Raw genomic sequence first — 288,358 nt, 5'->3', positions numbered from 1 at the left:
TGAGTGATTGATTGTGCTACAATTTATTACACAGACTTCAAAGGACATGGAGCTCCGAATCACTCCGGAGTGTCTGCGAATCAGCCCCCACGCGGCAAACTCAGCGGCCACTTTTAAACATTGGTTATCGTGTTTTCAGGGATACCGCCGAACGGCCCCCGGCGTACCTACAGAAGACCAGAAAATGCAGGTCCTGCATTCAAGGGTGAGCCCAGAAATCTACACTCTCATAGAGGACGCGGACGATTTCCAGGCGGCGCTCGCCATGCTGATAGGAATCTACGTTCGGCCCGTCAACCAGGTCTACGCACGCCACCAGCTCGCGACGAGACGGCAAATCGCCGGGGAATTGCTGGACGAATTCTACAGTGCGCTGTTAATACTGGGGAGAAACTGCAACTGCCCATCGGTTTCGGCTAACGAACACACGGAGCTACTGGTTCGAGATGCTTTCGTGGCAGGTATGCTTTGGTCCCAAATTCGCCAGCGATTGCTGGAAAGAGACTCACTAGGCCTCAAGGAGGCATGGGCCCTCGTGGCCTCGTTCGATGTGGCATCACAGAACGCCCGTGCCTAGGCCCCCGACCACGCGGCAGCCCCTTGGGCACCGTGGACTCCCGCCACGACCGAACCCCGGCACCTCCTGCTCCCCCGTAGGCCTGTGCTGCCAGAGCGCCAGATCACCCGGGTGGGCCCCGCTGCTACCTTTGTGGGCAAGCGAAACACTCCCGACTGCACTGCCTGTCCCGCTCAGCCCTCTGTAAAGGGTGCGGCAAAAAGGGGCACTTTGTTGCAGTGTGCCAGGCCCGGGGGGTCGCCGCAATCTCCGGGGGAGAACAAGGACCCCAACCTCAACCCACCCAACGATCCATGTGCGGCCATCGGGGGCCGCCATATTGGGTCCCGGACTCCATGCGGGAGGGATGGGTGCCGCCATTTTGTGCTCCTCCGGCCACTTGTGATCAATGGGCGTCGCCATCTTGTCCACCCCCAACCGTGTGCGACCCGTGGACGCCGCCATCTTGGCTGACGGCTAAGGACCCCGGGATGGACGGTCCCACGGGGCCTGAAGAAAACGCCCCGATGCAGCAACTGCGACTGGCTTCGGTGACCCTGGACCAGTCGCGGCCCCGAACGCTCCAAACGGCAACAACGACGGTATTCATAAATGGGTACGAGACGCCCTGCCTGATCGACTCTGGGAGCACGGAGAGTTTTATACATCCAGATACGGTAAGACGCTGTTCCCTTCCGATCCACCCAAGTAATCAAAAAAAAATTCTAGCGGCAGGGTCCCATTCTGTAGAGATCAAAGGGTTCTGCATCGCGAACCTCACGGTGCAGGGGAGTGAGTTCAAGAACTACCGGCTTTACGTCTTCCCCCACCTCTGCTCTGCCACACTCCTGGGGTTGGATTTTCAGTGCAACCTCCAGAGTTTAACGTTTAAATTCGGCGGCCCTATACCCCCACTCACTATCTGCAGCCTCACGACCCTCAAGGTCGATCCTCCTTCCCTGTTTGCGAACCTCACCCCGGATTGCAAACCAGTCGCCACTAGGAGCAGACGGTACAGTACCCAGGACCGAACCTTTATCCGGTCAGAAGTCTAGCGGCTGCTGAGGGAAGGCATAATCCAGGCCAGCAATAGTCCCTGGAGAGCTCAGGTGGTAGTTGTAAAGACCGGGGAGAAGCAGAGGATGGTCATAGACTATAGTCAAACCATCAATAGGTACACGCAGCTGGATGCGTACCCTCTCCCCCGCATATCCGACATGGTCAATCGGATTGCACAGTACAAGGTCTTTTCCACGGTGGACCTTAAGTCCACCTATCACCAGCTCCCCATCCGCCCGAGCGACCACAAATACACTGCTTTTGAAGCAGATGGGCGGCTCTATCACTTTTTAAGGGTTCCATTCAGCGTCACTAACGGGGTCTCGGTCTTCCAACGGGAGATGGACCAAATGGTTGACCGGTACGGTTTGCGGGCCACGTTTCTGTACCTCGATAACGTCACCATCTGCGGCCACGACCAGCAGGGCCACGACGCCAACCTCCGCAAATTCCTCCAGACCGCAAACGCCCTGAATCTCACATACAACAGTGAGAAATGCGTGTTTAGCACCGACTGTCTAGCCATCCTCGGCTACGTAGTGCGAAATGGAGTTATAGGCCCAGACCCTGAGCGCATGCGCCCCCTCATAGAGTTCCCCCTCCCTCACTGCTCCAAGGCCCTGAAACGCTGCCTGGGCTTTTTCTCTTATTACGCCCAGTGGGTCCCCAACTATGCAGACAAGGCCAGTCCGCTAATTCAGTCCACGGTCTTTCCCCTGTCGACAGAGGCCCGCCGGGCCTTCAGCCGCATCAAAGCGGATATCGTAAAGGGCACGATGCACGCGATCGATGAGTCCCTCCCCTTCCAAGTCGAGAGCGACACATCCGACGTAGCTCTGGCGGCCACCCTCAACCAAGCGGGCAGACCGTGGTCTTTTTTTCACGCACCCTCCACGCTTCAGAAATCCGCCACTCCTCAGTGGAAAAGGAGGCCCAGGCAATAGTGGAAGCTGTGCGACATTGGAGGCATTACCTGGCCGGTAGGAGATTCACTCTCCTCACTGAACAACGGTCGGTTGCCTTCATGTTCGATAATGCACAGCGGGGCAAGATCAAGAACGACAAGATCTTGTGGTGGAGGATCGAACTCTCCACCTATAACTATGAGATCTTGTATCGTCCCAGACAGGTGAACGAGCCTTCTGATGCCCTATCCTGCGGCACATGTGCCAACGTACAAATGGACTGTCTCCGTACCCTCCACGAGGACCTCTGCCACACGGGGGTCACTCGGTTCTATCACTTCGTAAAGACCCGCAACCTGCCCTACTCCATCGAGGAGGTCAGGACAGCCACCAGGAACTGCCAAATCTGCGCAGAGTGCAAGCCGCATTTCTAGAGGCCAGATAAAGCGCACCTGATAAAGGCTTCCCGTCCCTTTGAGCGCCTCAGATTTGATTTCAAAGGCCCCTTCCCCTCCACCGACCGCAACACATATGTCCTGAACGTGATTGACGAATACTCCCGGTTCCCTTTCGCCATCCCCTGCCCCGACATGACCGCAGCCACGGTCATTAGAGCCCTCGGCACCATCTTTACACTGTTCGGTTTCCCCGCCTACATACATAGCGACAGGGGGTCCTCCTTCATGAGCGACGAACTGCGCCAATTCCTGCTCAGCAAAGGCACTGCCTCGAGCAGGACAACCAGTTACAACCCCTGGGGGAACGGTCAGGTAGAGAGGGAGAACGGAACGGCCTGGAAGACTGTCCTGCTGGCCCTACGGTCCAGAAGTCTCCCAGTTTCCTGCTGGCAGGAAGTCCTCCCGGTCGCCCTCCACTCCATCCGGTCGCTGCTCTGTACAACAACGAATCAAACACCTCACGAACGCCTCCTTGTCTTCCCTAGGAAGTCCTCCTCCGGAACGTCACTTCCGACCTGGCTGGCAGCCCCGGGACCCATCCTGCTCCGAAAGCATGTGCGGACGCACAAATCGGACCCGTTGGTCAAGCGGGTTCATCTCTTCCACGCGAACCCTCAATACGCCTACATGGTGTAGCCACGTAAAATGGCTGCGTTCCGATTAATCTGGCCAAAACCCAGTTTAAAATGGCTAACCCGAAAGACTGCTGGGAAAAGCAGCTAAGAAGACACAAGCAGGCAGCTGTAGACAGTATTGCATATTCGGCTCTGGGAAGTTAGCCCAGATCGATACTCAGGGCTATCAACAGCCCGTCAACCCAGGTATTCGCAGTTGCATTCAGGACTGTTAGCAGCCCATCTATTCAGACATCCACAGTTAAATCGGATATCCCCGGGAACAATTGCAACATATTAGCAATTGAAAGGTGAACGAACACCCCCCGATCGAGGAATCGCCTCACCATTGGACACATCGACCCCAGAGATTGGGGACAGATCCAATCACTTGGGACTCAGGGTCAAGGGCCGCCCCGGGAAGCGGGAAGCCCCTGGGCCCTATAAAAGTGAGGGTCCAAGTTCAGATCTCTCGCTCTTTCCTCTTCGCCTGCTCGAGACCTTCGCAAGAACAGCAACCGGCAACAGTAAGTTTGAATCCAGCGATCGCTATCCGGTAGAGACACCTAGCCACCGACCTGTAGCAGCCTTTTGAATCACCGCGGGCCAGATCTGATTGGACAAGCCATTCGTTTCCCTGACCTGGTGGGCTCTTCCTAAGTTAAGTATTGGCCAGTGGTGATAGGTTTATTATATAGAAAGTAGTATTAGGGTATTAATATTGCTTGTTGTATATAATAAATGTCCGTTGTTTAATCCTTACTAAGCGGTGTGCTGTATTATTAATCATAACCTGAACTTGAACCACGTGGCGGCATCATAAAGATACCTGGCGACTCGTGAGCAAAGGTGACGTAATCAGAGCAAATAGACAAAGGTTAAAAAGAGCAACAGTGCGTACCCCGACGGCCGACAGGACACGGTCTCCCTGCGGGACCTGGTGCCCGCCGGAGCTCCACCCCCCCCCCAACACCAATCACCCCGTCCCTCCCACCGGTGCACCCCACAGCCGCCCCCTCTGGAGCTCCACACACACCCCCAACACCAATCACCCCCTCCCTCCCACCAGCGCACCCCACAGCCGCCCCCTTCCCGGGTGGATCAGTCCTTCCCCCAGCCCCATCTAGGGGTAGTGGAGCAGGAAGAGGCATCGCTACGCTCCCAGAGACGACGGTGCCCGAACCACCACCTGCATCACCACCGGGGCTGAGACGATCGGCGAGGATGACCAGGGCACCTATTCGACTCATCGAATCCGTATAACAAAGCAAGTAACGCCTCTATAAATAATTCAGTTGCCCAGTAACAGTGGCATTGTAAATAGTACTGGTAGTTGATATTGGAGCATAGCCGCCGTGTTAGCGGCATCCTAAATACCGACTCTGTAAACCCCTACCAACATACGGCCCACTACCCCCGCCGGGTTCTTTTTTAACAAGGGGTGAATGTGGTGGTATGTATTAGGGGTATTACGGTACCCTGTGATGCAAAGAGGCTATTGGTGGATAGACACTGGGTCCCGATTGGATCAGCCGCCTACTGGCTCCACCCAGTAAGGCGGAGTATAAGAGCCCGGGTTCTCCCAGCAGCCGCATTCTGTAACTGTACTGCTGGGGAACAAGTCTGCGTAATAAAGCCATCGTTTGACTCCTTCTCATCTCGTCTCGTGAGTGATTGATTGTGCTGCAGCAGGGGAGGGTCGACCTTCAGGGTCGCGAGGCTACAAACGGTGAGGGGGGGTAGAGGCCCGCTGAACTTTAGGGTCAGGCTCCTGAGGTTGCACTGGAAGTCCAGGCCTGACAGAAGAGGAGCGCAGAGATCGGGGAGTACATATAGTTTAAAGTTTGCGTATTCAATGCCCTGTATCGGGGCAGATTTGGAGAGAACAGCGCCTTACCGTGTCTGGGTGCACGAAGATCTCTGTGCTCCCGGAATCAGGCAGGCAGGGCGTTTCGTGCCCATTGACCCGGAGGGTCATCATGGAGTTCCTGAGGTGCTTTGGGCGTGACTGGTCGAGGGTGACTGCGCCGAGTTGCGGGTAGCCGGCGTGGTCAGGGGTGGTGGGGTGGTCCCACATGTCGGACGGCGTTGAAGATGGTGGCCAAGGTGGAGGCCCCCATCGGTCGCACGTGTCGGGCAGCGATGAAGATGGTGGCCAAGATGGCAGCTCCCATGAGTTGCACATGGCAGGCCGCGTGGGAGATGGCGGCCAAAATTGTGGCCCCCATGAGTCGCACGTGTTGTGTAGAGTCAAAAATGGCTGCCTCCACGGTCTCTTCTAGGTCGAGGGCGCCCTTCTCGAGCAGGCGCTGTCTGACATAGTTGGACCGGACTCCAGCCACGTGGGCGTCCCGGATGGCGAGTTCCATGTATTGCGAGGCCGTGACTACCTTGTAGTTGCAGCTTTGCGCGAGGACTTTCAGGTCGTGTAGGTACTCCTCCAGCGATTCCCCGGGGCGTTGACGGCAAGGGTGAGGAGATGCCGCGCGAACACTTCGTTCACCGGCCTCATGCATTGCCGCTTCAGGATCGCGAGCGCGTCTGTGTATGTGGTCGCTTCCTCGATTTGCACGGAGATTCAATGGCTCACCCAGGCGTGGCGGAGGCTCAGCTTCTGTTCGTCGGTGATGGAGGGCGAGGAGGAGGCGGCGAGGTAGGCCTCGAAACATCGGAGCCAGTGTGAAAAAATCCCTTTGTCTTCCGCGGCCTGTGGGTCGAGTTCCAGTCGGTCAGGTTTGAGGGCTGCTTCCATCGCGATGTTGTAGTTGATTAAATTGATGCAACCATCTATCCACACGAGACAGAGAGTTGAAGTGAACAGTGGCTTTAACCAACTAGAACAGTGCCTGCCTGTGACAGCTCTGCACTGAGAGCCGCCTACAGAGCAGTTGCTCGATATACCTCCCCTCAAGGGGGTAGGGCCAGGGGCGGAGCCCACAAGGGCACCAACATGATACAAGCGGTGTAATACAATACAATGGTCCATAGCTGGAGCCCACAAGGGCAACAACATAGTACAATGTAATACAGTGGTGAATGGTTGCCATAATGCGTTCACCACAGAGCAAAAACGACATCTTCCCGCTGAACCTGTAAGAGGGAGGGGCACAGCTGGTGAGCCTGCCGTTTAAACAAGCCCGACACATATTCCGCTGCCTGGGGATCCAAATCGCTCATGACTGGACGGGATCCACAAGTGGAACCTGACCATTCTGACAGAGGAAGTAAAAAAGGACCTGCAGAGGTGGAACACACTCCCACTCTCCCTGGCGGGGAGAGTGCAGGCGATCAAAATGAACGTACTGCCCAGGTATCTCTTCCTACTTAGATCCATCCCGATCTACATCCCCAAGGCCTTTTTCAACTCACTGGACAAACTAATTATGGCGTGTGTGTGTGTGTGTGTGGGGCGGGGGGGGGGGGGGGGGGGGGGGGGGCGCGGAATGCAAGGATCCCACAGAAAATAAAATCCAGGGGAGACTAGCTCTCCCAAACCTGCAATACTACCACTGGGCAGCGACAGCAGAAAGAATAATGGAATGCATAAAGAAGCAAGAAGCTAAGTGGGTGCTCGCGGAAGAGGATTTCTGCAGGGGGACCTCGCTCCAGGCTCCCGCCACGGCGGCACTCCCATCCCCACCCAAGAAATATTCAAACAGCCCATATGTGATACACTCCAATCCTGGAATCAGCTACGGCAACATTTCGGCCTAACTGAAATGTCCGATAAGGTCCCCTCTGCAACCACCACAGGTTCAGGTCGGCACTCATCGACACCTCTTTTAAAAAGTGGAGACAGAACGGGGGGACATTGACATTTAGAGATCTATACACTGACAGTAGGGTCACAACACTGGACGAATGGATGAAAAGATTTCATCTAGCAGGGGGCAACGAATACCTGCAGCTTAAAAGCTTCCTATGGAAGAAAACAACGACATACCCATGACTGCCACGGCAGTCACTACTAGAGGACCTACTGGGCGCAGACATCTTAGGCAGAGGGAGCTGTTGTGACATATACGGACGACTGATAGAGAGGGCCGATGCCAAACTGAAGGCAACAAGGAAGAAGTGGGAGGAAGACTTAGGACTCGAAATAGGGTGGGGACTCTGGAGCGAAGCATTACACAGGTCAACTCCACCTCCACATGTGCAAGACTCAACCTAGCGCAACTAAAAGTGGTACATAGAGCCCACTTGACCAGAACCCGAATGAGTAGAGGTGGAGAACAGATGTGAACGGTGCCAAGGAGACCCGGCCAACCACATGACATCTCCCCCCAAGATAAAAAAACCCATCAACTTCAAGATGGTTTCATTTTTCATTTTTGCACCATCCACCAAGAAATGTACACAGTAAATATACCTTTTCGGTTTTTTAAAAAAAAACACATGCAAACAGGTATAATAATATAGTCCATTTTTCTTTGTTCTTCTTCCTCCAACCAAAATCCTTCTCGATTGACAGTCTCTTTGAACAATGTCTCTGCACGATCCATCCATTCCTCTACGCCTCGGCATTTCTCTTTAGAATCAGATACTCTAGTTCAATCTGACCACAAAGCCCCTTGCAATTCTCCAATACAGGAACATTGGTGATCACAGCTTTCAAGCAGTCAAATGCTTGTTGAAAGTCTGCTGTCCATTGAAATTTTTTAGGTTTCATTAGCAAGTCCATCAGTGGAGTAATCACTCCACAAAACTTTTGCACAAAGATTCGATCAAATCCACTCACGCTAAGAAATCGCATTATTTCCCTTCGTCTTGAGGGTATCGGAAACTCCACAAGGAAAGTGATTCGGGCTTCTCCAAATTCACTTTTGGCTAGGTTCATCACCAAACCCGCCACCTGAAGTCGATCGAAGAACTCCATACGATGTTTTAAATGTTCTTTCCATGTCTGGAAGTTGAAAATAAAAGCAGATTGTCCCACTTTCTCCATGCAATCCTTCAATGGTGAGATAGGATAAGAGTCCGTTTTTGTAACTGCATTCACCTTTCGATAGTCCACACACAACCATTGGGTACCGTCTGGTTTAGGTACCATCACTATGGGTGAGCTCCATTGGCTGCAACCCACTTCAATTATGCCATTCTTCAGCATACTCTCAATCACTCTGTTAACCTGTGCCAATTTTAAAGGATTAAGTCTATATGGATGTTGTTTGATAAGAACAGCATTTCTCACATCTATATCATGTCTAGCCATTTTAGTACTTCCCAATTTATCTCTACAAACTTTCCCATGTGATATCAATAACTCTTTCAGATGAGTTCGTTTTTCCTCTGGAAGGTAACTTAACAATTCATCCCAATGTTTAAGAACATCCTCATTTTCTAATTTAATTTGAGGTATGTCAAATTCACAGTCATCTGGATTTGGTTCGTCACTTTGAGTTAGAATCATTATAACCTCCTTTTTCTCTCCTTCCCTTTCAAAGTACCTTTTAAGCATATTCACATGACACACTCGGTGAGTCTTCCTTCTATCTGGTGTTTTTACCACATAATTCACCTCACTTAATTTCCTTTCAGTCTGATACGGTCCACAAAACTTAGCTTTTAAAGGCTCCCCTACCACTGGTAACAACACTAAACCTTTATCCCTACTGGCAAAACTAGTGGATTTCTTGTCCGCTACCCGTTTCATCACATTTTGTGCAACTTTCAAATGTTGTCTAGCCAATTCACCTGCTCTATTTAATCATTCCCTAAAATTTGACACGTAATCCAACAATGTAATTTCCAATTTCTCACCCGCCAATTTTTCCTTAATCAATTTAAGTGGTCCTCTTACCTCATGACCAAAAATTAGTTCAAAAGGACTAAATTTGGTAGACTCATTAGGTGCATCCCTAATTGCAAACAATATGAATGGGATTTCTTTATCCCAATCCTCTGGATAATCTCGACAATACGCCTCATTGTCTCAACATTGTCCTTAATGCCTGATGCCACTTTTCTAACGCTCCCTGCGATTCTGGATGGTACGCAGTTGATTTAAATTGTTTTAATCCTAAGCTATCCATAACTTCTTTGAATAACTTTCAAGTAAAATTTGATCCTTGATCCAATTGAATTTCTGTGGGTAGTCCATATCTAGTAAAGAATTTAAGTAACTCCTCCACAATCCTTTTAGCTGTAATATTACGTACTGGAATGGCCTCTGGAAACCTAGTAGACACATTCATTACAGTCGAAAGGTATTGATTCCCACTTATTGTTTTAGGAAGCGGTCCTACACAATCGATTAGGACCCTCGTAAAAGGTTCCTCAAATGCTGGAATGGGTATTAAGGGCACTGGTTTTATCACTGCTTGAGGTTTCCCTATCACTTGACATTTGTGACATGATTGACAAAATGTTACTACATCTCTATGTAGTCCAGGCCAATAAAAATGTTTCAGGATTTTAGCTTGAGTTTTCCTTATTCCCAAATGACCTCCCACTGGTACCTCATGTGCAACTCGCAACACCTCCTTCCTATACCCTACCGGCAATACTACTTGATGAACTTCTGCCCACTTTTCAGCCGCCTGCATATGTAAAGGTCTCCATTTTATCATCAAGACATTACTTTTACGGTAATAACACTCTGGTATACACCCAGATTCCTCTTCCGTGTATGCTTTCTGATACAACCATTTTATTTCTCCATCTTTCTGTTGTAACTCCGCCAATTTTCCTGAACTAAAAATATCTGCCTCATCCTCCACCTGTTCTTGTGCTTTTCAACCATCTGATCAAAAATCGTTTCTGATAATTACACTTCAACTTCATCCTCACTCTTTGATTTCTCCTCTTGTCTTAACCTGTGACTTTGTGACCTTGTTACTACACAATCCGGAAAAATCGCAGGATATTCGTCCTTCAACACTTCAGTTGACTGATTTTCCACTGGCTTATCAACCACAGTAGGCATCACTCCCACCTGCAATTCAGCTATATCGTTACCCAAGATAAACTGTATTCCTGGACAAGATAGTTTATCTATTATTCCTACTATCACTTCACCACTCTTCACTGGACTTTCCAACCTTACCTTATATAATGGAACGCTACTCCTCTCACCCTGAACTCCACATATCACCACCTTTTCTGGCAACATTCGTCCCAAACTACATAATTCCTCATCTCTTACCATTAAAGATTGACTCGCCCCTGTATCTCTTAAAATTGTGACTTCTTTACCTGCTCCTCCTTATACACATGAGTAAACTTTACCCACACAAGTAAATTCTTTAAAGACATCTGGCACCTTCTTAACAATTACTTCTTGAACAGGCTGTACAATCGTTTGCACCTCCTTCGCTTCCCTTGGGCTTTCCTTTACCACTCTAACAAACCCCAATGTCTTATCCTGTTTTACCACATCAGCCTTCCCAGTGCTTTTCTTCAACCACTAACACTGTGACTTTACATGGCCTAGTTTATTACAGTGAAAACATCTGAAACTTTTCATTTCCTTTCTACCCTCCTGGATTTCTTTTTTAACCTGAGGTACACTCTCTTTATTGTCTCCCATCAGATCACCTTTATCTTTACCACTTGAGTATTTCTCATGTCCCCAGTTTCTATCCCTCACTGGCTGAAACTGATGTCGGAAACCAATCTTTGATTTATGAACTAATTCATAATCATCTGCCATTTCTGCTGCTAATCTCGCAGTTTTAACCCTCTGTTCTTCCACATGAGTTCTCACTACATCAGGAATTGAATTTTTAAACTCCTCCAAAAGTATAATTACTCTGAGAGCTTCATACGTTTGGTCTATTTTCAAAGCCCTTATCCACCTATCAAAATTACTCTGTTTGTGCCTTTCAAACTCCATGTATGTTTGACCAAATTCTTTCCTTAAATTTCTAAACCTTTGTCTGTAAGCTTCAGGCACTAGCTCATATGCACTTAAGATGGATTTCTTCACCTCCTCATACGTACCAGATACCTCCTCCGGTAGTGATGCAAACACTTCACTGGCTCTACCTACCACAAGACCATAAGACATAGGATCAGAAGTAAGGCCATTCGGCCCATTGAGTCCACTCCACCATTCAATCATGGCTGATTTCAACTCCATTTACCCGCTCTCTCTCCATAGCCCTTAATTCCTCGAGAAATCAAGAATTTATCAACTTCTGTCTTAAAGACACTCAACGTCCCGGCCTCCACATCCCTCTGTGGCAATGAATTCCACAGACCCACCACTCTCTGGCTGAAAACATTTCTCCTCATCTCTGTTCTGAAGTGACTCCCTTTTATTCTAAGTAATTCTAAGTCTGAATCAGTAACACCCACATGCCCTGTGGGCATTTCATTTGTTTAGCTACCTTCTCAAATGAAATGAAAAAGGCTTCCACTTCCTTCTCGTCAAACCTTGGCAATGCTTGGGCATATTTAAATAGATCCTCACCACGTCTTCGACTATGACGCTCTGTCTCATTAGCCTCATCCATCTCCTCCAACTGTACATGTCCCTTTACGTCTGCCAATTTTAACTGATTGTCATCTTTCATGGCCATTTTCTGAAGTTCAAACTCCCTTTCTTTATCTTTTTCCCTGATCTGTATCTCCCTTTCTTTTTCTTTTTGTTCTGCTAGGGCTATTCTTTCTTTTCTCCTTTCTTCTCTCTCCTTTTCTTTTTCCTCTCTCTCTCTTTCTCTTTCTTTTTCCTCCCTCTCACTCTCGTATGCAAGCCGCTTTAATTCTTTCTCATGTTCCATTTGTTTAATTTGCAACTGAATTTTTGCCATTTCCAATGGGTCAAACACTATCTCAGGCAACTTTAAATGCATAACCACCGCCATAATTACCTCACCTTTTCGCATTTTGTCAGGTAATGTTAACTGCAATGTTCTTGCCAAATCTAATAGTATGCTTTTTGTTTCTGTCCGTAAAGTACTACTTGTGACATTCTCCACCCCCAAAAACTTCTGAGTCTCTGAAAGAGCCATTGTTCACAATACTCTCCCCACTTAAACTAAAATACCACACCGGAAAAGCAACAATCCTTCACTGTCTTTAAGTTCACAAATGCCGATCCAATAAATAGACTTTTATCCTCCTTGAGCCCCCAATTGTTATGGGCGAGGCGTTTTCAGAACCCCAAAATGTATCATGGAGTTCAACCAACCTCTCCCTTTAATGGATTTGTTGCTTTTCCTAGCACACGGCTTTTTCCCAAGATGTGGGATTACAATTATGGACACGTGGGTTTTTAAACACAAACCACTGTTTATTCCATGAACTCAACTTAACATCTTAAATAAACATTGGATCTCTTAACACCCCTTACTTCAAAGATAACTCAGAAAATATTGCACCAGTAAATAATTCCTTAAAATGTTCCTTCAAACTTCCAAGAGACTTAACACTTTTAAACAACATCACATCAGGTTAAAGGTTTTACTATGATGAGTTTAAATCACCCAAATGATCCAGAGACGGTTTTTTATGGCAGACATCACAGCAAATCCAGCTTACTGCAAAACACAGACACTCAAAAGCTCTTTTCAAACTGAAACTAAAAACCTGCAGCTCTCTGGAAACACACAGACACACACCAGCTCTTTTTCAAAAACTGCAAAACTAAACTGCAAAATAGCTGACCTGACCTCAGCCCCACCCACTCTCTGACATCACTGTTTTTTTAAACGTACATTGCTTAAACATCCATGTCTTAAAGGTACCCTCACATGACAGGCCCCCCTTGCAAATGTCCTATCATCTTGTGTGTATTTATACTGTGCAATGTATAACAAAAACCCAATAAAAAACATTCGTACTTAAGCAAGGATCACTCGGCTGTGACAGGAAACAGCGCTTTAGTAGCCGTGAAATGTTTCACCATGAGGCACATGGTCATTAAAAAAACAGCAACACACAACCACGCTGCAAAGCTGTGCGAAGTCTCCAGTCATTTTTAAAAAATATATTTTTATTCTCCTCCTTTTTCATATTTTCTCCCAAATTTACACCTAACAATAAACAATAATCAGTAACGAATGCAAGGTCAATCCCCATATCAATAACACCGATCCCACCAAACCCCCAAACATTAGCCCGCATGTTAACATAAACAAATGACAAAGAGGAATCAGGAATCACCCATAGTCACCATTAACACATACAGTCCCATCCCCCCAACCCTCCCAGTCCACCCGCCATGTTCGATGTAATCCAATTCTCGAAAGTGCACATTGAATAACGCCAATGAATTGTAGAACCCCTCCATCCTTCCCCTCAGTTCAAATTTGACCTTTTCAAGGGTCAAGAATTCCAGCAGGCCCCTCCGCCACGCCAGGGCACAGGGTGGAGAGGTTAATCTCCACCCTAACAGGAGCCGCCTTCGGCGATCAACGAGGCGAAGGCTACAACATCTGCCTCCGCACCCGTTTCCAACCCCGGCTGGTCCGACATCCTGAATGTGGCCTCCTGAGGGCCCAGGTCCAGTTTCACGTGCACCACTTTAGAGATTACCCTAAAATCCTCCAGCCTGTAATCCTCCAGCTTTGGATTGGACCAAAACATATGAACGTGATTTGCGCCCCCCCCCCCCCCACCCCCGCAACGTTCACACACATCTTCTACACCATCAAAGAGCCGGACAACCCTCGCCCTTGTGAGATGTGCTCTATACACCACCTTCAGCTGTGTCAGCCCCAACCTCGCACACGAGGTGGAGGCGTTCAACCTCTAGAGCACCCCACACCAGAACCCCGCCTCCATACTCTTTCCCAAATCTTCCTCCCACTTTGCCTTGATCCCTTCCAGCAGTGCCTTCTCCTCTTCCAAGATAACCCCGTAAACCGCCGATACTACTCCCTTCTCCAGTCCCCCTGTCGTCAGCATCTCCTCCAGCAATGTGGAAACCGGCTCTACTGGGAAGCTCTGTATCTCCTTTTTGGCAAAGTTTTGAACCTGCATGGATCTAAATATTTCCTCCTGCTCCAGCCCATACTTCACTTCCAGCTCCTTCAATCCCGCAAACCGACCCCCAAGAAACAAATCTTGTAGTGTCCTAATTCCTTTCTCCTCCCATCTACGAAAATTTCCATCCCACTTCCAAGGATCAAATCTATGGTTCCCCCGAATCGGCATTTCCCTTGACCCTGCCCCCAACCCGAAGTGCTGCCGAAACTGGCTCCAAATTCTCAATGAAGCTATTACTACCGGATTCCCTGATTATCTCCCCAGGGCTGTCGGGAGAGGCGCTGTTGCTAGCGCCTTCAATTCCGACCCCATACCCAAACTCTCCTCCATTCTGACCCATTGGGAGTCAACCCCTCTGACCCAGCTCCGCACCTTCTCCACATTCGCCGCCCAGTAATAATACATCTGGTTCAGAAGACCCAAACCCCCTGCCTGCCTTCCTCTCTGTAGTAGCACCTTTCTAATTCTGGCCACCTTCCCTCCCCATATGAATGAGGTAACCATCCCTTCAATCTCTCTAAAAAATGCCTTGAAAATGAATGAAAATCGCTTATTGTCACAAGTCGGCTTCAATGAAGTTACTGTGAAAAGCCCCGAGTCGCCACATTCCGGCGCCTGTTCGGGGAGGCTGGTACGGGAATTGAACCGTGCTGCTGGCCTGTCTTGGTCTGCTTTAAAAGCCAGCGATTTAGCCCAGTGTGCTGAACACCAGCCTTTGGCAGGGAAATCATCAGGCATTAGAAAATAAACAGGAATCGTGGCAGCACGGTGGTGCAGTCGTTAGCACAGCTGCCTGGGGACAGCACGGTGGTGCAGTGGTGAGCACAGCTGCCCCACGGCGCCAAGGTCCCAGGTTCGATCCCGTCTCTGGGTCACTGTCCGTGTGGAGTTTACACATTCTACCCATGTTTGCGTGGGTTTCACCCCACAACCAAAAGATGTGCAGGTTGATTGAATTGGCCACGCTAAATTGCCCCTTAATTGGAAAAAAAAATGGGCACTATAAATTTATTTTAAAAAGACTTTATATGTCTGTACCCGACCTGCCAGTGACAGAGGGAGGCCATCCCACCTTGCCAGATCAGTTTTCACGCTCCCCACCAAACTAGAAATGACATACTTACGGAGCCCCCCAAATCCCGAGCAATCCGCACCCCCAGGTATCTGAAGTGAGTCCCTGCCCTACGGAATGGCAGCACCCCCCCCCCCCCCCCCCCCCCCCCCACCCCTGCCCCCACTCCCGGCCAAGACAGCACAAAATATTTGTTCTTGTCTAGATTTAATTTGGACCCCGAGAAAGACCCAGACACCCGAAGCAGCTCCAGTATTCCCCCTATTGACACACATAATAACAAGTCATTGGCATATAAGGACACCCTATGCTCTATCCCCCCCTGCACTAACCCTTTCCATACCCCTGAACTTCTTAACGCGATGGCCAATAGCTCAATCGCGAGTGCAAACAGCAGGGGGGACATAGGACATCCCTGCCTAGTCCCATGGTGAAGAGGAATGTATTTCCGAGCTGATGTTATTTGTGCGGACACTGGCCATTGGCTCTTTATATAGTAACTTTACCCAGTTCACAAATCTGGGTCCAATCCCAAACCGCTCCAGAACTGCCATCAAGTACCCCCATTCTACCCGGTCAAACGCTTTCTCGGCGTCCAATGCCACAACCACCTCTGTTTCCTTCCCCTCCGCCGGTACCATAACCACGTTCAATACCCTCCTAATGTTCGAAAAGAGCTGCTTCCCTCTCACAAACCCCGTCTGATCCTCCCCTATCACCTTCGGGAGGCACTCCTCCAGCCTACCCGCCAGTACCTTCGCCAATATCTTTGCGTCCACGTTTAAAAGTGATGTGGGCCTATACGACCCACCGGGCTGTTTAGCACAGGGCTAAATCGCTGGCTTTGAAAGCAGACCAAGGCAGGCCAGCAGCACGGTTCAATTCCCATACCAGCCTCCCCGAACAGGCGCTGGAATGTGGCGACTAGGGGTTTTTCACAGTAACTTCATTTGAGGCCTACTTGTGACAATAAACGATTTTCATTTCATTTCACTCCGGTGGATCCTTATCTTTCTTAAGTAAGAGGGAAATCGATGCCTGGCCCAAAGTTTGTGGTGACACCCCCTTCCCTATCGCCTCTTCAAACATCCCCACCATCAGGGGTGCCAACCTATCCTTGAATCTTTTATAATATTCCACCGGAAACCCATCCGGCCCTGCCACCTTCCCCGACGGCATCCTCCCAATAGTGGGTGATCCTGCTCCACTATCGCCCCTTCTAATGTAGCCCTGTCCCTCTCCCCTAACTTCAGGTACTCCAGCCCATCTAGAAATTCCTGCATCTCCCGGCCTCCCCCAGGTGGCTCTGACCTGTACAATCTCTCATAGAATTCCTTAAAGACCTCGTTAATCTGATCTGGAGCTACCACCAACTTCTCTGCCCTGTCCCGCACCTGGACAATTTTCCTTGCCGCCGCCTCCCTCTGGAGCTGACCTGCCAACATACTCTCCATGCTCATAAACTGCCGCCCTTTACCGCCTTCCTGGTAGATAGTCAGTCAAAGCTCGCCTCGAGTTCCTTCCTCTTTTCCAACTTCGCTGGGTTCCCATCTTCTGCATATCTCCTGTCTACCTCCAGCATCTCATCTACAACCCTCTGACATTCCAACCTCTCCTCTTTGTCTAGCCTAACCTTAAACGAGATCACCTCACCCCTCACCATCGCCTTTAAAGCGTCCTGGACAACCACCTTCGACACCTCACCCGGACAGTTAAAACCTACATACTCCTCAATTACTTTTTCAATTTTATCACGGAACCCTCGGTCCCCCAAAAGTCCCACATCTAACTTCCACCCTGGTCTCTGCTGCACCCCCTTCTCCTGTACTATATCCACCCAATGAGGAGCATGATCTGACCCTTTAACCCCAGCCAGCAGCGCCTTCCCCATCATGAAAAAGTCGTTCCACGAGTACACCTTATGGTCCACTGAGAAAAATGAGTATTCCCGCTCCCTCGGGCGCAGCAACCTCCAAGGGTCCAACCCTCCCATTTCCACCATTAGCCCAGCCAGCAACCCCCCCCCCCCCCCGATGGGACCAGCGAGCGCGGCCATGACCTGTCCAATCTTGGCTCCTGCACCAAGTTCCAGACCCCCCCCCTATCAGTTTGTGTGTGTCCAAGTCGGGGATGGCCTCACACACCTTCGTGAATCCCACATCGTCCCAATTGAGACCATATACATATACCAGCGCCACCAGCCTCCCCTCCAGCGCCCCTGTCACAATCACATACTTACCTCCCTGATCTGCCACCACATTCTCCATCTGGAAGCGTACCCTTTTGCTGACCATTACCATTACCCCTCGAGCCCTTCCGTCAAATCCAGAGTGAAACATCTGACTAACCCAGCCCATTTTAAGTCTCACTTGGTCCTTCACCCTCAGGTGAGTCTCCTGCAGCATTGCTACATCGGCCTTTCGAATGCGCGCCTGCGCATTACGTTCGTCGACATCGCCGTCCCCTCGTTTGGTACGCACAAGCGCGGGAGTCCGCGAAAAGCACGCAAAATGGCCGCCTCATCCAGGCTGAGGCCCTGGAGGTGTTCAATCACTTGGACCCGTTCCGCCTCGTGGGGCCTTGCCGCGTCATTTCAGCTGCTTGTATATGGGAATACCGACTCGTGGCATTTTCATGTAAGACACAGGTCTCAATGGCGGTCGCTAGGGTGAGTTGCTTTACTTTGAGGAGCTGTCCAGTAGGGGGTCCGACTGAACACCAAAAATGATCTGGTCGCTTATCATGGAGTCGGAGGTGGGCCCGTAGCTGCAAGACTGCGCAAGGATGAGGAGGTGCGTGAGAAAGGATTGGAAAGGTTCATCCTTACCCTGAAAACGCTGCTGGAACACGTAGCACTCAAAACTTTCATTCACCTCTACGCTGCAGTGAGTGTCAAACTTGAGGAGGACCGTCTTGAACTTCGTTTTATCTTCATGATCCGCAAAGGTGAAAGAGTTGAAAATGTGGATGACATGGTCCCCGGCCGTGGAGAGGAGAAGAGCAATCTTCCTGGTATCCGAGGCGCTCTCCCTGTCTGTGGCTTCGAGGAAGAGCTGGAAGCGCTGTTTGAAAATCTTCCAGTTGGCCCCGAGGTTGCCGGCGATGCGGAGTGGCGGCGGCGGGCTGATGTTGTCCATGTCGCAGGATGACGGAATGCTGGTGGAAGGCAGATCACTTGCAGGTAGGTCTAAGAAGTGCTAATATCCCTCAACTCCTGGTACCATGATGTGTTGGGTGTTCTGGATCACATACAGGTCACCAACACTTGAAATAGTGCAACACTATTTTATTGAATCATTAACTGTTTAAACATACTCAGACTGTGGGTTAATACGATACTAACTTCAACTAAAGACCTTTGCCTTGTCCTAACCAGTCGATGCACTCAGCACATAGTGAATGTCTGTGTTACAGGCTGTGAGCTCTGTCCTCCTAGCTAGCTGCAACTCGAATGAGCGGGTGGTCCCACTGTGTGTCCATCAGTGTGTGTCTGCACCATGATATGCTGGTGTATATTATGACATCTCCCACTGCCCAAGGCCCCGAAGAGATGCCTGGGGTTCTTCTCGTACTATGCCCGGTGGGTCCCCAACTATGCGGACAAGGTCCGTCCACTGGTCAAATCCACCGTTTTTCTCCTGACGGCTGAGGCCCGACTGACCTTCAACCGCATCAAGGCAGATATTGCCAAAGCCGCGATGCACGCTGTGGACGAGTCCATCCCATTCCAAGTGGAGAGCGATGCGTCGGACTTTGCTCTGGCCGCTACACTCAACCAGGCGGGCAGGCCCGTGGCTTTCTTGTCCCGTACCCTAGATGCCTCCAAAATTCGACACTTCTCCGTCGAAAAGGAAGCCCAAACCATCGTAGAAGCTGTGAGACATTGGAGGCATTACCTGGCCGGCAGGAGATTCACTCTCCTCACTGACCAACGGTCGGTTGCCTTCATGTTCAATAACACACAGCGGGGCAAGATTAAGAATGACAAGATTCTGAGGTGGAGGATCGAGCTCTCCACCTATAAGTACGAGATCTTGTATCGACCCGGGAAGCTCAATGAGCCCCCAGATGCCCTCTCCCGCGGTACATGTGCCAGCGCACAAGTAGACCGCCTCCGGGCCCTCCGTAATGACCTCTGTTTCTTTCACTTCATCAAGGCCCGCAACCTGCCTTACTCCATCAAGGAGGTCAGGTCCGTGACCAGGGACTGCCAGGTCTGCGCGGAGTGCAAACCGCACTTCTATCGGCCAGACAGAGCACATCTGGTAAAGGCTCCCGCCCCTTTGAGCGCCTCAGAATCGACTTCAAAGTGCCCCTCCCCTCCACTGACCGTAGCGTGTACTTCCTCAACATCGTTGATGAGTACTCCAGATTCCACTTCGCCATCCTCTGCTCTGACATGACCTCTGCTTCCATCATCAAGGCCCTGCACAGTCTTTTCACCCTGTTTGGGTTTCCCGCCTACATCCACAGTGATCGGGGCTCCCTTTATGAGCGACGAGTTCCGTCACTTCCTGCTCAGCAAAGGCATCGCCTCCATCAGGACGACGAGCTATAACCCCCGGGGAAACGGACAGGTGGAGAGGGAGAACGCGACGGTCTGGAAGGCTGTCCTTCTGGCCCTACGGTCTAGAAGTCGCCCAGTCTCACGTTGGCAGGAGGTCCTCTCCTACGCATTCCACTCCATCCAGTTGCTCCTGTGTACAGCCACCAATGAGACGCCTCGTGAACATATGTCTGCTTTCCCCAGGAAATCCACCTCCGGGGTCTCGCTTCCATCCTGGCTGGCAGTCCCAGGGCCCGTCCTTCTCCGGCAGCATGCGAGGAGCCATAAAACCGACCCCCTCGCCGTGAAAGTCCTGCTGCTCCATGCAAACCCACAATATGCCTACGTGACACACCAGGACAGGCGGCAGGACATGGTCTCCCTTCGGGATTAGGCACCTGCAGGTTCCCCGGCGACCATCACCACCACACCCCATCTAACACCATCTTCCCCCGCCCCTGCCCACCTCCCTCACGAACTAACACCCGCAGGCCCACCGGCGACAAGCATCACCCCCTCCGCCCATGCACCCCCCCCCTTTGCCGACTCAACATCTGGGTGAAGAAGAAGAAGACAACACGCTCCCGGACGCGCAGGTCTCAACACCAGCGGCCACACCACAGCCGGGACTGAGGCGATCACGGCGGAAGGTCAAGTCCCCCGACAGACTTGACCTTCAAAACCACTTCACCCCAGCCAGACTTTTTTTTAAAAACAGGGGGTGAATGTGGTAAACCACGCTATTGCATAGTATGGCATTGTATTGCTTGTGCATGCCTGAGCTTGTCCCTGCTGGCTCCGTCTGTGGCCCCTCCCCTCGGGCTTATGTATAAAGGTGGCAAGTCTCCACCTCCGACCCAGTTCGGGTCCAGAGGCAGGAGGCTTGCTGTTTAGTGTATAAAAGCCTCAGTTACGTTCATCACTCGTCGTGTGTTATTGATGGTGTATCACACCCTAAGTAATCTCTACTGTTGTGTTTCAGTATCATTAGATCGAGTTCACTAGGCCTCCCATCCAGCACCTCACCCCCCCACTCGCAGATCTGCAGCACACAGCCAGACCACGAGAGATTCTGGAGGAAGAATTGCCTGTGGCAAGGCCTTTCACAGCCTCGTGTGAGAACTCCCCCATGCATGTGAACCTTTCATCTATTACACTAATCTTACTGGTTCAAGCATTTCCGATGGTTCCTGCTAGGATTGCCTTTCGGTTGTCCAACTGAGTTGACCTGCATCTCCGCCAACCCACTGACTGAACACGCATGCAGTATCCGTGTCCATACAACACGAGGCTCCGCTCAGTTTCGATTTTGAAACCACGGTCGTCGCCAAGCTTTCCATCAGCTCCCATGTCCTTTCCCCCATCCCAGTCACACATGTCCTTTCTCCCATCACCATAGACCCCTCCCCAGCATCACCTTCGACCTCCCCACCGAGACCCTACAGCCCAAATCGTTCTCATTTCAGGACGTCCAGATGCTCATGCACATATTTACCATCCTGGGAATCCCAGCACATCCACATCGAGCTCTCCGACTTTTTCCTTTCCCATCCCTGATGTTTGCCTCCCGATTCCATCAACCACACTCACTGCCCTCCTACTCTACCGATGCACCCTCACCATCCCAACCTACCAGCTCCCTCTGCCCCCTCACTATTCCATCCTTCCATCCCCACCCTATGTTCGCTCTCCAGGTAACAATCATTGACACCACAAATGCCTCCTTTGCACATTTACCTGAACAATCACCACCCCCCCCACCCCCCTCTTTATGGGCAGCACGGTAGCTCAATGGGTAGCACTGTTGCTTCACAGCCCCAGGGTCCCAAATCCGATTCCCGGCTTGGGTCATTGTCTGTGTGGAGTGTGCACATTCTCCCTGTGTCTGCGTGGGTTTACTTTGGGTGCTCCGGTTTCCTCCCACAATTCCTGAAACATGTGCTTGTTAGGTGATTTGGATATCCTGAATTCTCCCTCTGTGTACCTGAACAGGCGCCGGAATGTGTCAACTAGGGGATTTTCACAGTAACTTCATTGCAGTGTTAATGTAAGCCTACTTGTCATAATAACCTTACTCCCTCCTCACCCTGTAGTCTTTCCTTCCCCCCTCGGATATGTTCTCCCCCCCAGCAACAACTTCCTCCTCTCCCCTTATTTCCTCTTCCTGATAGACAGCCTCTCCCTCAAAACTCGTACCCCCCATACTCCGATATCCCCCTGAACACCATGGAACATAGAACATACAGTGCAGAACAAGGCCATTCGGCACATCGAGTCTGCACCGACCCACTTAAGCCCTCACTTCCACCCTATCCCCATAACCCAATAACCCCTCCTTACCTTTTTGGTCACTAAGGGCAATTTAGCATGGCCAACCCACCTAACCTGCATGTCTTTGGACTGTGGGAGGAAACCAGAGCACCAGGAGGAAACCCACGCAGACACGGGGAGAACGTGCAGACTCCGCACAGTGACCCAGCGGGGAATCGAACCTGGGACCCTGGCGCTATCCACTTGTGCTACCGTGCTGCCCATCCACCTTCCAAATTCAGTTCCTTAGGCCGGCATCCCCCTTACACAAACCTCCCCATTTTCAAAATTCACCCTCCTTTCCATTTCTCCTGCCGAAACTTCCTCCACCCCAGTCCCAGCTTCATCGCTCTGACAAATTCATCCCCCTCCCAGCTTCACCCCCGAAACGTCCCACTCTGCCTTCAACACCCCCATCCCTAAGACCTTCCTCTCCCGCTCACACCTAAACGCTCCTCTCCCACTGACACCAAAACCTTCTCCTCAACTCACACCTAACCCTTCCCCTCAACTCACACCTAAACACTCCCCTCAACTCAAACCTAAACCTTCCCTTCAACACACACCTAAATCTTCCCCTCAACACACACCTAAACCTTCCCCTCAACTCGCACCTAAACCTTCCCCTCAACTCACACCTAAGCACTCCCCTCACCTAAACCCTCCCCTCAACTCACACCTAAACCCTCTGCTCAACTTACACCTAAACCCTACCCTCAACTCACACCTAAACCCTACCCTCAACTCACACCTAAACCCTCTGCTCAACTCACACCTAAACCCTCCCCTCAACTCACACCTAAACCCTCCCAACTCACACCTAAAACCTCCCCTCTACTCACACCTAAACCCTCCCCTCAACTCACACCTAAACCCTCCCAACGCACACCTAAAACCTCCCCTCAACTCACACCTAAACCTTCCCCTCAACTCACACCTAAAACCTCCCCTCAATTCACACCTAAACCCTCCCCTCAACTCACACCTAAACCTTCCCCTCAACTCACACCTAAACCTCCCCTCAACTCACACCTAAACCCTCTGCTCAACTCACACCTAAACCCTCTGCTCAACTCACACCTAAACCCTCCCCTCAACTCGCACCTAAACCCTCCCCTCAACTCACACCTAAACCTTCCCCTCAACTCACACCTAAAACCTCCCCTCAACTCGCACCTAAACCCTCCCCTCAACTCACACCTAAACCTTCCCCTCAACTCACACCTAAACCCTCTGCTCAACTCACACCTAAACCCTCCCCTCAACTCACACCTAAACCTTCCCCTCAACTCACACCTAAAACCTCCCTTCAACTCACACCTAAACCTTCCCCTCAACTCACACCTAAACCCTCTGCTCAACTCACACCTAAACCCTCCCCTCAACTCACACCTAAACCTTCCCCTCAACTCACACCTAAAACCTCCCCTCAACTCACACCTAAACCCTCCCTTCAACTCACACCTAAACCCTCTGCTCAACTCACACCTAAACCTTCCCCTCAACTCACACCTAAACCCTCCCTTCAACTCACACCTAAACCCTCCCTTCAACTCACACCTAAACCCTCCCTTCAACTCACACCTAAACCCTCCCCTCAACTCACACCTAAAACCTCCCCTCAACTCGCACCTAAACCCTCTGCTCAACTCACACCTAAAACCTCCCCTCAACTCACACCTAAACCCTCCCCTCAACTCGCACCTAAACCCTCCCCTCAACTCACACCTAAACCCTCCCCTCAACTCGCACCTAAACCCTCCCCTCAACTCACACCTAAACCTTCCCCTCAACTCACACCTAAACCCTCTGCTCAACTCACACCTAAACCCTCCCCTCAACTCACACCTAAACCTTCCCCTCAACTCACACCTAAACCCTCCCTTCAACTCACACCTAAACCCTCCCTTCAACTCACACCTAAAACCTCCCCTCAACTCACACCTAAACCCTCCCTTCAACTCACACCTAAACCCTCTGCTCAACTCACACCTAAACCTTCCCCTCAACTCACACCTAAACCCTCCCCTCAACTCACACCTAAACCCTCCCTTCAACTCACACCTAAACCCTCCCCTCAACTCACACCTAAACCCTCCCCTCAACTCACACCTAAACCCTCCCCTCAACTCACACCTAAACCCTCCCTTCAACTCACACCTAAACCCTCCCTTCAACTCACACCTAAACCCTCCCTTCAACTCACACCTAAACCCTCCCTTCAACTCACACCTAAACCCTCCCCTCAACTCGCACCTAAACCCTCCCCTCAACTCACACCTAAACCTTCCCCTCAACTCACACCTAAACCCTCCCTTCAACTCACACCTAAACCCTCTGCTCAACTCACACCTAAACCCTCCCCTTAACTCACACCTAAACCTTCCCCTCAACTCACACCTAAACCCTCCCTTCAACTCACACCTAAACCCTCCCCTCAACTCACACCTAAACCCTCCCCTCAACTCACACCTAAACCCTCCCCTCAACTCACACCTAAACCCTCCCCTCAACTCACACCTAAACCCTCCCTTCAACTCACACCTAAACCTTCCCCTCAACTCACACCTAAACCCTCCCCTCAACTCACACCTAAACCCTCCCCTCAACTCACACCTAAACCCTCCCTTCAACTCACACCTAAACCTTCCCCTCAACTCACACCTAAACCCTCCCCTCAACTCACACCTAAACACTCCCCTCAACTCACACCTAAACCTTCCCCTCAACTCACACCTAAACCCTCCCCTCAACTCACACCTAAACCCTCCCTTCAACTCACACCTAAACCTTCCCCTCAACTCACACCTAAACCCTCCCCTCAACTCACACCTAAACCCTCCCCTCAACTCACACCTAAACCTTCCCCTCAACTCACACCTAAAACCTCTGCTCAACTCACACCTAAAACCTCCCCTCAACTCACACCTAAACCCTCTGCTCAACTCACACCTAAAACCTCCCCTCAACTCGCACCTAAACCCTCCCCTCAACTCACACCTAAACCTTCCCCTCAACTCACACCTAAACCCTCTGTTCAACTCACACCTAAACCCTCCCCTCAACTCACACCTAAACCTTCCCCTCAACTCACACCTAAACCCTCCCTTCAACTCACACCTAAACCCTCTGCTCAACTCACACCTAAACCCTCCCCTCCCTCTCACACCTAAACACTCCCCTCAACACACACCTAAACCCTCCCCTCAACTCACACCTAAAACCTCCCCTCAACTCACACCTAAACCTTCCCCTCAACTCACACCTAAACCTTCCCCTCAACTCACACCTAAAACCTCCCCTCAACTCACACCTCAACCCTCCCCTCATCTCACACCTAAACCTTCCCCTCATCTCACACCTAAACCCTCCCCTCATCTCACACCTAAACCTTCCCCTCAACTCACACCTAAACCCTCTGCTCAACTCACACCTAAACCTTCCCCTCAACTCACACCTATACCCTCCCTTCAACTCACACCTAAAACCTCCCCTCAACTCACACCTAAACCTTCCCCTCAACTCACACCTAAACCTTCCCCTCAACTCACACCTAAAACCTCCCCTCAACTCACACCTAAACCCTCCCCTCATCTCACACCTAAACCTTCCCCTCAACTCACACCTAAAACCTCCCCTCAACTCACACCTAAACACTCCCCTCAACTCACACCTAAACCCTCCCCTCAACTCACACCTAAACCCTCCCTTCAACTCACACCTAAACCCTCCCCTCAACTCACACCTAAACCCTCCCCTCAACTCACACCTAAACCTTCCCCTCAACTCACACCTAAACCCTCTGCTCAACTCACACCTAAACCTTCCCCTCAACTCACACCTAAACCCTCCCTTCAACTCACACCTAAACCCTCTGCTCTACTCACACCTAAACCCTCCCCTCAACTCACACCTAAACCTTCCCCTCAACTCACACCTAAACCCTCTGCTCAACTCACACCTAAACCTTCCCCTCAACTCACACCTAAACCCTCCCTTCAACTCACACCTAAACCTTCCCCTCAACTCACACCTAAACCCTCCCCTCAACTCACACCTAAACCCTCCCCTCAACTCACACCTAAACCCTCCCCTCAACTCACACCGAAACCCTCCCTTCAACTCACACCTAAACCCTCCCCTCAACTCACACCTAAACCCTCCCTTCAACTCACACCTAAACCCTCTGCTCAACTCACACCTAAACCCTCCCCTCAACTCACACCTAAACCCTCCCCTCAACTCACACCTAAACCCTCCCTTCAACTCACACCTAAACCCTCTGCTCAACTCACACCTAAACCCTCCCCTCAACTCACACCTAAACCCTCCCCTCAACTCACACCTAAACCCTCCCTTCAACTCACACCTAAACCCTCCCCTCAACTCACACCTAAACCCTCTGCTCAACTCACACCTAAACACTCCCCTCAACTCACACCTAAACCCTCCCCTCAACTCACACCTAAACCCTCCCTTCAACTCACACCTAAACCTTCCCCTCAACTCACACCTAAACCCTCCCTTCAACTCACACCTAAACCCTCCCTTCAACTCACACCTAAACCCTCCCCTCAACTCACACCTAAACCCTCCCCTCAACTCACACCTAAACCCTCCCCTCAACTCACACCTAAACCTTCCCCTCAACTCACACCTAAACCTTCCCCTCAACTCACACCTAAACCCTCCCTTCAACTCACACCTAAACCCTCCCCTCAACTCACACCTAAACCCTCTGCTCAACTCACACCTAAAACCTCCCTTCAACTCACACCTAAACCCTCTGCTCAACTCACACCTAAAACCTCCCCTCAACTCACACCTAAAACCTCCCCTCAACTCACACCTAAACCCTCCCTTCAACTCACACCTAAACCCTCCCCTCAACTCACACCTAAAACCTCCCCTCAACTCACACCTAAACCCTCTGCTCAACTCACACGTAAAACCTCCCCTCAACTCACACCTAAAACCTCCCCTCAACTCACACCTAAACCCTCCCTTCAACTCACACCTAAACCCTCCCCTCAACTCACACCTAAACCTTCCCCTCAACTCACACCTAAACCTTCCCCTCAACTCACACCTAAAACCTCCCCTCAACTCACACCTAAACCCTCCCTTCAACTCACACCTAAACCCTCCCCTCAACTCACACCTAAACCTTCCCCTCAACTCACACCTAAACCCTCCCCTCAACTCACACCTAAACCCTCCCCTCAACTCACACCTAAACCCTCCCCTCAACTCACACCTAAACCCTCTGCTCAACTCACACCTAAAACCTCCCCTCAACTCGCACCTAAACCCTCCCTTCAACTCACACCTAAACCCTCCCCTCAACTCACACCTAAACCCTCTGCTCAACTCACACCTAAAACCTCCCCTCAACTCACACCTAAAACCTCCCCTCAACTCACACCTAAACCCTCCCTTCAACTCACACCTAAACCCTCTGCTCAACTCACACCTAAAACCTCCCCTCAACTCGCACCTAAACCCTCCCTTCAACTCACACCTAAACCCTCCCCTCAACTCACACCTAAACCCTCTGCTCAACTCACACCTAAACCCTCCCAACTCACACCTAAAACCTCCCCTCAACTCACACCTAAACCTTCCCCTCAACTCACACCTAAACCCTCCCCTCAACTCACACCTAAACCCTCCCAACTCACACCTAAACCCTGTGCTCAACTCACACCTAAAACCTCCCCTCAACTCACACCTAAACCCTCCCCTCAACTCACACCTAAACCTTCCCCTCAACTCACACCTAAACCTTCCCCTCAACTCACACCTAAACCCTCCCCTCAACTCACACCTAAACCCTCCCCTCAACTCACACCTAAACCTTCCCTTCAACTCACACCTAAACCCTCCCTTCAACTCACACCTAAACCCTCCCTTCAACTCACACCTATACCCTCCCAACTCACACCTAAACCCTCCCTTCAACTCACACCTAAACCCTCCCTTCAACTCACACCTAAACCCTCCCAACTCACACCTAAACCCTCCCTTCAACTCACACCTAAACCCTCCCCTCAACTCACACCTAAACCCTCCCCTCCCTCTCACACCTAAACCTTCCCCTCAACACACACCTAAACCTCCCCTCAACTCACACCTAAACCTTCCCCTCAACTCACACCTAAACCTTCCCCTCAACTCACACCTAAACCCTCCCCTCAGCTCACACCTAAATCTTCCCCTCAACTCACACCTAAACCCTCCCCTCAACTCACACCTAAACCTTCCCCTCAACTCACACCTAAACCTTCCCCTCAACTCACACCTAAACCCTCCCCTCAACTCACACCTAAACCTTCCCCTCAACTCACACCTAAACCCTCCCCTCAACTCACACCTAAATCTTCCCCTCAACTCACACCTAAACCCTCCCCTCAACTCACACCTAAACCCTCCCCTCAACTCACACCTAAACCCTCTGCTCAACTCACACCTAAACCCTCCCCTCAACTCACACTTAAACCCTCCCCTCAACTCACACCTAAACCCTCCCTTCAACTCACACCTAAACCTTCCCCTCAACTCACACCTAAACCCTCCCCTCAACTCACACCTAAAACCTCCCCTCAACTCACACTTAAACCCTCCCCTCAACTCACACCTAAACCCTCCCCTCCCTCTCATACCTAAACCTTCCCCTCAACTCACACCTAAACCCTCCCCTCAACTCACACCTAAACCCTCCCCTCAACACACACCTAAACCTTCCCCTCAACTCACACCTAAAACCTCCCCTCAACTCACACCTAAACCTTCCCCTCAACTCACACCTAAACCCTCCCCTCCCTCTCACACCTAAACCTTCCCCTCAACTCACACCTAAACCTTCCCCTCAACTCACACCTATACATTCTACTCCCATTCACATCTAAACCTTCCTCGCCACAGCATCTCACCCACTTTGCTGCATCCTTACCAGCTCATGGTGATGTCCCTGAAGTTCCCAAATAGGTCCAAAATATCAGCAAAGACCATGGCAGACAGTACAAGCCCATGACGGCTCATTGAACCTCCATGAAGATCTGAAATAAACGTTAAGCCCTCCTACCTTCCAAGAGCTTCTTCTGGAGGAGCCATGTACATGAAGGTCCACTAACCATGCAATGCCTGTGTATCTCCAGGATATGGTCACTGTAAAACCGCCAGCATTTTCTTCTCCTCAGATATCCGTGATCCGAGCAAAACCGTAATCATAAGTCCAAGTCTGGATCGAGACCAACTGAGCACTGCAAATGTTTAGGCTGAAACATTTGCAGCCATCTTCAGCCAGAATTGCCAAGTGGATGGTACATCCTGGCCTCCTTTGGAGGTTCCCAACATAGGAATTAGGAGCAGAAGTAGGCAATTCAGCCCTTCAAGCCTTCTCCGTTATTCAATCATATCATGGCTGATCTCTGCCTGGTCTCAAATCCACCTTCCCACCTGTTGCCCATATCCCTTTAACCTGCCTTTTTTAATCAAAAATGTATCAATCTATTTCTTGAAAACATTTAATGACTCAGATTCCACTGCACTGTGGAACAGCAAGTTGCACAAATTTACCACCCTCTGCGAGAAGTAGGTCCTCCTCATCTCAGTTCTTAATCTACCGCCTCTCAACCTATATCCTCTGTTCTGGATTTCCCCACAAAGAGGAACAGTTGGTCTTTGTTTACTTTATCAATCCCATTTAGTATTTTATACACCTCGATCTGATCCCCTCTCATCCTTCTAAACAAGCATAAGCCCATATTATTTAATCTCTCTTCATACATCAACCATTTCATCTTCGGAATGAATCTGGTGAAGCTCCTCTGAACTTCTTCCAATGCCACCACATCCTTCCTCAAACAAGGAGACCAAAACTGGACACAATACTCCAGATGTGGGGCGGGATTCCGCCGCACCTCCAGGGGCTAGGCTGGCCTCGGAGTGGTTTGCACCGCGCCGGCTGGCGGGGAAAGGGCTTAGCGCCACAGCAACCTCTGCCGGCCGGCGCGAGTTGGCGCTTGCGCAGGAGCACCAGTGTATGTTGGCGTCATCCCAGCGCATGCGCAGAGGGCTTCATCTCCGCACCGGCCATGGCGGACCGCTACAGCCATCGGTGCTGAAGAATAGAGTGCCCCCACGGCACAGGCCCGCCCGCGGATCGGTGGGCCCTGATCATGGGCCTGGCCACCGTGGGGGCATCTCCTGGGGCAATCCTGCAACTACGGTGACACCGCTGACTCCCTCATCAGGGATCAGATTGTGTTTGGCGTCCACTCCAACACCCTGCGGGAACAGCTCCTAAAAATTAAAAATATGACCCTACCAGTGGCAATCGAGATGTGCAAAGTCCACGAACAGGCAAAAAGTCGTTATTCCCACCTGAAGTCGGCAGAGCAGGACCAACTTGCCTCCCACAAGGCTGAGAGTGTACAAGCCATCGCCCGAATGCGGCGCCTGAGCATCGATGAAGGCGGCCATTTCGCGAGCTTTTCTAGGGGTCCCATGCATGCACACCATGGTTGGGAGAACGAAGCGGCCGAAGACTACATTACGCAGGTGCGAGCGGCGGCTCACCGCACTGCGCATGTGCGACGACGCACCGAGTGCCACGACGTCGACGTGATGACATGCCCCAACTGCGGCATCGCCCATTTAAAGCGGCAATGCCCTGCACGAGGCAGGCGATGTCTCAACTGCAAGAAGCTTGGCCATTATGCAGCTTTGTGCAGGTCTGCACCTCCGATAGGGGGCCAGCGATCCCAGTTCCAACGCAGACACGTTTGAAGTGTGCAGCAAGGGCTGCTGGATTTGGAACCTGATCCATTCACAGATCCAGAGGACGACTGCCCAGAGTCCCCATATCGAGTGGGCATCATCACCATGCATGACAAGGTCTCCTCGCATTCAGCAACATACACACCCATCCTCAATGTGGATTATGCGGAAGAGTGGCGTGCCACAGTACAAGTCAACGATTGTAGCATCCGGTTCAAGCTGGACATCGGTGCTTCGGCCAATCTAATATCCCCAAGCAGATCTTGCTCGTATCCAAAGGCAGCCAACAATTCTTCCGCCGGCCTGCCAGTTGCTCGACTACAATGGAAATGCCATCACTGCGTTAGGGTCCTGTCACCTGCATGTATCCAACAAGGTCATCAAGGCCACTTTGAGGTTTGAGATTGTCAAGCCTGGCAAGGCTTCTCTGCTTGGTGCCCATGCATGCAACCTACTCCATCTCGCCCAGCGTGTACATGCCATGTCCTCTGCCAACAGCACTCTTCAGGCCGACATTGAGGAGCTACTATTGCAATATCCGGATGTGTTCAGTGGGACGGGTATGCTGCCCTACCTCTATAAAATTCTGCTCAGGCCTGGTGCCATGCCTGTCAAAGAACAAAGAACAAAGAAATGTACAGCACAGGAACAGGCCCTTCGGCCCTCCAAGCCCGTGCCGACCATGCTGCCCGACTAAACTACAATCTTCTACACTTCCTGGGTCCGTATCCCTCTATTCCCATCCTATTCATGTATTTGTCAAGATGCCCCTTAAATGTCACTGTCGTCCCTGCTTCCACCACCTCCTCCGGTAGCGAGTTCCAGGCACCCACTACCCTCTGCGTAAAACACTTGCCTCGTACATCTACTCTAAACCTTGCCCCTCTCACCTTAAACCTATGCCTCCTAGTAATTGACCCCTCTACCCTGGGGAAAAGCCTCTGACTATCCACTCTGTCTATGCCCCTCATAATTTTGTAGACCTCTATCAGGTCTCCCCTCAACCTCCATTCCAGTGAGAACAAACCGAGTTTATTCAACCGCTCCTCATAGCTAATGCCCTCCATACCAGGCAACATTCTGGTAAATCTCTTCTGCACCCTCTCTAAAGCCTCCACATCCTTCTGGTAGTGTGGCGACCAGAATTGAACACTATACTCCAAGTGTGGCCTAACTAAGATTCTATACAGCTGCAACATGACTTGCCAATTCTTATACTCAATGCCCCGGCCAATGAAGGCAAGCATGCCGTATGCCTTCTTGACTACCTTCTCCACCTCTGTTGCCCCTTTCAATGACCTGTGGACCTGTACTCCTAGATCTCTTTGACTTTCAATACTCTTGAGGGTTCTACCATTCACTGTATGTTCGCTACCTGCATTAGACCTTCCAAAATGCATTACCTCACATTTGTCCGGATTAAACTCCATCTGTCATCCATGCGCCACGCCGGGTGCCGGCGCCCCGAAAAGGCAGTCTAAAGGCGCAGCTGCAGGAGCTCCAAGATCAGGGAATAATATCAAAGGTGACGGAACCAACTGACTGGGTCAGCTCGATGGTCTGTGTCAAGAAGCCCTCTGGAGAACTGCGCATTTGTATTGATCCCAAGGATCTGAACCGCAACATTATGAGGGAACACTACCCGATACCGAAGCGGGAGGAGCTGACAAGTGAGATGGCACATGCCAAATTCTTTACAAAGCTGGAGGCATCGTGTGGCTTCTGGCAGATACAACTGGACGAGTCCAGCAGGAAGCTCTGCACGTTTAATACACCCTTCGGAAGATATTGCTACAATCGCATGCCGTTTGGTATTGTTTCGGCCTCCGAAATCTTTCATTGAATAATGGAGCAAATGCTAGAGGGCATTGATGGTGTACGGGTTTATGTTGACGATGTCATCATATGGTCCACGGCCCCGGAGGGGAGCGAGGTGGGGACAAAGGAGGGGGGTTGAGGAGGGTGCCGGAAATTAAAGGAACAACATATAAATTGTTATGACTTCATCCATTTCTTGTACAGAGTAAAAATGCAAATTTTAATTAAAATACATTTTTTTAATGATTCTTGTTAGTTTACTTTCATGTTCTAATTTCCATTTCTTAATCTTTTCCTGCTCCCCATTTGCAGAATTCTAAAATGCTCCTAATTGTTTTAACTAATTTATATCACCTCTTCCTTTGATCTGATGCAAACCTCGATTTCTTTCGTTAGCCACTTTGCTGGATTTCCGTGCATTAAAGGAACGTACTTTAGTCATAAACTATGGGCTGGATTCTCCACAGCCCCACTCCCAAATCATGGGCGAAATTCTCCGTTATCGGCGCAAAGTCCGCCGATCGGCGCAAATCCGACTTGCGTCACGTCGGTAAAATAGGTTGAAAGTCTCCGGCCCGAAATGGGCTAGCAGCGACGTAACGGGATCCGCGCTTGCGCACGTGGTTGACGCCGTGCAGCGTCATACGTGCCGCATGGCGTGACGGCTCATAAGGCCGCGCTGCTCCCCACCACCCGACCGGAACACCCGACCGGAACACCCGACTGGATGGCTGGCCGCCGCTCAGCCCCGAGGTTCGAGTCACGCGATGTGGAGGCGCTCCTGGACGCGGTGGAGCAGAGGAGGGATGCCCTGTATCCCGGGCACGGCCGCAGAGTTGCCCCACGCCACAGCCGGCGTCTGTGGAGGGAAGTGGCAGAGGCCGTCACCGCTGTGGCCCTGACACCACGGACAGGCACCCAGTGCCACAAGAAGGTGAACAACCTCGTCAGGGCAGGCAGGGTGAGCCTCCCCATATCCCCCCCTCCCCCATATCCCCCCTACCCCATATCCACCCTCCCCCATATCCCCCCTCCCCATATCCCCCCTCCCTCCCATATCCCCCCTCCACCATATCCCCCCCTCCCCCATATCCCCAAGTGAATCCAGCCCTAACCTTAACCTCTGCAATGCACGCGCAACCGATGGCGTGCATTCATATACCTGCCTAACAGTGTTGCCTTTTACCCCTGCCACCACCCCCCCCCACCCCCCCCCCCCACCCCCCCACCCACAGGAGAAGCGCGCACACAACAATAGGGAGCATGTGAGGACTGGAGGAGGCCCCGCTGATGAGAGGCCACTGACCGAACACGAGGAAAGGGCCCTGGAACTGGCTGGCGGACCTGAGGACCGGGAGGTTGCTGATGCAGAGGTCGGGGGCGTACTAGCAAGTGAGCCACCGACAGCCCGTCCCCATATCCCCCCTCCCCCATATCACCTGATCACTGCCTGCGTGTCTAACCATGCATGCTTCATTGTGTATCGCAGGACCAAACGTCCAGGCACCGATCCCCGCAGATGCAGAGCGCCCACAGGATGCCCCTCGGAGGCCACGGGAGACGGAGAGACCCGGACCCTCCAGCATGCGACGCCCGCAGGATGCCCCTCGGAGGCCACGGGAGACAGAGAGACCCGGACCCTCCAGCATGCGACGCCCGCAGGAAGTCCCTCGGAGGCCACGGGAGACAGAGAGACCCGGACCCTCCAGCATGCGAAGCCCGCAGGATGCCCCTCGGAGGCCACGGGAGACAGAGAGACCCGGACCCTCCAGCATGCGACGCCCGCAGGATGCCCCTCGGAGGCCACGGGAGACAGAGAGGCCCGGACTCTCCAACATGCGACGCCCGCAGGATGCCCCTCGGAGGCCACGGGAGACAAAGAGACCCGGACCCTCCAGCATGCGACGCCCGCAGGATGCCCCTCGGAGGCCGCGGGAGACAGAGAGACCCAGACCCTTCAGCATGCGACGCCCGCAGGATGCCCCTCGGAGGCCACGGGAGACAGAGAGACCCGGACCCTCCAGCATGCGACGCCCGCAGGATGCCCCTCAGAGGCCACGGGAGACTGAGAGACCCGGACCCTCCAGCATGCGACGCCCGCAGGATGCCCCTCGCACACCACGGGAGATGGAGAGACCCGCACCCTCCAGCATGCGACGCCCGCAGGATGCCCCTCGGAGGCCACGGGAGACAGAGAGACCCGGACCCTCCAGCATGCGACGCCCGCAGGATGCCCCTCGCACACCACGGGAGACGGAGAGACCTGGAGCAACAGGGGGACGACACCCCCGTCACGTGCGGGAGCGACCACCCAGCGACGAGGGGGGCAGCCACAGGCCCCCGTCACATCCAAGCCAGGACACCACCACCCAGGACACCACTACCCGGGACAGCACTGCCCAGGACACCCCTACCCGGGACACCACTACCCAGGACACCACTACCCAGGACACCACTACCCAGGACACCCCTACCCGGGACAGCACTACCCAGGACACCCCTACCCGGGACAGCACTACCCAGGAAGACAAAATACCGGACAGTGACTCAGAGTGGATGGATGGAGACGAACCCCCACCCCAAAGTGCCATGGACTCAGAGTGGGACGAAGAGCACGACACAACGCCACTGCTGTCACCAACACCCTCCACCATCGCAGAAACACTCACCTCGGTTGGGCACTTTAGTGATGAGGCGTCTGGTACACTCACTGGTGCGCACAACACAGCCGTCCCGGTACAGCAGGTGGAGGTAGGAGCAGCAAAGGGGCCGGGCGGTCGGAGGGCAGCCCAGCCCAAGCGAACATCTGCCACCCAGATGGATCCCGGGTTCCTGGAGTTACCACACCCACACATAGATCCGATGCAACCACCGACCCGGAGACGAGCGAAGAGGGTGACGGGCGGCTTGCGGCGGCTGCAGTCGCAGGTGGAGTCCACCCGCGTCCAGGAGCTGGAAGTGGTGCCGGTCATGCGTGCCACCCAGGCTGACACCGCACGGGTGGCGTCCGCGGTGGAGGCAATGGGTGCGACGGTGTCAGACATGGGGAACGGTTTGCGAGGCCTGGGGCTTTCCGTGCAGGCGGCGTCTGTGGCCCAGGACATGGCTGCCCTCTCACAGGCCATGAGCCAGTGCCAGATGGCAGAGGCGCTCAACACCATAGCCCAGTCTCAGCAGGCCATGGCCCAGTCTCTGCAGGCCATCGCTGAGGGCATCGGTGCCAGTGGCCATGTGCGAGCCGGCGTCGCACTGTCACAGACAGGGTTTTCCAACCCCCTGGGCTCCATGGCTGAAAACCTGCAGACCCCTGTCGATACCAGCACGGGCCTCCAGGATTGGCAGCGCCAGATGTCGGGGGGGCGTCGGATGGCCAGTCCGTTCGCATCCCCCCCCCATGTAGAGGCCTGGGGGCAATCGGGCACCCCGAGGGAGGAGGAGGTGGTGTGGTCCGTCCCGGCTACCCCTGTAGGGGAGGTCCCGGAACACCGCGACACCTCGGACTCCCCCCCTTCCGTCCCAGGTGCATCGGGTGGGCAATGGGCAGGACAGGCTGGCAGCTCGCCATCCCAGTCGCCCGGGCCGCAGCCTGGCCCATCTAGGCCAGGATGCCCCAGGAAACGGCCGCCAAAGGGATCCAGTGTCAGAGGGCAGGAATCACAGGAGTCCACCTCCAGTTCTGCTGTACCGTCTGGGGAACCACGTAGACGTAGTCAAAGGGCCCGTAAGGCCAAACAATTAGACACTGAGTAAGTTGGCACGGGTGCAGGGCACAGATGAGTTTTAGGGGCTAGGGCACGTGCATGAACTCGTTTGGTTATTAAAGTCAATGTTACACCTACAGAAGCTGCCTTTGTGCTCTGTCCAAAGCGTGCGGGGGTGTCATGTACGTTGAGCGCAAGTGTGTGTGTGAGGGGTGGTCTTACCTCAGCCCCAGGTGAGTCTGCCTCCTTCCCCCTGGGCCGCCATCAACATCCCCCGGGCAGAGGACGGGACCGTGCGCTGCAGTGTCACAGCCGCATGCAGGGATGGTCCGGGTGGATGGTGGTACTGTGGCCATGGGTCAGACATAGTCCAACGATGTGGCGCCAGGAGCTCACCGCAGGGCGGGTTGTCATCATCCTCCATGGCCTGCAATAGACACGCGTCCACCCGCAACTGTGTGAGCCCGGCCCGTTGTGCCGCAGGTGGATCGGCAATGGGGGTGGGGTGGGTGGGGTTGGGGAGGGGGGTGAGGGTGCTGGGTGGGTGGATGGGTGGGGGGTGTGGGTGGTCGGCTGTTGCCATGGTGTGCGGTCTGTGGCCATACTACCCGATTCCCACGCCCATCTAGTCAGTGAAGCGGGCGGCTATCAGTCTGTCCCATGCCCGCTGGGCCAGCCGGTAACGGTGGACAGCCACCCGCCTGTGTCTAGCCCGTCTGCCCTAACCATTCCCCCCATCCCCCTCATCTGGGGAGGACTGCGCCTCTTCCTGCTGCTCCTCCACTCCGCCCTCCTCTGCCTGCGGCACATCGCCCCTCTGCTGGGCTACGTTATGCAGGACGCAGCACACCACAATGATGCGGCCGACCCTATCTGACCGATACTGGCGGGCGCGCCCAGAGAGGTCCAGGCACCTGAAACGCATCTTCAGCACGCCAAAGCATCTCTCTATCACGCCCCTTGTCGCTACATGGGCATCATTGTAGCGGTTCTGCGCCTCATTGCGTGGCCTCCGCATAGGCGTCATCAGCCACGATCGCAATGGGTAGCCCCTGTCGCCCAGCAACCAACCCCTCAGCCGGGGATGGCGTCCCTCGTACATGCTGGGGATGGATGACCGCGACAACACATATGAGTCGTGAACACTGCATGGGTAACGGGCGCAGACTTGCAGGATCATCATGCGGTGGTCGCACACCACCTGTACGTTCATCGAATAGGTCCCCTTCCTATTGGTGAACACGGCCCTGTTATCTGCAGGTGGCCGCACGGCGACGTGCATCCCATCAATCGTGCCCTGGACCATGGGGAACCCGGCCACGGCAGAGAAGCCCACGGCCCGGGCATCTTGGCTGGCCCGGTCCACAGGGAAGCGGATGTAGCGGTGCGCCATGGCATAGAGAGCATCTGTCACTGCCCGGATGCACCGATGTCTGCAATATGTCGGACAGGTCCCCACTCGGTGCCTGGAATGATCCCGTTGCATAAAAGGTCAGGGCCACCGTAACCTTGACGGACACGGGGAGAGGGTGTCCCCCGCCAGTGCCACGCGGTGACAGGTGTGCCAGCAGGTGGCAGATGTGTGCCACGGTTTCCCGTCTCATCGGAGTCTCCTCCTGCATTCCCGGTCCGTGAGGTCCTGGTATGACTGCCGGGGCCGGTACACACGGGGCGCCCTCGGGTGCCTCCGTTGCCGTGGGGCCGCGACGTCCTCCTCCCCCTCCTCGTCCTGTCGGTCAGGTGTTCCTCCAGCCTGGGCGGCTGCCACCTGCCCCTCTGCGGCAGCCTGCGCCGACTCTCTGGCACGCTCCTCCTCCTCCTCCTCCTCCTCCTCCAGGGCAACAATGTCATTAGCGGCTATCGCCACGGCGGCCAACAACGCTGGATGACCGGAAAACATGACGGCCTGGTTGGGGGGGGGGGGTACGACATGGCATCATTGCCCATAACCCCTACTTCCCCCCAGCCACGTGGCATGGACCGCATGGGTCCAACTGTTGGAGGCTGGCACCTGGCCAGGTGGACCAACTCACTTGCCCTCGCACCCCCCCTCCCCGGCACGGGCCCCCCCATCCCACTCCCCGGCACGGATCCCCCCATCCCCCTCTCCGGCACGGACCCCAAACTCCTCCCCGGCACGGACCCCCCCCCATCCTCCTCCGCGGCACGGACCCCCCCATCCCCCTCCCCGGCACGGACCCCCCCCATCCCGCTCCCCGGCACGGACCACCCATCCACCTCCCCGGCACGGACCCCAACCTCCTCCCCAGCACGGACACCCCCCCCATACTCCTCCCCGACATGGACCCCCCCCCATCCCCCTCCCCGGCACGGACCCCCCATCCACCTCCCCGGCACGGACCCCCCATCCCCCTCCCTGGCACGCACCCAACCCCCTCCCCGGCACGGACCCCAACCTCCTCCCCAGCACGGGCCCCCCCATCATCCTCCCCGGCACGGACCCCCCCCCCCCCCCATCCTCCTCCCCGGCACGGACCCAGCATCCCCCTCCCCGTCACGGACCCCCCATCCGCTTCCCGGGCACGGACACCCCATCCCCCTCCCCGGCACGGACCCCCCCCCATCCCCCTCCCCGGCACGGACCCCCCATTCACCTCCCCGGCATGGCCCCCCCCCCATCCCCCTCCCCGGCACGGACCCCCCCCATCCCCCTCCCCGGCAGGGACCCCCATTCACCTCCCCGGCATGGACCCCCCCCCCATCCCCCTCCCCGGCACGAACCCCAACCACCTCCCCGGCATGGACCCCCCCCCAACCCATCCCCCTCCCCGGCACGGACACCAACCTCCTCCCCGGCACGGACCCCCCCATCCCCCTCCCCGGCACGGACCCCCCCATCCCTCTCCCCGGCACGGACCCCCCTATCCTCCTCCCCGGCACGGACACCAACCTCCTCCCCTGCACGGACCCCCCCCCCCCATCATCCTCCCCGGCACGGACACCCCCCCATCCCCCTCCCCGGCACGGACACCCCATCCCGCTCCCCGGCACGGAACCCCCATCCCCCTCCCCGGCAGGGACACCCCATCCGCCTCCCGGGCACGGACCCCCCCCATCCCCCTCCCCGGCACGGACCCCCCCTCATCCCCCTCCCCGGCACGGAACCCCCCCATCCCCCTCCCCGGCACAGACCCCCCCATCGCCCTCCCTGGCACAGACCCACCCCCATCCCCCACCCGGCACGGACCCCCATCCCCCACCCAGGCACGGACCCCCCATCCCCCTCCCCGGCACGGACCCCACATCCACCTCCCCGGCACGGACCCCCAATCCCCCTCCCCGGCACGGAACCCCATCCCCCTCCCCGGCACGGACCCCCCATCCCCCTCCCCGGCACGGACCACAACCTCCTCCCCGGCACGGACCCCCCCCATCATCCTCCCCGGCACGGACCCCCCCAACCCCCTCCCCGGCACGGACCCCCCCAACCCCCTCCCCGGCACGGACCCCACCCATCCCCCTCCCCAGCACGGACCCCCATCCCCCTCCCCGGCACGGATCCCCCCCATCCCCCTCCCCGGCACGGACCCACCCCCAGTGCCTCTCCCCGGCACGGACCCCAACCTCTTCCAGGCACGCCCCCCCCCCCACCCCATCCTCCTCCCCGGCACGGACCACTCCATCCCCCTCCCCGGCACGGACGCCCCCATTCCCCTCCCCGGCACGGACCCCCCATCCCCCTCCCCGGCACGGATCCCCCATCCCCCTCTCCGGCACGGACCCCAACCTCCTCCCCGGCACGGGCCCCCCCATCCTCCTCCCCGGCACGGACCCCCATCCCCCTCCCCGGCACGGACACCCCCATCCCCCTCCCCGGCACGGACCCCCCATCCCCCTCCCCGGCACGGACCCCAACCTCCTCCCCGGCACGGGCGCCCCCCCATCCCCCTCCCCGGCACAGACCCCCCCCATCGCCCATCCCCCTCACCGGCACGGACACCCCCATCCCCCTCCCTGGCACGGACCCCCCCATCCCCCTCCCCGGCACGGAACGCCCATCCCCCTCTCCGGCACGGACCCCCCATCCCCCTCCCCAGCACGGACCCCAACCTCCTCCCCAGCACGGACCACCCCCCCATACTCCTCCTCGGCACGGACCCCAACCTCCTCCCCGGCACGGACCCCCCCCCATCTTCCTCCATGGCACGGACCCCCCCATCCCCCTCCCCGGCACGGATCCCCCATCACCCTCCCCGGCATGGACCCCCCATCCGCCTCCTCGGCACGGACCCCCCTTCCCCGGCACGGACCCCCATCCCCGGCACGGACCCCCCCCCCCATCCCCCTCCCCGGCACGGACCCCAACCTCCTCCCCGGCCCGGGCCCCCCCCCATCCTCCTTCCCGGCACGGACCCCCCATCCCCCTCCCCGGCACGGACCCCCCCATTCCCCTCCCCGGCACGGACCCCCCCCATCCCTCTCCCCGGCACAGACCCCCCATCCACCACCCCGTCACAGACCCCCCATCCCCCTCCCCGGCACGGACCCCCCATCCCCCTCCCCGGCACGGACCCCCCATCCCCCTCCCCGGCACGGACCCCCCATCCCCCACCACGGCACGGAACCTCCCATTCCCCTCCCTGGCACGGACCCCCCATCCCCCTCCGCGGCACGGACACCCCATCCCCCTCCCCGGCACGGACTCCAACCTCGTCCCCGGCACGGACCCCCCCCCATCCTCCACCCCGGCACGGACCCCCCAATCCCCCTGCCCGGCACGGACCCCCCCCATCCCGGACCCCATCCCCCTCCCCGGCACGGACTCCAACCTCGTCCCCGGCACGGACCCCCGCCATCCTCCTCCCTGGCACGGACCCCCCAATCCCCCTCCCCGGCACGGACCCCCCCCATCCCCCTCCCTGGCACTGACCCCCCATGCCCCGCCCCGGCACGGACCCGCCCATCACCCTCCCCGGCACGGACCCACCCCCCATGCCCCTCCCCGGTACGGACCCCCCCCATCCCCCTACCCGGCACGGACCCCACTTCCCCCTCCCCGGCACAGACCCACCCCCATCCCCCACCCGGCACGGACCCCCCATCCCGGCACGGACCCCCCAACCCCTCCCCGGCACGGATCCCCCATCCCCCTCCCCGGCACGGACCCCCCATCCGCCTCCCCGGCACAGACCCCCCATCCCCCTCCCACGGCACAGACCCAATCCTCCTCCCCGTCACGGACCCCCCCACCATCATCCTCCCCGGCACGGTCCCCGCCATCCCCCTCCGCGGCACGGACCCCCCACCCCCATCCCACTCCCCGGCACGGACCCCCCATCCCTCTCCCCGGCACGGATCCCACCCATCCCCCTCCCCGGCACGGACCCCCCCATCCCCCTCCCCAGCACGGACCCCCCAACCCTCTCCCCGGCACGGATCCCCCATCCCCCCCATCCCCTTCCCCGGCACGGACCCAGCATCCCCCTCCCCGTCACGGACCCCCCATCCGCTTCCCGGGCACGGACCCCCCATCCCCCTCCCCGGCACGGACCCCCCCCCCATCCCCCTCCCCGGCACGGACCCCCCATTCACCTCCCCGGCATGGCCCCCCCCCATCCCCCTCCCCGGCACGGACCCCCCCTATCCCCCTCCCCGGCAGGGTCCCCCATTCACCTCCCCGGCATGGACCCCCCCCCATCCCCCTCCCCGGCACGAACCCCAACCACCTCCCCGGCACGGACCCCCCATCCACCTCCCCGGCATGGACCCCCCCCCAACCCATCCCCCTCCCCGGCACGGACACCAACCTCCTCCCCGGCACGGACCCCCCCATCCCCCTCCCCGGCACGGACCCCCCATCCCTCTCCCCGGCACGGACCCCCCTATCCTCCTCCCCGGCACGGACACCAACCTCCTCCCCTGCACGGACCCCCCCCCCCCATCATCCTCCCCGGCACGGACACCCCCCCATCCCCCTCCCCGGCACGGACACCCCATCCCGCTCCCCGGCACGGAACCCCCATCCCCCTTCCCGGCAGGGACACCCCATCCGCCTCCCGGGCACGGACCCCCCCATCCCCCTCCCCGGCACGGACCCCCCCTCATCCCCCTCCCCGGCACGGAACCCCCCCATCCCCCTCCCCGGCACAGACCCCCCCATCGCCCTCCCTGGCACAGACCCACCCCCATCCCCCACCCGGCACGGACCCCCATCCCCCACCCAGGCACGGACCCCCCATCCCCCTCCCCGGCACGGACCCCCCATCCACCTCCCCGGCACGGACCCCCAATCCCCCTCCCCGGCACGGAACCCCATCCCCCTCCCCGGCACGGACCCCCCATCCCCCTCCCCGGCACGGACCACAACCTCCTCCCCGGCACGGACCCCCCCCATCATCCTCCCCGGCACGGACCCCCCCAACCCCCTCCCCGGCACGGACCCCACCCATCCCCCTCCCCAGCATGGACCCCCATCCCCCTCCCCGGCACGGATCCCCCCCATCCCCCTCCCCGGCACGGACCCACCCCCAGTGCCCCTCCCCGGCACGGACCCCAACCTCTTCCAGGCACGCCCCCCCCCCACCCCATCCTCCTCCCCGGCACGGACCACTCCATCCCCCTCCCCGGCACGGACGCCCCCATTCCCCTCCCCGGCACGGACCCCCCATCCCCCTCCCCGGCACGGATCCCCCATCCCCCTCTCCGGCACGGACCCCAACCTCCTCCCCGGCACGGGCCCCCCCATCCTCCTCCCCGGCACGGACCCCCCATCCCCCTCCCCGGCACGGACCCCCCCATCCCCCTCTCCGGCACGGAACCCCCATCCCCCTCCCCAGCACGGACCCCAACCTCCTCCCCAGCACGGACCACCCCCCCATACTCCTCCTCGGCACGGACCCCAACCTCCTCCCCGGCACGGACCCCCCCCCATCTTCCTCCATGGCACGGACCCCCCCATCCCCGGCCCCGGCACGGATCCCCCATCACCCTCCCCGGCATGGACCCCCCATCCGCCTCCTCGGCACGGACCCCCCATCCCCGGCACGGACCCCCCCCCCATCCCCCTCCCCGGCACGGACCCCCCCATTCCCCTCCCCGGCACGGACCCCCCCCATCCCTCTCCCCGGCACAGACCCCCCATCCACCACCCCGTCACGGACCCCCCATCCCCCTCCCCGGCACGGACCCCCCATCCCCCTCCCCGGCACGGACCCCCCATCCCCCACCACGGCACGGAACCTCCCATTCCCCTCCCTGGCACGGACCCCCCATCCCCCTCCGCGGCACGGACACCCCATCCCCCTCCCCGGCACGGACTCCAACCTCGTCCCCGGCACGGACCCCCCCCCATCCTCCACCCCGGCACGGACCCCCCAATCCCCCTGCCCGGCACGGACCCCCCCCATCCCGGACCCCATCCCCCTCCCCGGCACGGACTCCAACCTCGTCCCCGGCACGGACCCCCGCCATCCTCCTCCCTGGCACGGACCCCCCCATCCCCCTCCCCGGCACGGACCCCCCCCATCCCCCTCCCTGGCACTGACCCCCCATGCCCCGCCCCGGCACGGACCCGCCCATCACCCTCCCCGGCACGGACCCCAACCTCCTCCCCGGCACGGACCCCCCCATCCCCCTCCCCGTCATGGACCCCCCATCCCCCTCCCCGGCACGGACCCCCCATCCCCCTCCCCGGCACGGACCCCCCATCCCCCTCCCCGGCACGGACCCCCGCCTCCCCCATCCTCCTCCCCGGCACGGACCCCAACCTCCTCCCCGGCACGGGCCCCCCCATCCTCCTCCCCGGCACTGACCCCCCATCCCTCTCCCCGGCACTGACCCCCCATCCGCCTCCCCGGCGCGGACCCCAACCTCATCCCCGGCACGGGCCCCCCATCCCCCTCCCCGGCACGGACACCCCATCCCCCTCCCTGGCACGGACCCCAACGTCCTCCCCGGCACGGACCCCCCCCCCCATACTCCTCCCCGGCACGGACTCCAACCTGCTTCCCTGCATGGACCACCCCCCCCCATCCTCCTCCCCGGCACGGATCCCCCCATCCCCCTCCCCGGCACGCACCCCCCATCCCCCTCCCGGCACGGACTCCAACCTCCTCCCCGGCACGGACCCCCACCCATCCTCCACCCCGGCACGGACCCCCCAATCCCCCTCCCCGGCACGGACCCCCCACCATCCCGGACCCCAACCTCCTCCCCGGCACGGACCCCTCATCCCCCTCCCCAGCATGGACCCCCCATCCCCCTCCCCGGCACGGATCCCAACCTCCTCCCCGGCACGGACCCCCCCATACTCCTCCCCGGCACGGACTCCAACCTGCTCCCCGGCATGGACCACCCCCCCCCATCCTCCTCCCCGGCACGGACCCCAACCTCCTCCCCAGCACGGACCCCCCCCCCCATACTCCTCCCCGACATGGACCCCCCCATCCCCCTCCCCGGCACGGACCCCCAATCCACCTCCCCGGCACGGACCCCCCATCCCCCTCCCTGGCACGGAACCAATCCACCTCCCCGGCACGGACCCCAGCCTCCTCCCCAGCACGGGCCCCCCCATCATCCTCCCCGGCACGGACCCCCCATCCTCCTCCCCGGCACGGACCCACCATCCCCCTCCCCGTCACGGACCCCCCATCCGCCTCCCGGGCACGGACCCCCCATCCCCCTCCCCGGCACGGACCCCCCCATCCCCCTCCCCGGCACGGACCACCCATCCACCTCCCCGGCATGGCCCCCCCCCATCCCCCTCCCCGGCACGGACCCCCCCCATCCCCCTCCCCGGCACGGACCCCCCATCCACCTCCCCGTCATGGACCCCCCCACCATCCCCCTCCCCGGCACGGACCCCAACCACCTCCCCGGCACGGACCCCCCATCCACCTCCCCGGCATGGACCCCCCCCCCCATCCCCCTCCCCGGCACGGACCCCAACCTCCTCCCCGGCACGGAACCCCCCATCCCCCTCCCCGGCACGGACCCCCCATCCCCCTCCCCGGAACGGACCACCCTCTCCTCCTCCCCGGCACGGACACCAACCTCCTCCCCTGCACGGACCCCCCCCCCCATCATCCTCCCCGGCACGGACACCCCCCCATCCCCCTCCCCGGCACGGACACCCCATCCCACTCCCCGGCACGGAACCCCCATCCCCCTCCCCGGCAGGGACACCCCATCTGCCTCCCGGGCAAGGACCCCCCATCCCCCTCCCCGGCACGTACCCCCCCCCATCGCCCTCCCTGGCACGGACCCACCCCCATCCCCCACCCGGCACGGACCCCCCATCCCCCACCCAGGCACGGACCCCCCATCCCCCTCCCCGGCACGGACCCCCCATCCCCCTCCACGGCACGGACCCCCATCCCCCTCCCCGGCACGGACCCCCCATCCCCCTCCCCGGCACGGACCCCCCATCCCCCTCCCAGGCACGGACCCCAAACTCCTCCCCGGCACGGACCCCCCCCCCCCCCATCATCCTCCCCGGCACGGACCCCACCAACCCCCTCCCCGGCACGGACCCCACCCATCCCCCTCCCCAGCACGGACCCCCCATCCCCCTCCCCGGCACGGATCCCCCTCCCCGGCACGGACCCACCTCCAGTGCCCCTCCCCGGCACGGACCCCAACCTCTTCCAGGCACGCCCCCCCCACCCCATCCTCCTCCCCGGCACGGACCACCCCATTCCCCTCCCCGGCACGGACGCCCCCATTCCCCTCCCCGGCACGGAGCCCTCATCCCCCTCCCCGGCACGGATCCCCCATCCCCCTCTCCGGCACGGACCCCAACCTCCTCCCCGGCACGGGCCCCCCCATCCTCCTCCCCGGCACGGACCCCCCATCCCCCTCCCCGGCACGAACACCCCCATCCCCCTCCCCGGCACGGACCCCCCATCCCCCTCCCCGGCACGGACCCCAACCTCCTCCCCAGCACGGGCGCCCCCATCCTCCTCCCCGGCACGTACCCCCCCATCCCCCTCTCCGGCACGGACCCCCCATCCCCCTCCCCGGCACGGACCCCAACCTCCTCCCCAGCACGGACCCCCCCCCCATACTCCTCCTCGGCACGGACCCCAACCTCCTCCCCGGCACGGACCCCCCCCCATCTTCCTCCGCGGCACGGACCCCCCCATCCCCCTCCCCGGCACGGATCCCCCATCCCCCTCCCCGGCATGGACCTCCCATCCGCCTCCTCAGCACGGACCCCCCTTCCCCGGCACGGACCCCCCATCCCCGGCACGGACCCCCCCCCCCATCCCCCTCCCCGGCACGGACCCCAACCTCCTCCCCGGCACGGGGCCCCCCCCATCCTCCTTCCCGGCACGGACCCCCCCATCCCCCTCCCCGGCACGGACCCCCAATCCCCCTCCCCGGCACGGACCCCAACCTCCTCCCCAGCACGGACCCCCCCAACCCTCTCCCCGGCACAGACCCCCCATCCACACCCCGTCACGGACCCCCCATCCCCCTCCCCGGCACGGACCCCCCATCCCCCTCCCCGGCACGTACCCCCCATCCCCCTCCCCGGCACGGACTCCAACCTCGTCCCCGGCACGGACCCCCCCCATCCTCCACCCCGGCACGGACCCCCCCATCCCCCTCCCCGGCACGGACCCCCCCCATCCCGGACCCCATCCCCCTCCCCGGCACGGACTCCAACCTCGTCCCCGGCACGGACCCCCCCCCATCACCCACCCCGGCACGGACCCCCCCCATCCTCCTCCCCGGCACGGACCCCCCCATCCCCCTCCCCGGCACGGACCCCCCCCATCCCCCTCCCCGGCACTGACCCCCCATCCCCCTTCCCGGCACCGACCCCCCCATCCCCCTCACCGGCAGGGACCCACCCCCCATGCCCCCCCCGGCACGGACCCCAACCTCTTCCCGGCCCGGCCCCCCTCATCCTCCTCCCCTGCATGGACCCCCCCATCCCCCTACCCGGCACGGACCCCACTTCCCCCTCCCCGGCACAGACCCACCCCCAACCCCCACCCGGCACGGACCCCCCATCCCCCACCCCGGCACAGACCCCCCATCCCCCTCTCCGGCACACCCCCCCCAACCCCTCCCCGGCACGGATCCCCCATCCCCCTCCCCGGCACGGACCCCCCATCCGCCTCCCCGGTACAGACCCCCCATCCCCCTCCCCGGCACAGACCCCCCATCCACCACCCCGTCACGGACCCCCCATCCCCCTCCCCGGCACGGACCCCCCATCCCCCTCCCCGGCACGGACCCCCCATCCCCCTCCCCGGCACGGACTCCAACCTCGTCCCCGGCACGGACCCCCCCCATCCTCCACCCCGGCACGGACCCCCCCATCCCCCTCCCCGGCACGGACCCCCCCCATCCCGGACCCCATCCCCCTCCCCGGCACGGACTCCAACCTCGTCCCCGGCACGGACCCCCCCCCCATCCTCCACCCCGGCACGGACCCCCCCCATCCTCCTCCCCGGCACGGACCCCCCCATCCCCCTCCCCGGCACGGACCCCCCCCATCCCCCTCCCCGGCACTGACCCCCCATTCCCCCTTCCCGGCACCGACCCCCCCATCCCCCTCACCGGCAGGGACCCACCCCCCATGCCCCCCCCGGCACGGACCCCAACCTCTTCCTGGCCCGGCCCCCCTCATCCTCCTCCCCTGCATGGACCCCCCCATCCCCCTACCCGGCACGGACCCCACTTCCCCCTCCCCGGCACAGACCCACCCCCAACCCCCACCCGGCACGGACCCCCCATCCCCCACCCCGGCACAGACCCCCCATCCCCCTCTCCGGCACACCCCCCCCAACCCCTCCCCGGCACGGATCCCCCATCCCCCTCCCCGGCACGGACCCCCCATCCGCCTCCCCGGCACAGACCCCCCCATCCCCCTCCCCGGCACAGACCCAATCCTCCTCCCCGGCAGGGACCCCCCCCCCATCATCCTCCCCGGCACGGTCCCCGCCATCTCCCTCCCCGGCACGGACCCCCCCCCATCCCCCTCCCCGGCACGGACCCCCCTTCCCTCTCCCCGGCACGGATCCCCCCCATCGCCCTCCCCGGCACGGACCCCCCCATCCCCCTCCCCAGCACGGACCCCCCATCCCCCTCCCCGGCACGGATCCCCCATTCCCCTCTCCGGCACGGACCCCAAACTCCTCCCCGGCACGGCCCCCCCCCCACCCCATCCTCCTCCCCGGCACGGACCCCAACCTCTTCCCGGCACGGGCCCCCCCCATCCTCCTCCCCGGCACTGACCCCCCATCCGCCTCCCCGGCACGGACCCCAACCTCATCCCCGGCACGGGCCCCCCATCCCCCTCCCCGGCACGGACCCGCCATCCCCCTCCCCGGCACGGACCCCAACCTGCTCCCTGGCACGGACTCCCGCCCCCCATACTCCTCCCCGGCACAGACTCCAACCTGCTCCCCTGCATGGACCACCCCCCCCCCCAACCTCCTCCCCGGCACGGATCCCCCCATCCCCCTCCCCGGCACGCACCCCCCATCCCCCTCCCTGGCACGGACCCCCCATCCGCCTCCCCGGCACGGACCCCCCTTCCCCGGCACGGACCCCCCATCCCCGGCACAGACCCCCCCATCCCCCTCCCCGGCGCGGACCCCGTATCCCCCTCCCCGGCACTGACCCCCCCCATCCCTCACCCCGGCACGGACCCCCCATCCTCCTCCCCGGCACGGACCCCCCATCCCCCTCCCCGGCACGGACCCACCATCCCCCTCCCGGGCACGAACCCCCCCGCCCCCTCCCCGGCACGGACCCTCCCATTCACCTCCCCGGCACGGACCCCCCATCCCCCTCCCCGGCACGGACCCTCATCCCCCTCCCCGGCACGGACCCCCCATCCCCCTCCCGGCACGGACTCCAACCTCCTCCCCGGCACGGACCCCCCACCCATCCTCTACCCCGGCACGGACCCCCCAATCCCCCTCCCCGGCACCGACCCCCCCCCATCCCGGACCCCAACCTCCCGCCCGGCACGGACCCCCCCCCATCCTCCTCCCCGGCACGGACCCCCCCGCCCCTCCCCGGCACGGACCCTCCCATTCCTCTCCCCGGCACGGACCCCAACCTCCTCCCCGGCACGGGCCCCCCATCCTCCTCCCCGGCACGGACCCCCCATCCCCGTCCCCAGCACGGACCCCATCCCCCTCCCCGGCACGGACCCCAACCTCCTCCCCGGCACGGACCCCCCCCCATACTCCTCCCCGGCACGGACTCCAACCTGCTCCCCGGCATGGACCACCCCCCCATCCTCCTCCCCGGCACGGATCCCCCCATTCCCCTCCCTGGCACGCACCCCCCAACACGCTCCCTGGCACGGACCCCCCCTCCCCGGCACGGACCCCCCTTCCCCGGCACGGACCCCCCATCCCCGGCACGGACCCCCCTCATTTCCCTCCCCGGCACGGACCCCAACCTCCTCCCCGTCACGGGGCACCCCCCATCCTCCTCCCCTGCACGGACCCCCCCCATCCCCTTCCCCGGCACGGAACCCCCATCCCCCTCCCCGGCACTGACCCCCCTCCATCCCTCTCCCCGGCACGGACCCCCCATCCCCCTCCCCGGCACGGACCCCCCATCCACCTCCCCGGCACGGACCCCCCATCCCCCTCCCCGGCACGGACCTACCATCCCCCTCCCCGGCACGGACCCCAACCTCCTCCCCGGCACGGACCCCCCGCCCCCTCCCCGGCACGGACCCTCCCATTCCCCTCCCCGGCACGGACCCCCCATCCCCCTCCCCGGCACGGACCCCCCACCCATCCTCCACCCCGGCACGGACCCCCCCATCCCCCTCCCCGGCACGGACCCCCCCCCCATCCCGGACCCCAACCTCCTGCCCGGCACGGACCCCCCCCATCCTCCTCCCCGGCACGGACCCCCCCATCCCCCTCCCCGGCACGGACCCCCCCCATCCCCCTCCCCGGCAATGACCCCCCATCCCCCTCCCCGGCACGGACCCCCCCATCCACCTCCCCGGCAAGGACCCACCCCCCATGACCCTCCCCGGCACGGACCCCAACCTCTTCCCACCCCGGCCCCCCCCCATCCTCCTCCCCGGCACGGACGCCCCCATCCCCCGCCCCGGCACGGACCACCCCTTCCCCCTCCCCGGCACAGACCCACCCCCATCCGCCACCCGGCACGGACCCCCCATCCCCCCCCCGGCACGGATCCCCCATCCCCCTCCCCGGCATGGATACCCCCATCCCCCTCCCCGGCACGGACCCCCCAGCCCTTCCCCGGCACGGACCCCCCATCCCCGGCACGGACCCAACCCTCCTCCCCGGCACGGAACCCCCCCCCCCATCATCCTCCCCGGCACGGACCCCCCCATCCCCCTCCCCGGCACGGGCCCCCCCCCATCCCCCTCCCCGGCACGGACCCCCGATCCCCCTCCCCGGCACGGATCCCCCTCCCCGGCACGGACCCCCCCATCCCCCTCCCCAGCACGGACCCCCCATCCCCCTCCCTGGCACGGATCCCCCATCCCCCTCTCCGGCACGGACCCCAACCTCCTCCCCGGCACGGACCCCAACCTCTTCCAGGCACGGCCCCCCCCACCCCATCCTCCTCCCCGACACAGACCCCAACCTCTTCCGGCACGGCCCCCCCCACCCCATCCTCCTCCCCGACACAGACCCCAACCTCTTCCCGGCACGGCCCCCCCCACCCCATCCTCCTCCCCGGCACGGACCCCCCCATCCCCCTCCCCGGCACGGACCCCCCCATCCCCCTCCCCGGCACGGAACACCAATTCCCCTCCCCGGCACGGATCCCGCATCCCCCTCTCCGGCACGGGCCCCAACCTCGTCCCCGGCAGGGACCCCCCCATCCCCCTCCCCGGCACGGATCCCCCATCCCCCTCTCCGGCACGGACCCCAACCTCCTCCCCGGCAGGGACCCCCCCCATCCCCCTCCCCGGCACGGATCCCCCATCCCCCTCTCCGGCACGGACCCCAACCTCCTCCCCGGCACGGGCCCCCCCATCCTCCTCCCCGGCACGGACCCCAACCTCTTCCAGGCACGCCCCCCCCACCCCATCCTCCTCCCCGGCACGGACCACCCCATTCCCCTCCCCGGCACGGACGCCCCCATTCCCCTCCCCGGCACGGAGCCCTCATCCCCCTCCCCGGCACGGATCCCCCATCCCCCTCTCCGGCACGGACCCCAACCTCCTCCCCGGCACGGGCCCCCCCATCCTCCTCCCCGGCACGGACCCCCCATCCCCCTCCCCGGCACGAACACCCCCATCCCCCTCCCCGGCACGGACCCCCCATCCCCCTCCCCGGCACGGACCCCAACCTCCTCCCCAGCACGGGCGCCCCCATCCTCCTCCCCGGCACGTACCCCCCCATCCCCCTCTCCGGCACGGACCCCCCATCCCCCTCCCCGGCACGGACCCCAACCTCCTCCCCAGCACGGACCCCCCCCCCATACTCCTCCTCGGCACGGACCCCAACCTCCTCCCCGGCACGGACCCCCCCCATCTTCCTCCGCGGCACGGACCCCCCCATCCCCCTCCCCGGCACGGATCCCCCATCCCCCTCCCCGGCATGGACCTCCCATCCGCCTCCTCAGCACGGACCCCCCTTCCCCGGCACGGACCCCCCATCCCCGGCACGGACCCCCCCCCCCATCCCCCTCCCCGGCACGGACCCCAACCTCCTCCCCGGCACGGGGCCCCCCCCATCCTCCTTCCCGGCACGGACCCCCCCATCCCCCTCCCCGGCACGGACCCCCAATCCCCCTTCCCGGCACGGACCCCAACCTCCTCCCCAGCACGGACCCCCCCAACCCTCTCCCCGGCACAGACCCCCCATCCACACCCCGTCACGGACCCCCCATCCCCCTCCCCGGCACGGACCCCCCATCCCCCTCCCCGGCACGTACCCCCCATCCCCCTCCCCGGCACGGACTCCAACCTCGTCCCCGGCACGGACCCCCCCCATCCTCCACCCCGGCACGGACCCCCCCATCCCCCTCCCCGGCACGGACCCCCCCCATCCCGGACCCCATCCCCCTCCCCGGCACGGACTCCAACCTCGTCCCCGGCACGGACCCCCCCCCATCACCCACCCCGGCACGGACCCCCCCCATCCTCCTCCCCGGCACGGACCCCCCCATCCCCCTCCCCGGCACGGACCCCCCCCATCCCCCTCCCCGGCACTGACCCCCCATCCCCCTTCCCGGCACCGACCCCCCCATCCCCCTCACCGGCAGGGACCCACCCCCCATGCCCCCCCCGGCACGGACCCCAACCTCTTCCCGGCCCGGCCCCCCTCATCCTCCTCCCCTGCATGGACCCCCCCATCCCCCTACCCGGCACGGACCCCACTTCCCCCTCCCCGGCACAGACCCACCCCCAACCCCCACCCGGCACGGACCCCCCATCCCCCACCCCGGCACAGACCCCCCATCCCCCTCTCCGGCACACCCCCCCCAACCCCTCCCCGGCACGGATCCCCCATCCCCCTCCCCGGCACGGACCCCCCATCCGCCTCCCCGGTACAGACCCCCCATCCCCCTCCCCGGCACAGACCCCCCATCCACCACCCCGTCACGGACCCCCCATCCCCCTCCCCGGCACGGACCCCCCATCCCCCTCCCCGGCACGGACCCCCCATCCCCCTCCCCGGCACGGACTCCAACCTCGTCCCCGGCACGGACCCCCCCCCATCCTCCACCCCGGCACGGACCCCCCCATCCCCCTCCCCGGCACGGACCCCCCCCATCCCGGACCCCATCCCCCTCCCCGGCACGGACTCCAACCTCGTCCCCGGCATGGACCCCCCCCCCATCCTCCACCCCGGCACGGACCCCCCCCATCCTCCTCCCCGGCACGGACCCCCCCATCCCCCTCCCCGGCACGGACCCCCCCCATCCCCCTCCCCGGCACTGACCCCCCATTCCCCCTTCCCGGCACCGACCCCCCCATCCCCCTCACCGGCAGGGACCCACCCCCCATGCCCCCCCCGGCACGGACCCCAACCTCTTCCTGGCCCGGCCCCCCTCATCCTCCTCCCCTGCATGGACCCCCCCATCCCCCTACCCGGCACGGACCCCACTTCCCCCTCCCCGGCACAGACCCACCCCCAACCCCCACCCGGCACGGACCCCCCATCCCCCACCCCGGCACAGACCCCCCATCCCCCTCTCCGGCACACCCCCCCCAACCCCTCCCCGGCACGGATCCCCCATCCCCCTCCCCGGCACGGACCCCCCATCCGCCTCCCCGGCACAGACCCCCCCATCCCCCTCCCCGGCACAGACCCAATCCTCCTCCCCGGCAGGGACCCCCCCCCCATCATCCTCCCCGGCACGGTCCCCGCCATCTCCCTCCCCGGCACGGACCCCCCCCATCCCCCTCCCCGGCACGGACCCCCCTTCCCTCTCCCCGGCACGGATCCCCCCCATCGCCCTCCCCGGCACGGACCCCCCCATCCCCCTCCCCAGCACGGACCCCCCATCCCCCTCCCCGGCACGGATCCCCCATTCCCCTCTCCGGCACGGACCCCAAACTCCTCCCCGGCACGGCCCCCCCCCCACCCCATCCTCCTCCCCGGCACGGACCCCAACCTCTTCCCGGCACGGGCCCCCCCCATCCTCCTCCCCGGCACTGACCCCCCATCCGCCTCCCCGGCACGGACCCCAACCTCATCCCCGGCACGGGCCCCCCATCCTCCTCACCGGCACGGGCCCCCCATCCCCCTCCCCGGCACGGACCCGCCATCCCCCTCCCCGGCACGGACCCCAACCTGCTCCCTGGCACGGACTCCCGCCCCCCATACTCCTCCCCGGCACAGACTCCAACCTGCTCCCCTGCATGGACCACCCCCCCCCCCAACCTCCTCCCCGGCACGGATCCCCCCATCCCCCTCCCCGGCACGCACCCCCCATCCCCCTCCCTGGCACGGACCCCCCATCCGCCTCCCCGGCACGGACCCCCCTTCCCCGGCACGGACCCCCCATCCCCGGCACAGACCCCCCCATCCCCCTCCCCGGCGCGGACCCCGTATCCCCCTCCCCGGCACTGACCCCCCCCATCCCTCACCCCGGCACGGACCCCCCATCCTCCTCCCCGGCACGGACCCCCCATCCCCCTCCCCGGCACGGACCCACCATCCCCCTCCCGGGCACGAACCCCCCCGCCCCCTCCCCGGCACGGACCCTCCCATTCACCTCCCCGGCACGGACCCCCCATCCCCCTCCCCGGCACGGACCCTCATCCCCCTCCCCGGCACGGACCCCCCATCCCCCTCCCGGCACGGACTCCAACCTCCTCCCCGGCACGGACCCCCCACCCATCCTCTACCCCGGCACGGACCCCCCAATCCCCCTCCCCGGCACCGACCCCCCCCCATCCCGGACCCCAACCTCCCGCCCGGCACGGACCCCCCCCCATCCTCCTCCCCGGCACGGACCCCCCCGCCCCTCCCCGGCACGGACCCTCCCATTCCTCTCCCCGGCACGGACCCCAACCTCCTCCCCGGCACGGGCCCCCCATCCTCCTCCCCGGCACGGACCCCCCATCCCCGTCCCCAGCACGGACCCCATCCCCCTCCCCGGCACGGACCCCAACCTCCTCCCCGGCACGGACCCCCCCCCATACTCCTCCCCGGCACGGACTCCAACCTGCTCCCCGGCATGGACCACCCCCCCATCCTCCTCCCCGGCACGGATCCCCCCATTCCCCTCCCTGGCACGCACCCCCCAACACGCTCCCTGGCACGGACCCCCCCTCCCCGGCACGGACCCCCCTTCCCCGGCACGGACCCCCCATCCCCGGCACGGACCCCCCCCATTTCCCTCCCCGGCACGGACCCCAACCTCCTCCCCGTCACGGGGCACCCCCCATCCTCCTCCCCTGCACGGACCCCCCCCATCCCCTTCCCCGGCACGGAACCCCCATCCCCCTCCCCGGCACTGACCCCCCTCCATCCCTCTCCCCGGCACGGACCCCCCATCCCCCTCCCCGGCACGGACCCCCCATCCACCTCCCCGGCACGGACCCCCCATCCCCCTCCCCGGCACGGACCTACCATCCCCCTCCCCGGCACGGACCCCAACCTCCTCCCCGGCACGGACCCCCCGCCCCCTCCCCGGCACGGACCCTCCCATTCCCCTCCCCGGCACGGACCCCCCATCCCCCTCCCCGGCACGGACCCCCCACCCATCCTCCACCCCGGCACGGACCCCCCCATCCCCCTCCCCGGCACGGACCCCCCCCCCATCCCGGACCCCAACCTCCTGCCCGGCACGGACCCCCCCCATCCTCCTCCCCGGCACGGACCCCCCCATCCCCCTCCCCGGCACGGACCCCCCCCATCCCCCTCCCCGGCAATGACCCCCCATCCCCCTCCCCGGCACGGACCCCCCCATCCACCTCCCCGGCAAGGACCCACCCCCCATGACCCTCCCCGGCACGGACCCCAACCTCTTCCCACCCCGGCCCCCCCCCATCCTCCTCCCCGGCACGGACGCCCCCATCCCCCGCCCCGGCACGGACCACCCCTTCCCCCTCCCCGGCACAGACCCACCCCCATCCGCCACCCGGCACGGACCCCCCATCCCCCCCCCGGCACGGATCCCCCATCCCCCTCCCCGGCATGGATACCCCCATCCCCCTCCCCGGCACGGACCCCCCAGCCCTTCCCCGGCACGGACCCCCCATCCCCGGCACGGACCCAACCCTCCTCCCCGGCACGGAACCCCCCCCCCCATCATCCTCCCCGGCACGGACCCCCCCATCCCCCTCCCCGGCACGGGCCCCCCCCCATCCCCCTCCCCGGCACGGACCCCCGATCCCCCTCCCCGGCACGGATCCCCCTCCCCGGCACGGACCCCCCCATCCCCCTCCCCAGCACGGACCCCCCATCCCCCTCCCTGGCACGGATCCCCCATCCCCCTCTCCGGCACGGACCCCAACCTCCTCCCCGGCACGGACCCCAACCTCTTCCAGGCACGGCCCCCCCCACCCCATCCTCCTCCCCGACACAGACCCCAACCTCTTCCGGCACGGCCCCCCCCACCCCATCCTCCTCCCCGACACAGACCCCAACCTCTTCCCGGCACGGCCCCCCCCACCCCATCCTCCTCCCCGGCACGGACCCCCCCATCCCCCTCCCCGGCACGGACCCCCCCATCCCCCTCCCCGGCACGGAACACCAATTCCCCTCCCCGGCACGGATCCCGCATCCCCCTCTCCGGCACGGGCCCCAACCTCGTCCCCGGCAGGGACCCCCCCATCCCCCTCCCCGTCACGGACCCCCCATCCCCCTCCCCGGCACGGTCCACCAATCCCCCTCCCCGGCACGGTCCCCCCAGCCCCCTCCGCGGCACGGACCCCCGCCTCCCCCATCCTCCTCCCCGGCACGGACCCCAACCTCCTCCCCGGCACAGGCCCCCCCATCCTCCTCCCCGGCACGCACCCCCCAACCCCCTCCCCGGCACGGACCCCCCCCATCCCCCTCCCCGGCACAGACCCCCCATCCGCCTCCCCGGCACGGACCCCAACCTCCTCCACGGCACGCACCCCCCCATCCCCTCCCCGGCAAGACCCCCCATCCCCCTCCCCGGCACAGACCCCAACCTCCTCCCCGGCACGGACCCCTCCCCCCCATACTCCTCCCCGGCACGGACCCCAACGTCCTCCCCGGCACGGACCACCCACCCATCCTCCTCCCCGGCACGGACCCCCCCATCCCCCTCCCCGGCACGGACCCCCCATCCCCCTCCCCGGCACGGACCCCCCATCCGCCTCCGGGGCACGGACCCCCCATCCCCGGCACGGACCCCCCATTCCCGGCACGGACCCCCCCCATCCCCCTCCCCGGCATGGACCCCAACCTCCTCCCCGGCACGGGGGCCTCCCCCATCCCCCTCCCCGGCACGGTCCCCCCCAACCCCCTCCCCGGCACGGACCCCCCCATCCCTCTCCCCGGCACGGACCCCCCATCCACCACCCCGGCACGGACCCCCCATCCCCCTCCCTGGCACGGACCCTCCCATCCCCCTCCCCGGCACCGACCCCCCATCCCCCTCCCCGGCACGGACCACCCATCCCCCTCCCAGCATGGACCCCCCATCCCCCTCCCCGGCACGGACCCCAACCTCCTCCACGGCACGGACCCCCCCCCCATCGTCCACCCCGGCACGGACCCCCCATCCCCCTCCCCGGCAGGGACCCCCCCCCCATCCAGGACCCCAACCTCCACACCGGCACGGACGCCCCCCCCCATCCTCCTCCCCGGCACGGACCCCCCCATCTCCCTCCCCGGCACGGACCCCCCCCATCCCCTTCCCCGGCACTGACCCCCCATCCCCTTCCCCGGCACGGACTCACCCGCCCCGGCACAGACCCACCTCCCATGCCCCTCTCCGGCACGGACCCCAACCTCTTCCCGGCCCGCCCCCCGCCCCATCCTCCTCTCCGGCACGGACCCCCCCATCCCCCTCCCCGGCACGGACTCCCCATCCCCCGCCCCGGCATGGATCCCCCATCCCCCTCCCCGGCACGGACCCCAACCTCCTCCCCGGCACGGACCTCCTGTCCCCCTCCCCGGCACGGACCCCCCATCCCCCACCCGGCACGGACCCCCCATCCACCTCCCCGGCACAGACCCCTACCCCCCCCATTCTCCTCCCCGGCACGGACCTCAACCTCCTCCCCGGCACGGGACCCCCCCCCCATCCACCTCCCCGGCACGGACCCCTCATCCCCCTCCCCGGCACGGACCCCCCCCATCCCCCTCCCCGACACGGACCCCCCATCCACCACCCCGGCACGGACCCCCCATCCCCCTCCCCGTCACGGACCCCCCATCCCCCTCCCCGGCACGGACCCCCCATCCCCCTCCCCGGCACGGACCCCCCATCCGCCTCCGGGGCACGGACCCCCCATCCCCGGCACGGACCCCCCATTCCCGGCACGGACCCCCCCCATCCCCCTCCCCGGCATGGACCCCAACCTCCTCCCCGGCACGGGGGCCTCCCCCATCCCCCTCCCCGGCACGGTCCCCCCCAACCCCCTCCCCGGCACGGACCCCCCCATCCCTCTCCCCGGCACGGACCCCCCATCCACCACCCCGGCACGGACCCCCCATCCCCCTCCCTGGCACGGACCCTCCCATCCCCCTCCCCGGCACCGACCCCCCATCCCCCTCCCCGGCACGGACCACCCATCCCCCTCCCAGCATGGACCCCCCATCCCCCTCCCCGGCACGGACCCCAACCTCCTCCACGGCACGGACCCCCCCCCCATCGTCCACCCCGGCACGGACCCCCCATCCCCCTCCCCGGCAGGGACCCCCCCCCCCATCCAGGACCCCAACCTCCACACCGGCACGGACGCCCCCCCCCATCCTCCTCCCCGGCACGGACCCCCCCATCTCCCTCCCCGGCACGGACCCCCCCCATCCCCTTCCCCGGCACTGACCCCCCATCCCCTTCCCCGGCACGGACTCACCCGCCCCGGCACAGACCCACCTCCCATGCCCCTCTCCGGCACGGACCCCAACCTCTTCCCGGCCCGCCCCCCGCCCCATCCTCCTCTCCGGCACGGACCCCCCCATCCCCCTCCCCGGCACGGACTCCCCATCCCCCGCCCCGGCATGGATCCCCCATCCCCCTCCCCGGCACGGACCCCAACCTCCTCCCCGGCACGGACCTCCTGTCCCCCTCCCCGGCACGGACCCCCCATCCCCCACCCGGCACGGACCCCCCATCCACCTCCCCGGCACAGACCCCTACCCCCCCCATTCTCCTCCCCGGCACGGACCTCAACCTCCTCCCCGGCACGGGACCCCCCCCATCCACCTCCCCGGCACGGACCCCTCATCCCCCTCCCCGGCACGGACCCCCCCCATCCCCCTCCCCGACACGGACCCCCCATCCACCACCCCGGCACGGACCCCCCATCCCCCTCCCCGTCACGGACCCCCCATCCCCCTCCCCGGCACGGACCCCCCATCCCCCTCCCCGGCACGGATCACCCATCCCCCTCCCCGGCACGGACCCCAACCTCCTCCCCGGCACGGACCCCAACTCCCCCTACCCGGCACGGACCCCTCATCCCCCTCCCCGGCACGGACCCCCCATCCCCCTCCCCGGCACGGACCCCCCATCCCCCTGCCCGGCACTGACCCCCCCATCCCCTTCCCCGGCACGGACTCACCCGCCCCGTCACGGACCCACCCCCAATGCCCCTCTCCGGCACGGACCCCAACCTCTTCCCGGCCCGCCCCCCGCCCCATCCTCCTCTCCGGCACGGACCCCCCATCCCGCTCCCCGGCACGGACTCCCCATCCCCCGCCCCGGCATGGATCCCCCATCCCCCTCCCCGGCACGGACCCCAACCTCCTCCCCGGCACGGACCTCCTGTCCCCCTCCCCGGCACGGACCCCCCATCCCCCACCCGGCACGGACCCCCCATCCACCTCCCCGGCACAGACCCCTGCCCCCCCCATTCTCCTCCCCGGCACGGACCCCAACCTCCTCCCCGGCAAGGGACCCCCCCCATCCACCTCCCCGGCACGGACCCCTCATCCCCCTCCCCGGCACGGACCCCCCCCATCCCCCTCCCCGACACGGACCCCCCATCCCCCTCCCCGGCTCGGACCCCCCCCCCTATACCTCTCCCCGGCACGGACCACCCCCCCCCCATCCCCCTCCCCGGCACGGACCCCAACCTCCTCCCCGGCACGGCCCTCCCCCCATCCTCCTCAACGGCACGGATCCCTCCATCCCCCTCCCCGGCACGGACCCCCCATCCCCCTCCCCGGCACTGACCCCAACCTCCTCCCCGGCAGGGACCCCCACCATCCTCCTCCCCGGCACGGACCCCCCCATTCCACTCCCCAGCACGGACCCCCCATCCTCGGCACTGACCCCAACCTCCTCCCCGGACGGGACCCCCACCATCCTCCTCCCCGGCACGGACCCCCCCATTCCACTCCCCGGCACGGACCCCCCATTCCCCCTCCCCGGCACGGACCCCCCCATCCCCCTCCCCGGCACGGACCCCCCATCCCCCTCCCCGGCATGGACCCCCCATCCCCCTCCCCGGCACGGACCACCCATCCCCCTCCCCGGCACGGACCACCCATCCCCCTCCCCGGCACAAACCCCCATCCCCGGCACGGTCCCCCCATCCCCGGCACGGACCCCCCCCATCCCCCTCCCGGCACGGACCCCAACCTCCTCCCCGGCACGGACCCCCCCCCCCATCCTTCTCCCCGGCACGGACCCCCCATCCACCACCCCGGCACAGACCCCCCATCCCCCCCCCGTCACGGACCCCCCATCCCCCTCCCCGGCACGGACCCCCCATCCCCCTCCCCGGCACGGACCCCAACCTCCTCCCCGGCACGGACCCCACCTCCCCCTCCCCATCACGGACCCCTCATCCCCCTCCCCGGCACGGATCCCCCATTCCCCTCCCCGGCACGGACCCCCCATCCCCCTCCCCGGCTCGGACACCTGACCCCCCCATTCTCCTCCCCGGCACGGACCCCAACCTCCTCCCCGGCACGGGACCCCCCCCATCCACCTCCCCGGCACGGACCCCCCATCCCCCTCCCCGGCACAGACACCCCCATCCCCCTCCCCGGCACGGACCCCCCATCCCCCTCCCCGGCACGGACCACCCCCATACCCCACCCCGGCACGGACCACCCCCCCCCCATCCCCCTCCCCGGCACGGACCCCAACCTCCTCCCCGGCACGGCCCTCCCCCATCCTCCTCCCCGGCACGGATCCCTCCATCCCCCTCCCCGGCACGGACCCCCCCATCCCCGGCACTGACCCCAACCTCCTCCCCGGCAGGGACCCCCACCATCCTCCTCCCCGGCACGGACCCCCCCATTCCACTCCCCGGCACGGACCCCCCATCCCCCTCCCCGGCACGGACCCCCCCCATCCCCCTCCCCGGCATGGACCCCCCATCCCCCTCCCCTGCACGGACCACCCATCCCCCTCCTCGGCACAAACCCCCATCCCCGGCACGGTCCCCCCATCCCCGGCACGGACCCCCCCCATCCCTCTCCCGGCACGGACCCCAACCTCCTCCCCGGCACGGGCCCCCCCCCCATCCTCATCCCCGGCACGGACCCCCCCAACCCCCTCCCCGGCACAGACCCCCCCCATCCCCCTCCCCGGCACGGACCCCCCCCCCCATCCTTCTCCCCGGCACGGACCCCCCATCCACCACCCCGGCACGGACCCCCCATCCCCCTCCCCATCACGGACCCCCCATCCCCCTCCCCGGCACGGACCCCCCATCCCCCTCCCCGGCACGGATCACCCATCCCCCTCCCCGGCACGGACCCCAACCTCCTCCCCGGCACGGACCCCAACTCCCCCTACCCGGCACGGACCCCTCATCCCCCTCCCCGGCACGGACCCCCCATCCCCCTCCCCGGCACGGACCCCCCATCCCCCTCCCCGGCACTGACCCCCCATCCCCTTCCCCGGCACGGACTCACCCGCCCCGTCACGGACCCACCCCCCATGCCCCTCTCCGGCACGGACCCCAACCTCTTCCCGGCCCGCCCCCCTCCCCATCCTCCTCTCCGGCACGGACCCCCCCATCCCCCTCCCCGGCACGGACTCCCCATCCCCCGCCCCGGCATGGATCCCCCATCCACCACCCCGGCACGGACCCCAACCTCCTCCCCGGCACGGACCTCCTCTCCCCCTCCCCGGCACGGACCCCCCATCCCCCACCCGGCACGGACCCCCCATCCACCTCCCCGGCACAGAACCCTGCCCCCCCCATTCTCCTCCCCGGCACGGACCCCAACCTGCTCCCCGGCACGGGACCTCCCCCATCCACCTCCCCGGCACGGACCCCTCATCCCCCTCCCCGGCACGGACCCCCCCCATCCCCCTCCCCGACACGGACCCCCCATCCCCCTCCCTGGCACGGACCCCCCCCCCCCCCTATACCCCTCCCCGGCACGGACCACCCCCCCCCCCATCCCCCTCCCCGGCACGTACCCCAACCTCCTCCCCGGCACGGCCCTCCCCCCATCCTCCTCTCCGGCACGGATCCCTCCACCCCCCTCCCCGGCACGGACCCCCCATCCCCCTCCCCGGCACTGACCCCAACCTCCTCCCCGGCAGGGACCCCCACCATCCTCCTCCCCGGCACGGACCCCCCCATTCCACTCCCCGGCATGGACCCCCCATCCCCGGCACTGACCCCAACCTCCTCCCCGGCAGGGACCCCCACCATCCTCCTCCCCGGCACGGACCCCCCCATTCCACTCCCCGGCACGGACCCCCCATTCCCCATCCCCGGCACGGACCCCCCCATCCCCCTCCCCGGCACGGACCCCCCATCCCCCTCCCCGGCACGGACCCCCCATCCCCCTCCCTGGCACGGACCACCCATCCCCCTCCCCGGCACGGACCACCCATCCCCCTCCCCGGCACAAACCCCCATCCCCGGCACGGTCCCCCCATCCCCGGCACGGACCCCCCCCATCCCCCTCCCGGCACGGACCCCAACCTCCTCCCCGGCACGGGCCCCCCCCCCATCCTCCTCCCCGGCACGGACCCCCCCCAACCCCCTCCCCAGCACGGACCCCCCCCAACCCCCTCCCGGCACGGACCCCAACCTCCTCCCCGGCACGGACCCCCCCCCCATCCTTCTCCCCGGCACAGACCCCCCATCCACCACCCCGGCACAGACCCCCCATCCCCCTCCCCGTCACGGACCCCCCATCCCCCTCCCCGGCACGGACCCCCCATCCCCCTCCCCGGCACGGATCACCCATCCCCCTCCCCGGCACGGACCCCAACCTCCTCCCCGGCACGGACCCCACCTCCCCCTCCCCGGCACGGACCCCTCATCCCCCTCCCCGGCACGGACCCCCCATTCCCCTCCCCTGCACGGACCACCCATCCCCCTCCCCGGCACGGACCCCTGACCCCCCCATTCTCCTCCCCGGCACGGACCCCAACCTCCTCCCCGGCACGGGACCCCCCCCCATCCACCTCCCCGGCATGGACCCCCCATCCCCCTCCCCGGCACGGACCCCCCCATCGCACTCCCCGGCACGGACCCCCCATCCCCCTCCCCGGCCCGGCCCCCCCCATACCCCTCCCCGGCACGGACCACCCCCCCCCCCATCCCCCTCCCCGGCACGGACCCCAACCTCCTCCCCGGCACGGCCCTCCCCCATCCTCCTCCCCGGCACGGATCTCTCCATCCCCCTCCCCGGCACGGACCTCCCATCCCCGGCACTGACCCCAACCTCCTCCCCGGCAGGGACCCCCACCATCCTCCTCCCCGGCACGGACCCCCCCATTCCACTCCCCGGCACGGACCCCCCATCCCCCTCCCCGGCACGGACCCCCCCCATCCCCCTCCCCGGCACGGACCCCAACCTCCTCCCCGGCACGGCCCTCCCCCATCCTCCTCCCCGGCACGGATCTCTCCATCCCCCTCCCCGGCACGGACCCCCCATCCCCGGCACTGACCCCAACCTCCTCCCCGGCAGGGACCCCCACCATCCTCCTCCCCGGCACGGACCCCCCCATTCCTATCCCCGGCACGGACCCCCCATCCCCCTCCCCGGCACGGACCCCCCCCATCCGCCTCCCCGGCATGGACCCCCCATCCCCCTCCCCGGCACGGACCACCCATCCCCCTCCCCGGCACAAACCCCCATCCCCGGCACGGTCCCCCCATCCCCGGCACGGACCCACCCCATCCCCCTCCCGGCACGGACCCCAACCTCCTCCCCGGCACGGGCCCCCCCCCATCCTCATCCCCGGCACGGACCCCCCCAACCCCCTCCCCGGCACGGAACCCCCCCATCCCCCTCCCCGGCACGGACCCCCGCCATCCTTCTCCCCGGCACGGACCCCCCATCCACCACCCCGGCACGGACCCCCCATCCCCCTCCCCGTCACGGACCCCCCATCCCCCTCCCCGGCACGGACCCCCCATCCCCCTCCCCAGCACGGATCACCCATCCCCCTCCCCGGCACGGACCCCAACCTCCTCCCTGGCACGGACCCCACCTCCCCCGACCCGGCACGGACCCCTCATCCCCCTCCCCGGCACGGACCCCCCATCCCCCTCCCCGGCACGGACCCCCTATCCCCCTCCCCGGCACGGACCCCTGACACCCATGCTCCTCCCCGGCACGGACCCCAACCTCCTCCCCGGCACGGGACACCTCCATCCTCCTCCCCGGCACGGACCCCCCATCCCCCTCCCCGGCACAGACCCCCCCATCCCCCTCCCCGGCACGGACCCCCCCCCCATACCCCTCCCTGGCACGGACCACCCCCCCATCCCCCTCCCCGGCACGGACCCCAACCTCCTCCCCGTCACGGCCCGCCCCCCATCCTCCTCCCGGCACGGACCCCTCCATCCCCCTCCCCGGCACGGACCCCCCATCCCCCTCCCCGGCACTGACCCCAACCTCCTCCCCGGCAGGGACCCCCCCCCCATCCTCCTCCCCGGCACGGACCCACCATTCCCCTCCCCGGCACGGACCCCCCCCCATCCTCCTCCCCGGCACGGACCCCCCCATCTCCCTCCCCGGCACGGACCCCCCCCATCCCCCTCCCCGGCACTGACCCCCCATCCACCTCCCCGGCACGGACCCCCCCATCCGCCTCCCCGGCACGGACCCACCCCCCATGCCCCTCCCCGGCACGGACCCCAACCTCTTCCCGGCCCGGCCCCCGCCCCATCCTCCTCCCCGGCACGGACCCCCCCATTCCCCTTCCCGGCACGGACCCCCCATCCCCCTCCCCGGCACAGACCCCCCATCCCCCTCCCCAGCACGGACCCCCCATCCCCCTCCCCGGCACGGACCCCCATCCCCCTCCCCGGCATGGACCCCCCATCCCCCTCCCCGGCATGGACCCCCCATCCCCCTCCCCGGCACGGACCCCCCATCCCCCTCCCCGGCACGGACCCCCCATCCCCCTCCCCGGCACGGACCCCCCATCCCCCTCCCCGGCACGGACCCCCCATCCCCCTCCCCGGCACGGACCCCCCATCCCCCTCCCCGGCACGGACCCCCCCCCATCCCCCTCCCCGGCACTCCCCCGGAGCCCATCCCACTCTAACCCCCCCCCCCCCCCCCCGCCGCACACACACACACACAACCCGAGACACACCTCTCCCCCACACATTCAGACTGCGGCCACGCCATTGCCTGCCCAGAGCCAACCCCCCAGGCCGTCACTCACCTCCTCGCTGGTCGGCGTGAGCCTGGAGCACAGGGTCACGCCGATGAAAAGGAGGTTTGATGACCGTTCACGTCGACGGGACTTCGGCCCATCCGGAAGGGAGAAAATCGGCAGGCCGAAAATCGGCTGCCTTGCGCAGACCCGTGACATTCACTTTTACGCCCAAATCGGGCCTGGCGCCGGTCCCCGGAGAATCGCTCACGCACGATTTTTGCGGCGCAGCTGGGGGGGGCCTTCTCAGCGATGCTCCAGTCCCGACCGGCCGAATTCCCAACGGCGTGGTTCTAACCACGTCTGGCCGGTCGGGACTCGCGATCAGTGGCTGCGGACTCAGTCCGCGCCGCCCTGGTGGGGGGCGGGGGGATCAAGTACCTGGGGGGAGGGGGGGGGGGCGGCATTATGGGCGGCCGGGCCGGCGATCAGGCAGGTTACATGGGTCAGAGCGGGGCAGGATGGGGCGGGGCAGATCGTTGGGACCTCCTTTGTTGGTCCAGGTCTGCCAGCTGAGTCCGCCATCGCATTCGGCGCAGCCACTGGAGGCCGCCGCCGTGCGCATGCGCGGACTCGCAACCGGACGTGCGGGAGCCCATATCCGCAGCTGAGGCTGTGAGTAGCATCCGGGGCCTTGCCAGCCCCCTGCAGGTAGGAGAATAGCTGTGAAAGATTTTAAGGAAAGTCTGCCGCGGCGTAGGGACATAGCCCCATTTTTGGCGAATCCAGCCCTATGTATTTGTTTTTTACCATCATACTTTTTGAAGTAGTTTCCCAATCCACCCTCGCCAATTTGCCCCTCTTACTGTCATAGTTTATTTTGCTTGGCTATAAAATTCTCGGTTCTGATTGAGCTACCTCACTTACAAAGTTAATATAAAATTCTATCATATTGTGGTTACACTTTCTAAGGGGCTGTTTAGCACAGGGCTAAATCACTAAAGCAGACCAAGGCAGGCCAGCGGCATGGTTCGATTCCCGTAACAGCCTCCCCAAACAGGTGCTGGAATATGGCGACTAGGGGCTTTTCACAGTAACTTCATTTGAAGCCTATTTGTGACAATAAGCGGTTTTCATTTCATTTCATAAATGTTCCTTTACAATGAGTTTATTAATTAGTCCTTTATAAGTTAGATCGAAGATAAGGTTAATGAATGTTGGCTGATACAACAATAACCTACAATTACTAGATTAAAATATTTTACTCACATTGTGTGTGAGCTGTTGATAAACGAACCATGTGATCGCTGTGAGCATGGTAAAATCTCCACTAAAAATGCACTTTTTCTATTCAAAGATATTAATAGTTATTAATTTGATCAACTGTCATAGAATTCACAGTGCAGAAGGAGGCCACTCGGCCCATCGAGTCCGCACCGGCTCCTGGAAAGAGCACCCCACCCAAGGCCAACACCCCCACCCCACCCCCACAACCCAGCAACCCCACCCAACACTAAGGGCAACTTTGGACACTAAGGGCAATTTATCATGGCCAATCCACCTAACCTGCACATCTTTGGACTGTGGGAGGAAACCGGAGCATCCGGAGGAAACCCACGCACACACTGGGAGAACGTGCAGACTCTGCACAGACAGTGACCCGAGGTCGGAATCGAACCTGGGACCCTGGAGCTGCGAAGCAATTGTGCCATCCACAATGCTACCGTGCTGTCCTTGTACACTATTTTCAAAAGAGAGGAAACAGGAAACCATCGGTAGGTTAGCGTGATATTAGGTGTAGGCAAAATGACAGAATATTACAGGATGTGGTTACAAGGCACTTCTACAATTTCAACATAATTAAGCTGAGTCACCACGCATTTATGAATGGGCAATCAACTTGACAAGTCCGTTAAGAAATGTTGCGAGCCATAGAGTCATAGAGGTTTACAGCATAAAAACAGGGGCGGCACGGTAGCACGATGGTTAGCACTGTTGCTTCACAGTGTCAGGGATCCCGGTTCGATCCCCGGCTTGGGTCACTGTCTGTGTAGAGTTTGCACCTTCTCCCTGTGTCTGAGTGGGTTTCCTCCCACCGTCCAAAGACGTGCAGGTTAGGTGGATTGGTCACGCTAAATTGCTAAATTAACGGTGTAGTGTCCAAAAGTTAGGTGGGGTTGCAGGGTTACAGGGATAGGTTGGAGGTCCTCTTTCAAGGGCCGGTGTAGACTCGATGGGCCGAATGGTCTCCGCCTGCACTGTAAATTCTAAGATCCTAAGATTCTAGGGCTCTTCGGCCCAACTTGTCCATGCCGCCCAGTTTTTACCACTAAGCTAGTTCCAATTGCCTGCATTTGGCCCATAATCCCTCTATATCCATCTTTCCCATATAACTGTCTAAATTGTTGTAAAAATAGGGCATAAGGTGGAATCAGTGGATGAATGTAATTTGGATTGTCGAAAGGCATCTGATACACGCAAGAGTTTATTGCAAAAAATTAAGTCAAATGGGATTGGGGAACATGGGTTGAGAACTGGTTCGGGACAGGAAAAAAAAGAATAGGAATTAAAGGAGATATTTTCGGGTGGCATGCGATAACTAGCCGGGTATGTCAATGATCAGTAATTGATTCTCAGTTATTCACAACCCGTATTAATGACTTTGATGAGGAAAGTGAGTGTAATGTATTCAAATTTGCTGATGATGCAAAGTTAGGTGGAAAAGTAAACTGTGTGAGGAAGATGCAAAGGGCATGCAGGAGGGATATAGACAAAGTGACCAGGAACAAGACAGATTACATGCAATTAAAGGAAAATTTCTTTTGAATGGTATGAGACTGAAATGTTTGCATTCTGAGGCACTTGGGCGACCCTATGACCATAGAAAGTTGACATACAAGTTCAGTAAGCAGCTAAGAAGGCGAATGATAGATTACTTTCATTACAAAGAGATAAAACTGAAGTGGCTTACTACAATTATAGAGGGTGGGGGTGAGGCCACAACTGGGGCAGAATTTGAACCAGGTGAAAGGGCCAGCTGGAGAGCCATTGAGAGCCCTGTGTTGCCCTCTTTGGGGAAGGCCCGGATTGGGCAGCTGTGGACCTTCCCGGAGATCAAGGACCCAAAGCTTTGCGTCCCACTCCCCAGTAGCTGCCGGCCAATCAGAGTTCAGCAGCAGTCTCAGGCAGAGCCAGTGGGAAGGGTGGCAGCTGCCAGCAATGGCCAGAGTTCAGTGAGGGACCCAAGGCACAGGCGAGTGAGTGAGTGAGTGAGGGTGTGATTGGAGTCACAGAGAAGAATTAGCAAGAGAGATAAATGAATAGGATCAGCAGCACAGTTAATGCCCACTTAAATTCCTCAATTGGGAGCAGGACAGGAGGGCCATTCATGAGATTTCCTGCCCCGGACTGAATCAGGGCAGAAATGCAAAGATGCTGGGTCCCCCAACTGACAACCTCCCACCGGATCAAATGTCCCCGCACCCACATCCAAACTCTGCCTGGAAACAGGACATTAAATTCCACCCTTGGAGTTTGGACTCTGTGGTAGTATCAGGTATTGCGGTACCTAAGAGGCTGATGACCATTGGTTAAACCCAGGAGTTTACCATTGGCTGTTGATACATAGCTCCGCCCTGACAGGCGGAGTATAAGAAACGGTGCCGTCCCAGCAGCCTTCACATCTGTACCGAAGCTGCTGGGGAACAAGTTCTAGTCGATTAAAGCCTTCAGTTATGAAATCACTTCGTCTTGAGCGTAATTGATCGCGCATCAACTTAATCGATTAGACTTAAGCTGGAAGGATGGATCTCAAACCGGAGTGCCTACAACTCAGCCCCCACGTGGAGAACTCGACTGCAATATTTAAACACTGGCTGGCGTGCTTTAAAGTCTACCTCGAGACGACCGGAGGCATCCCCTCAGAAGGACAGAAAATGCACCTCCTGCACTCAAGGGTCAGCCCTGGGATCTACCCCCTTATCGAGGAGGCAGAGGACTATGATGCCGCGATCGAACTGTTAAAAGGATATTATATCCACCATGTAAATCAGGTCTCCGTACGTCACCTGCTTGCAACTAGACAGCAAAGCCCCGTGGGATCGTTGGAGGATTTCTACCGGGCGCTACTGGTGCTGGGCCGAAACTGTGGCTACCCGCAAGTTTCGGGGAGTGAGCACACGAACCTTTACTCAGGGATGCCTTTGTAGCAGGTATGAGCTCTTCAGCTATCCGCCGACGACTCCTAGAAAAGGACACCCTGGGACTTAGAGAGGCACGGGCCCTGGCAGGGTCCATGGACGTAGCCTACCAAACCGCGCAGTCCTATGCGCCCGACCGCGTGGCGGCCTCCTGGGCTGCGTGACACCCCGCAGCGGCAGCCCCACAGACCTTCCCCATGACCCCGCAGGCCTGCGCTGCCCGGCCCGCACCGCCATCAGCAAAGGGTGTGGCAAGAAGGGCCACTTTGTGGGGGTCTGCCAGGCCCGCGCCATGGTCGCGGTCGCCAGCGACTCAGGACCGCCGCGGCAACCCCCCCTTCAGTCCCCGACCGGCCAACGCTCACCGCCACCCCCCCTATCCTAGGGCCACGTGCGACCCACGGGTGCGGCCATCTTGCCCCCGGACACCACGCTGGACGGGTGGGCGCCGCCATTTTGTCCATCCCCGCCGCCACCTTGTCCATCCCCGGCCACCATGTGCGACCCATGGGTGATGACGCCATCTTGGATGGGGCCCCAGGCCCCCAGCACAGCCGACGACACGCTGCCCGATCAGAACTCGCAACTGCTTCATCTGGCCTCGGTGACACTGGACCAAAATTGACCCCGGACACTCGCAACAGCAACAACGACGGTCTTCATCAACGGCCACGAGACGTCTTGCCTGATTGACTCCAGGAGCACGGAAAGCTTTGTTCACCCCGACACGGTAAGGCGCTGTTTACTTGTTACCCACCCTGTAAACCAAAGGATCTCCCTGGCCTCCGGGCCACACTCGATGGAGATAAAGTGTTTCTGCCTAGCGAACCTCACTGTCCAAGGCAGGAAATTCAACAATTTCCGCCTTTATGTCCTGCTGCACCTCTGCACGGCTACCCTCCTGGGGCTGGACTTCCAATGCAAATTGCAAAGCCTGACCTTTAAATTCGGTGGCCCTATACCCCCCCCTTACTGTCTGCGGCCTCGCGACCCTTAAGGTCGACCTGCCTTCCCTGTTTGCGAACCTCACCCCGGATTGCAAACCCATTGCCACCAGGAGCAGGCGGTACAGTGCCCAGGACCAGACCTTCATCAGGTCAGAGGTCCAAAGGCTGCTGAGGGAAGGGGTCATTGAAGTGAGCAACAGTCCCTGGAGAGCTCAAGTAGTGGTGGTAAAGACCGGGGAGAAAAATAGGATGGTCATTGACTACAGTCAGACCATCAACAGGTTTACGCAGCTGAACGCGTACCCTCTCCCCCGTATAGCCGACCTGGTAAACAGGATCACACAATACAAGGTCTTCTCCACGGTGGATCTCAAGTCCGCCTACCACCAGCTACCCCTCCGTAATAGTGACCGCAAGTACACTGCCTTCGAAGCAGATGGGCGGCTCTATCAATTTTTAAGAGTTCTCTTTGGTGTCACTAATGGGGTCTCGGTCTTCCAGCGAGAGATGGACCGAATGGCTTACGCGCAACGTTCCCGTATCTGGATAACGTCACCATCTGTGGCCATTACCAGCAGGACCATGACACCAACCTCCGCAAATTTCTCCAGACCGCAAAAATCCTTAACTTGACAGACAATAAGGATAAATGCGTATTTAGCGCTGACCGTCTAGCCATTATCGGCTACGTAGTGCGAAATGGAGTTATAGGCCCCGACCCTGAGCGCATGCGCCCCCTTATGGAGTTCCCCCTCCCTCACTGCCCCAAGGCCCTTGAGCGCTGCCTCGGGTTTTTCAGCTATTATGCACAGTGGGTCCCCAACCACGCAAACAAAGCATGACCCCTGATCCAGTCCACAACCTTTCCCCTGTCGACGGTGCCCCGCCAGGCCTTCTGCCGCATCAAAGCAGACATTGCAAAGGCCACGATGCGCGCCATCGACGAGTCCCTCCCCTACCAGGTCGAGAGCGATGAGTCCGACGTAGCTCTGGCGGCCACCCTCAACCAAGCGGGCAGGCCCGTGACCTTCTTCTCACGGACCCTCCATGCTTCCGAAATTCGCCATTCCTCGGTCGAAAAAGAGGCACAGGCCTTAGTAGAGACTGTGAGCCATTGGAGGCATTACCTGGCCGGCAGGAGATTCACTCTCCTCACGGACCAACGGTCGATTGCCTTCATGTTCGATAACGCACAGCGGGGCAAGATTAAAAACGACAAGATCTTGCGGTGGAGGATAGAACTCTCCACCTTCAACTACGAGATCTTGTACCGTCCGGGGAAGCTAATCGAGCCTCCTGATGCCCTGTCCCGCGGCACTTGCGCCACTGCACAAGTGAACCGCCTCCGAGCCCTCCACGAGGACCTCTGCCACCCGGGGGTCACTCGTTTCTTCCACTTCATCAAGACCTGCAACCTGCCCTACTCCATCGAGGAGGTCAGGACAGTCACCAGGGACTGCCAAATCTGCGCGGAGTGCAAACCGCACTTCTACCGGCCAGAGAGGGCGCACCTGATAATGGCTTCCCATCCCTTTGAACACCTCAGCATGGATTTCAAAGGCCCCCTCCCCTCCACCGACCGCAACACGTATTTCCTGAATGTGATTGACCAGTACTCCCGGTTCCCATTCGCCATCCCCTGCCCAGACATGACCGCAACCACCGTCATCAAGGCCCTCCAGGGTATCTTTACACTGTTCGGTTTCCCCGCGTACATACACAGTGATAGGGGGTCCTCCTTTATGAGCGACGAACGGCGTCAAGTCCTGCTCAGCAAGGGCATCGCCTCGAGCAGGACGACCAGTTACAACCCCCGGGGAAACGGACAGGTGGAGAGGGAGAACGGAACGGTCTGGAAGACCGTTCTACTGGTGCTACGGTCCAGGAATCTCCCAGTCTCCCGCTGGCAAGAAGTCCTCCCGGTGGCCCTCCACGCCATCCGGTCGCTGCTCTGTACAACTACCAATCAGACACCTCATGAACGTCTCCTTGTTTTTCCCAGGAAGTCGTCCTCCGGGACCTCGCTCCCAACCTGGCTAGCGACACCCGGACCCATCCTGCTTCGGAAGCACATGCGGGCGCACAAGTCGAACCCGTTGGTCGAGAGGGTCCACCTGCTGCACGTTAACCCCCAGTACACCTACGTGGCGTTCCCTGACGGCCGGCAAGATACAGTCTCCCTCCGGGACCTGGCGCCCGCCGGAACCCCATGCGCACCTGAACCATTACCCCCACCCCCACCCCCCCCACAGCACCTCACTGGAGGGTCAGTACTCCCGCCGCTCCTGCCTAGGCCCGCCCGCCCACCGACGCCCCCTACAGGCACCCCCCCCCCCTTGTCAACCGTTTGCCCCAACAGCACCGTCTAGGGGTGACGAAGCTGCCAGGGAGGCCGAAACCACGCTCCCGGAGCAACCACCTGGACCCCCACCAGAATCACCACCGAAGCCCAGATGATCCAGAAGGACGACCAGGCCACCCGATCGACTGATTGCTTAGCTGTGACTTTAACCGTGAACGAACACTTTGTAAATATTCTCTGCAGCACGGTGCCTCCTTACCTGATTATACCATGTTAAAGGCGACTGTTACCACTGGCCACCACCCCCGCCGGACTCTTTTTTAACAGGGGGTTAATGTGGTAGTATCAGATATTGCGGTACCTAAGCGGCTGATGACCATTGGTTAAACCCAGGAGTTTACCATTGGCTGTTGTTACGTAGCTCCACCCTGACAGGCGGAGTATAAGAAACGGTGCCGTCCCAGCAGCCTTCACTTTCTGTACCGAAGCTGCTGGGGAAAGAGTTCTAGTCGATTAAAGCCTTCAGTTATGGAATCACTTCGTCTTGAGTGTAATTGATCGTGCATCAGACTCATTAAAACTTGCCCTAATAATAATATTATAATAATCTTTATTTGTCGCAAAATACTACAACAAACTTTCACTATGAGGTGGAGATGCCGGCGTTGGACTGGGGTGAGCACAGTAAGAAGTTTACAACACCAGGTTAAAGTCCAACAGGTTTGTTTCGATGTCACTAGCTTTCGAGGCACTGTCCCTTCCTCAGGTGAATGAAGAGATAGGTTCCAGAAACATATAGACAAAATCAAAGATGCAAATCGATACATTGAATGCGAGCATTTGCAGGTAATTAAGTCTTTACAGATCCAGAGAGAGGGGTAACCCCAGCTTAAAGTGGTGTGAATTGTCTCAGGTCAGGACAGTTGGTAGGATTTTGCAAGCCCAGGCCAGATGGTAGGGGGTGAATGTAAAGCGACATGAATCCAAGGTCCCGGTTGAGGCCGTACTTATGTGTGCGGAACTTGGCTGTAAGTTTCTGCTCACTGATTCTGCGTTGTCATGTGTCCTGAAGGCTGCTTTGGAGAATGTTTGAATCATCAACAGCCACAGGAGAGGTGCCTGAAGATTGGAGGGTAGAAAATGTTGTGCCCTTGTTTAAGAAGGGTTTAGGGATAAGCCTGGGAACTACAGACCAGTGAGGCTTACTTCTGTAGTGGGTAAATTGTCAGAAGGTATTCTGTGGGTTAGGATCTACAGGTATTTGACAGGCAAGGGCTAATTAGGGAAAGTCATGTCTCACAAATCTGATTGAGTTTTTTGAAGGGGTAACCAAGAAGGTAGATGAGGGCAGTGCGGTCGACGTTGTCTACATGGACTTTAGCAAGGCCTTTGACAAGGTACCACATAGTAGGTTGCTGCAAAAGGTTAAATCTCAAGGAATCCAGGATGAGGTAGCCAATTGGATACAAAATTGGCTTGGCGACCGAAGCCAAAGAGTGGTTGTGGAGGGTTGTTTTTCAAACTGGAGGCCTGTAACCAGCTGTGTGCCTCAGAGATCGGTGCTGGGCCCACCGTTACTTATGTATATTAATGATTTGGATGAGAATGTAGGAGGCATGGTTAGTAAGTTTGCAGATGACACCAAGATTGGTGGCATAGTGAATAGTGAAGAAGGTTATATAAGATTGCAACAGGATTTTGACCAATTGGGCCAGTGGGCCGATGAATGGCGGATGGAGTTTAATTTGGACAAATGTGAGGTGATGCATTTTGGTAAATCAAATCAGGGTAGGACCTACTCAGTTAATGGTAGGGAATTGGGGAGAGTTACAGAACAATGATATCTAGGGGTACAGGTTCATATTTCCTTGAAGGTAGAGTCGCAGGTGGACAAGGTGGTGAAGAAGGCATTCAACATGCTAGGTTTTATTAGTCAGAATATTGAATACAGTAGTTGGGATGTCTTGTTGAAGTTGTACAAGACATTGGTAAGACCACACATGGAATACTGCTTTCAGTTCTGGTCACCCTATTATAGGAATTATATTGTTAAACTAGAAAGAGTGCAGAAGAGATTTACGAGGATGCTACTGGCACTTGATGGTCTGAGTTACAAGGAGAGGCTGGATAGGCTGGGATTTATTTTCCCTGGAGCATAGATGGCTTCGGGTGATTTTATAGAGGTCTATAAAATAATGAGAGGCATAGATAAGGTAGATAGTCAACATCTTTTCCCAAAGGTAAAGGAGTCTAGAACTAGAGGGCATAGGTTTTAGATGAGAGGGGGGAGACACAAAAGAGATCAGAGGGGAAATCTTTCCACGTGGAGGGTGGTGAGCATTTGGAATGAGCTGCCAGAGGCAGTGGTAGAGGCGAATACATTTTTTCCTTTAAAAAACAGTTAGACAGTTACATGGGCAGGTTGGGTATAGAGGGATGTGGGCCAAATGCGGGCAAGTGGTACTAGCTTTGTGATAGGAACTGGGCGGCATGGACAGGCTGGGCTAAAGGGCCTGTTTCTATGCTGTAAAGTTGATCAAATGGGCTTTTAAATTCCAGCCCTCCCTTGCCTCACATGGTCGACCGCATACTCTGCCCTTCCCTTCTTCAACTTTTCTGTTTCTATCAACCATTATGTACCATGAGCCCACCAACTCCAACAACTATATTGACTATGCTCTTCACATTCTTCTTCCTGTGAGCTCTCTATTGCATTCCCTGAGTTTCACTATTTGGGCAGTACGGTAACACAGTGGTTAGCACTGCTGCCTCACAGCGCCAGGGACCCGGGTTCAGTACCGGCCTTGGGTCACTGTCTGTGTGGAGTTTGTATGTTCTCCCCGTGTCTGCGTGGGTTTCCTCTGGGTGCTCCGGTTTCCTCCCACAGTCCCACAGTTCAAAGATGTACAGGACAGGTGAATTGACCATGCTAATTTGCCCCTTAGTGTCCAGGGATATGAAGGTTAGGTTATAGGGTTGCACGGATAGGGTGGGACATGGATTATGGATTGGTGCAGAATCGTTGGGTCGGATGGCCTCCTTCTGCACTGCAGGGAGGCAAATGGTGGCAAATGGAGTAACAAGTGGAGAAGTTGAGGTTATTCACTTTGATTGTAAGAATAGAAAAGGAGAATAATTTTTTAAAGGTGTGAAACTTGTAAACGTTTATGTTCAGAGGGATTTGGACATGCTCGTACAAGGAACAGGGAAAGTTAGCATGCAGGTACAGCAAGCAATTAGGAATACAAATGGAATGTTGCCCATTCGTCCTAGGGGATTGGAGTACAGGAATAAGGAAGTCTTGTTATAATTGTAATGGGCTTTGTTGAGACCATACTGGGTGCACTGTGCACAGTTTTGGTCTCCACACTGCTTGCATTCAGGATATTACAACGAAGCTTTACGAGATTGCTTACCCAGTGATGAGTGGCTGAGTAAACTGGGCCTAAACATCTGGAGTTTAAAAGAATGATAGGCGATCTCATTGAAATATATACAATTTTGAAGGGGCTTAACAGTGGTGCGATTTAACTCCCGAAAAACAGAATCCCATTTTGGGTGCATGTAGCGGGGTCTTCCTAGGCACCTGCAGCGGGACTCTGTTGTTTGTATTGGCTTCCGCGGGGAACGCCCTGCCAAGGCAGCGCTTACCTCATTTCCTGCACTAATGAACTGAGTTTCTCAGTACAGGAAGAGATTAGAGCACCATTTTTAAATGCCACCCCGCGCTCTCAATCCCCTTCGACATCTCCACTGCGGCTTCTGGACCATCTCTCCACTCTCCAACTTACCTGTTAGGGGGTCTTCGAGCAACCCCTCACCCCACCTCATAAGGGCAGGGCACCCCAGATCCGATCCCTGGCTCTGCCAGCCTGGTACTCAGGCACCTTGGCACTGCCAGCCTGGCACCCTGCCAGTGCCCCTGCTAGCCTGGCAGTGCACTGCCAAGGTGTTAGTCTGGCAGTGCCAAGATGCCCAGGTGGCAGTGCGAATGTCAGGGTACCACCCTGTCCAGAGCCCAACCATCTGGTGTCCTCCGATGGCCTAGGAGACCTCCCCAGGTGCTGTTACATCTGGTCCACATTTGTGTTGACCAGTGCTAAACAGCACCATGATGAGGTCACCAAAATGCGGGCATTCGTTCCCGGGCCTCGGGATAATCAGACGGCAGCATAGTTAATGACTCACTTAAGTATATAAATCTGGATCACGCTCAGCAAGGCAAGATCCAGATCGCGATGTCTTGCGAGATCTCAGTAGTTCTCGCGAGGCATCCCAAGCATGATAAATCTTTAACGACCTTGTCGTGTCACGAGTCGGGCACCGTTCGATCAAGCCACAGGATGTGATTTCCCATGTGTCTTTATCTCTAACTCCAACTGCTAATTGTATTAACCTAACTTGCTTTAATGTTGCAAATCACTCAGGAATAAATCTTTCTTCTCGAGGAAAGTCTTCAGAACTGTAATTACTGTCCTTACGTTCACTCTTGATAATAAAATTCACCATGAACTCCTATTAGCCAAACTTTAGCCAATCTCCCAACACACACATCACAATCAGGGAATTTGCAATCCCATTCGAACCCCCAATTTTTTTATGATTTCAATCATAGAATTCATGTTTATTTCCTTTGAGAATCCAGAAATCCAGCTATTTACTGAGCGAATTAAGCTATTAGGTTCACAATTTATGGGCAGCACGGTAGCACAGTGGTTAGCACTGCTGCTTCACAGCTCCAGGGTCCTAGGTTCGACTCCCTGCTTGGGTCACTGTCTGTGCGGAGTCTGCACGTTCTCAACTTGTCTATGTGGGGTTTTTCCGGGTGCTCCAGTTTCCTCCCACAGTCCCGAAAGACGTGCTTGTTAGGTGAATTGGACATTCTGAATTCTCCCTCTGTGTACCCGAACAGGCGCCGGAATGAGGCGACTAGGGGCTTTTCACAGAAACTTCATTGCAGTGTTAATGTATGCCTACTTGTGACACTAAAGAGTATTATTATTATTTATTTATTCCTTGAGCAGACAACCTGTCTCTTAGGACTGTTATTTCCTTCACACCAAATTTACATTTGGCCTTGGCAAGACACATAACCTTTTTTCTTGACATTCTGCAATACTCTTCTTAGCTTTTCATTGTGTTCCTCTTGTGTTCCTCCAAATGATGATATCATTGACATATGCTTGAACACCCTGAATGCCTTCAACAATGTGTTCCATTGCAGTGTTAATGTAAACTACTTGTGACAATAAAAAATATTATTATTAATTTAAAACTAAAGACGTTTACTACGCTAAAATCAAAGAACGCAAATTTTTTAATTTTTTTTTACAAATTTAGAGTGCTCAATTCATTTTTTTTTTCAATTAAGGGGCAATTTTGTGTGGTCAATCCACCTACCCTGCACATCTTTGGGTTTTGGGTGCGAAACTCACACAATCACGAGGAGAATGTCCAAACTCCATACGGACAGTGCCCCAGAGCCGGGATCGAACCTGGAACATTGGCGGCGTGAGGCAGCAGTGCTAACCACTGTGCCACCGTGCTGACCAAAGAATACAAATTCTGATAACTACACTCTATTTCAAATAGTCACTTAGACTAAAGCAATTAAAATCCAAATAACTCAGTTACTTATAATCTAAACCAAACTCCTTAAATCCACTTTCCTTCTCCGCAGATTGGACTTAATTATACTCCAAAGGTCAAGACAGCTACTTGCTGTTGGAAGTGTGGACTGCAGTTTCTAGAAGCACTCGAGAACAAAGAGGCAAATTCATTTTTATAAAACTGCTACTCTGAGTTAATTGATCCCTGCAGAGCTATAAAAATCAACTATCTGATTCTCCCCTTTGAAACTGCCCCCAACTGTCAATCAAAAGGCTTTCAGCAGGCAATGGAGTGTGAAACTGAATGTAAATAATCCAGTTCAAGGCTTTCAGCCTTCTAGCCATACACACAGACTTCTAACTTTAAAGGGCAATGAAATTGACTGTGTGAAAACTACTTCAAAGATTATCACCACTTTAACGAGATCACTCTTACCTTCACCTCACAAACCTTTAAACTTGGCATACTGACAGACTTTTTAAAGGGTTTAGGGGTACAGATGAGAACACTTTCGCTGATGAGAAAACTTTAATTTTTACATACTGACTGAGCGTTTAATGGTTTTAAAGGCAGCAGGTGGGTGGAGTAGCCAAACGAGCCCCATCCAAGGGAAGATCCCCGATCTGAGTCTCTCTAGCCCAGCTCAAGCACGCTGACCCACACCTCCCATGAAAGTTTTCCTTCTGCACCCTCATAGCAATTGTTGGGAGGGTACTTACCAACTTGTCACCCCTCGTACTGCAGGCCCATCAGGTCCACATTCCTCAATAATTGCAGCAATTTACGCAGAGGGACACAGCTAGGCGGACTGGAGCAGCCTAGCTGCCTTGTGAATCCTGCCCGTCAATGACATGTAAAATAGCTCTAATGAGCTATTTGCATGGTTCTGCCGAACCAGAGTGAGATGCCGTGTTGGGACATCGGGAAACCTACTGTGGATGTCCGGTGGGGCGGGCACAGAGTCTCATTACCTGATTGCCACTGCAAAGGGGCGGGGTCTAAAGGGTAGGATTGAGGGGGGCACTAAAGGGGGGACAACTTTGGGTTGATGGGATACTGAGGGGGAATGGGGGTTGAGAGGGATATTGAGGAAGGGGTTGATTGGGGGAGGGGTGTGTACTGAGGGTTCTGAGAGGGGAAGTGGAGGCTACTGAGGGTGGGGCAGAATGACGGGCCGGCAATTTCCTCCCTAGCCCCCCACAATGTCCTGGGATACATTTCATCAGGTCCTGGGGATTTATCTATCTTGATGCGTTTTAATACCTCCAGCACCTCCTTCGCTGTAATATGTACACTCTTCAAAACATTACTTTTTAATTTCCCCAATTTCCCTAACATGCCTTTCTCAACAGTAAATACTGACGAGAAATATTCATTTAGGACCTCTCCCATCCCTTGTAGATGCACACATAGATAACCTTGTTTATCTTTAAGAGGACCTACCCTCTACCTAGTTACCCTTTTACCCTTTATGTATCTGTAAAATCTCTTTGGATATTCCTTTGCCTTATCTGCCAAGACAATCTCATGCCCTTTTTTGCCCTCCTGATTTCTCTCTTAACTCTACTCTGACAAACCCTATACTCTTCAAGGAATCCACTTGATCCCCGCTGCCTGTGAATGCCATATGTCTCCTTCTTCCGTTTGACCATGGCCTCAATATCCCGAGTCTTCCAGAGTTCCCTCCTTCTACCAGCTTTACCCTTCACTCTAAAAGGAATGTGCCCTAATTAACACCTTTTGAAAGACTCTAACTTCCCAGCTGTCACCTTGCCTATTGACAGGCTCCCCCAATCAACTTTCGAAAGTTCCCGCCTAATACCCTCAAAATTGGCCTTGCCCCAATTTAGAATTTTAACTTTTGGGCCAGAATTATACTTTTGGGCCAGAACATTCATGGCAAAAGCAGGAAATGTCACTGATACAGATATCAATGTAGTGGAAAGAGAGGTGTGGGAGGAGACCAAGTAGGATTGGAACAAAGATGCCTATAGGGATTCATCAAGATTCCTTAGACAGCACCTTCCAAACCCACAATCACTACCATCTAGAAGGCCAGTGCAGCAGATACGTGGGAACATCACTTCCTAGAAGCTCCCTTCCAAGCTACTCACCATCCTGACTTGGAAATATATCGCTGTTCCTTCATTGTCACTGGGTTACAATCCTGGGACTCCCTACCTAACAGCACTGTGGGTGTACCCACACCACATGTACTGCAGCGTTTCAAGAAGGCAGCTCACCAACACATTTTAAGGGCAATTAGGGATGGGCAATGAATGCTGGCCTAGCCAGCGAAGACCACAACCCTTTAATGAATGTTTTAAATTTCCTCATATCCCATGAAAAAGCAGGCAGAGCCAGGACCCACGTATGTTCTCCTAGCAACACCATTTATATGGTGGAAGTGAGTGAAGGAGAAATTGTTCAATGTGACGTTCAGCCAGACAGAGGAGCATAGTGGTGAATGGAGTTTGGTGGAGTTTCCGTTCAAGAAAGAAGCAGAAAGCCTCGGGTTCTTCTGGTGGGTGGAGGCGCAAAGGGGTTTGAAACCAATAGTGAAAAGAAGACAATGAGGGCCAGGATATTGGGAGTTGTTCGAAATGCAGAGGTTGTTTGAAGATTCATGAATGTAGGTGGGAAGTGACTAGACTGGGGGAGAAAAAAAAGTCAAGATAAATTAACTTCATCCCCTAGTACCTGTAACCTTTGCCAGACTTGATAATCATTGACCTGAAAGGTTAACGTGCTTCTTTTTTAATTATTATTCATTCACAGGATGTGGGCGTCGCTGGTCAGGCTAGCATTCATTGCTCATCCCAGTTACCCTTCAGGAGGTGGCGATGCATTGCTTTCCTGAACCGTTGCAGTCTCTGAGCTGTAGGTACACCCAAAGTGCTTTTAGGGTGGAAGTTTCAGGAATTTGACCCAGCGACAGTGAAGGAACGGCGATATATTTCCAAGTCAGGGTGGTGAGTGACTTGGAGGGGAACCTCCATGTGGTGGGGATCCCGGGTACCTGCTGCTCTTGTCTTTTTAGATGGTAGTGGTCGTGTGTTTGGAACGTGCTGCTGAAGGAACCTTGGTGAGTTACTACAGTGCGTCTTGTAGATGGTACACTTGGCTGACACTGTTCGTTGGTGGTGGAGGGATTGAATATTTGTGGAAGAGGTGCCAATCAAGCGGGCTGCTTTGTCCTGGATAGTGTTAAACTTCTTGAGTGTTTTTGGAGCTGCACTCATCCAGGCAAGCGCAGAGCATTCCATTGCATTCCTGGCCTTTGCCTTGTGATGTGTTATATATGTTGGTTTGACACGGACTGCAACTCGATGCAGTATCACTTGAAAACAGACTTCCAACGCTGTAGATGGTTCAACACTGTGTTATTGAACTTGCCGAGTAATGTACACAGTTCGCTGCGGGTCAACACTCTATTAATCTAAGCTTGCTAACCTAGGTCTGACTTGCCCAGACTTGCTCTGTGCCATGTGTAGTAGGTGCTGACTGTACATTGCACCCTGACTGTTGCTACAGCTATCACCAGTACGAATAGGCCAAGCCTTCCTGCCTCGTGTGTTTTAAACTGGTAATGTACCCTGTAGTGTCCTGCCTGGTGATTGGGTGTTCTGTATTCTGTGTGGTGATTGATTCCTGTGTGTGTCCATCACTGCCTGTCTGTATCTCATTATGAACATGAGTGCATATTATGACATCCCCCCTTTTTAAATAAATTTTGGATGCTTGTGACTGTGTGCTTGTATTTACATGTGTGACTATGTGCAAAATGGTGAGTGAGTGAACATATATACATGGGAAGGTGTCTATCGTGCATATACAGAACAAGGTGAACAAAATTTACACAGTTAAAGCCTATAAGTCCAGTCTTTGTGGTGGGCGACGGATTCTTGTCGACCACCTCAGAGGTGGCGGGGGGGGATGCCGGCGTCTCGACAGGCGGGATTGCTGCCAGATTGGCGGGCTCGTGGTTTGAAATGTCCGGAGGAGGCGTCTCGACATGCGGAGGGGTGTGGTCAGATGGTGGTGGGCAGGGAACTTTGCACAGTGCCCTTCTGTTGCGCCTGAGAATGGAGCCATCAGCCATGCGAACAATGAAAGACCTGGGGGCAGCCTGCCGTACAACAACAGCTGGGGCTGACCAACCTCCCTCAGGCAGCTTGATGCGAACAACATCTTCTGGAGCCAGCACAGGCAAATCAGTGGCACGAGCATCATACGTGATCTTCTGCTGGTCCCTGAGTCGCTGCACTTTTCTTAGCACCGTGAGGTGATCAAGGTCTGGAACGTGGATGGCTGGAACAGTTGTCCGCAGGTTGCAATTCATGATTAGTTGAGCTGGAGACAGACCAGTCGACAGAGGGGTTACCCTGTATGCCAACAGTGCAAGGTTAAAATCAGATGCAGAGTCTGCAGCCTTGCAGAGCAGCTGCTTGACAATGTGGACCCCTTTTTCCACCTTCCCGCTTGACTGCGGGTAATGGGGACTGGATGTGACATGTTTGAAGTGATAGGATTGTGCAAAGTTGGACCACTCTTGGCTGTGGAAACATGGACCGTTGTCACTCATCACTGTGAGTGGTATACCGTGCCTGGCAAACATCTCCTTGCAGGCCTTGATGACTGATTTTGATGTGAGGTCCGACAGCTTCACAACTTTTGAGTAGTTTGAAAAGTAATCGATCAGAAGTACATAGTCACGCCCATTTGCGTGAAAGAGGTCTATTCACACCTTGGACCACGGAGAGGTCACGAGCTCATGTTGTTGGAGCGACTCCTTGGGCTGAGATGGTTGGAATCTCTGGCATGTGGTGCAATTGAGGACCATGTTGGAGATGTCCTGTCTGATCCCAGGCCAGTAAACTGCCTGTCGAGCTCTGCATTGGCATTTCTCGACTCCAAGGTGACCCTCATGGATCTGCTTGAGCACCATGGCCTGCATACTGTGGGGGATAACAATTCGATCCAGTTTCAGAACAACCCTTCAACAACCGTCAAATCATCCTTGACATTAAAAAACTGGGGGCATTGCCCCTTGCGCCACCCATTTGCGAGGTGGTGCATTACCCTTTGCAGCAGAGGGTCTTTGGCAGTTTCTGCTCGTATCTGGACGACACGTTCATCAGTGGCCGGGAGGCTGCTGACGCACATCTGCACCTGTGCCTCAATTTGGCGAATGAAGTCTACATGTTCGCAGGGCGTGGTGATGGATCTGGATAGGGCATCCGCGATTATCAGCTCCTTGCCCGGTGTGTAGACGAGGTCGAAATCATATCGGCGGAGTCGCGGAAGAATGCGCTGTAGCCGGGGCGTCTTGTCATTTAAATCCTTCTGGATGATATGGACTAAGGGTCTGTGGTCTGTTTCCACCGTGAACTTTGGCAGACCGAATATGTAATCGTGGAATTTAACGATTCCTGTTAGGATACCCAGGCACTCCTTTTCAATCTGTGCGTACCTTTGCTCGGTCCGAGTCATGGCCCTGGATGCGTATGCCACTGGAGCCCAGGACGAGGAGTCATCTTTCTGGAGGAGCACTGCACCAATGCCGTCCTGGCTTGTGTCTGTGGATATTTTTGTTTCCTTGGTCGGGTCAAAGAACGTCAGGATTGGGGCCGTGGTGAGCTTTGCCTTGAGCTTCATCCACTCCACTTGATGTGTTGGTGTCCACTGGAATACTGTGGTCTTTTTTACTAGATGCTGGAGGGCTGTGGTGTGGGATGCCATGTTAGGAATTAATTTTCCTAGAAAATTCACCATCCCCAGGAAGCGTAGTATCGCCTTTTTGTCCTCTGGCATTGATTGCCGTTACTTTGTCGGAATCAGGGTGCACACCCTGCTGGGATATTTGGTCACCCAGAAATTTGATTGATGACAGACCAAATGAGCATTTGACCCTGTTCAGCTTGAGGCCATTCTCGTGAACTCTTTTAAAGACCTGTTTGAGCCGATCTATGTGCTCCGCGGGGGTTGTGGACCAGATTATCACGTCATCCACATAGACTCGCACACCCTCGATGCCCTGCATCATTTGTTCCATTATGCGGTGAAAGACTTTGGAGGCTGAAATGATACTGAAAGGCATGCGGTTGTAACAGTACCTGCTGAACGTGTTAAACGTGCAGAGCTTCCTGCTGGAGTCGTCCAGTTGTATCTGCCAGAAACCACGTGAGGCGTCCAGCTTGGTAAAGAATTTGGCGTGTGCCATCTCAGAGGTTAATTCTTCCCGCTTCGGGATCGGGTAGTGCTCCCTCATGATGTTGCGATTGAGGTCTTTGGGATCGATACAGATTTGTATTTCACCTGAGGGCTTCTTCAAGCAGACCATGGAGCTGACCCAGTCTGTTGGTTCCGTGACCCTTGAAATTATGCCCTGGCTTTGGAGATCTTGCAGCTGCGCTTTTAAACGATCCTTTAGAGAAGCCGGCACCCGGCATGGTGCATGAATGACTGGGATGGCATCTTGCTTGAGTAGTATTTTGTAGCGATACGGGAGCGTGCCCATCCCATCGAACACATCGGGATATTGCGTGAGGATGTTGTCTATGTCAGCCTGTAGATTCACATGAGATGAGGCAGTCGGAGGTGCAGAGGCCATGGCATGGACTCGCTGTACCAGATTAAGGACTTTACATGCACGGGCACCGAGCAGGGATGCCTTGTCAGGCCTGACAATCTTGAATCTTAACGTCGCCATGATTGCCTTGTGGGATACAACAAGATGACATGATCCACTAGCAGCTATGGCATTGCCATTGTAATCAAGGAGCTGGCAGGCTGGCGGAAGAATTTTGGGTTGGTCTCGGATGCTGTTGAGGTCTTCCCGGGATATGAGGTTTGCAGAAGCACCAGTGTCCAGTTTGAATTGGATCTGCACTGATTCACTTTAACGACAGCGTGCCATTCGTCACCAGAATCCACACTTAGGATTGAGAGGCGCTCTGCATGAGTGGAGGAGACATTCCCACGTGTGGTGATAATGCCCACCTGATATGGAGACTTGAGGCAGTCATCATTTGGGACCGTTGGGCTTTCGGGATCGGAATCCTACATGCCTTGCTGTATGCAGTGGACAGGTCTGTGTTGCAGCTGGGATCGCTGGCTTTTGACCGGTGGAACGGACCTGCATAAGGCCGCATTGTGCCCAGGCTTTCCACACTGTAGACAATCCCTTCCTTTGGCTAGGCATTGCTGCTTTAAATGGGCGGAGCCACAATTTTGGCACGTCATGACGTTCACGTCAGTGCGACTTCGCGCCTGCACAGTGCGGTCGGCCGATGTTCGCACATGCGCAGTAGGGTTTTCGGTCGCATTGTCCTCCCAGTCGCGGTGCGCCTGCACGGGGCCCCGTACAAAGCCCGCAAAACAGCTACTGAAACCAGCGAAACGGCCACTCTCCTCAATGCTCAGGCCCTGCAGCCTAGCGATGGCCTGTACACTTTCTGCCTCGTGGGAGGCTAGTTTTGCCGTTTCTGCCGCCTTGATATGGGAGTAGCGATTTCTGGCATGTTCATGGACAACGCACGTTTCGATGGCGATCGGGAGGGTCATACGTTTGATTTTAAGGAGCTGCTGCCGCAGGGAGTCGGAATGGACCCCGAAAACGATCTGATCCCGGATCATGGAATCAGCAGTCGAGTCATATTTACATGACTGCGTTAAGATGCGGAGATGGGTCAAAAAGGAGTGAAAAGGTCCGTCCTTACCCTGAAGCCTCTGTTGGAAGGTGTACCGTTCAAAGCTCTCATTCACCTCGACTTCACAGTGGCTGTCGAATGTTTGCAGAATGGTCTGGAACTTTGCTTTATCTTCTCCTTGGGCAAACGTGAGCGAGTTAAAGATGTGGATGGCGTGATTCCCCGCCATCGACAGGAGCAGCACGATTTTCCTGGCATCTGATGCTTCCTCAAGGTCGGATGCCGCGAGGTGTAGGAGGAACGTCTGTCTGAAGACCCTCCAGTTGGCGCCGAGGTTGCCGGAGATCCGGAGCTGCAGAGGGGCCTGGATCTTTTCCATACCGCTGGCTGTTTGCTACTTGCTTTCCGGTCGTTTCAGATTTACTCGAGGTAGGTCCGTTAGAGTTAATAGTTTCCTGGTACCATGATGTGTTATATATGTTGGATTAGAAGGGGCTGGTTTAGCACACTGGGCTAAATCGCTGGCTTTTAAAGCAGACCAAGGCAGGCCAGCAGCACGGTTCAATTCCCGTACCAGCCTCCCCGTACCAGCCTCCCCGTACAGGCGCCAGAATGTGGCGACTAGGGGCTTTTCACAGTAACTTCATTGAAGCCTACTCGTGACAATATGCGATTTTCATTTCATTTCATTTAACACGGACTGCAACTCGATGCAGTATCACTTGAAATCAGGTTCCAACGCTGTAGATGGTTCAACACTGCGTTATTGAACTTGCCGAGTAATGTACACAGTTCGCTGTGGGTCGACACTCTATTAATCTAAACTTGCTAACCTAGGTCTGACTTACCCAGACTTGCTCTGTGCCAAGTGGAGTAGGTGCTGACTGTACATTGCACCCTGAGTGTTGCTACAGCTTTCACCAGTACGAAGAGGCCAAGCCTTCCTGCCTCGTGTATTTTATACTGGTAATGTACCCTGTAGTGTCCTGCCTGGTGATTGGTTGTTCTGTATTCTGTGTGGTGATTGGTTCCTGTGTGTGTCCATCACTGCCTGTCTGTATCTCATTATGAACATGAGTGCATATTATGACACCTTGTAGATGTCGCAGTAAGAATCTTACAACACCAGGCTAAAGTCCAACAGGTTTGTTTGGAGTCACTAGCTTTCAGAGCACAGCTCCTTCCTCAGGTGTGGACTCGCACTTAGGTGTCTGTCGGCCCAGATCCAGCCATCTGATTAATACCAGTATCCGTGCTCCCGGTCTTCCGGTTTGGGGGAAACTGTCCGATGGGCATCCGGACCCTTTCGACGGCAGTCCGGTTCACTGTGGTAGCATTTGGTTCTGGGCTCGTCTGTCTTTGGATAGCCATGTGGAACCGAAAACAATGGACTATTATGGACAGCTTAGGGTTGGAATTTTTACCTACTAAAGCCGCTAGAGCGGTGAAAGACCGTGTATGCAGTGCACCGGGGTAAGTGAGGCTTTCGATAATACTATACATGCTGCCTCCACAAGGCTTGAGCAGGATTACGTCTCCAATTATGGCATTTGTCCGAAAAAAATATTGCATCCGCTCTACGTATTGCCCCCAGTCATCGTACCTGTGTCGAATGGTTCCAGTTGCCCGATGTGTGGTATGTCTGCCAGCTGGAAAGTGGCCTCCTGAGGTCTTTGAAAAGTGGTCCGAGTTCACAGCAATTTGCGGCACCAGCAGATCACTGGATCCAAGTTGTAAATCCTCACAGTGTGACCACAAGGAAATGGTAGTAGGGCACAAAACTGGGTTTAATGACATTCGCATCTTCTCTACTCCACTCCCCGAAAGGTCCTCCCACCCCACCCTTCATTTAGGCCAAGGTTGTTAAGAGGAAGCTCCGCCTTATTATCAGGGCAGTTTGTACTCAGCTGAGGTCACGGGACCTGTTGGTCCATACCTTGTGACCACTGTGAGGGCTGTAACCGACTCCAAACCTCATTAGCCAAACTTCCTGTTGGCAGACATGAGGGGCAGAATTCTCCGACCCCCTGCCGGGTCGGAGAATCGGCATGGCGCGAATTGCGCCACGCCGCCCCGATGCCGGGACGCAATTCTCCGCAGTGCAGAGAATTGGCACCATCGGCGCCGGCGTGGTCAGCGCGGCGCTGGTCGGGGTACGCACCGACTCTCCAACCCGGGCCGGCGCGCCGATTCTCCGGCCCGAATAGGCCGAGCGGCCGTCAACAAAAAGCCGAGTCCTGCCGCGCCGTTCTAACTTGCTCTGAGCCGGCAGGACGTCGGCGTTGAAGGGTCCGGGGATGGCATGTGGGGGGAGGGGGGGTTCAACCCCGGGGGGGGCCTCCGTAGTGGCCTGGCCCTCGATCGGGGCCCACTGATCGGCAGGCCTGCCTCTCTGGCCCCCGGCCTCCTTTCCTCCGCGCCGGCTCCTGCAGCCCTGCGCCATTTGCCGTTGGGGCCGCCGCGGGGAAGAAGGCCACTGCGCATGCGCTAGTTGGCGCCATCCCAACTGCGCATGCATGGACCCCGCAGCGCTGAGTTCAGGCCAGGATCGGCAGCTGGAGCAGCGTAGGCCGCTCCAGCGCCGTCCTAGCCCCCTATGAGTCGCATAATGAGGCCCCGGAATGGGCGCAGGCGCCGGAGTAAAACACTCCCGTTTTTACTCCGGCATCGGCACTTAGCCGCCCGTTGGGAGAACCCCGCCCCAGTTGTCTGTGCATGTCCTGTTTTCCACAGCATTGTGTGTTTTTTGATATGGCTGTACCTTTACTCATTGTCTGCCCCAGACAATCAGTCTGAATGCAAGCCATTGTCCGCTGCGGTTGCTTCTTAATCATTTGCAAATAGAAGGATTTTGCATTTGGGATTGGCACTATTTAATCTGTAACTGCATCAGTTTTTTCAATGGTGTCCACAAGGTTTATCTTTTCAAATCTTACACACTGGTCATACTGGTAATCCTGGACATCTCCTTCAGCAGACATGAGAATAGAGAAAGAACCAGAGACGGCGAGAGAATGTTTTTTTTAAATAACGCAGCCAGTTGCTGTGATCTGGAATTAACTGCCTGGAAGGAGGTGAAATAAATTATCAAAAGGAAATTGGATCTAAACTTGAAAAGGCAGCATAGCAGAATGATATGAGAAAGGAGCACAGGAATGGGATTAATTGACTTTCAAAGAGCTATCACAGGATTGATGGGCTCATCGGACTTTTTGTACTAATATGCTACATGACATGTGGTATATGTCAATGAAAACCTAGTGCATTAATGCTTCCCGTCTCTCTGGATAGATACAAGATTATTATACTAACTACGTAATAATACAATGGGTGTACCTGCACCTCAAGTGCTGCAGCGGTTCAAGAAGGCAGCTCACCACCACCTTCTGAAGGGCAACGAGGGATGGGCAATAAAATGCTGGCCGAGCCAACTGATGCCCATATCTCGTAAATGCATTTTTAAAAAATATTCAGACTCGGAGATGTAGAAACATAATTACATTAAGCTGTAGCAAGAAGGAAACAAGGTCAGCACTGTGTTACCAATGAAATGAAATCCAGCTGTAGCCAGCTTTTACTTCACAAAGAACTTTATTTGAAATCTCTGATACAAGGGCACCATTCTTTTGAAGCAAATGTCTGAGGTTGACGCACAATATCGTAATCTCAGCAAAGGAAAAAAGGCAAATTTAATTTCCTTCAGACTTAGCACAGCCCTGACACAAACCAAAATGTAATTAGCTCAGTGTTTTGAATCGGTTTTAATGCAGACATTTCTGGATTACACCAGATCTATCTCCCTTTTTTGTGCCAATTCTGATGGGCACCCCTCATACCACCCCCCCCCCTCCCCCACCCCCACCACTCCACCCCGCTGCATCACATCCCCCACCCCAAGATCGGCAGGAGAGGTCAGGGTTGAAATTGCAATGATGTGAAGCCTAACTGTATCTGGGTGGATGCTGGGATGACGCGGGTACATAAGAGGTCACGGGACAGTAGCGTGGGAGTTCTCCTCGGAGCGCAGGCAGACACACAGCATATAAGAGCTGCTTAGAGTACACAATAAACTGTTCTCGTTCTAAGTCCTTGATTGCCAGTCATTGGAACCCAGCACTTCTACACGGTATCAGGAGTTGGCAGAATAGCACAGGGGCCTCGCTGCATCGACCCACTCATGTTCGACGAAAACAGTGCGAACAACTGGGCAAAGTTTGAAAAGGAATGGCGCATCTACTGCAGTGATGGTGTATCAGACAACTCCAAGAAGTTTCAGGCATACACTTTATTAAACTTTGTGGACACGGAGGACATTGAGAAATTTGAATCTTTTGCTTTCCAAATGGAGGAGGAGAAAGAGGACCCCGAGATATTGTTAGAAATGTTTGAGAACATTTGCTTGCCAGTAAAGAACATCATACTCGATAGAACCTGTTTAATACTACCAACCAAAAATTTGATGAATCGATTCAATCCTACACCGCGACGTTAAAAATTCTGGCAAAAAAGATGTGTATTTGGGACCCTTACTGACAAGCCCATCAGGAATTGCATTGTGCATGGGATCCATGGTGATCTTGTCCGCAAGCAGCTTCTTTTCGACAGAGACCTAACATTACAATCAGCCATCAGCGTCTATGTGCTGAATGAGCAGTCAGATAAAAGCGGTAAGGCGGGAAACAAGTTTTTGCGCTGCAGGGCACATCCTGCTCCAACTGTGATGACCATTATTCACAGATGAGCGCACGGTGGCACAATGGTCACCACCCTGGGTCACAGTGCCAGGGACCCAGGTTCAATTCCGAACTTGGATGACTGCCTGTGTGGAGTTTACATATTCTTCCTGTGTCTGCGTGCGTTTCGTCCGGGTGCTCTGATTTCCTCCTACAGTCCAAAGATGTGCAGGTTAGGGGGGTTGGCTCTGCTAAATTGCCCCTAGGTGGGATTACAAAGAACAAAGAACAAAGAAATGTACAGCACAGGAACAGGCCCTTCGGCCCTCCAAGCCCGTGCCGACCATGCTGCCCGACTAAACTACAATCTTCTACACTTCCTGGGTCCGTATCCCTCTATTCCCATCCTATTCATGTATTTGTCAAGATGCCCCATAAATGTCACTATCGTCCCTGCTTCCACCACCTCCTCCGGTAGTGAGTTCCAGGCACCCACTACCCTCTGTGTAAAAAACTTGCCTCGTACATCTACTCTAAACCTTGCCCCTCTCACCTTAAACCTATGCCCCCTAGTAATTGACCCCTCTACCCCGGGGAAAAGCCTCAGACTATCCACTCTGTCTATGCCCCTCATAATTTTGTAGACCTCTATCAGGTCGCCCCTCAACCTCCTTCGTTCCAGTGAGAACAAACCGAGTTTATTCAACCGCTCCTCATAGCTAATGCCCTCCATACCATGCAACATTCTGGTAAATCTCTTCTGCACCTTCTCTAAAGCCTCCACATCCTTCTGGTAGTGTGGCGACCAGAATTGAACACTATACTCCAAGTGTGGCCTAACTAAGGTTCTATACAGCTGCAACATGACTTGCCAATTCTTATACTCAATGCCCCGGCCAATGAAGGCAAGCATGCCGTATGCCTTCTTGACTACCTTCTCCACCTGTGTTGCCCCTTTCAGTGACCTGTGGACCTGTACTCCTAGATCTCTTTGACTTTCAATACTCTTGAGGGTTCTACCATTCACTGTATATTCCCTACCTGCATTAGACCTTCCAAAATGCATTACCTCACATTTGTCCGGATTAAACTCCATCTGCCATCTCTCCGCCCAAGTCTCCAAACAATCTAAATCCTGCTGTATCCTCTGACAGTTCTCATCGCTATCCGCAATTCCACCAACCTTTGTGTCGTCTGCAAACTTACTAATCAGACCAGTTACATTTTCCTCAAAATCATTTCTATATACTACGAACAGCAAAGGTCCCAGCACTGATCCCTGTGGAACACCACTGGTCACAGCCCTCCAATTAGAAAAGCATCCTTCCATTGCTACTCTCTTTGTGAGGCTAGGGCGGGAGCTTGGGCCCTTGTAGGATGCTCTTTCAGAGAGTCAGTACAGACCCGATGGGCCGAATGTCCTCCTTCTGCAGAGTAGGGATTCTATGAGAACGGAGCTGTATGTTGACATTTGGTAAATGCTGCAACAATGTGGCAAATGGAACCATTGTGTAAAATGCTGCAGATTGAAACCACAGCAGCCTTCTTATGCTACCAGCCACGTTGCAGCTGGTCACTCCTCCAGGGTTTTGAGCACGAACAATGTAAACAAATTGGAACTCAATCAGAGCAACCAAGGCACTGAGCCTCCAACAACACACTACTGCCAGACTATCGACACTATCATGTAGAGAGTGAGATTTTCATCACCTTAAACATTGCCTGCAGCAATGCAAAGCTAAAAGTAAAGACTGACACTGGAGCAAAGTGCAATGTACTGCCCAGGCTAATGTTGTGGGACATGGACCCGTATGCAGCACCAGATTCTAACACCCAGGTGCACCTCATGGCGCATGGCAGACAAACCATCCACATGGATGGTGTAGCCACTCTCCATTGCACACACGGCAGTTTCAAGATTCATATTGTCAACCAAAACGTAAGGAGCTGAAGGGTCAATAAAGGCCCCCTATGCCAATAAAAATGGAAGATGTTCCAGAGGCCACCAGACAACCTCTAGCCACAGGAATGCCTGATGCCATTCACACTGAGGACGCCATCCCAAGAGCATCTTCAACACTACCAGCTGGTACAATCACATGCTCAGGGTATATGAGTGTTGTAACCTGCCTGCTTACCATTGGCTGGGGACTAATGACAATCCCACAATCCTGTGGGAGTATGAGCTTCCCCAATGAGGGGGGCGGAGAAACCATTAGTAAACTCCAAGTATAAATAAAGCTGGCCAGTTTGGAACCAGCAGGAAGGAGTGTGCAGCAAGGGAAGTTGCTGCCGCTGTTAGATATATATATGTTATTGTAAATAAATGTTATTACTTTGTACCCTTAAAACTCTTCGTGGCCCTCACAAAAATGAGTAAATCAGATACAAGGTTCAAGGACTATGTCATGGAGTACTCTACACCTGGCCTTTGCTTTTGAAAAGGGGAAGGGCAGTAACGGAGATATGATGAGCTATGCATCAGCAGCATGTGCCCAATCCTTGTTTCACACAATGTAAATAGTTATGTGTCATTAGCCTGTTCAATTTATAGTTATAAATATCCTGTATTCAGTGACTGTTCTTGCACACTGTTACACCTCGGTGCTCCCAGTTGTCCCAACTTGCACAGTAGCACAGCGGTTAGCACTGTTGCTTCATTACGACAGGGTCCTAGGTTCATTTCCTGGTTTGAGTCACTGCCTGTGTGGAGTCTGCACGTTCTCCCCGTGTCTGCATGGGTTTCCTGTGGGTGCTCTCATTTCCTCCTATAAGTCCTGAACGACATGCTGTCAGGTAATTTGGACATTCTGAATTCTCCCTCAGTATACCTGAACAGGCGCTGGAGTGTGGCGACTAGGGGATTTTCACAGTAACTTAATTGCAGTGTTAATTTAAACCTATTTGTGACAATAATAAAGATTATTGTTATTATTATAAATGGGAAAGATGTTGACTGGGTGGTCACATAGATTTGATTTGATTTCTTATTGTCCTATGTATTAGTGTACAGTGAAAATATTGTTTCTTGCATGCTACACAGACAACGCATACCATACATAGGGAAGGAAGGCGAGACTGCAGAATGAAATGCTACAGTCAAAGCTAAGGTGTAGCGAAAAGGTCAACTTAATACGAAGTAGGTCCATTCAAAAGTCTGATGGCAGCAGGGAAGAAGCTGTTCTTCAGTCGGTCACTGATCATTGGAACCCAGCACTTCTACACGGACTGTAATTTCTGGTTTGTTAAGGGGCGGGGTGCGCAGGGCATGGGGTGCGGGGTGCCCGACTAACAAGCTCTCAAGAGGCTGAGTGTTTATGTCCATATGTGCTAATCAGGCTACATGCATCAAATTTTAACAGCTGTGCGGGCTGTGTTTCCCAGCGCTCTGGGTCCCTGACCCCTGAAGGGATGCCAGAAGAGCTGAAATTAGCAAGTTAGTCCCTCCAGAAAGCCGTCTTCCCAGCCCATGATCAAATCCCTCCCCAACCCACAAACACTTCACCCATTCCGCACATCACCCCCCCGCCCGCCCCCCCCCCCCCCCCCCCCCCCCCCCACCCCCACCAAAATCCGGACACAAGCAAGAACACCAAATTTCAAATGGTCAAAACAATATATACTGTAGGAGAAAAGCGTGCCGTTTGGTTAGCAGGTTGACTCTGATTGGCTGAGACATTGCCGCGGAGAAAACAAGGCAGAAACATAGGTTCCTCAACCTCCCAGGTTATTCAAAGGAAAAGGCATAAGGCTTGAAATATTCATTTTGTTTTCAGGGAACCGGTTAATCAGGCTACATGCATCAAATGTTAACTTCTGCAGGCTGCTAGCAAGTGGAGGTGAGCCATGAAAAATGACAAAAATAATTCCAACTTGGTCCCGCACATACATAGAACATAGAACATACAGTGCAGAAGAAGGCCATTTGGCCCATCGAGTCTGCACCGACCCACTTAAGCCCTCAAAACGTTCAGCTGTGTTGTTGCGTGGGATTCTCTGGCCTCCCAGCTGCGTGTTTCCCGGCTATTGGAGGTGAGAGGCGGCATGCCATTCACTGGTGGCGGGATTCCCTGCTCCCACCCCTGTCAATGGCAACTCCCTGCCAGGGATGCAATGCCATCCACTTGAATGCATAACCATGCCATTAGCAGGCTTCCTCGTTGTATCGTGCCCCCTGCATGTGGATTTCCTCTCCTCACTGACATGACATAATGTCGGCAAAGTGTACAACAGGTGTGGTGTAACATGAACCAGGCAAAGAGACCACACTCTGGGTGCACAGGTAAGTACACTCCCAGGAGGGAGAGAGACACAGGGCATTGCCCTGGCACTGCTGCCTGTCAAAGTGCCAGGGCAGTGCCGGGGACCCGTGCCAGGGTACTGCCGGGCGGAGGGGGGAAGGTCCTTTCTTCTGAAGAGGCCCATGGGAGGAGGCTTCCCCATATGCCTGCAGGATTCTTGTTTTTATTTTTAGTGCTGGAGATAGGGCCGTCTTTTATCTCTGGAAGGTCATGTTGCCAGCAGGTGATGGCATAGGGCACTTATCAAAGTGCTGGAAAATATGGTGAGAAAAGTCAGCTGTGCAACACATGAATCCTTTGCTGGTCCTTGATTCTACCCTTACCATTCCTCATGCCTTTTTCACATTCTGATGTTCTCACTTTCCACTCCTGTGATTTTGCCTTTTATCAATATTGTGACTCCACATCCTTTCCTCTTTTTCCTGTGTGGTGTTGGGTGCTCTGGTGCACAGATGAGCCAACACAGTTGTATGTGGTACAACTCTATTTTATTATAACTCTTATAATACAGTTCGTTCTGGATACTCTGCACGTGCTGTCTCCCTGAGTGTGTTTTGCAATAGATGTGTCCTGGTTCTCCTCTGCAGCTAATACTGACCACCAGGGGTCGTGTCTGTGCTTTTATATCTTTCTGTCATTGGTTGTGGTGTTGTGTGTTCTGATTTGTCTGTTGGTGTGTCTATCATGATGTGTGTGTTTGAATATCATGACATCCCCCCTTTTTACAAAGACAAGTGCCTACGTGGTTATAAATATAATTGTGTCGTGAGTGCATCTAAGAGTGTGCGTTTGTGTTGTGTACAGCGTGTGTTTGTGACGTAACTATTTACATGGGGCGATGTCGGGTGCGTCACACTAACAAGGTTGTACCATAACAAAACTTGGATGCGAGAGAAAAAAAAAAAACTTGAACATTGGTCCGGTCAGACGATATCTGGAACAATAAACAACAACAGGTTATAATACAGAAGTGTTTGACTTTTTGAACGTATTAACAGCGTTATAAGTCCAGTCTAATGGGTGACCGCCTCAAGAATGGGCTGGTCCTCAAGCCGGTTCAGCTGTGGAGATTTGGGGTCACACTGGTTCACCTTGGACTGTTGGAGGTGATGCTGTTGCCGAAGTCTCTACTTTACCATTTGTTGTACTTCGTGCAGTGCTTGGTTTTTTCATTCGTGCAAATATAACATTCAACATCTTTGTTAGTGGTGCCCTGGCTGTGGTTTGGTTCTGGTGGCGATGGAAGGGGCATGATCCGTGGCATCTCCACGAAGTCATCCTTGGGAACCAGTGGAGGATCCGGCGTGTGCGTACGGTGCAGTTGCGAGCGTGGAAGGCGGCACAAAGCCCGCTGATTTCGCCTACGCACCAATCCATCCGCCCTGCATGCCAGGCACAAGGTGGAGTCTGTTTTCTTTTTATGTTTGTGGTGGACGGCATCTTGTAGCCGATGGGTCGTTGCCATCGAAGTAGCACCATCACTAATATCATGCAAGGCGATGACTGTGCCAGATGTGGAAGTTGGCCAAGACCGTGTACGCTGGTTCCGGCCACCTGCTGTGCCGGAAGGGCGACTCCGCAGAGAAACGTCGAAGCATGTCGCCTTGGAGAGAGAATTGTTGCTCGCATCAACGTCTGGCGATGGCGCGAGTTGGTGTGTCCATCTTGGACCGCCGGTGCTGGTTGCCACTGCCGACCCAGTGGGACTGCCACGCGATCCATTCCCTGTCGCCGTGGCATCTGCCGTCACCCTGAGCGTGCCAGCACCGAGGCAGCGACACCGCCCGTCCGGAGCAAGGTCTGGCGTGCGCAAATCAGAGTCGGCGCTTGGCTGCTCCCCATCTGGAGTCCGGTCTGCCTTCCGTCGATGCCCCCCGTCCGGAGTCCCAACAGGTTCACTGGAGGCAGCCGAGATTCCCTGAAGCTGCACTTCTGGAGTCGGAACATGCAGGAATGCACCAACCAGTGGAGAGGCTCGAGCCATCGAGGGTGGAAGCGGTGCGCCGCCACCGCAGTCGTCAGTGGTCCCACCGTGATCGTTGAGTGCCTCGGTACGCACTAGGCGAGGTCTGTCACCTTGCACCTTTTGCATGGGAAGTGGGATGCTGTCGTCACTCGTCTCACATCCCGTGGATAGATCGTCATTAGCAGCTTGCTGTTCACTAGGGTTGGGTAAATTGTCAGAGTTTTCATCTGGTGGTGCACACCATGTCGGTGGACTGTCATTGTCTTGCCATTGTCCTTCATTTGGGCTTTTCTTCTTTGGAACTTTAAATCTTCCCCCAGACATTGCAGAACCTTGTTTATTACCCCCAAATTCTCCCATATGTATGGTCTCGAATATAGGATCCACTGTTTCTATCGACATTGTACCATTTTCCAAAGAACATTCCGTTTCACTTTTCTTCTCAGGTACCTCATATGTAACTTTGTTTAATGTACATGCCTTCATGGTCTCTGGGTCTGATTTTGCTGGGACTGGCATGGTCACAGTCTCTCTTTTACTGTTCTCAATTGCCCACATTATACTCCCCATACATAACTGCTTAATCACTGGGGTTAGTGTGGTACAATGGATAATCGGGTCGACCTTATCTGCATCTTCACCATTAGTGGAAAGCACACTTGGTTCACTTGAAACTGCTGTGGGTTTTAAATTCGTTATCTGGCTACTCGATGTCGGTGTCCTCAGGATTCTTGCTCCAATGTTCTGCTCAATAATCAGTGGAGTGTGTATAGGTTCAATGCAATTAATGTTCCCCTCCAGGTTTGAAGAGTCATTACTGACTAACTGCTGGTCTCCGAAGTTGGGATTTTGCGGCATTGTGTTGAAGGGAGACATTTGTCCCTGCTGTAGATATGATTCAGGTTGTGTTATTTCCATTACCTGAGGATCAATGTCTTGTCCATTTTTTCGATCCGTACTAAAACACTGGCAATTCTCAGTCTGCTCCTTGCAAGTTAAACAGTCAATTAATTTCGTTAGCAAATCCTCAGCATCCTTCTGTGGCCGTGCAGCATTATTAATCTCTGTTCGGCTACAATGATCCTGAAGGTCAGCGCATAAACCTTTTTTCTTCGGGCTTGGACGAGGCGATTCCTTTGGCTTGTCTTCAGTTGGGCTTGAACAGTCTTCAGCGCTGTGCCCTTTATTGTAGCATGAGAGACCGTCATGGTCATGCTGCTGTGTAGTGGAGCATGGTAGGCTGTTATAGCCTTCTTGCTGTTCACGGGAGCATGGCAGACTTGCATCATCTGCCGCTGGTTGGTCAGGAGAGGTTGCTAGACCCTCATGGTCTTGTTCCTGCAAGGACTGCGCTCTGGAGTCTTGCGTTCCTTCCATCGTGGAGTCCGTCCACGAGCTCTCTGTGGAGGCTTGTGACACTGGAGTCACTTCTTGTTCGTGCAAGGACTGCGCTCTGGAGTCTTGCGGTGCTTCTATCGTGGAGGCTGTCCACGAGCTCTCTGTGGAGGCTTGTGACACTGGAGTCACTTCTTGTTCATGCAAGGACTGTGCTCTGGAGTCTTGCGTTGCTTCTATCGTGGAGGCTGTCCACGAGCTCTCTGTGGAGGCTTGTGACACTGGAGTCACTTCTTGTCCGTGCAAGGACTGCGCTCTGGAGTCTTGCATTTCTGCAATTGTGGAGTCTGTCCACGAGCTTGCTGTGGAAGCTTGTGACACTGGAGTCACTTCTGGTTCATGCGAGGACTGCACTCTGGAGTCTTGCATGTCTTCTTTCATAGAGTCGGGAACGTTGAGCGGGACGTGGACCACGCTCTGTGTGGCAGCAGGGCACTCTCCGTGTGCTTGCACCGCTCCCTGTCTGTTAATGTCAGGCTGCAGCATCATCCGGTACTGATAAGTTGGAACGTCATATCTGCTGGATTGAAGATCCTCAAATCCGAAAAATGAATCCGCATCTGCGTCGGATTCAATGTGGGGGCCGCCAATGTGCAACACGAAAGGTTCGTCCGAGTCATAGTCATATAGGACCACGGAGCGATCATTGGGCTCGCGAGGTCCGGAAACACTGTAAAAATCGTCATCGAAGTATTCAAGGTCGGAATCATCGGCTTGTGCGTAGGTAACTGCTTGTCGGAGGGTTCTTCGGAGGTTAAATTCATCTCCTGGGTCAATTTGCGGCACTGTGCTGTCATTCCAGGTGAAGGAAGGTTGTTTTACAGCTTTAACAGATTTTTGTTTTTTTGATTTGGGACGTTTCCCTTTTAAATTGGATTTGGGACATTTCCCTTTTAAATTGGTGCAGTCTGGGGCCTCTGACATCCTGACGCTCGGTATGTAGCACGTAGGAAGCGACTGCGCATGCTCAGATCGCTGTTCCTTTACCGATGGCCGTTTTCTTGACTGCGCATGCGCAGCATCTCGCGCATGCGCAAACGAAACTTCCGGTTCTGCGCACTTCTCGCGCAACTGTGCTAGCGTTATACCTTTAGCAAGATGGCCGCCGACCTCGACCCAGCCTTTTCTCAGGCCCGGGATTTCGGGCTCCGGGATCCCAGCCACGAGGTGAGTACTGCAGCTTTTCTTACCTTTAAGTCCCCATTGGATTGCGTATTCTTCACAGTACTTGGAGAATTTGCCCAGGACTGCCTGGTAATCGTGCCTTTGCTGCCTCCTGAAGAACCTGAACCTTCTGAACATTGCTCTTGCCCTTGCACCGGCGATGGTGAGGAGAAATTCAATTTTTTCCTTATCATCCAGGTCCTTGAGTTCAGCTGCCGCCAGGAACAACTCGAACATTTGCCGGAATCGCCGCCAGTTTTCGTGGAGGTCGCCGTCGCACTGGAGCGCCTGCGGAACCGGGAGCTCGTACAGCATGCCTGGGCACTGCTGGTTGTCTCTGTACACTGAGGTATGCCGGCAGGTATCGATCCACTCCTGTACCATGTGGTGTTGGGTGCTCTGGTGCACAGATGAGCCAACACAGTTGTATGTGGTACAACTCTATTTTATTATAACTCTTATAATACAGTTCGTTCTGGATACTCTGCACGTGCTGTCTCCCTGAGTGTGTTTTGCAATAGATGTGTCCTGGTTCTCCTCTGCAGCTAATACTGACCACCAGGGGTCGTGTCTGTGCTTTTATATCTTTCTGTCATTGGTTGTGGTGTTGTGTGTTCTGATTTGTCTGTTGGTGTGTCTATCATGATGTGTGTGTTTGAATATCATGACAGTGCCAGGGCAGTGCCGGGGACCCGTGCCAGGGTACTGCCGGGCGGAGGGGGGAAGGTCCTTTCTTCTGAAGAGGCCCATGGGAGGAGGCTTCCCCATATGCCTGCAGGATTCTTGTTTTTATTTTTAGTGCTGGAGATAGGGCCGTCTTTTATCTCTGGAAGGTCATGTTGCCAGCAGGTGATGGCATAGGGCACTTATCAAAGTGCTGGAAAATATGGTGAGAAAAGTCAGCTGTGCAACACATGAATCCTTTGCTGGTCCTTGATTCTACCCTTACCATTCCTCATGCCTTTTTCACATTCTGATGTTCTCACTTTCCACTCCTGTGATTTTGCCTTTTATCAATATTGTGACTCCACATCCTTTCCTCTTTTTCCTGAAGCTCTTAAAGCTTAGCATATTTAGTTTTAATCATTGCCAGCTTTGTAATCAGATCCCTTTCATGACTACCACAGCATACCCTTTTAAGGGAATTAGCTCTCCCAGTTCATTCATTTTAATTCTCCTGTTATTTGCAGCATGTCATGATATCCACATTAGATATCATGGTGCAATCACACACACACTGAAGGACAGGTAGTTGGACCAACCAACACACATGCAACATCGCAGCCAATCACCAGTGAGAGCACTATAAAACAGGGAACACCACAGTTCCAACTCATTCTACCAGGAGATAGCTCAGAGCACAGAGCTCACAGCGTGCCACTCAGACATAGACAATGTGCTGAGTGCCTCACTAAGATAGTGAAAGGGCCGGGTCCACAGGTTAGTTGGTGAAGCACGAATCTCAGCCAGCAGTTATTAGTTATAATTGTACAAGACAATAAAACAGAGTTGTACCATCTACAACCGTGTTGGTTCATTTGTGTATTGGAACACCCAAAACGACACAGCAGTTTATACGGCCTGCCATAACTCAGAGAATGAGCTGTGATAAGACATTTCAGGACATCTTGTGACACAATGTGTCGTGCCCCTGCCTCTCAACCAGAATTTCCAGGTTGCAGTTCCACTCCAGGACTTGATGGCCAAGAAAGTGTATTCATACCACAGACAAACAGGTTGAGTATCAATCTGCAAATCCTTCCATCATACAGTAATGACAAGTGTTAAGACTGGGAGAGATTCCTAGACAGCCATTTTTTTAAAAATTGGAGCCACTAGCATCACTATTTTATAGCTCCGGACTCCAACGTATATGTAAAAGTGTGTGAAAGAGCGGCAGGGTGGCACAGTGGTTAGCACTGCTGCCTCACTGCGCCGAGGACCCAGGTTCGATCCCGGCCCCGGGTGACTCTCTATATGGAGTTTGCACATTCTCCCGTGACTGCATGGGTCTCACCCCCACAACCCAAAGATGTGCAGGGTAGGTCATGCTAAATTGCCCCTTAATTGGAAACAAAATGCTTTGAATATCACACATTGAGGACAATGATGTGACAAAGCCAATAATTTATTTTCAATAATTTTGGAGGGAATTCAACCTGCATGCATGGTTCATGGTCCAAATAGTAAACAAGTATTCTCTGGTGTGCTGAGTTGACCTCTGCGTCAAACAAATGTGACTTCAAATACTACCCCAGAGACTTGAGCAATGATCTCTGGACTCAAACTCCTGTGCTATGCTGAGGGAATGCTGCATTGTTGGAGGTGCTGCTTTTCAGATTGTTCTCCAAGATGGATGTAGAAGATTTCATGCACTATTCTGAGGGGGAATTATTCTGGATGAATCATGGAATCCCTACAGTGCAGAAGCATTCTGCCCATCGAGTCTGCACTGAGCGTCCGAAAGAGCACCCTGCTCAGATCCACTCCCCTGCCCTATCCTCATGACCTTGTAACCTAACCTGCACATCGCTGGATACTAAGGGACAAGTTAGCATGGCCAATCCACCTAACCTGCACATCTTTGGATTGTGGGAGGAAACCGGAGTGTCCGCAGGAAACCCACACAGATGCGGGGAGAACGTGCATAATTCCACATAGACAGCCACCCAAGGGCGGAACCTGGCTCCCAGGCGCTGTGAGGCAGCAGTGCTAACCACTGTGCCACCGTGCTGCCCTTATCAAGGAAAGGAGCATAAGATTTAAATAGAGAGAAATTGTAGAATTCTGAGGTGCAGAGGAATCTGGGTATTCTGGAATATGAATCACAAGAACATTTGTATGCAGGTGCAGCAAATGATTAGGAAGGCGAAAGCATAAAACCCCACAAATATCCATTACCAGAATCCGGTCATTAACACATTGTTGTTTGTGGGATCTTTCTGTGTGAAAATTGGCTGCCACATTTCCAGCAATACAACTGTGATTGCATTCAAAAGAATTTCATTGGTGTAAAGCACATGATGTAATGAAAGGCACTATAAACGAGAACTGTTCTAATAAAAGGTCACCTGACCTGAACATTAACCTGCTTCTCTCCACAGATTCTGCCTGAACCACTGAGCTTTCTGTTTTTATTTCAGATTTTCAGCATTTGTTTCAGTTTCACAGGTGGGCGTGCCTGCAATTTTGCGCAGGCCTTTGGCATGTCACTGATTTTCCTGGAAGCGGCATACCGGTAAGAACAACTAACCCCAGGGAAGCAGCAGGCAGCCATTAGGCAGCTGGTTGAGGAGAATTATGCCGCATATGTGCAATTTTGTCAATGGCAGACAGGCCCCATACTATGTCAGAACCTCATAGTAGCTCCTTTGACAGCATCTTCCAAACCCGAGAGCCATACTACCTTGAAGGACAAGGGCAGCAGATGCATGAGAACACAAGTTCCCCTCCAAGTCACTTGCCATCCTGACATGGAAATATCTCACCGTTCTTTCACCGTCGCTAGGTCAAAATCCTGGCACTCCCTCCCGAAGAGCACCATGGGTGTTCCTACACCACAGCACTGCAGTGGTTCAAGCAGGCATCTCACCACCACCTTCTCAAGGGCAATTAGGGACGGGCAATAAAAAACATTGGCCTAGCCAGTGACGCCCATGTCCTGCGAAAGAATTTTAAAAAAAGATGAGGTGGCTGGGAGGCCATTGAGTTAAATGGCAGCTATTCTATAGTTTGCTTGTTTCAAGGGCTGAATTGACCCCATGGATTGCTGCAGATGTTCCACTGAAGCAATGAAATCTCCAATTGCTGAGAGGGAGGGCAGCCATTAGAGTTGTGATTAATCTTGGGCACAATAAAAGTTCCAGGTAATTTCTGTACCTGAGGTGTTTTTCATTGTAGAGATGTGGAGGCCTCCTATACCGAGAGGTGGGCTGGAGCAGTGGCAGGAACAACGTCCTCAGCAGCGCAGGCAAAGCCCTGGCGCAAAGGACGCTAATGTGCAGGATGGGCGAGAAGGGGATATCCACAGCTTAGCGTGTATCACCAATGGCTCAGCTCCATGAACATGGCCCAGCAGCAGTGTTGCTGAAGGCTGCGCCTATCATGGCAGCTGCTGGATGATCCTTGCATCCTCTTGCAAGCAGACATCAGGCCTCAAGGCAAGAAGGCCCGTCCTCTGTCAGCAGCCGGCATGGTAGTAGTCGCTTAAACCTTCTAGCATCTGGCGACTTTCAGGGGTTGGCAGGGGATCTCTGTGGGACTGTGGGGTTTGCCTTTGTGGCAATATTTCGATCTTTGTAAACTGTGGTGATGATCTCTTCTCATTTTGCCTCTTAAGTTGACCAAGTCGTTAAGCCGTAACTCGCATGGATCCATCTCAAAGAACATCCCCTCATCTGCCAATTTATCTCACCTTTGTTTAGCGGTTGGTGGATAACTCACATCAATCATTTGTTTCGCTACTTTGTCCTTTATCCAGCCACGGCTCAGTTTACAACACTCTCATCTGTTGAGTCACAAAGCTCCGGTTCAACTCCCACTCCAGGAACTAAGTACAAAAATCATGGCTGACATTCCAATGCAGTGCTGAGTGAGTCCTGCACTGTCAGAGGTGCTGTCTTTTGAATTAAACTTTAAAACAAGGCCATTTCTGCCTGGTAATGTGGATGGAAAAGATCCCTGCCACTATTTCAAAAAACTCAGGAGTTATCCCCACTGTTCTGACCAATATTTTCCCCTCAAGTAACATCACAGAAAAATGCCGAATAACTGACCATTATTATAGCACTGTTTGTGGGAGCTTGCTTGTCGGCTGTGTTTCCGATAGTGCAACAGTGACAACTTCAAAAGTGTTTCATTGGCTGGAAAGCACTTTGAGAATTCTGGTGGCTATGAAAAGTAATTTATAAATGCATGTCTTTCTATTTTTTACTCATTCAGTTGTCCAACAACCAAGGACAAAATGCACTTATCTCTGGTCAGGCATCCTGTCACCTTGTACAGACAGCTTGTTTAGATTTGTGGCATGCAACCTCAGCCTCTTATCAGAATTACTCAAATGTCAGTTTCTATGTCATTTCCTTGACCAACTGTAATACCTCTTATTGCAAAAAAAATTATTTATCCTGGCTAACATTGTTGTGTGACAGCTGAAGTAGATTGATGGCGGACTTTTAACTGGCAATAGAGATCTGCACGGCGGGATTCTCCGTTCCTGAGACTAAGTGTTGACGCCAGCACAGGATACGTGGGGCTGGATTCGCCGCCAGCAGGATGCTCCGTTTTCCAAGATTTCCCGACGCCGTGGGACTGCCCCACGCTGGGAAATCCCATTGACCAGCCGGCGTAACAGAGCATCCCGCCGGCGGGGTGAAACAGAAATGTGGCGCGGCGGGGCGGACAATCCAGCCCGTGGTGCTCCACGACAGCAAAACTGGCGCTGCACCTGGACCCATTCTGCTACTGTTAAGGGGCTAGCACCGGCGCCATGTGGAACACAATCAATTCCAATGAGAAACAGTGCCGGATATGCCGGATTCGTGATTGACACTCAGGAGGCTGACAAGCTGCAGCTTCATGTACACACTTCACTCCCCACACACACCATCCCAGCTAACAAGATGGCAGTGAGGAGAGGCCTGGAGGCCGAGCCAGAGACCCTCTTGGACGCTGGAGAAAAGGCGGTTGACCCTGTACCCCAGCCCAGGGAGTAAGGTGCCAGCCGCCTGGGCACAGGCAGTCAGCGGCATGAGCAACACCGTCTGGACCGGCCAGCAGTGTCGGGAGAAACTGCACGAGATGAATCTGCACAACCTCCTCAGGGCAGCCAGGGGCAGAGGCAGCACCATGCCCCTGGCACTAACCCACATCCCACACACCCATAACCCAACCCCTCTCCTCCTCCTGGAGGGTGGCCAAAACTCTACCCTACACCACATGCCGGCACCCATACTGGCCACCATGGCCAGATACCCTGGCCACTGAGGCCACCAGCTACCCACCCCCTAGGCTGCATGCGTCGGACTGTTTAACACTGTGCATTTTCTGTTCTCCCCACCCCTCCCCCCCCCCCCCCCCCCAACCTCCCAGGAGAAGGCCGCTCGTAACCGCTGGGAACAGGAGAAAACTGGAGGGGGGGCCAACGTACTTGCGACTCCCACATCGGCTGAGCAGGGGGCACTGGACGTGGTCGGCGGCCCAAAGGAAAGGGAGGTCGCCGGGTGGAGGTCAGCCTCGGGCAAGGAATTGAGATCCTGCTGAATTTGGGTACCCCATGCCACGTGTGTCAACCCTCCCCCCCAATACCACCCCAACACCACCCTCACCCCCATGCCATCCTCATCATCACCCCCACACCACCCTCATCCTCAGCATCACCCTCACCCCCACACCACCCTCAACCCCATCCTCACCCGCACACCACCCTCAGCATCACACTCACCCTCACCACCATCCTCACCTCACCTTTCCCACTCCCCCACTGGCCTGCGGTCTAATCATGCATCTTGCCTTCCAAAACGCCTTTGACAAGGAGACTGTTAAATAAGTTAAGAGCCCATGGTGTTAACGGTATGATCCTGGCATGGATAGAGGATTGGCTCACTGGCAGAAGGCAGAGAGTGGGGATAAAGGGGCCTTTTTCAGGATGGCAGCCGGTGACTAGTGTTGTGCCTCAGGGGTCAGTGCTGGGACCACAACTTTTCACAATATACATTAACGATCTGGAAGAAGGAACTGAAGGGACTGTTGCTAAGTTTGCAGATGATGCAAAGATCTGTAGAGGGACAGGTAGTATTGAGGAAGCAGGCTGGCTGCAGAAGGATTTGGACAAGCGAGGAGAGTGGGCAGAGAAGTGGCAGATGGAATACAATGTGGAAAAGTGTGAGATTATGCACTTTGGAAGGAGGAATGGAGGCATATTTTCTAAATGCTTAGGAAATCAGAAGCACAAGAGTCCTTGTTCACGATTCTCTTAAGGTTAACGTGTAGGTTCAGTTGGCAGTTAGGAAGGCAAATGCAATGTTAGCATTCATGTTGAGAGGGCTAGAATACAAGACCAGAGATGTACTTCTGAAGCTGTACAAGGCTCTGGTCAGACCCGATTGGAGTATTGTGAGCAGTTTTGGGCCCAGTATCTAAGGAAGGATGGGCCGGCCTTGGAAAGGGGCCAAAGGAGGTTCATAAGAATGATCCCTGGAATGAACAGCTTGTCGTATGAGGAACGCTTGAAGACTCTGGGTCTGTACTTGTTGGAGTTTAGAATGGTGAGGGGGGATCTTATTGAAACTTACAGGATACTGTGTGGCCTGGATAGAATGGACATGGAGAGGAAAACTTATAGGAAAAACTAGAACCAGAGGACACAATCTCAGACTAAAGGGACGATCCTTTAAAACAGAGATGAGGGGGAATTTCTTCAGCCTGAGGGTGGTGAATCTGTGGAACTCTTTGCCGCAGAAGGCCGTGGAGGCCAAATCACTGAGTGTGTTTAAGACAGAGATAGCTAGGTTCTTGATTAATAAGGGGATCAGGGGTTATGGGGAGAAGGCAGGAGAATGGGGATGAGAAAAATATCAGCCATGATTGAATGGCAGGACAGATTCGATGGGCTGGGTGGCCCAATTCTGTTCCTATGTCTTATGGTCTTATGGTCTTGTGTCTTGCAGGACCTGCTGGTGATGGAACGCGTCCATCAGATGTCCCTTGCCCCCAGCCAGTGCCACAGCTGGATCCCCCCCCCCACCCCCCACCCCGTGATCCGAGCAGTGACAAGGAGAGAAGCCCAGGTGGCAACCCTCTACTGAAGACTCAGGACACCCTTGAGTCCGATAATGTCACCGATTTCCCATCACGGCTGTCTCTAACACCCTCCACCATACCAAGAACAATTGGGCACTTTAGTGAAGAGGCTCCTGGGGCACTATCTGGGGCGCACCCCACAACTGATCATGTACATGTGGAGGTAGGAACTCCCTGGGGGGTGGATGGTCGGAGGGCGGGCTGACCCCAGGGACTAGCTGCCGTCCAGACGGGTTTCGGGCCTCTGGAACGGGCAGTCCCATCGATTGTGGAGATCCAGTTGCAGAGCCAGGGACTACATGAGGGTTTGCCGGCAAGCATCCAGCACCTGCAGGCGCAGGTGGACGAGTCCAACCGCGTGCAGGAGCAGGATGTGGTGCCGATCATGCGTGCCAATACCGCACGGGTGGTGTCCGCGATGGAGGCAGTGGGGGCGAGGGTTGCAGCTTTAGATCAGCATATCGAAGGCTTGGATCATTCTGTGCAGTCGCAGACCGAGGCCCAGAACAGGGTTGCCGTCTCATAGGCAGCCCTGTGCCAGACCACCTGGAAATTGCAGCGGCGCTTCTGAGGGTGGCCCAGTCGCAGCAGGCCATGGCTGACAACATCGGCGGCATTGCCCAGGTGCTGGCTGACGTGGCGCAGACATAGAGGGAGGTGGCCCAGTCCCAGACGGAGATGGTGCAGTCACTGGCCGATGTGGAACAGACCCAGAAGGTGGTGGCACAGTCACAGCATATTGTGGCACAGTCCCAGACGGAGATGATCCACTCCCTGTGCTCCATGGCCGTGAGCATGTAGACCCTGGTCGAGGCCAGAGCGTGCCTCCAGGAATGGCAGTGGAAAATGGTGGGAGAGCCTCAGGAGATGGCTCCGGTTGCGCCCCCACCCCATGGGGTAGCCAAGGGACCATTGAGCACTCCGAGGAAGGAAGAGGTGATGGGGCCCATGCCGGTGACTTCCGCAAGGGTGGTGCCGGAACACCACAGCACCTCGGACTTCCCCTCCCCCCCCTCTTGTCCCTGGCACATCTGATGGGCAGCAGGCAGACAGGGCGGCACCACACAACCTGGAACACCCGAACAGCAGCCAGGCCCATCCAGGCCAGGTCGCCCCAGAAGACGGCCGCTAACAGAGACTCAGGTCGCAGGGTTGGAGTCACGGCAGGCCGCCTCCACTCCTGCTATATCATCTGCGGATCCACCAAGATGTAATGTTAGGACCCGTGAGGCCAAAAAAGATAGGCACCAGTTAAATTAGCACAGGTGCAAGGCACAGTTTAGTGATGGGGGCTAGGGCATGTATATATGTTGTCACATTAAACACCTGTCCAGACGATTACCACCTGCCTCGGTGCTTTGTCCAATGGGTGTGATGGATGGGCTGGTCTGAGCTGGCCAGAGAGGGAGGGGTGGATGGGAATTGGTGGACGTTGTGGGTGACCTACCCTCCCCCCCACTCCCCCTCTCCCCTGACAGTCCCCACCACAGTCACCCCAGGGATTTGATGGGACCGTGTGATGGAATGGCCAGCTCGCATGCAGGCATCACCCAAGTGGATGGTGGCAAATGCTACCGTGGGCAGGAATCAGACGTTGTCTTCGATGCGGAGAACCAGAGCTCATTGCAAAGTGGGTTGTCATCATCCTCCATCCCATGGACCAGCCTCAGTGTTACTGCCAACCCAGGGCCCGCACCCTGTAATGCAGCAGGTATATATCACGGAGGGGGTTGCAGGCAGGGGTGGCCGGGAGGGGAGAAGGGAAGCTGGAGGCGATCAGAGCGTCCTGTGCGCATTAGCCCTGGCACACATGTCGTGCGGCCTCCCAAGCCTGCCTGGGCCTCAAGTTGCCTACTCTCCTCCTCCTCTGCATCCTCCTCATCGGACGAGGCCTGGTGCTCATCCTCCTCCTCCAGCAAATCGCCCCCTCTGCTCCGCCACGATGTCGGCAACCCTCTCAGCATCATACTGGAGGGCACCTCCAGAGCGGTCCAGGCATCTGAACCACATCTTTAAGAGGCCTAAACACCGCTCGATCAAGCTCCTGTTTCTGCATGGGCATCATTGTAGCGGGTCTTGGCACCAGTCTGTGGCCTCCGTATAGGTGTCATCAGCTATGACTGCAGCGGATAAACTTTGTCGCTGTCATGGGAGTGTCTCTTTAAGAAATGTTTTTGTCTTATCACATGGCTTCAATGATGTTATTGTGTGGGTGAAGCTGGGCTGAGGCTCTGTGAGTTTTACTTTTGCTTTGAGTTTGAACTGCACAGGTTGAAAGAAGTGTTTTTCTCTTTCTTCATTATAAAAGCTGTTTGCAGAGAACTTGATAACTTAAAAGAGATAATTGCTTTCCGGAAGGAATTCAAACCTGCTGTTTGAAAAGGGGAACAAGAGTATCAATAACAAGTCTTATACCAGTGAGAATGCCGTGTGCTGGACCACACCTTTTTAAAGGGGTTTCTGGTTTTACTTCGATTTTGTTATTGAATTGGAACAGTTAAGGGGCAATTCATTAAAGGTTATACATAGATTACTGTAGCTGTGTGGGGTCTTTACGTTTGTATTTGATAAAAATTCTTACTGTGTGTTTATACAAATGTTAACTAAATTCGTAGAATAAAGCCTGTTTTTTGATTAAAAGCACCTAAGAACTCTGTTGAATAATACCTGAAAGGCAGACTCTTGTGCTCATCCTAGTCAAAATCAATAAACAGTTATAGGTCAGGTGAACTTGATAATATACTTTGGTGTTTTCAAAACCCCGGCCCATAGCAGTCACCCAGGAGCCAACCCCCCAGCTGGGGGTGCGTCTCGAACATGACGGGAATCGCGAGTGCGCCAGGATGAAGGCGTTGTGCACACTGCCCGGGTATCAGGTGTAGACGTGCATGATGCACAGCTGATGGTCACATATCAGCTGCATGCCCATCGAGTAGAATTCCTTTTGGTTTATGTAGAGAAGCCTGTCATCAGCAGGTGCCCATAGGGTGACATTCATCCCGTCGATCCTGGACCTGGACCCCTGGATCCTGGATCTGGACCCCTGGACCCGGGCATGTCGGCGATGGTGGTGAACCTCACTGCCTGGGCATCCTGGTGGGCTTGGTCCGCATTAAAATGGATATATTGAACCGACTGGGCATATACGGCCTCCATGACGGTGTGGATGCACCTGTGTACCGAGGCCTGTGAGATCCCGGACAGGCAAATTACGGCAAACTTCAGGAACTTTGGATAATGAGAGATATTGTCGGCCTTGTCAAAAAGAAAAAGAAGGCATTTGTCAGGGCTAGAAGGCTGGGAACAGACGAAGCCTGTGTGGAATATAAGGAAAGTAGGAAGGAACTTAAGCAAGGAGTCAGGAGGGCTAGAAGGGGTCACGAAAAGTCATTGGCAAATAGGGTTTAGGAAAATCCCAAGGCTTTTTACATGTACATAAAAAGCAAGAGGGTAGCCAGGGAAAGGGTTGGTCCACTGAAGGATAGGCAAGGGAATCTATGTGTGGAGCCAGAGGAGGTAACAATGTTGGGGCTGTACTACAGACCTCCCAACAGCGAGCGTGAGATAGAGGTACAAATATGTAAATAGATTATGGAAAGATGTAGGAGCAACAGGGTGGTGGTGATAGGAGACTTCAACTTCCCCAATATTGACTGGGACTCACTTAGTGCCAGGGGCTTAGACGGGGCAGAGTTTGTAAGGAGCATCCAGGAGGGCTTCTTAAAACAATATGTAGACAGTCCAACTAGGGAAAGGGGCGGTACTGGACCTGGTATTGGGAATGAGCCCGGCCAGGTGGTAGAAGTTTCAGTAGGGGAGTATTTCGGGAACAGTGACCACACTTCAGTAAGTTTTAAAGTGCTGGTGGACAAGGATAAGAGTGGTCCTAGGATGAATGTGCTAAATTGGGGGAAGGCTAATTATAACAATATTAGGCGGGAACTGAAGAACCTAGATTGGGGGCGGATGTTTGAGGGCAAATCAACATCTGACATGTGGGAGGCTTTCAAGTGTCAGTTGAAAGGAATTCAGGACCGGCATGTTCCTGTGAGGAAGAAGGATAAATATGGCAATTTTCGGGAACCTTGGATAACGAGAGATATTGTAGGCCTCGTCAAAAAGAAAAAGGAGGCTTTTGTCAGGGCTAAAAGGCTGGGAACAGACGAAGCCTGTGTGGAATATAAGGAAAGTAGGAAGGAGTCAGGAGGGCTAGAAGCGGTCACAAAACGTCATTGGCAAATAGGGTTAAGGAAAATCCCAAGGCTTTTTACATGTTCATAAAAAGCAAGAGGGTAGCCAGGGAAAGGGTTGGCCCACTGAAGGATAGGCAAGGGAATCTATGTGTGGAGCCAGAGGAAATGGGCGAGGTACTAAATGAATACTTTGCATCAGTATTCACCAAAGAGAAGAAATTGGTAGATGTTGAGTCTGGAGAAGGGTGTGTAGATAGCCTGGGTCACATTGAGATCCAAAAAGACGAGGTGCTGGGTGTCTTAAAAAATATTAAGGTAGATAAGTCCCCAGGGCCTGATGGGATCTACCCCAGAATACTGAAGGAGGCTGGAGAGGAAATTGCTGAGGCCTTGACAGAAATCTTTGGATCTTCACTGTCTTCAGGGGATGTCCCGGAGGACTGGAGAATAGCCAATGTTGTTCCTCTGTTTAAGAAGGGTAGCAAGGATAATCCAGGGAACTACAGACCGGTGAGCCTTACTTCAGTGGTAGGGAAATTACTGGAGAGAATTCTTCGAGACAGGATCTATTCCCATTTGGAAGCAAATGGACGTATTAGTGAGAAGCAGCATGGTTTTATGAAGGGGAGGTCGTGTCTCACTAACTTGATAGAGTTTTTCGAGGAGGTCACTAAGATGATTGATGCAGGTAGGGCAGTGGATATTGTCTATATGGACTTCAGTAAGGCCTTCGACAAGGTCCTTCATGGTAGACTAGTGCAAAAGATGAAGTCACACGGGATCAGGGGTGAGCTGGCAAGGTGGATACAGAACTGGCTAGGTCATAGAAGGCAGAGAGTAGCAATGGAAGGATGCTTTTCTAATTGGAGGGCTGTGACCAGTGGTGTTCCGCAGGGATCAGTGCTGGGACCTTTGCTGTTTGTAGTATGTATAAATGATTTGGAGGAAAATGTAACTGGTCTGATTAGTAAGTTTGCAGACGACACGAAGGTTAGTGGAATTGCAGATAGCGATGAGGACGGTCAGAGGATACAGCAGGATTTAGATTATTTGGAGACTTGGGCGGAGAGATGGCAGATGGAGTTTAATCCGGACAAATGTGAGGTAATGCATTTTGGAAGGTCTAATGCAGGTAGGGAATATACAGTGAATGGTAGAACCCTCAAGAGTATTGAAAGTCAGAGAGATCTCGGAGTACAGGTCCACAGGTCACTGAAAGGGGCAACACAGGTGGAGAAGGTAGTCAAGAAGGAATACGGCATGCGTGCCTTCATTGGCCGGGGCAATGAGTATAAGAATTGGCAAGTCATGTTGCAGCTGTATAGAACCTTAGTTAGGCCACACTTGGAGTATAGTGTTCAATTCTGGTCGCCACACTACCAGAAGGATGTGGAGGCTTTAGAGAGGGTGCAGAAGAGATTAACCAGAATGTTGCCTGGTATGGAGGGCATTAGCTATGAGGAGCGGTTGAATAAACTAGGTTTGTTCTCACTGGAACGACGGAGGTTTAGGGGCGACCTGATAGAGGTCTACAAAATTATGAGGGGCATAGACAGAGTGGATAGTCAGAGGCTTTTCCCCAGGGTAGAGGGGTCAATTACTAGGGGGCATAGGTTTAAGGTGAGAGGGGCAAGATTTAGAGTAGATGTACGAGGCAAGTTTTTTACACAGAGGGTAGTGGGTGCCTGGAACTCGCTACCGGAGGAGGTGGTGGAAGCAGGGACGATAGTGACATTTAAAGGGCATCTTAACAAATCCATGAATAGGTTGGGAATAGAGGGCCACGGACCTAGGAAGTGTAGAAGATTGTAGTTTAGTCGGGCAGCATGGTCGGCACGGGCTTGGAGGGCCGAAGGGCCTGTTCCTGTGCTGTACATTTCTTTGTTCTTTGTTCTTTGTTCAACTCGGGAAGGGGCCATACTGGACCTGGTGTTGGGGAATGAGCCCGGCCAGGTGGTTGAAGTTTCAGTCTGGGATTACTTTGGGAATAGTGATCACCATTCCGTAAGCTTTAGAATACTCATGGACAAAGGCGAGTGGTCCTAAAGGAAGAGTGCTAAATTGGGGGAGGGCCAACTATACCAAAATTCGGCAGGAGCTGGGGAATGTGGATTGGGAGCAGCTGTTTGAAGGTAAATCCACATTTGATATGTGGGAGGCTTTTAAAGAGAGGGTGATTAGAGTGCAGGACAGACATGTCCCTGTGAAAATGAGGAATAGAAATGGCAAGATTAGGGAACCATGGATGACAGGTGAAATTGTCCAATTTCACCAGAGGTGAAATTGAGACTAGCTAAGAGGAAAAAGGAAGCATACATAAAGTCTAGGCGACTGAAGACAGACAAAGCTTTGGAAGAATATCGGGAATGTAGGACCAATCTGAAACGAGGAATCAAGAGGGCTAAAAGGGGTCATGAAATATTTTTAGCAAACAGGGTTAAGGAAAATCCCAAAGCCTTTTATTCATATATAAGGAGCAAGAGGGTAACTAGAGAAAGGGTTGGCTCACTCAAGGACAAAGGAGGAAAGTTATGCGTGGAGTCAGAGAAAATGGGTGAGATTCTTAATGAGTACTTTGCATCGGTATTCACCGAGGAGAGGGACATGACGGATGTTGAGGTTAGGGATAGATGTTTGATTATTCTAGGTCAAGTCGGCATAAGGAGGGAGGATGTGTTGGGTATTCTAAAAGGCATTAAGGTGGACAAGTCCCCAGGTCCGGATGGGATCTATCCCAGGTTACTGAGGAAAGTGAGAGAGGAAATAGCTGGGGCCTTAACAGATATCTTTGCAGCACCCTTGAACACGGATGAGGTACCGGAGGACTGGAGAATTGCTAATGGTGTCCCCTTGTTTAAGAAGGGTAGCAGGGATAATCCAGAGTATTACAGACCGGTGAGCCTGACGTCAGTGGTAGGGAAGCTGCTGGAGAAGTTACTGAGGGATAGGATCTATTTCCATTTGGTGGAAAATGGGCTTATCAGTGATATGCAGCATGGTTTTGTGCAGGGAAGGTCATGTCTTAACAACTTAATATAATTCTTTGAGAAAGTGACAAAGTTGATTGATGAGGGAAGGGCTGTAGATGCCATATACATGGACTTCAGTAAGGCATTTGATAAGGTTCCCCATGGTAGGCTGGTGGAGAAAGCGAAGTCTCATGGGGTCTAGGGTGTACTAGCTAGATGGATAAAGAACTGGCTGGGCAACAGGAGACAGAGAGTAGTAGTGGAAGGGAGTTTCTCAAAATGGAGAACTGTGACCAGTGGTGTTTCACAGGGATCCGTGCTGGGACCACTGTTGTTTGTGATATACATAAATGATCTGGAGGAAGATATAGGTGGTCTGATTAGCAAGTTTGCAGATGACACGAAGATTGGTGGAGTAGCAGATAGTGAAGGGGACTGTCAGAGAATACAGCAGAATATAGATAGATTGGAGAGTTGGGCGGAGAAATGGCAGATGGAGTTCAATCCGGGCAAATGCGAGGTGATGCATTTTGGAAGATCCAATTCAAGAGCGAACTATACAGTAAATGAAAAAGCCCTGGGGAAAATTGATGTACAGAGAGATCTGGGTGTTCAGGTCATTGTACCTTGAAGGTGGCTGCGCAGGTTGATAGAGTGGTCAAGGAGGCATATGGCATGCTTTCCTTCATCAGAGGGGTATGGAGTACAAGAGTTGGCAGGTCATGTTACAGTTGTATAAGACTTTGGTTCGGCCACATTTGGAATACTGCGTACAGTTCTGGTCGCCACATTACCAAAAGGATGTGGATGCTTTGGAGAAGGTGCAGAGGAGGTTCACCAGGATGTTGCCTGGTATGGAGGGTGCTAGCTGTGAAGAGAGGTTGAGTAGATTAAGATTATTTTCATTAGAAAGACGGAGGTTGAGGGGGGACCTCATTGAGGTATACAAAATCATGAGAGATATAGACAGGGTGGATAGCAAGAAGATTTTCCCAGAGTGGGGGACTCAATTACTAGGGGCCACAGAGTTCAAGGTGAGAGGGGAAGAATTTAAGGGAGATATGCGTGGAAAGTTCTTTACGCAGAGGGTGGTGGGTGCCTGGAACGCATTGCCGGCGGAGGTGGTGGAGGCAGGCACGATAGAGTCACTTAAGATGTATCTTGACAGATACATGAATGTGCAGGGAGCAGAGGGATACAGATCCTTCGAAAATAGGCGACAGTTTTAGATAGAGAATCTGGATCAGCACAGGCTTGGAGGGGCGAAGAGCCTGTTCCTGTGCTGTAATTTTTCTTTGTTCTTTGTTCTTTGTCCCCACTCGGAAGGATCCCGTCTCGTGGAGCAGGTGCCCTCCCCCATATCCCCGCAGTGCCATGTGTGCCATGATCTGACAGATATGCCGCACTCTCCCTTCTCAGCTGTAGTATTTCATGACATGACCGGTCCGGCAGGTCCTCGAATGACAGGCACTGCCGGTACATGTGAGGCCTCATGTGGCATCCACTTTGCACCTCCTCCACCTCCTCAGCTTGTTGTGCGGCCAGCTCATCGTCCTGGGCAGCTGCCGCCTGTTCTTCTGGGGCACGCTTCACTGCTTCATGCTCCACTGCTGCCCACTGCACTGCTGCAGCCTCCTTCTCCTCAAGCAGCTCCAGCTAGTACAGCCACAGGGCATCCCCCAGGACTGCAGTGACTAGCAGGAAAACCACCATTACTGGTTGAATTCCAATATCTATTATCTGCAGGGGATGAAATACCGACATGTTAGCATGGTACGTACCCCATGCCCAACTAGGTCCACTGGGTTACATGGTGACTCCGGTTGGCATTGCAGGCTCTGCCCCCGCATGAGCCCCCCCCCCCCCATCTCCGCACCCCTGGCCCCATCATTGACCGGCACCATGGGAACTTCTGATCCTGGCGCCCATCCCTGTTGCCAGGGATACCGTCGGCTGGTGCTGCCCATGCTAGCGGTATGCTCCGCGGCCCTCGCCCGGCCCCCGTAGGGCCTACAGTGCCCGTTGCCCTTGGGTGGGCTTCCTGATGACTGCTATTGATTATGCCAGGTTGCGGGGGGGGGGGGGTATGGCGGAAGTAGAGGGTGGGGTCACCCATACGTTCGGTGTCACTCTGCAAAACCAGGGGCAAAGGTAGGTGGTCAGTAGGGTGTGCAGCAAGGTGGCTGCCTTGCAGGCTGCGATAATGGCGGTCCATGCCTGGTCACTGCCCCAGTCCCGTGGGGGGGTTATCCTGGCCACTCGGCCCATTCCCCTGTCACTGCCCCCCCTTCCGGTGACGGGGACGTGCTGAGCGACACACGAAAGGTGGCTCTCCGCCTGGAAACAGGAAATTCGGCACCTTTTGTGCAAAAATAGACCACAACGAACGAGGCACGCCAGGTAACAGTCTGAGGAGCTGAAAAGATGGCAGAATCAGTAAGAGTCTGGAGAAGAAGGTTGAGGATGGCAAACATGTGGGGTGACGAAGATCCAGCCACACCCGAACGGGATGGGCCGCCAGACCATGTGCCAGGCTACCCCCGCTAAATGAATGGAAGGACGTCCTAACACGTGCTCAAAGATGCCATCATGCTTGAAATGATGGCGATGGTGAAAATGGCGGTAGGAGGCACTGGTCCCACTTCAAGCAGCGCTGGAGACACAGGAGACAACAGTCAGAGAGCTGGAGAAGGCCACGACCGACCAGAGCGACTAAATCACCTCATTGGGGACAGAGATGGCAAGGTCGGTGCCAAAATCTCCGTAATATGTGCCAACCGGAGGGTCCTGAGGGCAGGAATCTTGCGGAGTATGTGGCACAGGTGCTGGGCAAACTTGTTGGGGGGGGGGAAAGCTTTGCCAAGCCCCCAGAAGTGGACACAGCACAGGTCACTTCTGCCAAAGCCCAATGTTGGGGAGCATCCGCGAGCCATCATCGCGAGCTGCACCAGTATCAAGGCCTGGAAAAGATGCTGAACTGGGCAAAGCACACAAGGTGCTCTAAATGGGAGGGCCACTCGATCCATGTGTACCAGGACATTGGGGCAGGCCTGGTCAAGCGGCGAGCGGAATTTAACACAGCCAAGGCGGCCCGATACAAAAACAATGCGTGGTCCGGGGTGAAAATGAAAATCGCTTATTGTCACAAGTAGGCTTCAATGAAGTTACTGTGAAAAGCCCCTAGTCGCCACATTCCGGCGCCTGTTCGGGGAGGCTGGTACGGGAGTACCCCACCAAACTCTAGGTGACTTTCCAGGGTGCCTACTTTACCGCACCGTCAGAAGCAGACAAATTTGTGCACAAGCATGGGCTGGGAAGGCAACAACACCAGCAGTGAATCAGATCTCTAATCTCATCGGGCAATAAAAAGGAGGGACTGTTTGTGTGGGACTTATTTGTCTCGTCGTCGATCTGATGAATCTCAGAAAGGGGGGGCTGAGAGCAGTGGGATGCAGAAAGGGGTAAGAAGGGAGAAAGGGGGAAGGGCTTAAGAGAAATGGAAAGATAGGGGGAAGGAAGTGAGCAATTCCCAGGGGGTGGGGGGGGGGGGGGTGGTGGTAGGGGTCACCACACTAGTGCGTGAGCCAGCACATTGAAGAGCCGGGAGAGGGGCTCAGCACCTGCAGGTCCTACAGTCATCTCCCAGATTGTGTGTACCCTTAACAGGCACAACTACAGCTGCTCCCATGTCCTATCGGACACCCCCAAGGCAGAGTCCTGTCCGTGGTAATTTAATGCAGTTCACTTTAACTCCCTCTGACTCTGAGCAGCCTCTGGCTGGCCCGCTAAAGGCTAATAGGGAATTGGCAAAGTTAGTTATGTGAGCACTTCACAGCTCTCAAGTGCATTCCCGTGGTTCCACATGCCATGTCTCAGATGAGTGGTATTGCCCAGCATTCCAATCAAACTGAGGCCTGGAGAGTCTGAATTGTGCAGGCATCAGCACCACAAAGGCAACAGCCAACAACCAAATGCTCTAGTGCTGGGCATCAGCACTGGGGATATTCCACAACCAGAGTTTGTAGATTAGGGGAGGGTACGTCAACTCGGCCCCTTAATGTTCCCGGCAGCGGTCAGGGACCGCTGCATTGGACACGGGGTACATGTGCAGGGCGGGATCCCCCAGCACAACCGGCTTGTTGGATGGCACTAAGAGAGAAGGCGGGACATGAAAGTGTGGGGGCGGCCTGGGGGCTTTGAGGGTCCTGGGGTGGAAGCCTTAACTGATTGCTGGTCTCTCACCTTCTCCAATTCCATACAGATATAATATGGATGATATTGTCAACTCAACAGAGGCTTCCTTCAGGGGCTGCTGGCAACCCAGGTGGCCAGATGCCAGAGAAGGCGGCAGCAGCATTGACGCAGGCTCGATGCGGCACCCCATGCGAAGGGGGCCACTGCACAACCTGCAGACCTGACCATGCATCAGGCCGAGAGGGGGAGGCCAGCGATGGCCCATGGTGTACAGGCGTCTTTTCAGGAGATGTCAGATAGAGTGTGCTGCAAGAGACTCCGCCTCGACAAGGAGATGGTGTGGCACCTGTGCCATGTCCTTGTGGAATTGTCACTCTGTGAAGGAGGAGGATTCCCGCTCCTGGTGGCTGTGAAGCCCTGAACTTCCATGCCATCGGTTCATTACAGGGCTCGGGCGGGAATTGTGTGGCATATCACAACTTACAGCCCACAAGTGCATCTGTGAAGTAACGGATGCCCTGTATGCCCGAGCAGCTGACTGTATAAACTTTGAGCTGGGCCAAACCCATCAAGATGCCCAGGCAGCAGGATTCTCCGTCGTCGCCGGGATGCCACAGTCCCGGGGGTAATTGATTGCACGCATGTTACCTTGCGCTCACCGGGGGATCAGGGGGCGCCCTTCATTAACAGGGAGGGGTTCCACTCCCTGAATGTTAAACTTGTGTGTGACCACCACCTTCAGATCAAGATGCCCAGGTAGCAGGATTCTCCGCCATCTCCGGGATGCCCCAGCCAGGGGGTAATTCATTGCACGCATCAGGGAGTGCCCTAAATTAACAGGGAGCAGTTCCAGTCCATGAATGTTCAACTCGTGTGTGACCACCGCTTCAGATCATGCATGGACACAAGAGCCTCCGCATCCGTACATAATGAAGAGACCTAACTGAATGCCAGCCCTTACTTCGGTAGAGATTAATCTTCGTACGCACCAGAGAATCCTTACGTTCCTCAGGGCATTGGAAATCCATTTTGCGTGTAATAGTCAAGAACCAAAGGTACGCCTCCTTGTGGTCCATAAAACTATAACATATAGGAACAGAATTAGGTCATTCGGCCCATCGAATTTTCTCCGCCATTCAATCATGGCTGAAATGTTCCTTATCCCTATTCTACTGCCTTCTCCCCATAACCCCTGATCCCATCAGAAATCCCCTTATTAATCAAGAAGACCAAATTTATGCTTGAGGTGCTGTTTCCTACAGGGCTATAGACCAAGATGGAATTAGGCATAACAATTCTTTCTTAAAACATAAGAACTAGGAGCGGGAGTAGGCAATTTAGCCTCTCGAGCCTGCTCCACCGTTCAATATGATCATGGCTAACCTCATCAAGCTCTCAACTCCACCGTCCTGCCCGTTCTCCGTAAGCCTTCAACCCATTACTAATTAAAAATCTGTCTAACTCCTCCTTAAATTTACTCATTCTCCCAGCATCCACCGCACTCTGGGGCAGTGAATTCTACAGATCCACGACCCTTTGGGAGAAATAGTTATTCCTCATCTCTGTTTTAAATTTGCTACTCCTTATCCTGAGCCTATGACCTCCCATTCTAGAATGCCCCACAAGAGGAAGCATCTGCTCCATGTCTACTTTATCCACACCTTTTATCATCTTATATACCTCAATTTGATCTCCTCTAATTCTTCTAAACTCTTTAGAGAGTATAGGCCTAAACTGCTCAACCTCTCTTCATAAGACAAATGGTCAAAGGAAAGGGGTCAAGTTTGCTGGGGCGGGTATGGCTCAGCAAAATTCCATTAAAGTGGGATGAGGTCAACTACACGAGGGTGACGAGGGTGTTGTCAAGAAGCATCTTGGACGTGTTCAAGGATGAACTGGGTACATTACTGTGATGTTGTCCGTGGATCCTCAGGTTACTCCTCACTTTGTCAAGGCCAAGACAGTGCCCTATGCCATGAGATGGAAATTGGAGGAGGAATTGAAACGACTGCAAAGGCTTGGAATCATTGAGCCTCTTCAGTTTCCTTGTTGGGCATTTCCAATTGTTCATGGTACAGTGCACATATGGGGTGACTACAAGCTCACCATTAACCAGGTTTCCAAGTTAGATGATTATCCATTACCTCGGGTGGAAGATTTGTTTGCAACTCTTGAGGGAGGCAAGACATTTTCAAAACTGGACATGAGCCAGTCGTATTAATAACTCCTGTGACAGGAAGATTCGAAGCAGTACGTGACCATCAGCACACAGTCAAGATGGTTGGAAGCACATATCGTGAGTAATATTACAGTTTCTGTGACAATTGAGAAACCATGGCAAATTTTTGCAACTCATGGTCGACCAGATTTGCGTATTTTGGATAACAGCACTACGTTTACAAGTGATTTGTTTTAAGAATTCACACATAAGAATGTGTATATGCCATGTGCGTACTGTGCTATTTCATCCAGCTTCGAATGGTTTGGCAGGGCGAGCAGTTCAAACTCTGAAGGAGGGATTGAAGAGAATGGGAGGTGATACTTTCAGTCCAAAACTCTCAAGATTTCTCTTCCAGTATAACACCACAATCCACAATCGGCTCTCTTCAGCAGAATTGTTGTTAGGTATCAGGCCACAATCTCATCTGGATCTGATTCGTTCAGATCTCAGAGCTAAAGTGAGCAGGAGATAAGGGAAGCAGAAGGAGAGGCAAGAATACCACGCCAAAGAGAGACATTTCAAACCGGATGAACAGGTTTGCATTAGATGTGGTTACCGGGAATAATTTTAAACAAAAGCCTGTCCAGTATCTTGGGTCGTAAGAGTGCAACACAGAAGAGCTGTTTGCAAAGACCAAGAACATATTTGTTTATATGTTTGTTTATGTTATGATTCAGAGTCAGGAAAAGTTCTATGGTCAAAAACAGTTACAGATAATATGGCAAAAGGTAAATGCTGCTGTGGAAGTGGTTTCTGTGTTTCCAGGTCTGCCCGTTAACTCTGCTGAGGGAGTGAAGAAGAACATTCATGTTCAGATTTTAAATCTACCTCTTCACCTGCGATTCCACGTCGACCGTTACAAGATTCACCAATGGCTTTGTGTTTGTCACAACATTATCACAATATGCCCTCTATGGATCTGAGAGACTTTTTATAGTTAACACATTCATAGAATCACTACAGTGCAGAAGGAGGCCATTTGGCCGATCGAGTCTGCACCAACCCTCTCAAAGAACACCCTACCTCGGGCCACAACCCACCCTATACCCCGTAACCCAATAAAGTCACCTAACCTTTTGAACACTAAGGGGTAATTTATCATGGCCAATCCACCTATCTTGCACATCTTTGGACTATGGGAGGAAACCGGAGCACCTGGAGGAAACCCACGCAGACATGGGGAGAATGTACAAACTCCACACAGACAGTGACCCAAGGTGGGAATTGGACCCGGGTCCCCGGCACTGTGAGGCAGCAGTACCACATGCCGTTGTATTTCTTCCTGATGGGGGATTGAAATTTAAGGGGGGAGAAGTATAACAGAGTGTAATTTTGAGTACAGTGTTTTTATAAGCCTTTCTCTCCTATGCAATTGTTTTACAGGTGTCTGTTGAGGGTTCTGAACATGTGGTGGGCTTTGTTTGGGCTTTTCAGTCTGCAAAAGGGTGGCCTGTAAGCAAGACCTGTTTTAATAGACCTCCTGTTTTCGTAGTTATTGCTGCGTTACAGTTATTGCGAAAGTTTGTTACTTATTTATATAAATAGGTCCTTCTTTTAAACAATGCCTTTGGCTACCTACTTTGTGATCTCAAGTCACCACAACTGGTTTGGCCTCAACTGGAATATTGCATCCATTGTTGGGGCACCACGCTCTGGGAGGGATGTGGACGTATTGGAGAGGGTGAGGGAAAGATTTACAGGAATGGGATGAGGGAATTCAGTTGCAGATTAGAGAAGAGATTAGAGAAACTGGGACCGTTTTCCGCAGAGAAGAGGAAGCTGAGAGTAGATTTAACAGAGTTGTTTAAATCGTGAGAGGTCTGGCCAGAGTAGATATGGAGAAACTGTTCCTGTTGGTGCATAGTTGGAGAACTAGCAGACACCCATTTAAGACAAATGTCAAAAGAACCAAAGGTGACATGGATTAGTTGAGGTGCTCTTGCAGAGAGCCAACATAAACATGGTGTGCTGAGTTGCCTCTTTCTGTGCTACAATTGTTCTACGATTCTAAATATGAATCATATATAGCCCTGCAGAACCCCACTGGAAACAGCCTTCCTATTACAAAACACCAACTGGACTGTTACCCTTTGCTTCTGGCCACTGAACCAATTTAGGATCCAACTTACAACTTCTTCTTGGATCCGGTGAGATCTTCTGGCCAGTCAGCCATGTGAAACTTTGTCAAAAGCCTTGGTGGGTGGCATGGTGATATAGTGGTTAGTGCTGTTGCCTCCCAGCACCAGGTACCCGGGTTCGATTCAACGGGCCGAATGGCCTCCTTGCGCATGGCTGGGATTCTATCGCAGAGTACGTCAAATGCACTAGCCCCATCAATCCTCCTTATTACATCTGATAAAAATGTAATCCAGTTCATTCGACATGCCATTCCTTTATTAAACCACTGTTGTCCTTGGTTGACCCATGCCTTTTCACGTGATGATTTATGCTGCCGCTCAGACATTTTTCCAATAATGTTTCCTCCACTGAGGTCAGGCTGACTGGCTTGCAATTACTTGGGTTATCACTTCCTCCCTTCTTAAATGACAGTACAATGTTAACAGTCTTTCTGTCTTCTGGCACCATGCCTGGAGCCAGAGAAGATTGGAAAATGGCAGTCAGAGCCTTTTCCAATGCTTCTCTTAGCAACCTGGGATACATTTCCTCTGGGTCTAGTGATTTATCCACTTTCAAGGGTATCGGCCACCTTAATGTTTCTTCCTTGTTATGTTTATCCCACCGATGTTCTGACTCCTCCTTCTTGACTACAATGGCTGCTTCGTGATTTTCTTTTATGAAAACAGAGGTGCTGAATTCATTAATAACCATGCTCACGTCTCCCACCTACACAAACAAGTTATCCGTTTGGTTTCTGATAAAAATACCTTTCAGTTTGTCAACATTTTTTCATGCCCCCTCTTTGCTTTCCAAATTTCCTGTTTACTTTCACCCCTGCACTTTCTTTATTTTTCTGACTTTCTGCAGTGTTGAGCACTTAGCATCTGACACAAACTTTCTTTTTTGCCTTTTCCTACTATGTATTCATAGGAGGTCTTGTGCAGTGGAAGTGCCCCACCTCTAAGCCAAAAGCTCTGGATTGAAGTCCCATTTCAGGACGTGATAGCGATGTAAGGTGTATTCATAAGGTGGCCTTGCAGGCTGATTATCAGGCTGAAGGTCCTTTCAATATGTTATAAGGCTGGTTCAGCTCAATGGGCTAGACAGCTGGTTTGTGATGCAGAACAAGGACAGCAGCGCGGGTTCAATTCCTGTACCAGCTTACCCAAACAGGTGCCGGAATATGGCAACTAGGGTCTTTTCACAGTAACTTCATACTTGCGACAATAAAAGGTTATTACTATGATTGCAGACAGTAAGAATGGGGGGGGGGGGGGGGGTGCAGTTTCTTGGTCAGCCATACTGTAACTTTGCCAGGCATGATCATGGACCAATCCAATTGGAAGTCCATGGTCATGAATGCCATATTCGGGGAATGGTACCTGACAGACAGCTCTTTGCCATTTAGCAGGGGTCCACATTAGGAGGTCCTGTGCGTTTTCTTTCTGGAAATGTGGGCTTGGCCATTTGGGTACTCTTTGGTAAAAATCGCCTGCGGGCGCTTCTGTTATTTATCTCCTGCAAACACGGAGAATATTCCTGCCAGATCAGGAAAAAAAACATACTGGGAGATTTAATAGACGTGTTCAAATGTGAGGGGGTTGCGAGGCAGCTGGTAGGAACTTTTTTCCACTGAGGGGAGTGGAGGTCAACTGATTTAAGATAACGAGGATATAACCCAGGGGAGAAATGAAGAGTTTATTTTTTTTACACAAGAGCATTGTTGTGACCTGGGATAAAACGGGTGATGGAAGCAGATTTACCAGCAACTGTCAAGATGGAATTGGGTAAATAATTGAAGTGGGGGGCGGGAGCCAGCCTAGTTGGATTTGATTGTTCTGTGACAACACTGGCAAACTAAATGGGCCAGAATGCTTTCCATGTGTGCTGCATCACTGGTTGATTCTTCACTCCCTTGTTGCTTTGTTACTTTCTAACTTTGCCAACTCGCGAGTGGGGGGGGGGGGGGGAGGACAGGTACGGGTCTGGTGTAGGGGTGGGTGGAAGTCGACTGAATGATTCATTTCAGTTCTTACTGGCTGTGCTGCATGGTATACAGCCATAGGTGGAGCTTGCATCTGGGGGCCACTCAAAAGCCCATTCTCTATCTGCACACAGTAACAAGAGGAGTGCCGGCCGCGGAACCTTTGTGCTCCTTGTTTTTTTAAATGAAGCCCGCCCGCCTTTCGCTGCCAAATCCCCCTTTGCTTTTACTGACGGCCCCTTTCCCCTCCGAAAAAAAAGACAAGAGGGTCTTGACAAGACTCGGAACGCGCATCTTCTCGGTGAGGGGTAAGTACATTGCTTCTTCAAAAAAAATGAATAAAAAACTGTTCTTTCGGAAAAGGTCCGCCCTTTTTTTTTAAACCTAATAATCCGTATGTCCAGAATGGTTTTAATTGTTAGTACATTTCCATGCGAATTGTGGTCAACTTTCTTTGCGAGTTGATGGGTGAATGTAAGGTCGCTTGCCTTTATCCGTTTTATTTTGTTAACTCGACAATTAAAAATATACTAAAACAGCAACAAACTTCTCAAGTGTTTCCCGTCTCTTTAATCCCGAAAAGTGGGGAAGAGTGAGGAGAAGGGGAGAGAGAGTGAGTGAGTGAAGACGGGTTTTAATTTTTAAAAATAAAGGAGCCGGTTTTCAACAGCCCGGGATGAATCAATAAAAAGGATTGGGTTGCGGTCCTTCACCTCGAGGAATTTGCTTCATTAACCCGTTAATTTCTTCTGGATTTGAACATGCGAATCGGGAGCCGTGCGGGGGATGTCTGGAACTTGTGCTCGAGTTTATTACTCATCCCAACTCGGAGGCACAAGGCAGAGAGCAAAGACCTTTTCCGCTCCCAGGCTTCCCACCAGGGACAGGGCACACCCTGGCATCCCCACAGCACGTCCGATCATAAATACTTCAGGACAAACTTGCATTTATATAGTGTCTTTCTCACCCTCAGGACGTCCGTTTGCAGCCAATTAAATAAATATCTTTCCAGTGATGGTCACTGTCTGTAGTGTAGGAAACATGGTAACGAATCTGTGCGCCATGCTCTCTCAACTAACAATGATCAGACACACCATCAGTATCCATGTCAGTTGAAGGATTAATATTGGAAACTGAGTTTCTAATAAAGATTCTGTCGTGTTGGGTGTTCTGATGCACAAATTATCCAACATGGCTGTAGATGGTACAACTCTGTTTTATTGTCTAACCAACAGTAACAACTAACTACTGGCTTGGATACGTGCTTCACCAGCTAATCTGTGGACCCAGCCCTATCACTATTTTAGTGAGACACTCAGCACATGGTCTATGTCTGAGTGGCACGCTGTGAGCTCTGGGCTCTGAGCTATCTCCTGGTAGAATCAGTGGCACTGGTGATTGGCTGTGATGTTATATATGTGCTGGTTGGTCCAACTGCCTGTCCATCAGTGTGTGTGTGATTGCACCATGATATGCTGATGTGGATATCATGACATTCCCCCTTTCACAAGGATATGTGCCTACATGATAATAAATAGAAATGTGTACTGAGTGCATCTGAGTACGTGTGTGCAATATTTACAACATGTACATGAGGCTAAAGTATATACAGAGGAAGGTGTCAGGTGCAACAGAACAACGACGTTGTACCAATAACAGAACAAATGCAATCAACAAACGACGAGAGAGAACATCTGGAACAATGAACGGCAAGAAAAAAAGAAGCTTGTTAACAGTACTGTAAAACAATTCAGTGAGTCCAATGTGCTAACAGGCTCATAAGTCAAGTCTCTCAGGTGGGCGACGAATTCAGGTTGACCGCCTCAAAGGTGGGTCAGGATCCACCGGCTGACGAATGGGCCTGGCCACGGGCGAGAGAGGAAGAGGCAGAGTGGCAGGAAGCTCAACAAAGTCGACATCAGGGACAACAGGACGGCGTGGCACCGGTGCATGATCTCGTAGCGAGCGCGGAACCAGACGAAGGGCCCGCCGATTACGGTGGCAAATGGAGCCATCAGGCATACGAACCAGGAATGAGCGGGGAGCCATGTGGCGGAGAGCCTCGGCGGTTGCCGACCAGCCACCCTCCGGTAGGTGTATGCGGACGTTGTCTCCAGGCGCCAGGGCAGGAAGATCAGTCGCCCGAGCGTCATGTGTCACCTTCTGCTGAGCATGCTGTTGTTGCATCCTTCGCAATAGTAGAGCATGGTCGAGGTCAGGAACATGAATGGATGGCACAGTGGTCTTGAGGGTGCGACCCTTCAACAACTGGGCTGGCGAGAGGCCCGTTGACAGTGGGGCCGAGCGATAGGCCAGCAGGGCTAAACAGAAGTCAGATCCGGCATCAGCAGCCTTGCAGAGGAGCCGCTTCACAATGTGGACACCCTTTTCCGCCTTGCCATTTGACTGAGGATGCAAGGGACTGGACGTCACGTGTGTGAAGTTGCATGAAGTGGCAAAGGAAGACCATTCTTGACTCGCAAAGCAAGGCCCGTTGTCAGACATGACGGTGAGCGGAATTCCATCACGAGCAAAGGTTTCTTTGCATGCCCCGATGACAGCTGATGATGTGTCGTGCAGGCGTATGACCTCCGGATAACTTGAGAAGTAATCAATAAGAATAATGTAGTCCCTGCCGAACGCATGAAAGAGGTCCACACCCACCTTCGACCAGGGGGACGTGACCAACTCATGGGGCTGAAGGGTCTCAGGGGGTTGCGCCGGCTGAAACCTCTGGCAGGTGGGGCAGTTGAGCACCATGTTGGCGATGTTGTCGCTGATGCCCGGCCAGTACACAGCCTCTCGGGCCCTCTGCCTGCACTTTTCAACTCCGAGATGGCCTTCGTGCAGTTGTTGGAGGACAAGCCGGTGCATGCTGTGTGGGATCACGATCCAGTCCAACTTCAAAAGGACACCATCAATGACGGCCAAGTCATCCCGGACGTTATAAAATTGTGGGCACTGCCCCTTGAGCCACCCTTCCGTCATGTGGTGCATCACACGTTGTAGAAGGGGGTCAGCCACAGTCTCACGGCGAACGTGGGCCAGACGTGCATCAGTGGCCGGCAGATTGGCCGATGTGAAGGCAACCTGTGCGTCGACCTGACAAACGAACCCCTCCGAGTCGGGCGGTGTGTACGTGCTGGTTGATCCAACTGCCTGTCCATCAGTGTGCGTGTGATTGCACCATGATATGCTGATGTGGATATCATGACAGATTCCTTATCGCCCTAAGATCTTTGCCGGCAGAAAGCTCTATGCTCATTTCTTCTTTATAGACTCATAGAGTTTACAGTGCAGAAGGAAGCCATTTGGCCCATCGAGTCTGCACCAGTCCTTGGAAAGAGCACCCTACTTAGGCCCATGCCTCCACCCTATCCTAACCCAGTAACCCCACCTAACCTTTTGGACACTGAGGGGCAATTTAGCGTGGCCAATCCACCTAACCTGCACATCGTTGGATTGTGGGAGGAAACTGAAGCACCCGGAGGAAACCCACGCAGACACAGGGAGATAGTGCAAACTCCACGCAGACAGTCACCTGAGGAAAGGTGAACCTGGGTCCCTGGAGCTGTGAGGCAGCAGTGCTAACCACTGTGCCACCATGCCGCCCCATTCTTTTCTCTAAGAACTCTATACACTATTATTTCCGCCCTGATCACCGCCTTCAGTGTCTCCCAGAATGTGGAGGGTGAGACCTCCTCTTTTTGGTTTCAGGATACTTCGATGGCTTGTGGCACCCTTTCGCAAAATGCCCTTTCAGTGAGAAGGGCTGTGTCCAGCCTCTTTGGGGTTGTTTTTTCTTATCAACTGCTTTACGATAATTAATAGACACTTGGATGCGTCTTTCAATATAGTTCTTTCTGGTAGCAATTATCAGATACATTGTAGCGTGATAAGAAATCCTTATTGGGAACAAACTAGCCGCAAAAGTACGGAACGATCTAAGCGATTTTGTGAAGATTAAAAGAGGGGTAAGACTAGAGCAAAAGGCTTCCATCAATGAAAACATTTCTCATTAGATCCTCTTATAATATATTTAATCTTCACCAAATAAAGAAAAGACATTAAGTCTTCCAACCAAGGTGAAACAGTGGGTGGTTTGGGGGACTTGCAATTTAATAGAATCTACCTGCGGGCTACTAACGAAGTGAATGGAATGACTTCTGCCTTAATCATAGTGAGACTGGCCAGATCAGGTGGGACTCCAAATGTGGCTATCAAAGGACAAGGCTTCAAATTAATATCTAAAACTTTGGAAAGAGTGCCAAAGAAGTGTGATAAAAAAACAGCCAGCTTCAAGCATGACCAGAACATGTGGGTATGGTTCGCAGGGGCAAGTGGACACTTGTCACATTTGTTGTTTGTATTGGAAAAAAAACGTGTTAATTCTGGTCTTGGTGAAATTAATTCTTTGCAAAACTTTAAATTGAATTAAGCTTAACTGAGCACAAGAGGATGTGGAGTTGACCCAAAGAAGGGTCTCCTCCCACCAGTTGTCTGCAAGGGTAAACCCAAGATCCACTTCCCAGTTATTTCTTATCTTGCGACGAGGAGAGAGACCAGAGGAGAGCATGACATCATGAAATCTTTAATTAAAACCTCTGTATGTTTGAGACAAAGACAGACTCGCTTCCAATAATGTGTTTGGAGGTAGTTGAGGAAAGGATGGGCAATGAAAGCAAATAAAACTATGGGCCTGAAATAGCGTTAAAATCGAGATTGAGGCAGATTAAATTTGGCCGCAAGTTTGTTAAAGCTGGCAAAGAACCATCTACTAATGTATCAATAAAATGCTCAAGTTCCCTCTCCCGGCACAAGGCAAAGGGAGAGTCAAGCTTGGAAGGCAAGAATTAGTGATTGTTACAAATAGGTTCTACCAGCGAAGGAGCAGTGAGTTTAAAAGGTCGACTACATTGTTTCCATATTTTTTGAGTGGAAATCACAATGGGACTCGATGTGTAGTTAGAAGGAGTTAGGGACAGCGGGAACAGAGGATGAATAGCAGAAATAAGACACCAGTTTTCACCGAGGTCGAGACACCATCATTTGAATATTGTCGGTATAGAGGTTGGGTAATGCAAGCTCACCATCCTGTTGCCCTCTCTGAAGTATCGCTCTCCGGGCTCTAGGAGTCCTGCCTGCCCAGATAAATGTGATGTGGAGATGCCGGCGTTGGACTGGGGTGGCCATAGTGTCATGTGAGTGTCCCTTTAAGAAAGGTTTGGTCTTACCGCATGACTTGTAGCACGGCTTCAGTGATGTTATTTGTGGGTGGAGCTGGTCTCTGGCTGTCAGGTGAGAGAGGGTTTCGTGCTTAGGTTTCAGTTTCATTTTTTCCCTTTGGACTGCAGAAGAAAAAAACAGTGTTTCCCTGTTTTTATTTTAAAAGCTGTTCTAGTGAACTGAAAGCACACTGGGTGTGGCAAACTGCCGTGGTAACTTCAAAGATAGAGTTGCTTCCCGGAAGGAGTTTTGAATCTGCTGGTTGGAGGCTGGATCTCAGGGAAAGGACCAGTCCCATTCAAGTGAGATTACAGTGTGCTGGGCCACCCCCTTGAAAGGGGTTTTGGTTTATTGGATATTGTATTGAATTGGAACAGCTACTAAGGGGGATTCATTAAGAGTTATATACATAGATTACTGCAGCGATTGTTTGTTTTTCAGGTTTGTAATTAACAACAAATTCTTGTTTCATATATGTTAACTACATTGTTACAATAAACTTTGTTTTGATAAAAGCGCCTCGAAAGCCTGATGAATCACACCTGAAGTGAAGGTTCTTGTGCTCATCCTAGCCAAATTCAACATAAAAGTTAGAGGTCAGGTGAACTTCATAATACACTTTTGTCATTGTCACCTTTTAAGAAATGGGTGTTTATAAATGGGTGTGTATATAAATATCTGTAGTGAGAGTACCTTTAAGAAATGGGTGATTATTACTGCAGTGATGTCAGAGAGAGGGTGGAGCTGGGTTGTCTGTCAGCTTTTTACTTTCGTTTTAGGCTGTTTGCTGCAGGGTGTGTTTTGGTTTCGTTTTCAGAGCTGGATAGCTGCAGTCACAGCCAGAAGGTGTATTAGAGTCTCTCTCTGTAATCTAAAGATTGTAAATCGATTCTGGTGATTTAAAACTAATAACAGTAGTGACTTTAACCTGATGTGCTTCTGGTAAAAGGTGTTTTAAGTATTATGGATGTTAAAAGGAAAGCTTAAAGGATTACTTAGTGTTGTATTCTTTGGGGGTTGTATTTGAATTAATGGTTGCTGAGATGTTCACTATGTTTTAAAAAGGTTAACTTGAGTTCATAGAATAAACATTGTTTTGCTTTAAAAAATACTTTTCCATTTCTGCTGCACCACACCTGTAGAGTGGGCCGTGTGCTCCCCATACCACAATCTATTAAAAGTTGTGGGTCAGGTGAACTCCATGATACACTTTGGGGTTCTCTAAACCCTGGCCCATAACACTTTGGAGTTTCTAAGCCCTGGCCCATAATAAATTGGGGGCTCGTCGGATAAAAGTCTATATTTTGTGATTGGGTTGGCTTGGTGAACTCATAGACAGTGAGGGGGAAGCATATTTGTGTTTGCATTTCAGGTGTTGTATTCAAGTTTAAATAGGGAGTGTGTTGTGGACAATAATCAGCCATTATTTAAAATGGCTGCGTTTTAAATAAAGGGGTGCATTCCCAACATATGAACCATGTTGAGTAATACGCCATTGAACAGTTGCTTATTAAACAGCCGCTTAATAAAACCTCAAATGCATTCCGACATTCAAATGAGTCCTTAGTTTTTAGTATATTAAGTGACCAAAACAGGTGTTCAAGAAAGCCCAAAACAATAAAGCAAAATCCTATCGACCTCTTGGTTAGTTCAGTAATTAAACTCAGTGATATATAACATTTTGACTTAACTTGGGGTAGCCAAATATCTTGACCATAACTGAAAGAACCAGCCAAGGTATCCTCACAGGGACAGGGATATGCGGCAATAAATTGCCATGAAAATAAAGACCCAAAGAGTCCAATGTTGTCTTCCCCTGTAGTTGGAGAATGATTCAAGGTAAGAGACTAGATTTGAACAAATCTACGTTCAACAAGCCCATCTTTATTGACCCTAAGTGTAGATAACAAAAACCAGGTACTGAAAGTGTATAATTACCATCCATTACCTCCATAAATCTACTGAGGTTCACAAGAACGATCCCTGGAATGAAGAGCTTGTCGTATGAGGAACGGTTGAGGACTCTGGGTCTGTACTGGTTGGTGTTTAGAAGGATGGGGAGGATCTTATTGAAACTTTCAGGATACTGCAAGGCCTGGTTAGAGTGGCGGTGGAGAGGATATTTCCATTTGTAAGAAAAATTAGAACCAGAGGACACAATCTCAGACGAAAGGGATGATCCTTTAAAACAGAGATGAGGAGGAATTTCTTCAGCAAGAGGGTGGTGAATCTGTGGAACTCTTTGCCGCAGAAGGCTGTGGAGTTCAAAGATAGGTCTTTAAGATAGAGATAGATAAGTTCTTTATTAATAAGGGGATCAGGGGTTATGAGGAAAATGGAGATGAGAAACATATCAGATATGATTGAATGACGGACAGACTCGATGGGCCGAATGGCCTAATTCTGCTCCTGTGTCTTATGGGCTTAAATAGTTACCCAGTCTCGTATAAAATATATGCCACTGAAAGAAAGAATCTGCCTCGTCTGGCATGTTGAAGAAATTATATTCACCGTTAATTCTATGGCGTACCGCAGGGATCAGTTCTGGGTCCTCTGCTGTTTGTGATTTTCATTAGGGACTTGGATGAGGGAGTTGAAGGGTGGGTCAGTAAATTTGCAGACGATACAAAGATTGGTGGAGTTGTGGATAGTGAGGAGGGTTGTTGTCGGCTGCAAAGAGACATAGATAGGTTGCAGAGCTGGGCTGAGAAGTGGCAGATGGAGTTTAACCCTGAAAAGTGTGAGGTTGTCCATTTTGGAAGGACAAATATGAATGCGGAATACAGGGTTAACGGTAGAGTTCTTGGCAATGTGGAGGAGCAGAGAGATCTTGGGGTCCATGTTCATACATCTTTGAAAGTTGCCACTCAAGTGGATAGAGCCGTGAAGAAAGCCTTTGGTGTGCTAGCGTTCATTAACAGAGGGATTGAATTTAAGAGCCGTGAGGTGATGATGCAGCTGTACAAAACTTTGGTACGGCCACATTTGGAGTACTGTGTACAGTTCTGGTCGCCTCATTTTAGGAAGGATGTGGAAGTTTTGGAAAAGGTGCAAAGGAGATTTGCCAGGATGTTGCATGGAATGGAGAGTAGGTCTTACGAGGAAAGGTTGAGGGTGCTAGGCCTTTTCTCATTAGAATGGAGAAGGATGAGGGGCGACTTGATAGAGGTTTATAAGATGATCAGGGGAGTAGATAGAGTAGACAGTCAGAGACTTTTTCCCCGGGTGGAACAAACCATTACAAGGGGACATAAATTTAAGGTGAATGTTGGGGGATGTCAGAGGTAGGTTCTTTACCCAGAGAGTAGTGGGGGCATGGAATGCACTGCCCGTGGAAGTAGTTGAGTCGGAAACATTAGGGACCTTCAAGCAGCTATTGGATAGGTACATGGATTACGGTAGAATGATATAGTGTAGATTAATTTGTTCTTAAGGGCAGCATGGTAGCATTGTGGATAGCACAATTGCTTCACAGCTCCAGGGTCCCAGGTTCGATTCCGGCTTGGGTCACTGTCTGTGCGGAGTCTGCACATCCTCCCCGTGTGTGCTCCAGGTGCTCCGGTTTCCTCCCACAGTCCAAAGATGTGCAGGTTAGGCGGATTGGCCATGATAAATTGCCCTTAGTGTCCAAAATTGCCCTTAGTGTTGGGTGGAGGTGTTGACCTTGGGTAGGGTGCTCTTTCCAAGAGCCGGTGCAGACTCAATGGGCCGAATGGCCTCCTTCTGCACTGTAGATTCTATGATAATCTATGATTAATCTAGAACAAAGGTTCGGCACAACATCGTGAGCCGAAGGGCCTGTTCTGAGCTGTATTTTTCTATGTTCGATGTTAAGTGTGATGTGGATACGGCAGGATGAATCAATCTGAAGCTGACTCCTTTCTTGTACAGCGTGGATTTGATGTTGTTAAATGCTGCTCGCTTCCTTGCCAGATCTGTACTCATGTCTCCGGTAAATCCTATTTCGGTGGCCTTGATAAGTGAGATAAGCGACAATGCGATGTTTCCTTGCCCACCGAAGAACAAGCTCCTTTTCCTTGTAGCGATGGAACTGTAGCACAGTGACTCACAGTTAAGGAAGAACTGGGTGGGACAGACATACCAACCATTTTATCAGTTGAGGGGGAGGGTTGGCCATACTACTGAACAAAAGGACAGCATTCACGGCGACAAAGACTGTTATGGACCCCCGGGGGAGAGAGGGGGGGGGGGGGGGGGGCTGCGGTATGTCATGGTTAGAGGTATTCTGGATGGAGAACCAATGGTCCTCGTGAATGTATTTACTCCCGACTGGGACGATGCGGAATTCATTAAGAAAACCATGGTAGAAATCCCCAACATAGATACACACCGACCCTTCTTGGGAGGGGGGGGGGGTGCTTCACCCATGTAAAGGACCCACAGATGGGCATTTCTAGTCTCAAGTTGGGGAAACTAACGAATATGCCAAATGAGCTGAATACCTTCAAGGAACAGATGGGCAGTGGACCCTTGATGCACCCAAGGGAGAGGAATTTGTCTCTTCTCCCATGCCCACAGGGTCTACTCGAGGATCGACTTCTTTGTGGTGAAGAAATCGGTGCTTCCATGGTTAGTGGGAGCGGAATTCTCCGCGATTGTAATGTCGGACTACGCTCCATGCTATGTGGATGTGAGGTTGGAGACGGGCCAGGCTCAATGTCCCCATGGAGGCTGGACACAGCCCTTCTTGCCGACGAGGCTTTTCGCGATCAGGTATCACAGGCCATAGACGGTTATGTAACCAACAACCAGAATGGGGAGGTCTCACCCACCACATTCTGGGAGGCACTAGAGACAGTGATAAGGGGGGTATCTATCACATTCAAGGCGTGCAAAGACAGACAACAGCTGGTCGACTCCATACTGGAGGTGGACCGCGGTACTCCACAGCCCCAACCGTGGAACTGCTGACAGAGAGGGAAAAGTTGCAAATGAACTTCGACCTGCTATTCATTGGGAAAGCAGTCAACCAGCTCCGCCAGATACCAGGGACCTTTTATGAGCAAGGAGACAAAGCCAGACGCCTGCAGGCTCATCAGCTGAGAAAGCAGGCAGTCACAAGGGAAATAGCTCTATTTATGACAGAAGAGGCAATCTGGTCGCTGCACCAGAAAAGGTCAACAAAGCCTTTGCAACCTTCTACTAAGGGCTGTACACCTCTGAACCCCAGGAGGGGGACTTGGATATGAAGTAGGTCCTCAGATGGACTGGATATGCCGGTCATGGGGGAAGATAGGAGACAGGGCCTGGAAGCACCACTGGAAGTGGGGGAAGTCATGGAGACTATCAACTCCATGCAGGCGGGGAAGGCGCCAGGGCCAGATGGATTCCCAGCGGACTTCTACAAAAAGATTGTGTCAGCACCGGCCCTGCACCTGCGGGAGATGTTCGCAGACTTGCTAGTAAGGGGCGCGCTGCCATCAACAGTAGCCCGAGCCTCAATATCGTATATACCCAAAACGGACAAAAACCTGATGGAGTGGGGGTACTACAGGCCCATCTTAGTCCTTAATGCTGATGCAAAGATGCTGGCGAAGGCCCTGGGAAGGAGACTGGAGAACTGCACTCCAGAGGCAATCGGCAGTCGCGGAGAACCAGACCGGCTTTGTCAACGGCAGGCAGCTAACATCAAACATAAGGCACCTGCTGAACGTGATAATGACCCCATCCGGGCAGAGAACACCAAAAGTGAGCATCTCCCTGGACACAGGGGCAAATGGAGATACCTCTCAGAGATACTGGAATGGTTTGAGTTTGGGACAGGATTCACTTCGGTGAAACTGCTGTAGAGCACTCCCATGGCGAGCATACGGACAAACACCACCAGCTCTAGATACTTCCGGCTGCACAGTGGCACGAGGCAGGGATGCCACTGTCTCCGCTATTGTTTACTCTGGCAATTGAGCCACTGGTGATCGCCCTCAGAGTGGTGAAGGGGTGGAGAGGTATCCAAAGGGGCGACAGAGAGCATAGAGTCTCCTCTACATCTCGAACCCCTGGACCAGAATGGAAGGGATAATTGAATTCCTAGAGGAGTTTGGAGCCTTCTCCGGCTACAAGCTTAACCTGAGTCAGAGCAAGATCTTTTCTGTGAACCCACAGGGGTGTGGGGCAGAGCTGGAGGGACTGCCGTTTAAACTGGCCCAGTCCAAATTCCGCTACCTGGGTTCCAAACAGCCACTTCTGGGCACGGATCCATAAATGAAACCTGGCAAGTCTGGTCGAGGAAGTTAAAAAGGATCTGCAGAGGTGGGGCCCACTCATACTGTCCCTCTCAGGGAGGCTACAGATGGTCAAAATGAACACGCTGCCCAGGTTCCTCTTCCTGTTCAGATCCCTCCCAATCTACATCCCCAAGGCCTTTTTCAACACAGTCGACAAGCTAATCTTGCCGTTTGTTGGGGGGTGGGGACTGAAGTTACATTTCTACCACTGGGCAGCCATTGCAGAAAGAGTATGGGAATGAGTCAAGGAACCAGGAGAGGAGTGGGTGAGGATGGAGGAGAGAGCTCCTGCACGGAGACATCCCTCTGAGCTATCGTCACAACCACACTCCCATCCCTCCCTTGGCCAAACACTCGAGGAGTCTAGTGGTAATAGCCACGCGATAATGGACGCCACCTTCAAAAGGAGGCGACAGGACGAGGGGACTCTGACGGTTAAGGATTTGTACAAGGATGATAGAGTAGCGATCCTGGGGGAACTCACGGAAAGGTTCCAGCTACCAAAAGGAAACAACCTGAGGTACATTCAAATCAAAAATTCCCTCTGCAAAGAAACAACGACGTATCCCCAGATACCAGGACACTCACTAGTAGATAGACTGCTGAACATGGATGACCTAGGAGGGAACTGTGGGGACATGAATGGGCGATCGCTGGAGGAGGCAATCTCTCCTCTGGGCAGGACGAGGAAAAAATTGCAGGGGGAACTAGGCATAGAAATATGGGGAGGTCTCTGGATCAAAGCACTGAACAGCACGAACTTCACCTCCGCATGTGCAGGGCTGAGCCTAACACAGCTAAAGATGGTGCACAGAGCGCACCTAACCAGAACTCGAATCAACAGGTTCTACCCGGAGGTGGAGGACAAATGTGAACGGTGCCAGAGAGGCTCGGACAACCAAGCCCACATGTTCCGGGCTTGCCCCAGGCTTGTCAGGTACTGGACGATCTTCTTTGATGCCATATCTTGGATTGTGGGAGTGAGCGTGGAGCCATGAAGCAGGCTGCCTCAAGAGAGACAGCACAAGTAAGGGACGGGAGTGGTAAAATAGTCGTGGCCCCAGACGAGATCAATGGGGCCTTCACAAACATTTACTGGGGACTGTACATCTCCAAGCCCCCGGAGGGGGACTCTTAAGTTGAAACAAAAGATTAAACAATTCCTCGAGGGGGTGGACAGTTGTGGGGGAGAAAAGGAGGCAGGGACTGGAAGCACCGGCAGAACTAGAAGAGATCATGGAATGCATTAATTCCATGCAGCCAGGAAAGGCACTGGGACCGGACAGGTTCCCGTTGGACTTCTATTCGCAGCAGCCCTGACCCCGCACCTGCGGGCGATGTTCAATAATTCGCTGTCGAGGGGGGTTCTGCTGCCCACGCTGGCACAAGCCTCGATCTCATTGATCCCCAAAAAAGATAACGACCCGACGGAGTGTGGGCCATACAGACCCATGTCACTCCTGAACACTAAAGCCAAAGTCCTGGCGAAAGCTGTGGCGACGCGACTGGAGAACCACTTGCCAGAAGCAATCGTGGAAGATCAGGCCGAGTGTGTCTGCTGACGGCGAATATTGGGCGCCTGCTGAACGTGATTATAGTCCCAACTGTGGAGGGGACACTGATAGAGATCGTCTCCATCGGCGCTGAGAAAGCCTTTGATCGAGTAGAATGGAGGTACCTCATGGAGATGCTTGAACGGTTTGGGTGTGAGCCACCTCTAAGGTGAAACCTCTGTCAGCGCTCACATGGCGAGGGTATAGACAAACACCACCAGCTCTAATTATTTCTTGCTGCGAAGAGGCACGATGCAGGGGTGCCCGTTGCCCCCGCTGCTGTTCGCTCTGGCAATTGAGCCACTGGCCATCGCTCTCAGATCAGCGAAGGGGTGGACAGGCATTCAGAGAGGAGACATGGAGCACAGAGTTTCACTCTATGTGGATGACCTGCTGCTCGACCTGCTCGACGTGTTGAACCCGCCAGCCAGCAAGGACACAATAATGGAAATCCTCAGGGAGTCTTCTCAGGATACAAATTGAACCTGAGCAAGAGTGAAATCCTCCAGGTGAACCCCTGAGAGGGAGGAGCAAAGCTGGGGACACTACTGTTTAAACTGGCTCAAACAAAGTTCATGTACCTGGGGATCAAGATGACCCATGACTGGACATGGCCCCATGCATGGAACCTGTCCAGCCTGGTGGATAAGGTGAAGAGGAAGAGGAACCTACAAAGATTGGACTCTCTCCCACTCTCCCTGCGAGAAGAGTGCAGGTGATAAAAATGAAGGTGCTGCCAAGGTTTATTTTCCTATTCAGATCACTGCCGATCTTCATCCCTAAATCCTTCTTCACCACCGTTGACATACTGACCATGACCCTCTTCTGGGCAGTAAAAGGTCCTAGGTTAGGAAAACGTGTTTGACAAACAGGGCGGCAGGTGGGAGGCTTGGCACTGCCGAAACTGCTATTCTACCACTGGGCAGTGAACACAGAGAGGGTGCGGGGGTGGTTGGGAGAGCCGGACTGAAATGGGTGCAGGTGGACGAGGCCTCCTGTGCGGGGATGTCCCTCTGGGTGCTGGCCAAACAAATACTCAAGGAGCCCAGTGGTAGTAGCACATTAAGCACCTGGAACCAACTCAGACACCATTTCTCAGTGTCATGTCTGCAGCAATCATAAATTTATTCCGGTAAAACTAGACGACACCTTCGAAACATGGAGAGAGGGTGGAGGGGTACTGATGGTGAGGGACATGTGTATGGACGGTAGAGTAGCGACCCTGGGGGAGTTAACAGAGAGGATCCAACTCCCGAAAGGGAATGAGCTTCGGTACTTGCAGTTACGAGGCTTCCTCCGCTAGGAGACCACGATGTTCCTCCAGATACCTAGACACGCCCTACTGGACAGACTAGCACCAGACTTGCTCGAGGAGGTAAATGTAGTGACATATACGGGCGACTGTTAGAAGAGATAAGTCCCCCACTGGACGGGATGTGAGGAAAATGGGGAGCACTCTGGATCGAGGCTCCGCACATGTTTAACTCCAGCACCTCATGTGCATAACGCAGCTAAAGGTGGTGCACACCTAACCAGGACACGCATGAACGGGTTCTTCTCGGAGGTGGAGGAGAGCTGCGAGCGGCGTCGGGGGGGGGGGGGGGGGGGGGGGGGGGGGGTCCGGCCAACCACACCCACATGTTCTGGTCCTGCCCCAAACTCAGTGGGTTCTGCACCACCTTCTTTGAGGCCATGTCCAGAGTGGTGGGGTTAAAGATGGAGCCACCCCCTTACAGTGGCGATCTTTGGGGCATCGGATTATCCAGATTCTTTATGGGGAGAGGGGACGATTGCCTCCCTGATTGCCCGACAGAAAGTTCTGCTTGGATGGAGTTCGGCAGCACTACCCAGAGCCTCAGACTGGCTCTCCGACCTAGCAGAGTTCCTAAAGCTAGAAAAAATAAAATTTGAAATTAGGGGATCAGATGAAGGATTGCACCATACGTGGAAACAATTCACCAGCCTCTTCGAAGACCTGTTCCTGACCAGCAACTATGGGGGAGGGGGGGAAGCAAGGGAGGGGGGAGGTGTGAGCAGGGGCGTGGGAAGGAAGGAACAACCAGGGAAGTGGAGGGAGCACCCACGCCACAGCGAGGAAAAGGGAAAATCTGCCTGACGCACCGAGGGATGCAGGTGCCGCACACCAATTGCCAAATAAACTGTAAACTGGATGTAGTCTCAAGAAATGGATAAGAAGTAAATGGGGCTGAGAAAATGAAGCCATCCGTCTATATTTATACAAACGCCAGTTAATGCAATGTAAATTGATCACTTGTGTTTGCTGCAGTGTTTTTGTTTAATCTCATTAGTTTATTCCATGTGTATTTTTTTCTCTTTTGTTTTTCTATTGTTCTCCATACATAGAACATAGAACATAGAACAATACAGCGCATGCTTGATAACATTGATGCAAATTTTTGCCACTTGTTATAACCTTGGTTAGGAGGGGATCAATTGTAAAATGGAATGATATGAAGCAAGGATTAGGATTACATTCATTGGAGCTCAGAAGAGGCGACCTCATAGAAACTTATAAAATTCTAACAGGATTAGACAAAGTAGATTCAGAAAGAATGTTCTCGATGGTGGGGGAGTCCAGAACTCGGGGTCACAGTTTGAGGATAAGGGATAAACCTTTTAGGACTGAGGTGAGGAGAAATTTCTTCCCCCAGAGAGTGGTGAATCTGTGGAATTCACTACCACAGATAGTAGTTGAGGTCAAAACGTTGTGTAATTTCAAGAAGGAACTAGATATAGCTCTTGGGGTGAAAGGGGTCAAGTGGTATGGGGGGGGACGGGGGGGGGGGGGGGGGGGCGGCGATGAGATCAGGGTATTGAACTTGATAATCAGCCATGTAAAGGGCCAAATAGCCTCCTCTTGCTTCTATTTTCTATGTATTTATCAATGTAACTTGGTTGACCAAAATCAGGAAGAGACAGTTGGAATTTCTTGGGCACTTAATATACCATCTTCAGCTGCTTCATCATTGACCTTTCTTGCATCATAAGATCAGGGGCGTCATTCTCCGACCCCCCAGAGGGTCGGAGAATGGCCGTTGGCCGCCGTGAATCCCGCCCCCGCCGGTTGCCGAAGTCTCCGAAGGGAGAAAAGTCGGCGGGGCGTTAATGGTGCTGCTGCCGTCGGAGAATGTCACGGGTCTGCGCAAGGCAGCCGATTTTCGGCCTGCCGATATTCTCCCAGATGGGCCGAAGTCCCGTCGACGTGATGACCGTTCACGTCAACGTAAATTAAACCTCCTTTTCATCGGCGTGACCCTGTGCTCCAGGTTCACGCCGACCAGCGTGGAGGTGAGTGACGGCCTGGGGGGTTGGCCGCTGGGCAGGCGATGGCGGGCCGCAGTCTGAATGTGTGGGGAGAGGTGTGTCTCGGGTTGTGTGTGTGTGTGTGCGGCGGGGGGGGGGTGGTTAGAGTATGCTGGGCTCCGGGGGAGTGCCGGGAGGGGGGTCCGTGCCGGGGAGGGGGATGGGGGGTCCGTGCCGGGGAGGAGGTTGGGGGGGTCCGTGCCGGGGAGGAGGTTGGGGGGGTCCATGCCGGGGAGGGGAATGGGGAGTCCGTGCCGGGGAGGGGAATGGGGGGGGGTCCGTGCCGGGGAGGAGGTTGGGGGGGTCCGTGCCGGGGAGGGGGATGGGGGATGGGGGGTCCGTGCCGGGGAGGATGTTGGGGGGGTCCGTGCCGGGGAGGAGGTTGGGGTCCGTGCCGGGGTGAAGGTGGGGGGGGGTGGTCCGTGCCGGGGAGGGGGAAGGGGGGTCCGTGCCGGGGAGGAGGTTGGGGGGGGCGTCCGTGCTGGGGAGGGGGAAGGGGGGTCCGTGCCGGGGAGGAGGTTGGGGGGGTCCGTGCCGGGGATGGGGGATGGGGGGTCCGTGCCGGGGAGGATGTTGGGGGGGTCCGTGCCGGGGAGGAGGTTGGGGTCCGTGCCGGGGAGGAGGTTGGGGGGGGGGTCCGTGCCGGGGAGGGGAATGGGGGGTCCGTGCCAGGGAGGAGGTTGGGGTCCGTGCCGGGGAGGATGTTGGGGGGGTCCGTGCCGGGGAGGAGGTTGGGGTCCGTGCCGGGGAGGAAGTTGGGTGGGGGGTCCGTGCCGGGGAGGGGAATGGGGGGTCCGTGCCAGGGAGGAGGTTGGGGTCCGTGCCGGGGAGGAGCTTGGGGGGGGGGTCCGTGCCGGGGAGGGGAATGGGGGGTCCGTGCCGGGGAGGAGGTTGGGGTCCGTGCCGGGGAGGAGGTTGGGGGGGTCCGTGCCGTGGGGGGGAATGGGTGGTCCGTGCTGGGGAGGAGGTTGGGGTCCGTGCCGGGGAGGAGGTTGAGGGGGTCCATGCCGGGGAGGAGGTTGGGGTCCGTGCCGGGGAGGAGGTTGGGGGGGTCCGTGCCGGGGAGGAGGTTGGGGGGGTCCGTGCCGGGGAGGAGGATGGGGGGTCCGGGCCGGGGAGGGGGATGGGGGGTCCGTGCCGGGGAGGAGGTTGGGGGGGTCCGTGCCAGGGAGGGGGATGGGGGTCCGGACCGGGGAGGGGGATGGGGGGTCCGTGCCGGGGAGGGGGATGGGGGGTCCGTGCCGGGGAGGAGGTTGGGGGGGTCACTGCCGGGGAGGAGGTTGGGGGGGTCCGTGCTGGGGAGGGGGATGGGGGGGTCCGGGCCGGGGAGGGTAATGGGGGGGTCCGTGCCGGGGAGGAGGTTGGGGGGGTCCGTGCCGGGGAGGAGGTTGGGGTCCGTGCCGGGGGGGTCCGTGCCGGGGAGAGGGATGGATGGGGGGGGGGGGGTGTCCGTGCCGGGGTGGGGAATGGGGGTCCGTGCCGGGGAGGGGGATGGGGGGGGGTCCGTGCCAGGGAGAGGGGGTGCGAGGGCAAGTGAGTTGGTCCACCTGGCCAGGTGCCAGCCTCCAACAGTTGGACCCATGCGGTCCATGCCACCTGGCTGGGGGTAAGGAGGGGATATGGGCAATGATGACATGTCGGCGTACTCTCTTCCCCCCTCCCCCCCCCCACAAACCAGGCCATCATGTTTTCCAATCATCCAGCGATGTTGGCCGCCGTGGCGGCAGCAGCTAATGTCCATGTTGCCCTGGATGAGGAGGAGCGTGCCAGAGAGGCAGCGCAGGCTGCCGCAGAGGGGCAGGCGGCAGCCGCCCAGGCTGGAGGGACACCTGACCGACAGGACGAGGAGGGGGAGGAGGACGTCGCGGCCCCACGGCAACGGAGCAGCAGGAAGAGGCGCAGTCCTCCCCAGATGAGGGGGATGGGGGTAATGGTCAGGGCAGACGGGGTAGACACAGGCGGGTGGCTGTCCACCGTTACCGGCTGGCCCAGCGGGCATGGGACAGACTGATAGCCGCCCGCTTCACTGACTAGATGGGCGTGGGAATCGGGTAGTATGGCCACAGACCGCACACCATGGCAACAGCCGACCACCCACACCCCACACCCATCCACCCACCCAGCACCCTCACCCCCCTCCCCAACCCCACCCACCCCACCCGCATGCACACCACCCCCCCCCATTTCCGATCCACCTGCGGCACAACGGCCGGGCTCACACAGTTGCGGGTGGACGCGTGTCTATTGCAGGCCATGGAGGATGATGACAACCCGCCCTGCGGTGAGCTTCTGGCTCCACATCGTTGGACTATGTCTGACCCGTGGCCACAGTACCACCATCCACCCGGACCATCCCTGCATGCGGCTGTGACAATGCAGCGCACGGTCCCGTCCTCTGCCCGGGGGGATGTTGATGGCGGCCCAGGGGGAACGGGGCAGACTCACCTGGGGCTGAGGTAAGACCACCCCTCACACACACACTTGCGCTCAACGTACATGACACCCCCGCACGCTTTGGACAGAGCACAAAGGCAGCTTCTGTAGGTGTAACATTGACTTTAATAACCAAAGGAGTTCATGCACGTGCCCTAGTCCCTAAAACTCATCTGTGCCCTGCACCCGTGCCAGCTTACTCAGTGTCTAATTGTTTGGCCTTACGGGCCCTTTGACTACGTCTAATTGGTTCCCCAGACGGTACAGCAGAACTGGAGGTGGACTCCTGTGATTCCTGCCCTCTGACACTGGATCCCTTTGGCGGCCGTTTCCTGGGGCGTCCTGGCCTCGATGGGCCAGGCTGCGGCCCGGGCGACTGGGATGGCGAGCTGCCAGCCTGTCCTGCCCGTTGCCCACCCGATGCACCTGGGACGGAAGGGGGGGGGAGTCCGAGGTGTCGCGGTGTTCCCGGACCTCTCCTACAGGGGGAGCCGGGACGGACCACACCACCTCCTCCTCCCTCGGGGTGCCCGATGGCCCCCAGGCCTCTACATGGGTGGGGGATGCGAACTGACTGGCCATCCGACGCCCCCCCGACATCTGGCGCTGCCAGTCCTGGAGGCCCGTGCTGGTATCGACAGGGGTTTGCAGCCATGGAGCCCAGGGGGTTGGCAAACCCTGTCTGTGACTGTGCGACTTGCACATGGCCGCTGGCGCCGATGCCCTCAGCGATGGCCTGCAGAGACTGGGCTATGGTGTTGAACGCCTCTGCCATCTGGTGCTGGCAATGGCTCATGGCCTCCTGTGAGAGGGCAGCCATGTCCTGGGCCACAGACGCCGCCTGCACGGAAAGCCCCAGGCCTCGCAAACCGTTCCCCATGTCTGACACCGTCGCACCCATTGCCTCCACCGCGGACGCCACCCGTGCGGTGTCGCCTGGGTGGCACGTATGACCGGCACCACTTCCAGCTCCTGGACGCGGGTGGACTCCACCTGCGACTGCAGCCGCCGCAAGCCGGCCGTCACCCTCACCGCTCGTCTCCGGGTCGGTGGTTGCATCGGATCTATGTGTGGGTGTGGAAACTCCAGGAACCCGGGATCCATCTGGGCGGCAGATGTTCGCTTGGGCTGGGCTGCCCTCCGACCGCCCAGCCCCTCTGTTGCTCCTACCTCCACCTGCTGTACCGGGACGGCTGTGTTGTGCGCACCAGTGAGTATACCAGACGCCTCATCACTAAAGTGCCCAACCGAGGTGAGTGTTTCCGCGATGGTGGAGGGTGTTGGTGACAGCAGTGGCGTTGTGTCGTGCTCTTCGTCCCACTCTGAGCCCATGGCACTTTGGGGTGGGGGTTCGTCTCCACCCATCCACTCTGAGTCACTGTCCGGTATTTCGTCTTCCTGGGTAGTGCTGTCCCGGGTAGGGGTGTCCTGGGTAGTGGTGTCCTGGGTAGTGGTGACCTGGGTAGTGGTGTCCTGGGTAGTGGTGTCCTGGGTAGTGGTGTCCTGGGTAGTGGTGTCCTAGCTCGGATGTGACGGGGGCCTGTGGCTGCCCCCTTCGTCGCTGGGTGGTCGCTCCCGCACGTGACGGGGGTGTCGTCTCCCTGTTGCTTCAGGTCTCTCCGTCTCCCGTGGTGTGCGAGGGGCATCCTGCGGGCGTCGCATGCTAGAGGGTCCGTTTCTCTCTGCCTCCCGTGGCCTCCGAGGGGCATCCTGCGGGCGTCGCATGCTAGAGGGTCCGGGTCTCTCTGTCTCCCGTGGCCTCCGAGGGGCATCCTGCGGGCGTCGCATGCTAGAGGGTCCGGATCTCTCTGTCTCCCGTGGCCTCCGAGGGGCATCCTGCGGGCGTCGCATGCTAGAGAGTCCGGGTCTCTCTGTCTCCCGTGGCCTCCGAGGGGCATCCTGCGGGCGGTCTGCATCTGCGGGGATGGGTGCCTGGACGTTTGGTCCTGCGATACACAATGAAGCATGCATGGTTAGACATCAGGCAGTGATCAGGTGATATGGGGGAGGGGGATATAGGGGAGGGGGGATATGGGGACGGGCTGTCGGTGGCTCACTTGCTAGTACGCCCCCGACCTCTGCGTCAGCAACCTCCCGGTCGTCAGGTCCGCCAGCCAGTTCCAGGGCCCTTTCCTCGTGTTCGGTCAGTGGCCTCTCATCAGCGGGCCCTCCTCCAGTCCTCACATGCTCCCTATTGTTGTGTGCGCGCTTCTGCTGTGGGGGGGGGGGGGGGGGGTGGTGGCATGGGTAAAAGGCAACAGTGTTAGGCAGGTGTATGAATGCACGCCATCGGTTGCGCGTGCATTGCAGAGGTTAAGGTTAGGGCTGGATTCACTTGGGGATATGGGAGAGGGGGGGATATGGGGGAGGGGGGATATGGGGGAGGGGGGATATGGGGGAGGGGGGATATGGGGGAGGGGATATGAGGGAGGGGGGATATGAGGGAGGGGGGATATGAGGGAGGGGGGGATATGAGGGAGGGGGGATATGGGGGAGGGGGGAATGTGGGGGAGGGGGGAATATGGGGGAGGGGGGAATATGGGGGAGGGGGGATATGGGGGAGGGGGGATATGGGGGAGGGGGGACATGGGGGAGGCTCACCCTGCCTGCTCTGACGAGGTCGTTCACCTTCTTGTGGCACTGGGTGCCTGTCCGTGGTGTCAGGGCCGCAGCGGTGACGGCCTCTGCCACTTCCCTCCACAGACGCCGGCTGTGGCGTGGGGCAACTCTGCGGCCGTGCCCGGGATACAGGGCGTCCCTCCTCTGCTCCACTGCGTCCAGGAGCGCCTCCACATCGCGTGACTCGAACCTCGGGGCTGAGCGGCGGCCAGCCATCAAGTCGGGTGTTGCGGTCGGGTGTTCCGGTCGGGTGGTGGGGAGCAGCGCGGCCTTATGAGCCGTCACGCCATGCAGCGCGTATGACGCTGCACGGCGTCAACCACTGCGCAAGCGCGGATCCCGTTACGTCGCTGCTAGCCCATTTCGGGCCGGAGACTTTCGACCAATTTTTCCGACGTGACGCAAGTCGGATTTGCGCCGTTTTTTGCGCCGATAACGGAGAATTTCGCCCCAGAAGTGGGGATGTTCGCTGATGAGTGCACATTGTTGAGCACCATTTGTGATTCCTCAGATAGTGAAGCAATCCATGTTCCTATACAGCAAGACCTGGACAACATTCCGGTATGGGCTGATTAGGTGGCAAGTTACATTTGCACCACACAAGTGCCAGGCAATGACCATCTCTCACAAGATAGAAACTGACCATCTCCCCTGGACATTCAGTAGCATTGTCACCACCGCATCCCCCATTATCAACATCCTGGGGGTTACCATTGACCAGAAACTGAACTGGACCAGACATATAAACACTGTGGCTATATTATAGGTCAGAGGATAGGAATTCTGCAGAGAATAACTAACCTCCTCACTCCCCAAAGCCTGTTCATCACCTACAAGGCACATATACTCACCTGTTGTTTGGATGGGTGCTGACAAAACTGAAGATGCTCAACACCATCCAGCTCACCAAGACCCTATTGAATCCAAATCTGTAAACTCCACCACCATGAAGGACATGGAAACATCACCACCTGCAAGTTCCCCTCCAAGCCACACACCATACTGACTATGTTCTTCACTGTTGCTGGGATAAAATTATTTCCGAACAGCACTCTGGGTGTACCTACACGTGGACTGCAGTGGTTCAAGAAGGCAGCTCACCACCACCTTCTGAAGGGCCAATTAGGGAGAGGCAATAAATACTGGCGAAGCCAGCAACGCTCACATCATGGTGAGCTACTGCAATGTATCTTGTAGATTATACACACTACAGCCACTGTGCATGGGAGGAAGTGAATGTGAATACGGTGTCAATCAAGTGGGCTGCTTTGTGCTGGATGGCGTTGAGCTTCTTCACTCTTAATACAGGGTCAGAAGGAGCACTCCTGCTGCTTCCAACTCCATGTGCAACTACATTTGGTGCACATTCAGTGTGCAGTGTGCAGTACTTGGGCTGCAGTTCGAAAATCAAGAACAGGCCTTACAAAGTGTGTAAAGCCCTCAATCACATAAATTATTTACAACTCCCAATAAAAGGTGTACACCAGCTTGCCCACCTGCTTCCTCTTACAATGGGAGATTAAGGAGGTCACTTAATGTCCAAAAAATGGCCATTCTGTGGCTGCATTCCCCGGCTGCTAGGGAGACCGTAAACAAAACGCATTAGTTTGTAATGTAGCTGATCATAAGCACTGCTCCTGCCCTTTATGCAATGTAAGCAGTTAAGCTTCGAGAACTTTGCATCTTGTGAGGTGTGCCGCATTTAATGCCCATTTAATGCCCATTAATTGCATTTCTCGTAAATGATGTAAACAAAACTCAGATAGTGTGATAAACCCTGGAACTTTCCAAATAGTTTCAGTATTAATGCATTGCTTTTTCAAATGTGGCCGCTGTTTTTGCATCAGGATACACAGCAGTCAATTTGCACACAGCAAAGGCCAATAAATAGAAAATAAATGCATGACTAGATAGTCCGTTACTGGTGGTGTCAGTTAAGGAAGGAATGTTGGCCAGAACACCCAAGAAAATGCCTTGCTCGTTTTTTGAGTACTGATTTTTTTTTTGCAACCAACTGAGTAGATGGCTCAGTTTAATGTCTCATCTGAATACAAAATCTGTCAATGCAGCGCATTCCATGAAAATCGATGGTGTGACAAACAGCTGGACGATCTGACCATGAGAGATATTCCACTTGAGAGTCGGTTAACATGATTCTGCTCTGTGTTCCACATAAGCCTGAAGCTTGAACCGATAATCTTCTGATCCAGAAAAAGAGCACTCTGAGCCAAGCAGACATGTTAGTTTGGGTTGGTGCCACTGATGACCAACACTGCCATTCTGATAGTTGACGGCTGTGCATCCAATTAGTGCTTTCCTGAAGAAAATGTCCTTGCTGGATTGCATTGTCGCAGATTACGGGTTCTAAAAATTGAAACTACCATTATGCGCAAAAATAAACCTGCCACATTTTTTTAGAAAAACTTTTCTAACTGGTGATCTTAGACGCCACGGCCCATCCTATAAATCATGGATATCCCATCATTTAAATTATTGCCCAGTTGCCTTGTTTACATAGCAATCTGACATAAAATGGTAACCAGCCTCATTTAATTGGCCCAAAATTTTCCTTGGAGTTGAACTTGCACTCCTAGTGAAGCCATCCTGCTGGAGAGGGAGCAACTACAGAGGAATTTACAGTTGTTTATTTTTGAATCCTTTCCTTTTTATTTATTCCTTGTCTTCCTTCCCAATGTTGGTATATGGGCCTTTGGTACGTCAGTCGTGCCTTTATGCATCGTATGCATGTTAAGTCCAGACAATGAGTGCTGATGATTTAGTGACTAAGACAGGGCATCACAATTGGGCCATGCACTACATCTATGTCCACATCAGCACATTTTACAGTGAGGCTCAATAGGTGATGTTCACAAATGGCAACCCCTGTCTGATGGTTAATCCCTAAAATCTCAAGGATATGTAGGACAACGCTAACGTTCTCAAGTTCTCCTGATCAAATTCTGCTTACTCAACTGGGATCAACACTGGGACTCTTGTGGCTTTTATAGATCATTGAGGTGCCCGTGCAGGTTTTTGAGGCCTACCTAGTTTGGTACAAAAGCATAAGGAATAGGTCCAGGAGTCGGCTGTATGCCCTTTTGAGTCTGCCCCGCTACTTAATAAGATCATGCCTGAATCTCAAGCTCAACTTCATTTTCCCGACGCATTCTCACATTTTTTGATTCCTTTAGAATCCAACCAAATGGATCTAAACCTTGAAGAAACTTAGTGACTGAACTTCCACAGGATTCGAGGATCCTCAAACAAACCCAGTTCACAATGGAGTTCCAAATGGGAACCATTCATTTAAATGAAAACAGTCGAGGTCCCAGCACAAGCCCTGCGGAATTCCATTCATTCTTGCTGTCCCAGATTCCACACTCCTGACAGCAATCTCAAATGAGCGCCCATCTACTCTCTTTCAGTCAGCCAGTTTCTTGTCTACTGTACTGTTACGCATTGGGTTGAGGAGATATGAAGTACATCGGGAAGGAGGTATGGAAAGACCATGGCACAGAAGTAGAATGTTGAGTCCCTTAAACATGCCCCCTCCCCCACTTGTTGGATCATGGCTGATCTGCATCTTAACTCCATCTACCTTCCTTGGTTCTGTACCCCTGCAAAAAGCGATCAATCTCAGTTTTGAAATTTTCAATTCAACTAGCCTCAGTGGAGAGTAGAGTTCCAAATTTCCGTGAATTTAAGTGTGATGAAGTGCTTCTTGTTATCACCACTTAATGGCCCAGCTCTCATTTTAACCAGGAGCCAATCACTGACAGCCATGAGCTCAGATGGCTGACTGTTTGGAGGGTATTGGAGGACATGAGTAGAAACAAAAAGCTCAGCTCACCCAAAGGAGGTCCCATGGAAAACAAAGGCTAACAAATCGCCCAATGTTTTCCTCTGAAGCAAATGCAGCAGAGACTGCTAAGCTGGGCAGTCAGCATAGTTGACCACCATGGCACAAACCATTCATTGTCCTACAAGATGCAAGGCAGAAGATGTTTAGGTTGTTTCGAACGAGGAAATGGTATCGTCCTAACCACCCTATCAATTTTTTTTAATTATCTTTAGCGCCACAGTTAGACACCCCTTAATCTTCTATATCCAAAAGAAGCCAAGTCTAGTCTTTCCTTTAATGTTGTTTTATTTCACAGAATTGAAACACTGTACTCTAAATGAGAGTCCAACCAAAGTTTTGTATAATTTTAGATGTTCTTTATAAGATGGTGTAGGGCCTTCTTCTTGAACTGTTGCGATCTTTGAGTTGAAGACATTCCCTTGTGGGGCACGGCTGTCGGGACCTGGGGGAGTAACAGGGAGTGACCTGGTGATAGCGCCGTGATTCGCGGTGTCCCCCTTGGGACCGGGATGGCTGGGTATGGACCGCCATTGCTGTGGTATGTGGTTTAAAAGCAGCCATTGTGTACAGCTTATAGTCCATGGCTGCGCATTCTGCTGACTGCTCACTGTGTCTTGTAAATGTTTAGAGAGCATCTGGTCATATGGAAGCCCACCCAAGACACCACTCTGGACATCCTGAGACCCCAGCTGACCCACAAATGGGATGGGCGTCAATTTGTGGCACACCAAGTGCTGCCACTCCTCTGTGCACTCATCAAAGCGCAGGGAAAGAGCAGAGCTCACCCCAAACAAAGGACACATGTATCAGAGGCCTCACCAGTGTCACTATCAGCTAGCCCACCCCTCAGGACCACCAGCTGTCTCCAAGCCCTGCCTGCTTACTGTGCCCCTGCTCCCGTCCATCCTACCCCGGACAGGTTGTCATACCCAGGACCCACATCACACTGCAGCTATGTTCCCTGCTGGTGCCAAGCCCCTAGCACAGCCCCATCCATATTCCTTACCCGCACACAAGCAGCGAAGCGTGGAGGTGGTTGGTGGCACACAATGACCCCCCCCCACCCCACCCCCTCCACCCCACAACTCGCTGCCACCCTGCTGGCGGGATAACACACTATCCACCCAATGAGGACGCCTACAGTAGATGCCACTGGAAGGAGCAGGACACAGGCTGTGACAGCCACTGATACCCCCGTCGATAGGGATTGTTGCTGGCGTTAGAGGTCCCCGATGAAAGACACTGATTGAGGTCAGGGTTACAGTGGGGAAAGCAAAATGTTGGGGGCACCGGTCGAGGGGTGGTGGGATTGGAGGGGAACATGCGGAGGGTGCAGCTGAAGTGCAGCCCAGGGGCACCCTGTAGCTTGTTCAATTTGGATGGCCACAGGTGTATTCATCATGTTAACGTGGCCTCGCTCTTCTCCCTGCAGAAAATGAATCAGAGTACAGCCCATGAATGGTTGCATTCTACCTGGCTGCTGCTGCCCTTGCAGACACACTGAGGCTGCAGGCAGGGGTGCTGCTAGAAGAGGATCCTACCCCAAAGGGCAGGGGCCAGCCAGTGAGGTTGAAGAGCTGGCCGTCCAACCGGCCGGGGAAGAGGTGGGAAGGAAGCGCCGCTTCAGGCCACGCATATACCGCCGGTGTCTGTCCTTCGAGGACTTGCCGGACCAATCGTGCCGCTGAAGACTTCGACTGAATATAGGAACATAGGAATTAGGAGCAGAAATAGGCAATTCAGCCCCTCGAGCCTGCTCCATCATTCAATCAGATCATGGCTGATCTCTTCCTGGTCTCAAATTCACTTCCCCACCTGTTACCCATATCCCTTCAACCCATTTTCTAAATCCAAAATATATCAATCTCTTTCTTGAAACCATTTAATGACTCAGATTCCACTGCACTGTGGGACAGCAGGTTCCACAGATTCACCGCCCTCTGCAAGAAGTAGTTCCTCCTCATCTCAGTTCTTAATCTACCGCCTCTCAACCTATATCCGTGACCTCGCATTCTAGATTTCCCCACAAGGGGGAACATTTGTAGCGCAGTGGTTATCACTGTTTCTTCACAGCGCCAGGGTCCCGCGTTCAATTTCCGGCTTGGGTCACTGTCTGTGTGGAGTCTGTACGTTCTCTCCGTGTCTGCTTGGGTTTCCTCCGGGTGCTCCGATTTCCTCCCACAAGTCCCGAAGGACGTGCTTGTTAGGTGATTTGGACATTCTGAATTCTCCCTCTGTGTAACAGGTGCCGGAGTGTGGCAACTAGGGGCTTTTCATGGTAACTTCATTGCAGTGTTAATGTAAGCCTACTTGTGACAATAAAGATTATTATTATTATTATCAAACCCTTTCAGTATTTTATATACTTCGATCAGATCCCCTCTCATCCTTCTCAACTCCAGTCTGTATAAGCCCAAACTGTTTAGTCTCTCCTCATATGTCAATCCTTTCACCCCAGAATCATCTGGTGTACTTTCTCTGAAATGCCTTCAATGCCACCACATTCTTCCTCAAATAAGGAGACCAAAACTGGACACAATACTCCAGATGTGGTCTCACCAACACCCTATACAATTGCAAAAACACTGCTCTACTTTTATACTCCAGTCCTTTTGCAATAGACACTAACATTCCATCTGTCTTTTTAATTACAAGCTGTACATGCATACCGACATTCTGGGATTCATGAACAAAGACACCCAGATCCCTCTGCCCAGACGCATCTAGAATCTGTTTTCCATTTTGATAATTTGCCTTTCTATTTTTTGGGCCAAAATGGATAACCTCACACTTATCTACATTAAACTTCATATGCCAAATTTTGGCCCAATCTCCTAGCCTATCTATATCCGTCTGTGAAATCTTTATCGCCTTTTCACTGCCTGCTTTCCCATCTATTTTAGTATCATCTGGAAATCTTGCTATATTACACTCTGTCCCTGCTTGCAGATCATTTAAATAAATTGTAAACAGTTGAGGTCTGAGGACTGACCCCTGCAAGACCCCACTGGTTATAGTTCGCCAGCCATGGAAGGACCCATTAACCCCGACCCTTTGGTTTCTGGCAGTCAGTCAAACCTCAATCCAATCTAGTACTCTGCCCCCAATCACTTGTGATCTCACTTTCTGGATCAATCTTTTATGCGGCACCTTATCAGATGCCTTCTGGAAGTCTAGATATACCACATCCACAGGTTCCCCATTATCCACCTTGCTGGTTACATCCTCAAAGATCTTAAGCAAGTTTGTCAAGCATGACTTATCCTTCATTAAACCATGCTGAGGTGGTGGATTGAGCTTTGCCTTTCCAAATATTCAGTCATCTTCTCCTTAATGATTGATTCCAGCAACTTCCCCACCTTAGGAGGTCAAGCTAACCGGTCTATTGTTTCCTATTTTTTGTCTCTCTCCCTTTTTGAATCGGGGCGTCACATTAGCATGTTTCCAATCCCCCGGGACCCTTCCAGAATCCAGGGAATTCTGAAGTATCATTACCAATGCATCCACTATCTCCGCTGCCACCTCCCGATCAGGTCCGGAGACTTATCTCCCCTTAATCCCATCAGTTTATTCGATACTATCTCCCTAGTGATGGTTATTGCGCCAAGTTCCTCTGCATTAACTGTAGTTTTGGGAAAATCTTTTATTAACTTCCTACTGTGAAGACAGAGGCAGAACATTGGTTCAGTGCCTCCGCCATCTCTGTGCTCCCCATTATTACCTCACCAGTATCATTCTCTAAAGGGCAATATTTACTTTAGCTATTCTCTTCTATATATACTTCTTGAAGCTTTTGGTATCAATGTTTATGTTTTCTGCTGGTTTCCTTGCATAGTTCATCTTAGCTCTTTTAATTTTATTTTTTGTAGCCTTTTGCTGAACCTTAAAGTTCTCCCAATCCTCCAGCTTAACACTAGCTTTTGTAGTATGGTGTGCCCTAGTTTTTGCCTTTATGTCTTCCTTGACTTCCTTGTTTAGCCATGAGATGTCTTTCTCCCTTTCGCAATTCCGCTTCCTCTCGGGAATGTACTTTAATTGAATGGTATTTAATATCTCCCTGAATATCCGCCATTGTTCCTCAACTGTCCTACCCTCAATAACCTGTCCCCAGTCTACTTTGGCAGCTCTTTCCTCAGGCATGTATAATTATCTCTGTCCAACATTAAAACTCTAGTATGGCACTCGGTCTTCTCTCGCTCAATCTGAATTTGAAATTCTAACATGCTGTGATCACTCCCTCCAAGAGGATTCTTAACAACAAGACTATTAATCACATGTTCTTCATTACATAATACTAAATCTAAAATAGCCTGCTTCCTGGTTGGCTCCATAACATATTGCTCTGAGAAATAATCCCTAATACACTCTCTGAAATTTCCCTCGCGGCTACTCTTGCCAATTTGATTAATCCAGTCAATATGCATATTAAAATTACCCATGATTACCGTTGTGCTCTTCCCACAAGCCCTCATTATTTTTTGGTTTATACTATGTCCTGCTTTGGAAGTATTGGTCGGGGGCCTGTAAATTACTCCTCAAAAAAGGAGTTTTTTCCCTTGTTTTTTATTTCCACCCAGATCCATTCAACATGTTATCCCTTAGTGCCAATATAATTTCTTAATACGCCTTGATGCCATCTTTAACCAATAAAACAACTCTTCCGCCTGTTCCATTCTGTCTATCCTTTTGGAATACTGAACAGGGAGACCGTGCACCACCTGTGCCAGATGATAGCGCACCTGGAACTATGGGGGTATGGAGAAGGATACCCGCTTCCGGTGGTCGTCAAGGTGATGGACACCCTGAATCTCTTTGCCTCGGAGTCGTTCCAGGTGCCAAGTGGGGACCTGTCTGGTGTCTGGCAGACATCCGCACACAGGTGCATCCACACTGTTACATATGCCCTATATGCTAAGGCAGCGAACTTCATAACCTTCAATGTGGACCGGGTCCACCAGGATGCCCGGTAGCGTATTTCCTGGCATTCTCCAGGTCCAGGGGGTGATAGATGGGGCACATGTCTCCCATACAGGGACTGGCACATGAACAGGTGCCCTTCATCGATAGGAAGGTCTTCCACTCTCTGAATGTGCAGTTGATGTGTGTCCATCGTGCGCATCTGTGCCCGATATCCAGGCAGAGTGCGTGAAGCATATGTCTGGTCCCACTCGTCAGTTCCCGGCATCTTCAAGGTGCTCCCTCGGGTGAGGGTTTGGCTCCTGGGTGGCAAGGGTTATCCGCTGTGGTTGTGGCTAATGACTCCTGTCTGGAGACCCCGAACCGACGCAGAGAACCTATAAAACAACGGCCATGCAGCAACCAGGAGCATCATTGAGTGATGCATCGGTGTCCTCAACATGCAGTTCAGGTGCCTGGATCGCTCTGGTGGGGCACTGCAATACAGCCCTGGGACGGTCTCCCACATTGGGCTGACTGGCTGTGTCCGGCATAACAACGTGCTGGAGGTGGAGGGATGACAGGCCTCATCTGACAAGGGGGATGGCCAGGATGGTCAGGGCATGGGGCAGACCTAGGAGAAATTATATTGGCACTAAAGGATAAAATGTTGCATCAGGCTCGTCGCTTATGGGACAACCTCATTACCTCCAAGTTCACCGACAAAGAGGCCTGCCCACCAACAGGTCAGCCCCCCTGTCCCACCTCCCCATTCCCCTGCAAAATGAAGCATTCCTCCCCTGTCACCCCTCCTTTCACTCCATCCCCCCTTCACTCCCTCCGAGCTTCCAACCATAAAGATCTGTAGAGGGACAGGTAGTATTGAGGAAGCAGGTGGGGCTGCAGAAGGATTTGGACAGGTTAGGAGAGTGGGCAAAAAAGTGGCAGGTGGAATTCAATGTGGAAAAGTGTGAGGTTATGCACTTTGCAAGGAGGATTGGAGGCATAGACTATTTTCTAAATAGGGAGGTGCTTAGTAAATCAGAAGCACAAAGGATCTTGGGAGTCCTTGTTCACGATTCCCTTAAGGTTAACGTAGAGGTTCAGTTGGCAGTTAGGAAGGCAAATGCAATGTTAGCATTCATGGCTAGAATACAAGAGCAGGGATGTACTTCTAAGGCTGTACAAGGCTCTGGTCAGACCCCATTTGGAGTATTGTGAGCAGTTTTGGGCCCCGTATCTAAGAAAGGATGTGCTGGCCTTGGAAGGGGTCCAAAGGAGGTTCATAAGAATGATCCCTGGAATGAAGAGCTTGTCATATGAGGAACGGTTGAGGACTCTGGGTCTGTACTCGTTGGAGTTTAGAAGGATGAGGAGCGATCTTATTGAAACTTACAGGATACTGCGAGGCCTGGATAGAGTGGGCGTGGAGAGGATATTTCCACTTGTAGGAAAAACTAGAACCAGAGGACACAATCTCAGACTAAAGGGACGATCCTTTAAAACAGAGATGAGGAGGAATTTCTTCAGCCAGAGGGTTGTGAATCTGTGGAACTCTTTGCCGCAGAAGGCTGTTGAGGCCAAATCACTGAGTGTCTTTAAGACAGAGATAGATAGGCTCTTGATTAATAAGGGGATCCGTAATAAGGAAATCCTTAAATTTACTCAATGTCCTGGCATCCACCATCATACTGGGTAGTGAGTTCCACAAACTCAGAACCCTGTGAGAGAAATAATTTCTCTTCATCTGTTTTAAATCTGCTACCTTTTTCCTAAAACCATGGCCTCTCATTCTAGATTGCCCAACAAGAGGAAACATCTGTGCGAGATCTAATTTGTCAATTACTTTTATCATCTGATGTACCACAATTAGATCTCTCACCTTTCTAAACCCTAGAGGCTTAAACTGCTCAATCTATCTTCATTTTTAAAAATAAATTTAGACTACCCAATTCTTTTTTTTTGCAATTAAGGGGCAATTTAGCGTGGCCAATGTGGTGTTGGGTGCTCTGGTGCACAGATGAGCCAACACAGTTGTATGTGGTACAACTCTATTTTATTTTAACTCTTATAATACAGTTCGTTCTGGATACTCTGCACGTGCTGTCTCCCTGAGTGTGTCGTGTAGTAGATCTGTCCTGGTCCTCCTCTGCAGCTAATACTGACCACCGGGGGTCGTGTCTGTGCTTTTATATCTTTCTGTCATTGGTTGTGGTGTTGTGTGTTCTGATTTGTCTGTTGGTGTGTCTATCATGATGTGTGTGTTTGAATATCATGACATCCCCCCTTTTTACAAAGATATGTGCCTACGTGGTTATAAATATAATTGTGTCGTGAGTGCATCTAAGAGTGTGTGTGTGTGTTGTGTACAGCGTGTGTATATGACGTAACTATTTACATGGGGCGATGTCGGGTGCGTCACACTAACAAGGTTGTACCATAACAAAACATGGATGCGAGAGAAAAAAAAATCTTGAACATTGGTCCGGTCAGACGATATCTGGAACAATAAACAACAACAGGTTATAATACAGAAGTGTTTGACTTTTTGAACGTATGAACAGCGTTATAAGTCCAGTCTAATGGGTGACCGCCTCAAGAATGGGCTGGTCCTCAAGCCGGTTCAGCTGTGGAGATTTGGGGTCACACTGGTTCACCTTGGACTGTTGGAGATGATGCTGTTGCCGAAGTCTCTACTTTACCATTTGTTGTACTTCGTGCAGTGCTTGGTTTTTTCATTCGTGCAAATATAACATTCAACATCTTTGTTAGTGGTGCCTTGGCTGTGGTTTGGTTCTGGTGGCGATGGAAGGGGCATGATCCGTGGCATCTCCATGAAGTCATCCTTGGGAACCAGTGGAGGATCCGGCGTGTGTGTACGGTTCAGTTGCGAGCGTGGAAGGCGGCGCAAAGCTCGCTGATTGCGCCTACGCACCAATCCATCCGCCCTGCATGCCAGGAACAAGGTGGAGTCTTTTTTCTTTTTATGTTTGTGGTGGACGGCATCTTGTAGCCGATGGGTCGTTGCCATCGAAGTAGCACCATCACTAATATCATGCAAGGCGATGACTGTGCCAGATGTGGAAGTTGGCCGAGACCATGCACGCTGGTTCCGGCCACCTGCTGTGCCGGAAGGGCGACTCCGCAGAGAAACGTCGAAGCATGTCGCCTTGGAGAGAGAATTGTTGCTTGCATCAACGTCTGGCGATGGCGCGAATTGGTGTGTCCATCTTGGACCGCCGGTGCTGGTTGCCACTGCCGACCCAGTGGGACTGCCACGCGATCCATTCCCTGTCGCCGTGTCATCCGCCGTCACCCTGAGCGTGCCATCACCGAGGCCGCGACACCGCCCGTCCGGAGCAAGGTCTGGCGTGCGCAAATCAGAGTTGGCGCTTGGCTGCTCCCCATCTGGAGTCCGGTCTGCCTTCCGTCGATGCCCCCCATCCGGAGTCCCAACAGGTTCACTGGAGGCAGCCGAGATTCCCTGAAGCTGCACTTCTGGAGTCGGAACATGCAGGAATGCACCAACCAGTGGAGAGGCTCGAGCCATCGAGGGTGGAAGCGGTGCGCCGCCACCGCAGTCGTCAGTGGTCCCACCGTGATCGTCGAGTGCCTCGGTACGCACTAGGCGAGGTCTGTCACCTTGCACCTTTTGCATGGGAAGTGGGATGCTGTCGTCACTCGTCTCACATCCCGTGGATAGATCCTCATTAGCAGCTTGCTGTTCACTAGGGTTGGGTAAATTGTCAGAGTTTTCATCTGGTGGTGCACACCATGTCGGTGGACTGTCATTGTCTTGCCGTTGTCCTTCATTTGGGCTTTTCTTCTTTGGAATTTTAAATCTTCCCCCAGACATTGCAGAACCTTGTTTATTACCCCCAAATTCTCCCATATGTATGGTCTCGAATATAGGATCCAATGTTTCTATCGACATTGTACTATTTTCCAAAGAACATTCCGTTTCACTTTTCTTCTCAGGTACCTCATATGTATCTTTGTCTAATGTACATGCCTTCATGGTCTCTGGGTCTGATTTTGCTGGGACTGGCATGGTCACAGTCTCTCTTTTACTGTTCTCAATTGCCCACATTATACTCCCCATACATAACTGCTTAATCACTGGGGTTAGTGTGGTACAATGGATAATCGGGTCGACCTTATCTGCATCTTCACCATTAGTGGAAAGCACACTTGGTTCACTTGAAACTGCTGTGGGTTTTAAATTCGTTATCTGGCTACTCGATGTCGGTGTCCTCAGGATTCTTGCTCCAATGTTCTGCTCATTTATCAGTGGAGTGTGTATAGGTTCAATGCAATTAATGTTCCCCTCAAGGTTTGAAGAGTCATTACTGACTAACTGCTGGTCTCCGAAGTTGGGACTTTGCGGCGTTGTGTTGAAGGGAGACATTTGTCCCTGCTGTAGATATGATTCAGGTTGTGTTATTTCCATTACCTGAGGATCAATGTCTTGTCCATTTTTTCGATCCGTACTAAAACACTGGCAATTCTCAGTCTGCTCCTTGCAAGTTAAACATTCAATAAATTTCTTTAGCAAATCCTCAGCATCCTTCTGTGGCCGTGCAGCATTGTTAATCTCTGTTCGGCTATAATGATCCTGAAGGTCAGCGCATAAACCTTTTTTCTTCGGGCTTGGACGAGGCGATTCCTTTGGCTTGTCTTCAGTTGGGCTTGAACAGTCTTCAGCGCTGTGCCCTTCATTGTAGCATGAGAGACCGTCATGGTCATGCTGCTGTGTAGTGGAGCATGGTAGGCTGTTATAGCCTTCTTGCTGTTCACGTGAGCATGGCAGACTTGCATCGTCTGCCACTGGTTGGTCAGGAGAGGTTGCTAGACCCTCATGGTCTTGTTCCTGCAAGGACTGCACATTGGAGTCTTGCGTTGCTTCTATCGTGGAGGCTGTCCACGAGCTCTCTGTGGAGGCTTGTGACACTGGAGTCACTTCTTGTTCGTGCAAGGACTGCGCTCTGGAGTCTTGCGTTGCTTCTATCGTGGAGACTGTCCACGAGCTCTCTGTGGAGGCTTGTGACACTGGAGTCACTTCTTGTCCATGCAAGGACTGCGCTCTGGAGTCTTGCATTTCTGCAATTGTGGAGTCTGTCCACGAGCTTGCTGTGGAGGCTTGTGACACTGGAGTCACTTCTGGTCCATGCGAGGACTGCGCTCTGGAGTCTTGCATGTCTTCTTTCATAGAGTCGGGAACGTTGAGCGGGACGTGGACCACGCTCTTGTGTGGCAGCAGGGCGCTCTCCGTGTGCTTGCACCGCTCCCTGTCTGTTAATGTCAGGCTGCAGCATCATCCGGTACTGATGAGTTGGGACGTCATATCTGCTGGATTGAAGATCCTCAAATCCGAAAAATGAATCCGCATCTGCGTCGGATTCAATGTGGGGGCCGCCAATGTGCAACACAAAAGGTTCGTCCGAGTCATAGTCGTATAGGACCACGGAGCTATCATTGGGCTCGCGAGGTCCGGAAACACTGTAAAGATCGTCATCGAAGTATTCGAGGTCGGAATCATCGGCTTGTGCGTAGGTAACTGCTTGTCGGAGGGTTCTTCGGAGGTCAAATTCATCTCCTGGGTCAATTTGCGGCAATGTGCTGTCATTCCAGGTGAGGGAAGGTTGTTTTACAGCTTTAACAGATTTTTGTTTTTTTGATTTGGGACGTTTCCCTTTTAAATTGGTGCAGTCTGGGGCCTCTGACATCCTGACGCTCGGTATGCAGCACGTAGGAAGCGACTGCGCATGCTCAGATCGCTGTTCCTTTACCGATGGCCGTTTTCTTGACTGCGCATGCGCAGCATCTCGCGCATGCGCAAACGAAACTTCCGGTTCTGCGCACTGCTCGCGCAACTGTGCTAGCGTGATACCTTTAGCAAGATGGCCGCCGACCTCGACCCATCCCTCTCTCAGGCCCGGGATTTCGGCCTCTGGGAATTCGGGCTCCGGGATCCCGGCCACGAGGTGAGTACTGCAGCTTTTCTTACCTTTACTTGCCGATTGGATTGCGTTTTCTTCACAGTACTTGGAGAATTTGTCCAGGACTGCCTGGTAATCGTACCTTTGCTGCCTCCTGAAGAACCTGAACCTTGTGAATATTTCTCTTGCCCTTGCACCGGCGATGGTGAGGAGAAATTCAATTTTTTCGCTATCATCCAGGTCTTGGAGTTCAGCTGCCACCAGGAACAATTCGAACACTTGCCGGAATCGCCGCCAGTTTTCGCGGAGATCGCCGTAGCACTGGAGCGGCTGCGGAACCGGGAGCTCTATCATTTTGCCTGGGCACTGCTGGTTGTCTGTGTACACTGAGGTATGCCGGCAGGTATCGATCCACTCCTGTACCATGTGGTGTTGGGTTCTCTGGTGCACAGATGAGCCAACACAGTTGTATGTGGTACAACTCTATTTTATTTTAACTCTTATAATACAGTTCGTTCTGGATACTCTGCACGTGCTGTCTCCCTGAGTGTGTCGTGTGGTAGGTCTGTCCTGGTCCTCCTCTGCAGCTAATACTGACCACCGGGGGTCGTGTCTGTGCTTTTATATCTTTCTGTGATTGGTTGTGGTGTTGTGTGTTCTGATTTGTCTGTTGGTGTGTCTATCATGATGTGTGTGTTTGAATATCATGACAGCCAATCCACCTACCCAGAACATCTTTTTGGTTTGTGGGGGTGAGACCCACGCAGACACAGGGAGAATGTGCAAACTCCACATGGACAGTGACCCAGGGCTGGGATTGAACCCGGGTCCTTGGCACTGTGTGGCAGCAGTGCTAACCACTCCCTCACTGTGCCGCCCTCAATCTATCTTCATAAGCCAAACCCCTCATCTCTGAAATAAATCTAGTGAACCTCCTCTCAACTGCCTTTAATGCAACTGCATCCTTCCTCAAGTGAGAGGATCAAAACTATACATACAACTCCAGGTTGCGATCTCACCAACGCCTTGTACAGTTGCAGCAACACTTCCTTATCTTTATACTCTGTTCCATTTGCCTTCCTTATTACCTGCTGATTCAGCATGCTAGTTTTCCGCGATTCCTGCGCAAGGACATTCATATCCCTCTACACCGAAACATTCTGAAGTTGAGATAATAAGTTGCTTTTCCATTTTTCCGACCAAAATGGAGAACCACACACACATCCACATTAAACTCCATCTGTCAAATTTTGGCCCACTCACCTTGGGGCCCTATAGATTACTCCGACGACGGACTTCTTTCCTTTGCTGTTTCTTATTTCTACCCAGACTGATTCCTCGTCCTGATCGCCAGTGCCGATGTAATTTCTCACGTCAGCACCCTGCCTTCCTTTACGAGCAAAATACACCACCTCCTCTTTCTGTCTATCCTTCCGACTGAGTACCTTGGATATTCAGCTGCCAGACCTGGCCTCCAGGTAACCATATCTCAATAATCATCACCAAATCATACCATTTGGCTCTATTTGCACTTGAGTGTAATGGATCCCAGGATGGACTCTCTGAGCCATTGTACAGGGTGAATTTGGCACTGATCAGTTGAAACATCACTTGCCACTTCTGTGGGTAGATACTTTTCAATGTGCGAGGTGGAAGGATGTTTGCACCTGCACAGGTATTGAGTTTTACATATATGGGAATATTATCTGAATGGTGGCAAATTAATGTGTTGGTGCCAATGTGCGAATTATTGCAAAGCCATGCTTTGTATCAAAAATTACTTAATTTACTGGTCTGAAACCATTGGCTGAGTTTTAAAAGACTAAATAGCAGCATTTCTGTGACCTTAACCAGCAGTTCCTAAATGGCTGAACATTAAGCTAGCTGCACGCTGCAAATTAAAATTCCATTAAAATGGAGTCAGGCTGTCTGGACTAACCCATCAAAGACAATTAACGTAGCAGAATGTGAGTGACCACTCACCAAACAACCAGACAGCACCTGTGTATTCAATGGCAAATAAGCCATTAAACACCATCACTTTGGACAGTGGATCCTGGCGAAGAAAAGAACCTGTCTAGCCAAAATCTAATCATTTATAAGCCATGGACCTGGAATCAACTAGCTATGACCATGTTTGAATAATGCATGAGTTGGTGAGAGGGGTCATATGATGAGCCAACTCTCTGTGTTTTAAGAGACAGTTTTTCACCAGGCCAGAGAACAGAAGATATGAACAGGGCCCTGAGTGCTCTCAGTATGCCCCTGTCTCTGTTTCCTGCTGGTCAGTTTGATCCCTACCTGTTGTTTGACCATCCATATGCCACAGGCATTGCTTGAAGAATCAATGCAGGAAATAATGTCCAGAAGAAAATCGGCATGTGTGTGTGTGACTGTTCTCTTTTAGTCACAGCACTTAAAATGGTTGAGCATTCACAGAATTGGCAAGCAGAAAATCTCTTATGGAGAGTGGGAAAAGAAGGGAGCCATTCCATCCCACCTTGAGTGACCATAACACAGTGTATTTTTGATATTTACCATAATGAATGTCTTCACTTGGTGTATCAGTGCTCTGGTCATCCTCATCATCTGACTGTATAGTTGGACTGGTCATTCCATGGGCCTTGTTTTGATGGTGCTTGATATAATAATCTTTATTAGCGTCACAAGTAGGCTTACATTAACACTACAATGAAGTTACTGTCAAAATCCCCTAGATGCCACACTCTGGTGCCTGTTTAGGTACACTGAGAGAGAATTCAGAATGTCCAATTCACCTGACAAACACATCTTTTGGGACTTGTGGGAAGAAACTGGAGCAACCGCTGTTGGTTTATTTACCCTTCACGCCGTAGACCTCTCTAAACACAATAGAATCACAGTTGAAATTGAACCCAACCCCCACACATACAAGTGCCTTTGTCCAGCATGAATCTAACTAGATTTTTACCCTTCCAGGCACAGAAATATTAAATTAAACCCACTTAAACTATACCTTATTTCTAATGTTAACCAATACAAATATACATTTCTTAAAACTACCTTTGTTTTCCTAACAGAGGGGAGTTTGGAAACCCTTGTGTGACAATCATCTGGGGAGGGTGGGGGGGGCGACTTTGAGGAGACCTCCACCGAAGATCAATTGACTGGCGTCTGCTACTTGGTTTCAAAATGGGGTGTGTCTGACCACAGTTAGCTTGTTGGATTACGGGGACTGTGTCTTTACTGAAAACCTTTTTAGCATAAAATATATTTTGCAACATGTGTTATCTTTAAGATCTATGTACATTTGTGAAGATAAGTAAGTGGGAGTGAATAAGTATTGTGTTGTCAAATTTTTCATGTTTGATAAATGGGTTTTTTTGTTGTTGAAAGCTAATTGGTTCCCTGTGACGGTGCTCATCCACGCATTCTTAAAAAAAGTAAAAGTTATTTTGAGCCAGGGTTCCATTGTGGGATCTTCCTGTCCAATTATAACATCAACTGGGGGGGCGGAATGTGGCGCAGTGGATAGCACTGGGACTGCGGCGCTGAGGACCCGGGTTCGAATCCCGGCCCTGAGTCACTGTCCGTGTTGTGTTTGCACATTCCCCCCATGCCTGCGTGGGTTTCACCCCCACAACCCAAAGATGTGCAGATTAGGTGGATTGGCAACACTAAATTGCTCCTGAATTGGAAAAAAAATAATAATTGGGTAGTCTAAATTTATTTTTAAAAATAACATCAACTGGGATCGTAACAATGGCATGTTATACATTTCGTAAATATCAAGGTCCAGAAAACAGAGCTGTACACATTTTCTGAACAAAGTGAACTCCGAGCTGAGATTTGCTGCCTTTCAGTTGGAGGTTGGAAATGTTGTGGCCATCCTTTGGCCTTTTTTGCAGGATTGTTAGGAACAAATGTTCAAGGTTCTTACTGTCGTTCAGGACTTTCTTTCTGTGGCTTCTTAATGTACCTCATCTGTCCACAACTTGTTGCTTGACTGCAATGATATCACTGCTAGGCTGTTGCTGCCTTCCCTAGCTCAGAAGCTCGATCCACAAAGCAGTGAATTTAGCACGATTAAGTGAACATCTTCTACATGTCAGAAAACCTTCCGACCTCAACTGGTTGAAATCCAAGAAGGAAATGACACTGACACTGACACTGAAACTTCAGTATACGGATGACATCACCATCTCCACTCTCCCAGAAGAGTCTTTCCGAGCCATGCTTGACACCTTCGCGGTAGCATACCAAAGAATCAGTGTCACCCTCAACCTCGGGAAGACTCAAGTCCTTTATCAACAGACTAGGCACAGACGTCACCGCAAGGCCCTCGCGGTAGTACAGTGGTTAGCACTGCTGCTTCACAGCACCAGGGTCCCCGGTTCAATTCCTGGCTTGGTCACTGTCTGTGCGAAGTCTACACATTCTCCGCGTGGGTTTCCTCCGGGTGCTCCGGTTTCCTCCCACAAATTCCGAAAGACGTGCTGTTAGGAAATTTGGACATTCTGAATTCTCCGTCAGTGTACCTGAACAGGCGGCGGAGTGTGGCAACTAGGGGATTTTCATAGTAACTTCATTGCGGTGTTAATGTAAGCTTACTTGTGACAATAATAAAGATTATTATTATGAGAGAGGTACCATCAATGCTGTTCTGAAATGGATTCTCCACATCAGTTGGGAGGCAGTGAAAAAATGATTTTTATAGCCTTTTTTGAGTTGTTATGAGCTATTGGGTGCTGTCACTGAATGGACTTTTCTTTCTTGGGCTCAGTCTCTTGTGTTTGCCCGGATGATGATATAGTCTATTAGGTGTCAGTGCTTGCAGCGGGAGTGTATCCATCAGGTCTTCTGCTTGTCCATTTGGCGGAACAAGATGTTTGTGATAGCGAGATCATGTTCTAAACATTCTGTCAGGATAACTATCAGTTATCTAATGGCTCTGGCTATACGCCACTGAGACATTGGGTAGCATCATGTTGTTCTGACTGTTTAACAGGACATTTATACATGAATTTATGCATGCAGGTTCATTTGAGACACGTGGCACATTTATTTATTTTAGCATAAATGCAGAATTCAAAAATGAAAAGGTGCTGCAGTTGTCAGCTCAGGAGCTTGCCAAGAACACAAGCCTATCACATGTCAGGCAAAAGAAGCAAATTGTGCATTTACTAACCTGCAATTAAACTGGTTCGATGCTGCTTGCTGTAATTTTTGTGAATCCGAGTTTCTATGAACTAGAGGGTGTAGCACCGTTCTATGGTGTAGTGGATAATGTTCCTGCTCCCGAGCTGGAAGCTCAAGTCCCACATCAAGTCTTGATGTCCATGGGAGGTGAGTTCATGAAATGGCCAAACAAGTTATTTTATCAACCTGTAAATTCTTCTAATATGACCATAGTGAGCAGAGAGAGTCACTTGATCAGCCAGTGCAGTGCAGTGAGATATTCCAACAAACGCTAGCTGTGGAAACAGACATAAGCATGTGTTTTGCTTGCTCATATATCATGAGACATGGGAAGGTTCAAAGTCTTGGCATCCTCAAATGCATTGATGCCAGTTTTTCTGAACTTCTATAGCAACTAGGTTGGTGAATACCAATTAGGAAATATTCTGAGCTATACCGTTTTTGATCCCTGCTCTTTAGTAAATTTGTTAATTCAACTTAGTGGTACGACACTCTGGGCTAGTCCACGGTCAGTAGCAGCCCCATGTGCCCCAGAGTCACACCACAAGTGAATTATCCAATAATTCTTATAAAAATGCTCAAAGTCTTTGGCCCTTGGCTGCCCAATAATTAGTCACCAGGTTGTACGTTTAAGCACGATTGCTGTTTGTTTATAATCTGGACTATCATGAAATATGCAGTAAATACAACTGGTTAATGCCAAGCTAATACCTACTACTCACTTTAACTGTCCCATCCAGATACATAAGACAGACAAACAGAGAGGAGGGGGGAAGGGGTGAAAAATAATACGGATGCAAGTAAAAAAGACAAGAGTCTTTGCTTCAGATGGTTGGTTTATTTTTAACACTTTCTTCACAGCAACCTTGCAGACTAGGAGCCTTTGGTTTTCAGCCGGTAATGGTCTTCTTTGTCGAGTCATTCATTCAGGGTCCCTGTAGTTTAGAAAATGCAGTACTCACAGGCAGGAGGCCTTTTCATTTTCATTTTCATTTTCTTCTGATAAGACACCTTATGGCTGTTCAATGTTTTCAGTTCAAGGTTCGCATTCAGGCTGCTATCTTTCTGTAGAGCGATTTGGTGAGTTCTGCTTTCACCTTTTTGGAGAGTTGGTCGGGTCTGAACATTTCCTGTACAAAGATATACCCAAGCTCCCTGCCAGTTGAGAAACACAGCCATTTTGGAGAAAAATGGAGGGGGAAGGATAACAGGACTGAAACCAAATTCAACCCCCGGAGATCTGAAAAACATTCCAGTGTGATCAGATCCAATCACCACCCATAACCAGGCAAAGTACAGCTATTCAGGCCAACTCATTGGCCACCAGACAAATCAGTCAAACCATGTCCCACCTTATTTCCCCTTTCTTTATTTTGCCATTTCACTTTTGATCCATGGATGATTAATGGACATGGGTCTTTAAGGCAAATGGCGTTGCCTTTCATAGAATCATAGAATTTACAGTGAAGAAGGAGGCCACTTGGCCCATCGAGTCTGCACCGGCTCTTGGAAAGAGCACCCTACCCAAGCCCATACCCCCACCCTATCCCCATAACCCAGTAACCCCACCCAACACTAAGGGCCATGCAGAGTTATTTTTCACCCCTTCCCCCCTCCTCTCTGTTTGTCTGTCTTATGTATCTGGATGGGACAGTTAAAGTGAGTAGTAGGTATTAGCTTGGCATTAACCAGTTGTATTTACTGCATATTTCATGATAGTCCAGATTATAAACAAACAGCAATCGTGCTTAAACTTACAACCTGGTGACTAATTATTGGGCAGCCAAGGGCCAAAGACTTTGAGCATTTTTATAAGAATTATTGGATAATTCACTTGTGGTGTGACTTTGGGGCACATGGGGCTGCTACTGACCATGGACTAGCCCAGAGTGTCGTACCACTAAGTTGAATTAACAAATTTACTAAAGAGCAGGGATCAAAAACGGTATAGCTCAGAATATTTCCAAACCATGCAGCACGGTAGCATAGTGGATAGCACAATTGCTTCACAGCTCCAGGGTCCCAGGTTCGATTCCAGCTTGGGTCACTGTCTGTGCGGAGTCTGCACATCCTCCCCGTGTGTGCGTGGGTTTCCTCCGGGTGCTCCGGTTTCCTCCCACAGTCCAAAGATGTGCGGGTTAGGTGGATTGGCCATGATAAATTGCCCTTAGTAACCACAATTGCCCTTAATGTTGGGTGGGGTCACTGGGTTATGGGGATAGGGTGGAGGTGTTGACCTTGGGTAGGGTGCTCTTTCCAAGAGCCGGTGCAGACTCGATGGGCCGAATAGCCTCCTTCAGCACTGTAAATTCTATGAACCTATCTATATAATCTCTCTTACTGATGGTGGTCAACCTGCAGCTCCAGTTTGAACCAGCGCAGACTAGCACAGTGATCTCTTCTGCTGATGAAATCCTCTGCTTGAATTAAAGGCAGCACGGTAGCATAGTGGTTAGCACAATTGCTTCACAGCTCCAGGGTCCCAGGTTCGATTCCCGGCTTGGGTCGCTGTCTGTGCGGAGTCTGCACGTTCTCCCCGTGTGTGCGTGGGTTTCCTCCGGGTGCTCCGATTTCCTCCCACAGTCCAAAGATGTGCAGGTTAGGTGGATTGGCCATGCTAAATTGCCCTTAGTGTCCAAAATTGCCCTTAGTGTTGGGTGGGGTTACTGGGTTATGGGGATAGGGTGGGGGTATGGGCTTGGGTAGGGTGTTCTTTCCAAGAGCCGGTGCAGACTCGATGGGCCAAGTGGCCTCCTTCTTCACTGTAAATTCTATGATTCTATGAAAGGCAACGCCATTTGCCTTAAAGACCCATGTCCATTAATCATCCATGGATCAAAAGTGAAATGGCAAAATAAAGAAAGGGGAAATAAGGGAATAAATAGGGAATAAATATGAAGGATCCTTACAATCGTCCAATATCGGCATAAAGTAATAACAATCTTTATTGTCACAAGTAGGCTTACATTAACACTGCAATGAAGTTACTGTGGAAAGCCCCTAGTCACCACATTCCAGCTCCTGCTCGGGTACACCGAGGGAGGATTATCTAATAGCACGTCTTTCGGGACTTGTGGGAGGAAACTGGAGCACCCGGAGGAAACCCACGCAGACACAGGGAGAATGTGCAGACTCCGCACAGACTGTGACCCAAGCGGGAATGGAACCTGGGACCCTGGCGCTGTGAAGCCATAGTGCTAACCATTATGCGACCATGAGTTTATGCTGTAACAATGGCTTCAGATGTAACAGATGTAATCGACACCTTTTATCTAATATTATACTCCTGCATTGCCAAGTATGGTCCACGGACAAGGTGAATGAGTTAAAGATGGACCCAATTCTATGCTCTCAATTCCCTAAGAGTACAATTCCTGTGCATCCTATAGTCCTCACCATAATGAGTCCTTAATGCTTTACTAATTGCACATTAGCATCTACAGGTGAAAATTCCTAATGTGCTTTCACACAATGAATATCCACTTACGGGCAGCATGGTGGCACAGTATTTAGCATTGCTGCCTCACAGCGCCGAGGTCCCAGGTTCAATCCCGGCTCTGGGTCACTGTCCGTGTGGAGTTTGCACATTCTCCCTGTGTTTGCGTGGGTTTCGCCCCCACAACCCAAAGGTGTGCAGGCTAGATAGATTGGCCATGCTAAATTGCCCCTTAATTGGAAAAATGAATTGGGTACTCTAAATTTATTTAAAAAACGAATATCCACTTACCATGAGCACATGCTGAAAAGTCTTACCACACATTCCCCAAAATTATGCATCCATGGTTTACCCTGCGGGGTTATAACATCTATCTAACTGCAATTAGGTTGATGGGCAACCTGTCCATAGCAACAGAAGTAGGCCATTCAGCCTCTCGAGCCTGTCCCACCTTTCAATGAGATCTACTGTTCTGTGAACTAACTCCTATACCTGCCTTTGACCCATATCCCTTAATATTTTTGCTGAACAGAAATCTATCTATCTCAGATATAAAATTAACAATCTAGCTTAGTTGTTGGAGAGAGTTCAAAACCTCCATCGCCCTTTGAGTGAGGAAACGCTTCCTAACATCTCTCCTGAACAGTCTAGCCCTAATTTTTAGACTATGCCCCCTAGTATTAGAATTTCCAACCAGTGGAAATAGTTAATCTTTATCTATCCTGTCTTTCACTGTTATTATCTTGAATACTTTGATCAGATCACTCCTTAACATTCAAAATTCTATCAAAAACAGGTCCAATTTGAGTAATTTCTTGTAACTCAACCCCTGTCATCCAGGTATCATTTTGTAAACCAACATTGCACTCTTTCCAAGGCCAAAATATCCTTCCTAAGGTGTGGTGCTCAGAACTGCTCAGAGTACTCCTAGTGGTGTCTAATCAGGGTTTTGTACAGCTGCAGCATAACCCCTGTGTCTTTACATTGCAGGCGTTAGATATAAGGGCTAGCATTCCATTCACCATTTTGATTATTTTCTGCACTTGTTCCTGGCATTTTAAGGATCCATGCACCTGAACCCCCAAGTCACCTAACCTCTTTCCATTTAGAAATTACTCTGCTCTATCTGTTTTTGGACCAAAATGGATCTCCTCATACTTGCTTACATTAAATTCCATCTACACAATTTTGCCCATTCAGTTAATCTGTCAATATCTCCTTGCAATTTTATGCTGTCATCTCGGCTGTCTACAATGCCACCTAATCTGTATCATCCACAAATTTGGATATATGACTTTCTATGCCATCATCCATCCAAGTCATTAATAAGTAGTGTGAATAATTGAGGCCCCAACACAGATCCCTGTGGTACACCACCAGTCACCTGCCAATTTGAGTAATTACCCATTATCCCCACTCTCTGTCACCTGCCACTCAACCAGTTCCCTAACCTTGTCAATAATTTGCTCTCAACTCCATTTGCTTCCCCTTTAGTTAACAGTCTCTTGTGTGGGCCTTTTTCAAACACCTTTACGAAGTCGATATAATTTGTTTTTTAAATTTAGCGTACCCAATTCATTTTTTTCAATTAAGGGGCAATTTAGTGTGACCAATCCGCCTGCCCTTCACATCTTTGGGTTGTGGGGATGAAATCTACGCAAACACAGGGAGAATGTGCAAACTTCACACGGACAGTGACCCAGAGCCGGGATCAAACCTGGGACCTCAGTACCGTGAGGCAAAAGTGCTAACCACTGCACCGCCATGCTGCCCCGGAAGTCTATATAAATGACACTCATAGACATTCCCCTGTCCACTATCTTAGTCACCTCCTCAAAAAATGTAATAAGATTAGTCAGGCATGACCTTCCCTTCACAAATCCATGCTAGCTCTCCCTGATCGACCAATGTTTTAAAAGTGTTCAGTTATCCCATCCCTGATTATAAACTCCAGCAATTTTCCCACCACAGATACTAGGCGAACAGGTCTGTATTTCCCATGTCTCCCCCTTTCACCCTTCTTAAAAAGTGGAGTGACATGTGCAATCTTCCAATGCAGAGGGACTACACCTGAATCTAAGGAACTCTGGAAGATTATAGTTATGGACCTACAATGTGTTCCCCTACTTCCTTTAACACAATCAGATAGAAACTGTCACATCCTGGGGTTTTGTCACTCTTTAGTTCCATTAATGTCCTAATTAGTGATGCTGTACTTACGTTAGTTGTATTAGGTGCCTGTCCTCTATCGTCTAATACTTTTTCCAGGACTTCTGGAAAGTTATCCTCCTTTTCTACTGTAAACACTGAGGTAAAGTCATTGTTCAACATGTCTGCCATTAACAATATCCCCATTTTCAGCTTTTAGTGGGCCTGCATTGCTCTTCACTTCCCGCTTTCCTTTTTTTTAATACATTTAGAGTACCCAATTATTTATTTTCCAATTAAGGGGGAATTTAGCGTGGCCAATCCACCTAACCTGCGTATCTTTACGGTTGTGGGGGTGAGACCCATGCAGACATGGGGAGAATGTGCAAATTCCACACGGACAGTGACCTGGGGCCGGGATTAAATCCGGGTCCTCGGCGCCTTGAGGCAGCAGTGCTAACCACTGCATCACTGTGCCGCCCTATGCTTTCCTTTTGCTGCTGTGTGACCCTTTGCTGGTCCTTGTTTCTATCCCATTCGTCCGGATCTATGCTATGTCTTGCATTTTTATAAGCCCTTTTAGTTCTATGCTGTCCCTAACCTCTCTAATTGTCCATGGCTCTTTTCTTTGTTGAACAGAGCCTTTTCCTCTCAAGAGTATATACTTGCTTTATATCTCGTTAATGTTTCTTTAAATATTCTCCACTGATCTTTTGACTCATTAACAGGTCTTTCCAGACAGTGGACAGTGTCTGCCTCATCCTGTTAAGTTCAGCCTTACCCAAGTCTAAAATTCTAGTATCTGAAACATGCTTTTCACTTTCAAATGTTACACTAAATTCAATCAAGTTGTGATCACTATTTGATATGTGTTCTTGCTAGGCTACTCATTAAATTGGGCTCATTACTCATAACTAAATCTAATACTGCCTCCAGATCATATTGCTGCAGGAAACTATCCCAGACACATTCCAGAAATTCTCTACCTTTCTGACTGGTGTTTGTTTGCACATTCTCCCCGTGTCTGCATGGATCTCACTCCCACATCCCAAAAAGATGTTCAGGGTAGGTGAATTGGCCATGCTGAATTGCCCCTTAATTGGAAAAAAAGAACTGGGCAAAAAACAAATCTTCACTGCTACCAACGTTATTCAATTCAAAACATGTCAATCGGGCTTATATTCTCTGGAGTTTAGACAAATGAGAGGCGTTCTCATTGAAACTTTTTAAAAAACATAAAGGGGCTTGACAGGGTAGACACTAAAACGTTGTTTCCCTTACTTGGATAGTTTTGAACTAGGGAGCATTGTCTGAGGATAAGGGGCATATCATTTAGAACTGAGAAGAGAAGATATTTCTTTGTTAAGGTGGTTATGAACCTTAGGAATTCTTAGGAATAACAGAGGGTTGTGGATGCTGTATCATTGAGTATATTTATAGGCCTTTGGACTGTGGTGAAATAAGGATGTGGTGTTGTAGGGGGTAAGGGGAATTGAATGCAAAGATTAGACACAATCTTATTGAATGTTGGTACAAACTCAAGGGCCATCTGGCCTACTCCCTCTCCTATTTCTTACTTTCTTAAAGGGGGAGGCGAGTTAGTGAATCTCCACTTGTTTGTTCCTCTCTTAAGCAACAGAAAATTGCTACTGATAAGTAACTGAAACTATAAATATTTACAAGTACAGAAGAGGGGGATGAATTCCAGACGTGTGATGTTATTCCGTCAGTGTCGTCTATATCCGTGATGTTGAATTGTAAGGCTTCAGATGCAAAGAATTGCCTCTACTTCCTCCCATCTCAGAAACACTAACACTTCCAGAACAAGCCCAGCAGAGATGGGTCATTCTGTCCCAAAATTCACCTTCACTTCTTTCAGTAGCACCCTGAATCTTAGACATCTGCATGAGGTTATTGATGTGTTAAGTAAGTTGGTTCAACGTTGACTGCAACTGGATGCAGTGAAACTAGAAACAGGCTTCTGACACAGGAGATGGTCCAACACTGTTTTATTGAACTTGCTGATTGCTGTACATAATCTGCTGTGAGTTGACACTCTATCAATCTAACTGATAACCTCCTACTGGCTTGACCAGACTAGCTCTCTGTGGTGAATGTATAATTACTGATAATTCACCAGTGCACTGTGTTATGTTATTAACCCTGTGGGCTCTACCTATGGGCCATTGTGTGGCTTCACCCACAGGGGATATGTTTGGGCAAGTACGGGCTCCGCCCATAGCTCCACCCCCTTTACAGGAAGTATAAGAGCTGTTGACCTGCGGGGCCGCCTTCAGCGTTGTACCGGTCAAAGGCAGGCTCAGTTCTAAGCTGATTAAAACCACGGTTTACTTCTCCACGTGTCTTCGAGTGAATTGATGGTCGCATCAATTTAATCAGCTTAAAATACTACTGTGGAATCACCCCTCAAACCTGACAGACTGGAACTCGATCCACAGGCCGCGGAGGCAAAATAATTGTTTTCACATTGGCTTTGATGCTTCAAGGCCTATCTCGCCGCATCATCTACGCCATCCGTCACTGACGAACAGAAGCTGAGCCTCCTCCACGCACGGGTGAGCCATCGCATTTCTGTCCAGCTCGACGAAGCCGCTTCCTATACAGAGGCCCTCACACTACTCGAACGCCTCTATGTGCAGCCTGTGAACGAGGTATGCGCGCGACACATCATCAACAATCGCCGCCAGCGCCACGGGGAGTCGCTAGATGATTACCTAAGCGACCTCAAAGCCCTCGCGCGCAACTGTAACTACCAGGCCGTTACGGCCACTCAGCACATGGAGCTCGCCGTCCGAGACGTTTAGGTGGCGGGGGTCCGATCGAACTATGTGAGACAGCGCCTGCTCGAAAAAGGGGCCCAGGAACTGGACGACACGATAAAACTGGCTACCTCTCTGGAGGCCGCTTTTCAGAGCCTTACTGCGTTCCCGGCCGATCACGCGACCCCCTCATGGGGGGCTACCCTGCTACTTTTGCGGCCAGTCCCAACACCCCCGACTGCACTGCCCGGCCCGCAACGCGAACTGCAGCAGCTGCAGGCGAAAAGGACACTTCGCCAAGGTCTGCCTGGCCAGGTCTAAGAACTCAAACTCACAGACCCGATCCACAGACTCACAGGCCCGCAGACCCCGCAAGGTGGCAGCGTGTCTGCAGACTCTGCCTCCGCATAACATGTGCGACTCATGGGGGCCGCCATCTTGGCCATCCTCCCCCACGCGGCCGGCCATGTGCGCTCCATGGGGGCCGCCATCTTGGATGCCATCTTCCTCACCGCCCGCCACGCTCGACCAACGGGGGCCGCCATCTTGGCCGCCATCTGCTACGCCGCTCGACACGTACGACCTACACAGACAGTCATCGCAGGGCCGCACCAGCACCTCCGATCATGCCGCCAGCTACCCACACCTCAGCGCGGTCACCCTGGACCAGTCGCGACCTAAGCACCTCCGGAGCTCCATGATGGCCGTCCGGGTTAACGGGTACGAGTCACCTTGCCTTTTCGACTCCGGGAGCACAGAGAGCTTCATTCACCCGGACATGGTAAGACGCTGCTCGCTCCCAATATTCCCGACGCAACAAACCGTATCCCTTGCCTCTGGGTTGCACTCGGTGCAAATCCAAGGGTGCACGACTGCAACCCGAGTGATACAGGGCGCTGAGTACGCTAATTTTAAACTGTATGTGCTCCCAGACCTCTGCGCTCCTCTCCTTTTGGGACTCGACTCCCAGTGCAACCTCAGGAGCCTAACTCTGAAGTTCGGGGTGCCCCTAACCCCGCTCACCATATCCAGCCTCGCAACCCTAAAAATCGACCCCCTCCCCCTCTTCGTAAACCTCACCGCTGATTGCAAGCCAGTAGCCACCAGAAGCAGGCGGTATAGCATGCAGGACAGGACGTTCATTCGGTCCGAGGCCCAACGTCTCTTGCGGGAGGGGGTCACAGAGGCCAGCAATAGCCCCTGGAGGCTCAGGTGGTGGTCGTCAAGACCGCGGAAAAGTTCCGGATGGTGGTTGATTACAGCCAGACCATTAACCGGTTTACGCAGCTCGATGCGTACCCACTTCCCCGGATTGCAGACGTGGTAAATCAGATCGCGCACTACCACGTGTTCTCCACGGTGGATCTGAAGTCTGCATACAACCAGCTCCCAATCCGCCTGGAGGACCGCCACTACACGGCGTTTGAGGCAGACGGCCGCCTTTTCCATTTCCTCCGGGTCCCCTTTGGCGGCACGAACGGGGTTTTGGTGTTCCAACGAGCTATGGACCGAATTGTGGACCAGTACGGGCTGCGGGCCATGTTTCCGTACTTGGACAATGTCACCATCTGCGGCCATGATCAGCAGGACCACAATGCCAACCTCCACCGATTTCTCCAAACCGCCCAAAAATTCAACCTCACCTACAACAAGGAGAAATGCGTTTTACGCACAACCAGCCTAGCCATCTTCATCTACGTCGTGGAAAACGGGGTCCTAGGGCCTGACCCTGACCGTATGCGCCCCCTCCTACAACTCGCTCTCCCTCACTGACCCAAGGCCCTGAAGAGGTGCCTTGGATTTTTCTCCTATTACGCCCAGTATGCGGACAAAGCCCGCCCACTATTTAAGGCCACCCTCTTTCCACTGGCAGCCGAGGCCCGCCAGGCCTTCAATTGCATCAAGGCGGACATCGCCAAAGCTACGATGCGCGCGGTGGACGAGTCCGTCCCCTTCCAGGTGGAGAGCGACGCCTCAGAGGTCGCTCTCGCCGCCACCCTCAACCAAGCAGGCAGACCGGTAGCATTTTTTCACACACCCTCACCAGCTCCGAAATTCGACACTCCTCAGACGAAAAACAAGCCCAAGCCATCGTGGAAGCCGTGCGGCACTAGTGGCACTACCTCGCTGGTAGGGGGTTTACCCTCGTCACCGACCAACGACCGGTTGCCTTCATGTTTGACAATACGCAGCGGGGCAAGATCAAGAATGATAAGATCTTGAGGTGGAGAATCGAACTCTCCACCTATAACTACGATATAGTATATCGTCCTGGGAAGCTCAACGAGCCCCCAGATGCCCTGTCCCGCGGCACATGCACCAGCGCGCAAGATGATCGACTACGGGCTATCCGTGATGACCTCTGCCACCCGGGGGTCACCCGCCTCGCCCATTACATCAAGGCCCGCAACCTCCACCGAGGAGGTCAAAGCTATAACCAGAGACTGCCAAATCTGAGTGTAAACCGCACTTCTATCGACCGGATAAGGCCCACCTGGTAAATGCATCCCGGCCCTTTGAACGCCTCAGTATCGATTTCAAAGCGCCCCTCCCCTCCAATAACCGCAACACGTACTTCCTTAACATCATAGATGAGTTCTCTCGCTTCCCGTTTGCCATCCCCTGCCCTGATATGACCACTCCCACTGTCATTAAAGCCCTGCATAGTGTCTTCACCCTGTTTGGTTTCCCCAGTTATGTCCACAGCGACAGGGGCTCGTCGTTCATGAGCGTCGAACTGCGTCAGTACCTGCTCAGTAAGGGCATCGCCTTGAGCAGGACGACCAGTTATAACCCCAGGGGAAACAGGCTGGTGGAGAGGGAGAATGCGATGGTCTGGAAAACCGTCTTACTGACCCTGCAGTCCAGGAATCTCCCAGTTTCTCACTGGCAGGAGGTCCTCCCCGATGTGCTCCACTCTATCAGGTCCCTCCTTTGCACGGCCACAAACCAGACTCCTCATGACCGTTTGTTTGTTTTCCCTTGGGGAGCTACCTCAGGGGCCTCGCTTCCGCCCTGGCTGATGACACCGGGTCCAGTCCTCCTCCGAAAACATGTTCGGAGCCATAAGACCAACCCCCTGGTAGAGAGGGTCCAGCTCCTGCACTCCAACCCACACTATGCGTATGTCGAACACCCCGATGGCCGGCAAGATACCGTCTCCCTCCGTGACCTGGCGCCCGCAGCTCCAACACCACTCCCACTGCTGCATCCCCCACACTATGTACCGTCCAACCTCCCATGTTCACACCTATATGGTTCCCGCGCTCCCTCCCACCCGTCGCACCGGTCCACAGGAATAAAGCTCCGGAAGAGCCGCTTCCAGAGCCCACGCCTGTGCCCGCTCCGGACCCACTTCCACAGCCACCCGAAGCGGCTGTAACACCAGTGCTTCGGCAGTCGCAACGTACGATGCGGACACCGGACCGACTAAATCTATGAGCCCGTCACCCCTGCCGGACTTCATTTTTTAATCAGGGGGTGAATGTGGTGAATGTATAGTTACTGATAATTCACCAGTGCACTGTGTTATGTTATTAACCCTGTGGGCTCTACCTATGGGCCATTGTGTGGCTTCACCCACAGGGGATATGTTGGGGCATGTACGGGCTCCGCCCATGGCTCCACCCCCTTTACAGGAAGTATAAGAGCTGCTGACCTGCGGGGCCGCCTTCAGTGTTGTATACCGGTCACAGGCAGGCTCAGTTCTAAGCTGATTAAAACCACAGTTTACTTCTCCACGTGTCTTCGAGTGAATTGATGGTCGCATCACTCTGTACCACATGGAGATGGTGCTCACTGGCTTGTGCACTCTAACTATCTCAGTAGCTGTGTCCTGTGAGAGAGAGAGAGAGAGTCTTAATGCCCTGTGGGCTTAATGGTGGTGGTGTCCTGTCTGGTGATTGGTTGTTCTGTGTCGTGTGTGTTCATTGGTTATCCTGTGTGTCAATCACTGCCTGTCTGCATCTCATTCTATACATGAGTGGATATTATGACATCTCCCCTTTTTAAAATAAATTTTGGAACGTGGCGGTATATACATAGAACATAGATAGAACAATACAGCGCAGTACAGGCCCTTCGGCCCACGATGTTGCACCGAAACAAAAGCCATCTAACCTACACTATGCCATTATCATCCATATGTTTATCCAATAAACTTTTAAATGCCCTCAATGTTGGCGAGTTCACTACTGTAGCAGGTAGGGCATTCCATGGCCTCACTACTCTTTGCGTAAAGAACCTACCTCTGACCTCTGTCCTATATCTATTACCCTTCAGTTTAAAGTTATGTCCCCTCGTGCCAGCCATATCCATCCGCGGGCGAAGGCTCTCACTGTCCACCCTATCCAACCCCCTGATCATTTTGTATGCCTCTATTAAGTCTCCTCTTAACCTTCTTCTCTCCAATGAAAACAACCTCAAGTCCATCAGCCTTTCCTCATAAGATTTTCCCTCCATACCAGGCAACATCCTGGTAAATCTCCTCTGCACCCGCTCCAAAGCCTCCACGTCCTTCCTATAATGCGGTGACCAGAACTGTACGCAATACTCCAAATGCGGCCGTACCAGAGTTCTGTACAGCTGCAACATGACCTCCCGACTCCGGAACTCAATCCCTCTACCAATAAAGGCCAACACTCCATAGGACTTCTTCACAACCCTATCAACCTGGGTGGCAACTTTCAGGGATCTATGTACATGGACACCTAGATCCCTCTGCTCATCCACACTTTCAAGAACTTTACCATTAGCCAAATATTCCGCATTCCTGTTATTCCTTCCAGAGTGAATCACCTCACACTTCTCTACATTAAACTCCATTTGCCACCTCTCAGCCCAGCTCTGCAGCTTATCTATATCCCTCTGTAACCTGCTACATCCTTCCACACTATCGACAACACCACCGACTTTAGTATCGTCTGCACATTTACTCACCCACCCTTCTGCGCCTTCCTCTAGGTCATTGATAAAAATGACAAACAGCAACGGCCCCAGAACAGATCCTTGTGGTACTCCACTTGTGACTGTACTCCATTCTGAACATTTCCCATCAACCACCACCCTCTGTCTTCTTTCAGCTAGCCAATTTCTGATCCACATCTCTAAATCACCCTCAATCCCCAGCCTCCGTATTTTTTGCAATAGCCTACCGTGGGGAACCTTATCAAACGCTTTGCTGAAATCCATATACACCACATCAACTGCTCTACCCTCGTCTACCTGTTCAGTCACCTTCTCAAAGAACTCAATAAGGTTTGTGAGGCATGACCTACCCTTCACAAAGCCATGCTGACTATCCCTGATCATATTATTCCTATCTAGATGATTATAAATCTTGTCTCTTATAATCCCCTCCAAGACTTTACCCACTACAGACGTGAGGCTCACCGGTCTATAGTTGCCGGGGTTGTCTCTGCTCCCCTTTTTGAACAAAGGGACCACATTTGCTGTCCTCCAGTCCTCTGGCACTATTCCTGTAGCCAATGATGACATAAAAATCAAAGCCAAAGGTCCAGCAATCTCTTCCCTGGCCTCCCAGAGAATCCTAGGATAAATCCCATCAGGTCCCGGGGACTTATCTATTTTCAGCCTGTCCAGAATTGCCAACACCTCTTCCCTACGTACCTCAATGCCATCTATTCTATTAGCCTGGGGCTCAGCATTCTCCTCCACAACATTATCTTTTTCCTGAGTGAAGACTGACGAAAAATATTCATTTAGTATCTCGCCTATCTCTTCAGACTCCACACACAATTTCCCATCCCTGTCCTTGACTGGTCCTACTCTTTCCCTAGTCATTCGCTTATTCCTGACATACCTATAGAAAGCTTTTGGGTTTTCCTTGATCCTTCCTGCCAAATACTTCTCATGTCCCCTCCTTGCTCGTCTTAGCTCTCTCTTTAGATCCTTCCTCGCTACCTTGTAACTATCCATCGCCCCAACCGAAACTTCACACTTCATCTTCACATAGGCCTCCTTCTTCCTCTTAACAAGAGATTCCACTTCCTTGGTAAACCACGGTTCCCTCGCTCGACGCCTTCCTCCCTGTCTGACCGGTACATACTTATCAAGAACACGCAGTAGCTGATCCTTGAACAAGCCCCACTTATCCAGTGTGCCCAACACTTGCAGCCTACTTCTCCACCTTACCCCCCCCAAGTCACGTCTAATGGCATCATAATTGCCCTTCCCCCAGCTATAACTCTTGCCCTGCGGTGTATACTTATCCCTTTCCATCATTAACGTAAACGTCACCGAATTGTGGTCACTGTCCCCAAAGTGCTCTCCTACCTCCAAATCCAACACCTGGCCTGGTTCATTACCCAAAACCAAATCCAACGTGGCCTCGCCTCTTGTTGGCCTGTCAACATATTGTTTCAGGAAACCCTCCTGCACACACTGTACAAAAAACGACCCATCTATTGTACTCGAACTATATCTTTTCCAGTCAATATTTGGAAAGTTAAAGTCTCCCATAATAACTACCCTGCTACTTTCGCTCATATCCAGAATCATCTTCGCCATCCTTTCCTCTACATCCCTAGAACTATTAGGAGGCCTATAAAAAACTCCCAACAGGGTGACCTCTCCTTTCCTGTTTCTAACTTCAGCCCATACTACCTCGGAAGAAGAGTCCCCATCTAACATCCTCTCCGCCACCGTAATACTGCTCTTGACTAGCAGCGCCACACCTCCCCCTCTTTTGCCTCCTTCTCTGAGCTTACTAAAACACCTAAACCCCGGAACCTGCAACATCCATTCCTGTCCCTGCTCTATCCATGTCTCCGAAATGGCCACAACATCGAAGTCCCAGGTACCAACCCATGCTGCCAGTTCCCCTACCTTGTTTCGTATACTCCTGGCATTGAAGTAGACACACTTCAAACCACCTACCTGAACACTGGCCCCCTCCTGCGACGTCAAATCTGTGCTCCTGACCTCTATACTCTCATTCTCCCTTACCCTAAAACTACAATCCAGGTTCCCATGCCCCTGCTGCATTAGTTTAAACCCCCCCAAAGAGCACTAACAAATCTCCCCCCCAGGATATTTGTGCCCCTCAGGTTCAGATGTAGACCATCCTGGTCTGTAGAGGTCCCACCTTCCCCAGAAAGAGCCCCAGTTATCCAGAAATCTGAATCCCTCCCGCCTGCACCATCCCTGTAGCCACGTGTTTAAATGCTCTCTCTCCCTATTCCTCATCTCACTATCACGTGGCACGGGCAACAACCCAGAGATAACAACTCTGTTTGTTCTAGTTCTGAGCTTCCATCCTAGCTCCCTGAAAGCCTGCCTGACATCCTTGTCCCCTTTCCTACCTATGTCGTTAGTGCCAATGTGGACCACGACTTGGGGCTGCTCCCCCTCCCCCCTAAGGACCCGGAAAACACGATCCGAGACATCACGTACCCTTGCACCTGGGAGGCAACATACCAAACGTGAGTCTCTCACGCTCCCACAAAATCTCCTATCTGTGCCCCTGACTATAGAGTCCCCAATTACTAATGCTCTGCTCCTCTCCCCCCTTCCCTTCTGAGCAACAGGGACAGACTCCGTGCCAGAGGCCCGTACCCCATGGCTTACCCCTGGTAAGTCGTCCCCCCCCACAAGTATCTAAAGCGGTATACTTGTTTCTCAGGGGAACGACCGCAGGGGATCCCTGCACTGACTGCTTTTTCCCAGTCCCTCTTACAGTTACCCACCTATCTCCAATCTTTGGTGTAACTAATTCCCTGAAGCTGCTATCTATGACCCCTTCTGCCTCCCGAATGATCCGAAGTTCTTCCAACTCCAGCTCCAGTTCCCTAACTCGGTCTTGGAGGAGCTGGAGATGGCAGCACTTCCTGCAGGTAAAATCAGCAGGGACACTAACTGCATCCCTCACCTCAAACATCCTGCAGGAGGAACACTGCACTCCCTTCCGTGCCATTCCTCTAACTTTCTACCAAGATCTGGCTAACAACTAAATTAAATTTTTATAAAAAATAATAATAATATAATAAAATATGGTACTTACCTCAGACCAATGGGTTTTATTATTAGGTTAGAGGAGGAGGGCGGGTGGGAGACACTACACGTGTAGTGTCTCGGGTTTCCTCTCCACCAGAATTTATTGGTGAGGGTCTTCCCAGACGTCCGCGGGTCGACTTCCTGTTCCCGCCTAAAAAAACTAATTTAAAAAAAAAGAAAAATTCTCAGCTCCTGCTGAAATTGACTAACCAGCCAGCTCCACTCCCGCCGAAATCGACTGGCCTGCCCCTGCAAAGACAAGTGCTTTTAAAGGTTGACTTACCTCCCAGCAACCTCCTTCCGCAATGCTCCCGCTGAAACTGACTCACCACTCACCAGCTGTTCTCACGCTGCTGAAATCGACTGGCCTGCCCCTGCAAAGACAAGTGCTTTTAAAGGTTGACTTACCTCCCAGCAGCCCCTTCCGCAATGCTCCCGCTGAAACTGACTCACCAGCTGATTCTCCCGCCGAAATCGACATGCATGACTATGTACAAGTGGTGAATGAATGAACATATGTACATGGGAAGGTGTCTATCGTGCAGATCCAGAGCAAACGGAACAAAATTTACAAGATTTAAGTCTATCGATTCAGTCTTTGTGGCGGCGATGGATTCTTGTCGATCGCCTCAGAGGTGGAGGGGGGGACGCCGGCACCTGGACCGTCAGGATTGCTGCCATTTCGGTGGCCTCGTGGACAGGCGGGATCGCTGCCAGATCGGTGGCCACATGGTGCAAGATGTCCTGAGGCGGCATGATGACATGCGGAGACGTGCGGTCAGGTGGTGGGCAGGGAACTTTGCGCAGCGCCCTCCTGTTGCAGAATGGAGCCATCAGCCATTTGAACAATGAAAGACCTGGGGGCAGCCTGTCTGACGACAACAGCTGGGGCTGACCAGCCTCCCTCAGGCAACTGGACACAAACAACATCTTCTGGAGCCAGCGCAGGCAGATCCGCAGCATGAGCATCATACGTGATCTTCTGCTGGTCCCTGGATCGCTGCACTTTCTGCAGCACCGTGAGGTGGTCAAGGTCTGGAACATGGATGGCTGGAACAGTCGTCCTCAGGTTGCAGTTCATGAGCAGCTGCGCCGGAGACAAACCAGTCGACAGAGGGGTTGCCCTGTATGCCAACAGCGCCAGGTTGAAATCCGAGGCTGAGTCTGCAGCCTTGCACAGCAACCGCTTGACAACATGGACCCTTTTTTCGGCCTTCCCGTTTGCAGGTAATGGGGACTGCATGTGATATGCCTGAAGTGGTAGGATCGTGCAAAGTCGGACCACTCTTGGCTGTAGAAACATGGACCACGGTAGCATTGTGGATCCCACAATTGCTTCACAGCTCCAGGGTCCCAGGTTCGATTCCGGCTTGGGTCACTGTCTGTGCGGAGTCTGCACATCCTTCCCGTGTGTGCGTGGGTTTCCTCCGGGTGCTCCGGTCTCCTCCCACAGTCCAAAGATGTGCAGGTTAGGTGGATTGGCCATGATAAATTGCCCTTAGTGTCCAAAATTGCCCTTAGTGCTGGGTGGGGTTACTGGGTTATAGGGATAGGGTTGAGGTGTTGGCCTTGGGTAGGGTGCTCTTTCCAAGAGCCGGTGCAGACTCGATGGACCGAATGGCCTCCTCCTGCACTGTAAATTCTATAATAATTACTGTGAGTGGTATCCCGTGCCAGGCAAATGTTTCTTTGCAGGCTTTGATGGCTGACTTGGACGTGAGGTCCGACAGTTTCACCACTTCCGGGTAGCTGGAGAAGTAGTCGACCAAGAGCACATAATCACGCCCATTTGCGTGAAAGAGGTCAATCCCCACCTTGGGACCACGGAGAAGTCACGATCTCGTGCTGTTGCAGTGTTTCCTTGAGCTGAGCTGGTTGAAATTTCTGGCATGTTGTGCAGTTGAGGACCATGTTGGCAATGTCCTGGCTGATGCCAGGCCAGTAAACTGCCTGCCGAGCTCTGCGTCGACATTTCCCGACCCCAAGGTGACCATCATGGATCTGTCTAAGCACCATGGTTTGCATGCTTTGGGGAATGACGATTCTATCTAGTTTAAGAAGGATCCCCTCAACAACCGTTAACTCGTCCTTAATGTTGAAGAACTGGTGGCACTGCCCCTTTTGCCAGCCATGGGCGAGGTGTTGCATCACGCGCTGCAGTAGATTATCTTTGGCAGTTTCTTCGCATATTTGGACAACTCGTTCATCAGTGGCTGGGAGGTTGCTGGCACACAACTGCACCTGTACCTCAATGTGGCAAATAAAGTAGCCCTGTTAACACGGCGTGGTGATGGATCGGGATAGGGCATCTGCGATGATCAGCTCCTTACCCGGTGTGTAGACGAGTTCGAAGTCATATCGGCGGATATCATATCGAAGAAGAATTAGCTGCAGCCGAGGTGTCATGTCATTTAAATCCTTCTGGATTATGTGGACTAAAGGCCTGTGGTCTGTTTCCACCGTGAACTTTGGCAGACCATATACGTAGTCATGAAACTTGACTATTCCTGTCAGGAGATCCAAGCACTCCTTTTCGAACTGGGCATACCGTTGTTCGGTCGGAGTCATGGCCCTCGATGCATATGCCACTGGAGCCCAGGATGAGGAGTTGTCTCGCTGGAGGAACACCGCCCCAATGCCGTCCTGGCTTGCGTCTGTGGATATCTTGGTATCCTTGGTTGGGTCAACGAACGCCAGTACTGGGGTTGTGGTGAGCTTCGCCTTCAGCTCAAGCCACTCCGCTTGATGTGCGGGAAGCCACTGGAACACTGTCGACTTTTTAACGAGATGCCGGAGGGTCGTGGTGTGGGATGCCATGTTGGGAATGAATTTTCCGATTAAATTTACCATCCCGAGGAAATGGAGGACCGCCTTTTTGTCCTCTGGGGTCTTCATGGCATTGATTGCCAGCACCTTGTCAGCGTCAGGTTGCACACCCTGCTGTGAAATGTGGTCACCCAGAAACTTGATAGCGGACCAACCAAATGAGCATTTGGCCCTGTTGAGCTGGAGGCCATTTTCATGAATCCTCTGGAAAACCTGTTTGAGGCGAGCGATGTGATCCTCTGGCATCGTGGACCAGATGATCACGTCGTCCACATAGACGCGCACCCCCTCGATGCCCTCCATCATTTGCTCCATCATGCGGTGAAATACTTTGGAAGCTGAGATGATACCAAAAGGCATGCGGTTGTAGCAATACCTGCCGAACGGAATGTTAAACCTGCACAGCTTCTGACTGGACTCGTCCAGCTGTATCTGCCAGAAACCGCGTGAGATGTCCAGCTTGGTAAAGAATTTGGCATGAGACATCTCACAGGTTAATTCTTCACGCTTCGGGATCGGGTAGTGCTCTCGCATTACGTTGCGATTCAGGTCTTTGGGATCAATGCAAATGCAGAGTTCACCAGAGGGTTCCTTGACGCAGACCATGGAACTGACCCAGTCTGTTGGTTCCGTGACCTTTGAGATGATGCCCTGGTCTTGGAGCTCTCATAGCTGCGTTTTCAGACGATCCTTGAGGGGAGCTGGCACCCGGCGTGGTGCATGGATGACTGGGGTGGCATTCGGCTTGAGCAATATCTTGTAGCGATATGGGAGCGTGCCCATCCCATCAAACACATTGTGGTATTACGTGAGAATGTCGTCTATCTCAGCCTGGAGATTCGCATTGGGCGAGGCAGTAGCCGGTGTCGAGGACGTGGCATGGACTCGCTGGACCAGATTTAGGAGTTTGAATGCGCGAGCACCGAGCAGGGATGACTTGTCAGGCCGGACGATCTCGAATTGCGGAGGAGGCTGTATCTGTTCCATGCCGCTGGATGGCTGCTTGCTGGTCGTTGCAGATTCACTCGAGGTAGGTTCGTTAGAATTAATAGCTCCCTGGTACCATGATGTGTTCAGTGAGTTGGTTCAAAGTTGACTGCAACTGGATGCAGTGAAACTAGAAACAGGCTTCCGACACAGGAGATGGTCCAACACTGTTTTATTGAACTTGCTGATTGCTGTACATAATCTGCTGTGGGTTGGACTCTATTCATCTAACTGATAACCTCCTACTGGCTTGACCAGACTAGCTCTCTACCACATGGAGATGGTGCTCACTGGCTTGTGCACTCTAACTATCTCAGTAGCTGTGTCCTGTGAGAGAGAGAGTCTTAATGTCCTGCGGGCTTTATAGTGGTGGTGTCCTGTCTGGTGATTGATTGTTCTGTGTCGTGAGTGTTCATTGGTTATCCTGTGTGTCAATCACTGCCTGTCTGCATCTCATTATATACATGAGTGGATATTATGACAGTTATTTTCTCAGAAAGTGCCCCCTTTTCCTTTCCAGTGAATTAATTAAGTGTGCTCTTTGACCTTTTTCTTTTGTTTTCTTGATTTAGGGGGAAGTTTTATTCAGCCATTTTGAATTCAACATGTGGACAAGAGATTGCCAAATCAAAATGGCATGGAGGTCAATTCTAAAAGTGAAACCAACCGCATCATTGGAGTCCAAGCCATCAACATGAGGCACACCTGCTGGTTTGAAGCCACCTTCCAAGTGCGTCCTTCTTACCCTTAAGATTCTAAAAATTGGCTCAACTCCACATTAAACTGGACTGATGTTCAGGAAAACTTGGTGTAATTTGCTTTTTCTCTGAACACTTTGGATCCCTTTTGTGGAACTCTGCTTAAAACTGTTGCTGTTCTTGTTCAACAACCAGTCACCTGAGAAGATTGGAGGCATAAACAAGGACCTCTTTGAAGAGTGCACATACAGGACTGATCCACATGGTTCAATGACAAGATCTTTTCCCCCTCCGCCTGTATTTTTATTGCCTAAGTGGGAGGAGTATTATCACCAAGAAGGTTTCGCAATGTTTGTTTACAAGCCACAGAAGCTTCACTGGTTTTTGTATTTGCTGTTTTTTGCCTTGGTGCTGCTGTCTGCCTTTTTCACTTACACCAGCAAGTTTAACTTAACTCTGCACAAACTCTTCACTGTGAGAAATTGCAAATGCAGCCACTGCACATCTGAACTGGGTGAATCGGAGTGGTTTGACAAACGATACGTTCCCACTATGTCTCCCATCCTGACCAAGAGTAACTACACCATTCCTGAAAAGTCCTACAAGTGGTGGCTGGTAAGTGCCCTTTGCAAAAGGTGTCGTCACTCAACTGATATGAAGGAAAAGCCTCTTTGTAACAATAAAAAGACCAATATAGATTCACTGGGATTCACTTAGAGAAACTTAAGAAGTCAGAAGTATTTGGAAAATTGGACTGCTAAGTGCAAGCATCACACATTTCCTGAGAATGTTAACAGAATCACAGAAAATACAGTGCAGAAGAGCCCCAGCGAGTCTGTACCGACACATAACCCACTTACCTAATCCATTTACCAGCACATTGCCCATAGCCTTGAATGTTATGAAGTGCTCATCCAGGTACTTTTTAAAGCCACCTCTCCCACCCTTCCAGGTAGTGCATTCCAGATTGTCACCACCCTTTGGGTAAAAAGGTTTTGCCACACATCGACCGTGAACCTCCTGCCCCTCACCTTGAACTTGTGTTCCCTCATGACTTACCCTTCAACTAAGGAGAACAGCTGCTCACTATCCACCTTGTCCGTGCCCTTGTACACCTGGATCTGTTCGCTCCTCAGTCTCCTCTGCTTCAACAAAAACAACCCAAGCCGATGCAACCTCTCTTCATAACGTAAATGTTCCATCCCAGACAACATCCTGGTGATTCTCCTCTGCGCCCCCTCCAATGCAATCGCATCCTTCCCATAATGTGCTGACCAATGGCCATGTAACCATTGTCGATTGTCATTAATGTCCTTTAGGGAAGGAAATCTGCCAATCTTACCTGGTCTGGCCTACATGTGACTCCAGACCCACAGCAATGTGGTTGACTCTTAATGCCCCCTCAAGGGTGTTATGTTCAATGCAGAGACAATGACTGAGTTGGCATACCAAAGGACATCTTGTTCTAGACTAGTCCAATTTATTATTGTACAACAAACTGTGGGTTGGAAACTAATACTAATACACTGGAACAAACACAACTAACCACAATGACTTCCCCTACAGACTCTGCCTGGGTAGCAGTGTCACATGGTATTACTTGCCTGCCGCCTAGTGGCCGGAGGTCAAACATATTTACATGTACAATTGCTTATGCATATCATTACATTTCCTTTCCTTGAGCTTTTGAATAAAACATATTATACATCATTTCAATAAATATCATATGATATGCATAACACAGTCATTTATATCATGTACAGTTATATTGTCCATTCACAGATTCAATCTATCAGGTTTCTTCCTATGCCTTGCTGATCTTCTTGACTTCATAGAATCATAGAATTTACAGTTCAGAAGGAGGCCATTCAGCCCATCGAGTCTGCACCGGCCCTTGGAAAGAGCACCCCACTTAAGCACAAATCCTCCAACCTATCCCCGTAACCATCTGATGAATCTGCTTGACAGTCTTGCATTTCTGTAGGCACAACTGGTATGACCACATCACTGTCCAGAACGTCAGTCTGTACAGTGATATTTGATTCATCCTCTGGTTGTGTTGGTTTTGAAGAGGATAAGTTTTCATAGACATCGTCTGCTTGCAGTTAAGCAACAGGTTGTTTAACTTTTAGGAGTGCTCGCCTATTTTTCCGTAGAACCCGTCCTTGTTCCGTGATTACAGTGTAAGATCTCGGACCTATTTTCTGTAATACTGTTGCACATTTTGACCAGCCATCAGGATCCTTCACCCTCACTACATCGTTTGGATTTAACGGTTTCAGAGCCCTGGTTGACTTGTCATAGGAACTCTTCTGCTTCTTCTTTTGAGATTACAGCTGATTCCTTACCTTGTCATTTACTTGCCGTTTGCTATGGCATGGCAGAGTTGTTCGTAGCTCTCAACTCATCAACAGTTCTGACGGCGACAAACCACAACTTAAAGGAGATGCTCGGTAGCTGAGCAATGCTAGACGTGGATCATCCTGACTGTCCATAGCCTTTCTCAGTAATTGTTCGGCCACCTGCACACCTTTTTCTGCTTTGCCATTTGACTGACGGTGCAATAGACTTGATGTTACATGTCTGAAGTCATAATGCTGTGCAAAGTCCCCGTGTCTGTGTGGGTTTCGCCCCCACGACCCAAAGATGTGCAGGGTAGGTGGATTGGCCATGCTAAATTGCCCCTTAATTGGAAAAAATTAATTGGGTACTCTAAATTTACAAAAAAAATAATAATAATGCTGTGCAAATGCCTTCCATTCTTTACAATTAAAACATTGTCCATTGTCACTCATAACTACCCGAGGTATGCCATCACGTGCAAACATTGCTTTTGTATGCATAATAGTACAATTTGCTGTCTCGATAATGAATGTAGGTAGGCCATATACCATATACGTAACTGTGGAATTTCTCTAATCCATTCACTCGCCCTAGACATTCTTTTTAATTTGAGCATAGTGACATTCAGATTCCATCATCAATTGGAAGCATATGCTACTGGTTTCCAATCACTACCATTTTCCTGTTGCAGCAAAACTGCACCTAGACAATCCTTCGATGCATCTGTTGAAATCTTGGTATTTTTTGTTGGATCGAAAAGGTTAGAACTGGAGTTGTCGTTAGAGCTATTTTTAATGTGATCCACTCTTGTTCATGTTTGTATGTCCAAGTGAAGCTATTCACTCTCTTCGGGACTTCTCTAACACATGCTGTCTTCACTGAGAGGCTTAGAACATAGAACATTACAGCGCAGTACAGGCCCTTCGGCCCTCGATGTTGTGCCGACCTGTGAAACCACTCTAAAGCCCATCTACACTATTCCCTTATTGTCCTTATGTCTATCCAATGACCATTTGAATGTCCTTAGTGTTGGCGAGTCCACTACTGTTACAGGCAGGGCATTCCACGCCCTTACTACTCTCTGAGTAAAGAACCTGCCTCTGACATCTGTCTTATATCTATCTCCCCTCAATTTAAAGGTATGTCCCCTCGTGCTAGACATCACCATCCGAGGAAAAAGGCTCTCACTGTCCACCCTATCCAATCCTCTGCTCATCTTGTATGCCTCAATTAAGTCACCTCTTAACTTTCTTCTCTCTAACGAAAACAGCCTCAAGTCCCTCAGCCTTTCCTCATAAGATCTTCCCTCCATACCAGGCAACATTCTGGTAAATCTCCTCTGCACCCTTTCCAATGCTTCCACATCCTTCCTATAATGCGGCGACCAGAATTGCACTCAATACTCCAACTGCGGCCGCACCAGAGTGTTGTATTGCTGCAACATGACCTCCTGGCTCCTAAACTCAATCCCTCTACCAATAAAAGCTAACACACCGTACGCCTTCTTAACAACCCTCTCAACCTGGGTGGCAACTTTCAGGGATCTATGTACATGGACACCGAGATCTCTGCTCATCCACACTGCCAAGAATCTTACCATTAGCCCAGTACTCAGTCTTCCTGTTAGTCCTTCCAAAATGAATCACCTCACACTTTTCTGCATTAAACTCCATTTGCCACCTCTCAGCCCAGCGCTGCAGCTTATCTATGTCCCTCTGTAACTTGTAACATCCTTCAGCACTGTCCACAACTCCACCGACTTTAGTGTCATCTGCAAATTTACTCACCCATCCTTCTACGCCCTCCTCCAGGTCATTTATAAAAATGACAAACAGCAGTGGCCCCAAAACAGATCCTTGTGGTACACCACTAGTAACTGGACTCCAGTCTGAACATTTCCCATCAACCACCCCCCTTTGTCTTCTTCCAGCTAGCCAATTTCTGATCCAAACTGCTAAATCACCCTGAATCCCATGCCTCCGTATTTTCTGCAGTAGCCTATCATGGGGAACCTTATCAAACGCTTTACTGAAATCCATATACAGCATATCAACTGGTTTACCCTCATCCACCTGTTTGGTCACCTTCTCAAAGAACTCTATAAGGTTTGTGAGGCACGACCTACCCTTCACAAAACCGTGTTGACTATCTCTAATCAAATTATTCCTTTCCAGATGATTATACATCCTATCTCTTATAAACCTTTCCAAGATTTTGCCCACAACAGAAGTAAGGCTCACTGGTCTATAGATACCGGGGTTGTCTCTACTCCCCTTCTTGAACAAGGGGACAACATTTGCTATCCTCCAGTCTTCTGGCACTATTCCTGTTGACAAAGATGACTTAAAGATCAAGGCCAAAGGCTCAGCAATCTCCTCCCTAGCTTCCCAGAGAATTCTAGGATAAATCCCATCCGGCCCAGGTGACTTATCTATTTTCACACTTTCCAGAATTGCTAACACCTACTCCTTGTGAACCTCAAGCCCTTCTAGCCTAGTAGCCTGAATCTCAGTATTCTCCTCGACAACATTGTCTTTTTCCTGTGTGAATACTGACGAAAAATGGTATAAATTGGTATAAATTTACCAGTGAAATGGATCATGCCCAGTACTCTAAATATTCTCTTTTTGTTTGTTGGTCGAGGCATATTTGCATGTACAATTGCTTATGCATATCGCTACAAAGGGCAATTAGGGATTGGTAAGAAATGCTGGCACACCCTGCGATGTCCACGCCCCATGAACGAATAAACAAAAGGAAAAAAACATGCCAAAATCCCTTTGTTTCCCTGAACTTCCCAGTGTCATGCAAGTGCATTGAATACTTCCTTGTCAAATTTATCCTTCCAAAGTGGATCACCTCACACTTTTCAGGGTTAAATTCCATCTGCCAGTTTTCTGTCCATTTGACCATCCCACTTATACCTTCCTGTATCCCGAGACACTCAACCTCACTGTTAACCACCCAGCCAATCTTTGTGTCATCCACGAACCTACTGATACTACAACCCACATCGTCATCTATGTCATTTATATAAATGCTGAATAATAGGGGACCCAACACAGATCCCTGCAGTACACCACTGGACACTGGCTTCCCGTCACTAAAGCTTCCCGTGTGTCATCACCTTCTGACTCCTACAACTAAGACAGTTTTGAATCCACCTTATCAAATGACCCTGTATCCTGTGTGCATTTGCCTTCTTTATAAGTCTCCCATGTGGGACCTTCGCAAAGGCTTTGCTGAAATCCATATGACTACATCACCTGTAATACCCTCATCTACACACCTGGTCACCTCCTCATAAAATACAATCAAATTTGTTAATCTAGGGAGGAAGCAAAAACAGAATGCAATGAAATGGCTACAAAAATATTTAGGCTAGATTTGTAATGAAAGGACCCCTTGCCCCCCAACACACACACACCCAGGGATGACAGTTGGATGGATGGATTGGTTTATTGTCACATGTTCCGAGGTACAGTGAAAAGTATTTTTCTGCGAGCAGCTCAACAGATCATTAAGTACATGAAAATAAAAGAAAATAAAAATAAAATCATAATAGGGAAACACAAGGTACACAATGTAACTACGTAACAGCGGCATCGGGTGTAGTGTTAATCAGGTCAGTCCATAAGAGGGTTGTTTAGGAGTCTGGTAACAGCGGGGAAGAAGCTGTTTTTGAGTCTGTTCGTGCGTGTTCTCAGACTTTTGTATCTTCTGCCCGTTGGAAGAAGTTGGAAGAGTGAGTAAGCCGGGTGGGAGGGGTCTTTGATTATGCTGCCCACTTTGCGCTGGCAGCGGGAGATGTAGATAGAGCCCATGGATGGGAGGCAGGTTTGTGTGATGGACTGGGCTGTGTTCACGAATCTCTGAAGTTTCTTGCGGTCCTGGGCCGAGCAGTTGCCATACCAGGCTGTGATGCAGCCCGATAGGATGCTTTCCATGGTGCATCTGTAAAAGTTGGTAAGAGTTAATGTGGACATGCCCTACATTTTAACATCCTCTAGACAAAATATCAAATCAATTAAAAAACAAATAGAATCTGGGAAATGTAGCAAGACAATGGTGCAGTAAACTTCTCCTGCCCTGATTTTAACTCTGCAAACTCAACAAGTATAGAGCACTTGGGAAGGAGAGAACTAAAATTGCAGCAATGTCTTTTGGTACCATCCTAGTTGATGTTAGAACTGGTTGGGAAGAACCCAGAATGGAACCCTGGCTCAAAAGACCGTAACTTTTTCTTTTCTTTTTTGGGGGCGGTAGGTTGGCGCAATGGGCAGCACTGCTGCCTCACGCCGCTGAGGACCCGGGTTCGATCCCGGCCCCGGGTCACTGTCCGTGTGGAGTTTGCGCATTCTCCCCGTGTTTGCGTGGGTCTCACCCCCACAACCCAAAAGTGTGCAGGCTAGGCGGATTGGCCACGCTAAATTGCCCCTTAATTGGGAAAAAAAAGAATTGGGTTCTCTTGAATTTGTTTTAAAAATCTTTTACTTTTCTTTTATAAAACGTGAAGGAAAATTGTGAAGATTCACAGGACAGGTATTCAGAAAATAATATTTATTAAACATGAAATGTTGGATTGTAATATAATATCCCTTTACTCCACTTTTAGCTGAACAAATATACACACATTTTAGGATTAACACGGATGACAAAGTGCTTCCTATACAATGGTCTCAGTAACGCACAAAGTCCCTTTTAAGCACACAAGATGACTGAGTCTTACCGAGAGAGTTAATTCATGCTTTAGATATTCTTTCACAGTTCATGAAACATTACAGTTTATGGGAATAGAGTATTTTATAAACTAACAGATTTGATGGGTGAGTGTAGGTGAATGGCTCCAAGTGCCAAAGACAAAAAAACGTGGTGTTAAAAACTGAATTCTGAACACTGACCAGAGGATGGATACTAATGGCAGCGTTCAAAAAAAAAATGCACTCTTCTGCCACAGATATTAAAATTAAAAGATGGACTTTCTTAATTAAGCCAGATCAGAGATAAAAAAATTGTCCTCTTTACACAATCTGCAAATGTCTATGCATTGATGCACCATCTAGCCATTAAATAGTCTTCTGCTGTAATTAATCTGACCGTATCAACGAGGGAATTAATCCAGGAAAGACAACTTCTATTGCAGGTACATCAGGGGAATTACACTTGACTGGTCTTGATACAATCATTTACAAAATATATAACACAACATATTCCAAAATTAACTCAGAAGCTAGGTTTATGCCACCGTTGCTATGAGGGGGAATGAGAAAATGAAATGAAGGGAATTAATGAATGAGGGCTTAAGAAGGACATGGGGAGTCCACACTGATTAAGAATAACAAGCTTTGCTTTATTACTAAGTTATATACAACTCCTGGTAGATCCCGACTGGGTCTCTTTTCGGTTGGTGCTTTACTGGCCGACCTTTTTTTCCAATTAAGGGGCAATTTAGCATGTTCAATCGAACTACCTTGCACATCTTTGGGTTGTGGGGGCGAAACCCACGCAAACACGGGGAGAATGTGCAAACTCCACACGGACAGTGACAGAGCCAGGATCGAACCTGGGACCTTGGCGCCGTGAGACTGCAGTGCTACCACTGCGCCACCGTGCTGCCCCTTTTATACATAGTTGAATGGAGTTCGCTCACCCCCCCCGCAGCGGGGGAGCTCGTACTCCGCGAGAGCCAAAGGGAAGATAATCATTCCCACCCCATTAGTTCTTTGCGAGATATTACAGAGGGAAAAGTTGATGGAGCTTTGAAGGGGTGGACAATGATGGATGTGATGGGGGCAAAGATAAGACATTGACCAGGAGAACAATGGGATCTTGAATCAGGCAGAAAGGCGTGAACCTTTGATCTGTTGAGCAGGTGGCTGTGGGTGTGGGAGGTGAAGCCATTTCAGACATTCTGACTTCTCAGGATGGATAAGAATAGAACCAGGAGAGGTCAGAGGAGTGACCAGCCACAATAACGAGCACTAAGATAGATATTAAATCCTTGAAGTCAAAAATGTTTCACAATTAAATAAAATAATTTATTTTGGCTGTACTTGCTTTCATGCCTTTCGAACAGAGAGCAGCGATATTGCAGATGTTGTTTAAGCTGCTCAGCAGTGATCCATTTGAAGTGCAATACAGAGGAACTCTGTATGGCAGTATTTATATAGTACAGACAAGAAATCTTTTTAATCTAACTATTAACCCATATCCTGAAAAATGGCACTCAAATTGAAACCTAACTAATTTGCTAAGCATGTCAGTGTGAGCAGCTCACGAGATGGTGATCTGTTCCTTTTTAATGATTTCGACGCCGAGGACAATTCTGGTGTTCATAAAATTAGCATTTAACCTCATGTATAGACTGCAAACCTAATTTCACATTCTCCAGTCTGACCAGCTGAGAAGCAAACTCTACCGATGATCATTTATAAAAATACATTGACAGGATGTGGGTATTGCTGACTGAGCCACCATTTCATAGAATTTTCATAGAATTTACAGTGCAGAAGGAGGCTATTCGGCCCATCGAGTCTGCACCGGCTCTTGGAAAGAGCATCCTACCCAAGGTCAACACCTCCACCCTATCCCCATAACCCAGTAACCCCACCCAACACTAAGGGTAATTTTGGACACTAAGGGCAATTTATCATGGTCAATCCACCTAACCTGCACATCTTTGGACTGTGGGAGGAAACCGGAGCACCCGGAGGAAACCCACGCACACACGGGGAGGATGTGCAGACTCCGCACAGGCAGTAAGCCAAGCCGGAATCGAACCTGGGACCCTGGAGCTGTGAAGCAATTGTGCTATCCACAATGCTACCGTGCTGCCCATTTATTGGCCATCCCTAATTGATCATCTTGTACTGCAGTGCAGACATGAAACATTCAGATTGCAGGGTCCCAGGTATGATGGTCTTGTCTGCTGAGTTCAGGGCACTTGGATTAGGGAGGGTAGAAATCCGCTGTTGTCCCTCCTTTCAATCACTACCCATTAACACCATTCAAGAATATGTGAAAACGTGTGTTAAAAGGATGAGGGTTGTGGTTTCTTCCGCTCCACAGTCAGATAGGCTTACTGTCTGATGCACGATCAATTGCACAAAGACTTGAGTTGGATACAACTGAGGCTTTATTGCTCTTAGATGTGTGGCCTCCCACAGCAGCTGGCGAAATGGCTGCAGCATGGAGGACACACACATTTATACTCCGCCTACTGGGCAGAGCCAGTAGGCAGGGACTACCAACATACCTGTAGTACAGGTCCTACCATTACATCACCTAATAGAGGTGCAACAATGGTTTAGCACATTCACCTCCTGTTAAAATTGAGTCCGGCGGGGGTTGTGGAGAACTATATACAACAAATGGGTTTTACATTTACAATATTTGAAAGAAAACAAAATGTCTTTTGAAGTCCAGTGGACCAGTTAGAGGTTTAACCGGTCCGGGGCCTTGATGTGGCGCTGGGAGCGACGTAGTGGTGGCGGCGATGCCGATGCTGGCCCGATGTTCGGTGACTCCGGGAGCGTGCCGAAATCCTCTTCATCCTCGGGCGTGGGCAGGGGAAGGACGGATGGTCCCGGGGGAGGGGGTAGATTGGCGCCGGGACGGGGGTGTGTGTTTGTGTGGAACCTGCTGGTGCCAGATCTCTGAGGGAGACAGTATTCTGGCGGCCGTCGGGGTATGCCATGTAGGCATACTGGGGGTTTGCATGGAGCAATTGCACCCTTTCCACCAACGGGTCCCCCTTGTGGGGTCGGACATGCCTATGGAGCAGGACGGGTTCTGGAGCTGCGAGCCAAGTCGGGAGCGACACCACGGATGTGGACTTCCTGGGGAAGGCAAAAAGACGTTCCCCCGGGGGTTATGGCTTGTCGTCCTGCTGGAGGTGAAAACCCTGCTGAGCAGGAACTGACGTAGCTCATCACTCATGAATTAAGATCCCCTGTCACTGTGGATGTAGGCGGGGAAGCCGAACAGAGCGGAGATAGTGTTTAGGGCTTTGATGACGGTGGCAGACGTCATGTCGGGAAATGGGATGGCGAAGGGGAATCTGGAGTACTCATCAACCACACTGAGAAAATACGTGTTACGGTCGGTGGAGGGGAGGGGCCCTTTGAAATCCACACTGAGGCGCTCAAAGGGGCGGGAGGCCGTCACCAGGCGCGCACAGTCCGGCCGGTAGAAGTGCGGCTTGCATTCCGCGCAGACCTGGCAGTCCCTGGTGATTGTACTTCCTCGACAGAGTAGGGCAGATTGCAGGCCTTTATAAAATGGGACAACCGTGTGACTCCCAGGTGACAAAGACTGTCGTGCAGGTTCCGGAGTCGGTCTACTTTTGCGCTGGCACATGTACCTTGGATTAGGGCATCTGGGGGCTCGTTGAGCTTGCCGGTGCGATACAAAATCTCGTAATTGTAGGTGGAGAGCTCGATCCTCCACCTCAAGATCTTATCATTCTTGATCTTGCCCCGCTGCGTGTTATTGAACATGAAGGCTACCGACCGTTGGTCAGTGAGGAGAGTGAATCTCCTGCCGGCCAGGTAATGCCTCCAATGCCGCACAGCTTCAGCATTTTCTATGTTCATGATAGCTTGGGCCTCTTTTTCGATGGATGAATGCCGAATTTCTGAGGCATGAAGCGTGCGGGAAAAGAATGCCTCGGGTCTGCCTGCCTGATTGAGGGTGGCGGCTAGGGCGACGTCTGATGCGTCGCTCTCTACTTCAAACGGCAGTGTCTCGTCTACTGCGTGCATCCCGGCCTTGGCGATATCGGCTCTAATACGGGCGAAAGCCTGTTGTGCCTCGGCCGTCGGGGGAAAATGGGTGGACTGTATGAGTGGGCGGGCCTTGATTCCGCATAGTTTGGGACCCACTGGGCATAGTGTGAAAAGAACCCCAGACAGTGTTTGTGGGCCTTGGCAGTGGGGAAGGAGGAGCTCCATGAGAGGGCGCATGCGGTCGGGATCGGGCCCCAGTACTCTGTTCGAGACCACATAGCCGAGAATGGCTAAGCGGGTCGTGCTGAACACGCACTTTTTGTTGTAGGTGAGGTTTACGAGAGTGGCGGTGTAAAGAAATTTGGCAAGGTTGGCATTGTGGTCCTGCTGATCATGGCCGCAGATGGTGATGTTGTCTAGGTACGGAAAGGTGGCCCGCAAACCGTACCGGTCGACCAATCGGTCCATCTCCCTTTGGAAGACCGAGACCCCGTTGGTGACGCCGAAAGGAACCCTGAGGAAATGATAGAGGCAACCGTCTGCCTCGAAGGCAGTGTATGGACGGTCCGATTTACGAATGGGGAGCTGGTGGTAGGCGGATTTGAGGTGTACCATTGAGAAGACCCGGTACTGTGCAATCTGATTGACCATATCAGATATGCGTGGGAGGGGATACGCGTCGAACTGCGTGTACCGATTAATGGTCTGGCTGTAGTCCACGACCATTCTGTGTTTTTCTCCAATTTTAACTACTACCACTTGGGCTCTCCACGGGCTGTTGCTGGCCTCGATGATGCCTTCCCGAAGCAGCCGCTGGACCTCGGACCTGATGAAGGTCCTGTCCTGGGTGCTGTACCGTCTGCTCCTGGTGGCGACGGGTTTGCAATCCGAGGTTAGATTTGCGAAGAGGGAAGGCAGATTGACCTTTAGGGTCGCGAGGCCGCACACAGTGAGTGGTGGTAGGGGCCCGCCGAATTTGAGGGTTAGGCTCTGTAGGTCACACTGGAAGTCCAGGCCGAGTAGCAAGGCAGCGCAGAGGTTAGGGAGGACGTAGAGGCGGAAGCCGCTGAATTCTACGCCCTGGAGCGTGAGTGTGACCATACAGGACCCCCGGATCGCCACGGAATGGGATCCAGAGGCCAGAGAGATTCTTAGGTTGGTGGGGTGTACCGCAAGGGAGCAGCGCCTTACCATATCCGGGTGGATGACGCTTTCGGTGCTCCCGGAGTCTAGCAGGCAAGAGGTCACGTGTCCGTTGATTTTGATGCTGGTCGATGCGGACTGTGCGGACGAGACTGGTCGATGGTCACTGAGGCGAGTCGTGGTCGGTCGTCACTGGTGTCGGATGATGGGGAGCCCAGGGGACACAGGTCCTGGAACGCTGGTGGTGCCCATGTGCCGTGGGGGTGACAAGATGGCGGCGCCTGAAGATCTTGAGGGGGACAAAATGGCGGCGCCCATGGGCCGCATGTGGCGGGGGTTGAACAAGATGGCGGCGCCCATGGGCCGCACGTGTTGCGCGGAGGGGAAGATGGCGGCGCCCACTGGCCGCGCTTGGTCTGAGGGGGCGAAGATGGCGGCGCCCACTGGCCGCGCGTGTTCTGAGGGGGAGAAGATGGCAGCGCCCACTGGCCGCGCATGGTCCGGGGAGGTGAAGATGACGGCGCCCATTGTCCGTAAACGAGGGGGGTGGGGGCAATAGTGGCGACTGCACGGGCCTGGCACTCCGCGGCGAAGTGCCCCTTACAGCAAGCCTTACAAAGGGCAGCGCGGGCCAGGCAACGTTGGCGGGGGGAGTTTCTGCTGGCCGCAAAAGTTACATCGGGGACCCCGGGGGTTTGCTGGCTGGGTAAGGCCCCCGCTGGGGTGGCCGTCTGTGGGCTCCACGATGCGTAGGAGGGGTGGGCCGCACGGCTGGGGGTGTAGGCCTGAATGTTGCGCGAGGCGACCGTCATAGAGAGCGCTAGCTTCTTTGTCTCTGCTAGGTCAAGCGTGGCTCGTTCTAACAGTCGCTGGTGTATGAGGTCCGGCCCAATCCCCGTAACAAACGTGTCCCACATGAGGAGGTTTGAATGTTCGGTGGCCATAACGGCCTGACAGCCACAGTCCCGGACGAGTGGGATTAGGGCCCACCAGAAGTCTTCTATGAACTCACCAGGGAGTTGAGAGCGAGTGGCGAGTACGTGCCTGGCGAAGAGCGTGTTCATCTTCTGAGCATAATTTTCTTTGAGAAGCATCATGACTTCAGCGTAGTTTGGTGCGTCCTGGATCAGCAGAAAGACGTTGGAGTTCAACCTTGAGTACAGGATCTGTATTATCTGAGCCTCCGAGACAGGGCTGGGCGCCGAGTTGATGTACGCCTCGAAACAAGCTGGCCAGTGCTGAAAGTCCTTTTTGGCGTTGCTTGAATGCGGATCCAGCTGCAGGCGATCCGGCTTGGTATGGAGATCCATCTTTTGAGAATCTTAGAGCAATAAATTGATGCACGATCAATTGCACAGAGACTTGAGTTGGATACAACTGAGGCTTTATTGCTCTAAGATGTGTGGCATCCCACAGCAGCTGGCGAAATGGCTGCAGCATGGAGGACGCACACATTTATACTCTGCCGACTGGGCGGAGCCAGCAAGCAGGGACTACCAACGTACCTGTAGTACAGGTCCTACCATACATCGCCTAATAGAGGTGCAACAGTGGTTTACCACACTGTCTGGACACTTACATTAGGTATAGTTATTTGGATGTGTTTGGTGGCGAAGAGGAAGCCCATGATTCATGTGTTAGTCATACTTTAATAACGGAAAGACTAATTCTGAAAAGCTAAATGTCTTTTTCTCATTGAAAGTTACTTCAATGCCTCTTGATATCACTGAAGGCATTTAAAAATTGTGCTGTAAGCCTTTAAATGTGTGCTAGGCTCGTTGAATTCTCAAAAGCAATTGGTTTGAGTTCACTAAATCTTGATACAACAAAACAACAGCAGCTCTATAAACCTGGTCACAAAGGTCAGCTGATGTCATGAACATAGAACATAGAACATAGAACAATACAGCGCAGTACAGGCCCTTCGGCCCACGATGTTGCACCGAAACAAAAGCCATCTAACCTACACTATGCCATTATCATCCATATGCTTATCCAATAAACTTTTAAATGCCCTCAATGTTGGCGAGTTCACTACTGTTGCCGGTAGGGCATTCCACGGCCTCACCACTCTTTGCGTAAAGAACCTACCTCTGACCTCTGTCCTATATCTATTACCCCTCAGTTTAAAGCTATGTCCCCCTCGTGCCAGCCATTTCCATCCGCGGGAGAAGGCTCTCACTGTCCATCCTATCTAACCCCCTGATCATTTTGTATGCCTCTATTAAATCTCCTCTTAACCTCTTCTCTCCAACGAAAACAACCTCAAGTCCATCAGCCTTTCCTCATAAGATTTTCCCTCCATACCAGGCAACATCCTGGTAAATCTCCTCTGCACCCGCTCCAAAGCCTCCACGTCCTTCCTATAATGCGGTGACCAGAACTGTACACAATACTCCAAATGCGGCCGTACCAGAGTTTTGTACAGCTGCAACATGACCTCCTGACTCCGGAACTCAATCCCTCTACCAATAAAGACCAACACTCCATAGGCCTTCTTCACAACAAACACAACCACATGTATTATTATTTGGCTTAACATACTTGTTGGCCACAATTAAAGCTACACTGCATCAATATCTGTGCCTGTTAACGTATAAAACAAGGGCACCACTTTGAAAGGAGCAGTAGGCATGCCTCCGGGCTTACTTCTCTATTTGCAAGTTGCGCACTATAAGGAGAGGGCCACAAACAGTGTGAAACCCCATGTCAAATAAAAATTGCATGCAGAGCCTGGATGTTCACTGAATCGGGTTCACTTGGAGCCCTTAGAAAATGGTGGGCAGGTGCCAATAATGGGATTCCCATAACCATTCCTGGGCTTTCTAATTTTTGGGAGTGCTTTTAGGAACGGGCAGCTTCCTGTCAGAAGCCCACATCTGGCACTCCGAACCTAGCCAACTCTATTTCGAGATAGGTATCACCTACTCATCCGTAATTTACATGGAGTCAGGCCAGATATTTAAAGGGTCGCGAACCTCTGGTATGCCTGAGAGGACCTTTTGAACGGGAAGTTTAAAATGTCATTCTCATTCCCTCAATGCCAACTCATAACCTATCACCCACCTCTGCAGGCCCTCATGCCCCCTATACCAGGCCCTGCCGTTTCACCCACTCCCAATGCCAGGCTCTGCCCTTCCACTCTCATCCTCGTGTCCCCTATGCCAGGCTCTGGCACTTCAGTATCCATCGACCAGTGCTGTCGAGAACCAATGAATATCATAGTTATAATGATACCATTAAAAAAACTTTGAAAAACTCTAAACTCACATCCTCGTGCCCTCTATGCCAGGCTCTGGCACTTCAGTGTCCATCGACCAATGCTGTCAAGAACAAATAAATACCATAGTGTATAATGATACCATTAAAAAAACTTTGAAAAACTCTAATCTATTATAAAATTTTGCCCTTGAAAAAAGAAGTCTGGACAGAAAAGTAATAAATCTATCAATTGTTCAGGCTCCATGAAGTTTCACAAACTACAAACATGTGAAACCACTTGACTTATGTCAACAAACATTGTGAAATTGATCACTCAGAGCCTTAGCAGCCAACCAAACCATGTCTTCTCGAGGGAGGAGATGTCATACAACACAGAAACAGGCCCTTTGGCCCACCATGTCTATGCCGACCATCAAATACCAATCTATTTTAATCCCATTTACCAGAGCTTGGTTCATAGCCTACTGATTTAATCACTTGATGATTTAAGTACTCATCCAGATGCTTCTTATGTGTTGCAAGAGTACCTGCCTCCAACACCTTCTCAGGCAGTGTGTTCCATATTTCCATCACCTTCTTGGTCAAAACATTTTTCCTCAGGTCTCCTCTAAACCACTTACTCCTCACTTAACCCTATGCCCTCTGGTTTTAAACAGCTCTGTCATAGGGAAAAGATTCTTACAATCTATCCTATGCCTCTCATAATTTTGTATACCTCTATTTGAAGCCCCCTCACCTATTCCAAGGAAAACCACCCCAGCCCATCCAGTCTCTCCTCATAGATGAAACTTTCTATCATACCCTCGTGAATCTCTCTTCATCTCCTCCATTACAATCACATCCTTCTGATGGTGTGGAAACCAGAACTGCACACAATATTCCATCTGTGGCCGAACCAACATTTTATAAAGTTGTACTAAGACCTCTCTGCTCCTATGGTCTGTGCCCTGGCTAATGAAGGTAAGCATTCCACAAGCCTTGTTCACCACCCTATCTACCTGTGTTGACACCTTCAGAGATCCATGGACTTGTACACCATGGTCCTTTTGTTCCTCAATACTCCCGACAAACCTACCATTCATTGTGTACATCCTACCCTTATTCGACCCCCCAAAATCCGTCAAGTTACACGTATCTGGATTAAATTCCATCTGCCATTGCTCTGCACAACTTACCAGCTGATCAATATCAGTTTGCAGCCTAAGACTATCCTCCTCATTATCAATGGCACTAACAATTTTTGTGTCATCAACAGTGCTATCCTCATTAATATATTTAGTTAATTTTTCAATAAACTCAAATTAGTTAGACAGGATCTCCCACCAAAGAATCTGTGCTGACTATCTCGAATCAATCCCTGCCTTTCCAGGTGTTGCTTAATCTTGTCTCTCAGGATTTTTTCCAATAATTTCTCTACTGCTGATAATAAACTAACTGACCTGTAATTAGTAGGCTTACGTATCCCTGCTGCCCTTCTTGAATAAAGTTCCACATTAGCTATCCTCCAGTCATCTGCAACTTCACCTGTGGCCAGCAAAGAATTTAATATCTCCATCAGGGCCCCAGCAACCTCCTCCCTTGCCTCCCACAGCAGCCTGGGATATATCTCATCAGATTAACCTTAATGTGCTCTAGAACTTCATCATCCCAACTGAAATCTCCAGCTATCACGTCTTTCTCCTCGGTGAACACAGATGAAAATGATTTATTTAAAACCTCACCCACATCCTCTGGCTCCACGTATAGATTTCCCCTTTGGTCCCTCATGGGCCCACTCTATTCCTGGTCACCTTGTTGCTCTTAATAGACTTATAAAATGCCATGAAGTTGTCCTTAATCCTATCTGCCAATGATATTTCATGGCCCCTTCGTAATTTATTTTTTAATCACCCTGCTACACACGCTATACTCCTGAAGGGACTCCCCTGTTTTTAGTGCTCTATACTTACCACATGCTTCCTCTGAGATATCGCTGACCCTGGCGCCAGGGAGGCAACATACCATTCAAGAGTCTTGCTCGCCGTTACAGAAACGCCTGTCAGCTCCTCTTACAATTGAGTCCCCATCATTACAGCTCTCCCAGTCTTTTTCCTTCCTTGCTGTGCAACAGAGCCAACCATGGTGCCACAAACATGGCTGTTGCTGCATTATCTGATACGCCATGCCCCCCCACCCCCTGCAAAAAACAATATTCAACACGGTATACCTGTTTGAGAGGGGATTGACTACAGGGGCTCCTGCAATACCTGCCTATGCCTATTACTATTCCTGGTGGTCATCCAACGCTTTCCATCTGTGCAACCATTGCTTACAGTGTTACCAGCTCACTAAATGTGCTATCCATGATGTCCTGAACACTCGTTCGAACTGTGCCATTAAGTCCATATTCCTGTCCCCATTCTTTCTGCCAAAGTACATCATCTGACACTCCTCTATTAAATTTCACCTGTCGCTTGTGTGACAATTTTAGCAACACATTTATATCCTGTTACAGTCAGTTGGTGTCATCCTCACTGTTTGCCACAATCCAAAGTTTTGTACCATTGGCAATCTTTGAAATTTTACCCTGCATTCCGATATTCAAGTCTTTTGAGGAAATGTCTGCTTCTGCAGTACTGGATGTTGCACAAGTAGTCTGACAATTTAGCAGCAGCGGAAAGGTTGAGGGAGGAGGTGATGAGATAAAGCTGGATGTCCTCAGAGTATTTGCAAATCTGGGGTGTTTACAGATGATGCTACCGAGACGTACAAACTGATATAAAATGGGAGAAGGACAAGGATAAATCCTTTGCAGACACGAGAGTTAACTTCAGGAATGGGATGAGATGGCACCAATGGAAATTCTATGGTTATGATTGGGTAGGTAAGATTCGAGCTTGGTAAATGTAGCCCCATCCAGAGTTGGAGGAGGATTGTGTAATCAGCTGTGTCAAAAGCTGCAGACAGCTGCGGCGTGAGGACCCGGGATCAAATCCCGGCCCTGGGTCACTGTCTATGTGGAGTTTCCACATTTACCCCATGTCTGCGTGGGTTTCAGCCCCGCAACCCAAAGATGTGCAGGTTAGGTGGATTGGCCACGCTAAATTAGCCCTGAATTGGAAAAAAAAAAATTGGGTACTCTAAATTTATTTAAAAAAAGCTTCAGACAGGTTGAGAAGAATGAGATGGGAAAGTTTATCTTAATCACAGTCACATTGGATGTCCTCTGTGACTTTGATAAGAGCCATTGTGGTACTGTGGTAGGGGCGTAAGCCTGATTGGAGGGATTCAACATGGGTATTTCAGGAAAGATGAGCGCTAATTTCGGAGGCAGCAAGACTTTTGAGGGCTTTGGAGAGGAACGGAATGTTGGGCATGGGGCTGTAGTTTGCAAAGATGCTGTAGTCAAGGGTTGGTCTTTTTTTTTAAACTGTTTTTCATTGGATTTTTCGCACATTGTGGGCGAGATTCTCCAATAATGGGGCACTGTTCCCACCCCCATGTAAAAACGAGCGCAAATCACTCTGGACTTACCTGGACTAAGTCCAGGGTGATTCTGCGATTTGCAGGGGACTAGCAGGGCCCCGGAGAGCTCCTCGCAGCTCTGGCTGCCGTTACGGGCCACTGCTCTTCCGGCCGGGATTCTGCGCATGTGCATGGGGGCGGCCTGTGTCAGCCGCCCCGCGTGACATGGCCGACCCACACCAGGGACCGGCACCAAGAAAATAGGGCCCCCCCCCAAGATCGCGCGCGCCCGCGGATCAGTGGCTCCCGATCGGTAGTCTGGCCGTCCTGCAGGCCCACCCCCGTGAATGATTCCCCGGGGGACTGATTCCGCAGCCGCCGAGCTGAGTGCCCGCCGTGTGAAACCATGAGAGAACCATGTCAGCGGGAACTCGGCCAGCTGCACTTGGAGGATCGCCCTGGGGGCCTCTTTCAATGGCCCCGACCGGCGTCACATCGACCGCGCGAGACCCGCAGAATTGCGCGAGCGGCATCGGACCCGATCTCGGGTCTGAAGCCCATTCTCTGCCCACGCCGAGCGCGATTCCAGCATGGAGGCTCGGAGAATCCCGCCCACTATATTTGCAGGTGTACACAATGAGAGAAAAAAAGAAAAAAGAGAAGATAATATAAACTTAGAAAAATCACGTAAATAAAAAACTAAGCTGTGGGAAAGTAAAAACTGGGGAATTGTATATACATCGAGGTACTAGAGAGACAATTGCAGTATACATGTGTCTTCCCCCCCCCTTTTCTTCTGTTTTTTTGTAACAAAGAGAGTACATGAGTAAAACAAAATAGATCGGGGGAGGCGGGGGGGGGGGGGGGGGGGGGGAGCGGGGCGCTGGGTGCCGCCCCTGATGTTGCTTGCTTCTCCCGGTCGGTTTTCGCTGTTGTTGTGCGTTTGCCTCCGCTTCCGCCTTCCGTCGTTTCTTCCTCCTGTGCTTTCTTACTCTCTGTTGCTGTGTTTGTCATGGTCGTTGTCATTTCCTGTGCTCTCCTTCCAGTTCGCGTTCCCTTGTCTTCCCCCCTCCCCCCCACCCCGGCTCCCCTCTATTGTTCTTTGCCCCCTGTCCTTCCTTCTTCCCTCTTTCCCCGCTTCCCCCCCTTTCCCCTCCCTCTCCCTCTCCCTCCCTGCAGCTCTCCTTTCTTTTCTATTGTGCTTAGCTACCCCCTCTTGCGCATTCCTTCTCTTTTCTCATGTTTTGGCTACTTTCCCCTGGCTCTTGGCTACTTGATTATTTATCTACCTGTTCATTGGCCACAAACAGGTCCCGGAACAGTTGGGTGAATGGCTCCCATGTTCTGAAGAAGCCATCTTCCGACCCCTGGATGGGGAATTTAATTATCTCCATTTTGAGAAATTCCGATAGGTCGGACAGCCAGTCTGCAGCTTTGGGCGGTGCTGCTGACCGCCAGCCGAGCAGGATTCTACAGCGGGCGATCAGGGAGGCAAAGGCAAGGGCGTCCGCCCTCCTCCCCATGATTAGATCTGGTTGGTCTGATACCCTGAAGGCCACCACTTTCAGGCACCGCTCCACCCTCACCCCCACCACTTTGGACATTGCCTCGAAGAAGGCTGTCCAGTACCCAGCAAGTCTGGGGCAAGACCAGAACATGTGGGCGTGGTTGGCCAGGCCTCCTTGGCACCATTCAAATCTGTCCTCCACCTCCGGGAAGAACCTACTTATTCGCGTTCTTGTGAAGTGGGCTCGATGTACCACTTTTAGTTGTGTTAGGTTGAGTCTTGCGCGTGTGGAGGTGGAGTTGATCCTATGCAGTGCTTCACTCCAGAGTCCCCACCCTATTTCAAGCGAGGGTTGGTCTTTTGAGGAGAAGGGTGACAATGGCACAATGGTTGGAGTTATACCTGGCACAAAGGAAGATAGTTGTGGTGGTTGGGTCAATCATTGCAGGTCTAGGACATCACTGCGGGAGTTCCAGGGTGGCATGGTGGCACAGCGGTTAGCACGGAGGACCCGGGTTCGATCCCGGCACCGGTCACTGTCCATGTGGAGTTTGCACATTCTCCCAGTGTCAGCGTGGGTTTCACCCCCAGAACCCAAAGATATGCAGGTTAGATGTATTGGCCACACTAAATTGTCCCTTAATTGGAAAAAAAAAATAATTGGGTACTGTTGAAAAAAAAAATTTATATCACTGCAGGAGTTCCTCAGGGTAGTGTCTGAGGCTCAACCATCTTCAGCTGCTTCATCAATTAACACCCCTCCATCATAAGATCAGAAGTCATCAATACTGTGGCTACCAGGGCAGGTCAAAGACTAGGAATCCTATGGCCTGTCCACAATCTACAAGGCACAAGTCAGGAGTGTGATGGAGTACTCTCCACTTGCCTGGATGAATGCAGATCCAACAATACTCATAACACCGTCCAAGAAAAAGCAGCCCAATTGCTCCCACTTCCACAAAAATTCGAACCCTCCATCACCGACGAACAATGGCAGCCGTGTGTACCATCTACAAGATGCACTGTAGTAACTCGTCAAGGTTCCTTAGACAGAACCTTCCAAACCCAAGACCATTTACCATCCAGAAGGACAAAAGCAGCAAATGCCTGGGAACACCTAGGAGGGTTCCTCGCCAAGTCACTCACCACCCTGATTGGAAATTTATCGCCATTCCTTCACTGTTGCTGCGGCAAATTCTTGGAACTTCCTCCTAACAGCACTGTGGGTGTACCTACACCTCGGGGACTGCAGCGTTTCAAGGAAGCCACCACCTTCTGAATGGCAACTAGGGATGGGAAATAAATACTGGCCTAACAGGCAGCGCCCACATCCTGTAAATGATTTTTTTTTTTAATTGGAAAAATAAAGGTCAGAACTTGAGGGAAGAGAACCGTTTACTATGTTAGCTAGTGGGGACTTCCAGTGGCGGCCATGGAGGAGTAGGTCGCACATTTGATAGCTCCCGCCTGTGACGGACTTTTGGACCTTTTTCCCCCGTTTTTTTCCAGAATTTATTGGATAAATTAGTGAACAGTGAGACAGGGAGGAGAAATCCCCCTCCAGTGTATGGAGAATTGGACCAGACATGTCGTGTGAGAAGACAAAATTCTACAAGGAAGACGCGAGCAGAGCTGGCAACGCGGGAAAGCATGGCAGAGCAGCAGGGCCGCGGGGAGACGGCACAGTGGTCGACAGAGCAGCTGCCGAAGTTTTTTGAAGATTGCTTCGCCAAGCCTAAGAAGGATACGCTGGACCCGATCAAGGCTTCGATTGATCAGGTGGTGGAGAATTAAGAAACCCACGGACGTGCGATCCAGGAGGTGGAGAAAAAAGTGTCCGAGCACGAGGAATGCCTAACTGTGCTGGAGACCAAGGTGGAGATGATGAATGACCGCCAGAAAAGAATGGAAGACCTGGAGAACAGGTCGAGGAGGCAGAATCTGAGAATCGTCGGCCTCCCTGAAGGCAGTGAGGGATCGGATGCGAGGGCCTATGTGACGAACATGCTGGACAAGTTGATGGGGGCTGAGGCGTTCCCTCGGCCCCTGGATGTGGATAGAGCGTACAGAGCCCTCGAGAAGAAGACCCGAGCGAACGAGCCGCCAAGGGCGATGGTGGTACGTTTGCACCGATTCTTGGACAAGGAACACGTTCTGCGGTGGGCCAAGAAAGAACGGAGCAGCAAGTGGGAGAATTGTGAGCTGCGCATCTACCAAGACCTGGGCGCGGATTTGGCCAAGAGGCGAGCTGTGTTTAATAGGGCAAAAACGGCCCTCTTTAAGAAGGGGGTGAAGTTCGGGATGTTGTACCCAGCCCGTCTGTGGGTCACATATGAGGAACAGGATTTTTACTACGAAACACCAGACGATGTATAGACTTTCATCAAGGAAAAAAGACTGGAGGTGAACTAAAGACACTGAATCCTTGGAGAGTATTGTATTGGCGATTTGTTGAAAAAAACTTTTGTGCTGGTTTGAATAAGTAGTGTTATGTGCAATAAGGGGCTGTTTTGATGGCTAAAGTTAACTTTGTCTTATTGGGAGCTGGTTGGAGGGGGGATGGTTTCTGCGTTTTTTTTTCTGTATCTGTTTTTCCACTGTTTTTTATGATGTTTGTTTACTGGGAAATGCGATGCTTTGAATATGTTTGTCCAGGTGGGGGGAGGGAGGAGAGAACGGGGAGACAGACTGTTTGGTGCCATGGGTGGGAGCTATCAAGTCAGCTTTGGTCAACTGAGCTGGAGCTCGAGGAGTCCGGCTACGCGAGCTGGAGGCTGGCCTAAAAAGGGTGATGGCTGGTCGGTGGGGGGGGGGGGGGGGGGGGGGGGGGGGGGGGGGCGGAAAGGCCCCCAATCAGGCTGATTACATGGAACATTAGAGGGGTGAATGGGCCGGTCAAGAGGGCTCGCGTGTTTGCGCATTTGATGGGCTGAAGTCGGATGTGGCAATGCTACAAGAGACACACCTAAAGGTTATAGACCAGACTAGATTGAGAAAGGGGTGTGTTGGCCAAGTATTCCACTCAGGGCTGGACTCAAAGACCAGGGGAGGTAGCCATCTTGATCAATAAACGAGTGGCATTCGAGGCAGGGAGAATCGTGTCAGGCATGGGGGGTAGGTACATAATGGTGAGTGGGAAGCTGGAGGGGGTGCAGGTGGTACTCGTGAAAGTATTTGCTCCAAATTGGGATGATGTGGAATTTATGAGGCAGGTGTTAGAATATAAGAACATAAGAACTAGGAGCAGGAGTAGGCCATCTGGCCCCTCGGGCCTGCTCCACCATTCAATGAGATCATGGCTGATCTTTTGTGGACTCAGCTCCACTTTCCGGCCCGAACACCATAACCCTTAATCCCTTTATTCTTCAAAAAACTATCTATCTTTATCTTAAAAACATTTAATGAAGGAGCCTCTACTGCTTCACTGGGCAAGGAATTCCATAGATTCACAACCCTTTGGGTGAAGAAGTTCCTCCTAAACTCAGTCCTAAATCTACTTCCCCTTATTTTGAGGCTATGCCCCCTAGTTCTGCTTTCACCCGCCAGTGGAAACAACCTGCCCGCATCTATCCTGTCTATTCCCTTCATAATCTTATATGTTTCTATAAGATCCCCCCTCATCCTTTTAAAGTCCAACGAGTACAGTCCCAGTCTACTCAACCTCTCCCCGTAATCCAACCCCTTCAGCTCTGGGATTAACCTAGTGAATCTCCTCTGCACACCCTCCAGTGCTAGTACGTCCTTTCTCAAGTAAGGAGACCAAAACTGAACACAATACTCCAGGTGTGGCCTCACTGACACCTTATACAATTGCAGCAGAACCACCCTAGTCTTAAACTTCATCCCTCTAGCAATGAAGGACAAAATTCCATTTGCCTTCTTAATCACCTGTTGCACCTGTAAACCAACTTTTTGCGACTCATGCACTAGCACACCCAGGTCTCTCTGCACAGCAGCATGTTTTAATATTTTATAATTTAAATAATAATCCCTTTTGCTGTTATTCCTACCAAAATGGATAACCTCACATTTGTCAACATTGTATTCCATCTGCCAGACCCTAGCCCATTCACTTAGCCTATCCAAATTGCTCTGCAGACTTCCAGTATCCTCTGCACTTTTTGCTTTACCACTTATCTTAGTGTCGTCTGCAAACTTGGACACATTGCCCTTGGTCCCGAACTCCAAATCATCTATGTAAATTGTGAACAGTTGTGGGCCCAACACTGATCCCTGAGGGACACCACTAGCTACTGATTGCCAACCAGAGAAACACCCATTAATCCCCACTCTTTGCTTTCTATTAATTAACCAATCCTCTATCCATGCTACTACTTTCCCCTTAATGCCATGCATCTTTATCTTATGCAGCAACCTTTTGTGTCCTTGTCAAAGGCTTTCTGGAAATCCAGATATACCACATCCATTGGCTCCCCGTTATCTACCGCACTGTTAATGTCCTCAAAAATTCCACTAAATTAGTTAGGCACGACCTGCCCTTTATGAACCCATGCTGCGTCTGCCCAGTGGGACAATTTCCATCCAGATGCCTCGCTATTTCTTCCTTGATGATAGATTCCAGCATCTTCCCTACTACCGAAGCTAAGCTCACTGGCCTATAATTACCCGCTTTCTGCCTACCTCCTTTTTTAAACAGTGGTGTCACGTTTGCTAATTTCCAATCTGCCGGGACCACCCCAGAGTCTAGTGAATTTTGGTAAATTATCACTAGTGCATTTGCAATTTCCCTAGCCATCTCTTTTAGCACTCTGGGATGCATTCCATCAGGTCCAGGAGACTTGTCTACCTTTAGCCCCATTAGCTTGCCCATCACTACCTCCTTGGTGATAACAATCCTCTCAAGGTCCTCACCTGTCATAGCCTCATTTCCATCAGTCACTGGCATGTTATTTGTGTCTTCCACTGTGAAGACCGACCCAAAAAACCTGTTCAGTTCCTCAGCCATTTCCTCATCTCCCATTATTAAATCTCCCCTCACATCCTCTAAAGGACCAATATTTACCTTCGCCACTCTTTTTTGTTTTATGTATTTGTAGAAACTTTTACTATCTGTTTTTATATTCTGAGCACGTTTACTCTCAGAATCTATCTTACTCTTCTTTATAGCTTTTTTAGTAGCTTTCTGTTGCCCTCTAAAGATTTCCCAGTCCTCTAGTCTCCCACTGATCTTTGCTACTTTGTATGTTTTTTACTTCAATTTGATACTCTCCCTTATTTCCTTAGATATCCACGGTCAATTTTCCCTCTTTTTACCATCCTTCCTTTTTGTTGGTATAAACCTTTGCTGAGCACTGTGAAAAATCACTTGGAAGGTTCTCCACTGTTCCTCAACTGTTTCACTATAAAGTCTTTGCTCCCAGTCTACCTTAGCTAGTCCTTCTCTCATCCCATTGTAATCTCCTTTGTTTAAGCACAAAACACTAGTGCTTGATTTTACCTTCTCACCCTCCATCTGTATTTTAAATTCCATCATATTGTGATCGCTCCTTCCGAGAGGATCCCTAACTATGAGATCCTGAATCAATCCTGTCTCGTTACACAGGACCAGATCTAGGACCGCTTGTTCCCTTGTAGGTTCCATTACATACTGTTCTAGGAAACTATCGCGGATACATTCTATAAACTGCTCCTCAAGGCTGCCTTGACCGATCTGGTTAAACCAATCGACATGTAGATTAAAATCCCCCATGATAACTGCTGTACCATTTCTACCTGCATCAGTTATTTCTTTGTTTATTGCCTGCCCCACCATAATGTTACTATTTGGTGGCATATAGATTACTCCTATCAGTGACTTTTTCGCCTTACTATTCCTGATTTCCACCCAAATGGATTCAACCTTATCCTCCATAGCATCGATGTCATCCCTTACTGTTGCTCGGATGTCATCCTTAAATAACAGAGCTACACCACCTCCCTTACCATCCACTCTGTCCTTCCGAAAAGTTTGATACCCTCGGATATTTAACTCCCAGTCGTGACCATCCTTTAACCATGTTTCAGTAATGGCCACTAAATCATAGTCATTCACGATGATTTGCGCCATCAACTCATTTACCTTATTCCGAATACTACGAGCATTCAGGTAAAGTACACTTCTGTTGGCTTTTTTACCTCTGTCTGAATCTTGACACCTCGATCAGTAACGTCTCCTAAGTTATATTTCCTCTTCACCTTTCTCCTAATTTTCCTTGTCGTTGAACCCATATCTTCATGTAACAACCTGCCGCGTCGCTTACCATTAATGTTTTCACTTCCCGTTTTATTTCTTTTAGTATTCCTGGTCCTATTCACTGAGCTCCCCTCAGTCACTGTACCTTGTACTGTTGCCCTTTTTGATTTTTGACTATGGCTTCTCTGCCTTACACTTTCCCCCTTACTGCCTTTTATTTCTGTCCCTGTTTTACTACCTTCCAACTTCCTGCATCGGTTCCCATCCCCCTGCCACATTAGTTTAAACTCTCCCCAACAACTCTAGCAAACACCCCCCCTAGGACATCGGTTCCAGTCCTGCCCAGGTGCAGAACGTCCGGTTTGTACTGGTCCCACCTCCCCCAGAACCGGTTCCAATGTCCCAGGAATTTGAATCCCTCCCTCTTGCACCATCTCTCGAGCCACGCATTCATCCTCTCTATCCTGACATTCCTACTCTGACTAGCTCGTGGCACTGGTAGCAATCCTGAGATTACTACCTTTGAGGTCCTACTTTTTAGTTTAACTCCTAGCTCCCTAAATTCAGCTTGTAGGATCTCATCCCGTTTTTTACCTATATCGTTGGTGCCTATGTGCACCACGACAGCTGGCTGTTCACCCTCCCCCCCCCCCCCCCCCCCCCCAGCAGCCGCTCCGAGACATCCTTGACCCTTGCACCAGAGAGGCAACATACCATCCTGGAGTCTCGATTGCATCTGCAGAACCGCCTGTCTATCCCCCTTACAATTGAGTCTCCTATCACTATAGCCCTGCCATTCTTCTCCCTGCCCAGCTGCGCAGCAGAGCCAGCCACGGTGCCATCAACCTGGCTGCTGCTGCCTTCCCCTGGTGAGCCATCTCCCTCAACAGTATCCAAAGCGGTATATCTGTTTTGCAGGGAGATGACCGCCGAGGACACCTGCACTGCCTTCCTACTCTTGCTCTGTCTTTTGGTCACCCATTTTCTATCTCCCTCAGTACCTTTCACCTGCGGTGTGACCAACTCGCTAAACGTGCTATCCACGACGTCCTCAGCATCGCGGATGCTCCAAAGTGAGTCCATCCGCAGCTCCAGAGCCGTCAAGGGGTCTAACAGGAGCTGCAACTGGACACACTTCTTGCACGTGAAGGAGCCAGGGACAGTGGACGTGTCCCTGAGCTCCCACATCGCACACGAGGAGCATGACACAGGTCTGCGATCTCCTGCCATGTCTTAAACTTTCGGTTAACTTCAACAACTACAATTTCAAAAAAAAAAACAACAAAGAAAAAATAAATAAATATATCAATGAAAAGAAACAGAAAAACAGAAACACTACTTACCAGTCACGTACCAGGGATAAAAAGCACCTCCTCCCAACCCAGCTTTGAATTCCCACCTAGATTCAAATTCCCAAACTCACTCTTAGCTGTGTCTCACTCCTGGCTCTGTCTTCTCTGGCTCACTGGGAGAACTCACTGGGAGTGAGTTTACAAGTTGCTCTTTTTAAACTGTCCTGAATTAACTCCCCTCCTCCACCTGCTTTTATTTCAAGGTAGATTTAAGTGACTGACACTTAACTGCCAACCAGTTATGTGAGTGGGTGGGGCAGCCCTTGTTAACCTACACTGCACAATACTAGCTTAATTTAAATTAATTTAAACTCCTGAAATTTAAAAGGAGCTGCCTTACTGATTTAATTAAATTCCCACCTGGATTCAACTTCGCAAACTCACTCTTAGCTGTGTCTCACTCCTGGCTCTGTCTTCTCTGGCTCACTGGGAATAGGTGAGATCCCAGACTTAGAGTCACATAACTTGATCATGGGGGGAGATTTTAATACAGTCATTGATCCGGAATTGGACCGGTCAAAATCCAGGACAGGGAGGGTGCCAGCCGTGGCAAAGGAATTCAAGGGGATTATGGAACAGATGGGAGTAGACCCATGGAGGTTTACACGGCCAAGGGCAAAGGGGTTCTCCTTTTTCTCCCATGTCCACAAGGTATATTCTCGTATCGACTTTTTTGTTCTGAGCAGGGCTCTAATACCGGGGATGGTGGATACGGAGTACTCGTCAATCGCAGTGTCGGATCATGCCCCACATTGGGTGGTTCTACGGGTTAGTGTGGAGAGAGGGCAACTCCCGCTATGGAGGCTGGAAGTGGGGTTGTTAGCGGACGAAGCGATCTGTGGGCGGGTGAACAAGTCCATCCAATGGGGGAGCATTGTGGTTCGCACAATTGCTTCACAGCTCCAGGGTTCCAGGTTCGATTCCGGCTTGGGTCACTGTCTGTGCGGAGTCTGCACATCCTCCCCGTGTGTGCGTGGGTTTTCTCCGGGTGCTCCGGTTTCCTCCCACAGTCTAAAGATGTGCAGGTTAGGTGGATTGGCCGTGATAAATTGCCCTTAGAGTCCAAAATTGCCCTTAGGGTTGGGTGGGATTACTGGGTTATGGGGATAGGGTGGAGGTGTGGGCTTGGGTAGGGTGTTCTTTCCAAGAGCCAGTGCAGACTCGATGGGCCGAATGGCCTCCTTCTGCACTGTAAATTCTATGATCTATGATCTATGACACGGGGAAGGTCTCTGCAGCAACAGTTTGGGAAGCAGTGGTCAGAAGGGAAGTAATCTTGATACGAGCCCACAGAGAAAAGGCAGAATGGGCTGAGAGGGATAGGTTAGTTGAGGAGATACTCCAGGTGGACAGGAGATACTCGGAGGCCCCGGACGCGGAGCTACTGAGGGAGCGGCGGAGGTTACAGGCGGGATTTGGGCTGTTGACTACAGGGAAAACGATGGAACAGCTGAGGAAGGCAAGGGGGGCGATTTATGAGTATGGGGAAAAGGCTAGCAGAATGTTAGCGCACCAGCTCAGAAAAAGGGAGGCGGCCAGGGAGATAGGGAGAGTAAAGAGTAAAGGTGGGAATACGGTCCTGCACCCAGTGAGGAGGAATGAGATGTTTCAGGACTTTTTTGCAAATTATATGCGTCGGAATCCCCGACTGGGGTGGAGGGGATGAGGCAGTTTTTGGGTCAGTTGAGGTTCCCGAGGGTGGATGAGGATCTGGTGGAAGGGCTGGGAGCCCCAATTGAAATTGAGGAAATAGTTGAGGGGCTGGAGGGCATGCAGTCGGGCAAGGCCGCGGGCCCGAATGGCTACCCGCTGGAATTCTACAAGAAGTTTTCAGAGATATTGAGCCCACAGCTGGTGAGGACATTTACTGAAGCAAGAGAGAAGGGAGTCCTCCCCCCAACAATGTCGCAGGCCTCGATTTCATTGATCCTGAAACGGGAGAAGGATCTGGAGCAATGCGGGTCATACAGGCCAATTTTGCTACTGAATGTGGACACCAAACTGCTGGCTAAGATACTGGCCAAAAGGATAGAGGATTGTGTCCCGGGGGTGATAGCGGAAGGCCAGACGGGATTTGTAAAGGGCAGGCAACTCAAGGCCAATGCTCGAAGGCTTTTGAATGTTATTTTGATGCCCTCAGAAGGAGGGGAGATGGAGGTGGTGATCGTGATGGATGCAGAGAAGGCATCTGATTGGGTGGAGTGGGATTACCTGTGGGAGGCGTTGGGAAGGTTTGGGTTTGGTGAGGGCTTCATTGACTGGGTGCAGTTGCTCGATCAGGCACCAGTAGCGAGTGTATGAACTGGCTGAGGTCGGAGTATTTTAATCTACACCAAGGGATGAGGCACGGGTGCCCCCTCTCCCCGCTACTGTTTGCTTTGGCCATAGAGCCATTAGCCATGGTGCTAAGAGCCTCTAGGAACTGGAAAGGGCTGTTTGGGGGGCTGGGAGTGGTGGAGCACCAGGTCTCGCTTTACGCAGATGACCTGCTCTTGTATATTTCAGACCCGTTGGAGGGGATTGGGGAAGTTATGCGGATCCTCGGGGAATTTGATAATTTTCCGGGGTATAAATTGAACATGGAGAAAAGCGAGATGTTCGCGTTCCAGGCAAGAGGGCAGGAGAAGAGACTGGGAGAGCTGCCATTTAGAATGGTAGGAAGGAGCTATCGATATCTGGGAATCCAGGTGGCCCAGGAATGGGAGGCACAGCACAAGTTAAACCTATCCCGGCTCGTAGAACAAACAAAAGAGGACTTTAAGAGATGGGACATGCTCCCGCTATCACTGGCGGGGAGGGTACAGACTGTGAAAATGACGGTCCACCCCAGGGGCGGGATTCTCCGCAATCGGTGCGATGTCCGCCGACCGGCGCCAAAATCGGCGCGAATCAGTCCGGCATCGCGCCGCCCCAAAGGTGCGGAATTCTCCGCATCTTGAGGGGCCGAGCCCTCACCTTGAGGGGCTAGGCCCGCGCCGGACTGATTTCCGCCCCGCCAGCTGGCGGGAAAGGCCTTTGGTGCCCCACCAGCTGGCGCGGAAATGACTTTGCTGTGCGGCGCATGCACAGGAGCGTCAGCGGCCGCTTACGGCATCCCCGCGCATGCGCAGTGGAGGGGGTCTCTTCCGCCTTCGCCATAGTGGAGACCATGGTGAAGGTGGAAGGAAAAGAGTGCCCACGGCACAGGCCGGCCTGCGGATCGGTGGGCCCCGATCGCGGGCCAGGCCACCGTGGGGGCACCCCCCGGGGACAGATCGCCCCGCGCCCCCCCCCCAGGACCCCGGAGCCCTCCCGCGCCGCCTTGTCCCGCCGGTAAGAGAGGTGGTTTGATTCTCGCCGGTGGGACAGGCATTCCAGCAGCAGGACTTCGGCCCATCGCGGGCCGGAGAATCGCCGGGGGGGGCCCGCCAACCGGCGTGGCGCGATTCCCACCCCCGCCAAATATCCGGTGCCGGAGAATTCGGCAACCGGCGGGGGCGGGATTCACGCCAGCCCCTGGCGATTCTCCGACCCGGCGGGGGGTTGGAGAATCCCACCCCAGATTTCTGTTTGTCTTTCAGTACCTCCCTATCTTCATCCCAAGGGCCTTTTCCAAGCGGGTGAATAAGGTTATTGCAGGCTTTGTGTGGGCGGGTAAAATCCCGCGAATGAAGAAAGTGTTGCTGGAGCGCAGTCGGAGGAGGGAGGATGGGTTGGCGCTGCCAAACCTTTGCAATTACTACTGGGTGGCTAATATAGCCATGATTAGAAAGTGGGTCGTGGGGGAGGGGTCGGTGTGGGAGCGGATGGAGGCGGCGTCATGTAAAGACACAAGTTTGGGAGCACTGATAACAGCACCTCTTCCATTCTCGCCGGCCAAAGGGCCTCCGCCTTCTTCCCTTAGCCTCTGCACAGAGTGACTTCTCTTTCTCGGTGATGTTACTCCCCATCTCAATTCAACGTCTTCTTGCTCCTCAGTGTTTACTGTCCTCCTATCCTCCCTTAAAGTACATGTAAACTCCCCAACCCATTTTCCCAGCCGCCTACTTGACCTTGCCATCTCACTTGGCGTTGCTCCTCATAAATTGCAGGCAAGGCCACCTCGGATGACACCTATCACATCCCTCTTCCCTCTCCAAATACTTTTTCCTTCTTACTTCGGAAGTGACATTTAACTCAAAACATTTGGTGGATCGGCTGTGCTAAATTGTCCCATAGTTTCCAAAGATGTGTAGGTTAGGCGGGGTAATGGGGCTAAGGGGAAAGGGCGAGGGGAATAGGCAGGGTGCTCTTTCAAAGGGTCGGTGCAAATTTGATGAGCCAAATGGCCTCCATCTGCACAGTAGGAATTCTATGGATTAGCTCTGTTTCTCTCTCCCTAGATGCTGCCAGAGCTGCTTTCTGTTTTTTTTTCCAGATCTCCAGTAACTGCGGAATTTTTCTTTTATTTCTTCCTTCTATATTTGTCAATGGATAAAATCTCAATATCTTATTAGGGCAGCACGGTAGCACAAGTGGATAGCACTGTGGCTTCACAGCGCCAGGGTCCCAGGTTCGATTCCCTGCTGGGTCACTGTCTGTGTGGAGTCTGCACGTTCTCCCTGTGTCTGCGTGGGTTTCCTCCGGGTGCTCCGGATTCCTCCCACAGTCCAAATACGTGCAGGTTAGGTGGATTCGCCATGACAAATTGCCCTTAGTGTCCAAAAAAGTTAGGAGGGGTTATTGGGTTACGGGGATAGGGGGGAAGTGAGGGCTTAAGTGGGTCGGTGCAGACTAGATGGGTTGAATGGCCTCCTTCTGCACTGTATGTTCTGTTTTATATTCTAACTGTCTAACCTTTGCACCTTCATTGGCCACAACATTTCTGCAACACTAACCTGCGGAACCCTACCCTCACCTCCAGGCTGAGCCTGGCACATGATGAGGATGTATTAACCCTGCTTAGGGCATCTGTCCACAGACCCGTCTCTATCTCCCCTCCTAGCTCATCTTCCCACTTGCCCTTCAGCTCCTCCACCGAAGTTTCCTCCACATCCAAAAGTTCCTGGTAAATATCTGATACCTTCCCCTCTCCCACCCAGGTACTGGTGACTACTCTGTCCTGTTTCCCCTGTGGTGGCAGCAGCGGGTAGACCGGAACCTGCCTTCTCAAGAAGTCTTGCACCTGCAAATACCTAAACCCATTCCCTGCTGGCAATTCAAATTTATCCTCCAAGGCTTTCAAGCTGGGGACGCTCCCATCTATGAATAGATCCCCCATCCTCCTAATTCCTGCCGTTTGCCATCTCCGGAACCCACCAACCAGCCTACCCGGTACAAACCGATGATTATTATAAATCGGGGCCCAAACCGATGCTCCGTTCACTCTCTTATATCTCCTCCACTGCCCCCAGATTCTCAGAGCCACCACCACCACCGGACTTGTGGGGCGGGATTCTCCAACCCCCGCCGGGTGGGCGAATCGCCGGGGGTCGGTGTGAATCCCGCCCCTGCTATCCTCCCAATTCTCCCGCCCCCCAAAAACGGGCCCGGTGTGAGTCACGCCACCCGCCTCGCGGGGTCTGGTGCGACTCAATGGACGCTGGGGCCACCCGAATTCTCCGGCACGCGATGGCCGAAGTCCCGCCTGCCTGTAGCCGGTCCCGTCGGCGTAAATCAGAGTAGGTCCCTTACCGGCGGGACCTGGCGGCACGGGCGGGCTCTGGGGTTCGTTTATATCATAGAATTTACAGTGCAGAAGGAGGCCATTCGGCCCATCGAGTCTGCACCGGCTCTTGGAAAGAGCACCCTACCCAAGGTCAACACCTCCACCCTATTCCCATAACCCAGTAACCCCACCCAACACTAAGGGCAATTTTGGACACTAAGGGCAATTTATCATGGCCAATCCACCTAACCTGCACATCTTTGGACTGTGGGAGGAAACCGGAGCACCCGGAGGAAACCCACGCACACACGGGGAGGATGTGCAGACTCCGCACAGACAGTGACCCAAGCTGGAATCGAACCTGGGACCCTGGAGCTGTGAAGCAATTGTGCTATCCACAATGCTACCGTGCTGCCCAGGGTTCCTGGAGATCGCGGGGGGGGATCTTGCCCCGGGAGGTGCCCCCACGGTGGCCTGGCCCACGGTCGGGGCCGACCGATCCGCGGGCTGGCCTGTGCCGTGGGGCACTCTATTCCTTCCGCATTGGCTGTTGTGGTCCTCCGTGATAGCCGATGCGGAAGTGAATCCCTGTGCGCATGCACGGGGACGACGCCAGCACGCGCTGGCGCTCCCGCGCATGCGCCGGCCTGCGGAGGCCCTTTGGCCGGCGAGAACGGAAGAGGTGCCGTTATCAGTGCTCTCAGACTTGTGTCTTCACATGACGCCGCCTCCATCCCCCCCCCCCCCCCCGCCATACACCTGTCCCACTGTCAATGTACATCAGACTGCATTATCCCAAGGTGTTGTCACCCTCATTTGCACTCAGCACTGAATCTAGTTTGGATTTACTGGAACCTCTGGATAATTCCTGCAGCCCTGACAGATCATAGAATCATAGAAGTTTACAGCATGGAAACAGGCCCTTCGGCCCAACCAGTCCATGCCGCCCAGTTTTTACCATTAAGCTAGTCCCAGTTGCCCGCACTTGGCCCATAACCCTCTATACCCATCTTACCCATGTAACTATCTAAATGTTTTTTAAAAGATGACCAGCAGCTTACTATTCTTCTGAATTCTCTGTGGCTGTAGGGTAACCAGCACATTCTAGAAAATTCCTAATCTCCCACATGTCCCGCAGTGATTTCAGTAACTCCCCAACTGAGACACCCTGAACCTGAGCAACCGCAGGGACTTCCTTCACAAGAATTTCAGGCAATTGGTCTGAATTGTCCTATCATTTTGCTTAAAAGTCTTATCTACTTACCACATGTTAGCTCAGTATTCCCTTACACCTAACAATGATTTCATTATCAGTACCAGGTTTTCATTTAGTTCAATTTGTCTGTCTTTAATATTTGTATTCTCTATGCAGTTAAATTTAATTTTCTCTTTAGATCTGATTAATTTCTCTGACTATTTATATGTTTACTGTTCGCCCTTGGATTACAACATTTAGCACTTCCTCCATCTTTTACACTGGATTCCCAATCACCCCAAATCCCAATGCAATTATATAAAACAAACCAATCTGTTTAGCAGATGTTCCCAGCACTGTGAGCACACAGTTCTTTTTTTTAAAATAAATTTAGAGTACCCAATTCATTTTTTCCAATTAAGGGGCAATTTAGCGTGGCCAATCCACCTACCCTGCACATCTTTGGGTTGTGGGGGCGAAACCCACGCAAACACGGGGAGAATGTGCAAACTCCACACGGACAGTGACCCAGAGCCGGGATCAAACCTGGGACCTCGGCGCCGTGAGGCAGCAGGGCTAACCCACTGCGCCACTGTGCTGCCTGTGCACACAGTTGTGATATTTCATCTTGTATCTGCGAGCATTCATTTTTGGCTCTTCAAGAAGTGGAAACCATTTGCTTCTATCTACCCAATGCCAACCTTTCAAACACTTTATCATAACACCCCATTATCTGTTGTGTTCTGATGAAATAAGACAATTTTTCTAATCCTACTTATTTGTCTTCTCAATACCACTTAGCATTCCAGTGAATCTGCAGGGTATCCCTCTAAAGCCTTAATTTCTTCACTGTAGTGAGAGGCCAATTGCTGTGCATAGTACTCCCAAGGAGGTCATATAAAAGTTTTATGTCGGCTTATCGTTATGAAGGGAGATGAAAATAAACAATCCAGACATCTAGAAGTCTGGAAGCTGTCAATTACAGCCTACTAAAAGCTATTTCTCTTTCAAGTGAATAGAAGCCTTGCAGATCAACTGATCTGCAGGTGTTTAAAGCCTTGTGATGTGGTTTAGGCTTTCTATTAAGTTATAGCTGCTGCTTTCAACACTTGCATGCATTCTGTGGTTGGGGGGTGACCCAGCAATTCCTGTGGTGGGAGATGGTAGTGTGAATGCATCAACTTGCATGGCTGGGGAGTGTGGATCATTTCTGGGCACCAAATGGCCTCCTTGAGTTCTGTACAATCTCATAATTTGATGTAATATTGTTGGATATAAACTAAGGAATGACTTTTTTTCAAATATTATCTTCCAATAGAGTCTTCAACATGAACAAAACCCATCTAATATGACCAAACTAATGGAAGAATTATTTAATCTGTTTCCGGGGGACAACATGCTAATGGACCAGGGACCAAACAGATGTAGAACATGTGCTGTCGTTGGAAATTCTGGCAATTTAAAAGGATCCAAATCTGGACCATCGATTGACGCCAGTAATTTAGTCATGAGGTAAGTTGCTTGATGCTATTAGTTTGTTGCCCACTCTTTGAGATGTAAAATACAAGTTCTGAATTCAAATAGAATATTGCTCATAGTGCCATGCCTGCGATTAGAATATCTGAAATTGTTCTGCAATGCTTTTTATTTCTTTAAGCAGCTAAAGGAAAGGAGGAAAGAAATTTGAAGGACAAAAGAAAAGAAAGTACACAACTCCTTTGTAAATTAAACACATAACTCAACTTATACGTGAAAAGAACATTCTTAACACAATGTTTCTCTTGTGTTTGTTCACTTACCCTAGATTGGGCTTGTCAACTACTAGTGATTGGAATCTGAGACAAACTTGATTCAGTTGACACTCTTGCCTCTGGATCAGAATATTATTGGGTTGAACCACATTCCAAGACATCAAGTTAAACATTGTTAGAAAGGGGCAGCACGGTGGCTCGGTGGTTAGCACTGGGACTGCAGTGCTGAGCATCCGAGTTCAAATCCCGGCTCTGGGTCACTGTCTGTGTGGAGTTTGATCATTCTCCTTGTGTCTGCGTGAGTTTCACCCCCACAACCCAAAGATGTGCAGGGTAGGTGGATTGGACACGCTAAATTGCCCCTTAATTGGAAAAAGAATAATTGGGTATTCTAAATTTTATTATGGGCCATGGTTTAGAGAACACCAAAGTATATCATGGAGTTCACCTGACTCACAACTTTGAATAGAGTTTGGTTCTGGGGAGCACAAGGGTCCACTTTACAGGTGTGATGCAATAGAGATCTAAAGTATTTTTAAACAAAAACAATGTTTATTCTATGAATCCAGTTAACATTTTATAAACACATAGTAAACACCTTATCAACTACCAACACTGATTAACCCCCCCCCCCCAAAAGATAGAGTACTCTGTACGTAACCCTTAGTAACTTTCCTAACAACATCCATAAGTCAAAGACCCTTTTTAACAAAGACAGTAGGTTTGCATTCCTTACAGAAACAGGTATTACTTTGAAATCATCAAGTGATCTGGAGACATTCTTTAGCATACAGAGAGAGAGGCCAAAATACACCTCCTTGGTGTGAATGCAGCCCTCCAACTGAAAAGGAAACTAAAACTCAGAGTCAAAAACAGCTTCCAGCTCAAAACGAAAGTATAAAACAGAGCCAGAGCCCAGCTCCACCCACACACTGACAGCACTGCAGCCACTAGAGAAGACAAACATTTCTTAAAGTGACATTCCCATGACAATTTATATTTAAAAAAAACACATTGTTGATAATATTCCAGTGCACCACTGAGACTGTTACATTAGCAGAGAACCTGTCCCTCTGATGAGACTAAATAGGCATTTTGGATACTTTAATGACTGAGGAAGACAGCGGTAGGAAACAAGTATTTATTTTAAACTATGTACAATAATCTGCCCACAGCAGTAACTCTCCACAATCACAGTCCCCGTTGGGACAGCCAACAATTCTGGGCCCTGCTCGGGCCAGCTTTTATATTCCGTTCTAGTGAGCCCCAGCTGGGTGGCCTCTGTCCCCTACCTGTGAAGCTCGTACTCCACGAGCCCCATGCGGAGATCGATAATAGTGGCCTCTAGGGGTTATGACAAGTACCCACCTGAAACAAGCACCTGGTTCAGGTGAGCATTAAAGATCCCAGTGTACTGTTTGTTGACAAGCAGGGTGTTTCCTGTGTCCTTGCCAACTATCTTCTTTTCTCCAGCAAATGAGGAGAAATTTCTTCAGCCAGAGAATGGTGGGTCTGTGGAATTCATTGCCACAGAGGGCGGTGGAGGCCGGGACGTTGAGTGTCTTTAAGACAGAAGTTGATAAATTCTTGATTTCTCGAGGAATTAAGGGCTATGGAGAGAGAGCGGGTAAATGGAGTTGAAATCAGCCATGATTGAATGGTGGAGTGGCCTAGATGGGCCGAATGGCCTTACTTCCGCTCCTATGTCTTATGGTCTTATGGTCTTAAATGGAAGCAAGCTAGTTAACTGTTTAGTCATCCCATTATTGCTCGTGGGATCTTGCTTTGTGCAAAATGGCTCCTGAACTGACACTACAATTCAAAGTACTTCCTTTTCATCCAAAGCACTTTGAGATATCCCAGCTATTGCCCCAGCTAAGGTTAAGTAAAACAGCAGATTGTGATAGTGCTTTACTGGATAATGTGTTGTGCAGTGAGGCTGTACAGTCAAAATTTCCAGAGTTCGTTTGTGTTCTCTGCAATATGCATTGATTTGTAAATATGTATCATACTTGCCTGGGGACCCTTCCATTTTTAGCATGAATCAAGAATTAAACCTGGAGCCGTCCTAAACTGCATGGTTTAGCACTCGAGGCGCGTTTATTACTCAATGCGGCATTGTCGGAGCATGGCATTTTGGTTACTCCAATTTCCCGCTCCCTCTCACTAAAACATTGATGCTCGCTGAGTTACAGTTTCACCAATGCCAGTTATGCTCGAGTACATCAGCTAAGTGGCCATTTTTCATGTATGAACCTCAGTAGATTATTTCATTGCTAGACAAATAAAACAATAACGACAACTACTTATATTTAGTGCCTTTAATGTAATAATATGCTCCAGGGCACTTCACAGGAGCATTTTTTTGAAAACATCCTTAGTGGTAGGCAGCAGTGGGTGAAAGCTGTGAAACACCTTGTACTGGTCATTCACTGCAGTTGACAAGTTACTCAGAGGTTTTGGACCTTCCTTGATTCTGGGGTCTTGTGAAAGCAGCTGAGAGAGTACAAGCAGCAGTATGAACCCCTCTTACACTCTAATTTAAATTCCTTGGGTTTAGCTATAAAAACTGTGACCTTTGAAGTCACTTACAGCTTGGACATACTATAATGAAGTATGGATTTACATTATGAATGAAGAGGGGTTTACATTACTACTACTATCACAAACAAAGTACTGAGCCACACAGAGGCCTATTGTAAAAGGCCTTTACGGGATTGCAATATGATATCATTAGAAGAATCTGTGTCATGCAATCCAATTTAGTTGCGCTTTTGCTTTAGCAGAGCACATATGCAGCTGTGAGTCTTCCTGCTTTCTATCCATGTAGATATGTTCTCATGTGATCCATAGAATCCCTGCAGTGCACAAGGAGGCCATTTGGCCCATCCAGTCTGCACCGACCTTCTGAAAGAGCACCCTATTTCAGCCCAATCCCCCCGTCCTTTCCCCGTTACCCTGTCTAACATGCACATTTTTGGATTGTGGGAGGAAACTGGAGGAAACCCACACAGACACGGGGAGAAAGTGCAAACTCCACACAGACAGTCACCCGAGTCTGGAATTGAACCCGGGTCCCTGGCGTTGTGAGGCAGCAGTGCTAACTACTGTGCCGCCAATGTGTCTACCATAAATAAATGAACCCACAACATGTTTACACAATCCCTTATGAGTGCTCAATGTCTTTTATATGGTAATGCAATTAAAACTTTGCACTTTAATTTTTTGAAATATATATCTATAATCCTGGCTGATTTATAACATTTTAAAAACTGGGCAAAGACTTTAAAAATGACTGAAACCCTGGTTGGCTATGAATTTCAAACAAAAGGAACTTTCTGGCAGCCGGAGAACCTGACATCTTGTTATCTCTGAAGAGATGCTAACTAACCTATGAGCTGCAGAAACCAACTTCAAATGGATTTATACAAAGGCCATCTACATTTCCTAAACCATGCCCGGCCAATGAAGCTGACTAGTCTGCTGGGACAAGATTTTCTCATCCCCATTCTCCTGCCTTCTCCCCATAACCCCTGATCCCCTTATTAATTAAGAACCTATCTATCTCTGAATTAAAGACACTCAGTGATTTGGCCTCCACAGCCTTCTGCGGCAAAGAGTTCCACAGATTCACCACCATCTGGCTGAAGAAATTCCTCCTCATCTCTGGCCAGTAGATATATTGCCTATTTGTGGCTCTGGCTGTCTCTTCCTTGTAACAAAATTATCCATCCTCACAGTCCTCTTGCCTTGCCTTGCTAGCAGCTGGAAAATGGAAAAAGCTCTCCTGTATGATTTGACGCCCAAAGCACCTACATACCGGCGTTTGTCATCAGTGTATGTGCAGAGCACGTGACCTGCTCACTGCTGACACCTATGGTCAGAAGGCTGCATGCAGCCTCATTTTGTTACTGTTTAAGAGCCGGTAGCGACCACTATTCTCAATTTAAATGCTGGTTGCGGCCATTGGTCACTTCTCCCGCAATCGGGACTGCCGCGACTGATCTCTCTGGCAGCCTCCCGACACCCACCCACGAGTCACGACCCACGCTTTGAAAAATCCTGATTTAGACAATGAAACTTGTTCTCTAGTTACCTTCAATGAGCATTTCATCGTCGGTATAAAACATTCTCCCAGCCCTTTTGTGGTTGTGTGATAAGGAGAGGATCAGATTGTTGAATGCCATTCTCCTTCAAGTAGTGCACAAACTCTTGCAAAATGAACTGCGAATTGTTCAGGGCAACCAGATTTACTGACGAGTTTGTCCAATCTCTTAATTGTTTTCTTCGCTGATGTTGTCTTCATGATGGCAACTTCTGGCTATTTTGAGTGAACATTGACTAGAATGAGAAGCATATACCCTAAAAACAGTCCGGCATAATCAACATGTAGTCATTGCCAGGCCTCTTCTGGCCATTCCCACAGGTGTAATGGTGCAACTTACGCACTTTTGCTCAAGATGAATACATTCTCTATTTCGACATCTAGCACCAGCCACCAAAAATAGCTCCTGGTTATCAATGTCATCCTTAAAATACCACAGTGGCGTTTGTGTCATTGATTTAATGCAAGTTTTCTTTTTTTAAATATTATAAATTTAGAGCACCCAATTATTTTTTTTCCAATTAAAGGGCAATTTAGCGTGGCCAAACCACCTAACCTGCACATTTTTGGACTGTGGGGGTGAAACCCACACAGACATGAGGAGAATGTGTAAACTCTATACGGATAGTGACCCAGGGCCAGGATTTGAACCTGGATCCTCAGCGCCGCTGTCCCAGTGCTATCCACTGCGCCACATGCCACCCATACAAGTTTTCTTAATAATCATGTAATGATGACTCTCATTCTTCGGGTGGAATATGACTTTAACTTGGGGTTGCTCCTGAAGTCTTTCCTTGAAGCACCATGCCCATGACCTCTGACAGCACTTGGATCATTTCTGGTATGCATCTTCACCTGTCCTGTGATTACAGGAGTGTTATCTACTTGCTCGATGTAGAAAATGTTTCCACACAAACTGCTTATCGACAGACTATTTGATAAGGGTAGTCGGGAGAGTCCATCGGTGTTCCGTTGACTGATGATACTTGATCATATATGTGTGTGCTGACAGAGCAATGCCCACCTCTGTATCCTGCTCATTGCCAGTGATGGAATCCTGTTATTGAGATCCAAGAATCATTGTTAGTGGACGATAGTCCATCAATAAAGTGAATTTCTTCCCATACATGAATTGGTAGAACTGTTTTATGCCAAACATTATCCCTAGGGTTTCGCGATCTGCGCATAATTGTTTTTGGCTTTATTCAAAGTTCTTGACGTGAAGGATATTGGCTTTTCTGCAGCCATGGGCATGATGTGGGAAACCACCGCCCCAGCCCCATAAGGTGATGTGTCACATGCCAGGTGCAGGGGTAAATTTTTTTAAAATAAATTTAGAGTACCCAATTATTTTTTTCCAATTAAGGGGCAATTTAGGGTGGCCAATCCACCTAACCAGCTCATCTTTGGGTTGTGTGGGTGAAACCCACGCAGACACGGGGGGAATGTGTAAACTCCACACGGACAGTGACCCAGGGCCAGGATTCGAACCCAGGTCCTCAGTGCCGTAGTCCCAGTGCTAACCACTGCATCACCGTGCTGCCCCATGCAAGGGTAAATTTGAATCAAAATGTGTCAGGACTTCTGACTTGGTAGCGCCTTTTGGACTTGCACGAATGCTCTCTCACATTGATCCCAACGTCTATTTTTTATTTTGATTTAGTAGATTGTGCACGGTTTTAGAATAGTCACCAGATCGGGGCAGCACGGTGGCGCAGTGGTAGCACTGCAGTCTCACAGTGCTGAGGTACCAGGTTCGATCTTGGCTCTGGGTTACTGTCTGTGTGGTTTGCACATTCTCCCTGTGTTTGCGTGGGTTTCGCCCCCACAACCCAAAGATGTGCAAGGTTGGTAAATTGAGCACGCTAAATTGACTCTTAATTGGAAAAAATGAATTGGGCACTCTAAATTTTTTTTTTAAAGAATAGTCACCAGATTAGGGATACAGGGACCAGGGTTTGATTCCCAGCTTGGGTCACTGTCTGTGCGGAGTCTGCACATTCTCCCAGTGCCTGCGTGGGTTTCCCCCGGGTGCTCCGGTTTCCTTGCGATGTTAAGATAAGCCTACTTGTGACACTAATAAAGATTATTATTAGTAATTTAAAAAACCTATGGTAGATCATTGAACATAGAACATACATACATACATACAGATATAGAACATCAAAGTCGGCTCAGTCTGAGGTGCTGGTGTAATGGCTTTGAATTTCGAAGGCAACCTATGCAGTCCCTTGGCACGTCCCAGATATTCAATTGGAAATTGGAAAAATTCACATTTATCTTTTCAGACTCTTAATCCATTACCTTCTAATCTCTTGCAGTGTGTCATCTAGGTTGCAAAGATGTTCTTCCTAATTCTTTCCAGTAACCAAGATGGTACAACACTGGACTCCATCTAATCAGCTAAAAATGTGGTCCATAGCTCATTGGAACAACCGTACCAAATGGTCGTCTTTCATATTGAATTAACCCTTTGTGTGTCACAATCGTCAAGAGCTGTTGTGAATCTGGATCCACATTTACATTGCAGATGTAGTGACTGAGATCAATTTGACTGAAGTGTTGGCCTCCAGCCAAGCAAGTGAATAAGTCATCAATCAGGAGTGGAGGGTCCTGATCTTCCGGTTGCGGCTATGCGGAGCTAAGTTGCACATTCGGCAGCTCCCTCAAAAAAATGACTTTTGGGCTCTTTTCAGGGCTCCCAACGGAATCTTTTCGACGTTTCCCGCTGTGGGAAGGAGAGTACAATAGTTCCCCGACAATATATGGCTTTTACCAGGAGCGGGGCGACTAAAAACGTGGTGGTGGACCCGAAGAAGGTGCGAGGGAGGAAGAACAAAATGGCGGCGGGTAGGGACCAGGCAGTGTGGATGCAGTGGGCGCAGGAGCAACAGGAGGTTATCTAGCGCTGCTTCAGGGAGATTAAAGCGGAACTGCTGGAGCCGATGAAGGCTTCTATCGATAAGCTGCTGGAGACACAGACGGCCCAGGGGGTGACGATCCGCGAGGCCCGACAAAAGACCTCCAACAACGAGGATGAGATCTTAGGCCTGGCGGTAAAGGTGGAGGTGCATGAGGCGCTCCACAAGAAATGGCAGGAGCGGTTCGGGGAGATGGAGAATCGGTCGAGGCGGAAGAACTTGCGATTTTGGGCCTCCCGGAGGGGCTGGAGGGGCCAGACGTGGAGGCCTATGTGGTCACCATGTTGAACTCGCTGATGGGACCGGGGTCCTTCCAGGGGCCCCTGGAGCTGGAAGGGTCCCATAGAGTGCTGGCGAGGAGGCCCAAGGCTAACGAGCCTCCGCGGGCGGTGCTGGTGCGGTTTCATCGGTTCGCTGATCGGGAGTGTGTGCTCAGGTGGGCCAAGAAGGAGAGGAGCAGCAGGTGGGAGAACGCGGAGGTTCGAATATACCAGGACTGGAGTGCGGAGGTGGCGAAGAGGAGGGCCGGGTACAATCGAGCGAAGGCGGTGCTGCACAAGAAGGGGGTGAAGTTTGGCATGTTGCAGCCGGCGCGACTGTGGGCTACCTACAAGGACCGGCACCATTATTTTGAGTCTCCGTAGGAGGCGTGGGCCTTTGTTCAGGACGAGAAGCTGGACACAGATTGAGGGTCGGGATGGGCGTTTGGGGATTGCGGTTGATATGTTACTTTTTGAGGGGGGGTCCTTTGCTCTTGTTTTTTTTTTATTTCTGGTTTGGTGAGGGTGGTTAGGGCGGGTTGGGCACTGTTTTGGTTGGGTTGATCGGGGGGGCTCTTGGAGGGGGGTAAGCAAACAGAACAGGGGTGGATGGTCGGCAGTGAGATGAGGCCCCGCGGGGGAGGGGGAGGCCCGAGTCGGGGGTGAGGGGACTGGGCCTGTAAAAGGAGCTGCGTCAGAGGTGGCGGGGCCGAGTAGGTGGAAAGCGCGGGCTTTTTCCCGCACTGAAGACTGGAGGGGGCGGGGAAGCGAGGGTTGTTTCCCGTGCGTGGGATGGAAGGGGGAGGTGGAGAGCTGGAAGAGGAGGGTGTGGCACACAATGGGAGGAGTTGAAGGAGAGGCGGGAGTGGCCGGGGTCAGCAGGAGTCAGCTGACTTGCGGAAGTGCAGTGGGGGGAGTAAAGCAGCTAGGATGGGTCCTAGCCGGGGGGGGGGGGGATTGAGTTGCTGCTGCTATGGTCAAGGGGGAGCTGGAGTGAGTGGGGAGGGTCGAGACGGGGTCTGCCGCCGTGGGGAACGGACCAGGCGTAGGGTGCAGGCGTGTGGCTGGCCGAGGAGGGATTATGGCTAGTCGCCAGGGGAGGAGGGCGGGTAGCCCCCTGATCCGGCTGATAACCTGGAATGTAAGGGGACTGAACGGGCCGGTCAAGCGGGCCCGCGTGTTCGCGCACCTGAAGGGGCTGAAGGCGGATGTGGTCATGCTCCAGGAGACACACCTGAAGGTGGCAGACCAGGTAAGATTGAGGAAAGGGTGGGTAGGTCAGGTGTTTCATTCGGGGCCGGATGCCAAAAATCGGGGGGGTGGCGATCTTGGTGGGAAAGAAGGTGTCGTTCGAGGCGGCGAGCATTGTGGCAGACAATGGCAGTAGGTACATAATGGTAAGTGGTAAGCTGCAGGGAGAGAGAGTGGTACTGGTCAATGTGTATGCGCCGAACTGGGACGATGCGGGTTTTATGTGGCGCATGTTGGGTCGGATCCCAGACTTGGAAGTGGGGGACCTGATAATGGGGGGAGACTTTAACACGGTGTTGGATCCTGCACTGGATCACTCCAGGTCTAGGACGGGTAGGAAGCCTGCGGCGGCTAGAGTGCTGAGGGGGTTTATGGACCAGATGGGAGGGGTGGACCCTTGGAGATTTGCAAGGCCGGGGGCTAGGGAATTTTCATTCTTCTCACATGTCCATAAGGCTTATTCCCGGATCGACTTTTTTATTTTGAGCAGGGCGCTGATAGCGAGAGTAGAGGATACCAAGTACTTGGCGATAGCAATTTCGGGTCACGCCCCGCATTGGGTGGACTTAGAGCTGGGGGAGGAGAGGGACCAGCGCCCATTGTGGCGCTTGGAGGTGGGGCTGTTGGCGGACGAGGAGGTGAGTGAGCAGGTCCGAGGAAGCATAGAGAGAAACCTGGAGGCCAACGATAACGTGGAGGTCAGAGTGGGGATGGTCTGGGAGGCGCTGAAGGCAGTGGTTAGGGGAGAGCTGATCTCCATTAGGGCCTACAAGGAAAGGAGGGAGCAGAGGGAGAGGGAGAGGCTGGTGGGGGAGATGGTGAGGGTAGACAGGAGGTATGCGGAGGTGCCTGAGGAAGGACTGTTGAGGAAGAGGCGTTGAATTCGACCTGGTGACCACCAGGAAGGCGGAGGTGCAGTGGAGGAAGGCCCAGGGGGCGGTCTACGAGTATGGGGAAAAGGCAAGCCGGATGCTGGCGCATCAGCTTCGGAAGCGGGACGCAGCTAGGGAGATCGGGGGAGTTAAGGACAGGGGAGGGAGTGTGGTGCGGAGTGGGGTTGGCATCAATGGGGTCTTCAGGGACTTTTATGAGGAATTGTATCGGTCCAAGCCCCCATTGGAGGAGGGAGGCATGGGCCGCTTTCTAGCCCAATTGAGGTTTCCGAAGGTGGAGGAGGGACTGGTGGTGGGATTGGGTGCCCTGATTGGGCTGGAGGAGCTGACCAAAGGGATAGGGAGCATGCAGGTGGGGAAGGCATCGGGGCCGGACGGTTTCCCGGTCGAGTTCTACAAAAAATATATGGACCTGTTGGGCCCGCTGTTAGTTAGGACCTTTAATGAGGCAAGGGAGGGGGGGAGGGCTTTACCCCCGACGATGTCCCGGGCACTGATCTCCTTGATTCTGAAGCGGGACAAGGATCCCCTGCAGTGTGGGTCTTACAGGCCGATTTTGTTGCTAAACGTAGATGCCAAGGTGCTGGTGAAGGTCTTATCCTTGAGGATTGTGTGCCGCAGGTATTCCACGAAGAACAGACGGGGTTCGTGAAGGGGAGGCAGTTGAACGCGAATGTGCGGAGGCTTCTGAACGTTATCATGATGCCGGCGAGGGAGGGGGAGGCGGAAATAGTGGTGGCGATGGACGCTGAGAAAGCCTTCGATAGGGTAGAGTGGGGGTACCTGTGCGAGGTGCTGAAGAGGTTTGGGTTTGGGGAGGGGTTTGTCAGGTGGTTTAGGTTGTTGTATGAGGTCCCGATGGCGAGTGTGGCCATGGGGGGAATGCCGGAGGTAATGAGGATCCTCAGGGAATTCAGGGATTTCTCGGGGTACAAGCTCAACATGGGGAAGAGCGAGCTGTTTGTGGTTCACCCAGGGGACCAGGAGAGGGGGTTTGGCAAGCTCCCACTAAAAAGGGTGGAGAGGAGCTTCAGGTATTTGGGGGTCCAGGTGGCCAGGAGCTGGGGGGCCCTGCATAGGCTTAATTTCACAAGGCTGGTGGAGCAAATGGAGGAGGAGTTCAAGAGGTGGGACGCGTTGCCGCTGTCCTTGGCGGGTAGGGTGCAGTCAATCAAAATGACGGTGCTCCCAAGGCTTTGGTTCCTGTTCCAGTGCCTCCCCGGATTTATCCCGAAGGCCTTTTTTAGGCAGGTCAACAGGAGCATAATGGGGTTTGTGTGGGCGCGAGGGACTCCGAGGGTGAGAAGGGTGTTCCTGGAGCGGAGTAGAGATAGGGGAGGACTGGCGCTGCCCAACCTCTGTGGGTACTACTGGGCCGCCAATGCGACGATGGTGCGCAAGTGGATGGTGGAGGGGGAGGGGGCTGCATGGAAGAGGCTGGAGACGGCGTCTTGTGTGGGTACGAGTCTGGGGGCGATGGCAACGGCACCGCTGCCGCTCCCTCCAAGGAAGTGTACCACGAGCCCGGTAGTGGCGGCTGTCCTCAAAATCTGGGGGCAGTGGAGGCGGCACAGGGTGGAAGTTGGGGCCTCGGTGTGGACCCCAATAAGGGGGAACCACCGGTTCGCCCCAGGAAGAACAGGTGGAGGGTTTTCGGGGTGGCACAGGGCAGGGATATGAAGATTGGGAGACCTGTTTGTGGACGGGAAGTTCGCGAGCCTGGGTGAGCTGGAGGAGAAGTATGGGCTCCCCCCAGGAAACACCTTCAGGTACTTACAGGTAAGGGCGTTTGCCAGGCGGCAGGTGGTGGAATTCCCAAGGCTGCTGCCACACACAGTACAGGACAGGGTGCTCTCGGGGGGGGGTGGGTGGGAGTGGGGAAGATCTCGGAAACTTACCAGGTGAGGCAGGAGGAGGAGGAGGCCTCAGTGGTGGAGGTGAAAGGTTAGTGGGAGGAGGAGTTGGAAGAGGAGATCGAGGAAGGGACGTGGGCAGATGCCCTAGGGAGGGTGAACTCTTCCTCTTCGTGTGCGAGGCTCAGCCTCATACAGTTTAAGGTGCTGCACATGGCACACATGACCGGGACAAGGATGAGCCGGTTTTTTGGGGGTGAGGACAGGTGTGTTAGGTGCTTGGGGAGCCCAGCGAATCACACCCGTATGTTCTGGGTATGCCCAGCACTGGAGGAATTTTGGAGGGGTGTAACGAGGATGGTGTCGAGGGTGGTAGGATCCAGGGTCAAACCGGGCTGGGGGCTCGCAATATTTGGGGTGGCAGAGGAGCCGGGAGTACAGGAGGCGAAAGAGGCCGGTATTCTGGCCTTTGCGTCCTAGATAGCCCGGCAGAGGATTCTTCTTCAGTGGAAGGATGCGAGGCCCCCAAGCGTGGAATCTTGGATCAACGATATGGCGGAGTTCATGAAATTGGAGAGGGTGAAATACGCCTTGAGAGGGTCGGTACAAGGGTTCTTTAGGCGGTGTCAACCGTTCTTAGACTTCCTGGCAGAACGGTAGACATTGGTCAATGGCAGCAGCAACTCAGGGGGAGGGGGGGTGGCGGGGAGGGGGGGGGATTTATTTTATTTTTGTTTTTGTTTATTTACACTGGGGGGTCTGAGGGGTGTATATATTTGCTCTGTTTGCTTTGTGTTAAGTCAGGGTGTTAATTTATTATTTATGTACAGGGGGGAGGTGGGTATGGAGGGTTGCGTTTTTGGACTGTGTTTTGTACATAACCCTTTTTCATTTTGTTACTGATATTCTGTGAAAACCTTCATTAAAATTATTTTTTTAGAAAGGAGTGGAGGGTCCTGCTTTGCACACAGTGGAGGATTAATAGTGACATTAAAATTACGACAATTGCATACAGATCTGTCTTTTTTCATCACAGGTACGGTCAACATGACCCATTCACTCATGGGCTCAAGGATTCCTCCATTCTGACCAGCTATTCTAATTCTGCCTCTACCTTTAGCTTTTAAGCATTTCACCCGAGTTTCTTCCCTGACCTTTGGGTTAACTGAGATATCCTTTACGCTTCGCAGCTCACCGTTGAAGACAACGGCATGATTCTTCAAAACTTTGGTAGATCTGATTCAATGCCTGACACGAGATGTACCTCGGCCCAACTTAATCTGATCTTTTTTGTCCAAGTTCTTCCCATTAGTGCTGGACCATTTCCTTTGACTATACACAAGGACAAATCTGCCGTTTGTCCATCTAATTGCACTGTTGCATCAATATGGCCCCTCAATGGAACCACTTCTCCGGTATAACTTTTAACACTATCTTCAAGGGTTTCAGAGATTATGTCTGATCTTTTCTTGCTTAACAGTTTCTGGTACCAATGAGATGGCTGCCCTGGTGTTCACCTCCACCTTCACCAACTGACCGTCCCGTAATGGAGTGATCCAGTAATAGTTTATTGCACCAGCAATAATGACAATTCATCAACAGACTGTGAATTGAGTTTCTTCTCACATTCCTTTTGTACCATGTGGACGCTTTTTCTTCATTCAGGTTCCCATTTGATTGATTTGGTTCTTGACTTTTGCAACTTTTGCCTGAAGCTTGTTTCCTTTTCCAACAAGCCCATTCAATGCGGCCCTTTCTGCCACAATTCCTGCACACTATGTCTTTGCACCAACAATCTTCTGCAGAGAACCGGGTTTTTGAACGCCAATGACAAGTACGAATCTGATTCTATTTGAGTTTCGGCCGACACCCTGTGAATTCTTGTCCACAAACCCAACTGTTGAGTTTCTTTGGCTGCTAATTCCACAGATGCAGCAACTGCCAAAGCTTTATTTAAGGTCAGGTTATTTTCAGTTAACAACTGGTTTTGAATAGCTTCGCTCGTCAAACCACAGACTAACCTATCTCTGATGGTATCGTTCAACACATACCCAAATTCATAGTGTTCAGCCAGTCTTTCCATGATAGTTACAAACTGCAATCGATCCACCTTCTTCTTGGTTGTGCTTATGAAACCTAAGCCGTTCAGTGATGACTAATGGTTTTGGTGTATAGTGGCCCTGTAATAGTTCCACTATTTCTTCGTTGGTTTTCGTGCCTAGCATTTCTGGCTGTATCAGATTCCTCAGGAGGTTAAATGTTTCTCCCCGCCCCAAACCGGCATGATGCTCAGGAAAGTTGGGACTTTTTCAATAATAATAATCGTTATTGTCACAAGTAGGCTTACATTAACACTGCAATGAAGCTACTGTGAAAAGCCCTTAGTCGCCACATTCCGGCGCCTGTTCGGGTACACAGAGGGAGAATTCAGAATGTCTAAATTACCTAACAGCACGTGTTTTGTGACTTGTGGGAGGAAACCGGAGCACCCGGAAGAAACCCACGCAGACACGGGGAGAACGTGCAAATTCCACACAGACAGTGACCCAAGCCGGGAATCGAATGTGGGACCCTGCCACTGCGAAGCAACAGTGTTAACCACTGTGCTACCATGCCGCCCAAATATCTAACAAAATAGTTGAATCTCTCTGTATATGAGCTCCATCACTCCAAATTCCCATCAAACAATCCCACTCCTGCCATTTTTCACTATGAGAGGATCTACCGGGGCAGCACGGTGGCGTAGTGGGTTAGCCCTGTTGCCTCACGGCGCCAAGGTCCCAGGTTCGATCCCGGCTCTGGGTCACTGTCCGTGTGGAGTTTGCACATTCTCCCCGTGTTTGCGTGGGTTTCGCCCCCACAACCCAAAGATGTACAGGGTAGGTGGATTGGCCATGCTAAATTGCCCCTTAATTGGAAAAAAATGAATTGGGTACTCTAAATTTTTTTTTTTAAAACAACAAAAAAAAGGTTTTAATAAAATATCCAAAGGCACTTACACTGAACCACATAAGAAGATGTTAGATCAGGTAGCCAAAAGAGTGGTCAAGGAGTGTCTTAAAGGAGGAAAGAGAGGTTTTTAAAATTTGTTCAAGGGGTGGCTTCGCTGGCTGGGCTGGCAATTATTGCCCATCCCTGAGGACAATTAAGAATCAACCACATTGGGCTGGCATGGCGGTGCAGTGGTTAGCACTGCAGCCTCACAGCGCTGAGGAACCAGGTTCGATCCTGGCCCTGGGTTACTACCTGTGGAGTTTGCACATTCTCCCCCCTGTGATGTGCAGGGTCGGTGAATTGGCCACGCTAAATTGTCCCTTAATTGGAAAAAAAAGAATTGGGTACTCTAAATTGATTTTTAAAAAAGAATCAACCACATTGCTGTGGATCTGGAGTCACATGTAGGCCAGACCAGGTAAGGGTGGCAGATTTCCTTCCCTGGTGGGATTCAAACCCTGGTCGCCAGAGCATTACCCTAGTCTCTGAATCACTACTACCTCACTCAGTAAAGCGACAGAACGGGCGGGAAGTCCAGAGCCTAAGCCTATAGGCAGAAGAAGGCAGGGGCACTAATCGTAGAGCGATTTTAACATCCGGATATTAATGAATTAGACAAGAGCCTGGGTTGTGGGGCTGGAGGAGAAGCAAGGCCAAGGAGGTATTTGAGAACTTACGCACTGCTTGTCCAGGAGTCAGTGCAGGAAGCAAGCGCCGGGGTGATGAGTGAACAGGTCATGGAAGTAGTAAGGACATATGGAACAGAGTTTTGGATGTCATCAAGTTTTGGAGGGTACAATGTGGGAGACGAGAAGCGGTGGCATTGGCATAATCATGTCTCGATAAAACAATGGCATGGATGAGGGTTTCAAGCAAAGAGGTGCTGAATTCAGAGATAGCCAGATAATGTTCTGGAGCTGGAAATGGTCAATCTTAGCAACAGTGCAGAAATGTGTGTGGAAGCTCATCTCAGGGTTAAATATGACACCAAGGTTTCATCTAGTCTCCCTTAGTCTCAGACAGACAGGGAAAGAGATAAATTTGATAGCTAGGGAAATTAATAACTTCAGTCATCCTAATATTTAACGGGAGGAAATTTCTGCTCAGCCAATATTGTAAGTCAGAGAAGCAGTCTAATAATTTGATGCGACCATCAATTCACTCAAGGACTCGTGTCAGAGTAAAACAGTGGTTTTAATTAACTATCAACTTTGCCTGTCTGCGACTGGTGCATACTGGACAGTCCCACAGGCCAGCTACTCTTATACTCCTTCAGAAATTAGTGGACTCAGCGCCCTGTACCGCTAAGGTTACCGTAGTGCACCCTCGGATTTGTACCGAGTGCGACCCGGAGGCGAGGGAAATTGTTTGTTGCGCCGGGAATATCGGGAGCGAGCAGCGGCTTACCAGATCTGGGTGGATGAAACTCTCGGTGCTCCCGGAGTCAAACAGGCAAGGTGTCTCGTACACGTTAACCCGGACGGCCATCATTGAGCTCTTGAGGTGCTTGGGTCGTGACTGGTCCAAGGTGACTGCGCTGAGTTGAGGGTAACCGGCGGCGTGGTCGGCCGTGCTGGGGCGGCCCCCCGGTGACTGTCCTAGCAGGTCGTACGCGTCGAGCGGCGTAGCAGATGGTGTCCAAGATGGCGGCCCCTGTTGATCAAGCATGGCGGGCGTCGAGGAAGATGGCGGCCCCCATGGATCGCACGTGGCCGGCCGCGTGGGGGAGGATGGCCAAAATGGCGGCCCCCGTGAGTCGCACGTGCTGTGCGGAGTCGGAGTCGGCAGGCACGCTGCCACATTGCGAGGTCTGCGGGCCTGAGAGTCGGTAGTCCGGGTCTGAGAGTTTGCGTGCTTAGGCTTGGCGAGGCAGACCTTGGCGAAGTGCCCTTTTCGGCCGCAACTGTTGCAGTGCACGTTGCGGGCCGGGCAGTGCTGTCGAGGGTGTTGAGGCTGGTCGCAAAAATAACAAGGCAACCCCCCATGATGAGCGGGTGGGTGCGCAGCACAGGCCTGGGGTAGTCTCTGGTCGGGAGCCCACGAGGGGGTCGAGTGTTCGGCCGGAAATGCAGTGAGGCTCTGGAAAGCGACCTCCAGTGAAGTCGCCAGTTTCACCGTCTCGTCCAGGTCCTGGGCCCCTTTCTCGAGCAGTTGCTGCCGCGCGTAATTTGATCTGTTCCCCGCAATGTAGGCGTCTCGGACGGCGAGCTCCATGTGCTGAGTGGCCGTAACGGCCTGATAGTTGCAGTTGCTTTGAGGTCGCGCAGATAGTCATCGAGTGACTCCCCGGGGCATTGGCGTCGAGTAGTGACAATATGTCGCACAAAGACCTCGTTCACAGGCCACACGTAGATGCGCTCGAGGATTGCGAGAGCGGCGGTATATGAAATGGCCTCTTCGAGTTGCACAGAAATGCGGTGACTCACCCGTGCGTGGAGGAGACTCAATTTTTGTTCGTCGGTGACGGATGACGTCGACGACGCGGCAAGGTAGGCCTTGAAACACCGCAGCCAGTGTGAAAAAATTTCCTTCGCCTCCGCGGCCTGTGGATCGAGCTCCAGTCTGTCAGGTTTGAGGGCTGACTCCATAATCGTTTTTTGTTCCGATAGTTAATTAAATTGATGCGACCATCAATTCACTCAAGGACTCGTGTCGGAGTAAAACAGTGGTTTTAATTAACTATCAACTTTGCCTGCCCGCGACTGGTACATACTGAGGACAGTCCCACAGGCCAGCTACTCTTATACTTCTTCAAAGGGGCGGAGCCATGGGCGGAGCCCGTACATGCTCCAACATCTCCCCCTGTGGGTAAAACCATACAATGGCCCACAGATAAAACCCACAGGGTTAATAACATAGAACATAACTGGTGAATTAACTGTATTTACATTCACCACATAATTCAGAAACAGCTGAGGAGGTGGGTGATAGTTGAGAGCTAGAGCTGGGTGTTGCCCGTGTATGATGAAAGCTTAATGCTGTGCTTTCAGATGATGTCACCAAGGAGCAATGTGTAGATGAAAAGTAGGAAGGAGCCAAGGACAGATCCTTGGGGGACACCAGAGGTATTCATAGATCATAGAATTTATCATAGAATTTACAGTGCAGAAGGAGGCCATTCGGCCCATCGAGTCTGCACCGGCTCTTGGAAAGAGCACCCTACCCAAGGTCAACACCTCCATTCTGTCCCCATAACCCAGTAACCCCACCCAACACTAAGGGCAATTTTGGACACTAAGGGCAATATATCATGGCCAATCCACCTAACCTGCACATCTTTGGACTGTGGGAGGAAACCGGAGCACCCGGAGGAAACCCACGCACACACGGGGAGGATGTGCAGACTCCGCACAGACAGTGACCCAAGCCGAAATCGAACCTGGGACCCTGGAGCTGTGAAGCAATTGTGCTATCCACAATGCCACCGGGATGCCCTTGATGCAGAAGCAGGGAGAGAATCCATTGAAGTCATACGCTAGCTACAATGAGTTATGAATGGAACTCAGCCAGCTGCTCAAGAATGGAGAGACATTGGAGGAGAATCATATGGTCAACCACATAAAAGTCTGTAGATAGTTGACAAGTATGAGGAAGGATTGGGTATGATTGTCACAGTCACGTAAAATATATTTGGTGACTTTTATAAACCTCAGTTGGATACTGTGGCAGGGTTAGAGACCTGATTGGGGTGGTTCAAGCAGATGAAAAGATAGGCGTGGGTTAAGGCTAAAACGGTTGTTGACCATATCCTTTCAAGTCTGCGTCCCTTGGTCTTAAGAGAGTGGAGATGAGGGCCATACCGGAGGAAATGGCCAGCCTAAATAAAATAATGGTTTTATATGGAACTAGGGCATCAAGAGGGACACGAGGATATAGTTGTGTAAATCAGTAGTAGCAGAAATGCTGCAGTGATCTAAGGGTCAAATGCAAGAAAGCTGGGACTTTGAATGTGCTGTTGTAAGTGTGTTTTATCTGGGGCATAGATTTTTTTCTCATGGTCAGTGCAGAAAGAGGCAGGTTTTGTTATGTGGAAGGCGTTGTTGGTAATGCGATACAAGAAGTGCTCAAAGATTGCCATACCTGTGATTGATGTGTTAGCACCAGTGAGACCACGTTAGATTGTAAGGTCAAGTGGGTGGATGTGAATGTGTATTGGGCAGTTTATATTGAATGAGAGAGGATAAGAAGATGGTGTTCTCTGAGGAGATGGAACGTGATGTGTTGAATTTCTTGAAGAAGTGACTAAAATTGTGGTTTGGAAGCGTGTTCATGGTCATTATTTAGATTTCCAGAAGGATTCAATAAAATTTCAAATAAAAGCAAAATTTGACACTCGTAGAACTGAAGACAAATTAGTGACCTGGTGAGGAAATTTGCTGAATGGCAGGAGACAGAAATTAGAGATATTGAGCAGATACTCTCTAATCGCCAGGATATGACTAGTCTGTATTAGAGCCCCAACAATCTCTTGAAGATTGGATAGAAAGCTACTGGTAGGATCTTTTGGCCATTTACACTGGTGAGGGGTGCATTCTTTTCTTAAAATCTAGAGAACCCACTTCTCTTTTTCTGATTAAGGGGTAATTTAGCATGTCCAATCCACCTACCCTGTACATCTTTAAGTTGTGGGAGTGAGATTCCAAACATACATGGGGAGAATGTGCAAACTCCACACAGAAAGTAATCCAGGACCGGGATTGATCCCGGATCCTCAGCCAGTGTGCCACCGTGCCGCCGGTGAGGAATGCATTCAACAGGAAGCCCCATTCACAACAGCGGGATCAGAAGATCCCCCATGAGCCATCTGCGTAATACCCTCTGCCACTGCAGAACACGCGGTGGAGGGGGAGAAAAGAGGGCGGCACAATAGCACAGTGGTTAGCACTGTTGCTTCACAGCTCCAGGATCTCAGGTTCGATTCCCGGCTTGGGTCACTGTCTGTGCTTAGTCTGCACATTCTCCCCGTGTCTGCGTGGGTTTCCTCCCACAAGTCCAGAAAAACGTGCTGTTAGGTGAATTGGACATTCTGAAATCTCCCTCTGTGTACGCAAACAGGCGTCAGAGTGTGGCGACTAGGGGCTTTTCACAGTAACTTCATTGCAGTGTTAATGTAAGCCTACTTGTGACAATAAAGATTATTATTATAATTAAATCCCGTCCTACAGATCCAAATGAAACAATAGGGTTGTAAGCAGTGTAGATGGAGCACACAGTTGGAAAAGGATATTGATAATTAAGTAAATGGACAAAACTATGGCAACTATGTAGGCAAGTGTGAGGTCACCCACTTTGGACCTGAAAAGTATAAAAATAAATCATTTCTAAATGGTGAAAAGCTGAAAAATGTGGAGGTCCAAGGAAACTTGGTAGTCAAATTAGATGTCATTTCAATACCATGAATGGGTGCAGAAAATAATTAAATGCCGTTTGTGTCTATAAGACTATGGGCGGGATTCCCCATTGCCCGACGACGATATCGTAAACAGCAATCAGACAGAGAATCCCTTCCACGCCCAAATCGGGGCGATGCCGGTTTGGGGCTAGTTTTTAAGTCTCTGCCCCCTCTGAAATGGCATCATCGCGTCTCGCGCCACATACCGTTGAAACGGCGTTTACACATCATCGGGTGCTCCCTCGATGCTCCGCCCTAATGGGCCGAGTTCCTGACTATGCGGTTGACGTGTGTTCTGAGCAGTCAGGAAACCGGCGTGACGGATGTGGACTGTGTCCAGCGCCGCCACATTCACCCGGTATCCGTGCCGTTGGCCGGGGGCACTTCCGCGAGGGCTGGGGGGGACTGGTGGGGGGTGGCTGTGGGGCCGTATTTGGTGGGTCGGGTCCCCGCACAGCTGGAGCCATGTTGTATGGCGCGACACTCCAGGTCATCGCCGTGCAGATGTGTGGCCACAGACCTGGCCGTTTTTGCCGCGGGAGCCGGGGGTTTTACTTGGCGCCGCTGCTAGCCTTTCACCGGACCCGGAATCAGTGACGGTTCGGCGCCGATTTTTGCATCGTAAAACGCCTGGGAATTCTCTGTTTCAGCTGGTACTTAGATATGCTTCAGCTGTACAAAACCCTGGATAAACCCAAAGTACTATGAGCAAATCACATTTTAGGAAGGATATGTTGGCCTTGGACTCCTCACAGCAAATAATTTGTGCACAGCATGTTCTCACCAAGAGCATTATGAGAATAAATGTTTTAGTGATGATGTTTGAGAGATAAATATTGACCAGGACACCAAGGATAACTCCCATTCTATTCTCTGGAGTTGTAGTTTCCCAACTATTAACCACTATCAATTATCACAACATAGAGCTGGAATCATTTTAGCACTTGCTTAATGTCCTGTCATCTTCCGACATCATAATTTTTCCTTTCCTTGCCTCCTGTTTACATAGGATGAATCGGGCACAAACCACTGGCTACGAAGCAGATGTGGGCACCAAAACCACACATCACTTCATGTATCCTGAAAGTGCCAAGAACCTCGCAAGCAACGTGTCCTTGGTTCTGATCCCATTTAAAGTACTGGATATAAAGTGGCTAATCAGTGCTTTTACAACGGGCCAAATCACTCGGTGAGTCAATAGCTAAATCTTGTCAAAGGTGCAAATGTAAATAGACTTGTGACACCATGATGGTCAACTTCCCTCCATGTTACATTTTTTTTTCGTTTTCCAGCTCGATTGAATGGAAGGCAGTGACACATTCAAATGGGCCTGTGATCCTTCCACACGCACTCAATTAGCCATTCTCCATGTATAAACCTAAACAAGGCATCTCTGCACTTTTTTCTACAGGGCCTGTGAGGAGATGTAGAATATCGGTTAATGAAAATCCTAATGTAGAACATACTCAATGGAGTAGAATAAAATTGAATAATTCATTGACTCTCCTATCAACATCTTGGGGGTTACCATTGACCACAAACTGAACTGGACTAGCCAAATAAATACAGTGGCCACATGAGCAGGTCAGAGGCTCGGAATCCTGCTGCAAGAACTCACTTCCTGACTCCCCAAAACCTGTTCACCATCTACAAGGCACAAGCCAGGAGTGTGATGGAATTGTTGCTTCACAGCACCTGGGTCCCAGGTTCGATTCCCGCTTGGGTCACTGTAGGGAGTCTGCACGTTCTCGTGTCTGCGTGGGTTTCCTCCAGGTGCTCCGCTTTCCTCCCACAAGTCCTGAAAGACGTGCTGTTAGGTAATTTAGACATTCTGAATTCTCCCTCTGTGTATCCGAACAGGCGGCGGAATGTGGCGAAGAGGGGCTTTTCACAGTAACTTCATTGCAGTGTTAATGTAAGCCCACTTGTGACAATAAAGATGATGATGATGATTATTGTTATTGACTGGATACGTGTAACTCCAGAGCCTGTTGGAGAATTGTGTGGTCCTGGCCTGGAATGCACAAACCTGGCAATTTGCACTGGTCTTCCATAGTCTCAGAGATGACTGGTCTACAGAAGGCAGTGGATTTGTCCTGTGCCCTGCACTTAGTTATGCTTGGGTGACACTGTTGTATTTTTTTTTTAAGGGACGTCTGACCACAGGGAGACTGGGATGACCACCCTTCGCCAAAGGCCAGGTGGTCATCCATGACTGGAAAGTAGTTTTGCTACTTGAACATTTTTGCAGCACCTCCGTTGGGGTCTCTGACGAGGGCAATCCTTGTTGGCAGTATCTGTGAATGTTGCCCCATAGGGAGCCCCTCATGTCCACACGGTTCCCTGGCAGGCCTTGGGAGGGGCTGTTTGTTGATCTGTTTGTCTGCAGCAGCTGATCATTCCTGGTGGTGGTGGATTGCCTCTCCAGATGGAGGTGGAGCAGCTTTGTACAGCTGCCACGGAGATGGTCATGAATGCACGGAGAGAGATGTTTGCGAGCCATGGCGTCCCTGATGGGATTGTGTCCGGTGGTGGCCTGTGATTCTCTGGCCAATGCTTTGCACACTTGGTATCCGGGGCCGGCTTCTTCCACTGTCTCAGCTCCCCGGGATATCCGCAGACAGGCGAACAGGTGGAAGGAGGGGTTGGCAAGGTGAAACGTATAAATTTCTAACAGGGTTGGATAGACTAGATGAAGGATATTTTTCCTGGTTGGGGAATCTAGAACCAGGGGTCGCAGTCCCAAGATACAGGGTAGACCATTTAGGACTGAGATAAGGAAACATTTCTTCACTCAAAGGTTGGGAAACCTGTGGAATTCTCTACCACGCAAGGCTGTGGAGGCCAAGTCAGTGAATACATTCAATAAAGAGATAGATAAAGTTTTAGATTTTAATCGCATCAAAGGGCATGGGGATAAAGTGGGAATCTGGCATTGAGATCGAGGATCAGCCATGATCATATTGAATGGCACAGCAGGCTCGAAGAGCCGAACTGCCTCCTCATTTCTATGTTTCCAACAACACTCAAGAAGCTCAACACCAGGGCGACACAGTGGCCCAATGGGTAGCATTGCTGCCTACAGTGCTGAGGACCCGGGTTCAATCCCGGCCCCGGATCACTGTCCGTGAAGAGTTTGCACATTCTCCCCGTGTCTACGTGGGCCTCACTCCCACAACCCAAAGATGTGCAGGGTAGGTGGATTAGCCATGCTAAATTGCCCCTTAATTGGGAAAAAATAATTTTATTAAAAAAACATTCAACAGCATCCAGGAAAAAGCAGTCCGCTTGATTGGCACCCCTTCCACAAACATTCAAAGAACAAAGAACAAAGAAATGTACAGCACAGGAACAGGCCCTTCGGCCCTCCAAGCCCGTGCCGACCATACTGCCCGACTAAACTACAATCTTCTACACTTCCTGGGTCCGTATCCTTCTATTCCCATCCTATTCATATATTTGTCAAGATGCCCCTTAAATGTCCCTATCGTCCCTGCTTCCACTACCTCCTCCGGTAGCGAGTTCCAGGTACCCACTACCCTCTGCGTAAAAAACTTGCCTCGTACATCTACTCTAAACCTTGCCCCTCTCACCTTAAACCTATGCCCCCTAGTAATTGACCCCTCTACCCTGGGGAAAAGCCTCTGACTATCCACTCTGTCTATGCCCCTCATAATTTTGTATACCTCTATCAGGTCGCCCCTCAACCTCCTTCGTTCCAGTGAAAACAAACCGAGTTTATTCAATCGCTCCTCATAGCTTATGCCCTCCATACCAGGCAACATTCTGGTAAATCTCTTCTGCACCCTCTCTAAAGCCTCCACATCCTTCTGGTAGTGTGGCGACCAGAATTGAACACTATACTCCAAGTGTGGCCTAACTAAGGTTCTGTACAGCTGCAACATGACTTGCCAATTCTTATACTCAATGCCCCGGCCAATGAAGGCAAGCATGCCGTCTGCCTTCTTGACTACCTTCTCCACCTGTGTTGCCCCTTTCAATGACCTGTGGACCTGTACTCCTAGATCTCTTTGACTTTCAATACTCTTGAGGGTTCTACCATTCACTGTATATTCCCTACCTGCATTAGACCTTCCAAAATGCATTACCTCACATTTGTCCGGATTAAACTCCATCTGCCATCTCTCCGCCCAAGTCTCCAGACAATCTAAATCCTGCTGTATCCTCAGACAGTCCTCATCGCTATCCGCAATTCACTCCCTCCATCACCAGCGTGCTCTAGCTGTTGTGTGTACCATCTACAAGATGCACTGCAGTAACTCACCAAGGCTCTTTAGTCAGCACCTTCAAAGCTCATGACCACTATCGCTGACAAGGCCAAGAGCAGCAGATACATGGGAACACCACTACCTGAAAGTTCTCCTCCAAGTCACTCACCATTCCAACTTGGAAATATATTGCCATTCCTTCACTATTGCTGGATCAAAATCCTGGAACACCTTCCCTAAAAGCACTGTGGGTGTACCAGGTACACCTCATGGACTGCAGCATTTCAAGAAGCAGCTCACCACCACCTTCTCAAGAGCAATTAGGGTGGACAATAAATGCTGGCCTAGCCAGAGATGTCCACATCCTGTAAATTAATGTATTAAATAAGTGTCCATTGGACATACATTCAATGAAAATGAAGGATAAATTGAGTTGTTGATCGGTGATTCTAGATGGATTATAGGTCCGCAATTAACAATTGCATAGCCCGGTTCCAGGTTCGATCCCGGCTCTGGGTCACTGTCCGTGTGGAGTTTGCACATTCTCCCCGTGTTTGCGTGAGTTTCGCCCAGCAACCCAAAGATGTGCAGGGCAGGTGGATTGGCCACGTTAATTGGCCTCTTAATTGGAAAAAATGAATTGGGTACTCTAAATTTTTTTTAAAAACAATTGCGTAGCCTAGTTGGTCAATAAGACACAATTAGATCCCAGATTGTTCAGATAAAATGATTATATTTCTCCTTAATTGTGTGCTCAGAATAAGTTGAGTTAATGGCGTTTTCTATATTCTTTTACGAACAGCACATACGTACCAGTGTTGCGTAAGATCAATGCAACTAAAGACAAGGTGAGTTGAAATTTTGTTTACTGTGTTTAGTTGGGAAGGTACAGGTAGAAGATCTTTGGTGACTGGTTTAGGCTACGTTTACATTATCGTTGTAACATTTCTACCAGCACCGGAGTTCTCGTGCCTAATTCCAGAGCAAATCTAAGTGAAACATCGTCATATGTCCTATCTGGGCATCACGGTAGCATTGTGGTTAGCACAATTGCTTCACAGCTCCAGGGTCCCAGGTTCGATTCCAGCTTGGGTCGCTGTCTGCGCGGAGTCTGCACGTTCTCCCCGTGTCTGCGTGGGTTTCCTCCGGGTGCTCCGGTTTCTTCCTGCAGTCCAAACATGTGCAGGTTAGGTGGATTGGCCATGATAAATTGCCCTTAGTGTCCAAAATTGCCCTTAGTGTTGGGTGGGGTTACTGGGTTATGGGGATGGGGTGGAGGTGTTAACCTTGGGTAGTGTGCTCTTTCCAAGTGCCGGTGCAGACTCGATGGGCCGAATGGCCTCCTTCTGCACTGTAAATTCTATGATAATCTATGATAATCTAACACTGACATTGAATGTATTTCTTGTGCAGAGAACCATATGCATTTTACAGATCATACAGTAAAATAGTGATGATGGGCTGGATTTTCATCCTAGAGATGGTGTCCCTCGCCCCTGGACGAAATTGCCTGCAAAGGCCATTTTCATTCCAGGATGGGGGAGAAGGTACCGTGCTGGAGCTGGACCTGTGCACCATGAGGTAGTGCGGACGAAGCCGCAATGGCTTCTGGGTGCCGAGCTGCGCTGTTTAAACTGCGCGACTCAGTGCTCTGAGACTTCATCCCGATTACAATAAAATCAATAAAATAAAAAGCAGCACTCCACCCACTCACACCTCCCACACACTCCCCATACTCCCTCCATGCCAGCTCATGCCACCTTATGCCCCTACACCCACCCCTCATAGCATCCATGCCCAGCCTCTGCCCTCCATGCCAACCTACGCCCCTTCCATGTCCATTCATCCAGTATGTAATCTGTACAGGACCAATGTATACCAGAGTAACAAATAGCATTTGTGAAATAGATTTTAAAACAGTCATTCATTCATAACTTCCTAATTTCTTTAAAAGTAGCTTTTACTAGCACTATAAAAGTTTCAATCATCCAGATCCTTTAACATACCAATGGAAGAAACTGCAAACACTTGACACCTCTTTATCGTGTGTAAATACCCATTCTACAATAGACAAAATGGATCACAAAGAAAAGCTGTCAACAAAACAACGTTTTCCCCGGAGAGCAGCTGTTTCAACAGACTTTTTGGCTATGATAGAGATTTTCCGATTTTCCCCGCCCCTCACTGGCGTCATCACAAGGTTCATCAAACGGCAGGGAAGTAATTTAAATGTATTTTCATATTAATTACCGGTCTCCCCGCCACATGATCCCCCCCTCCTCAGGAAATATTCGTACCTCACCAAAGCATTCACAACAGGTTTGGCAAGATGAAAAACAGTTGAGGCAATCCTTCTGGAGGTTCAAAGGAGGGAGGGGGACCTGCCCCAGGCACAGATTGATAGTGCCAGGGTCAGGCCCTCATGAGAGCCCCATGGGGTTGGTCTATTAATGTGTGGTGGTGGGGAGAAAGTGGATTTTGAGGAGGGAACTTGCAGGCATTTGAGGGTGGGGGGAGGGGATGGAATGCCGCCGATTCTTCTGTGGTGGTGGGGGGAAGGGGGGGGGGGGTCCACAATATCTCTGTGATGGGGGCTGGGACCATTCATTATCAGTTCTGATTGGGGCACCCTTTAAAGATGATGGCACAATCTTTGTGGAACCAAGTGGTGGCACAGTGGATAGCACTGCTGCCTCACAGCGGCAGGGACCCGGGTTCAATTCTGGCCTTGGGTGATTGTCTATGTGTGGAGTTTTCACATTGTCCCTGTATCTGCGTGAGTTTCCTCCGGGTGCTCTGGTTTCCTCCCACCGTCCAAAGATGTGCAGGTTAGGTGGAGTTGCAGGGATAGGGCGGGGGAGTGTGCCTGAGTAGGTGCTCTTTCAGAGGGTCGGTGCAGACTCATTGGGCCGAATGGCCTCCTTCTGCATTGTAGGGATTCTATGTATGCTACCTCTATCAGGCGCCACCTCACCAGTGTGACAGCGTAAATCACGCCCACTCTTTTTTCAACAAGGCTCAAGATCTGGAGAGGAAACTGAACTGTGCAGCTGGAGAGTTACTCGTCAGTCTTCAGGGTGAGCCTGACACTTTGGCAAACTCGCGGGTGTTTCTACCCTTAGTGAGTGAGCAAGAACATGTCAGAAATATAATTTGGAAGATTGGGAAGTGGTGATGTCCAAACAGACCTGGGTGTTCTTGTTCATAAGTCTCTGCAAACTAATATGCAGGTGCAACAATCAGTTGAGAAGACAAATGGTGTATTAGCCTTTATTGCAAAGGGATTTGAGTACAAGAGTAAGGAATCTTCCTGCAAATATTTGTTTTTCTTTTTTTGTTTCTAAGTTTAGCGTACCCAATTATTGTTTTCCAATTAAGGGGCAATTTGGCGTGGCCAATCCACCTAACCTGCACATCTTTGGGCTGTGGGGGTGAAACCCACGTAGGCGCGGGGAGAATGTAGGCACGGTAGCACAGTGGTTAGCATTGTTGCTTCACAGCGTCAGGGTCCCAGGTTCGATTCCCGCTTGGGCAATGTCTGTGCAGAGTCTGCACGTTCTCCCTGTGTCTGCGTGGGTTTCCGCCGGGTTATTCGGTTTCCTCCCACATGTCCTGAAAGACGGGATTGTTAGGTGAATTGGACATTTTGAATTCTCCCTCAGTGTACCCGAACAGGAGCCGGAGTGTGGTGACTAAGGGATTTTCACAGTAACTCCATTGCAGTGTTAATGTAAGCCTACTTGTGACAATAATAAAGATTATTATTGTTATTAATGTGCAAACTCCACATGATAGTGACCCACGGCCAGGATCAAACCCAGGTCCTCAGTGCCATAGGCAGCAGTGCTAACCATTGCGTCACCATGCCGCCCATCTTCCTGCAAACATATAGATCCTTGGAAAAGATAGAAAATGTGCTGGCAACTTGCTGATACTCATTTTATACTACACCATCCAATAAAGACCTGCTTTAAGTGTTTGTACACTCTCCATTTCATCATCTCTCCCCATTCATTTTTTAAGTCTATTTTGTCAAAAAAAGGGCTCTCTTCATTTACCATCATTCTCATTAAATTACTGATACTATCAGTGGCGTTTGATCCCGATATTTCTATTGAGAAAACTGAGGCAAGGACCAATTAGGAGCCACAGGCCTGGATTTTACTGCCCCTCCCAGCTGTTGGGATATTACAGTCGCAACAAAGGAAACGTTAATTTAATTAGCCGACCGCATCCATGGGGGAGGGGGGAAAAATGCCATAGTACGGCCATATAATCCTGGTCATAGTGTATTGAGCGCACCACCAAAACTGGCAAGAGTAGCAGAGAGATGAACAAAATCAAGTAGTAGCTAGAAAATACATAAGTTCTGTTGCAAATTTGTTTAAAAACTGATTCTTTCCAGAAGTAGATTGCTAGGATTGTGCATACAAGACTCCCAACAATTTGCAATTTTTAAGACTATGAGGGAAGACTACTAAACCATAGGAGTGATAACACTGACCAGTAGGTATCTTCTATGTTAAAACAAACTTTAATCAAACATACAATCAATCACATTAGCAACACAGTAATAATTTTCAAATTAACAGTTAAAACAGTTCTTGAATAAAAGGAAAAATAATGTTTAACTCCCTAACTCTCTATCTGCACCTGCCGCTATATATTCCCATTAAGCAATCCAATGCAGTTCAAATGCCACTTAGAAATAAAGTTTTTTTTTTTTTTTAAATAATATTTTATTGAAAATTTTTGGTCAACCAATACAGTACATTGTGCATCCTTTACACAACATTATAACAATACAGATAATAATGACCTTTTTTATTTAAACAAGATCAAAAGAAAACAACAACAAATAAATAAATATTAAATAACAAAAATAAAAACTAGCCCTAATTGGCAACTGCCTTGTCTCAGGCCACACCCCACCCCCCCACCCCCCCACCCCCCCAAGTCCTGGGCTGCTGCTGCTGCCTTCTTTTTTCCCCCATCTATCTTTCCGCAAGATATTCGACGAACGGTTGCCACCGCCTGGTAAACCCTTGAGCCGACCCCCTTAGGACAAACTTAATCCGCTCTAACTTTATGAACCCCACCATATCATTTATCCAGGTCTCCACCCCCGGGGGCTTGGCTTCTTTCCACATTAGCAATATCCTGCGCCGGGCTACTAGGGACGCAAAGGCCAAAACATCGGCCTCTCTCGCCTCCTGCACTCCCGGCTCTTGTGCAACCCCAAATATAGCCAACCCCCAGCTTGGTTCGACCCGGACTCCTACTACTTTCGAAAGCACCTTTGTCACCCCCATCCAAAACCCCTGTAGTGCCGGGCATGACCAAAACATATGGGTATGATTCGCTGGGCTTCTCGAGCACCTCGCACACCTATCCTCCACCCCAAAAAATTTACTGAGCCGTGTTCCAGTCATATGTGCCCTGTGTAATACCTTAAACTGAATCAGGCTTAGCCTGGCGCACGAGGACGACGAGTTTACCCTGTTTAGGACATCTGCCCACAGCCCCTCCTCGATCTCCTCCCCTAGCTCTTCTTCCCATTTCCCTTTTAGTTCGTCCACCATAGTCTCCCCTTCATCCCTCATTTCCCTATATATATCCGACACCTTACCGTCCCCCACCCATTTCTTCGAGATGACTCTGTCCTGCACCTCTTGTGTCGGGAGCTGCGGGAATTCCCTCACCTGTTGCCTCGCAAAAGCCCTCAATTGCATGTACCTGAATGCATTCCCTTGGGGCAACCCATATTTCTCAGTCAGCGCTCCCAGACTCGCGAACTTCCCATCCACAAATAGATCTTTCAATTGCGTTATACCTTCTCTTTGCCACATTCCATATCCCCCATCCATTCCCCCCGGGGCAAACCTATGGTTGTTTCTTATCGGGGACCCCCCCAATGCTCCGGTCTTTCCCCTATGTCGTCTCCACTGTCCCCAAATCTTCAGTGTAGCTACCACCACTGGACTCGTGGTATAGTTCCTTGGTGAGAACGGCAATGGGGCTGCCACCATAGCCTGCAGGCTGGTCCCCCTACAGGACGCCCTCTCTAATCTCTTCCACGCCGCTCCTTCCTCCTCTCCCATCCACTTACTCACCATTGAAATATTAGCGGCCCAATAATACTCACTTAGGCTCGGTAGTGCCAGCCCCCCCCTATCCCTACTACGCTGTAAGAATCCCTTCCTCACTCTCGGAGTCTTCCCGGCCCAAACAAAACCCATGATACTCTTTTCTATCCTTTTGAAAAAAGCCTTCGTGATCACCACCGGGAGGCACTGAAACACAAAGAGGAATCTCGGGAGGACCACCATCTTAACCGCCTGCACCCTCCCTGCCATTGACAATGCTACCATATCCCATCTCTTGAAATCTTCCTCCATCTGTTCCACCAACCGCGTCAAATTTAGCCTGTGCAATGTGCCCCAATTCTTAGCTATCTGGATCCCCAGGTAACGAAAGTCTCTTGTTACCTTCCTCAACGGTAGGTCTTCTATTTCTCTACTCTGCTCCCCTGGATGCACCACAAACAGCTCACTCTTCCCCATGTTCAATTTATACCCTGAAAAATCCCCAAACTCCCCAAGTATCCGCATTATTTCTGGCATCCCCTCCGCTGGATCCGCCACATATAGTAGCAGATCATCCGCATATAAAGATACCCGGTGTTCTTCTCCTCCCCTAAGTATTCCCCTCCATCTCTTGGAACCTCTCAGTGCTATAGCCAGGGGCTCAATCGCCAGTGCAAACAGTAATGGGGACAGAGGACATCCCTGCCTTGTCCCTCTATGGTGCCGAAAATATGCCGATCCCCGTCCATTCGTGACCACACTCGCCACTGGGGCCCTATACAACAGCTGCACCCATCTAACATACCCCTCTCCAAACCCAAATCTCCTCAACACCTCCCACAGATAATCCCATTCCACTCTATCAAATGCTTTCTCAGCATCCATCGCCACTACTATCTCCGTTTCACCCTCTGGTGGGGCCATCATCATTACCCCTAACAGCCTCCGTATATTCGTGTTCAGCTGTCTCCCCTTCACAAACCCAGTTTGGTCCTCATGAACCACCCCCGGGACACATTCCTCTATTCTCATTGCCATTACCTTGGCCAGGACCTTGGCATCCACATTGAGGAGGGAAATTGGTCTGTAGGACCCGCATTGTAGCGGATCCTTTTCCTTCTTTAAGAGAAGCGATATCGTTGCTTCTGACATAGTCGGGGGCAGTTGTCCCCTTTCCTTTGCCTCGTTAAAGGTCCTCGTCAGTAGCGGGGCGAGCAAGTCCAAATATTTTCTGTAAAATTCAACTGGGAATCCGTCCGGTCCCGGGGCCTTTCCCGTCTGCATGTTCCTAATTCCTTTCACCACTTCTTCTACCGTGATCTGTTCTCCCAGTCCCACCCTTTCCTGCTCTTCCACCTTGGGAATTTCCAGCCGATCCAAAAACTCCATCATTCTCTCCCTCCCATCCGGGGGTTGAGCTTCATACAATTTTTTATAAAATGTCTTGAACACTTCGTTCACTCTCTCCGCTCCCCGCTCCGTCTCTCCTTCCTCGTCCCTCACCCCCCCTATTTCCCTCGCTGCTCCCCTTTTCCTCAATTGGTGTGCCAGCAATCTGCTCGCCTTCTCTCCATATTCATACTGTACACCCTGCGCCTTCCTCCATTGTGCCTCTGCAGTGACTGTAGTCAGCAAGTCAAATTCCACATGCAGCCTTTGCCTTTCCCTGTACAGTCCCTCCTCCAGTGCTTCCGCATATTGTCTATCCACCCTCAAAAGTTCTTGCAGCAACCGCTCCCGTTCCTTACTCTCCTGCTTCCCTTTATGTGTCCTTATTGATATCAGCTCCCCCCTAACCACCGCCTTCAACGCCTCCCAGACCACTCCCACCTGAACCTCCCCATTGTCATTGAGTTCCAAGTACTTTTCAATGCATCCCCTCACCCTTAGGCACACCCCCTCATCCGCCATTAGTCCCATGTCCATTCTCCAGGGTGGGCGCCCTCTTGTTTCCTCCCCTATCTCCAAGTCTACCCAGTGTGGGGCATGATCCGAAATGGCTATAGCCGTATATTCCGTTCCCCTCACCCTCGGGATCAATGCCCTACCCAACACAAAAAAGTCTATGCGTGAATAGACTTTATGGACATAGGAGAAAAACGAGAACTCCTTACTCCTAGGTCTACTGAATCTCCACGGGTCCACCCCTCCCATCTGCTCCATAAAATCCTTAAGCACCTTGGCTGCTGCCGGCCTCCTACCAGTCCTGGACTTCGACCTATCCAGCCTTGGTTCCAACACCGTGTTAAAGTCTCCCCCCATTATCAGCTTTCCGGTCTCTAGGTCTGGGATGCGTCCTAGCATTCGCCTCATAAAGTTGGCATCGTCCCAGTTCGGGGCATACACGTTTACCAAAACCACCATCTCTCCCTGTAATTTGCCACTCACCATCACGTATCTGCCCCCGTTATCCGCCACTATAGTCTTCGCCTCGAACATTACCCGCTTCCCCACTAATATAGCCACCCCCCTGTTTTTCGCATCCAGCCCCGAATGGAACACCTGCCCCACCCATCCTTTGCGCAACCTAACCTGGTCTATCAGTTTCAGGTGCGTTTCCTGTAGCATAACCACATCTGCTTTAAGTTTCTTAAGGTGTGCGAGTACTCGTGCCCTCTTTATCGGCCCGTTAAGCCCCCTCACGTTCCACGTGATCAGCCGAGTTGGGGGGCTTCCCACCCCCCCCCCCTTGCCGGTTAGCCATCATCTTTTTCCAGCTTCTCACCCAGTTCCCACGCAGCTTTATCTCTCCCAGACAGTGCCCCCCCGCCCATCCTTTCCCGTACCCACTCCCCCCTTTCCCCAGCAGCAGCAACCCAGTAATTCCCCCCTCCCCCCCCCCCCCCTGCTAGACCCCCCGCTAGCGTAATTACTCCCCCCATGTTGCTCCCAGAAGTCAGCAAACTCTGGCTGACCTCGGCTTCCCCCCGTGATCACGGCTCGCACCGTGCGACGCCCCCTCCTTCCTGCTTCTCTATTCCCGCCATAATTATCATAGCGCGGGAACCAAGCCCGCGCCTCTCCCTCGGCCCCGCCTCCCATGGCCAACGCCCCATCTCCTCTCCCTCCCCACCTCCCCCCATCACCACCTGTGGGAGAAAGAAAAGTTACCATACCGCATATGGTAAAACATAAAACCCCTCTTCGCCCCCCCCCATTCGCCCCACCACTTTGTCCAAACGTTCATTTTCATAATCCAATCATTCCAATTTTTCTTCTACAATAAAAGTCCACGCTTCATCCGCCGTTTCAAAGTAGTGGTGCCTCCCTTGATATGTGACCCACAGTCTTGCCGGTTGCAGCATTCCAAATTTTATCTTCTTTTTGTGAAGTACCGCTTTGGCCCGATTAAAGCTCGCCCTCCTTCTCGCCACCTCCGCACTCCAATCTTGATAAACGCGGATCACCGCGTTCTCCCATTTACTACACCGAGTTTTCTTCGCCCATCTAAGGACCATTTCTCTATCCTTAAAACGGAGGAATCTCACCACTATGGCTCTGGGAGTTTCTCCTGCTCTCGATCCTCGCACCATAACTCGGTATGCTCCCTCCACCTCCAACGGACCCGTCGGGGCCTCCGCTCCCATTAACGAGTGCAGCATCGTGCTCACATATGCCCCGACGTCCGCCCCCTCCACACCTTCAGGAAGGCCAAGAATCCTCAAGTTGTTCCTCCTTGCGTTGTTTTCCAGTGCCTCCAACCTCTCCACAGATCGTTTCTGGTGTGCCTCCTGTATCTCCGACTTCACCACCAGGCCCTGTATATCGTTCTCATTCTCTGCTGCTTTCGCCTTCACGACCCGAAGCTCCTGCTCCTGGGTCTTTTGTTCCTCTTTCAGCCCTTCAATCGCCTGTAATATCGGGGCCAACAACTCTTTCTTCATTTCCTTTTTTATCTCCTCCACGCAGCGTTTCAAGAACTCTTGTTGTTCAGGGCCCCATATGAAACTGCCACCTTCCGACGCCATCTTGGTTTCTGCTTGCCTTCCTTGCCGTTGTTCCAAAGGATCCGCTGCAATCCGGCCACTTTCCTCTCCTTTTTCCATCCGTGTCCAGGGGGAACACCCTTCTGGTTTACCGCACGGTGTTTTTAGCCGTTAAAATTGCCGTTGGGGCTCCTATCAAGAGCCCAAAAGTCCGTTCCACCGGGAGCTGCCGAAACGTGTGACTCAGCTGGTCATCGCCGCACCCGGAAGTTCACTTAGAAATAAAGTTAACAGTCAGAGTTACTTTCTTCCCTGTGCAGATATTTGGAAAAAGATCCTTTCAGGAATGGCCTGAAAATCCTTCTTGTCAGACTAAAATCCTCTGGCAAACTGCTGTTCAACTTAAACTCTTATAGCAATCAGCTACAGACAGGCTCCTATCATTAATTACATCATCTGTATCCCACACATAAGGCATTCTCCAATCTCCTGCCACTAAAATGTCCCATGACCTGCTTAGCTAGGACTGAACATAATCTCTCATAAACTATCTGCACCCCAGGGAACCTCATGGACATAAACAATATCCCATTAGCCATCTCTGTAAACAAGTAAATGGTTAAAATTAATGATGACCTCATTTTACCACACCTTAATCACAGCTTTAGCAGACATACTGCCTCAATGTATTTGAACCCAGGGTTTTTAATAAATTACTACAACAAAATATATATAACAATTAATCATAAGGTCAAGAAACTATATTGCAGTTCTGAAAATACGTACCTGATGGTAGACTTGTGGCTTATCTTACAATTTACCTTTGTTCTAAATCCAATTTCCCCTTCTTGAGATTTTCAGGTATTGGTCTATAACCCACATTTTTTAAAGTATGTTCATGAAAACTGGAATGAGCGTCACGGAAGATACTGCTCAACTGGAATGCTGGTCGTAGCTTTTGCACTTCATGTCTGCGATGAGGTAAATGTGATTTCCAATGCATCTTAATTATTAAAAAGAGAAATATAGATATGTGCAGATAAACCACCAAATGTTAGACAGCCACATAGATTTGTAATAGAAGAAGGATGAGTGATTGAACCGAAGTGTATAAAATGTTGACGGTAATCGGCTGGGTAGAATCAGAGAAGCTATTTTCTTCGATGGGAGAATGAAGAACAAAGGGGCACAATCTTAAAATTAGTGTCACCCATTATGAATGAAATTAGCAAACATTTAATTCACACAGCACATTCTGGAAATCTGGAATGCGGCCCCAACATGTTGTGGTTCCTGTGGCAAATAGGGCTACCAAGACTGATATTTTTAGGCAAAGGTATCAAGGGAGATGGAGGAAAGCTGGGTAAATGGAATTTAGGTACAGATCAGTCATGATGTAACTGAATGAAATTAAATGAAAATTGCTTATTGTCACAAGTAGGCTTCAAATTAAGTTACTGTGAAAAGCCCCTAGTCGCCACATTCCGGCACCTGTTCGGGGAGGTCGGTACGGGAATTAAACCATGCTGCTGGCCTGCCTTGGTCTGCTTTCAAAGCCAGCGATTTAGCCCTGTGCTAAACAGCCCCCGCTGAATGACAGAGTAGGCTGAAGGAATTGAGTAGCCTATTCCTGTTCCTGTGTTCGTCAATGCAAAATACTTGATCCCAGGTCCGTATACTCAGGACCGTTCATCTCAGTGGAGTAATTAGCCTCAGTGTCCCTTGTGGGACGAATGGAAGATTTTAGGAATGTTGGCTTCTAAATATTGGGGCAATTTAAGGGTTAAAGTCCTGGGGCTATAGTGTGTTTGACTGCAGTGGTCATGTTTTTAAAAAGGATGTTGTTCTGGAAAGGCCTGGGAGCTTCTCAGGGCCAGAAGGTGAAATTGGCCAAAACAATGTGTCTTTTCTGTCCAGGCTAATGCACTGTGGTTTCACTGGGGGAAGGTCCCTGGGGAGTTAATGTACTTTCAGTCTGCAGAGGTCATTTGTTTTCAGCTTGGGGAGATGATATCAGTGCTGGGTGGAGCCAAGGAATACAGAGAGTCAGTTTTTGGAGAAGGCTTTGGAGAGAGAAAGGGCAAAGTTTGATCTGTCTGTCACTGAGTCCACAATTCTCTCACAGTAGGATAGTTATGAGAGAGTAATGATATTTAAAGCAGAGCAGGGCAGCACGGTGGCGCAGTGGTTAGCACTGCTGTCTCACAGTGCCGAGGTCCCAGGTTCGATCCTGGCTCTGGGTCACTGTCCGCGTGGAGTTTGCACATTCTCCCTGTGTTTGCGTGGGTTTCACCCCCACAACCCAAAGATGTGCAGGTTAGATGGATTGTCCATGCTAAATTGTCCCTTAATTGGAAAAAATGAATTGGGTACTCTAAATTTATAAAATAAAAGCATAGTCTTGCCTGGGGAAAGGAAGAAGCTGAAATATGTCAGGTTACCCAGCTTTTTGAAGAAATTCAGTTATAATCTGAAGGAGTTCTAAGAGGAGCTAAACTTGTTTTATAAAGCAATATTACTCTATGCCATGCTGATTTTAAGATTGATTGAGAGATGTTTGTTTCTTTTCTTGTTGTTTACTGGGAAATTGAGTAGGAATGTTTAAAAGGTAATTGTAAGCGCTTCTTTAGGGGTGTGAAGTTAAAAAGTTTAATATTGTTTTCATAATAAAGTTTTGTTTTAAAAATACCAACACCCTGAGAGGAATTCTCCGTAACCCGACTCCAAAAGCGGGAACGGCAATCGGGCAGAGAATGGCTTCCAACTCCAGAATCGGGGCAGGCGCCGGTTTGACGGCGGGTTTGTGATGCTCCGCCCCTACAAATCAGCATAATCGAGATGCGCACCGTGCGCAGTCGCATCACCATTGGCGCATCATCAACTGGCCCACCCGCAATGCTCCGCCTACGATGGGCCGAGTTCCCGATGGCGCGAGCCACGTGAGGTCCCAGCGGGCGTGAGCCTAGTGTGCCGCCGTGCAGACAGCATCCAGCGCTGCCACACTCGACCAGGATCCTTGCCACTGTCCGGGGGTCTTCTGCTAGGGCTAGAGGGAATGATGGGGTGTGGCCAGGGTATGGGCTGTGGGGTCGGGGTGGGTAGGTATGCAGTCCAACACCGCCGGCGCAACCGATGTGTGTGTGGGGAATGTCGGCGTGTGTGGCTGCAGCTTGTCAAGGACCCGCTGAATCTCCGCCCATTTTCTGTGCCGCATATGCTAGCTCCTCACCTGAATCGGTGAGGGTTTTACGCCAATTTTCCCGTCATGAACCACTATGATGCTCCGTTGGCCTCTGCACTTAGCCTCAGCCACTGGATGGGTCTGGGCTGGAATTGTAACACTTGGTAAGCAAGTTGAAAAATTAGCAGTCTTATTCTCCAGTGATTTTTCTTTTTTTCTGCTGGAAAGGGCCTGTGTGGATATCACACCAATTCTGGATAAAGCTGTGTGACCCAACCCCTCCTTCTACAATCTGCAAGGGAAGTCTCCCCGTGCAACCTCAAGTCCCTCTGCAACATCGAGCCATTGACAAAAGGGGAATAAAAGGGGAGAAAACTTAGGACTTCCTTCTCATGTGCAGCTTTACTCTAACAGATATGCTGCCTCTGGTCTGCAGGTGAACGTTTATGGATTTGGAGCTGATAGCTTCGGAAATTGGCACCATTACTGGGAGAAGAATGCTGGTGCAGGAGCCTTCAGACGGACAGGAGTCCATAATGCCGATTTTGAAGCCAATGTCACTAAGTCGCTTGCCAATATTGGTAAAATAAAATTCTTCAAAGGCATTTGACCCTGAAAGATTGAGTGAGCATCGAACTAGGATTTGCACATCATGTAAATATCTTCATGTTTATTGAGGTGATGAATGTTTGAACTACAAAATTTAACACTGCTTTGAAACTCTGAAGATCAGCTCCTAGACAACCCTATAGTTACGCAAATGAAAAGTCAAATTGCTTCTACTCTCTTCCAATGATGTGCCTTAATTCCATCTTACAAAAATGTGCCTTACTAAAATAGTGATTTTTTTTCCCCCCAATTTTAGCAACAATCTTTAAGTTGTCTGAATGCGTTTTTCAATCCAGGCTAATTCACGCCAAATTAAGAGGAGTTTCATGCTGTTGACCTATACTGATCACTGACTCAGCTGATACTAACTTCGACTCCCTTTGTTTCTCCAGTTTTAGCCTGAACAACATTTATCCAGTTAGGGGCATGTTGGAGTGGAGAAAGTCTGTCTGTTGCGCACTGCGTTAAATTATGATCCATAGGAATCGTCAGTTTAAGTTCAGCAGGTGTGATCATCTAGTCAGCTTTCCAATTAGGGCCTGGTTTCATCCAGGCTACCAACACAAAGAGAGACTGGCACAGCCAACGACCCATGGTAAACTCATTAATAGCAAAAGGATTCTTGGAACATGAACAAAATTGTTTTCAGGGAAGAGGCGCGCTGGACAACTTACTGAATTGGTGAAGGCTTTAAATGGAGGATTCAAGAATGGTGATTGACAATGGAGTTGATCAAATTTCTTCCTAAAATGCCATGTTATGTTAAAGAAAGAGGGTTAGCACTGCTGCCAACGGCGCTGAGGACCCGGGTTCGAATCCGGGCCCTGGGTCACAGGCCGTGTGGAGTTTGCACATTCTCCCGTGTCTGCGTGGGTTTCACCCCCAGAACCCAAAGATGTGCAGGGTAGGTGGATTGGCCACGCTAAATTGCCCCGTAATTGGAAATAAAATTGGTTACTCTAAATTTATTTTTTAAAAAAGAAGAGAATTTTTCCTTTCAAAGAAGCTGACATTTGATGAGGTGCTGGCAGCACGATACTCAATACAACACTGTAATTTAACTAAACTTATGCCAAGGAGCTTCTCAGAATGACCGAGAGCGTAAGAAATGTAATTTTAGTCCGAAAAATTAGAAAGTTTGCAAATTCCATTGTTGGCCGGTGCTGAGTTAACTCCGCAGGGTCGGAGAGTCCTCGGGGGCAGGCGTGAATCCCGCTCTGACGCCGGTTGCCGTATTCTCCGGCGTCGGTTTTCGGGCGTGGGCGGGATTTACGCCACGCCGGTCGGGGGCCATTGGCAGCGACCCCCCCGGCAATTCTCCGGGCCCCGATGGGCCGAGCGGCCGTCAGTTCCTGGCCAGTCCCGCCGGCGTGAAATGGACATGGTCCCACAAGACTGAACTGGCTGGGAGGCCGCCCAGTGGAGTCCTCGGGGGGGGGGGGGGGGGGGGCGGGAGGATCTGGCCATGGGGTCGGGGGGCAGGGGGGGGGGGCACGCCCACGGTAGCCTGGCCCACGATCGGGGCCCACCGATCTGCGGGCGGGCCTGTGCCGTGGGGGCACTCCTTCCTTCCGCACCGGCCTCTGTAGGGCTCCACCATGGCCGGCGTGGAGAAGACACCCCCTGTGCATGCGCCAGAACACGCCGGCGGTTCTGCGCATGCGCGGGACCACAGCGGCCCTTCGCTGCCGGTTAGCACGGCGCCAACCCCTCCGGCGCCGGCCTAGCCCCCGGAAGTGCAGAGAATTTCGCAACTTCCAGGTGGCCCGACGCCGGAGTGGTTTGCGCCCTTCTTGGCACCGGCGTCGGGCCATCTCGCCGATTGCGGGAGAATCCCGCCCATAGTCTTCCAAACGGACCATTTTGCCCCCTATTTCCATTCTGATTGATGGTTGTGTGTATGTACATGCATGATGGGGTATATCACCAGGAAAACAATATTATCTCCCCTTGCTGACCTCGTCTCAGGTGAAACTGGTTGCCTTGGGCGCCTGCTCCTGATCACTGTACTGCTAGATAGTGAACTCTAGTGACAATTGGCTGCCGATATAACCAGATTCAGCTGTGACGCCCCCCCTCCCCCACCCCATGGTCAAAAGTAGCTTGCTTGCACTCGCCAAGCTCTCACATGAGGAATGGCTGCTTGAACCCTGTGAAAAGAACACTCCAGAAATTGCCGCCTCTCCTGAAAAATTGTCAAGTCAGTTGACTGTTCACCAACATACTGATCAGTCTTTCTCTCTTGCTGATCGATGGTAATGTGGGTGCCATCTAAATAGTCATATCAGACATTTAGTAGAACTGAAATTGAGACAGGAGAATGTTCTACACCGACAGAATGAAAGTTGAAAAACACTACCTCTTATTCTGAACCCTGGACTCCTGAAAAGAGACAAATCCAAATGATCATTTGAAGAGACCAAATTGCCTCAAACAAGTTGTAAAATGTACTCAATAACTGATTTTGTAGAGCAACAGCCTTTCGGGTAGTTGCCTAAATAGCTACGCTGACGGACTAGAAAAAGGAGTTTGAAGATGGCTACGTTCAAACTGATGGACATCAGTGATTTTGTATTTGTGTGTGCACATGAAGTAAAAAATGTTTATTTAGCCTATATTAGCTTATCTCAGGAATGGCAAGTACATGACAATGGGTCTCAGTTAAAATGAGCTGTCTTCACATTATTGTGAGGTCAGCATGTTTATCCATAAGATTAATACATACATTCCTACTGGCCCCTCATTGGCACAGGAAGTGTGTCACAGGGCAGATAATACCGCTCGAACTCTGCCCCACAATATGTCAGATGAACATTGCAGTGAGGATATAAGGGATGATTCCTGCCATCCCACTCCTCATTGCAGGGTTCCCACTCCATGGAAGTTCAAGTTGAATTTAAGTTTACAGCAAAGTTGGCCTTATTTTCCAAACCCCATTCCTCTCTAATAGCTGTCATGAGGACTTTGGAGTTAGCCCTCCAGATCTAGGAAATGGGAAGTTCTTAACTGTATGTAACCAAATTAATTGCCAGTTTGTTAATTCCTGGGTAAATACAGGGCACTATTGATGTACAGTTTTTAAAAAATGAAATGTATGTTGTTGGTAACTAGCTAGAAATATGACTTTAGTGGTTCCAATTATTTGTACTTGAATTGAAAGCTTTTAAGGAATATCCTTCCGGCTTAAACCAACATTAAAGTAAAAGCAAAATACTGCGAATGCTGGAGATGAAGTAAAAATGGAAAAACCAACAAGTTGGTTGAAGGGGCCCAGTCACTCGATTTTTGAAGAGTTGAAAAAAATAGGAGGAGAAAATTCAGAATTTTCTGATAGTCCCTAACTTTTTTTAAATTTCAAAAGAGTGGAATTGCAATATCCATGATCCAGGTATCACCGTGTACTCCAGCCTGATCTTAGCTTCTTTAATTAATGAATCTGGCCAAAGTGAATGTGATGTTTAATTTAAGAGCAAAGCAGTTAAATTGCCCAGATGGCTCACCAGGGGCAGGTTTAGCACACTGGGCTAAATCGCTGGCTTTTAAGGCGGACCAAGGCAGGCCAGCAGCACGGTTCAATTCCTGTACCAGCCTCCCCAAACAGGTGCTGGAATGTGGCGACTAGGGGCTTTTCACAGTAACTTCATTTGAAGCCTACTTGTGACAATAAGCAATTTTCATTTAATTTCATTAGTAAATGGGCTGCAGCACTGAGCTGTACAGAACATGGCAGTTCCAGCTTTTATCTTTATTCTGTACTGAATAAAGATGATCTCAGCAGTACAGTGGCAGATACACTGGAAGTGGCCTCACTGTCACTCAGGCAGAAACAGTATCAGTAAGGATCCTGATTGTGGTCAATGTCCAGTTAGACCCTGCTGCAATGTACTAAGTACTGTGTACTACTGACAATGCAGTAAATAACCTGCTGACACCATATGAAGAATATTAGTGAGTCACCAATTGGCTGTCATCAGTGGAGCTGTGCCCAATTAAGAGTCAGTGGGGCTCATTTTGTGTTTGGATGATGGTGTAAGTCAGGCGATATCAGTTCAGCCGCCCATCGCTTTTCCCAATTTTCATTTCCACGGAAATAGACAGGAGGGAATTTCGGAACATTTGTGTAATGGGAAGCTGAAACTATAATGCCTATTATATAACTCTAACTTCCAATTTGCCCCGGTGTGTTTTGCAGGAGGAAAATTGGAAAGTATAGCTTATATTTTTATTGTTGTGTTTTTTTTTAACTTGCGTGATAATTATAGAGACGTACTTTTAAAATCATGGGATGTATCAAAAAAATAATTGTGCCTTTTAGTTAATTCAGTATCTTTCTGTGTCAATGCTGGGCGGCATTCTCCGGCCACCCAGCCACAGGCTTCTTGGCAGCGGGCGGCGCACCATTCGCTGACGGCAGGATTCTCTGCTCCTGGCGAAACAACGCGCGGCGGGTGCACTGCCAGCAGGATCAGAGAATCCCACCGCCAGCAAACGCCCGGAATATTCTGTCCCTGTGTGCAAAATTGTGGATGTAAAGTTTAAAATTAGGAGAGAAAAAGTAGGAGAGACAAAGAATACAGAGTTACATTTCTTATGAACCCCGCCTTTTTTAAACATCTTCTTTAAAGTTAATTTTCTATTCTGTAATTCTTGCCTTGGGTTTCCCCTTCTGTACCCCACCAGAAAGTTTGACAAATGCTGCTCTGAAATGAGCCTTGAGAGCAGAGTGGGAATAAAAGACCCTCCTTTCAATAATCCTTCAGAAGTGCCTGTAACGGGTAGCATGGTGGCGCAGTGGTTAGCATTGCAGACTCACGGTGCCGAGGTCGCAGGTTCTATCCCGGCCCTGGTCGCTGTCCGTGTGGAGTTTGCATATTCTCCCCGTGTTTGTGTGGGTTTTGCCCCCACAACCCAAAGATGTGCAGGGTAGGTGGATTGGACATGCTAAATTGCCCCTTAATTGGAAAAAATGAATTGGGTACTCTAAATTCAAAAAAGAAAAAGTAAAAAAAAAGAAGTGCCTGTAACTGTCACGCTGGCTTGGAAGTGTTTGCATGATGCAATCAGTGTGAGCTACCCCTTCTCCTTCCTCCCCACAGCAGAGGAGTGCACTGCAAGTTTGAATCTGAACCAGACTGACCAGAAAGGTTCAATGCCCATGTCCACTTGTCCATATTTACTAGTGACTGAATAAATGTAATTCTGTCTTATTATTTGAGAATCACACTTTTACCCACTTAAAATTAGTGTCATTGGTTTATATTGGGTGGGATTCTCCGTTCCCCCAGCCCCGTGTTTCTCGGCGGAGTGCCGATTTCTGGCAGCGGAATTCTCTGTAGCCGCCGCTTGTCAATGGGATTTCCCATTGAAGCAACCCCACGCCGCCAGGTCACCCGCAGGTGGGGGTTCACTGCCCGCGGGAAAAGAGAATCCCAACAAACGCAGAATTCCGGCCATTGTGTTCAGAAATCGAATTCCATCTGAATCCTGAGATAGTGAGATTTTCAAGAATGTTTTGGAAGTTGAATTTCATTCACTGTTAAGTGAAAATCATGGATCAATGAGAATCAGAGAATAGTGAAGTCCGTAAGAGCAGATCAGTTAATCCCACCACAATCCACCATCGCCCTTCCCCACAACCCTATGAATATTTTGTCTTGAGGTGCTTACCCAATTCCCCTTTGAATGATATGATTACATCGGCCACTGCCGCACTCTCAGGCAGTGCATTCCCGACCCCAACCACACGCAGCATATTTTTCTTTTCCTCTTGTCACTGTTGGTTGTTTTGCCAATCACTTTAAATCTGTAATCTCTAGTTGGTGACACTCTTGCCAATGGGAACAATTTCTCTCTATCTATTCTGTCCAGATCCATCGCGGTCATGAACACCTCTTATCAAATCTTCTCTCAACCTTCCCTTTCAAAGGAGACTAGCCTCCTCTTCACGCCCCTATTCATGTCACTGAAGTCCTTCATCCCTGGAAGCATTCTCCTAAATCCTTTTTGCACCTTGTCTTAAACCTTCTTCCTAAAATGTGGTGCACAGTATGAAAACCAGTCCTCCAGTCATTTCTTTGCTTTTAGTATTCTATGCCTCTACATATAAAGCTCAGGATCCCATATACCTTTTGAAACACATTTTCAACCTGCTCTGCTACTTTCAATGATTTCTGCACAGATGCCCTATCACTGCTCTCTTTAGAATTGTACACTTTGGTTTTTATTGCTTCACTTCATTCTTCTATTCGCATGTATTATTTCACATTTCTCTGCATTAAATTTCACCTGCCACATATCTGCACATCCCATCAGCCTGCCATATCTCCTCGTGAAGTCTATCACTGTCCACCTCACAAATCACAATACTTTCATGCTTCGAAGTTTTGAAATTGTACCCTGAGTGCTTTCAAACAAAGGACCCTCCCACTGAGGGACCCCCCACCCACGAGAGACCCTCGCACTCCACCCCTGGGAGCCAGCATGTTTGTTTGTCTTGCACCTCCACCCGCCACTGGGTTAATAATTAATTGCCCCTCACGGCGCCAAGGTCCCAGGTTCGGTCCCGGCTCTGGGTCACAGTCCGTGTGGAGTTTGCACATTCTCCCCGTGTTTGCGTGTGTTTTGCAACCCAAAGATGAGCAGAGTAGGTGGATTTGCCATGCTAAATTACCCCTTAATTAGAAAATATGAATTGGGTACTCCAAATTTAAAATAATAATAATAATTAATTGCCCACTTAAGAGCAATGGGGCAGGAAGGTCATCCACAAGCCTTCTCAACATGGGCATAATCGGGTGCCATCTGCCACCCTCCCACCCAACTAAATGCCCTCCCTGCCAAACTTGCCACACGGAGGGCACAAAATTAATCTCTATCTCAATTTCCTTTTTCACTATAATTTGGCAGCATTTTCTTCCTTGCAAAAGTAAACAGATGTCAAGTATTCATTTAGTATCTCAGCCATGCTCTCTGCCTACATGCATAGTCACTCATTTTGGTCTCTAATTGGCCTGACCCAACCTCTTACAACCTTTTTTTGAAAAATTAAATTCATTTGGAAGACTTCTCTGGTAGTTGGTGCTGAGCTCAGGTAGCCGGGTACAAGGGAGCATTACAACTGGTCTCAGTCTGTCAGAGCGACACTAATTTTGATGGATGCCATTGCTGTCAGGTCTAGGACTGGACTGGGCTCCATCACCACTCCACTCAGTTGGCTGGCAGTCATTGTCACGACTAACATGTGAAGAACAACCACTTGGGCTCGAGAGGTCTTTATGAGAGCCCAATGTGGTTGTTGCTTAACTGCCCTCTGAGTGGTTTGCTAAGGCACTTAGGTTCGAGCAGGAGGCCGGTGCCACCACTTTTACAGGGCATCTAGCAATGGGCATTAAATGCCAGCCGTATGCATATCTGAGAATGGACACAGAAAAGAGAAGCTCTCCTACTTTTTTCCCCACCTCTTAATAAATCACCACTAAAACTAGTACTTGTTGTTGAATCTTTTTAGAAAATCTGAATGCATATTTTCCACGGATATTTTACAAGATAAAAATATTTTTAAGTTAATAGATGGGTGAGGGAATATTTCAAAATTTGTGGCAGTTTAGGTCCACTCAGTGAAGTTTTATTTGTACCCATGTGAATGCTGTTGAATGACTGAAATTCTATCCATATTTAACAATCCATTCTTAATAATGGTGGTGGGTGCAATACTTGTCAAGCTATAATCTGTGTATCTGTTTTTTTAGAATTCACTGTTTGACATAAAGGGGCAGTATATGAATGAAAATGAATATGTATATTGATCAAAGTACAGGAATCCGGTTAACTTAATATATTTTATGATTGTTGCACCATCCTGTATTATCCTTGCTGTTTGTTTTAAATAACTTCTTAGCAATCTTCCTTATGGTTTGACATCATGAGCTGTGGGCGATGCCCAGAGAAGATCCCAAACATAGACACAGATCCATTCCAGATAGGATGTCAGCACGTAACCGTATGTAACAAGTGTTTAGCCAGAGCTGAAAACTGGAACACTCGGCATTGTACTAAGATCAGGAAGAAGAGCAACAAATTTAAATCAGCCAGGATTACCAGTCCTGGTCACTGTCCAACGAACCTGCCCGGCTAGAAAATGAGCGCCAGGAATGAGCTAAGCTTTGATTCACCGCCGAAGCAGTGTGCAATACTGGCTCCTCGACTCTGCGGGCTCCTGGAAATATGCTTCTGCCGGTATGCACCCCTGCTAGGAGTCAGCGTCTTCAGTAAGAGAGGGCAGTTGGGGAAAGGCCATTTATTTTTTTATTAAATGTTTTTATTGCAGTTTTTCATTTCATGTCCTGTACAGTAGGCTAGGGTATGTGCATCGGATACAATATACAAGAAATCTCCATTGGTATCGACCCACCCTTCCCTTGGTTCCCACCGCCCCCCCCCCCCCCCCCTCTTTTTGTTGCTTTAAGATATTTTCTTCGATCTCTGATTATACAGTAGCCAATTGTCATCTATTTACATAAATGCGGTTCTTTCCCCTTCCACAAGCCCATGTCAATTGGCCCCACATCCCCTCTCCTCCCCTCCACACCCCATCCTATCCTATTTTACATAAGAACGAGGAGCAGGAGTAGGCCATCTGGCCCCTCGAGCCTGCTCCACCATTCAATGAGATCATGGCTGATCTTTTGTGGACTCAGCTCCACTTTCCGGCCCGAACACCATAACCCTTAATCCCTTTATTCTTCAAAAAACTATCTACCTTTATCTTAAAAACATTTAATGAAAGAGCCTCGACTGCTTCACTGGGCAAGGAATTCCATAGATTCACAACCCTTTGGGTGAAGAAGTTCCTCCTAAACTCAGTCTACTTGCCTCCAGTGCCAATATGTCCTTTCTCAAGTAAGGAGACCAAAACTGAACACAATACTCCAGGTGTGGCCTCACTAACACCTTATATAATTGCAGCATAACCTCCCTAGTCTTAAACTCCTTCCCTCTAGCAATGAAGGACAAAATTCCATTTGCCTTCTTAATCACCTGTCGCACCTGTAAACCAACCTTTTGCGACTCATGCACGAGCACACCCAGGTCTCTCTGCACAGCAGCATGTTTTAATATTTTATCATTTAAATAATAATCCCTTTTGCTGTTATTCCTACCAAAAATGGATAACCTCATATTTGTCAACATTGTATTCCATCTGCCAGACCCTAGCCCATTCACTTAGCATATCCAAATGTTTTTCCTGTTTTTGGTGTTTTAGGGGGTTCTGTTCTTTGCTCTAGGCCCTGAAAGGCCATTTTCTGAGCAACAGTTCAGGAGTGAGGTGTGTGTAAATACTGGCAGTAAATTTGCAGAGTGCATGCCAGCAAAACAAATCTTGTCCACCCGCATTCTGTGGTGGAAAATCATGGGAACGCTGCCTTTGAATTACATGCAAATTTATTAATGGAGCCCCGAATTCCTCACCCTTAATGTGGATAAATGGTGAGTTTGGGCCAATGATTTTCTGATTTATACCATGACTGGGTAAGGGCATTACCTGGAAAATTATCCTCGGTCTACAAAACCTTCCTATTAAAAATACTGCAAATGCTGATTATTTCCCATTCTGCATTTAATGCCCGATCATTTGCTTGTTATCCAATTTCAAACTCAAATGAAATCTTAAGCCTTGCCAAGTGCTGCCCTCCTACTGCCAATAAAAATAAATTGTGTTATACTTTAATTTATTATGCAATATATTTATGAATAGATTTCTGACTGTGGGGTATGATTAATTCCAATAAATGTGTTGTGGAAGGATTGTAAATTGTCTTTTTTTTTTGCCTCCAGAACTCTTGCTTCACTTTCCTTGTTTCAGGGAGGCTTCACCCAGAGGACATGTGTACAATTGGCTCAATACATTACCAGCCTCCATTTCTACTAGTGCATTGCAAATTCTGCCCACACTGTGGCATTGATAATGGTTAATTAAAGGATAAACTATTGCACGAATCTCCTATGCCTTTGCATATCTTGTTTTTTAATTTAGAGCATCCAATTCGGGAGTTTTTTCCAATTAAGGGCCAATTTAGCGTGGCCAATCCATCTTTGGGTTGTGGGGGTGTGACTCATGCAGCCACAGGGAGAATGTGCAAACTCCACACGGAGAGGGGCCCAGAGCTGGGTTCAAACCCAGGTCCTCGGCGCCTTGAGGTAGCAGTGCTAACCACTACGCCACCGTGCCTCCCTCGGCTTTGCACATCTAAGGCCATGAAAATTTGTGGGCAAGTGCAAGTAATAGGAAGCAAAGGCAGGCAATTAAAACGGAGATTCAGAACAGATATGGAATTGAATGGCACAACAGCATCAAAGGGGCTCAAATGCTTTCTTCACCCATGCCAACGGTATTCACCACTGACTCCATCAACAAGTATTTTAGAGGGTTAGGCCTTTTTAGAATTTAGAGGTCAGTAGGTCCACACGTAGTAGAGATCAGAAAGCTCTATAGCCTAACCCTACTGACTTTGTGGGCAGGATTTTACAGGCACCTGCTAGTGGGTTTGCTGCCAGCAAAGTGCATAAAGTTCCCCTCTGGCTTGCCATCTGCCCTTGTACTGCCTTCAGTTTTATGGGGCATTACGGAAGGCATGGGCAACCTGCCCTCCCTCACTCCAATTGAGGTCCTTCAAGTGTTCAGAGCCATTTCCACCCCAGCTTCAATTTTGAGGCTGGTGGGTGGCAGTCAAGGACATGAGGGGATCTCTGTCGAGTAAGCCGCTCGGACCTCGGGCAGAAAGGATTTTGAGAGCTTCCTTCACTGATCTTTTTCAGGTCGTGCAACCCCCCTCTATCAATACACCCCTCCTGCCCCCACTAGCACCGCAACCCCCCCACCCCACACCTACACTTGCCTCCATCCTGGCTCCAATTGGTCTCAAGACCCCAGACTGCCTGCAAAATTCAGCCCCATGTGTCAGGAGTTTGTTTTGTGCCCTGGATCCTTTAATGGATCCTGTTTTCATCAAGAATCAGTAAGCTAATCAAGTATACCTATGTCGAGATGACATGTCTCCATTTCCACTAAACTGCCAACCATCCCATCGCTGCCCTCGATGTTAGCTGACATGACATGGTAAGTGACCCCTCTCCTCAGTTACCGTCTCCCTCCCATTCTCCCCTCTGCACACAAATGTGACCCAGTCTATCAACAGTTGAAAACAAATCTGCTTTTACTTTCTCCTGCTAAAGAGGATAACTCCGTTACATTGAATTCTATGTCCTTGCCCAACTTGTCTTCATCCCTTTGCAGCTTCTTTGCTTCTTCCTCATCGCCAATTAACTTTGTATCAACAAACTTGGAAATGTTACGCCCAGTGCAGTTATCTAAGTCATCGAGATTCATGAATAGCTGGGGCCCATAAGTGTTGGCTCTGCTTGATCATATTATGATATCTTGTTACTACATCCCTAATAATCTCCAGCAATTTTCCCTACTACTGATGTTAAGCGAAATGGCCCACACGGGCAGCACGGTGGCACAGTGGTTAGCATGGTTACTGCACGGCGCCAGGGACCAGAGTTTGATTCCCGGCTTGGATCGCTGTCTGTGCGGAGTCATGCCCATTCTCCCAGTGTCTGCGTGGGTTTCCTCCGGGTGCTCCGGTTTCCTCCCACAATTCCCAAAAGCCGTGCTTGTTAGGTGAATTGGGCAATCTGAATTCTCCCTCTGTGTACCCGAACAGGCGCCGGAAGGTGGCGACTAGGGGATTTTCACAGTAACTTCATTGTAGTGTTAATGCAAGCCTACTTGTGACACTAACAAAGATTGTCATTAAACTATAGTGGCCTCTCTTCCTCCTTACTTTAAACAGCAGGGATGTTTGCTGTCATCCAATCCTTGAGAGCCCTTCCAGAATTGAAGGTTCTGAAAGATAAAAATGAATGCATGCATGCAGACACAGGGAGAATGTGCAAACTCCACACGGACAGTGACCCAGAGTCAGGGTCGAACCTGGGACCTCGGCGCCGTGAGGCAGCAGGGCTAACCCACTGCGCCACCGTGCTGCCCTATGGCTAAGAGGGCTTAAGAGCCTACTTAGCCCTGCTCGCGCCGGAACTAATGGACAACCAGCATCTACCAGCCTCGCTGAGGAGACCCCAGCTGGGTGCCGTTCAGTACTGATCCCCATAAAAGGGGACCAGGCGGAACAGTACCTGGGGGGTATCCCAGGTGTCAGAGGTGCCTGGATGGTCGGACTCCTGGCAGGGTGGCTCTGGCGCCCTGGTAGTGTCACCCTGGTAATGCCACCTGGGTGTCAGCCTCGCACTGCCATGGCGCTCAGGTAGCACTGTCAGGCTGCCAATTTGGCCGTGCCGGGATCGGGTGGGAGGTGGGGCTCGATTACCCTCGTATGGGTGAGTTGGGGGGTCCAGGGATTGCGTCAGGGGATTGAGAGATCCGGAATGCTGTCCCGATCTCTTCCTGCATGGAGTAGCTAATCTCGCCGGAGCTCCTCAGTGCAGGAAATGACACGGAGTTCGGCCTCGGGATGGCTTTCCCTGCCGGGGCACTAAAAAAGAACAATGTGCCTTTAGATAGCCAAAAGCATCAGGAACGACCCCACTAATCCCGCCAAGATCAGACTCTATTTTTTTTAGTTGGATCCCGCCCTGTGTGTCTGGCTCACTCCCAAACTCTGTGCTCACTCACTCAACCCCACCCACTGTGAGAGCAGCTGAGAGTGCACGTTGGTGTGTATGGGTGAAGGTGAATGAGAACCTTGATATGGGAGTGAGTCAGACTTCTGGATACACTCTGACCCCAGACACACTCCCCTCACAATCTCCACCAACCCCCACAATTGCACCCACTCACACTCTTTCACCTCCCGTACTCTCTCACCCCTCACACTCCCTCCGCTCACACTCTCTACCCCCTAATTCTCTTTCCCCCTCACACATGCTCTCCCCACTCACTCGCTTCCGCCATCACACTTCCTGCTGCCCCCTCCCCACACACACGCACCCACATGTTCTCTCTCACACACCATCTCCAGTCACTTATTCAGATGCCAGTGGGCCCACTCCCACTGCTTCATGCTCTGATCCTACCCACTCGACATGCTTCAACTGCCTCACGCTGTGCTCTGGCCCACCTGGGCCCTACTACAGCCAGCCTTAGACCCACTCTGTACACCTGGGCCCCACGCAAACTCACCTAGGATCCACTTTGGCTAATGCATGCCACACTCTGGCCAGTCTGGGTCTTGCTTGAATTCATTTGAAACCTGCTATGTCTGCCTCATCCCCCACTCCAATCCATCTGGGCCCCAGTTGAATTCACCTTGGCCCGTAAAAGACCACCTAGCCCTGCTCTTGCTGCCTCACGCCATGCCCCAACTCACCTGGGCCCAGCACTGGACTCCTGAGCCCTGCAGTGGACCCCTGGGCCCTGCTCTAGATTCCTGGGCCCCAAACTCACTGACGCTGGTATTTACTGCTCCTCGAATCACAGATTGTGGATGAGGGTCTCCATTTGGGAGACTGTAGCACCCTCAATAACGACACAAGAGTGTGGAATGGTAAATGAAGGCTTTAATAAGCAGAGAACTTGCCAGCTACAGAGACGTGTGCTTACTGAGTGCCGCCTACAGGGCGTCACCTTATGTATGGCTCCCTGGTGGGCGGAGCCAGAGGCGGAGTCCCCCAGGGTTCCAAACCCGGTCTTAAAGGGGCATCACCTACATGGTGTTAAGGGTACAGTAACCATTCATCACATTCACCCCCTGTTTCAAAAAACGCAAAGTTCGTCGGGGGTGAAGTGGAATTACATGTCTATTCTTTTCGGCAGCCTGATCGTCCGCGTCGACCTTCTCAGCTCGGGCGGTGGTGCGGCGGGCACGGATGTCTTTGGTGAGGGTACATCCGGGAGCACGGTGGTCGGAGCTTTCATCCGGGTCAGGGTAGGGGGTCGGGGGGCAGGGGGAATAGCTGGGGCTGGGGGTGGCGGTGCCGGCACCGTCAGGGAGTGTGGGGGGGGGGGCACAGTTGGTGTCTACCGACGGAGTGGGGGTCCAGGGGGGGCATCAGTGGGGGAACCAGCAGGTGCCAGGTCCCGTAGGGAAACCGCAAGGGGGGAGGCGTCAGTGGGAGAACCAGTGGGTGCCAGACCCCGGAGGGAAACCGTGTCTTGCCTGCCGTCGGGGTATGCGACGTAGGCGTATTGGGAGTTCGCATGTAGCAGTTGGACCCTCTCGACCAGGGGGTCCGTTTTATGGCTCCTCGCGTGCCTCCGGAGAAGAACAGGTCCCGGAGTCGTCAGCCAAGGTGGAAGCGAGACCCCAGAGGTGGACTTTCTGGGGAAGACAAACAAGCAGTTGTGAGGGGTCTCGTTCGTGGCCGTGCAGAGGAGCGACCTAATGGAGTGGAGTGCTTCGGGTCGGACCTCCTGCCAGCGGGTGGTTGGGATACATCTCGACCGTAGGGCCAGAAGGACAGCCTTCCAAACTGTCGCGTTCTCCCTCTCCACCTGCCCGTTTCGCCGTGGGTTATAACTGGTCGTTCTGCTCGAGGCGATGCCTTTGCTGAGCAGATACTGATGCAGTTCATTGCTCATGAACGATGTACCCCGGTCGCTGTGGATATAAGCGAGGATACCAAACAGGGTGAAGATGCTGTGCAGTGCCTTTATCACGGTGGCCGAGGTCATGTCGGGACAGGGAACGGCGAATGGGAAGCGGGAGAACTCGTCGATGACGGTTAGGAAGTATGTATTGTGGTTGGTGGACGGGAGGGGATCTTTGAAGTCCACGCTTAGTCGCTCAAAGGGCCCCGAGGCCTTTACGAGGCGAGCCTTGTCTGGCCGGTAGAAGTGCGGTTTGCACTCCGCGCAGATCTGGCAAGCCCTGGTCATGGCCTTGACCTCCTTGGTGGAGTAAGGTAAGTTGCGGGACTTGACAAAGTGGGCGAGCCAGGTAACCCCCGGGTGACAGAGGTCATTGTGGATGGGCCACAGGCGATCCTCCTGCGCATTGGCGCATGTGCCGTGGGACAGGGCATCTGGGGGCTTGTTGAGCTCCCCTGAACGATACTTAATATCGTATGCGTAGGTGGAGAGTTCGATCCTCCACCTCAAGATTTTATCATTTTTAATTTTGCCCCGTTGTGCGTTATCAAACATGAAGGCTGGTCGGTAACGAGGGTGAACCTCCTACCAGCTAGGTAGTGCCTCCAGTGCCGCACAGCCTCCACAATGGCTTGTGCCTCCTTTTCGACTGCAGAGTGTCGAATCTCGGAGGCGGTGAGGGTTCGGGAGAAGAACGCTACTGGTCTGCCTGCCTGGTTGAGGGTAGCAGCCAGGGCGATGTCTGACGCATCGCTCTCTATCTGGAAAGGGATGGTTTCGTCCACCGCGTGCATAGCAGCCTTGATGATTTCGGCCTTGATGCGACTGAAGGCTGACTGGGCCTCAGCTGTCAGGGGAAATGTTGTCTTTATGAGTGGGTGGGTGTGTCCGCATATCTGGGGACCCACTGGGCGTAATAGGAGAAAGGCCCCAAGCACTGTTTGAGGGCCTTGAGGCTATGGGGGAGGGGGAGTTCCTTAAGGGGGCACATGCGGTCGGGGTCGGGACCTAGGACCCTGTTTTCCACGACGTAGCCGAGGATGGCTAGTCGGGTTGTGTGGAAAACGCATTTTTCCTTGTTGTAGGTCAGGTTGAGAGCCCAGGCGGTCTGGAGGAACCTTTCAAGGTTCGCATCATGGTCCTGCTGATCATGGCTGCAGATGGTGACATTGTCCAAGTACAGGTAAGTAGCCCGCAGGCCGTACTGGTCCACCATTTAGTCCATCGCCCTCTGGAAGACGGAGACACCATTTGGGACGCCGAAGGGGACCCTGAGAAAGTGAAAAAGCCGGCCGACTGCTTCGAAAGCAGTATAGAGGTGATACTTCGGTCGGATAGGGAGCTGGTGGTAAGCGGATTTTAGGTCGACAGTGGAGAATACCCGGTATTGAGCGATCCGATTGACCATCTCTGCTATGCGGGGAAGGGGGTACGCATCGAGCTGCGGGGAAGGGGGTACGCATCGAGCTGCGTGAAGCGGTTTATGGGATGGTCCACGACCATCCGTTTCTTTTCCCCGGACCGTACTACCACCACTTGTGCTCTCCAGGGGCTGTTGCTAGCCTCGATGACCCCCTCTTCCAGTAAACGCTGGACCTCTGACTTGATAAAAGTCATCTTGGGCACTGTAGCGCCGGCTCCTGGTTGCGACGTTCTTACAGTCGGGGTAATGTTCGCGAATAGTGAGGGGGGGGCAACTTTCAGTGTTGCAAGGCTGCATACCGTGAGTGGGGCAAGGGGCCACCAAACATCAGGGTCAGGCTTCGGTGGCTGCATTGGAAATCCAGACCAACCAATTGGTGAGGGAGGATATAGAGCTTGAAACGAGCGTATTCGGTCTATGGTTTGAGAAGTGGGATAGGTGCGCAAGGAGCAGTGTCTTACCGTTTCTGGGTGGACAAAGCTCTCCGTGCTCCCAGAGTCGAAGAGGCAGGAAGTGTCACGCCCGTTGATCTGGACCTGCATCATGGAGTTCCGCAGGTGCTTTGGCTGCGATTGGTCGAGGGTGATCGCTCCCAGTTGTGGGTAGTCCGAGTCCTCAGTCGAGTCGGATTCACAAAATGGGCACTTCCATCGGTCGGGTCTAGAAGATGGCCGCCGCCAAGATGGCCGCCCCCATAACTCGCACAAGGCCAATGACGTGTCAGAAAGGGACGTGTCCGGCCAGTGCGCAGCCGTGTTGTGGGGCCTGCGGGCCTGTGAGCTTGATTTTCTGGCCTGATGAGCTTTTTGTTTCTGGGCCTTGGGCCTGGCCAGGCAGACCCTCGCAAAATGCCCCTTCTTTCCACAGTCGCTGCAGATGGCAGAGCGGGCTGGGCAGCGTTGATGTGGATGCTGGCCTTGCCCACAGAAATAGCACGGTGTGCCCCCGGTCTGGGTGGGTCGCCGTGCGACGCAGGCCCGTAGCATGGCCGAGTCTGGGGCAGTCCGAGGGGGGCACGCAGGGTCCGCGGGTACGTGCCTAGGTTGTGGCAGGCCACTTCCAATGAGGTGGCGAGCGTTACCGTGTCCTGAAGGTCTTTAGTTCCATTTTCGAGGAGTCGCTGCCTGATATAGGTCGAACGGATGCCAGGAACAAAGGCGTCTCAGATGTGCAGGTTCATGTGGACTTCCCCCATCACATCCTGATGGTTGCAGTTCAGCGTTTCTCCTGAGCGCTGCCGGCAGGTAGAGAGCAGGTGCCGTGCATGTACCTCATTTATGGGTTTGACGAAACGCTTTCACAGGATCTCGATTGCCTCGTCGTAAGTGGTCGCCTTCTCGATCATGGCGGAAATTCTATGACTCACCCGGGCGTGGAGAAGGGGCAGCTTGCGAGGCCTTAGGACGGGAGCGTCCGAGGATTCCAGGTAGGCCTCGAAACAGCGGAGCCAGTACTTAAAAGTTTCTTTGGCCTCCGGTGTCTGTGCTTCCAGGTTGAGCTTTTCTGGCTTGAGACAGGCGTCCATCCTAACGTAGTCTGCTTATTAAATTGTAGTACCCTCAATAACGACACGAGAGTGTGGAATGGTAAATGAAGTCTTTAATAAGCAGAGAACTAGCCAGCTACAGAGACGTATGCTTACTGAGTGCCGTCCACAGGGCGTCACCTTATATACGGCTCCCTGGTGGGCGGAGCTGGAGGCGGGGTCCCCCAGGGTTCCAAACCCAGTCTTAAAGGGGCTTCACCTACATGGTGTTAAGGGTACAGTAACCATTCATCACAGAGACCAAGGGCGCAATTCTCCAGAAACATTTCTAAGTGTTGTAGCGAGCAGGAATTGCCGCGAGCTTCCCGGCACTTGGCCTGCAAGGCCGGCAATGCAACTCAACGTCAATTGGTCCACTTAACAAGGCCTCATGGGCTTCTCGTCGCAAATGAAGGCTCACCAACTGATTTGTCGGAACCGCGCTCGCCAGCCTCCCTCTAACAAGGTTGAGCAACGCGTAAGCTGCACTTGCTCAGCCAACCCCAGCCAGCTCGCAACAACGGCACCCAGGAGACCGGCCCCAAGCTTCAGAGATGTTAACCCAGGGAGGATGCTAGATGCCTTGGAGGCCTGGAGACTGTCCTGTTCCCCCGGGGGTCCTGGAGGGTCAGCCATAGAGCAGCCAGTGCTGCCTAGGATGAGGTGGCAGCAGCTGTCAGCTCAGGGAGTGTGACCAGCAGGGCTGGCCTCCAGTGCCAGAAGGCCAATGACCTACACCAGCAGCAGACATCACTGTCCCAAACCTCCCCCCAGGAATCATCCACCCCTCCCCAACTCCCCATGTGACCCCCAACCCTTCCTCCACCACGTCAATCCCACAACCGCTCCTTCACACCCCCTCTCCCACCACTGTGAACCACGCATGTGGCTAACGATCCCCCTCTGTGTCTCCTCAGGAAAAGCTTTCCCATAACCGTCGAGAGAGGGCCCAGGCTGACGGAGGGGTGCCGGACATAAGAATCCTCATCTCCTTCGAGAAGCGTGCCCTGGAGGTGACTGGGGGTCCGAGGACAGATTGGTCACCCATGCGGAGGCTGGCGGACGCCGCAGAAGTGAGGAACCACCAGGCTCCACCCAGAGGACCTGTCAAACGTGATGTGTATTTGCCTTACTGATTGACCCACCCCTCCCACAGACCAAATGTCCATTCTCCAACAGGCCCTCCAGCCAACAGCGCCGGCCCATCCTGGGTGGCACCCTCTCCTGACTCCAAGGAGAACATCTCGGAGGGGAGCTCCGAGGATGCAAACATAGTCCCCACACAGCTGTCATCCCAACCCTCCACCAGCATATATACACGCACCTCGGTGGGACATAACAAAGAACAAAGAAAAGTACAGCACAGGAACAGGCCCTTCGGCCCTCCAAGCCTGCGCCGACAATGCTGCCCTTCTAAACTAAAATCTACTACACTTCCGGGGTCCGTATCCCTCTATTCCCATCCTATTCATGTATTTATCAAGATGCCCCTTAAACGTAATTATCATCCCTGCTTCCACCACCTACTCCGGCAGCGAGTTCCAGGCACCCACTACCCTCTGTGTAAAAACTTGCCTTGTACATCTCCTCTAAACCTTGCCCCTCGCAGCTTAAACCCATGTCCCCTAGTAAAAGTCTCTGACTATCCACTCTGTCTATGCCCCTCATAGTTTTGTAGACCTCTATCAGGTCGCCCCTCAACCTCCTTCGTTCCAGTGAGAACAAACCAAGTTTATTCAACCTCTCCTCATAGTTAAAACCCTCCATACCAGGCAACATTCTGGTAAATCTCTTCTGCACCCTCTCTAAAGCCTCCACATCCTTCTGGTAGTGTGGCGACCAGAATTGAACACTATACTCCAAGTGTGGCCTAACTAAGGTTCTATACAGCTGCAACATGACTTGCCAATTTTAAACTCAATGCCCCAGCCAATGAAGGCAAGCATGCCGTATGCCTTCTTGACTACCTTCTCCACCTGTGTTGCCCCTTTCAGTGACCTGTGGACCTGTACACCAAGATCTCTCTGACTGTCAATACTCTTGAGGGTTCTACCATTTACCGTATATTCCCTACCTGCATTAGACCTTCCAAAATGCATTACCTCACATTTGTCCGGATTGAACTCCATCTGCCATCTCTCCGCCCAAGTCTCCAAACAATCCAAATCCTGCTGTATCCTCTGACAGTCCTCATCGCTATCCGCAATTCCACCAACCTTTGTGTCGTCTGCAAACTTACTAATCAGACCAGTTACATTTTCCTCCAAATCATTTATATATACTACGAGCGGCAAAGGTCCCAGCACTGATCCCTGCGGAACACCACTGGTCACAGCCCTCCAATCAGCAAAGCACCCTTCCATTGCTACTCTCTGCCTTCTATGACCTAGCCAGTTCTGCATCCATCAAACATGTTAGTGGACAGGCTTCAGGGACACAATCTAGTGAGCACCACACCGCTGATGATGTACAAGAGGTGGAGGCAGGAACCCCCAGGAGAGACAGCAGTCGGAGGTCTGCTGGATCCCAGGACCCAGCTGGGTCCCAGCCTGATGCTGAGTCTGTGGTACAGAGGTACTCAGAGCAGATGGAAATGATAAGGAGCGGCCAGGACATTCAGAGGGAGATATCAGCTACACTCCAGCAGATCCATAGCCACTTGGAGGCTGTGAGGGCGCAGGAGATGGCGCTGGCAATGCGTGACACCGAGGCCAACACTGCTAGGGTATTGACTGCAGTGATGAGCCTGGTGCATGACGTCGGCACCATTAGTGAAGGTGTCCAAGGCATTGGGCAGTCAGAGACGGCCATGGCCGAGGGTCTCGGCAGAATGTCCAACTCACTGGGGGATGTCACTCAAGGACATGTCCCGTGCTCAGATGGGCATGGCCGAGGCGCTGCAGAGCATGTCCCAGTCACTGAGGAGCATCGCCGAGGGTATCGACACGATGGTGCGGTCCATGGGGAATCGCCAGGCTGGCAGTGCCAGATGATACAGGGGCAGCCGTGGCCCGAACCCCAGGGTCCTATGAGCACCGAGCAGGACGAGAGGATGCTGGGTGCCAACCCGGACCTGCCCCATGGAGTGCGGATGGTGGCCACCAGCTCCCCCGAGTACCAGCCCTCTGATGAGGTCGCGTTTCACAACCAGCACACAGGACAGGGCAGGGTGGCACAGCTGTTCACGTGCTGCCAACAAGTGAGCCAAGGCCCTCCGACCCCAGAGCCCCCAGAGGACGCCTGCCAGGGGCATCGAAGACCACGGAATGAGGTAAGCAGCTGGCAGCCTCCACCTCAGATGTGCTTCCTGAGGGCAGCACGGTGACGCAGTGGGTTAGCCCTGCTGCCTCACGGCGCCGAGATCTCAGGTTCGATCCTGGCTCTGGGTCACTGTCCGCTTGGAGTTTGCACATTCTCCCCGTGTTTGCGTGGGTTTCGCCCCCACAACCCAAAGATGTGCAGGCTAGGTGGATTGGACCCGCTAAATTGCCCCTTAATTGGAAAAATGAATTGGGTACTCTAAATTTCTTTTAAAAAAGGGAAAAAAAAGAAAGATGTGCATCCTGGGGAAATAAGTAGACGTAGGGAACCGAGGGAGGTGGAGGGGTTGGGGGCCGGCGCGGGAGGGTGGGGGCACCAGCGAGAATGGGGTTTGTACAACACAGTAAACATCTTTTCGCACAACCATTATGATGCCTCTGTCACTGCCTGCCGCAATGCGGGATGACCCCCGGACCCTTTGCCCATCTCTCCAGGCATCCCCCTCCCCGTGGCACACACCCACTCTCCGGCTGTGGACATGTCCCCGGAGCTGTACACCATCCCCTGGGTGTTCGGTTGTTGTGTGTGTGGTGTTGCCTCCCACAATGTTCAAGCATAGTGTCCAGGCATCAAGGTGTGATCGGGCTGCTAGGCAGTGACTCTCACATGCTACATGGCCTGTCCACCCTCTGGAATCCACTTTGCATGTTTGAAGTGCTCACTTAACCACTATTGCCAATTCCCTGTTAGCAATAGCCTTCAGCCGCACTGCCAGAGGCCTCAGCAGGCGGTGGGGGTTCCAGGTGGTCATTGGGGCAGAGGGGCAGGGGCAGAGGTTGCCCCCAGAACAGGTGTACACAATCCAAGGGTTGGCATGGTGGTGCCGTGAACAGACGTTCTCCCGGTTGCCCCCCTAGGTGCCCCACCCCGCCCCCATGCCAGCCCACCCCTACGGAGGGTCCCCCACCCCCAGCCGCAGGACCCCCACGCCCCCACTGAGCACTGGGGTGGCAAGTCCGGCAGCCCCGGTCTCATTGCCTGTGAGCAAGGATGGCTACTCACTTCCTCGGCTCCCCACAAAAGCCCTTCCGCCAGGTTCACATTTTTAAAAAGGAGTACTAATCGGCACCAGCTTGACCACTTGCTGGGGAGGCCGGTGAATGACGGGAGGCCGATAGAAATGGTGCGACTCTGGTGAATTGTATGGAACTAGGGATTAAGTGGTGATAATTGGTTTCTCGCCACGCAATGGCGAGATCCTGATTTCGCCAAGGGAGCGGGCCGGTTCGTCACAAATGGTTGACGTCTGACGTGGATCTAGTTTTAGGCCTCTCCTGTTATTCACCAGCCTTGTTATGCTTGAGCGAGAGGCCGGAGAATCGCGCACCAAATGTTGACGCCGAGACTGAATCGCGATTCCATTAGGGATGCTATTTCTTCAGCAATTCAGGACATGCTAATGGGCCAGCTCTCTGTCCACGTGAATCTCCAGCAATTTTCATTCCTGCAGGCGTTGGATTCACTGAGGCCGGAATTGGTACTGGAGAGCTTGACAAGCTGGAGCACTCCACTCACCACACATTCTCATTCCAGCCAGGAAGGTGCTCCATGAAGAGCAGCACCACATTTTGTGGATGCAAAGCAGGAGAGAATGTTGGCTGCGGTGGAGGAGAGACGAGATACATTCTTCCCCCAGAGTGGGCAGGAGACTACTGTCCATGGTAGTTACCCGGGCCTGGGCGGAGGTGGCCGAGGCGCTCAGCGCAGTGAGCCTCACCAGGCGGACTGGCACGCAGTGCCGCAAGAGGATGAATGACCTCCTTAGGGCAGCTAGGGTGAGTCTCCACCTCTGTTGCCCTGGCATCACCTCTGTCTCTCACTCCTCACATCACACCTTCACTCTCATAGAGGCCATGTTAATTGGGTACTCTAAATTTATTTTTTTAAAGTTACATTTGTGACATGCAAGTGCCAGATAATGACCATCTCCAACAAGAGATAATCTTTTTTTAAAATCAATTTAGAGTACCCAATTCATTTTTTCCAATTAAGAGGCAATTTAGCGTGGCCAATCCACCTACCCTGCACATCTTTGGGTTGTGGGGGCAAAACCCACGCAAACACGGGGAGAGTGTGCAAACTCCACACGGACAGTGACCCAGAGCCAGGATCGAACCTGGGACCTCGGTGCCATGAGGCATCAGGGCAAACCCACTGCACCACCGTGCTGCCCAACAAGAGATAATCTAACCATCTCCCCTTAGCATTCAATGGTATTACCAGTGCTGAACCCCCCCTCCACTACCAATATCCCAGAGTTTACCTGTGAGCAAGCAACTGGACCAGTTAAATACTGTGGCTACAAGAGCAAGTCAGAAGCTGGGAATTCTGCAGCAAGAAACTCACCTTCTAACTCCCCAATGCCTGTCCACCATCCGAAGGATCGCTTCCTTAAAAATTGCCCATTCTTCTGAGGCAGGTTTTCTTGTCAGTCTCTGGTTCGATTTAACCCTGGCTAGATTATTTTCATTGCATTGAAATTTGCTTTCTTCCAATCTCAATATATTACACTATATCATGCCTTGTTTTCCTCCATCATTAATCAAATATGATATGATGATCACTCTTACCCAAATGTTCCCCATGGATGTATGGTCTGCCTTGTTTCATGCACCAGATCCAACAATGCCTTCTTTTGGGTTGGACTGAGAACATATTGATTATGGAAGTTCTCCTGAACACATTTCAGAAATTCCTCCTCCTTGTTAACCTTCTGTGACTGTCAACAAATATGAAGAAATGAATCTCCAACTTGTAGGGTACTGCACAGAGATTGCCTTCTTCACAGCCTCTGGCCTATCTCCCTGTCACATTGCAGCTGCATACCCTTATCAGCCTTTGTGTGGACACACCTCTCAACTTCCTGTGAGGATGCAGAAACATTCCTTGCCAATTTCAGGAGCTCACCACAATACGTACAAAAACACCCCAGAGCAGTTCCTGGTACTTTGAAATAACAGAAACCCCACTCACTGCAGCGGGGCGGGAGAATCCCGCCGACGTGAACGGGCGGAGAATTCCGGCCTATATCACTGTTCCTTCGCTGTCGCGGGGTCGAACCCTTGTAACTCTCTTCCTAACAACACTGGGTGTACCGATCCCGCGTGGACTGCTGCGGTTCAAGAAGGCGGCACACCAGCATTTTCTCGGGGGCAATTAGGAATGGGCAATAAATGCTCGCCAAGCTAACGGCGCCCCACGTCCCATGAAGACTTTTTTAAAAGTTGAGTCACTGTTGCTCTGAGCATCATTGAGTGGTTACACCTCCACGTTCTGCATCACTGCAAAGCATCTTCCATTTCACACCAATGTAATGATTTCCCACTCTCTGAGCAGAAGGATGTGGCTTGAAGCCTATGTCCACACTTCTATGTAGTGCCCAAGTGTAAGAGCATTTTCAGACAAGACATTAAACTAAAATTCTGATTGCCACTCAGGCAATTTAAGAACCTCAATGAGGCGCAATTTGAAGAAGAAGATGGGAATTCTCCCATTGTCTTGTCTCGTGTTCCTCGCTCAACCACCAGCAAAACCAGATGATTTGGGCTTTCATTCAAACTTCTATTTGCAAAAGAAGGAAGAATTTTGCATTGCATATATGTGATGGTGAAGGGGAATGCAGCGGTTAAGTTGCGTAGAACAGGACCTCACAAGGAGCAGTAAGGTAGACCATCACAAAATCTGTTTTTCTGATAATCATTGGTCGAACAACTTCCCCACTCTTATTCAAAGTAACACCATGGGATCTTTTAAACCACCCAAAATCAGTTTAATGTGTCATCCAGAAAGCTCATCTCTGACAGTGTATTGTCTTTTCAATATTGGGTCTGGAATCAGACCACTGCTGGAGTGGGCCTTGGCCCTACAACCAGGCAGAGGTGAGAGTGCTAAGCCAGAGTTGACACCTCTATACGCAAAGTTGATTGTCACATTTACCTAAATGCGGTGACCGTGCTGCTTATAAAGTGCAGAGAACACAATAAGGCTCTTCATAAGTGCAAGTTTCTTTCTTACAATCCTCGATTCAAAAATGCAGCTGTGCTGTATTCTCAGGAGGAAACAGTCATCCAAGTTGTAGATCCGACATTAGTTCTGTTATTCTGCAGTCCCAGCGGGTAAATCACATTTGCAGCTCCAGAATTACAACATATGTTTTGAGATGCTCCCACCCATCTTTCCAGCATATTCACTGTTGTAACAGCTGGAGGAAGCACTCTGTCTTGTGGATCAGAGCCAGAGTCAGGCAGGTGTCTGGTTATATGGGCCCCTGCAAGCCCTGTTGCACTCAAGCACAATCAGGAAAATCAGGGGAGCACAATATTAACCTCTGCCTGGCTGGAACCCAAACTGCAGCTCCTGGTCTCCGCGCAGAGAAAATCACAAACACACCATTAGCAAAGCTTTTTTCAACGGATATTTCACATTTGTTTCCCAGTAAAAATAAACTTTCAGGATAATCACCCCCTGCTCGCTGACAGTGCAAAGCAACTCCCCTCCTTACTCTCTCTTGCCTATTGTCATATCAAATTGTTTCTAAACAATTTTACCTCCATTACTACGGTGCAGACTCGATGGGCCAAATGGTCTCCTTCTGCGCTGTAAATTCCATGATACTCCATTCATTCATCAATCTTTTTGCAAAAAGAAAATCACTACCAAAATGACCTTTTTTGTTTAAATAAAAGCAAAATAATGCAGATGCTGGAATCTGAAACGAAAGCAGAAAATGCTGGACAATCTCAGCAGGTTTAACAGCATCGGTAGACAGAGAAGGCAGCGAATGTTTTGAGTCTGGTTGACTCTTTGTCAAAGCTAGAGGGAAAGAACAGTTTTGTTTGCTGGTTTGAACCTGTGACCCGAGTTCTCTTCCTCCTGTCAATTCTGAAGCTCTGAAATGTGACGTGTGTGAATGAATAGGAAATTATGGAAAAGATCATCTATGATTAGAGAGAGTGGGGCGGATTCCAGCTCTGCATCTAGGGGCTGTTTAGCACAGGGCTAAATCGCTGGCTTTGAAAGCAGACCAAGGCAGGCCAGCAGCACGGTTCAATTCCCGTAACAGCCTCCCCGAACAGGCGCCGGAATGTGGCAACTAGGGGCTTTTCACAGTAACTTCATTTGAAGCCTACTTGTGGCAATAAGTGATTTTCATTTCATTTCAAGGCTAGAAGTCGATTCATGGAATTGAGGTGTGTTGAGGAAAGAAATGACACCACTGCCCCACTAGAGGGCACTCAACTCTCAAACTTGATAACAAACCTCTCCCTTGTCACAAGATGAGAAAGATCATTCGGCCCATCTTTGACAGAGAGAACCTTCCCTCCCCCCCCCCCCGTTCCCCATTGTGAGATCCAATTGTTTCTAAACACTTCCAAAGTAATTGCTAGCTGGAAATTCATTCCACTTGCTGAACAATCGTTTTTCAAAAATAAATTCTGAAATTTGTATTATTTAGTTAGTTTGAATCTGTGACTCCAGTTCTATTCCTGCAGTTCAACTTGAACGCATATCTTATGTGGCTTGGTAATCTATCTCAGCAATGGTTGAAAACGCAA

At 52.2% G+C, this 288,358-nt stretch overlaps 1 protein-coding gene across 1 annotated transcript; it reads left to right on the top strand.

Moving 5' to 3' along the window:
* The first annotated feature begins 125,627 nt into the window (after positions 1-125,627).
* On the top strand, positions 125,628-263,354 carry LOC140385762 (CMP-N-acetylneuraminate-beta-galactosamide-alpha-2,3-sialyltransferase 1-like). Its single transcript, XM_072468248.1, has 7 exons — positions 125,628-125,869; positions 187,599-188,339; positions 223,794-223,987; positions 244,905-245,084; positions 248,927-248,972; positions 258,998-259,117; positions 261,754-263,354. Exons 2-7 carry the CDS (start codon positions 187,995-187,997, stop codon positions 261,925-261,927), a joined length of 1,059 nt encoding a protein of 352 aa, XP_072324349.1. The 5' UTR covers positions 125,628-125,869; positions 187,599-187,994; the 3' UTR covers positions 261,928-263,354.
* Positions 263,355-288,358: the final 25,004 nt, after the last annotated feature.

Source organism: Scyliorhinus torazame, chromosome 11, assembly GCF_047496885.1.
Source record: "Scyliorhinus torazame isolate Kashiwa2021f chromosome 11, sScyTor2.1, whole genome shotgun sequence".
NCBI classification, from domain to species: domain Eukaryota; kingdom Metazoa; phylum Chordata; class Chondrichthyes; order Carcharhiniformes; family Scyliorhinidae; genus Scyliorhinus; species Scyliorhinus torazame.
This window is presented reverse-complemented; position numbering and strand designations above follow the sequence as displayed.

Coding starts and splice junctions, on each gene's coding strand:
- LOC140385762 (XM_072468248.1), top strand. CDS start 187,995: ATGACAAGATCTTTTCCCCCTCCGCCTGTATTTTTATTGCCTAAGTGG. Junction 188,340..223,793: donor AGTCCTACAAGTGGTGGCTG/GTAAGTGCCCTT, acceptor ATCTTCCAATAG/AGTCTTCAACATGAACAAAA. Junction 245,085..248,926: donor ACAACGGGCCAAATCACTCG/GTGAGTCAATAG, acceptor TTTTACGAACAG/CACATACGTACCAGTGTTGC.